The 265,000-nt window shown below is 44.6% G+C and overlaps 13 protein-coding genes and 2 long non-coding RNA genes across 25 annotated transcripts in view; 6 read left to right on the top strand and 9 right to left on the bottom strand.

Annotated features, from left to right (window-relative positions):
- LOC142880089 (cdc42-interacting protein 4 homolog) overlaps positions 1–11,099 on the bottom strand; it is a 22,801-nt gene extending 11,702 nt beyond the window's left edge. For 2 of the 5 annotated variants that reach the window (XM_076013742.1, XM_076013750.1), the window contains exons 1-6: positions 10,949–11,099; positions 3,271–3,386; positions 3,088–3,141; positions 1,109–1,256; positions 972–1,034; positions 336–440 (exon numbers count right to left, since the gene is read on the bottom strand). In XM_076013742.1, coding sequence (XP_075869857.1) covers positions 336–440; positions 972–1,034; positions 1,109–1,256; positions 3,088–3,141; positions 3,271–3,386; positions 10,949–10,972 — 510 coding nt within the window. In that variant the 5' untranslated portion in view covers positions 10,973–11,099. The remainder of the gene's footprint in view (positions 1–335; positions 441–971; positions 1,035–1,108; positions 1,257–3,087; positions 3,142–3,270; positions 3,387–10,948) is intronic. The other 3 variants (XM_076013760.1, XM_076013770.1, XM_076013778.1) reach the window with 2 other exon arrangements.
- A 12,185-nt stretch (positions 11,100–23,284) lies between these two features.
- Positions 23,285–52,636, bottom strand: LOC142880150 (noelin-2-like). The gene is made up of 8 exons (XM_076013858.1): positions 52,005–52,636; positions 42,895–43,044; positions 39,314–39,469; positions 32,130–32,349; positions 30,763–30,869; positions 26,357–26,533; positions 26,098–26,271; positions 23,285–24,187 (listed from the first exon to the last, which is right to left on the bottom strand). The coding sequence occupies exons 1-8, from the start codon at positions 52,146–52,148 to the stop codon at positions 23,867–23,869; spliced, it is 1,449 nt and encodes a 482-aa protein (XP_075869973.1). The 5' UTR covers positions 52,149–52,636; the 3' UTR covers positions 23,285–23,866.
- Positions 52,637–59,661: 7,025 nt separating this feature from the next.
- Positions 59,662–94,939, bottom strand: LOC142880063 (uncharacterized). Its single transcript, XM_076013701.1, has 66 exons — positions 94,563–94,939; positions 83,758–83,922; positions 83,556–83,647; positions 82,722–82,843; positions 82,455–82,617; positions 81,197–81,319; positions 79,783–79,896; positions 79,571–79,696; positions 79,421–79,468; positions 78,871–78,912; positions 78,705–78,767; positions 78,548–78,622; positions 77,957–78,040; positions 77,783–77,839; positions 77,352–77,405; positions 77,217–77,270; positions 76,986–77,039; positions 76,819–76,872; positions 76,667–76,720; positions 76,532–76,576; positions 75,265–75,318; positions 74,754–74,798; positions 74,623–74,676; positions 74,474–74,518; positions 74,344–74,397; positions 74,202–74,246; positions 73,079–73,132; positions 72,938–72,982; positions 72,311–72,472; positions 72,144–72,197; positions 72,009–72,062; positions 71,860–71,904; positions 71,456–71,509; positions 71,266–71,310; positions 71,103–71,156; positions 69,766–69,819; positions 69,585–69,638; positions 69,075–69,182; positions 68,899–68,988; positions 68,750–68,803; positions 68,088–68,195; positions 67,633–67,740; positions 67,377–67,430; positions 67,224–67,277; positions 66,714–66,821; positions 66,576–66,629; positions 66,435–66,488; positions 66,278–66,331; positions 65,833–65,886; positions 65,591–65,698; positions 65,007–65,060; positions 64,783–64,836; positions 64,645–64,698; positions 64,368–64,421; positions 64,184–64,291; positions 64,046–64,099; positions 63,873–63,926; positions 63,681–63,788; positions 63,027–63,080; positions 62,906–62,941; positions 62,761–62,814; positions 62,298–62,616; positions 62,060–62,172; positions 61,829–61,897; positions 59,917–60,150; positions 59,662–59,808 (listed from the first exon to the last, which is right to left on the bottom strand). Exons 1-66 carry the CDS (start codon positions 94,633–94,635, stop codon positions 59,662–59,664), a joined length of 5,208 nt encoding a protein of 1,735 aa, XP_075869816.1. The 5' UTR covers positions 94,636–94,939.
- Positions 94,940–96,287: 1,348 nt separating this feature from the next.
- On the top strand, positions 96,288–101,095 carry LOC142878821 (retinol dehydrogenase 8-like). The gene is made up of 6 exons (XM_076012384.1): positions 96,288–96,627; positions 98,756–98,917; positions 99,010–99,189; positions 99,424–99,517; positions 100,082–100,265; positions 100,357–101,095. Exons 1-6 carry the CDS (start codon positions 96,522–96,524, stop codon positions 100,582–100,584), a joined length of 954 nt encoding a protein of 317 aa, XP_075868499.1. The 5' UTR covers positions 96,288–96,521; the 3' UTR covers positions 100,585–101,095.
- Positions 101,096–101,853: 758 nt separating this feature from the next.
- palb2 (partner and localizer of BRCA2) lies at positions 101,854–112,982 on the top strand. Its single transcript, XM_076013661.1, has 13 exons — positions 101,854–101,931; positions 102,208–102,299; positions 102,410–102,469; positions 102,559–102,730; positions 103,395–104,717; positions 106,015–107,180; positions 108,032–108,184; positions 108,630–108,712; positions 109,554–109,703; positions 109,790–109,906; positions 110,871–110,958; positions 111,067–111,302; positions 112,275–112,982. The coding sequence occupies exons 2-13, from the start codon at positions 102,219–102,221 to the stop codon at positions 112,540–112,542; spliced, it is 3,897 nt and encodes a 1,298-aa protein (XP_075869776.1). The 5' UTR covers positions 101,854–101,931; positions 102,208–102,218; the 3' UTR covers positions 112,543–112,982.
- A 1,314-nt stretch (positions 112,983–114,296) lies between these two features.
- plk1 (polo-like kinase 1 (Drosophila)) lies at positions 114,297–119,302 on the bottom strand. Its single transcript, XM_076013648.1, has 11 exons — positions 118,505–119,302; positions 118,185–118,353; positions 117,370–117,514; positions 117,164–117,257; positions 116,794–117,025; positions 116,621–116,660; positions 116,353–116,450; positions 116,155–116,232; positions 115,464–115,618; positions 115,165–115,347; positions 114,297–115,056 (listed from the first exon to the last, which is right to left on the bottom strand). The coding sequence occupies exons 1-11, from the start codon at positions 118,865–118,867 to the stop codon at positions 114,883–114,885; spliced, it is 1,731 nt and encodes a 576-aa protein (XP_075869763.1). The 5' UTR covers positions 118,868–119,302; the 3' UTR covers positions 114,297–114,882.
- Positions 119,303–121,332: 2,030 nt separating this feature from the next.
- LOC142878805 (GTP-binding protein Rhes-like) lies at positions 121,333–122,032 on the bottom strand. Its single transcript, XM_076012383.1, has one exon. The coding sequence runs from the start codon at positions 121,955–121,957 to the stop codon at positions 121,358–121,360; it is 600 nt and encodes a 199-aa protein (XP_075868498.1). The 5' UTR covers positions 121,958–122,032; the 3' UTR covers positions 121,333–121,357.
- Positions 122,033–127,026: 4,994 nt separating this feature from the next.
- LOC142880017 (fascin-like) lies at positions 127,027–131,900 on the bottom strand. 2 transcript variants are annotated; one of them, XM_076013638.1, is made up of 6 exons: positions 130,968–131,900; positions 129,266–129,422; positions 128,930–129,051; positions 128,663–128,833; positions 127,454–127,668; positions 127,027–127,280 (listed from the first exon to the last, which is right to left on the bottom strand). In XM_076013638.1, the coding sequence occupies exons 1-5, from the start codon at positions 131,779–131,781 to the stop codon at positions 127,463–127,465; spliced, it is 1,470 nt and encodes a 489-aa protein (XP_075869753.1). In that variant the 5' UTR covers positions 131,782–131,900; the 3' UTR covers positions 127,027–127,280; positions 127,454–127,462. The 2 variants fall into 2 exon arrangements, 1 of the variants encoding a protein (XP_075869753.1); XR_012925373.1 differs by lacking the exon at positions 127,027–127,280 and adding an exon at positions 127,291–127,345 and having other exon boundaries at positions 127,393–127,668; positions 130,968–131,899.
- A 4,056-nt stretch (positions 131,901–135,956) lies between these two features.
- Positions 135,957–149,005, top strand: iqce (IQ motif containing E). 3 transcript variants are annotated; one of them, XM_076013688.1, is made up of 21 exons: positions 135,957–136,379; positions 137,500–137,541; positions 137,667–137,718; positions 137,821–137,973; positions 138,628–138,729; positions 138,929–138,981; positions 139,825–139,938; positions 140,010–140,060; positions 140,144–140,214; positions 140,305–140,377; positions 140,512–140,552; positions 141,758–141,909; positions 142,420–142,475; positions 143,090–143,319; positions 143,540–143,647; positions 144,104–144,332; positions 145,016–145,102; positions 145,804–145,919; positions 146,082–146,134; positions 147,380–147,472; positions 147,569–149,005. In XM_076013688.1, exons 1-21 carry the CDS (start codon positions 136,305–136,307, stop codon positions 147,691–147,693), a joined length of 2,076 nt encoding a protein of 691 aa, XP_075869803.1. In that variant the 5' UTR covers positions 135,957–136,304; the 3' UTR covers positions 147,694–149,005. The 3 variants fall into 3 exon arrangements, with proteins under 3 accessions (XP_075869803.1, XP_075869794.1, XP_075869787.1); XM_076013679.1 differs by having other exon boundaries at positions 138,911–138,981; positions 141,761–141,909; XM_076013672.1 differs by having other exon boundaries at positions 138,911–138,981.
- A 2,343-nt stretch (positions 149,006–151,348) lies between these two features.
- LOC142879993 (protein tweety homolog 3-like) lies at positions 151,349–177,737 on the top strand. Of its 3 annotated transcripts, XM_076013599.1 has the most exons (14): positions 151,349–151,535; positions 158,598–158,794; positions 164,466–164,577; positions 164,709–164,929; positions 165,932–166,027; positions 166,119–166,191; positions 166,345–166,420; positions 168,291–168,346; positions 169,247–169,339; positions 169,451–169,543; positions 169,630–169,766; positions 173,097–173,270; positions 174,533–174,608; positions 176,574–177,737. In XM_076013599.1, exons 1-14 carry the CDS (start codon positions 151,410–151,412, stop codon positions 176,706–176,708), a joined length of 1,665 nt encoding a protein of 554 aa, XP_075869714.1. In that variant the 5' UTR covers positions 151,349–151,409; the 3' UTR covers positions 176,709–177,737. The 3 variants fall into 3 exon arrangements, with proteins under 3 accessions (XP_075869714.1, XP_075869721.1, XP_075869729.1); XM_076013606.1 differs by lacking the exons at positions 173,097–173,270; positions 174,533–174,608 and having other exon boundaries at positions 177,593–177,737; XM_076013614.1 differs by lacking the exons at positions 173,097–173,270; positions 174,533–174,608.
- A 401-nt stretch (positions 177,738–178,138) lies between these two features.
- LOC142880010 (uncharacterized) lies at positions 178,139–179,076 on the bottom strand. 2 transcript variants are annotated; one of them, XR_012925370.1, is made up of 3 exons: positions 178,625–179,076; positions 178,315–178,594; positions 178,139–178,281 (listed from the first exon to the last, which is right to left on the bottom strand). It is a non-coding gene; the product is annotated as an uncharacterized LOC142880010 (long non-coding RNA). The 2 variants fall into 2 exon arrangements; XR_012925369.1 differs by having other exon boundaries at positions 178,629–179,076.
- Positions 179,077–182,071: 2,995 nt separating this feature from the next.
- Positions 182,072–191,058, bottom strand: LOC142879986 (beta-1,3-N-acetylglucosaminyltransferase lunatic fringe-like). Its single transcript, XM_076013585.1, has 8 exons — positions 190,539–191,058; positions 186,074–186,122; positions 185,238–185,340; positions 184,983–185,136; positions 184,561–184,646; positions 183,593–183,746; positions 183,422–183,507; positions 182,072–182,443 (listed from the first exon to the last, which is right to left on the bottom strand). The coding sequence occupies exons 1-8, from the start codon at positions 190,878–190,880 to the stop codon at positions 182,377–182,379; spliced, it is 1,041 nt and encodes a 346-aa protein (XP_075869700.1). The 5' UTR covers positions 190,881–191,058; the 3' UTR covers positions 182,072–182,376.
- Positions 191,059–206,627: 15,569 nt separating this feature from the next.
- LOC142879310 (galanin receptor type 2-like) lies at positions 206,628–212,251 on the top strand. The gene is made up of 2 exons (XM_076012493.1): positions 206,628–207,657; positions 211,264–212,251. Exons 1-2 carry the CDS (start codon positions 206,849–206,851, stop codon positions 212,249–212,251), a joined length of 1,797 nt encoding a protein of 598 aa, XP_075868608.1. The 5' UTR covers positions 206,628–206,848.
- A 13,463-nt stretch (positions 212,252–225,714) lies between these two features.
- Positions 225,715–228,064, bottom strand: LOC142878794 (uncharacterized). The gene is made up of 3 exons (XR_012925043.1): positions 226,926–228,064; positions 225,960–226,075; positions 225,715–225,865 (listed from the first exon to the last, which is right to left on the bottom strand). It is a non-coding gene; the product is annotated as an uncharacterized LOC142878794 (long non-coding RNA).
- Positions 228,065–231,423: 3,359 nt separating this feature from the next.
- mad1l1 (mitotic arrest deficient 1 like 1) overlaps positions 231,424–265,000 on the top strand; it is a 39,466-nt gene continuing 5,889 nt past the window's right edge. Inside the window, exons 1-16 of the mRNA XM_076013572.1 lie at positions 231,424–231,583; positions 231,683–231,823; positions 233,184–233,363; positions 233,488–233,612; positions 233,714–233,795; positions 234,977–235,107; positions 235,768–235,882; positions 236,037–236,098; positions 238,961–239,047; positions 240,450–240,594; positions 247,225–247,365; positions 248,037–248,093; positions 249,111–249,208; positions 249,698–249,788; positions 253,468–253,666; positions 256,634–256,827. Coding sequence (XP_075869687.1) covers positions 231,440–231,583; positions 231,683–231,823; positions 233,184–233,363; positions 233,488–233,612; positions 233,714–233,795; positions 234,977–235,107; positions 235,768–235,882; positions 236,037–236,098; positions 238,961–239,047; positions 240,450–240,594; positions 247,225–247,365; positions 248,037–248,093; positions 249,111–249,208; positions 249,698–249,788; positions 253,468–253,666; positions 256,634–256,827 — 1,992 coding nt within the window. The 5' untranslated portion in view covers positions 231,424–231,439. The remainder of the gene's footprint in view (positions 231,584–231,682; positions 231,824–233,183; positions 233,364–233,487; positions 233,613–233,713; positions 233,796–234,976; positions 235,108–235,767; positions 235,883–236,036; positions 236,099–238,960; positions 239,048–240,449; positions 240,595–247,224; positions 247,366–248,036; positions 248,094–249,110; positions 249,209–249,697; positions 249,789–253,467; positions 253,667–256,633; positions 256,828–265,000) is intronic.

Genomic DNA, 265,000 nt, shown 5'->3' with positions numbered 1-265,000 from the left:
CCATATTTGAGAGGTTTTTCCAAGTTGAGCTGTTTCCATGGCATTTTATTGCCATATTTATTATTATTATTATTAATAATAATAATAATAATAATAATAATAATCATAATAATAATAATAATAATAATAATAATAATAATAATGTTTTTTATTTATAAAGCGCTTTTACAGGTTTTGCACAATTCTAGGGGGTCATGAAACCGCAGCTACAGACAGGGAGACACACGCAGGCGGTTATAGAAGATATTAAGGTTTTTAGAACCAAAGATGAAAAATAAAAAACAAACAACCAGCGCAGAGTTCTTGGAGATTAAAATGAGATGAGATTTGTTTACTTTCTCAACGTCGAGTTTGGTGGCATTGAGGTCGCTCTCTGTTTTCTCTGCTTGCTGGGAGGCTTTTTCAGCCTCGGCCCACTCCTTGGCATAGCGCTTCTTAGTCTGCAAGACACACACACACACACACACACACACACACACACACACACACACACACACACACACACACACACACACACACACACACACACACACACACACACACACACACACACACACACACACAGAAATCAATCAGGATATGGTAATTTCTGTCTTTTAAAGCAGCATTTCTCAACTGGTGGGTCGCAACCCAAAAGTGGTCGCCAAGCTGTTTTGACTGGGTCGCGGCATCCCTTTTCTTTGTTAAAAGGGATCTTAAAATAAATATAATATATTTTTTATATATTTTTATTTATGACAATAAATTACAAGGAAAAAAAAATGTTGGTCCTAAGACTCCACCAGTTGAGAAACACTGCTTTAAAGCAAACAAACAAGCGCTGCTATATGAAATATATCCTTTTACACTGCAGTGATCTATCAACATAAAAAGAATGAACAGAAGGCGTTTAACGGCTGGATGAAGAGACATAATATGATTAGTCTTTAAATTTGAGTGCACCTAGAAACCACGACATTAACGAGACTCACACTTTCGAGGTGTTTAAAGTTGCTCTCCAAAATCTGCTGGGCCTTCTTGGCGTCAGAGAGGTGCTGAGGAAGGAGGAGAGGACGGCGTTAGAGAGCAGCGCCTCGCCCCACTGACCGCCGGGTGCCCAGCGACTCACCGATTTGCGCTCCTGCTTCAGGTCCTGGAGGTACTTGGTGAGCTCCACGCACACGCTGGTCATCATGTTCTCAGCGATGAGCTCCCGCTGGCCGGCATAGTCGTTCATTTCGTTGAGGATCTCCTGGAACGAGCCGTGGTTGCTGAATCTGCAGCAGAGGACGGACGAGTTGGGAAGAAGCACAGCCATGATTCCATGGTTTGTTGGGTTGCGCTGAGGGATGCACCGATACCGGCATCAGGTATCGGCGTATTAGTACTGATACAGATATCAGTATCGACATTGGTTTAATATACCGATAGCAAAATATTGGTATATTAGTGCCGAGATCTGATACTGGTATCGGCACTAATATGCCAGTATCAGGTATTGGGATACTAGCGCAGGTACCGATATCAGTATCGATATGTTGGGTCGATACCAGTATTGGTTAGCCGAGACGATACCGATAGCAGTATCAGGTGTCGGTTGTCGATACCAATAAGTGTACCTGTGCCGATATGATGCAAGTATATACTGTAGTCTTGGTGTGAGGTATTGTGGCGATACCAATACCACTATCGAGTATCGGTTGTCGATATTGATACGCATACCTGTGCCGATATGATGCCAGTATATACTATACATTGGTCTTAGTGAAATACGTACCGATACCACAACACCGATACCAGTTGTATATGTATACGTATGACAATTTTGCTAAATTTGTGTTTGTACTGCTTTGCAACTTGTGAGTTGCCCTGTTTGAGATAAACAAGCTGAGGAATGTTGTTGAAATGACACAACATCTGTAGGAAGAAAAATCTATGTAATTCTATGATTTGTAATGGCCTCATCAAGTATTCAGTATCGGTAACGGCCAGTGCTGAAATGCAAGTACTCGTACTCTACTCGTTCTGTAAAAATGCAATCTCTCTAGTTCCCCTGCCTGCGTTGTCTCGTCCTTATTTCAGGAAGTGAAACGACTGCTGCTGGGAGATTCACCTGATCTGTTGGCCGAGGCTGAGAAACTAGTTTGCACATTCTGATTCTCTTTCTCACTCTCTGCCGCTGCCTTCAATGGATTTTTGTGTATTGCTAGTATTCTATTTTTGCTTAATGAATGATCTTGTGTGGCACCACAATTTGGCAGACTGAAAAAACTGTAGCACTTAAAAGGCATCATGCCTTGTGGCGACAGTGACATGGTACAGAAAGATAGAATCACGTAAACTGGATTTGAAAAATCGGAAGCTATTCTTTCTTTATTCAGCAGAATTGCATTTATTAATCTGTTGGTGTAAAATATATATGGCTTTTCAAAATGTATCTGGACACACGGAGGATCATATGTTCTGATGTATTTATCCTTATGGCATGTTACAATTGGGCCACATCTCAAGTTCACTATCCACCTATCAATAGATTGGTTTATAGTGTGGCTAGATGAAAGAAATAGAAAGCTGGCTGGTTACAGCACCTTCTGGTATGCAATAAACAATTATAATAATAATAATGAAAATGATAATTGTACGCTGTCTTCATTACGGTGAAAACAATTTCCCATTTCAGTATTTCAGAATCAATATAATGATATAACACAATCACTTTTCCACCATTCTCATTTTTACCGTCTACACACTGTAGCTATATAAGGATCACAACATCAATTCAGCATGTGTCAGTTTGTTTTTAAATGTGACTTTTCAAAGACGCCACTTTGTGTTGCCGAGAGAAAGATTTGGGCACGGCTCGACATCATTTATACACCAGCTGGAGAAAAGCAGCCGCCTGTTTTTGTTTAGCTCTGAGTGAAATTAAACCCCGACGCTGATTGAAAGCTGTAAGGGGGAACGTGTCGTGGTTATTGTGCTGTGCATGTGTCGCACGTAATGAAGCTCGGAAGAAACGTCCATTCAGTGACAGATAACCAAGGACAATTCCTAAACAACAAAACAACCGAGTTTAGGGAAACAAAAACACTTTATTTGGTCTCTTACTTGCATTCCAGCTCTTCCTTGCTTCCCCGCTTGGCATATTTCTTTGTTATGCTCCTGTTAGGGGAGAGGAGCAGGCTTATTTTTTTCCCCAGCCCAACACATTTCAAGGCAAAAGGAGAGAAAATGGCAAAGAATTCAAATAAAAGTGCAAAAGACAAGCTTGGACAAAATGGATGCACACACCTGAGTTGCTTTGCGTAGGTCTGCTCCACCTCTGTGCGCTCCTTCACAAACTTAATGTAGCGGTCCAGCAGGTCAAGGCCTGATTGTGTGTGCTTGTCAATGTGATCGTACTGGTCCTGAAGGACAAATGGGACAGATTGGCACCGTTTAATATGGGGCGGATGTGGTCGGCTTTCAAGTACCGAGATCGAAATGCAACTGTGATTCCAAAGCAGGCATGGGCAAACTACGGCCCGGGGGCCATGTGCGGCCCGTTTAAACTTTCCAATTCGGCCCGCTGAACTTGAAGAAATCATATTAATAGTAAATAAGTCACAAAATAACTGGATTTCATCCATTTCTTCAGTGTTTTAAGTCATTTTTAATAAAGAGCTAAATACCCTCGGGGTTCTAAGACAGATATTTTGTTGTACAGCTTTTGTTCATTATTTAATTTATATCAGAGCACTTGTTTTCTACACATCCCATAATACATTTTTTTTTTCCTCCCATGAGAAACCATCAGATTTTAGAACCCAGTATGGCCTTGAATTTAAAAAAAACAGGAGCCTTTTGTGACCACAAGTTCTCCTTTGTTTGAGAGCTCGAGCTGCTACAATAGATAGACGGCTCAAGGACAACACTCACACACGTTTCCAAATCACAGTTCAGTAAATCTGTGGGAACGGCGGTTGGCCTGTTCTCCTCAGAAACAAACGGCCGTGTACGGGGTCAGTCCCAGCCCAAGAAGATCACCGTGGGGTTACACACACCAACATCGGGGCTCAACTCTGATGGAGATCCTGCGTGAGCTCCGCCACAGTTGTTCCCGGGCTTCCAACTGAAGCACTGGGTCTAACAGATGGTTCAACATTTTTAGGAAATTCTCCCATTGCCCTTTGGTCATTGGAGCCTCTTGCTTTGGGATGTGGGGTTCACAGACATGAGCTGCTTCTCTAAACTCAATGGAAATAAACAGGACAAAATAAGTTGTGTCCTGCACATAAACTAGCCTTGGAGATAATGTTGTATAATGCTGTAACAGTATGACACATTCAAAGAAAGAACTTTAAACTATTGTCTAGTGTGAACCTTTGGGTGGAGTGACAACAGTGCTTTAAGAGCTGGAGTTACTTTGTTTTTGGCCGAGATGAATAAGGTTCTGTGACTCGCTTAGTAAAGAATTCATCATCGTCGTCGTCCACCACAAGGTCCGATGTGATTGGACGACGGCTTCTTCCCAGCTGTGGTTTAGACGGCAGGAGAAGCTGCACCGAATGTGCACTTGTCAAATCACTGCGCCCGGCAGGTATGTCAGGAATGTAGTTCCGGCAACACATTTGCCTCAATAGCAACTCTGTCTTGTAGTGTTGCATTGTTGTTTCATAGTGGAGTGAATGCGCAGGTCCCAACATGTCCACAAGAGTGTTTTGGAGTTGTTGGATTGTGTATTGAACGACTTTTGAGGGAGTGAAACCCGTATTTCTGCCAACTGGAGCTCCACACAGCAGGCATTAAGGAGGATAATTTAAGAGGATGTACCAACCGTCTGCCTAAAAGAAAAGGAAAAAAATGGAAATGCACTGCAATCGCCAGACTGGCGCTGGCTGACAACAATAAGAAGAGAATAAACACATCATTATCAGATTGAGAGTGAAACAGAAACCATGTTTTGGAGAGGCTTTTTACAGGGAACAGTTCCTTACTGCACCTCCTTGCTACTATTGAAAATCGAATCGAAAATCAATACTTTCCCAAATACCGCATCGAAGTCTGAACTCCAGTATCGCGACAACATCACTTCAGAGGGAAGAAAAAGTGGGAAGAGGGAAGCTAGTGCTTGGACCACGGTTCTCTGTGAACCAGCAATCAACCGTCACTGGTCACCGTGTATTCAACGAACTGACATTGTGCGACTGTCTCTGCTTTGTAATTATCCTCGGTAATTTCATGTTGTATAGGTATGTTTGCGCCACAGTGTGTGTGTGTGTAGCGTCCCCTTAGTTAAGTGCCACCCACTACGACTTTCGCTGCAATAAAAAAAAAAAAAGGTAGACGTAAAATTTAAAATATACAAACTTTACAGACGTGACATATTTCACAATCCCGTGACACCTTGTAATGATGAGTAGCCCACCACTGACACTTGTGCTCTGACCTGCAGCAGTGCCTGAGTGAGAGCACCAATGTCTAAAAGATCATTTGGTGCCGTCGGACCCTGGCAGACAGTCCAGCGCTGTCGTCACCGATGACTCTGATTTGCTTCACATCTCAAGAATGTCAGCACAAAATGTCTTCATCGCAAGCTCTCAAAGCCCACAGTCAGAAAAGCCCAGCGTTGAAAATGGGTGATTTTCATAGAAAGCTTTTAGAAGAACAACTTTGTGAATACATAAATAACTTCAGAGTATTTCTTATTGACACATGCATGTGAACTCGCACTAACACACACGCACACACCACACTGTATCTGACTTTTTTTTTAAAAACTCAAGCTAAAAAAAATCAAAGCCTCTTTTTCTGTACAACTACTCCCTCACACACACACACACGCACGCACGCACGCACGCGCACACAGGGCGGTTCTGCTTTTTATGTCTCTGGTAAAATACAATGCAAGACTCCACCTTGTGCTTGTGCGTGCGTGCGTGCGTGTCTGCGTGTTTTCTCCGTTTGCCTCAGTGTATTTGGCTTGGCTCTGACTTCTCTAATGAGCCAGAAACAAAGTGGAGGTGGCAGATAGACACAGCAGGATGAGGACCACAAACAAATGATTAACACAACGCACTCTGACAAGCCGTGATTTCAAACTCAAATTGTTCAGGAGCCGAAATGAGCTTTTTTAAAACACAACTGCTTCGCGGGGGCCAACGTGTGCTTGTTTTTGAGAGAGGAGGAAACGTTGAGGCCGACAGTGTTCAGGAATGAGATAATAATAATTAGCTCAGTGTGACTCTCCGCCCTATGACCGACAGTCCCAGGGGCCTTTGTAAACCCTGGAACCAGTCGGACTAGTCCCACCCCTCGCATGACGTCACAACACAGCACGTGTGCGACATCAGCCCTCCTCTGAATTCATGTCTCCTGGCAAAGATCAAGATCTGTGGAAGACACACGAAAGCGACGGAAGTACACGAGATTGTATTCCATTTAACCAGACAAGTTCCAAAGCACTTCTTACTCATTGTACTTAAAGGCTTTAGAAGTCTTTGTTAGTAGTAGATGAGTAGTAGTAGTAGTAGTAGTCGTAGAAGAGAGAAGAAAACATTACAAAATATGTGATTTGAAAAATATCTGAAAATCATTATTTTCTTTTGCTTTTGTTGATATGGAAATTCAACTTAAAAGTTACTTATGAATACCCATTAATAAAAATGCCTGACTAAACGTGTAGTTTATCAATATGTTTAGCAGTTTACGATTCTTAATTTAACATAGACACTTTGTAGAGAGGGAAGTTATGAGGTTACACTTGACTTTTTGTTATTCACATTCCCAAAAAGCTGAGCAACTAAAGGCTGAAGAGATCAAAATTTCAGGAGTCAGAGATTCTGGCCAGACGTTGCATGGACTTCCCCCTGCAAGTTGGTTTCACTATCAGTCAGTCTGCAACTGGCGAAGAATGAGATCATTTTGCAACATTCCCACCTGACCCAAGAACACTGAGATGTTACAACTGGGCTCCGCTGAATTTCACAAAGACATTGAGAAACTCAGCGAGGAGGCACAATTGATCTGAAATCTTTCTAAATTGGATGTGTTGTAAATGTTTTCGGCAGCTTTTGGGGGATTGAAATAAACACCGGTGCAAGATGGTGAGAGCCAAGCTGTGTTTCACTCGGTTGAAAAAGTGGGACAGTTTGTAATTTGGTGTGTGTGTGTTTTTGAAGAACAGCTCACAGATCCGTCAAAACAAAAAATGCTCCTACTCAAACTATTACGCAAAGGCTTGTTCAGCAAACTGGGGCTTTTTTTATGAAGTGATTGTAGGTTCTGTTTCCAAATAAAATATTCATTTCGGCATTTTCAGAGAGGAGTTTCATGGTCAATTAAACAACTCTTGTCTTTTTTTTTTTTTTGCTTTACATGGAGAAACTGGACAGAGGCTGCAGCAGATTAATGACCAAAAATGTTTCCCAATGTTTCCCAATGTAAAACACAATCCTTGTCATCGATGGACTAATGGAACATGGACTTCCATGTTAGGGAAACGGTACAATGATTATGGGAACGATGTGCGTGCCGTGTGATGGAAACACGTGATTCAGAACTGCCAGATTCTTTTTTTTTATTTAATATTTTGGATTTTATTTTTTTTCTCCTGCAGAATGAAACAAAATGTTTCCTAGTTTAAAAATCCCCTGGGATCTCAGAGTGATGTTGTGATAACGCTCGATGGCGTTACAAGTTTACTAAAAAACAAAAACAGCAACATAAAGAACTCTGTGGGTCCTGGCGCCAGGACTGCGTTACTGCAAAGAAAATGCTTTTAACAAAAAATAGTCATAAAAGATGAAATGGTCCATCTTACAGATGGCAAATTAGACCATCGACGATGTGCTTAACAGGTGGGTTAGAGTGTCAATGATGCACGTTTTATTCTAGATCAAGGGTGGGCAAACTGTTTGACTGGTAGGGCCACAATGGATTCTAAAATTGGGCAGAGGGGCCGGAGCAGCAGCAGATGGATGGATGGATGGATGGAGTGTTTTGGTGACCCACCTCATAGGAGGAAAAAATATATCAGGGAATATGTATAAAACGTGCTTTAATGTCAGTTGAAAATGAACAAAAGCAACGTTTTTCAGTTACTGCTTCAGTTACAGTTACTACTATCAAAAAGTGATCTGGAGTTACGTTATTCTTCAGGATGTCGTCATCATCATCACTGTGGCAGAAAATGCAAGAACGCAGGGAAACTAGAACATTAGGTTTATTAACATAGTTTCAAGTTCAGCGGGCCGGATTAAAAAGCTCAACGGGCCGCATTTGGCCCCCGGGCCGTAGCTTGCACACGCCTGTTCTAGATATATGATAAGCACCTTCAGAAATGAAAATCCCATGCAAGGATTTCACTTGGAGACTTTTCTTCTGCCCGCATTAAAATGCAGCCTCACATTCTCATTGACCAGCTGCGTTTTAGGCTACCACATCAGCGTTAGCATCATTTTTATTTTTATTTTTATATTTTGCAACTGCAGCATTTTTCAGTCCTACAAATAGTGAAAGCTACATTCTTTTACTGGCAGTGGAAGCGCTTAGTGCAATTTTTTATGGTTCTTTCAACTTCTTCTTTTATCTGCAGCTTCAATGGGTTGTCTGTGAGGCAGAGGAGCTGCCTGCACACAATCGCAAAGGTCTGTTCAATGCTAACCACTGTTCAGCAGGCTGAGGGATCTTGGCACGTTCTGGGAGAAGTGAACGGCTGAGATCACAAAAATAATACTCAGGCAACCAGCCTGCATTCTGCCTACTGTGGTTTTATCCCTTTGTCACCTCTGCTACTAAGCTTTTACACACACACACACACACACACACACACAACCCACTCTTGGGTAACAGATTTATTTTTTAAAAGAACCATTTATGTGGATTTATTAAGATGATTAAGACTACTTATTGATTTCTTCATTCTGACTCGCTTCTATTATCTGATTATTGACCGCTAGTTTGACTCTGGGTCTGACTACATGGAGCGCTGCCAACAAATTAAGCATTTGGAAAAAATCTGAGTTGTTTTGATTTTCACAGCCTTTATTAACATTTGTCCTTTTAAAATCTGTAAATCTGATTTTTTTTTTTTTTTGAGTAATGTGTCGTCACACTGCTGTTTTGTGAATGAGTTATTCGTTTAACAAAACCGTCCCAAACTTTCTATCAAACTGCTTGGAAAAATGTGAGGATTTCCTGCCTTTATCCCTCGCGTGAGGTACTAAACAGGATGTATTTGGGTTTGTTAGCGCAGCAGCGACTAGAACATGCCGTCCAGACGCGTCGCTCTGCAGCTTAGTTTGAGTCTTACAACAAAACACAAAACAAAACATAAAAAACAAGCGATGGCAAAACAATATCCGTTTGAGTTCTTGGTTCGGTGACAGAAGAATTAACATTCTGTCCTTCGGTAAAAGTACAGATACTTGAGTAAAAACAAATAAATACTCTGGTAAAAGTAAAAGTACAGGTTTTGGAATGTACGTCAGTAAGTGAATGAAACATTTACATTTGTTCATAATTTTCCAAAAATGAAAAGGTTGTGACAGAATAATCAGGACTGAACTAACCAACTGCAATAACCACTGTTATTTTCCACATGTTTATTTTTCTTTGTACAAAAAACTTACTGAACAGTGACCCTAAAGCTGAGGCCCTCTCTCTAAAATATCATCCACTTTTACATTGAAACGCACAACGGCATAGTTCAAATAGCCCCACTCCAAGAAATCACAACTATAACAAATATTAAGTGAATGACTTTGAACACAATTTGTATAATTTAAACACAAAAGTGACACGCATGTTTTTCCCAGTGGAAGGAGTAGAAAGACATTGTACTTATTTGAATTTTCTGTCTTATCTGAACCAACTCTTAATTCCTTTCAGCTCACAATACAACTTAAGGCAAATGGATCATCTGTTTCTATTTATGCGTAGGATTAGAAAAGAAATTGGTTGTCGTGCATTTAAATTCACAGCTCCAGCAGAATGGAACAAACTGCCCTCCTCACTTACGTCCATAACTTCTCTTCATCTCTTCCAAACATCATTAATTACACATCTTCAGACATCCTGCTCTTGTTTCTGATCATCTTTCTCATTTTTTTTTTTTTTTTTTTTAAATCTAGGGCTTCTCATACTTGCTTTTCCTTTGCTCATGTACTGTACTGTACTGTACTTATGTGTGTATCTGTCTGCAAGCAAATATATTTACATTGGTGTGTAACAGTATGCGTATGTTTGGGTGGGAGCATTGTTTGGCGAGCATTGTTCACAAGTGTGTATGGGTGTTTGTGTGTGAGTGTCCTTGTGCTTTTAAGTTTTCTACTATGTTTGTATTTACTACTTTTTCTGTTTGTATTGTTGAAAATGAGATGGCACATCTCAAGAGGCTATCCGTAAAATAAAGGCAATAAAAATAAAAAGATATCGAAAGATATCGAGGAAAAGAAACACTGAAAAGTATGGACACCTCGAAAAATCTACTTTAGTACAGCCACGAGGTATGAACTGTGTGTGTGACGACCTGATGACCGACTGTCAGTGCCAGTGACTGACGGGACCAGCCACAGTCTGGGATGTGGTCCTCACTGGGAGGATGCGGATGGTCACATCCTGTCCGCGAAAGCACCACGTCCTGTCGGGTGAAGCCAGTGTGTGCCTCCCTTACCCACCCACCCACCTCCAGCAGCAAGGCGTGAGCAAAAGACACCCAGCCGTCCCTCCCCCCTGCTCGTGACAAGGTATGCAGAGCAGCACCAACAGCAGCAACTACAGGAGTTGCGAAACCCTGTCGACCCTGCAGGAAGCCCCCCCCCCCCCCAGACTCCTGCGACACGTCAATTAAAAATCCAGGGAACATACGTGTAAACAAACAGGCAACACATTCCAGCCTCGACACAGTCCCGAGTTGTGTAGTTTTACTTTTGGTCGTTCACCCGAGGCGCGCGCGTCAACCGTCACACACACACACACACACACTCACCCAAAGGTCCGTTCCCCAGTCCATGTTCCACCGGGAAGAGGGTCGTTTTTTTCCGCCTTGTTTCCAACCGATAGAGGAGACGAGAGGCGGCCAAGTGAGCGGCGTTGCGGCTCAAAGAGGAAGTAACACAAAATGGGGGGGGAGTGGTGGTGGAGAGGAGGAGAAGGGGGAGAGGAGACGTCGCGCAAGATTCCACAAAAAAAAAAAACTTTTTCTAGTCCGGAGACGGCGGAGGAAATGTCCGAAGGAAGTGTGAACGCCTTCTCGTTGGCACGGAGAGCCAAGCGCCGCTGCCCCGCTTCTCTCTCTCAGCAGCAGGCGGCGACGACGACGAGGGCGAAAATCTACACTGAAGGAAGGAAGGAAGGAAGGAAGGAGGGTTCCCTGTGCGAGAACTTGACGGGTTCCAGAGAGAGAGAGAGAGAGAGAGAGAGAGAGGGAGGGAAAGACAGGAGGGGAGGAGGGGTTCCGTTCCGTCCGTCAGCTTCAGGTTGTGTTCATGTTCACCGTTATCGATTTGAAATCAACACATTTTCAAGGCACTTTGTTGGTTTCCCGCCGTCCGCAACACTTCCAACCGCTCTAGTTTGTCTCCCAGCCCGACGTCCTCTCCTCCGGGTTTTCGGGCCTACCTGCCTGCAATGTGGGCGGTGACGTCGGCCTACCTGTTGACGCCACACCTGGCCGCCCGAGTCAGTTCTTCTAATCTACACGAAGACTCAGCAAGGGCGCCCCCGTGTGGTGGGTGTAGATATGGGCTACGCTGTGCTCGGTGGGGGGGGGGGGGGGGGGGGGTTTGAGTTAGAGCAGACAAAGACAAATTATTATTCTTATTGAAGAGTCCAATGGCAGCCGTTCTAAATTGTGTCAGCATGTAAATCAACAAGGGGGCCGTCCGTGTGTTCAGGAGAGAGGAATACTTTCACGGTCTCTTCTACAGAGTCAGAACAGTAGGTGATCAAATCAAAACAAATGGTTGTTCACAGTCACTACCATACAGTGGAATCTTTTGTGCATATTGTAATCAATATATTTAGCGTATGTGTAACTTTATAACTGACGTATATCAATACGACTAAGTGGCCTCTCCTATGGTCACTGTTGCCATACCTGGCGAGCTTTCGCTCTCACTTCATTCTCACTGGCATGTCAACCTGGATTTCTCAGCAATCGCTCACTTACAGATTGGTTTATATCATTTCAATGCCTTTCGCTCTTACCATACAAAATCTCTGAAATCTTGCCGAGCGGTCGCGAAATGTACAGTGGAACCTTGAGAGTGTCAAAAGTCACAACTGCTCACACTCAGTAATCTCCGTATGCACATTTCCCCCAACAAATTATATGACAGGAAACTGTAAATGGAAGACAAGACTGCCCAGTGCACCTGCGTCCTCTCCTCTGTGCTTCTCATCTCCTTTCCAGAGCAGCTGAGACGTCGCAGTTTGACTTTAACGGCGTGATTATTGATGGCTTACCCCAGACACAGGGAGGAAATCAACCACGGAGCCTTCTAAATAATGAACCAGGAAAAGGCCAATGACGGTCAATCTTTCCTCGCTCCTCAGATGTTTCTTCTTCCCTCTCTCTGTCTCATCGTCTTACCTTTAATCTTAAGACTGTCAGCACTACTGGGTTGAGTACTGGTTTAAAAGAGGAAGGGGAGTGGAGGGAGACAGAGAGAAGGAGAAGGGAGATGCTGGTCTTCCGCCAGGTTTTGTTCCTGTCGACATATAATCCATGTTAATAAATGGCTCCTGAGGTTATCGCAGTGTAGCTGGAGGGGAAAATAGGCCAGATAGAGATGCAGGCTGGAAAATGGCTTCCTAGACGAGGAATGAGAGAAGGAACTGAAGAGAGCTTCAGAGAGGTGACACGCATCGTTACTATTAACACTAGCATTCCTAGCGTTTCCATGTTGGTTTTCCTCCTAGCTCCGCACTCATGCTCCTCCTGTATCGCCCCCCCAGAGCAAATAATATTTCATTCGCTTTCACCCATGAATCATGTAGGCAGAAAAACATTGCACCCATCTGTCTTGTGCCCCTTTTACCTGATTTAAGACTTTGGCCAAGAGGATTTTATCTAATTAGGACAGAAGAGCACTGAACTTGTTTGCTCAGGTTTACCACCTCGATTATTATTATTATTATTATTATTATTATTATTATTATTATTATTATTATTATCTGTGAAAGTCCCAGTCCCAGTCGTCCAGGTCCTCTTAATATACTAATATACAGGTTATATGCTAAATTACATGGCAACAACTATTAAGGCAAATGAGCATATGAGCATCAGAATGGATTAGAAAGGGGACTTACATTCGTTGGTGCCTCTGTGGATTTCACAAACTGGTCTCACTGGGATTTTCTCACCCACTCGAGGATTCACAGGGAATTGACTGAAAAGAAAAATCAATATTAGTAAGTGGCAGTTCTCTGGGCCAGAATGACTGGATGATGGCAGAGGTCAGAAGAGAACGGTGACAGAAAGACAATAGTAAGTCAAGTAAGCACCGGTTGCGAGCGAGGTGTGCAGAAGACACCAGGTGCCCCCATCTGAGCTGAGACACCAAGGCTTTCCAAGACTGTACAGGCCAAAGGTGGACAGTAGTGCACTAGACTGTAAGGTCTGATTAGTCGTCATTTCTGTTGTAACATTTTCAATCAATCAATGAACAATCCCATTTGCGTAGCCTCCAGTCCAAAGAGCTCTACACTCTGTCCAGATTCAGCACCTAGACCGGAAAAAACCTACACAGAGAAAGAGAAGAAACCCCAGAGAGAGGGATCCTTCTCTCTCGGGTGGTGTAGAATGGCACATGTACACATTACGCCAACAACAATTGTCAGCACTGCATAAAATAATGAATAATGAAAAGTTACGAGACAGTAATGAGCTGAGAAGCGGGAATATGACGAGCCAGTTTTTTTTTCAGTTTATCCAGAGACGAGCTGGAGGATCCAGATGCTAATGATGCTGCTCCAGTTCTACTGGATGGCAGGTGGCACTGCATTACACGAGTGGTCCATGAAACAGATGATAGCATGGATCTACCTGCTCTGAATGGCTTATGCCACATTGTCTGTGGAAGCTAAGCCCCCCCACTCCACTCCTCCCAGAGTGCAGTCTCGAGAAGAGGTGGCAGTAGAGGATTTGATGGCCCAGTGTCTCATGGGAAGTATCCTGGCAACCCTGGCCTATGGCAGCATAACTCTGTGCCAGCCCTAAATCTTTATCAGAAATAAAGGTTAGAGTCTGGCTTGAGGTGCAGTGAGTGCGCCACAGAGAGCGGGACTACTTTCAGAATCTCTTTTGACCACCAGTCAGCCTGTGTTTTGGGAGCGCAGTGTCCTGTTTGGGTGATAAGGCACAGCAAGTTTTTCCAGGAATAATAATGAGGGATGGGTGGGACAGACTGGTTATGAAGTGTCAGGTTTAGGTACAGGTTTGAGTCACTATTACTGGTCTGCAGTGGATATAAATAGACCAATACAGAGTAAACAATATTAACAAAGTGTTTCAGTCTAAGCCTCTAAAGACTGATTCTGATTTCATACAAATTTTCAAACGGATATCTCAATTGAATTTCATTATTTAATTCAGTAAAACAAATGACCCACCAAGACACTTCACGTCTCTCTACGACTGAAATGAAGAGCAGATTCTAAATCAAAAACTATATTCAACTTGGAAGGGCACTAAAAACATCCACTGAATGTTATCACACAGAATCAATGCGTGTCTAATCAATAAATGATAGTATATTGAACATTGTTTTCTGTCCTGGCATTATCATGGGATATTATTATATAGACGTCGCCGCCCCACTTCCCTCTCCCCAGTCACAGACAGCTGATGGATGCTGTCACATAAAAACCTACCCAACATGTCTTGCTTGGTGTTAGATGTGTCTCTCTTTAAGAGACCCAAAAAGCTGAATTAAAATCATACGTCATATACGCAAGAAGACCTCCAAAGCCAGAGAGGGTCAGGGCGGTTTGTCTGAACTCACATCCATGTCAAATGTGAATCATAACTAAAAAATGGCTTTAAAATAAAAGTCTTACTTACTGCAATGTCTGCTTAGCTGACAGTGCGGATAGATAGAAGGGGAACGGTTGATGAGCCAATGAGAGTGCTGGAGCTTCCCCCTGCACCACTGGATGGCACTGCTCCTCCTCTCTCACCACCACCATCAACCACTCCTTCCATCCGCGCAGTCCTTTTCACTTGCGCCCTTCTCCCTTGTCTCCTCATCACGGGGAGGAGAAAGATTAGAATTGCTAGAGTGCACGACAAGGATTAGCAGATCGATATCGGACACAATCGCTTTCTCCCATCTCTTCTACATGGCCAAGCCACAGTTTCCCCTCTCGCCCCCCCGCTTCTGTCACTCAGTCGCTCTCTGTGGTGAATTTATCTTCTCACCTTTTGCCCTTCAAGTCCGTTATTTGCTGCCTGGTACAGAGGAGGAACGCACGTCAAGCGCAGGGCTCGCACAAATAATGAGCCGAGTGGCACACAAAGCAGTAGCGAGAGGTTCTGTTTCAGTTTTGCTCTGATGCAATTGACTAATCATGACCTCCTTTTATGCACAATGCTATTCATTTGTCACACAAGGAGGGAGAACACGAGCACTGATTTTATGGACCCCGATGAATACATAAAAGAAAAAGCACAAAAAACACAGAGTATATATACATATATACACACAAGCAGATATTTATGTATTTATATACAATTGTGAGATAGAGGAGAAGGGAAGCAAAAGTGAAAATGAACATAGTTGCACGCACAGGCAGGTGCTGAGATCCGTACCAGCTTTAACTAGCAAGCACCCACCCTGCAAGTCTTTGTGTTTGTGTGCTTGTTTAGTTCCTGGGTTCACAGAAGAGGTGAGGAAACACACAAAACACACTGAAAGGCACAGCGATAGAGTGTGTGTGTGTGTGTGTGTGTGTGTGTGTGTGTGTGTGTGTGTGTGTTTGTGTGTGCGCCGCGCGTGCGTGTGTGCGTGCGCGTGCGCGTGCGTGTGTGCGCGCTCCTTTGCCAGGAGGGTAAAGAGGCACTCATCTTTTATGCATGAGTGTTTGTTTAGCAGCACTTGCAGCTGCACCGGGGCAACCTCCCATCTTAGGCACACACACACACACACGCACACACACACACACACTTACCTAATAAATCCTTGCAGAGTTAGCAAAAAAGACATTTTGCTCGTGTGTGTGTGTGTGCGCGCACGTGTGCACACGCCTGTGTGTGCGTGTGTGTGTGTGTGTGTGTGTGTGTGTGTGTGTGTGTGTGTGTGTGTGTGTGTGTGCAGCCACCTCCTGTTGCAGAATTCTTTCTGGGACAGTGCTTCATAATCATCTGCTCCCAAGCAGACACCCATTTCCTGCCCAACTGAGATACAAGCTGGCCGAGCTGATACGAGCTAAGAGTTCTGTTTCCTTTCTCTCCACCCCCAACACATACACGCACGCACGCAGGCACACACACACACACACACACACACACACAAACACACACATGCATACACAACTCTCCATTGCATAATCAGTGGAGAAACAGTGCCAAAATCAGAGCCGCATAAAAAAAAAGTACAGAAATCAGAGCGTACGTATTGTACGTGCCGGCACATTCCCATCACACACACACACACACACACACACACACACACACACACACACACACACACACACACACACACACACCGTTCACTAGTCTGTATACATTCTGAGTTCATACTGTCACCTGTATTGTTCCTCTCCGTCATTCTAGACAATACAGACGGGTCTTTTTGTGTCTGTGTGTGTGTGTGTGTGTGTGTATTCTATGTGTATGTATAAATATGCACATGCACGGCCATGTTACTGCTTCCTATGGGCTCGTTTGGAGCTAATTAGAGGCAGTAATGAGATAAGAGGAGGGAGAGAGGGAGGCGTTGGCCTGATGGATGCGAGGAGGGGGCCGGCATCTCAATGAAGACGCTCTCAGGGCGGGAGGGAGATCAAATTAGAGGATGAAAGGGAACAACAGGGAAGGCAGAGAGGGTGGAGCAATGCAGAGAATCAATCGCGTGGCCGACAAAAGGGGCCGCAGCACCCGGCGGTTGAAACACCGGCGATGGCCTCGACTCTGCCACAGACGCGCGGCTAAGACTTCAGTCATGTGCATAATCACAATCAATTATTCATTTTTCACGTCTGTCCCCAGCACTTAGCACCAGGAACAAGGTGGCGAGCTCTGCTCAGCCTGCACATGTCAGAGCGAGAATCATAAAAAAGTGTGGCAAGTGCGGAACAGTTTGGGACATTATTTATTTTTAATTTATCTAATTTATTTAAACAAAGTGTAAACCTCTATATGAGGAGACGCACAAAGCGATTTTGACGAGAAAAAAAATGGTAGTGTGACACTGGAATGTCATGGGAATCTAAAATGATAAATTATTGCAGACAAATGATAGACATGGACATTCGACCCCTAATAATGACTGATGATGATGAATTATAAATGTCTTGGGAATCCAACAACTGACTAAACATGGAACACATTTCCATAGAAATAGTTGGGGCTAGGCAAGGCATGGGCAAACTACGGCCCAGGGGCCATATGTGGCCCGTTAAGATTTTTATTTCGGCCCCGTCAAACTCAAACAAATTCTATTAACAGGAGGTAAGTAAGAACATTTTTTCAGTGTTTCAAGAGTCATTTCAACAGAATATGCTGGGGCTTTAAAGACTGATGTTTTGTCGTACTGCTTTCGGTCACTTTCAGTTGACATAAAAAAAAAAAACACGTTTTCTACATAATATCCCATGATATATTTGTTTCTCCCATGAGGTGGCTCACCAAAACACTCCATCCATCTGCTGCTGCTCTTTTATTGCACATCACACCTGGCACCTTTCTCCTGAGAATTCTTCAAATTCTTGAAATCCTCTTTACAACAAACTGTCACCTCAGTGGCAGTGGCAGAGCGGCCGGCCCGAGACTGCAAGCTTGTACATTCGATCCCTCACTGCGTCATACCAAAGACTGGAAGCCTTCTCTGGGATGTGACCGTTGGAGGGACTTTAACTTTAAAATGGTTAATGCACGGCACAATATTCAAACCCTCCAGGTGACCATTCCTTCTAATCTAACAGAGAATATCCTCCACACTTTCCACAAGCTTAGGTTTCCTTCTCTTTCTAAATAGTTCCATTCTAAGAAATTCCAGTGACCACAGCTGATGCAGGTCTGAATTATGCATTCAGCTTTCATGATACTCCAAATGTATCTCCTCACATTCAGCATTGCAGTCTTTTCTTTTCCTGTTCCATCACGTTAAATCTAGAATGACAGAGAGGAACAATACAAGTGACAGTATGAGCAGAATAGTTTTTTTCTTGTCTAAAATATGATTTAGAAAAGTAGAGAATCAGAGGATAATACAGCCTGTCTGAACCTTGACCCTGCTGTGAAACTCCATTATGGTTTCAACTGTTGCTTGCCCAGCGTCTGAGCCCCAATGAAAAGCAGATGGGAAGGTCCAGGTACTGAACTACAAAGCAATGACAAACATGAGGCATCTGCATCAGTGGCCGCCGCACTGTCTTAAAAACCTTTCCATTATTATGCAGAGCAAGTTGAGGAGACACTGACTGGACAAGTTCCAAAGAAAAGCATCCAGTCGTCCCAGCAGCAGACGGAACTGCAGTCGCGGCTGATCTCCTAGATCCACTGACTCCACCTCACACATTCATCCGGTTGAGAAGCCCGTCGATAATTTACACAGCCGTTCGGCAGAACCTTCTGTCTGTGACATCAGAGCGGTGTAATTGGTTGCTGGATTCGTGTCACCACTTGCTGCCTTTCCATGACCCCCCCTAGAATTGCGCAAAATCTAAATAAGACGATAAAAACTGGCGATGGAAAACAGCTCCACTTGGAAAAACCTCTCAAATATGACTGAAAGGTTTTGACGCTCCCACGAGGTGGTTTTTTCCACACATATCCATATAGAGAAATATCGCAAAAGTGTCATGGAAACACTTTTTTAACATTACTCTTCAACGGAAGTGATGTACGGGGTCACATGACGTGAAACGGGCTGTTTTCTTGCACCTTGTGTGCTTGATTTGGCACAAAACCCCTGTAGTTCCTTACATTCTGGAACCTTTGTTTTGTTGGTTACGAGGAATTTTGACTGATGTGAATAAATCCTCATTTCTCTCCTCACCGTTTGCCGCGGTTATCCATTCTTTTTGTTCTATTTATCTTCACAACTAGTGCTAAGTAGCAGAATGCCAGCAGTGGGCCACAGAGGTCCTTGAAGTGGCTCTATTCTCTGAGCTTATGTGTGTGTTGACTGAGTGATGGCTTGCTGGTGGAAGTGCAGCTCGGATTTAATTGGCTGTCCCCCCCTCCCCATCGTGCTGCTGCTATTATTAGACCAGCGGGCGAGCCAGAGCGTGGAACCTGATGCGTCTCTGCTCTTGTGCAGTCGGCCTCCGTTGTTTGTCTTTTCCTGCCTGTTTTTTTTTTTCTTTCTCTTTTTTTGCCCCCTCCATCTAATTTCAATGAGAAAGAGCTCAGCGCTCGAAACCTCCCCTGACCTCCTCCCACCCACCCTGCTCCGGCTTGCCTTTCAGTCTGTGTCCTTGTTTAATAGCTCCGGCCCTCCGTCATCCCTTCAATATGATCACAGCCTACGTGTGACCTCCTCCCTTTCTGCTTATCCTGTATCAGCATTTCATATCTCAATGAAAGGTCCCGCTCTCTCCGTCAGCCATCCTCCGTCAGTTTACCTCATCTCATTTGGCTTCATGCTTTTCCGCTCTTCTCTGTGCCTCCGGTGGTATCGTCTAAAAACGGTGAAGGATTCGTCACATTCACCCAGAGGGCAGAATCAGAGCAGAGATGGGTGGATTCTGATTGATAAATAAAAGCGTACAAATGATATATCCACAATGCTCCTGGGTATTCTCTCTGAGCGCATGCGCGCACGCGCACGCGCGCGTTTGTGTGTGTATGTGTGTACATATGTGCCCTGCCCACAAGCACGGCATGAGCACCGCCAGTGCGGAAATCCAACGGGTCTTCCGGAGAGCGGCTTCCACGACGCAGCGGATCGGTGCCAACGACGGTTATAAATGGAAGGGAAGGGAATCTTGCAGCGGGGTTGATGCCAAGCTGACTGGGCTCCTGCCAGAGACTGCGGGCGGGAGGCAAATGAAGAAGAGTGGAGGAGAAAGGAAGCACACGGGGATGGAGGCAAATCAAATCGTCACAGTCTGTCGCTGCAAAGTCAACCCAGCCATACTCCCTTGTGTCAGGAAGCAGAGGTGAAATGTGTGGCAAGCTGTTATGCAACACGTCTGCGAGGATCACTTCACAAGGTGCAAGATTGCACACAGGCATGTTGTAAAGTGTGCAACAGCCTCAAAATGAGACGATGCTGAAAGGAACAAAAAAAGATACGAGGTAATATTAAGTTGGGATGGGGGGGTGGGGGGGGCTTGTGGGTGGAGCTTGAGTTTAATTCATTGTTGCTGGAGTTTTCCAGTTCCCATAATTAGGATCTGGTAATTTCCTAATTAACTCCTGTGTGGTTTCCTGGGAAAGGGGTTTGATTTGGTACTAATTAGGTGGAGACGCTGTTAAATTGGTGCACTTAGTGGCTGATCTCCAGAGTATTTTAGTGGATGGCAGACGGGCTGAATGTGCAGAAATGTTGTCCGTCTTCCAAAGACTCGGCGCTGCACAATGTAGTTTCCAAAAATAGCACTACCAGTTCTTTACCAGGAACAACAACCAACTCATTTAAACATTCATAGTAGGCCTAACTAAGATGTTTCTGTTGCGACATTCGGTGTCCACTTGAAATGTTTACCGTCGGGTCCGGACACAAAAACAGGCCGTCAAATTAAGAGAAGAAAGCTCAGGTCGCACATAAGGAACCTCTGCTCTTTGAATCGCTGACCCGTAAGTCAGCCAGTCAAACACAACATCATCACAGTAGCCATGACAACAGCGGGACGGCCATTTGTGATGTTGCCACAATTAGATCCACATATAGTCGAGCCTCTCTATTATCCCCCATCACTTCCCATCGACCGCACATTTCCTCTCGTCACCGTCGGCTGCACTTTGTGTCTGGACATCGCAGCTTGTCGCATTGTTCAGGCTACCTTCGCAACGTGTGTAAACATGTGACCGTGCGTGTGTGTGTGTTTGCACGCTGGTGTCAGCCAATAGTATTGACTGTCGTCTGAGAGCAACCCTACCTATCGCAGCCTCCTCTAAGTAATAATCAGTGGATTAACCTTTGTAGCTCTGCTGAACCCACATACACACACACACACACACACACACACACACACACACACACAAAAAAAAGACAAAAACATAATTGGTTTGAAAACGCCACACTTGACGCTGGTTAACCCAGTGATTACTTCAGTAATCTAATAAAACTGAAATTCAATTACTTCATTGGATTTCTCGACCTCTTGGTTGCATTGGCTGATATTTTAACAGGCCCTCAAGAGCAAACACTTCAGTTGTGGGGATTTATTAGATAGACTCTAAGGTAGGCAAGGCAGCATCACATGTTTAGCACAGTTCATAGGGTATTTCAAGATGCTTCACAGAAAGAAAATAGCACAAAATGTAAAAATTTGAATATAAATAGACAGTTTAAAATGGTTAAGCCTGTAACATAAATCATTTTATGCACCACCTCTTGTTGTTAATGCTCTCAATAATTTCCATTTCCTTTGCTGACAATGGATTTTAAATTCTAAACACAGTTCTGTAGGCACAGCTGAATCTGTTTCAGGTGGGAAAATGCAGTCGGGGTTGAGTTACAAAGGTAAGTTTATTTGGAGGAACTTCAATCACATTTTAGAAGAACTCCTTTTGAATAATATAATAGAGCCTGTGGATCTTCAGTGTGTTTCAGTGGTCTACATCCAATAATAAACAAGATGTTTTTGTGGTTACTCTCCCACCCTCTCCTATACCGGCCTGCTCCCTTGTGATTGGCCAGCCGCTTCGCTGCTAGCACTAGCTAGCAGCAAGCAGAAATGGTTACAAGCGCTCGAGCAAAATCCATACGTCTCATTTCAGCGTAATAGCAATGACAGTGGCAGCCCATTTAGAAATGTCTAATTTGTCATTTTCCGTCCTTGGTGTGTTTGTTGGCTTGCCAGGATCACTAAAAGACGCGTTAAAGAGCTGAAAACGTCAGTATTTCATAGTAATGGCCCTGTAATGCAATAGGCAGAGAGGGGGATTCAGTTCATCCTCTGAATCAGCTTCACTCCCAAGTATTTTATCTTTGTCAATCACCATAGAGAATAAAGACTAATATAATAAAGTAATAATGAAGCCAATTCAGTTTGGTGAATATCTTTGCTGAATGCAGCACATTGTTCACAGGCTGCTGTTTTGCTGTACAAGCTGTGCATGTGGCTGTTCATTCTCCATTAAGTCCCATTATGCTGAATCTTCAGTAGTCGCTGTTCAAGGGCTGAATGAATAAATTAATTCATGCTAATGGATGTTCCTCACAGGGAAAAATACATTGAATTTCATTTGACGGTTGAGTAAAACGTCTCTGAACCATCTTTAATAAACACCTCATGCATTTGGGATACCCTGCATTGCACGAAGAATCGGCATTGACTCCCCAAAAGTGCAGTCACCAGCATGTACCCACATGCTTCTCGTGCACTGTTCCGTCCAGCTCTGTTGCACATCTCTTGCAACAAACCCAGAGTTTAGGAGTACAAGAAATACAAGAATTCAGCTTTTTATTTCGTCTTTTTTTAAACAGTAAACAACCAAATCATTTCAATTTGTTTGTGTGCATCTGACGCAGCTGAACCTTTTGAAACACACACACACACACACACACACACACACACACACACAAAATTCCGGCAAACGTTTGATGACGGTGATCGTGATTGGGTAAAATTTTAAGGATTGGCCGGAAAACTTCTTTGCACAGCTGCATGGAGATAATAAAAAGCACCTGAACGCAGCCTTTTCGAGGAGGGAAACAGAGGGCACATCTCTGCTGGCTCTCGCTCCTCTTTGATTGTTTTCTATCTTCTTTTCTTTATTTGTCAGTAACCGCGCTTCACCTCAATCTTGCCACTTCTCATTTGTCACGTCTGAACCTTTGTTCAGTGAACGTTGGCGTCCTTGAATCAGAGGAGAATAAAAAATCTCACTCAGAATTCTCTTTTTTTTCTCGCCAGCCCAGACGCTGCGATCTATCCTCCCTCCTCGCTCGCTCGTCTCGACGCACTGGAGAAAAAGGATCAGCCTGTGTAAAGTTTGACAAGTAAGATTTAATAAATGAACAACCATGCTGACTCAACACGTCCACAAATTACATCACAAACCCAGAATACCTTTTGTGGGATCCCTCATCGTATAGCTCGAGGCAAGAAGTGACTTAAAATTCCATTCACAGGCTACGGTTACTTTTACTTGACAATTGGGCCTCGGTTCTGCAGAATGACTCCTCGAGATGGAGATGGAATGAGATAATACGAGAGAATGTGGATGAGCTCGACCCGTTTGTCCTCCTTCAGTCGCCGGCGTCCCCCTCATAAACGCGGGCCATTATTTTCCCGTCCTTCCCGATGATGAATTCTGCTCTCCGTGACCTTTAGACGTGTGTTCGACAACCGTGCGTCGTGTGTAGTCATTAGCTCGGCGAGCTCTCGCACTCACTCACATTTAAAACATAGAGGGAGCTCAATTTCCCGCTGACGTCGATAGACTTTTCAATGTGTGTTGGTGCATGAGGTGATAGTACCCTAAAAACGACGACACGTTGCATCCTCCTTTTTTGTTTTGCGTTTTTTTTTTTTTTTTTTTTTTTTACATTCCCCCCCACGTGCGCGTCTATCCATCGCTCCGGATGACGTGGAACAGCGTGACGTTGTAGAGGACCTGGTGTCCGTTGTTCCAGGTGAACAGGGCTCTCTCCCGGGGGTTGTAGTCCATCATGCTGATGTGGGAGTACTGGTTGTGGAAGGGAATGTCGGTGTACTCGTACGTGGACGAGTTGGTGTGGTAGGCAAAGTGGACCTTGGCCCCGGCCAGGTGGGAGTTGGTGACGTACAGGGTGCCGCAGATCATGAAGGCTTCGCCAGCGCTGCGCTTCGGGAAGCCCGTGTCCCAACTCTGAAGGACCTCCAAGGTTCGAGGGTCCAGGCGACTCACCTGGAGACAACGCACAGTGAGCAGGTGACTAAACAAGGAGGAGCCAGAGGTGGGGAAATACTTTGTTACTGCATTGAAAGTGTAAGTGAAAGTGAAAGTGTGTAATATTTGGAGATTTTTTTTAGGAAGAAACAGCAACAAGTGATTTTAGATTTCAGTTGTCTTTGACTTAGAGACTCCGTGCCGTCCCTCTCCCGAACTTGCCAGTTAACTACGCTGGCCTGCAGGCACAAACCTGGAGACCTCGTCCACCTTCTTCTTTGTTGGTTTGTTTGAGAACGCAAGCGTTTACCCTAAATACGAGACGAGCGGTCTGCCAGCTGGCTTGTCCACACCAGGCTTCCTTAGAAAAATATGCACACTCGACCTTTAAGTAGATTTTTCAGGTATCTGTACTTTACTTGAATATTTCTCACAACTTTTTACTTTTACTCCCTACATTTGTACACAAATATCTGTGCATTCTACTTCTTACATTGGAAAAAATATTGTGTATATTGTGTTTAAAAATATTAAGTCTGGTCATGACAAATGCAAAACAAGAATAACCAGTTGACTCTCTGCAAACAGGAATTGCACACACTTATTTCAAACATGCAGCAGTCACTTGACAACACAGCAAATCATTCTGCAGCTGCTCAGCAGTATTAGTGTATAGACTGGGAGAGTTATAATTCATTCCACAAAGACGCTGCAGAGATAAAGTTATTTGCTTAATTATCCTTTGTGTGACAGTTTTCCCATCACCACCAGCCCAGTTTGTTTAAGCAGCTGAAGCACGCGACGGTCTGTTTCTCCTGCCCACAATCACGCCGTGATGGACTTCTTTTTTTTTTTTGCACTGAAATTGGAACTAAAAGGACTCTCTTAAACATTTAAATGTTTTCCTGAGTTTTTGAATTGCGGCGGCTTCTTCCCGGGTTTTTTCTTCTTGATTGGAATCTACTGCCACCGTGAACCGGGAGGAGAGAAGACAGAATCCTCTTCTCTGTTATCTGGTATGTTCTTTATTGTCGTGTTGTGATTTACGACATCTATTGGAACCATCACTGTATTGAGATATTTCATTTGAGACAGAACAAAAGGACGAAAGAATATCCAGCTGGTTAAAAGTCAACTTAATGTGACCTGGTCTCTGTATTCCAGAGCGTTGTGGTCAGTTTGATTTTGTGTTTTCGAAACATTGGAAATCAGATGTACTTTTAAATTTTGAATTCAAGCTCAGATATATTGTTCATTCCCATTTTTTTTTCTCTGAGCCTGATCAATTTCGGGGGGAACTAAAATTCACTCCCTAAAATCCTTGAACTCTCTCTCAGCCTCGTGTAACCATTCCAGGCTTATGAGAGAATAATTACGCCGTGCAGTAAGCCACCGCAGAGCCAATTACGTTTTTCATTTCAATGAACATTGAGCACGAACATTTCTGCTTATTGTTCGCTGCATATGACTACGAGAATGTAGAACAAGGACTCGAGTGACACAGAAATTAAACCATAGACGTGAAAGAGGTGTTGAAAGTTAAGGATTACTGCAGATTGCTACATGAGTGTTTTTAAATATATACATTTTTGTTTTTCTGATAGAAACACTGGGTCGCACTAGGCACCAAGTAATAGTTTCAATATATGATCTGCACATTGTCTAACGAGCGGCCACTTGCTCTTCGTGACGATCAATTACAAAGAGAGGAATACATCTCTGTCAGAACCTTTAATAGATTTTGATTGTTTTTGTGGACTCGTGGAAGTTGCAGAAACCTGCACATATCACTGATGTCTGACTGCAACTAACAAACCAGAAGATTAGAATTTGCATTTGTTTGTAAACAGTTTTTGGTAGCATCTAGATTGTCTTTGCTGCCATTGTATTGCAAGGATGTCTGTCAGCACGGAGAGACAAACCCCCACCATGATGTTTCCAGCGTTGGGGATTGAAGTGTAGACGGCCCACAGTCCCATCTCATCGGCCATGAGGTCAATATCGGAGCAGCCTCCCCAGCTGTAGGGGAACGTGTTGTTGTATCCGGCTCCACTCAGGCTGCGCTGGAGCAACACGCTGCGCGAGCGGAAATTGTACTGGACCTGGAGTGGCAGACAAACACACACACTGGAGCTGCCAGTCGACAATTGGACGGTTAGCGGTTTCCCGTCGGAGCGAGCCTCCCACCAGAATGTTGCTCTGATGTTTGTTGTAGTAGAGCGAGCCGTTGTAAACCACGTGGCCAGTTCCTGCCCAGGGGTGCGGCAACAGGTGCTGCACAAAGTTCTGGCCCTTTGTGAAATCCCCCATGGTTCTGTACTCCTGCACACGCCTGCCCTTGTAGAAGCCGTCCATCCACCACACCTGGCGGAGAGAGGAAGAGTCGCAAGTTCAATACGTGAATCAGCCAATCAACGTGTGAGGGCCATTGAGGAGGAAGTAAACCACGGCAGCGAGCGTTTCATCCACATCTCCGACCACAAACTGTCGCAACCTCTGCTGCCACCACGTCTTTGAGCAAGACGCCAAACAGCAAGTAAGTGGCGGTTAAATGGCCACTGCCTCAGATATGCAGGCACCAGAGGTGGGAAGTAAAAAGTACAAATACATTGTTTCTGTAGTTTAGTTGTCGATTTTTCAGGTATCTTGTATCAGGCATTTCTTTTTTTGACAACTTATTGTTACATTTCTACTAATAAATCTTCCCATTGGCAGTAAAAAAAAAAAAAGAAAAAAAGAGAGAGAGATAGAAAAATATCTGGCTGCTCTGATTTAAATGTGGAAGCATAAAGGTTTGTCAAATGCCCGTCCGAAATTGTATTTACATACTTATTTTTTTTTCAATTGTCCTGCTCTTTCCCACATGCTTTTGCTATGTTTACAAACACTTTTAGCAGGTAAAGGATCAGATAGAATTGAGGTAAAACTAGAAAGATAGAATTATTTGGAAAAGACAGGTAATCAGTTTGTATTCCTGCAGAAACAAAAAAAAAGATATCTGTTCAAAAACAAGCTGGCAGTGAGCAGGAGAAAGCAGAGAGAACAGGCAGTCGGAGAGATGAGTGTTGACAGCATGCAGAATTAATTACCCCAAAAAGGGACAAAAGGTGAGAAATAAGCAGAAGGAAAGTGAGAGGGTGCTGCTGTGAACGTGTTCTTGTTGTGCTCGCTCCGTTAGAGGAGAGTCAAGAGGGGAGGACACAGGGGGCTGAGTTTATTTTTATTTCATTTAGATTTTTTGAAGGGTCAAAAAAAAAAAAAAAAATCCTGATTGCTGCAAAAGCACTGCCTCCTTCCAAATGAATCCTTTTTGTGGGAGCAAAAATCAAAACTGCAGACAGAAAATGAGAGCATTGGATGACCTTTAAAAGCAAAGTCTGTGTCTCAGGCAAAGAAATGGAGTGAGTATAGTGGGCAGCCTGGTGCGGAAAACCATCTCCCTCCTCCCCGTTTCCTCCCCCCCCCCCCCCCCCCCCCCGGTACCTGAATCTTCTGGTCAAACTCCTCCAAGTCCTTTAAAACTGAACACACGTAAACAAGTCTGCTTTTGATGTTTTTCTCAGCTGCGTTTTCTTCTTTCGTCTCACATTTGTGCAGCGTTTGCTTTTTGCAACGCAGATACAACACAACAACTTTCCACTTAGTCACTTTGTCAGTGAATCCTCAGTGCGCATGGATTACGGATATATTTACATTAATGTGATGACAGAGATACACTCAGGTTATGGCTCTTAGGATGCTGAAACCACAGTTCATCCCTCCATCAAGCCACTGCGGCTGGAGAGCTGCATTACAAACGAGATGCTTTTAAACACGGAGAGCAAAGAGCATCTCACATAATCAGCTCATTGTGCAGCTCTGAGAGTGAGAGCATCCCATAATGCCGCGCTCACGCAGGGGCACGCTTCAACATACATTTAATGAATCTCGAGACGCCAACTGGGGGTGTGAGCTTTCACAGCGTGGAGCTCCAGCGCTCAGCAAGAGCAGCAGCCAGACAGACCCCACAATGATGAGATCCATTAGTATCTCTTGCATGGAGGAGGAGGAAGAAGAAGAAGAAGAAGAAGAAGAAGAAGAAGAAGAAGAAGAAGAAGAAGAAGAAGAAAAATATTCCATCTCCTTCTTGGTCCAATCATAATGTGCCATTTTCACTTGAAGCGAACGGGTCACATGACCCCGTACATCATGTCCGCTGCCATGTCAATGCGAAAAGTGTTTCCGTGATACTTAAGCCTATGTATTTTTTTCATTTATTTATTTTTGCAGCTTGTGTGTAAAACGCGCTGCTCCGCTCTGTCTGAAGTGGCTTCTGCTGCCGTAGAGGAGCAGTTGGATTCCACTTCAGCTTTTTCCTCCAGCCTAATGTTTCATCCTACTTCCACAGACAGGACTACTTTGCGGCGGTAATGAGTAAAAAGGAGGAAGAGGGATGATTGCCGAAGAACCTTTTTAAAAATTAGATGTCTCAGCCTTTCATTTCCAACGTGTTCTGCCGTCTCCCCTCCTTTCCATTACCCTCCGTCACCCCCCACCACCACCATCACCACCACCACATTTGTTTCTTTCTCCTTCTGCCCAGCAGATCCACTCTAATTTTCTTGGCACATGTCCTTGCATCATTCTTCCCCAACAATAGGCGCCAGAAAAAAATTCTTCCCTCTCTGTGTCATTGTGCAGGGCTCCATCCACGCTATCAGCAGAGACATCCTGACACATCAGGGGGACGTCCATCCCTCAGCATCTCTTCTCAAATACAGTGACAGGTGTGTGTGTGTGTGTGTGTGTGTGTGTATGTGTGTGTGTGCACGTGCGCCCGGACGGAAGGAAGGGTGTAACGTGCAACACAATGCGTTCACGTCCTGATGAGCTAATGAAGAATTCATAAATGCCAGAATGCGACAGTGTGCAGACACTGTAGTCATGGATACCAAGGGATATATGAGGATGACCTTACTTACAGTGTGTGTGTGTGTGTGTGTGTGTGTGTGTGTGTCTGTGTGTGTGTGTGAGAGAGAGAGAGAGAGAGAGAAATGTTCAGTGATCATGGATTAAAGTGTAAATGACATTTATTCGTTACACAGCAGAGTCTTCACCAGTCGCGTTGTCCTGTCGTCTCCATCCAAGTTTAGGACGCTTCCTATATTCGAATCACCAACGTTTGAGGCAGAACTGGCAACCCAACGTTATGGTTTCAAACATAATGACTCTCGACCTGTTTGACAGTCAGAAATTCAAACTCTCTGCTGGAATCCTGTTCCTGGATGTTAACAGACACAAATGATCTGAAAGTAGTTTTACATCTTTGCAATAATCCTGACCATTGTTCAATAATCATTCAAATCAATTTTCTTTTTCTTTTTTTGCTCATAATGCTGCACGTATTTGAAACATGCTCTTCTTCGATGTTTACGATGCACCTGTTATTTTCCATTGAGGGATGAAAGGAAATGATGAGTGCCTTTCATAAAGACCAAAACCACTGCTGCCGCTGAAAGGACCCCCACTGAGAAAGGGAGCAGCCTTGCCTGCAGCAGCATTAGTCCAGTCAGACACAGGTCCAAACTTAGCGCCAGGAAGACGAATGCTAGCCTGTGTTTTCCAGATGTACTTTTAACAGCCCTCCAGAGCCTTTTCCCACATGGAGTTTTACAAGGGAGTGTTTTTTTTTTTTACGTGCAGCGATACTGGACTAAAGTACTGCAAAGACCTTGACGTTAGTTTGAGAACTGTCGCCACGCTTCTTTTTAAAAACGATGGAGTATAATCATCCGTCAAGTGTGTCCCATGAGCAGCATCCGTGACGTCAATATATCTCTGTTAGGAGCATCAGTTCGACTCTTTGCTCTCGCTCCCATTCATTGTTTGCCCGGGTGTAGCAAAATCCCAAAGTTTCTCTCTTTTTTCCCAACTCGCACAGTTTTCCAAGCCCTGGAGGATACATCTTAAAGAGGGCTAAATTTAACCGCGACTGTGTTTGTTTATGAGGGAACGCTACAGGGGGTTGAACACAGCTGAGGAGAAGCAAGTTTCAGTAGATTGGAGCTTCTTATATTCTCAAAAGATTACGGCTGCTAGAGATTTAAAGAGGCAAAAAAAAAACAACAAAAAAAACCCCCAGTGGTTCTGCCTGAAAGGCCGTGGCTTCTTTTGAAGGGGAAGCCAACGGGCATCGGGGGACAGGAAACAGACGACGACTTCCAGTCATGCCGCGGCGATAACAAAATTCACGATGCCAGCTGGGACGAGACGTGGCGGTGAATGGGAAATGCTGCGTGCGGCTTCAGCTCTACAGCAGGGTGTGACTGTGAACGGATACAGGCAAGGGTCACCATGGCGATATAAATCACACCTGGCAACCCGAGACAGTCGCCTTGACAACAGGCTGAACGCCTGAACCGGGGACGTGTATTGGACGGTGTGTGTGTGTGTGTGTGTGTAGGAAATTGTTGGAAGGTTTGTTAGGGCAAACTGTACACAGGGGTTTGGGGGGAGGAAGGGTGGAGGTGAGTGATGAAGAATTGAAAACAAAAAAAAGGGGGGGGGGGCATCTTTTTGACAGAGACGGAGTCACGCGGCCGCAGTCCACCTACCCTGCTGTCAGAGCTGGGAATCATAGCGTCAGTCATCCAGGAGCCGAAGCGAGACCCCGAGGCTCTCACGGTGATCGGGTTACTAACTGCTGTCAAACGGCCACAACCTGTTGACAAAGTATTTGTGTGTTATAAACAGTAACATTTCAAATTAAAAGGATTTTTTTAAAAAACTGCTGATCAGAAGCAGCGGAGATGCAGCTCTGCCGTCTTTATCATCTCTGCTTTTGGGGGGGGTGGGGGGTGATTAATGTGGGTTGTCAAGGTTACATGGGTGGCTCGTTTATTAAGCGCCCATCGCCTGCCACCAGCCAAAAATCAATTTACCAACATTTGATGAAATCTGTTCAAACGAAATGTCTTTTTGCCAGGCGTGAGCTGAGGGAAAGCTGGTTCGTCGCCACAAGATATAATTCAGAAGTGACAGAGGTGCGAGCAGAAAGAGTCGGCGTTGGCGAAAAAGAAAAAAGCTTTTCTGACACAGAAAATTGTTTTTAGCTTTGAGCATGGTTTCAGTCTTCAATGGCTTTCTTTTTCTGCATTCACCCAAAACTCACAGTGTTTATCTTTCAGAATAGAGAAAACATTCTCTGCAATTTCGTGGTCAACTCAGAGTCTCATCCCACTCAGCGTTTACAATAGTGGCATTTCTGCTACACAAAAAGCCAGTTGAAAAACCACACTGATAATATCTCAGACCGTTTATGTGCCTCCAGCTAAGCCGGTCAACTACTGCATTGACTGCGACTACATCACCCTGAAAAAAAACAATGGTTTGCTGACGTATTGACAACATGATGAAACAGTTGGTTGCTAGAAAATGTGAAACATAAAAATTGAACTAAAACAAAATATAAAGACAAAATGCTGGGAAAAAAATAAATATATATATATATATATATATATACATATATATACTGCTATAAGTCGAAGTGCCGGAGAAAAATAAAAATAAAAAACAACAACACCGCAGTTCGTTCCAGGGATGAAGCAGATCATTGAGTTATGCAACTCGGCCACAGTTGCAGTGAGAAGGGCGGTGGCATCAAGAATGGGCAGAACGTGTTCAATATTGTCCAGGTGCTGAGCACGTTGTCGTCCACCAAGCACCCAAGTCAGTTGTGTACACTATTGCGAACGTCTTTGTTGCAGAGTTTAGTTCTCTTTAGCAGTGTTTGATGCTCTAATTCACTGTTTGTGTAGGTGGTGCTGTGCAGCAAGCATGGCAATTAATGATGTGTAACAACATTCTGAACAACGTGCATGAGCTCGTTGTGCTACATTGCCAATGACATCACACGCTGTAAAACTACAAGTGTCGCTCAAAACTAGTGACGCTGGAGAGAACTTATTCAAACCATTCGTACCAAGTTTGTTCATGCAGCTGTGTAGCCTGGTCTCCAGCAGCAAGACCCTCTGCTGCAGCTCCTCATAGTCGTACGCTCCAATCTCATCCTGAATGGAGGTCAGGAGCATTGACAGGTTGAGGAGCTCCTGACGGAGGGAGGCCAAGGTCTGCAGGTCCAATCTGTACTGCGCCACCACGGACAGGAGGGGTCGCAGCTGAGACATCTGGCCCTTGAGTTCCTGAGGTCGACACGTTGGAGTTTGGAGGGGGAAATGTTTAGGTGGGTTTATTAAGGATATACTGTATGTATGAATGACTTCATTATTTTAATGGTGATGATGAGTATTCTGGTATTCTGGTGAGCTGTACTAACCATGTAACAATCATCAATAGATAATAAATAAACACACAATACGTCATACATAACATACATTATAACATAACACGTAGTAATACACAATGAATAGTATGCAGTACATGTTCCACGATGCCTTGAGTAGTAAAAGTCTCCTAGTTGTGCTCATCAGACACTGTGGTTCAGAGTTGTTCTTCCTTACACTGTGTAAACACTGTGAGCTCGTCGTGTTTCTTCAGCCGACTCGTGCTAGAACATTGTGGAAGGTCTATGCTCAATCCATTCCATGTTTTAGTTCCACATTCCACATACTGTTAGCTACCATAACTCGTAGTTATCAAGCACTGATGGAGATGAGTTTTAAACTCTGCTCTTAAAAATCATTTTTTCTTCAAAAGGTGGATTTTTTTTTTCTTCTCTTTAGGGGAATTCTGAACCTATCGAAGGGCACCAAGGTCTCTGTCTGGAAGTGGAGAGTTTCCTCCTCCCGATGGATTCCTGGATTTGTCTTTCTTGAAGCGAACCCAAGAGTGGATTGGTGCATTTCTATCAGTCAATTAGGATTCCTCCTCCCTCCTCCTCCCTCCAGCCTGTTATCTTTCAGAAGCGTTCATGCGTGGAGGAAACTTGTGAAGACGGAGTTGCACACAAAATCGAAGGAGATGTTTTCTTCTTCCGAGATCACTGAAACCATTGAATGTTCAGTAATCAACCTAATGTGATGCGTGACAACTCCATATATCACTGAATTATTAACGTAATATAATTACTAATATAATGAATTAATGTGATTAATAACTAATACGTCATCTTGATGATATTGGACTGTAGTTATGTCGATCAGACTGGCCGTTGATGGAAAAAAGGGGGGGCGGGGGCGGGGGGTAGCTGTTGACACCAATGACCTAAAAGATCAACAATGTGCAGACAATAGATGAACCATCTGTGCTCCTTCTTTCTCTTGCACAAATGTCTTTCTTTGTTTTTCACATTCAAAAGTGCTGTTTGGTTCAGTCAGAGAACAACAAGTGATGTCTAGTCCAAATAACAGCGTTACAAATTATGGATGATTGGTGGAAGCATTTGCATTAAATCATAGAAATTTCTGAAAATATTGGTTTTTTTCATGTCACAAAGCCTAGTGATCTATCAGACAGTCATTTTCTTGATTGTGGGAGAATACAAAAACAGGTTGAACACACCACTGCTACCCTGCCACTGATTAATCGATGCCTCAAAGATTTGCAAACACTGACAGACTGGCAGTTTCAAATCAATGGGGGCGGGGGCGGGGGGTGGGGGGGGGGGGGGTAAGGGGGCGGCATGTATTTTTCAAGGAAACTAACAGAAACCAACCTGGTGGAATATGCGGCTTTCTGAAACATTTCTCGGCGGCGTATCTTTAGAGAGGAATTAAAATGCAGGGGAGAGGGTGTGGAGAGCCAATATGGGAAATGTCCCCGGGAAACGCTGAAGGGACGACATATATTCCATCTGGTGTGGGAACGCCTTGCAATCCCAGCGGAGGAGAAGCAAGATGTGACTGGAGGAGAGTACACGTGGGCTACTTTGCTGGCAGAAGGACGAGAATAAACTGCAGAAAATGGGTGGACAAGCTTTCCGTGTTTGCGGAAGTCCATTTCCAATCCAAAAATCAAAAAGACCACGTTATGTTCTCACGGCAGATATTTGACCCTGAGTGGGACGAGAGGCATATGTGGCCTTTTGTGCCGTCATCTCGAGGTTGAGTCAATGTTTTGTGCAGATTTTACTGTGTGAGGCAGCACTGAGGCAGGCACGGACGGCAGTGGGATGAAGAATTTACCGCTGTCTGTTTCCTTGGCCCTGGTGCTCACCAGCTGCCTTTCCATCACAGTTTTGTCACAAAATAAAAGCAATATTTCTAAAAATTGCCACAAAGTACAATTGCGATTTGCAGGTGTTTGCATTGAATGGTGCGAAGCGCATAGGACGTCATTCTCGTCAAATCTCATCCTGCACGATTTTAGGACAATTACGTTTGCTTTTGTTTGTTTACGTTTGTCAAGAATGCTTGTTAGATTTTTCTCATTGATTACTTGTAAAAAAAATTAAAAAAATATTTCATTTCCTCTCTGGTCCAATCATAACGCGCCATTTTCACTGGTCCGTGAACTGGTCACGTGACCACGTACATCACGTCCGCTGAAGTGTCAGTGCGAAAAAAGTGTTTCCATGACACTTTAGCGACATTCCTCGATATGGATGCGTGTGAAAAACCACCTGATGAGAGCATCAAAAACCTATTAGCCATATTTGAGAGGTTTTTCCAAGGTGAGCTGTTTTCCATCACCAGCTTTTTTATTGCCATATTTAGGTTTTACGCAATTCTAGGCGTAATAGAAAGGCAGCTACTGTGAAAGTCTTCCCTACCTCGGGTTTCCTGGAACATGTGTTGATTTGATGCGAGCGGACGAGGGGGATTAAATGATGTATCAAGGACAAAGGGAAAAGCTTTTCCTCCCCCAGAACATCTTAAACGTTGCTTTTCACCGGCCAAAGGTTGACTGTGTGTACTTGTATGTGCAAATCCTTGCTCCAGTCCTTTGTAGATCAATCAATAGTGATTTCTTTTGGACCTAAAAACCAATCAAACGAGTTGATATGCAACAACATTTCATTTTACAGCCCGAACCAAAGACGCCCTGATAACCTGCTCTCATTTTCTCCGTTCCAATTTTGCCTTCCATTCACCTCGCTCTGGTTAATCCCCTCAGCCAGTCCCCTTCTCTGGATCAATTAACTCAAGTACGCAATCTCTCTTCTCTAACTGTTGGTCTGAATCTATTTATTTGACCTCCCTGCACTCATCACTATGGTTTCCGTCCCCATGTGGCTCGGAAATACTGTTTAGTTATTGATAAACTCTCACTGTAGCGGCACATTGCATATTCACCATTTCTGCCTCACAGTTTACAGGCAACTGCTTGTGACTGCAAACACCCCCCCCCTCCCCAAGGAGAGAGAAGACCATTCGCATCAGCACACACCACACACACACAAACTGGGTGCATGAAAACTTAAAAACAGGCCAAAAAGCTCCTCCACTGCCACCAGATGAAAGGCAGAGGGACTCGCACACTCTGAGCGAGTGCTGGATTTAAGGTGTGTGTGTGTCTGTAAGTGAACGTTGTGTGTTCATTTGACACCTCGTTCTTTTGAAGATGGGAGACGCCTCACACCTCAATAGATTTTAGCTCATTTTAGTTCAATTCAGTAAAGTCAGCATCTATTTTATTTTACGTCTGAAATAAAAAACAATAGCATAATATTTGATGGAAATATGCGCAAAAATGCCATTTTTTTTTGACATGTGCAATATTTATATGCGACATGTTGGTGAAGAGACACGTCAGACTAATTGCTGTGTGCATTGAGAATTGAATGACTGTGACTGCATGTCCTCCTCTCATGCATGGAATAAATCTGCACATGTCATACTAACGACAGTGGCCACATGTCCCATAAGCCCTCATAATGGACACACACACACACAGAGCACACTGCTTAGGTTGAACTGCCATGAAAATATTCTATGTTCTGGATGAGAGCCTTGAGTTGCCTCATTTAGTATTTTCTGTTAATGGGTTTGCATGCACAAATTCCAAAAAAAATACTACAAGCTGTAAAAACAGCAGCATTGATCACTGTTTAAACAAAAGAGGCATGGATATACAATACGGTTTACTCAATGGTCAATGAAATAGACAACATCATATTTCCTATTATGGCTTACATCATGGTGCAGGGTGCATTCACACCCTTTCAGTTTGCCGGTTTTGGTCTATTCAAGCCTCCCAGGACTGATGGGGGTTCAGGCGCAGGTAGGAAATATTGGCAAAATGGAATTTCATCAGTCCAAAGTCAGCGTCTGCCAGTGTTGCGCCATGTTAAGAGTTTTTTTTTTTTTTTTTGTAATTATGTAAACACAATTATCCCTGCAATTATTCCTGCAACATTTCTGTTCCGTTCATGTCATATTATATCCACTCGGTTGTGCTGCTGCTAGTGTTTATATTATGCTGGAGTTTTTAGCCAATCCTATTTCAGCTGGCTTGTGTTGTCGGGCTCTAGGAAATCTGCCTGAGGCCTTCAGAATCAGAACACAGCAGGATCCAGTGCAGTGTCAGTGAACGGACCACAGTCAGATGCGATAGCCAATCAGATCTGGAGTCTGCGACCCAAGACCAGCTAGAAGGTCTCCTTTGATTGGATAAGCACTGAGAGCCTGAAAGACTCAACCCAACCAGGAGACCTATGAACAAGCGTGAAACCACGATAGAAGATTTAGTCGCTGAATCTCAATTCTGCAATTTATGATGTAAGTAACGCGGCGCAATAGAGCAGCAGCTGCATCAACATGCTCAGTTGCAATTTCTCAAAAACTAATTATCTGTTTACTTTTCATAGTGTAGTAGTTGAGTAGTATGTGTCGTTGTCGTCTTGTTGGTGTCTTACACGAAATGGCGACGTTACACAGTTTACCGGACAAAGTCATGCTTCAGTCGTGGTACTGTGCCGTGTATTAATTTAGGTAGCACTGAGCAGGACTCCACTGATGCTGCCATGGTGTGAAATGCGCGGCCAGCCCAGCCGTTGGCATCTGGAAGGTTGCGTTTCTCAGGCAGAGGTACAAAACAGAGTCGACGTCCTTGGAGAATCCAAAAACACAGCAGTGGAGTCAGAAGACAAGAAACGCTCGAGCACAAGTGAGAGTGGCAAGATTCAAACGGTCTCTTGGAAACAGTAAAGACTGGGACACACACACACACACACACACACACACTGGCAGACAATAAAGATGGTACATTGCCTCCTGCTTGGCTCTCCTGGGCGCTTAGATCACGAATTTCTGAGCGCAGCAGCTGTTCTTCGCTACCTCAGGGGACGGGTTAAATGCCGAGGACAAATTTCTCATCCTTTGGGACGTGACAATCAGTGGGACTTTAACCTTCAAATTGAAAAATGCCCTAACATTTGGGGTCGCGGGGGGACTGCTGGAGCCTCTCCCAGCAGTCCTGGGGCCAAGGCAGGACAAGGCGGCAGTTTTACGGCAGAGCCAAACAGAAAGACTCACAACCGTTCATACTCACACTATGAGCAATTTGGAGCTGTCATGTGAATGTTTTTGTATTGTGGGAGGAAGCCGGAGTACCTGGTGAGAACCCACAGACTGGGAGAGCACAGAAAGGCCCCAAGCCCAGGGTTCGAACCCACAACCTTCCAGAGTCTGTAGCAGGTCTTCAACCGAAATGAGACGAATGCTAAAATAGAATTATTACTTTTTTTTTTAAATTCATTTTCAAATATACTGTTTTGCAAAAAACAGATACACAATTGCAGCACAATTTTATTTCTTGGTTTGGATGTCAAATTGTAGTTATCAACTTGCATTCCTGAACAGAAGACAAAAAAAAAGTCTGCAAGATTCCAAAAACATTTGTCTTCAGTTTGGTTTTTCTGACCTGTGGTCTAATAAATGTGTTAATCACGTTGCATAGTCGGTCTTTGTGAAAAACAGCCACAGGACCACCCGACCTAAGATTGTCCTCGCCCTCCCCCTCCTGAGCTTGCCAGTGAACTACGGTGGTGGCCTGCGAGCACAAACCTGAATACCTCGTCCACCTTCTTCATCAGGTTTATTTGAAGATGTGAGCGTCCACCCTACATACGAGGCAGCTGATTTGTCCCCACCGGGCTTCCTTAGAAATATGACAGTGCAAGATAGCAACTAACTGGGAACAACACGCTTGCATGTTCTCATGCACGTATAAGAACTGTTGAAATACTTTTTATTGTACTGCAAGTATATACTTTTATTGGTATTGATATTATTATTATTATTATTATTGGTATTAATAAGTGTATTATATAAAATGAAGCCACATTCTAACACACTTGACCTTTCAAAGATTTGGGGTTTTTGGGGTTTTTTTTTCAAATGTGGTCCACTCTTAACGACGACTCAAAGGTTTGTTGGTGAATGTTTTGAGGGCGTACGATCTTTGTCTGCCTGCATTATCAGCCATCCTAGCCATGTATGTTACAGACAGACAGACAAGCAGCGGTGTCACAGCTGCTTTCACTGCAGGTTGTTGTTATACCCCCCCCCCTCCTTCCTGCTGTACGCAGGCTTCCTCCCTCGCTCTCCTCTCCTCTCCTCAAATAATCTCCTCGCTGGCCCTTTGCCGGCACACGCGCCTGGCGCCGCACCGTGCCCGATGAGATTAGCCTTCCTAATTTCACTGATGAAACACATTTTCTCTCAATAATAAGCAATACCTACCCGCCCAAACACGCTCGCACCGCTCCCCTCAAAAGAGAAAGGCGAAGACTGACGGACGGTCACACATGAGCTCCCTCGGCTTTTTTCTGTGCATCGCGGTTATTTTTGTATTTGCTCGCCGATGTTAAACCGACCGTTGCTTCCAGGCTCCTCTTTCTCTCTCCAATGCTGCAGTTTTTGCTGCCATTTTCTGTTCATAGCTGTGCAGGAGGGCACCAAACTGACGGCTTCGAGACAGATTTTGCCCCCTTCTGCGGAAGACTCTCTCTCTCTCTCTCTCTCTCTCTCTCTTGCTCTCTCTCTCTCTCTCTCTCTTGCTCTCTCTCTCTCTTGCTCTCTCGCACGCTCGCTCGCGTGTCTTCAGTTTGGCATGCGTGAAATCAATGTTTTCACACCAAAGGTTGTGCCTTTCCTTCGCCAGCAGCTTTTAAAACCACGTATGTCTGCCAGTCTGCATATGTGTACGTATGCTTCTGTGTGTGTGTGTGTGTGTGTGTGTGTGTGTGTGTGTGTGTGTGTGTACCTGCAGGCTCTTGGCTGTCAGAGTGCGGGGGTTGGAGTCGTAAGTGTGTAAGCGTCCGTCCACTCCTCTGAGCAGCGGCTCAGAGTCCCGGAAATACTGCAGGTCTCTGGCTGTTCGCAGGTCCACCACCTCCATGGACTGGCTCACATTCTGGACCTGATAAAAAACACACACACACACACACACACACACACACACACACACACACACGCGCGCGCACACACACACACGCTATAATATTGATATATCCCTGCTGCATTGCCAGGAATGATTGGCCATGATTGATTTTGGCGGAAGTTCTGATTGCTGCCACCTGTTTTCTGTTCGTGCACACCTGCTGTCTGCGTGACTGTTTTGAACTGAGCAAGCTGCTAATCCAAATCTGTTACTTTTCTGGGTAAGTTTGAAGAATTTTTAGGGACACACTGATAACTGGAGTTCCTGCTGCCGGCCTGATAGGAAAGATAATTACATGTTTGCTACCGAATGATGAAAAAATAAAAAAATAGAATGTATTTATTACCTCACGAGGCAAAGAGATTGTCTCGGCTCCCTTGGGCTCCGCATGGAGGGTTATTATTTATTCTTATAGGGTAATTAGTTTCGCAATTACGATTGTTTGTCCCTCTGATATTCACAGACGAAGAATCTTTGAATATACGTACAGATACAGATGCAATAGATCAAATCTGCTGATTATAAACCAACAAAATACAGATGATGCAACAGTTAGTGATCAGTTGGTGACAGCAGCTTGGAGAAAGTGAGGAAACTGAAAGCTGAAGGTGGTGGCAGTGACTTTGGCTTTGCTCATAAACGGGTTCAATATGTTCAAAGGCCCAGTTTTTAACATTCATAGAGCCTCTACACTGCAGGCTCGGGCTGAATGGTTTTCATGACCATTGACATTGTAGATTGTCACTCAAGACATCAACACTATGAATGAACACATATGGAATATGGATTAAACAAAAAAAATAAGTGGGGAATAACTCAAACATGTGTTATATTTTAGATGGTCTAGAATAGCCACCCTTCATATAAAATATATATAGCATAACATATTTAGGAATTTAACAAAAAAAATGTTCTTCTGCCACTTTAATCCACGTATCTTGCTCATATAGTTGACGTCTTCGGTGTGCATCTACAGTGTAGAAAGAAGTCAAGATGAAGAAGAAACGGGTGCGTCCAAACTTTTTGACTGCTGCTAGTTGTCAAGTAGCGCACTAGACTGGAAGAGTGGAGGGGTGCGGGCCAAGCCGCCCTCTCAGCAGAAAGCAAACAACTTCAGCATCACTTTGGAGACACTTTGCTCTCATCAGCAGCCTCGTTGCGCTCGGCACTGTTTTCTGACGTTCCACTTGATCTCACATCCGTCCTACACCAGCGCCAATGTCAAGAGTCAACATGACAACATACACAAACGGCAACGTCTGTACTCTGGGCCGCTATAGAAATGTGGTGCGGTGTCTGAAGCTTTGGCCCCACTCCTACAGGCCTCTCGTTGTGCATCGGGCTGCTTCCCCTGGATAGTTTCATCTCCACTGCCTAGGAGGAGTGTCTAGACAACACACATTCATTAAGGTCAACTCTGGCCAGTAGCTTTCCCATCCCATCCCATCCCATCCCATCGTCTCCTGTTTCACTCTTTGTCCTCCTTATATGGAAATGTGCATGATGATGAGACCTGTGTGTATAAGAAGGTGATGTTCCAACTATTCTGGGAGAGATTGTTGAGAGCTTGTGCGCATCCGGACCACACAACCTCCTCAGGCGCCTGTTTGATACCTGACTTCTTTGCAATAGACCTGCTTTTATAAAATCAAGTCGGTGTCAACGAGGATTCACTTCAACATCCTCACTTCACTGCTGCAGCCTGACAAATTCCCCACAGTGGCTTAGTTTTCATGAAGAGGAACACGACGGCAATTTATTTCAGTGACATCATGTAATGACAAAAAAACAAAACAACATACATGTTCATGATTTCGTTCGCCCTGTTTACATGACACCATGGGCTGTTAAAAACATGGTACAAACATGGATACCTGCTGAGATATGCATTTTCTGCTGTCTGTCTTAGGAGCAGACAGCATTTTTAGCTGACATGAGTGGAAGATGTCAACTCCCCCCCCCAAAAAAAAAAAAAAATCACAAATTCATGGAGAAAAATACGAGCCAGAGCCTTTAAAAGTTTTCAGTCAGTCGGAACACAGTTGCACATCTGCAGGGATGCCAAGCTGCAAAGCGTTGAAGAGGCTCAGGAATGAACTGCAAACTGAATGAACAATAAAGATACAAAATTATTTGAAAAAAAACAAAACAAAAAACAACAACTACAAACTACAACGGCAGCGATGGATTGCACAGTAATAGAAACAAACTGCAGCTGCAGGTTGACCCTTGATTATTCAGACTGCCTCGGCTCGGAAAGCCACCGCAGTTTCTCACATCTGCTTAAAAGGGAGCGAGTCGCCTACGCTTCTCCTCGTTAACCGTCCTGATCTGATCGCAGACACTTCAAACGTCTTTTGATGCTGAAAGGAAAAATGAGTAAGAAGGGGGGAAATTGCATTATACAAATGACCCAGATATGCACAAGCGATACACAAACAAATAAACTCACTCTGTGCAAACACCCTCCCACATATGTTTGGGAAAACCAACGGCGCGCACAACCACGCGCACACACGCGCACACACACACACACACACACACACACACACACACACACACACACACACACACACTTCTCAGTGGCATCTCGGTGTCATTTCAAGACTAACGCCGAGCTGTTTAACATTCATGAATACAGAGACCTTCCAACAGGAACACAGCCAAGACGCCGCTCGCGATCAAACTCCTCTTTCTTCCATTTCTCTCACTGTCTGTGCAGGCGAACAGAGAGCAGGATGCAACAGCAACTTCTAAAAGAAAGTGTGAGAATTTCTCTTGCATGTCTCTCACATGTCCTCTTGTGTGTGTGTGTGCGTGTGTGTGTGCGTGTGTGCGTGTGTGTGTGTGTGCGTGTGTGTGTGTTATGGGAAATGTTTGGCAGCTCGATGATGTAGAAGAAATCATCATCTTCCATCTGTCATACATCACATTTATGTCCCCTGCCAGATGCATGTAACTCACAATGTATAACACACACACAGCCATACAAAATACACACACAAACACTTGAACCGACTGCTTACAAACATGCATTATACAGGGAGCTGCATTCTTCCGCTGAGAACTTCATAGGGATTTGATTCCTTCGGCATGTGATTGACTTGCAGTCTTCAGGGGATGCAGCTACTGATGTATCAGGTGTGCATCTGTCAGTGCAACCTGGGTGTGTGTTAGTGTGTGTGTGTGTGTGTGTGTGTGTGTGTGTGCGTCTATGCTTCTGCATGTGTCAAAACAAAGAGACAGTTCAGTGAATATTTGATTCCGGCACGCTGCCTCTTCACCACCGCTGCATCACAATGCTGACCACTGAGCGCGCAGGGGATGCACTCACAAGGCAGCAGACAAACACACACACACACACACACACACACACACACACGCACACGCACGCACACACGCACCTGTTCAGTCAGCAAGCGCAGCTGACGACTTCGAGGGTCTCGCTTGCAGAGGTTCCGTGCGGGGGCGACCACCGTGCAGACGCACCTGCCGTCGGGGTCGGACGCCGTGCTGTACACCTGCCAGCCCTCCTCCGAGCCCGGGTATAAACCCTGCACACAGACACAGCGGCGGTTAATGAAGGAACACTGGGTGGCTTGTTGGGGGAGGGAGATGGGCACAGTCAAAGTGGAGGTTAATATGGCATTTAAAAAACACACACAGTCCCAGGCTGTGAATTCAGACACTCTGCGGCTCGGATTTTACACTCGGATTTTTTTTATTATTTTGACATAAATATAGACCACCAGCAGACTGACCGGCGCTGACTCGATGGCCCGACTGTTCTGATAGAACACAAGCATCAACGTCGACAGCAGAGAGCAGTAGCGGGCACAAAACCCTCACCATTTGTACCCGTTTTCAATACAAACCTGTGCAGAATCTTGTTTCTGCCATTTTGAGGACTATCAAGGTTATCAGGAACCCCAGTGGATCAGAATCACTTCAGTGTCAAGAGAAGTACCTTTAAAATACCTTTCTGTCTGTTTCCTTGGTCGTTGGTGTTTTTCACTACAATACCATAATAGGCCTGCCTTGGATGTACAGTTGAGATAATAATTTCCCTGCTGACTGTCGACAAACACGGCCCCCCTCCCTCTCTCTCCTCGTCCTCAGGAAGCCTCCAGGGCCACCGACTCTCCTCTCAGCAAACGAGGATACAATGGGACCGCCTTTTTTGTGGAAGATGTCAAGCGATGATCAAAGTAGATAACACATCAAGAAGGAGGACTTTTTTGTTGTTGTTTTGTTTTACTTTTCCATCATCACTATGTAGCATCGTGTATTGCTGCCTTGTTGTGGCAAAGCGTGGGCAGCGGGTCAGCAGTTTGGCTTGTTTGGAAGTTTAATAAGCTGAATTTGAGTGTATAAATGTGTGTGTGTGTGTGTGTGTGTGTGTGTGTATGCAGTAGCTTCTTTCACCACTCAGTGCTGTGACTGTGCAGGTTCTCTGCTCCTGTTGAGATTTGTGCTTTGGACACATGACGTTATACCTGCAGCTTCCTGGGATTGTGTTCTTCCCTCCTGTCAGGGCCTCTTATTATCCTCCATTAGCTTCTATAATGCATTTTAGATTCTACTGCCAAGTGGAGACAGGAACTAATACAAGGCATAGTAGCCTGTAGATGTAAGTGTCCTCAGGAGGTCTTTACTACGTTTGACTAATGAAGAAAAAAAGAAAAGAAAAAAGAAATATTTTTACAATTTTTTTTAGAATGTATATACAAATGTGTGAACTATTCCTCGCTCGACTGTTTCACTACTCTGTTGTTCAACGGCCGTATTTATTCTTGTTTATTGTTGCATTGGTGTGTATTGATTATGTTAAAGCGATGCTGTCTTTCTGCCCACTCTATTGCGTCTCCCATCTGCCAGACAAGTGGCAGCAGAGTGCAGAGCGCTCCAAGAACACCACCAGCAAAACAAGGAAAACAACCTGAGGTGGTTGTTGTTGTTATTTTGAAGTTTTTATCATACCGTGATTTTACCGGTGTGGCCAGCTGGGGAATTGATTGATTGAGTGATTGATTGATTGAAACATTTATTTTGAATAGAAGCGTGGCAAGGCGCAGAGGGGCCAGGCGGGCTTCGAACCCCAGACTCCGGGGTAACAGTCATCCGCACTAACCCTTCAGCCAAAGGGATATCATCCCCTTGGCCAAGTAGCCAGGGCGCATGAGCACCTGGAGGCAAAGGGACAGGACCGCCAGCGGTCACAGCAGCCAATTAAAAAACAACATACCATTAAATGCTGAGAAAAAAAAAATGTATATTCGAAAAAGAATGCGATGAAGTTAGCTTATTTGCCCCACCCCTTTTTCCATCCATAATTCATATTACATACATACATATAATGATAGAAAAGATTATAATAGGAATAATAGGAATAGATTTTTCTCTATGTTGCCTGTGAACTACACATGTGACACCCCTGATTTAGCACCTTTAAAACTCAGGTAATGACACAACAGCAGCTGCATGGCGGAGGCCTTTTTATTTTTGAACTGTGCAGCACCTTGTTTGTCTGAGGTCGAGTTAAAGATGCTCTAAAAATAAACTCTGACTCGACTTGAATATTACCGTTTCTCTATTGTTGTTTAAAAAGAAGCCTTTTTTCAGCCGGCTGAAAAATCAATTATAGTACACGCACAGTTTAATGTGTCGAGATGATATGTTCAGCGCTGAGCATATGGACACGCATTGCCGGCAACGGAGCAAGTTTTTGATGCCTGGGCGATGAAGCTGCAACTGAAGTGAAGTGCGTCGGGCACTAAATCAAGCTTTGAGTTTTTCACAGCCAAAATATCTTTCCAAAGTAATGTTTCATCCCTGAAGTACACATTTCATTATTTATTTCCACTTTGAGTCGGGGTTTTTTTTTGTGACGTGTTTCTCAAACGCGTCCAATGAGTCACAAAAACGCCGCCGCTGCTTTGGTGTCTTTAAAGCAAAACAAGATCTCTGCAGACTCCTGGTGCACCGTCCAGGTCAGTCTGTCGTCACAAACTACGGTTTCCCTCCAAAACCGCCCGCTTTAATTCCCTCGTCAAATCATCTCCAGTCATCACTGCGCTTGCAGGAAAGATAGAAAGCCCCACTGCATCCGGCGCAGATATCTGTGACTAAATGTGATATTTCATGTCTTCGGCTGAAATCAGCTGTGACATCTCCTCCATGTCTGTGGCCAGGAAAGCTGGCAGCAGTACTGGAGAGATTCCACCATCTCTCCATCCAAAGCCAGCGCTGCTGTTCTTTTTGGCAAAGAGTCGCCGGGTTCCCGAGTGGCAGAAAGTCTGCAGAAAAACGATTTTGCTGTTGGAACGAGCCGCGCCAGGGCTTCTACTCTTCTATCCTCTGCATTTTATTTTGTGTGTCGGACGACCTGTTAATCCCTGTCAACCATCAACAGAAACTTAGTCTCGGTCAACGGTCCTTTCTCATGTTGGTATACAGTGCTTCACTCATGAATTCAAATATTTTCCTTGTATGACAAAGAAATTTAACAGAGTCAGTTTCTTTTTTCTGCTAAAAGGCAAAACTAGGCAGAACATTGAACCCTTCCTTTCAGATTTCAGGTCAGAAATCGTCCACACATGACACTGCACAAAAAAACAAAGCAAGTGAATCCCCAGAACATTGTCTTAGTGTATTGTAGAACATTTTGTGTTTGTGTGGCTCCATCAATTTAAAAAATGCAGTTATGCTAAAGATGCATGTTGTGTTGCAGACACAGGACTATGTGCTGCAGGAGCGACCGCCTAGCCAGGAGCCTAATCGCCTCAACCACAGCGGCTCTGAACAGCAGACCCCCGGAGGGACAGGAGATGAACTGCACTATGCCCCGTGTCTGTGATAATATGCCTTGTCTTGTCTAAAGTGTGCATTTGTAATGATGCCTTATGCATGTTGGTCAAACTGTGCGGTGTGCTGTGATAAAGAATTTCCTCTCGGGGACAATAAATAAAATCATCATCATCATGTTAATATGTACTGATTGGTGTATGGGCGCTGCCGCCTCACAGCAAGAAGGTTGTGGGTTCGATTCCGGGCCTGGGACTTTCCTGTGTGGAGTCTGCATGTTCTCCCTGTGTCTGCGTGGGTTCTCTCCGGGTTCTCCGGCTTCCTCCCACACTCCAGAAACATGCATGTGAGGTCAATTGATAACTCTAAATTGTCCGTAGGTGTGCTTGTGAGTGTGAATGGTTGTTTGTCTCTATGTGGCCCTGCGATGAACTGGCGACTTGTCCAGGGTGTCCCCTGCCTTCACCCTAAGACAGCTGGGAGGGGCTCCAGCAGACCCCCGTGACCCTGAATAGGAATAAGCGGGTATAGAAGATGAATGAATGAATGAATGAATGATTGGTGTATATTTCAGTGCTGTGCAGGCCGCCAGGGTAAGACAAACATCTTCTCAGTCAATCATATGACAAAGTGGCCAGCATGACCTGCTGAATTTTAAAGCGAGCAACAGAACAGAGGAATAAGGCAACGCTGGAGACTTTTAACAAAGGCACGCTTATCGACCAGCTGGGCTGAACCAGATGGGCTGGTCTAAATATTTCAGACACCACTGATCTACTGGGATTTTCACGCAGGGCTGTCAGAGAATGGCCTGAAAAGGAGAAAATATCCAGCGAGTGGCACTTCAGAAGAAAAAGCGCCAGACTGCTTGGGACTGACGGAGACGCAACAGTCAGTCCTGCTACGACAAAAGCTCGCACAATAACATCTCTGATCGCACAACGCGCTGAAGTCGATGGAGTGCGGTGCATCTGCTCCAACACTTTGGTTTGCTTGGTACCAATGAGCTTGAACCGAGACATGACATTGAGTTCACCGTGTTCCAGCGGCCTCCCCCAGTCACCAGGCGTCAACCCTGTGCAGCGTGTTTGGGATGCGGTGGAGCAGAAGACCTGCAACTAATCTGCACCATTGAAATCAGTCACTGATGATCATTTCAATACTGACCAACAAGGAAAGTTTCCAGCGTAATAACATTAAGTCACTTCTGATGGCAAGAGGACTTTGCCCCCCACCCGCCAAAAAAAATAAAATATATATCAGTATGTATATGTTTGTGTATATGTACACTAGCAGTCAAAAGTTTGGACACACCTGTTTCTTCTTTATCTTTCCTGTTTTCTACACTGTAGATGCACACTGAAGACATCGAATGTATGAGCAAGATATTTTGGATTAATGTGGCAAAAGAAAAAAAAAGTGGTGTTTTTTTTATTATTATTATTATTTAAAAGGAAGAGTGCATATTAATGAACACGTAAATGTAAATAAACAAAGGCTACTTTCCATCTGCAGTGCCTGGCAGGTCAGAAGAAATAACATTATAAATATAAAAGTGGTTTGAATTATTTCACACTTTTTTGTTTCCTACATGTTCCATATGTGTTGGATGCCTTGAGTGAAAATCTACAATGAAAATGGTCATAAAATGAAAGGAAAAACAATGACTGGTAGTGTGTATGTGTATTTACATGTATATGTGTGTTTGTATTGGAAGCCTGTCAATAAACGTTGTTCCAAATTGTGTGTGCATTATCCCCAAAACCCCAAAATGTTTTCTGTTGTTTCTGTGCAACTGGATTGTTGCTTGGATCGTTGCTCCAGTTGAAATTTCAGCGCGAGTTCAATACTCACAGTTCAGAAATCGTGTCCTTGAAAGCCTCCACTCATGGTCATGGACTCACATGACTCAGGTGGAGTCCTGCCATCCAGCCCAGCCTTCCTTTGGCATTTGTCCTCCGAGTTAAACCCTGGACAAGTTGGCAGTTTGTCGCAGGGCCACACAGAGAGACAAAAACCATTTGCAATCACACCTACTGCCAATTCAGAGCTCCCGCTTTACACCATGAGCGTGTCTCTGCAGTGGGAGGAGCCAGCCAGGAGGAGCACACGCTAACAAAGAGAGAAAATGCAAACTTCACACACCCGGGCTGTGTCTCAATTCAGGGTCTGCATCCTTCGAAACGAGCGTCCTCCGTCTGAAGGAAGCGTCCTCCCAAGGACCCGGCCTAGAAGGACGGACCAAACCCCGCCTCCCCAGTAACCACCCGGGACGGTCTAGCCTTCAGCGTATTTCCTGGTTGCGTCACCGCCGGTCCCTCCTGCTGGCCAACCCCCGGAAATGACGTTTTTATAGCATCAAGCTAACCATTGGTTCGCCATCTGACGATGGCGTTGGATGATCAAATAAATAAAATCCTACGTTAAAAACTGGATACTTTATGTGAAACTTCAGTACTTAAATTCATACAAAGTGTCTTTGCCAGTAGATGGCGCTAATTTCAGCCGACTTCCCAGGATCTCAGGATGCTTTGCAGCAGCATGCAAAGCATCCTGGGATACAGACGGACGTGAAGGATAGTAGCGGTGCAGCCTTGGAAATCGGCTAAAACGAGGACGCATTCCAAGTACGCATTTGGAGCGTCCTAAGGACTTTTGGGAATTGGGAGGAGCCTTCGCGCAGTGCTGTGACGCAACTTCCTTTCAAAATGCATCCTTCAAGGATGCAGACCCTGAATTGAGACGCAGCAAAAGGTTTGCAGGTCTGGGCTCAAACCCACAACCTTTGACCTACTCATGGAAACATTTCAGACTGATGCTGAGGCACCACTGCGCTGCAGCTGACACTAGCAGCCTGTTGCAGCTCTATAGCACCCATGAGCTGCCCTACAAACCAATGTGAGTAAAGACGGGGGAAGCAAGAGACGTAGGAGCAGAGCGCACAATCAATCAGCTGTGTTTGGTGAGGTGACCTTGAACTTCCATTACCAGGGAAGTCAAGCTGGACATGGGGCAAAGTCATGGGATCGGATCCCGGTCGCGATCCGCTTGATGTAATTACACCCCTGGGGGGGTAACGTGGGCGCCTACAGGCGCGTTTTACACAGTAAAGAATGATCAAAAATCCAGCGAGGCAGCTGAGCCGATAGTGATCAGTGCAAACAGAGAGAGCCAACAGAGCCACGTCCCTGTTGGATAACAGCAGGGAGCAGATAGAGGTGGTGGGCTTTCAACCACTGCGTTCAAACACAGCAGCTGCTCACTCAAGCGTCGGAGTGTTCACGGTATTACACGCAACAGCGTTGCTGTGGGATGGTTTCATATGCCACAAGAAGTTCACTACTACTACCGCTGCACTGCCAGTCAAAGGTTTGCACGCACCTTCTCGTGCAATTTTTTTATTTATTTTTTATTTTTTATCTTTACAACTTTCTCCACTGCAGAGAGACACTGAAGACATCAAACATATGAGCGAGATATGTGTCATTATACAGCAAAGAAGAACGTTTAATAACTCCAAACATGCTTTTTATGAAAGGTGGCTATTTTGAAGAATTTCAAAATAAAATGTGTTTGCGTTATTTTACACTTTTATTGTTTCTTACATAATTCCATGTGTGTTCATATGTAGTTTTGATGCCTTCAGTGAGAAAGTGCAACGTCAACAGTCATGAGAGTGAAAGAAAAGACATTCAATTCATAGGGTGAGTCCAAACTGTTGACTGCTGGTGTACTTCTAACAATAACAATTATCACCACCATGAAAATCATGATATTCCTCTAACAACATATCGGGCTTTGCTCTCGGTGAAATTGTTCAAGCTAGATGCACTCAAGCGTGGCTGCACAAAAGCACTCTGGAGGACACGGCGATCCAATGCTACGTTTGTTCATTTCCGACGTAAAAAAAAAAAAGAAAGAAAGAAAAAGTGCAAGAGTCTTACGGCGACAGTGAACACCGCGGCACCGCTTGCTTCCACGACATCGGCAAAAAATAATCCAAACAAATCCAGAAATCCATAATCCACAACAAAGGCTCTGACTAATCTGAAGCTGTCTGGCTGCTTCCATTTAAAACAGCTGCCGGCCCCATTAATCACACTGATAGGGTGCAGGTGCTTCAGTACCTGCCTATGGCGCCGAGGGGGCGTGGCCCTGAGAGCAAATCCTCCAGGACAAAATGCAAACCAACAATGATTTTTGTCCATAATTAACGCATTGAATAATAATAACGGCAGTAAATCAGAAAGAAAATACATATTGTGGCTCCAGCAACCGTCATAATATTCATTATAATCATCATCATCATTATGAACAGATTTAATGTGAATACATATTTAAAATTCGGGAAAATTATGACTTTTATTTTACTTTCTTTTTTTCTTTAACCCTAGAAAACTTCCAGTGTGATTTCACTTGAGGAGCCCGTTAGTGGGGTTGACTGATGACTCTGGACTGAGGGAGGATAACACGACAGAGGCCAGAGTGTCCAACACCGGGCCTTCTGCTCACCGCCTCTACACCTCCACTTCTTCTCGGAACCTTTTGCACAAAGCGCATGGGCGTTTTGTGCGTCGGAGCCTGTCATGTTGTGCGTGGGCGTCGCCTTGCATGAGACGGCGCTTTGCTGAACTAGCAAAGTGCCGAGCGAGCACACGGCAGCTGTGAAGTGCATTCTGAGCCACAAGCTCAAACCGTGCAGAGCCCCGAGTTCGCACAAATACACCAAGAACATAAATTGTCAGCGAGCGCAGTGGCGAGGGGACCTGCGTGTGGTGTGCAGCGGGCCAACATAAAGCACGCCAGCGGCTCCTGGGGTCGACCCAGGGCAGAGTGCTGTGGACTGCCGCCCCCGTCCTCAGCCCTCCTCCCTGGGACAAATAGAACCGTAATTCAGAGAGCCAGAGAAATCCTATTACCTGCTCGCCTGTGCACATGCACGTGCAAGTGTGTGTGTGTGTGTGTGTGTGTGTGTGTGTGTGTACTGCCTATACTATATATTCTCATTATGACTCATATCAGCAAAGGGGATTATTCAGTTATGTATTTATTTATATACCCTTGCTGCTTATTTATTATTGCCACTTCCCTCTTTAAATCTGATTTTTTTGAAGTGCACTGATGATGAACACACAGCTATTGCTTCACAGTGATGCCGACACTGTAGAAACCAAAACTGACTCCCGGTTTGAAAGTAAATGTTGTTGTTTTTCTTGTCGCTGTTCAAAGAACTTCAAATTCTACAAACAAACACACTGGAGATTTTATTTAATCGGATGGACGTAATAAACAGTGATATGGGCCCCCCCCAAAAAAAACTAATTAAAGGTTTTTTTTGTTTTTTTTGTGAAACCTTATAATAGATGAGGTTTATCAAAAGAGCATCCTGTTGATCAGAGGAATTCCCCTTACACTCCTGGAGAAATAGAAATCAGCAAAATGACGGGCTTTGATCTTATTTGCAAGCCCATAGCTGTTGTGCATAACATGTAATCCTAGCACCTAAATAAGATGCTAACAATACAATCGATCAAAGTAGCATTTTTATTACTATAGTTATTTGTATGGTGTACAAACAACAATAATAATGATAATGATCGTGAGGATTTTTAGGACGATGATGATAATAATAACCTACTCTGACAGCCAAAAAGAAAATTCCCCTTTTTTCTTCTGTTATCCCACCCCCGCGCGCCCACAGAATACATACGCTGACGATGCGCTCATGTGTGCCCTCCGAGGAGATGAAGGTTCCATTGAGTCCGACCAGTGACGGCAGAGTCTGAGACATCCAGTTGGTGACCATCGCCATGGTGCTGAGCACCGCGCCAATCTTCAACATGGGAACGCTCATTCTGCCGTGCACACATCCACCGCACGGCACGGCACGGCAAAACAAAAAACTCCGGATCTCACTCGCAGTCCAAACTGTTGATGCCTAGAAGCATCGTGAAGGCTGCAGCTGAGGAGGAGGAGGAAGAGGAGGAAGAGGAGGAGGAGTTTTCTTCAGGTCTTCAACCCAAACACGGTTGAAGTAGAAAAAAGAAAGAAAGAAAGAAAGAAAGAAAGAAAGAAAGAAAGGCACGCGCTTGTCCCACTGCTGGTATCTCCCACACTTTCCAGGCTTGGAGGATAAATCCTGGGCTGCAGGCCACTCCAGCTGCTCACTGGTGTGCGGACGCATCAGGTGTGAGCGTCATCCAGCGCGGGGCTCGGCTCCTGGCCGGAGGAGGCAGCTGGTTAAGCCCCGGTGAGCTGCATGTGGTTCCTGGATCCCTTCTTTCCTCCGCCTGGCACCGACACACAGACGCTGCGCCAGCGCTGCTTTCTCATTTATTCACCAACTCTCTGCCTCCTCCTCCCCCTCCTCCGCCTCCTCCTCCTCTCTCTCTCTCTCTATCTCTCTCCTCCTCCCTCTCTCTCTCTCTCTCTCCTCCTCCCTCTCTCTCTCTCTCTGACATGTTTTCCCATCTCTCACTCTTTCTTTTCACTCTCTCTGGACTCGTTAATCAAAAGAGCAGATCCACCTCCAGCTCCACCCCCCCCCCCCCAAAAAAAAAAAAAAAATCAAATCCTCAAAGAACAAACAGATTAACGATGCAGAAGATGCCAAAGCATCCCTCCTGATTAACGGCACACGCCGTCTATTTTTAATCTCACATTCCTTCCCTTCCCCTCCCCTCTCATTTTATTGAACGCACTGCTTTCCCTCCCCCCTCCATCCCTCTCCCTTCTCTTCCGTTTCTATTGATTAAATGCTTAAAAAAAAAAAAAAACGCTGGAGCACAGTGCTGTGCATTAACCTGTCATTCCATACTATATGTGTTACAATGGAAGCGACGCCACAGGAGGAGCGTAAGCGTCGCGTCGCAAACTGATGCAACACTGACCCCATGTGGTGTTTTCTCCATCTCTGGCAGGGGCGTCAAACGCAAATAACGCACAGCGGGACAAAACTTAAAACTTGGACAAAAGTCGCGGGCCAACATTGATATTGATAGACAAAAATCCTCCTCCAGATTGAACAGTGAACCTTCGTATATTGCCCCAAACGAACTTTGCTTCAACCTGAATATGGAACAAGCAAAGCTTAATATTATACAATAAATATTTTTGAACAAAATCGAATTTCAAATTAAAAAAAAAAAGTCATCAAAATAAATAAAATGTAAATTAAAAAAAAAATTGTCCAAAAGTCCAACAGTAACCTTTTCCCACAGGCTAATAAAATAAATTAGAAATAAATAATCAGCAATTAACCAACTGAGTAATAATATTAACCTTCAGTCAGCGATTTTCTATTGGCTCGCAGGCCGAATACTATAATACCGCGGCCAAATTTGGCCCACGGGCCAGAGTTTGACACCTATGATCTATTGCTTAAAAGTGAAGATGACGAGCGACGTCCGCCGGTGATGCGGTCTGCTGTGTTACAGACCCGCTCCTAATAGCAGACAGATCCTGGCGCTGGTTTGACAGATAAGATGTTGACGAGCCGCGTCGTTCTTCATCAGCTCTCTTTCACGTCCAAGAAATAATGGTGAGTTATGTTTAGAGTTGTTATGTTTAGGCTCGTGTCTGTGTTGTGACATGGCTACCCGTCTTATTTTGACAGTCTTGTCATTCGTCATTCCCCACTTCCTGCCAGGTTTCCCCGCTTTTTTGTGATCGCTCTCTTGTTTCTCAACTGTTTTATTGTCTCCACACATCCTTGTGTGAGTGTTCTATAGTCTAGTGACCCACTCGTTCTTGCTTCCTGTATAGGGAGTTATATGTTATATGTAGCCAACTGCATAGTGCACTCATTAGCCAAATAAAAGAAATAAAAAGAGCCTTTTTGTGAGATCTTTGGTTCATCATCTGTGCCTCCCCTGCAACGCTGTTCCCATCCTGCCCTGTGTCACCTGCTCCCTGCTGCCAGTCAACCTGCAAGCAGTGGCCGGTCCTACATTAGACGGCCCAAACTACAGTCTTCAGTACAGCTCTGGCCTCCATGTAGCAGACAGTGTTGTTTCCAGAACTTCCCTCCACGTTTACCCTCGAGCTGTCTTCTTCTGCCGGCACCTCTTTGTTCTGCCTTGAGGGATCTGTGAAACAATAACCAGAGTAAATTTAAAAGTTGTTAGTATTGTTCAATTTCCATAATGCATTTTAATGAAATACGGATGAATCTCTGCATGTCTTCATTTCAGTGTACAATTCACTAACTGATCATTTTGGTATTTGAGAACAAACCAACAAAAACCATCTGAATTGCAATCGTTTACTGACCTTTCTCCATCCATCCATTTTCTCACACCGTGTGGTCGGGCTGCGGGGGTGTGGCATGGTGCTTCCCACCTGTGCTGTCATTCATAGTTTGCAAAATAGTTTGTTTTCTGTTTTTTTAATGGTTTCACACAGGAAGAAATGTATACCAAAACCTAAAGCCTCAGTAAGCAATAAGCAACCATGATTTTACACCCATCGTTTTATAAATAATGTATTTACCAAGTTCAATTTTGGATTCAGATGAAATCCTATAGAAGACAAAAATTAAAACATACCTCATTAAAGCCAGTTAAATTAAAATATATATATACAGAGATCAAGGGTCTTGTCCCCTGCCATCCTACACCACCATATTTCTAAGGAAGCCTGGCGTGGACAATCCAGCGGCTTGACACTGCGTTTCGAATTTAGGGTGAACGCTCACGTCCTCAAATGAACCAACGATGAAGAAGGTGGACGAGGTATCCGGGTTTGTGTGTTCGCACACAAACCCTTTTCCGAGCTTGCCAGTGAGCTACGGTGGCGTAGCTCACTGGCAAGCTCGGAAAAGGGAGGCGGGCGCTGCAATTTTAAATGCAATCCAGTTGACGTCACTGTTTCTTCTTCAAAATCTTCAAATGTTACACAGTTGTGCTTTGAAGTGACAAAACAACAGCGTGAATAACAAACTTATTGAGAGAGAATAATTAAAAACGGAGATTTGTGTGGTTTGCTCACTTTTATCATACACTAAAAACTCTGCTATGTCAAACATCTTACACTGTCATATGAAACTGTGGAGCCAGTTTGTGGAGGAAATGTAGCCCGCTTAATATGACACACACACACACACACACACACACACACACACACACACACACACGTAATGTCACATCAATTGCTTCACCTGACAACCCTAAAGTCTATCAGAAGTACAGCTGCATGCATTCGTCCTCGCTAATGCATGCAGCTGCATAGGAGGACGGCGCATGAATATTTCACTTGGCAGCACTTCGGAGTCGTCATCAGGCCGGCGGAGGGCCACAACACAGCCGGTCATGACAGCTGAGGGCTGTGACAGCGCCGGAGTGGCTGTGGTCACCGGCTTCACTGATATCACTCTCTCCCTCTTTCTCGGTAAAGGAATACTTCAACTGTCGTAATAAAAAACAAACAAACAATGAAACCAATATTATAACCTAACAAAAAATAAATAAATAAAATAAAATAAAAATAAAATAACCGAGCGCAGCGTTACTTCCGGCAACCCTAAACAGCTGTAGAGTCACATGACTTCCCCTCAGCTTCTGATTGGTTAGCCACTTTTGACCGCACCCTTTTTAAATCGCACTAATTTACCTTCTTCCCCTGCTTCCTTCGCCGGCTATCGGATGACTCACCTCTTCCCCACCTCCTCCATTGAGATATTTTTTTCCTCCAACGTGTTTTTTCTCTGTACCTTCGGTTCTGCAGGGGTTCGTTGTTGTTGTTGTTGTTGTTGTTGTTGTTGTTGTTGTTGTTACTGCTGCTGCTGCTTGGCCTCCCTGCGTCGCCTTTCACGATGGCTCGTGAGGGACAGGAAGCTCCTCTTCCTGCCCGGGCCCCTCTCACGCAAGCGCGTGGCGGTGGGAGTCCCCAAAACCGAACCTGAGCTGCACTCCCCGCCTTATGCCTGTCACGATGGCTCGTGAAGGGCGGGAAGCTGCCGTGCAAGCGCGTGGAAAGGGCACGGGGGACCCCGAAACAGAACCATACCGCCAAATGTAACTTGTGCATGGCGCAATAAAATGTTCATTTTGACAAAGTTACCCTGTCTGAACTGGATAATGATATAAGCGAATATAAGGAGAGAGAGAGAGAGAGAGAGAGAGAGAGAGAGAGAGAGAGAGAGAGAGAGAGAGAGAGGTGTTGATCCATGACCAATTAGGAGGGTTTGGTTTCAGTGGATGAAAAATACTGCAGTAGAGAAAATTATATGAATGAATTAAAAATTTAACTTAACTTTAAATCAGTTAATTTAACTTTATCTGTATGCATATTGGTACATATACATGGATGACATGTAAAACAACAAAAGTTGGTGATGTGGGAGTGAGTGTCTTCTTCCCTTACAAGAGAGAAGAGCAAACACAAGTGGCAGATTCAACTCACAAAAGTCCTCAGCTAAAAACCTCCAGCTCCGGGCCACAAGAGGATCTGCTTCTCTTCTGAATAAAACCTGGGATGTGGACCACTGTATTTGGCAGACAGGAGAGAGTGAATTCCCTCTGGCACAATGTTAGAGGAAGACAGTCCTGGTTAGAGGAGGACAGTCCTGGTTGGAGGAGGACAGTCCTGGCTGTGGATGCATGGAACGCATCCCAGCTGTCACTGGGCAAAGACAGGCTGCCCCCTGGACAAGTCGGCAGTTTACAGTGACAAACAACTAGCATTATTATTAGTATTATATTATTGTTGTTGTTAGTGGCGGTAATATTTATTATGGTATCAGTAGTAGTAGGTAGTAATTATTAAAGAAATCTTTGTTTTTTGTACAGCTTGTCCTGCACTGAAAAAGAACAGTGTGTAAATGAATCAATGAATAAAAATTAATTTATCAATTTAACTGCGATGAGCAAAATTTCTGAACATTTTTAAAGGGGGGGGGGGGGGCATTGAGCCAATGTTAGGAAAGAGAACCTACCTCCTATTTGTCCCATTTGACAGTGTGACAAGAAAGTGTGGTGTTGGAAATAAAATGAAACACACACACACACACACGCATATGCTCTCTCTCTCTCTCTCTCTCACACACACACACACACACACACACACACACACACACACACACACACACACACACACACACACACGCACACACACACACAGATTTATGAGAAACAAAGAAGGAAACTGGCTTTATGCCAACCCCGTGTCAGTTCTATGATCTATCTTTGACTCCGTATTGAAAAGTAATCCATTTATTCCGGTATGAAGTGTCTTTTATATCTTGCTGATCTAAAAAAAAAAGAAAAAAAAAAGTTATTGATTTCATTTGAATCACACTCTGCCCAGGCTTTTTGGATTTGGTCTGAAATACAGCTGCAGGCACTCTACAGCACGAGCGTTCATATTATCAATTAGACTTTAATCAAGACGTTAATCACTTGCTCTGCATATTGTGTTTGCTGAAACAGTCGTGTCATGCTCAGTGAGCATGTTAAAAAAAACAAAAAAAACATGCATTATGCATCTCATAAAGCATCTTCAGACTCCTGTTATCCATCTCCACCTGGAAACGCGTGTGAGATTGTGAGCCAAGTAGCAGAATTCATGTTAAAATAGTTATTCTTGAAGTAGTAACACCTTCACCCGATGACAGCTGGGATGGGCTCCAGCAAACCCCTGCAACTCTGGGTGCAGGAGGAAGAGGGTATACAAGTCGAATGAAGTAGTGTCATAATTCTTTTTTTTTAAATATTTATTCACTAGATCAGCAGGATTCACCAATACAGGACTTTTTTTCTTTCTTTTTTTTAATCTAATGGCAAATATGCTTTGAGAAAACTCTTAAATAAACTACCTCTGACTTTAAAGTCAGCAAAAATCCTCAGAAGTGAGAGCGCAGCTGTACGAGCAGCTGTCTCACATTGACCATCAAGTCTGCAGCACTGCAGCTGCCAGTGTGTTCCACCGTGTCTTTATCAGACATCAATGATTCTCTATGTGAGTGACGCTAATGTGACATGAGTGCTCAACATTAATAAGCATATCTGGGACCAGTTTGGGGGCAAGGCCTCCACCCCAGAGTGGCAAGGCGAGGACTTTACATTAAAACAAAACATAAGCAAAACATAAAAATGAATTGTCTCTGATGTTTGAACGGCGCGATTCTTGTTTTATTTTATTTACTTATCTTTACAATTACCAAACTTCTTGAATTTGAAGTTTGTTTTTTTCCACCAAATCTTTAGATTTTCCTCCAGTTCTCATCCACCGACTACTGAACAGTATTTTTTTTTTCCATCTTTCTATTTCGTGAGGCTTTGGCGTCTCAATAAAAGCAAGAGAACTGTGTTAAAATGTCACCAATTTGCTTGCCACTACTAGGATGAGACAAGTGGAACATTAATTACCAGCACTATGTGAGAAGGGAAGCAGGAAGCTTAGTGCCGGTGTTCTTTTCCTCCTCAGGTTTTGTTCTGCCAAACGAATACTTTAAATAAAACTAGGTATCTTATTACATTAAATGTACAGTATGTACTTTTATTAAAAATGTCGCTCAGCCTAATCCCCCCCCCCCCCCGCCCCGCCCCGCCCCCCCTACCCCCACCCCCCACAACTTGCACAGAAAGATTTTTGAGGCAATCGTTCACCACAGCATGGGTTGTTATTTAAAAATAATAATAATAATAATATTAATCATAATAACAAAACAATAGTTCACAATATAAAAATGCACTTGCCCCAGTTCCCTTTTATAATGCACTCCACATGATAGCACCGTGATGAATTACACTCCAATATACATTATAAAACACATCATTATTACAATAATTAAGAAGCTAACAAAAAAAAACATACACACAACAACTGAGGTTTCGATGAAAACAAACTGGTGGGAATGACGCTGCTGGACGCGGTTCTGTTGGTGGAAGATGATTGGCTAAAGTGGCTTGGCTCATCGTGTTGGTACTAGAATACCGAAATAAAAAATAAAAAAAATAAAGGAATGACAAGGCAGGGAAAGAAACGGCACCACACGTGGAAAATAAATGTCTATCGCCGAGTGACACTCAACATGGCCCAAAACCACCCACGCACTGTCGGTCAGTGTCGAGGGAGTATAAAGCGTGAAAGCGTAGCGTGGATACGCTCGTACGAGCAGATGTGTTTGAGTGTCCATCGGCAAAAAGAAACCAGACAAACAAACAAAAACCATGGCGTTCAGCTACGGGAGCAAAATTGTGGGGAAACAAATTCATAAATACATGTTTGTTTGTTTTTTTTTGCACTGGGTGAGTCCTGAACACATCGTTTCCCTGCAAGTGAAAGCTGTCCGTGGCTCTTCTTCCCCTACTGAAGGACTGTGGCGTGGCCTGGCCTGGCGTGGCCTGGCCTGGCGTGGCCTGGCCTGGCTAACCGTTGAAGCACACCGCGCCAACTTGGAAACCAAACTTCTGGTTCCCCTTTCCAAAATCGGCGACGGCGACGTCCAGCAGGGGGAGGCTGTTGGACATGGCAGCGTGGATCTCCAACACGGTCCTCTCCTGTCCAGAGCGTGTCTGCAGCAGGGGAAACACAACAGGGGAGACGCCATCGCGGTGAAGCCAAATATCACAAGGCGTGAGCCTGGCGAGCCCGAGTCTCTGGCGCACGTGGAAGTGACTCACTTGGCATCCGTCGTACAGCGGCCTCATGTACTGCGTGTTCTCGTGGGTCAGCTCCTCTCCGTCAGAGCCCCTGAAGCGCAGTGCGTGCTCGTGGCCATGGGTGGCCGTGTGCAGCCAGGCGGCAGAGTTCAGGCAGTGGTAGGTGAACGTCTGCTTGGCCGTCGCGCTCAGCAGCTGCAAGAAGGTCAGCTGGACCACGTGCACTGGCACACCCTCCGAGCCCGAGTAGGAAAACTGTGGGGGGGGGAGAAACGTGCGCGCAATCGTGCGTGAGACATTCAGAGGATGTACGGAAACGCACTGCATTCACTGGATAAAATCCAGGCACCTTATCTCAGAACTATGAGATCAGGATCTCAGAACTAAAACTCATAACTATGGATCTCTCCTGTCTGCCAAATACAGTGGTCCACATCCCAGGTGCTGGAGGTTGTTAGCTGAGGACTTTTGTGAGTTGAATCTGCCACTTGTGTTTGCTCTTCTCTCTTGTAAGGGAAGAAGACACTCACTCCCACATCACCAACTTTTGTTGTTTTACATGTCATCCATGTATATGTACCAATATGCATACAGATAAAGTGAAATTAATTGATTTAAAGTTAAGTTAAATTTAACGTATTCATATAATTTTCTCTACTGCAGTATTTTTTCATCCACTGAAACCAAACCTCCTAATCGGTCATGGATCAACCTCTCTCTCTCTCTCTCTCTCTCTCTCTCCCTCCCTCTCTCCCTCTGACCCGTGTAGTGTAGATGACTCAACATGGTGCATCCTGCAGTGCCCTTTAAATGAGCCTCACTTTTCAGTGCTGCAATTGTAACTCAAGCGAAATGTGAATTTTGCCTTCATGCGATTGTGTGGGATTCATGATGCCTAAGTATATATATATATATATATGTATATATATATATATATATACATATATGTATATATATATATATATATATATATATATATATATATATATATATATATATATATATATATATATATATATATATATGTATATATATATATATATATATATATATGTATATATATATATATATATATATATATGTATACATATATATATATATAAAAATACATGTTCTTTTTATTGCAGAGGAACACAGCAGCATTCCACTGAAACATGTTAAAGTAATTTTTTATTTTTTTTTAAATACACATATCTGTGGTAAACAAAAGACACAATAATCTTTGCCATCATGTGTTTAACATACTGTGCAACATTATATTTACTCCATTAATCATTTTTTTCACTACCTACACAACAGTCTGCAGAACCTGCAGCCAACAGTGCACTTGAAACGCATTTTGAATTAAAAAAAAAAAACAAACCATGGCGTTCAACACATTTCTACAAAAAAAAAGAAAAAAAAGAAATTGCGATTCGCAAATAAATAAAAACACAACTATCTAAATTTAGAACAGGGCTCTGTTTGCGATGATTCAGATTCTGATTGATCAAACACCACAATGTTCAGTGGTGTTTATTCCTCCATGACCGCTGCTGCTCCTCCATTCTTTAATCCAATTTAAGCGTCATTGATCTGTGCTGCTGCCCATGTCTGTACCACTCGCCTGCCGGGAGTTATTTTTCCAATAATCGCTGGCTCACTGCACATTATCCCTCACACACCAGTTGCAGGTTGGTGTGTGATGTGAATTTGATTTGAAATGGGAGCCTCATGAAAAATGATCAGATCTCCAAAGTTATCCTGAGCCAAACCCTACAGTAGTTTTACTCAGTTTGCCCCCAATTTCTTTTTTTTTTGTTGGTCCAATTTAACTAGAATTTTTATAAATTATTTTACATTCAAATCATAAGCGTTATGGATATATATATATATATATATATATATATATATATATATATACATAGATAGATAGATAGATAGATAGATGTACCTTCTTTCCTTTCCTGAAGTGACTGTACCACGTTCCGGGCGTTTCTCCTTTCCAGGCTGCTAACTTCACCTTGTTGGACATGAAACAAAGCAACTGACTGAGTCATACCAGTAGACATCACAGTAAGTTCACGAAAAAGATTCCTTCAGCATTTGGCAAAGACTCGGAACACACTGACCGGACGACTAGCGTGTGAGAGTGTGTGGGCTACTACATGGAACTGGAACTCACCGACTGGAACTTCTTGTCTGGGTTCAGGCATGTTTCCCCCTGAGCAGTGAAGTTACAGAACACCTTGAATGAGTCTCGATGGCAACCCTGGTTTGGATCTATCCAGTAGTCGCCTGCACCAAGACGACACGGAGAGAAACAATGCAGAAACAGCGCAGACGTGGGGGGTATTGAGTGCAGTGAGCTGTTACAGAGGGGAAATGAAGGTGGATGTGGAAGACAGGTGTGAGGAAAGTACCGTCAGGGAGCTGCGGGTGGAGGAGCCACAGCTCCTTGCAGGTGCGGGCGGGGCTGTGGTATGTGCCTTGCGGGTTGCGCAGACCCTCCACTTCTACTTTCATGGAGGAGAGGGAGGCAAACACCTCCTCCATGCCCTGGCCCTCCTTCTCCTTCATCACACCGTCCGGCTGAGCCTCGTCCCCCTGCATCCACCGGCCCTCGCCTCCCTCCTCCTCCTCCCCCTCCTCCTCCTCCAGAGTAGCACCGTCCACCAGATGGTCATTCCGCCTCCTGCGTCCCAGCTGCGGCAGAGGAGACACCCCAGACGCAGGCAAACCCTGGGGTGGAACAGCGGGGGGGGGGCATTAAAAATGTGCATTAATAGCTGTTTGCATTAACAGCTGTTTGCATTAGCAGTTCTAGGGGTCATGGAAACAACGCCAATGGATGCTAAATGCTAAATAAAAGGAAATGGGTCTCACTGGGGATCCTGGTGGTCCTGCTGGCCCAGCGTCTCCCCTGGGACCAATTGGACCCTGAATCAAGACAGAGAAAGGGTCTCAGTGTCGGGTGTCACACAGGTTGCCAATGGCAGTCACAAATCCATAAAGATTAAACAGCAGGTACCGGGTTTCCTTTTGAGCCCTTCTCACCAGCGGCACCCTGGAAGACAGGACAAGACATCAGAGTAACTGACTTCACAGTAAGATGCAACCTGTGTGTCCTCGCTCATCTTGTGTGTACTCACAGAGAGGCCGCTGGGGCCACGGGGGCCAAAGGGACCTTGCAGACCAATGGGACCCTGAGGTTGAACACAAAGGAGTGGCCGGTATTCAGTTAATGATTCATTTATTCATTTATTTAGAAGTCAATGAAGCTGCTTCAAGGTGATACATGGACTACACATTACCATTACCATTACCATGCCATTCTCTTCAGTGCATCCCAGGATGTTGCATATTAGGCATACTGTAAAGGAGTCGCCCGCTTTTTTGTGTGCTTACGTTATTATTGTTGTTGTATATTTTGACCTCTCGATTGTGTTTGGACAGGTTCCTAATTTTTGAAAGAAAATGAATGAGGGCAATTGTATTTACAAATACCGAGTTGGGTGCAAGAATTCCAAAGGGTTGACTGGTGTGAAAAAATGTATTAGATTGAGAATTCTCAATAATTAAAGCACCACTTGCAACAATGCACATTGTTGGAAACAGCAAACTATTTATATGTATTTATTTATTTAGGTTTTGATTATTGATAATGTTAGGAATGATGGGGGGTTGTAGTTCCTCTTTTCTTTCCTTCCCTTCCCTTCTTTTCTGTGTGTGTGTGTGTGTGTGTGTGTGTGTGTGTGTGTGTGTGTGTGTGTGTTTTAAATAAATGTTCTTTGTCATTTCAGCACCTCGTCTCCTTTGGGACCTGGCAGTCCCTGCATTCCCGGCAGTCCTCGGTCGCCCTTCTCTCCGATGTCTCCTGGTGGTCCGATCAGTCCGATCAGACCTCCATGGCCCTGGCCAGACAAAATAGGATGAGCTGAGGTCATGCGGCAGGTGAATGTCTGCATGTATCTGTGTATTTGCACATATGCATGCACCTTGTCTCCCTTCCTGCCATGATCCCCCTTTAGTCCTAGGATTCCTGGTGGACCCTGAAGGTGTGAAGTTATGAGAAGGTCAGGGTCCAAAGTTGACATGACTCAAATATGTATCATAGTGAGTGGTGTTCCAGTGTTCTGTATTAATGGTGTGCGTCATGTCATGTTCTTACCATGGGGCCTGGAGGACCTGACTGGCCCGGTGGCCCGTTCAGACCCTGTTCACCCTTTAATAGGAGCAAGCAGACCAAGCAGACCATCAATACCAACTTCCATCTTCAGCTCAACTTCAACCTCACTCTCTCACTTACAGCCGGCCCAGGGATCCCTCTGAGACCTTGAGGACCTTGCCTCCCGGGGTGACCCTGACCACCTACTGGCCCTGTCTTCCCAATGGGACCCTCCAAAGCACGAGCGCCCTGAAACAGACAGGAATGAGTGCGAGAGCCTCTGAGGCAGCGACTCTTCAGATGATGTCATTGGAAGAATTTTCACCTTGTCTCCTTTCATGCCCGCCTTTCCCTCCTTCCCCGGCTTCCCCAAGTGGCCCTGCCAAGAGCAGAATTTTATAACACGTCAACCTGAATGTGTCTTGACAGTGCATTGATACACAGAGGAAAAACTCACAATGTGACAAGATGTGAGGGAGGGGGGAAAAAATCTGCCTTTAACTCTCCTCTCATAGAGCAGGGGAGTAGGATGTTTGGTTTCAGAAAGTACTGCTTGACCTCTGCTATCGACTTATTTCAGCGCAGGACTAAATCAAACAAACCCTTCGGCCAGGAGGTCCGGATGGTCCTGGTTCTCCGGTTGCTCCGGGAGGTCCCTGGGAAATATTGACAGGCATGTGAGCAGTCCTCACCTTCGACCATGACGGCGGATTGACATGGTGCATAATGCAGCAACTCACTGATTTTCCAGGATCTCCGGTGTCTCCCTTAGAGCCTGCAAGACCATCCACACCCTGCCAAGGACAACATGAGGTTGAATGGGAATAATCATCGATAATCGTGGTTTTCTTTTCAGCCACTTAATGCTCTGGAAATGTCACATTTGTGTAATTGATATTAAAGATATAGAAACGATAAAAGAAAAGGAAGGCAGAGGATGATTAGAAAGAGACCAGGCACTCACGTTGGGTCCAGCTTCTCCGTTCTGTCCAAGGTCGCCAGTCACACCGATGGGACCCTAACAGTGAGGGGGAAAGTGATCTTAGAGATGATATGGCTGATTAATACAGCATCTTTTTGCTGTGTTCCTTTATAAAAAAAAAAAAAAGGCTTTTCAAAAACTAGGGTCAAACTAGGTTTGGGGTGAAAATGTTGGAAAAAAGACTCAAGTCAATTTAAAAAGATATTTACAGAATAAAAGTAAAATGCTACAATCACCACAGACTTTATTTTTTGTCCTTTTTGCCATTTTGTTTTATTATTCTTAACTCTCCAAATTCTTATCACGTTGTATTTATTATTTTGTTTTTGTTGAGGCCTTTTTTGGAATATGACATCTTATATATTATAAGGCAAGAAATCCCTTAGTGGACCTTGTATCCTAAATGTAATTCACTAATAATATGTCAGTTACATTGTGTGAGGGAGCATTATGATGATTGTTGAACACTAGCACTATAACCAGTACCAGTACTACTCCTACGAATGAGAACAAGAAGACAGAGTGCAGTGACTTTGTTCAGAGCCACTTTAGCTTGAGTAACTCACAGCGTTGCCCTTGGCTCCATCCTCTCCTGGGATGCCTCTGGCTCCTGGGGGACCTGCTGCTCCTGGAAGGCCTGTATCTCCCTTCTCCCCGTGATCCCCTTTGTCTCCCTAGTAGAAGAGAAGCAGAGTGAGGGCTGAAGACGGACGCGGTCGAGGAGCGGCGGAGCACAAAAGGCTTGGATCAGGTCTCATTTCATCACAAAAGCATGATGCTTCCACCCACATGGAGTGAAGACACTTACTATCCTTCCCGGTAGACCAACAGCACCAGGGTCGCCTGCCTCACCATCTTCCCCCTTAAGAACACAAAGTGACATGAAGGAAATCCAGACAAACACTGTAATGTGTTCACTGGCAGTCCAAAGTTCGGACTCAGCCTATGAATTTAATATCTTTTCTTTCATTCTCATGACTATTGACATTGCACTTTCTCACTGAAGGCATCAAAACTACGTGCGAACACACATGGAATTATGTAGGAAACGATAAAAGTGAAAAATACAAAAAACACGTTTTATATTAAAATCTCTCAAATAGCCACTTTTCATAAAAAGCATGTTGAGAGTTATTGAACAATGATGTCTTCAGTATCTATCTGCGGTGTAGTGAGTTGTAAAGATTAAAAAAAAAAAAAAAAATGTTTTTGTCTGCCAGTGTGGAAAACCAACAGAAACGGAAATAGTTCACCTTCTCTCCGACACCTCCTGGTTGTCCGGTCATCCCAGGCCGACCACTCGGGCCCTGCACAACACCAAAGCAGGGAGAGAGAGGAGAGAGAGTTTGGTTCCCCGAAAAATTCTACACAAAACTCAAATAAAAGGAGACAGATAAATATCGGGCAAACCTGTCCCCCAATTGGTCCTTGGGGTCCATTGGGACCTTGCTGTCCAGGAGGTCCCTAGAAGCAGACAAAGGGTGAGATGTATCACCTCTACTGACTCAGGTGGGAACAATCAAGTCAGTGGGAGCAGTGACGTCCACGTACCATCAGGCCCACGTGTCCACTCTCACCCTTCTCTCCTGGCAGGCCAGGCATGCCCTGAGAAACAGCACGTGGGATTGAGACGGTGAGGTGCAAAGTGTTACCCTGTCTCTCTCGAAGGAGCAGTGCAACAAACCTCACCTGTAATCCATTGGGTCCTTGACCACCTTTGAAGCCACGGAGTCCTTCATCTCCCTTGGGCCCGTACATGCCTTGTTGTCCTCGAGGACCAACCAGTCCGTCTCCTCCCTGAGGGGAAACATATCAATAACTCATCAATAACAATAAAGATTGTTTTAACATCTTGCTGTTGTTTATTGGGACTGACAATGGGGACGACAGAAAGATTTGGGTCTGCTTTATTTTGAAATAAATGTTTCATAAGATGAAGCTCATGGTTTCCAGGCTGCATCATAACATTAGACAGGCAAAGACAATCTTCAAATCTGCACGGTTTTAAATTGCGAATGACATTCATAATTATTTAGACATGAGCATAAGTTAAACCAATGACTGAGTTAAAAAAAAAAGTATGAAAAAAATGCTGCTCTTGTTACAAATGTTTTACAAATATTTTTTTTTATATTTATGCCTCGGTTAAACGACGACATTTTGGAAACAGTGGTATAGGAAGACAAAATAGAGACACACCGGAGGTCCTGGCTGGCCAACCAAGCCTTGAAGTCCAGTGGGTCCTGACGGGCCCTGTGAGGAGCGAGAGAACACAGATGAATATGTGGCGAACCTCCTCCACTACGGCAGAGTGGACCCAGTGGACGTGTTGGGGTCCGAGTCCAGACTCACTCCTTCGCCTTTGTCTCCTTTGCTGCCCTTTTGCCCGGGTTCCCCCTGCTCTCCCTGTCAACAACATGGAAAGGACGCACAAGTCAGCGCCGTGGCAGACTCACACATGGGCACTGCTTCTGCCAGATTTGATTTCAGTTTCTCTCCGGTTTCTCATCCGTGTCACCGTACGCATACACACACACACACACACACACACACACACACACACACACACACACACACACACACAAAGTCACAGGAACACACAGTCTACCTTATCCCCGTCGTCCCCTGGAAGTCCTGCAGGGCCCATCGCCCCGAGCATCCCCACAAGTCCTTGTTCTCCATCCTGACCCGCTGGTCCAATGGGCCCCTTTTCACCCTGTAACACACACACACACACACATACAAACGCACACACTTAACGCATACCGCTCAGCTTCAAAGTCAGTCGCAGGTTTTCCAGTCTCTGCATTTACATTCGTCGTGTCCTGACTAGTGCAGTTATTCGAGACACGCTGCAGCGTAACAGCAGCATATTGTGTGTTTGACAACTCAGTTCAACACTCCCAGGGTGACTGGATCTTAGTTCCAAGACGACCTGGTTCAACACTTTCTTTATGTTTGTCTCAGTCAATTCTCGTGTAACAGCACCATCAACTAGGAGGGTAAAAAAAAAACAACATATAACAACAATATTAAAAAAATAAACACAAATGGTGTAATTACAGGCTCGCCCTTCTCTCCCATCGGCCCGGCTCCTCCGACCACTCCAGCACGACCAGGCTGTCCAATGGCACCGGCTGCTCCTGCGGGGCCCCTCTCACCTGTTGGCCCCTGGACACAGGAAGAAACGCCTCTTAGAACTTGAAATAAGCAACAAATGCATAAAATAAAAGAAAGCTTGTTGAAATGATACTGTCTCACTGCGGTTACAATTCAAGAATATTAAAATGCAGTTTTGCTGAATTATTATAAGTATTTCACTGCAGGTATCTGCAAAATGATGAAAAAAAAAAAATCAAACAATTTTTAAACATCTTCTCCTCCAAAACCGTAAATGTTGGGAGCATGAACATTTAGTATAACATAGCCAAGACTGTGAAGACCAAATAGCGCAGAGCAAATGAGCAAGATCCGCAAGATCCCCTTATTATTATTTATTTTTTGTGAACATTTCTGTACAGGGTACACGCACAAGTGACACCATTCTTATGCATCTTTCCACCTCATTTTGACCCCCTGAACAAACTCCAAAATCAGTGAGAATTAGCATGCAGGTCAGGACCAGTGAAAAATGATGATAATTATAATTGAAAAATAGAAGATAATATCATATAGCAGCTGGCTCACCGGGCTGAAGTTGATGAAAAAGACGCGTTATTACTCACTAAGGCTCCTGGGGATCCTGCAGGTCCTGATCCTCCCTTCAAGCCAGGAGGTCCCTGGGGAAGATCACACAAAGTGTCCCATCAATAGAGTCCTGGTTGAGGAAGTCAAACTTTTCAAGAAGAGTGGAATATCTGTGGACATGCGTTACCATCACACCAGGTGCACCTCTGCTGCCTCGGAACCCTTTCAGCCCTGCAGGACCGTTCTTCCCAGAGGTGCCAGGCAAACCCGGATCACCCTGACAAACACCAACAAGCAACAAATGACACAATCCGACATCGAGCGACAACGACTGTCAAGACGAGGCTGAGCACGTGGACCCACCTTTCCACCTTCCTTTCCAGCAGAGCCTGGTAAACCGTGCTCACCAGGCACACCAGGTGCCCCAGGGTGGCCACGGTCCCCGGTAGGACCGGGCTCACCGGATTTACCCTGAAGAACACGCACGATATTGGATCAGCCACGGCAGTGAAAACACTAGACACTATTACGCATTAGTTAAGCATCAATAAATATTGAATGCATTGTTTATAAATCATGTGTCTGACATGAATACTCATTAGTAGGTCGTTTATAAACACAGTTATATAATCGATTGGAAAATAAATTCACTTGCCATTAAGCATGTCATAGATGAGCTTATTAATAGAGTAAAACATTCATAAGTGTGTTTATTAACGTCATGCTAATGAGTATTCATGTCCAAAACACGATTTATTAACGAGTCATTCAGTATTTATTAATGCTCAACTAATGCTTAATAGCGTGCAACTTATTATAAAGTGTTACCGAAACATTTTATTTGGAGGAAATATTGTTTATTGATGAGCTCACCTGTGGTCCCACGACACCACTGGGTCCCGGGGGTCCCGTCTTCCCTTGGAATCCCTGCAGGTACAGAGAAACACAAGTCAATAAAGTGGATGTGCACGTGTGTGTGTGTGTGTGTGTGTGTGTGTGTGTGTGTGTGTGTGTGTGTGTGTGTGTGTGTGTGTGTGTGTAACACCTCACTCACCGGCTCTCCTCGTTGCCCTGGGTGACCTGGAAGTCCATCTTTCCCTGCAGGACCCTGGACAAACGCAAAGTTTGAAAGGAAGAAATGTCATAATAACGTCACATTGTTTTAAAAAAACAGTCACAAAATAATTGCAAGCACTGTTGGTTTGGGCGCCACACACTCCTGTGCTCCACCGCTCGTCTGAAACAATCAGATCAGCGGCTCCAACCTGCCACTCTGCTCCCCAGCAGCCAAGCCACTCACCACTTTAGCGCTTTGAATTCTAGTCTTATTATTTCTATTTATCTAAGACTCAAGACACACAGACTGATCTTTGCCATGCAAGACTCTTCAGCACTGGACTGACTTCCTGCTCATTGTCTGATCTGTTTCTACCCCACCTTGTTTTTCCTTAAAGCAGACCTCACTCACAGGCACAGAGTTTGTTTTTTTTTCATTTTTGCAAGCCCTGTGTTCTGAATGTAGGCCCACCAGCACCAGTGACTTCCTGGTGACATTCTTGGCTTCTGGTGCTTCATCTCTAACAGTGCTCAGCAGTGATGAGGAAAGTTATAAGCTGAGACCAGTTCATCACGATGAGTGCTTTTCATATCCGAGTGCTGGCTTCTAGGGAACTGTCCCTGGTACCAGCTGCAGCAGGTCGCTGCTTTTATCTTCATATGTTGTTTTATGTTGTTTATACACTCACATCAATCAAGTCTGTGATGATCTAATTATTAGATTCTAATGCGAGTCAATCTGCACTGCCAAACCCGTTCAAATATGCACCCATGAACAGTCTGTTGGCAGCCCAGGCATTCATTTCAATAGTGATATGGTGACAGTTTGCCTGTCCTGCTTGACAGAGGACTTAGCGCCTGTCTTAGTCTGTCTAGACTGGCCAGACGTGTTCTCATGAGAAGGTGCCAGACATGCAAGCAAAGTTTAATAGCCCTATATCAGGCCAGGCCGGCACACTGTCGGCGTTAGGGGCGCCATTATCCCTGAACACAGAGGAAATCAGAAAAAATAAGAATGAAAGAAACAAGATTTTCAATACAAATTGTCATTTTTTTGGTCCTGAAATGACAGTGTTGTGTTCATTTTCTGCACTTCTGAGAACAACAGTCAACCTCTAGACAGTAGAACTTAAATAATTGCTAGTGTGGATGCATGCAAAGTTGTTTTTTTTAACAGATTAAAAGACATCATAGGCAATATACTGAGTTGTACAACAGCATTAAGACTTTACAATGCAAAGATCTTAGTGAGTGAGTGAGTGCTAGATTTTTGGTGTGTGTGTGTGTGTGTGTGTGTGTGTGTGTGTGTGTGTGTGTGTGTGTGTCACAACTCACACTTGATCCTTTCGGTCCTGGTTCTCCATTTCTTCCTTGTGGTCCTTGAGGTCCCTAAAATAATGAAAAAATGTAATACATTTGCTGTAAAAAAAACAAAAAAACTAAAAAACTAAAAGAAAAACTAAAATGAAAACAACTCATGTATGATTAATTTCCTTACCCTGTCTCCAGAAGAACCCGGAGGGCCGTCGTGTCCTGCGGTGCCCTGCGCAAATGTTACAGAGTCACAACAAGAAGCCAGAGATGAAAGTGCTGAAGCTCAGTTGATGGTGTGAGTGAGTTCAACCCATCAGCAACTGACTGACGAGGTGTTGGAATCGGCTGAGAGGGAAACAAACACTTCTGCTGACCTTCTCTCCTGGTTTCCCTGTAGGTCCTTTGGCCCCTCTGGCACCTCGTGCCCCCTTTGACATAGAAAATGAACTCATGACTCATGAACTTTTAGCGAACTGAGAAATGCTGTAAGAGACGCTTGCATAAAAGCAGGAGTACATGAAGTAATGAACAGGAAATTTAAAAAAAACAACAACCTCTTATGTAGTACATACAAAACCATCTTAAATCATATTGATATAAAATCAAATGTATTATCAGTTGAAGCACAGTGATACTATAAATCATAGTGTTAAATTTTTTGCCGTTTAACCAGATTCTTGAGATTTTTTTATTTATTTATTTATTTATTTTTGTACTTTTCTACTTTTTGCAATTTTGTATTGATAAAAATTGTGCACAAATATTGACCATCACGCACATTTGGACCCCTCTGGCCTCCTCCTCCTGATTGACCAGCAGGACCCTGGTGAGTGCAAGAAAATAATATGGCATAGTATTAACAATGGCATTCATGTCGATGCCAATTGTCTGGCATAGCATCACATCTCGTTGAGTATTTGTACGTACTTTCTTCCCCTTTTCTCCGCTCGGACCTTGCACACCAGGAAATCCATCAGAACCCTGGAAAGACAAACCAGCCCTGATATAGCTGATGATTCTGGAGCATGTTTGTTTGCACAGGTGTCGATTAGTGTATTTTACCTTGGGGCCCAGTCGACCTGGATACCCTGGCAGTCCGGGAACTCCAAGTTTTCCCTTAAAAAAAAACATTCAACGTTATGTAATATGCCTTAACGCAATATATTTGAATTATACGTAGGGACGTTTCTGGTCTTTTGATAAGCCTGTGCTACTGCGCAGCTTCATACCTTCTCTCCAAGAGTGCCAGACGGGCCGGCTTCTCCTTGAGGACCCAGCTGGCCTTTAAGACCCTCGGGTCCATCTTCTCCACGGATCCCTGGAGGTCCGTTGTCTCCAGAATCTCCCTTTCCTCCCATCTCCCCTTTGGCGCCGGAGAAACCATCCTCCCCCTGTTCACAGAGAGCATTTCAGGTTAGAGGTGAGGACGGCAGGACGGCCGACAGGAAATCCAGCTGAACGGACAAGAGCAATGCTTTAGCTTTAGCTTCAGTTCCAGTTCCATTGAGGAAATAGACCAGAGAAAAGATCTTCAAGGGGAAAACAATGCATCATGAAAAGGAAAGACGGCTGTAAGAAATATGGAAAGGTTTTGTTTGAACAACTTTGGACCACCAGACTGTGGTGACTGTGGTTTCCAAGCCCTCAGAGGTTCCTCCTCCTCCCAGTCTACTGGTCAGAGTGAGCATCTCCTCAGCCTTTAACGATGCTCAGAACTCACTTGTGAGTCGAACAACACAACAGAATGTCGTCACTCTGTGGCCATCATGTGGTACAGTATGTTCTGCCATCTAAATATCCTGTGTGTGTGTGTGTGTGTGTGTGTGTGTGTGTGCGTGTGCGTGTGTAGATCTCACCTTCTCGCCTTTGCTTCCTTTGAGTCCTCTAATTCCATCAGCCCCCTGAGACAGTGCAACAGACACAACAGGGTGTCATTAAACCGTCAGGTAGCATGAGAGCAATGCATGCAAACACTGTTTCCAGGAGCATTTTCCCACCTTGACTCCTCGTTGGCCTGGGTATCCCACAGGACCCTGCATTCCAGACGGACCCTGCATCACAGCATCACGCATGACAAAATAATGAACACGCAGGTCCAACAGAAGGAGAGTTCTGGTGTCTCGGAAAGTAACAGACACCTAAACTGAGATCCTGTCGTTTAATTATAAGTCACAGCAACAAAAGAATCTTTGAATTGTAGAAATGATGAATGGCCATTTCAGAAGCAAAGATGGAAGCTATCAAGGAGAAAAGCAATTCAAGGCTCAGCACAAAATGCTGTTTAAGTGATTCACTTCATTTATACACCGGTAATACATAATCACCAGTATGTTTCTGTTTGTGATGGAGTCAAAGCCATTGATAAATAGGTACGGTGCAGGTACATTTTTCTGGTCTCTGCTTGAAGTTACACAAAGGAAACAATTCCGTAATGCTCAAAGGAGCACAGCACAATTCAGTTGGACTGTATTTGGAAAGAAGGGCCACGTTCATGGTCGCATTGTCTGAATAAATCTTGCTTAGTCTTGCTAATATGTATGAACCAATCAGTGAGGGGAATCAAAAACAACAACTTTGAATGGCTTGCATGTACAATAATAGAGATTTGTAGATTTGATAAATCCGATTGTCAAACTGTAAAATAACACTGACAAACACATTAATACACAAGTTCATAAAGATTTAAAGAAGCATAAAAAGTTCAATTACTGCCGGTGACTGCGGTCATTTCTGGGGGGTTGCAGAAGCCAAAGCAGAAACTATTTGGAAGGAGAAATTGAGGCCTTGTGAGAACTGACAAATTGATGAAAGTCAGCCTCATGTTGAGGAGGGGGGTGAGTGAATTCCTTCAATGTTAATGATGTGTTAGGTAGCAGCAGCACCACCTGCACTGAAGGCGAGCGCAAGCATCTGAGGGGAAAGCCCAACCCTTCCAGCAGCACTGGACATGAAATTAGCTAATGAGGCCTCCTGCAGCAGGTGCACTTCGTTGATCTTCAATCACCGCACTTCATTGATTCAATAGCGCGAGCAGTGCCCGTGGCACAGACACGAAAGACTATTGACTGAGGATTAATGAGGCACGATATCGCCGTGTAACAACGCCTCTGACAAACTTACCGGCAGTCCTTTCTCTCCTGGGGAGCCCTCCCTGCCAGGGTGGCCCTACACACAGCAAGACAGCAGCTGCTGCTCAGGGTGCTCAGGGTGATACGTCAACGTGTCTTGTCAGCAATGTAACTAAACAGAAGCAAACACTCACTGGAGGACCGTCATTGCCGGGCAGGCCCTGTGCTCCTTTCTTGCCCTGAGGCCCCTGTTGGATGAAAGTCAGGAAGTTGACGCTCAGTTTCTCTAAGACAGGTGCAAAAAGCCAAGAGCAAGCGTTTCACCTTCTCTCCGGGCACCCCGACCAACCCCTGTGGACCAGGAAAACCCTGCAAGAAAGACGGAATGATTGTTTCCTCTTTGTCTTTCTGTCCTTCCTCAGATGTACAAAGCATGTCGTTGAAATATTTTTTGGGTCCGTTTGTGCTCATACCAGGATACCGGGGTTGCCTTGCTGCCCATGTGCTCCAATTTCGCCAGGGGAACCCTGTTTCAAACAGGAAATGATGTCATGAGAAGTGTCTAGGGCCACAGACTGCAGTTCACGGTCATCAGTCCACTCACTATGTTTCCCTTTGAGCCTTGAACCCCATCAATTCCTCGAATACCCTGCGAGGAAAGGATACAAGACAGTTAACAGCGCAGTCCAAATCCCACCGGTCTGTTGATGCACTCGTTTTGGCCCCAAGTCAGAACATCGTGTGGTTGAGGACCACAATTTACTCACTTTAAAAAAAAACAACAAATTGAACAAACATGTTCTTCTCTAGTCTGGGCCTTGAAATCTTAAACACAGTGTAGTCAGGCTGCTTACACGAGTCCAGGGATATCCTCAGGCAACAACGGGAGTTTTCAGCTCCCCTGCTCCCAGAGCGCACTCACAGTTTTGTATTTTACAGAAGAAACTCCTTCACTTCTTTGCCGATGCCACTGATTTATTGTCAGCCACATGGATTCACACAGGAACCACTAAGCAGCATCATTATATGGGAATCCATTTGTCATCCAAGATTGTTTTTGGAGATTTATTGTGTTATTGATATATGTTCGCTCAAGCGCAAATCCAAACACTCACAGCCTGGCCTGGAGGTCCAGGTCGACCCCTGGGGCCAGTCATCCCTCTGGAACCCTGAAACACACAGCAATCACAGCCTTTAGTCAGTGAGGGAACATAACATAACATAACATAACATAACATAACATAACATAACATAACATAGCATAGCATAGCATAACATAACATAACATAACATAACATAACATAACATAACATAACATAGCATAACATAACATAACATAACATAACATAACATAACATAGCATAGCATAGCATAACATAACATAACATAACAAGAGTAGTTAAATAAAATGAAGATAAAAAAGGGGGATTTCCCTGCCACATGAGGTAACAAGGTCTCAGTCATCCATTTTTACCCACTCAAACAAGATGTTATTGTATTGTTGGCGTCACAGTATACAGGTCAACTATCTCTTGATTAAGATTTTATCCCTTGACACATTTTCTTTCTTTTTTCATTGTGTTTAGTGATTCTATTTATCGTCTCTCACTCTTTTGTTCCTCATCTCTGCTCTCTTTTACCCCCTGGCCCGCCCTTTTTTCCCCACAAATGACCCGTCTCCCCCATCTGCTCGGGTCGCTGTGAACCTCAACAACACGTGTATGCGGATTATGCAAAAGGGGAAGTACGTTAAAGCCTCTCCTTGCCCTTTGCAGAGCAGAACCTGTCAGATGAAGAAGAGCGCCCCCCCCCTCCCTTAAAGAACACGCCAAGCCTATCAACGTGGACAGGTTGTGAAATAAATATGTGTCATGGGGCAAAGTATGGCTTTTACGTTGTCAATGTCCATCATCAATTACTTTTAAAGATCTCCTGGGCTTCATCTAAGTTCGTCTTACCTTTGCCTGGAAATTGCCATCAAAGAGTGATTCAACTACTGTAGGTGAAACTAACTTTGGACAAACCAAAGATCACCGACGCCACCAGTCAACAGTTTGGAGACCTGTTTCTTCTTTACCTTGATTTGTTTCTACACTGTAGATCCACACTGATGACATCAAATATATGAGCAAGATATGTGGATTCATGTGGCAAAAGAAAAAAAAAATTACTATACCTAAATATGTGCTTTTATATACATTTTATATGAAGAGTGGCTATTCTAGATCATCTGAATAATAAAACTTGTTTGAGTTGTCTCACACTTTTTTTGTTCATTCATAGTTGTGATTGCATTGTAGCGACAATCCACAATGTCAACAGTCATGAAAATGAAAGAAAGGCCATGAAATCAGGGGAATGAGTCCAAACTGTTAAACTCACCGCATCACCTGGCTGCCCTCTTGGCCCCGACGGCCCCTCAGCTCCCTACAAAACAACAACAACAGCTGAGGCATCTTAAACATACAGGAAGACGACCGCGTCTGTGTGAGTCCATCTCTCTGTGCGACCGCTCACCTTTTCACCCAACTCTCCACCAGGACCCGCGGGCCCCGGTTTACCCCGGTCTCCCTGGGGAAAAACACAAACGCAGGTTGGGCAGGTGCCACCCTAAAATAGATCTTGTGAAATCTTCTTCACAACTGGCATGGATTCAGCCCATAACTCACTTTATGTCCTTTGTTTCCAGGGAGACCTGGCAGGCCGTCGAAGCCCCTGTCCCCCTTAAAAGGAAAAGCGGGCAAATGAGGACGCGCGTGTGAGGAAAACGGTGAGAACAGCTGTTGAGTGAACAGCATGGCAGTAATTTTCACGCTTTTTTTTTTTTCCCTTGTACCTTGGCTCCAACCTCTCCTATTTCGCCGCGTCCTCCATCTGCACCGGCTCGACCCTTAAAAAAAACACAAACGCACGCAAAAAAAACAAAACACATCAGATCCAAGATAGGTTGATCATTTATAAACCACAGGATCATATTTATTTTTTAAAGAGAAAAAAAAGAAAATTGTTAAAAAATGCATTGACAGAACTGCAGCACTCTCTCTCTCTCTCTCTCTCTCTCTCTCACCCTCTTTCCAATTCGTCCGTTCTGACCCGGGACGCCCATCATCCCTTGAGGCCCCTGGGTGCAAGCGCGTTAAAGAGCATCTTAGTTGCATTGTTGCACGTGAGGTGAGGAGCGGTTAACAAGCAGGTGACTCACCGGTGCACCCATGTCTCCAGCGTTCCCCTTTAAGCCAGGTGGACCCGTCAGGCCCTGGGGGGAAACATTATGGAAGCGTTTAATTCATTAAGCCAGGAATTTATTTTTCCACTGCAGCGTAATGACCTGCAGCTTGGCGCCGAGCTACTTCAGTGTGTTTGCTGAAATGTGGCTCAGAAAAATCACGGCTGAATGATGCAAGTGTGTCAAAGTGCATGACATCTAAAAGAAACTAAAGCATCCAACCGGTGCTCTGCTGTCTTTTATGGACTATTAGAGTCAATTTGAAGTGTTGAAGTCTTATTTTATGGAGAATCTATCCTCATCTGAAAAATGCATCTTGTGCAACTCATGTCCTTTGACTGCCAACCTCCTGATCCACATCAGGGTCGCACAACAAACACTTAAAGACAACAGATGGTCTCCCTCACCAGCGGTCCAGGTCTTCCCTGAAGCCCCAGAGCCCCAGGTGGTCCCTTCATGGCCATCTATTGACGAAGGGAGATGCAAAGTTCACACTGACTTCGGGAGTTTTATACAAAATCTGGGTACCTCTACAGTTTATGCATGGTAATGTGGGCCCGAACACTTGGTGCTGTGTGTACCTGGGTCTGCTGCAGAATGGCCTGAGCCTGCGCCTCCTGTGCAGAAACCACCACACCTGTCTTGGAGTCTCCACCAGCCTGGAACTGCACAAATACATATATGGTGGTATAAGAAACACGGAGCGCGTTCAAATCAAACTCAATACGCCACCCAGTGGCCAAAGTGTAACACTGCAGTTTGGGCCCAACAAGCACAGGCAGGTAGAGGAACAGGAGAAGTGGGAATCAATAACTCCAGGGGGAAACTCAACTCGCAGGTTATTTATGTGCAGTTTTAGGAAGGGAACGCAGGGCTGTTTATGCACGTGTACATCACCTGCTATTACATCACTGAAAAGAGAGAGACACCTTATGAAATACTGAGCAATGTTGATTTACAGCTGCATTGTGAGGCAAGTGGCAGCTGAGGGTCTTCCCTGAAAACACATTTACGTAACATCGCTGAACTTTGCTCAGTTATGACACTCAAGCATTCGCGCCTACCCAGAGGGCCTACACGAAGGGTTAACAGCACCAAATAACTGTCATGGCAACGCCGCTGCGCTCACAAAGCCCGAGGCGGCGGGGACGGCAGGGGCAGTGCAGGATTACCGGTATGAGCAAGACGTTTCCAGGAGGACCTGGTACTCCATCAACTCCACTGAGACCTGGTCTCCCTGGAGGGCCCTGAGATGAGGCAGAGCAGGAGGGTCAGCAGGAGGAGCAAACACAACACCTGCGCGACGGCAAAAGAGTCAAGAGTGCGCACTAGCTCTCCGGGGTCTCCTCGAGGTCCTTGTGGTCCTGTGACTCCAGGGGGTCCCGGCATTCCCTGCAAAAGGCGCAGATGGATCAACAAACTATTCATGACAAACGCAGTGGGGTTATGTCAGACGCGTCAGAGGTGCAGTGATGTGGACCGTGAAGACACTCACTGGAGGGCCTTCGGGGCCGTACGATCCTGTGAACAGCGTTCCCTGTAGGAATGTAGGGGGGGGGGGAGACCTGTTCTTCAGAGCTGTACAGATTTCAACAAGTGATGCTGCTTCTTGATCTTAGAACGACACCAAAGTTCTTCTCCTTCCTGCGGTCGTGCAGGACGCAGTAATAAACTCCAGTGTTTGAACAGTGTTTGGTTCTTGATAGGGGAGCAGAAGCAGCAGTAGCGTTATAATAGCAGCTGAGGAAGAAGTGAAATGTGAAAAACTGTCTATGACTCAACTATTCAGAACACCTGGGCTGTCTGGAAAATATTGATGGTCTCATTTTGAGGTTCTAAAACAGAAGTGGCTTCGCAAGTGCATAGAATGAAAGGGCAGCAAGTGCAACATTGAAAAAATAATGGGACAGAATTGGATGCGGCCCACTAGATACGTCCGCAAACAAGAGGAAATGTCTTTCTTTCAGCTCAGCAAGTTTTGGGTGCGGCTACAACACAACGAGGGTCACAAACACGCAGCGGTTGTGTGTCAGTGTTTTTCTCACCGGCCCTAAATATCCAGGCTCTCCTTTGTCTCCTTTTTCTGGCATATTCTGAGCGAGAGCAGACAGACAGACGCAGACACGTATTATGAATGCAGATGCAGAAGAGACTCTGAATAATTCCACCGCGTGTGTCTGCAGTTCAGCTCGTACCGCCGCGTTGAGGGAGAATTCCCGCTCCCTCTCGGCCGGTCCGTAGCGCTCGTCCTCCTCTTCGTATTCGTACTCGTTGACTTGGTAGTCGTCGGTTGCGTTGTCAAAGTCCTCGTACTCGATGATCTGCTCAACGCACATCACACCACAAGAATTAGCCGAGACAGAAGAACACAAAATTCAGCCGCCGTGTCCTTCGGTGGAAGTCTCACCTCGTACTCGGTGACATTCGGGCCTGAAGTCACCATGGAAACGGACACGTCGTCATAAAAGTCGCTGTAGTCAAACTCCTCCACCACCGGCTTGGTTTTGGGCGCTCGGTCCACCTGAAACAATCCAGAGGTAAGATGTCAGTGTGGCCTTCTGTTCAAACAAGCAAAAAAAAAAAAAAGAACGTGTGTTGATTGAACTGGGGGTGAAAGCGAGCCACACGTCATAACAACCTCTGCAGTGGGGGGGGAAATATTGTTTGAACAAGCAGTCAAAAACGTGGCTAACAGGTCCAGTATTTGTTTTATGAGGCTTTTTCAGGGCTGCCTGTTAAGCCAGGAGGCGTGGCTAAATTCAAGATTTTGCATTAGCTTCTTCTCATCAATTCCATTTCTGTTGTTGTTACAAAGAGGGGGGGGGGACGCTTTCAAACCAGGAGGCCTGGAGAGCTGCGAGCTATGAGCTGGATGATAAATCAAAACAGAGAGAGAGCAGAGAGAGAGAGAGAGAGAGAGTGAGGGAGAGAGAGAGAGAGCGTCCAGGAGTGCTGAGCGCTCGACAAAGTCAGACCTGCCAGGGTGTTGCAGAGCAGAAAACCGCGAAATGCGTTTTACGGTGACGAGGATGTGAGGAAAACGACAACAGGAAATAGAAAAACAAAGCCAGGGAGTGCGCGGTGATTTACGGCGCTTGTTTAAATTGGAAGTGCTCTGCATTCAGAAAGGCAATCAAAACGTGTGTGGCTCTGGAGCGACTCATTTTATTTTATCATGCAATCTGCGGCGAAGACATTCCTGTGTCTCTGTGTACAACTAGGAGGGTAATGGGTGGAATTAAAATGAAACAGCCGTGGGATAATAGATGTCAGATTCCACATCAAGCAAAAGCTTCCCCGCGGCCCAAAGGCATCTTAAAATGACTGATTTTGTGATACAGGTATGTAGTAATAATTAAGACGTTAATAAATCTTGTTTGCCTCACAAACTCCCCCATAAATACCTCATAGAATAGAATAGAATAGAATAGAATAGAAAGTATGTACTTTACTTTATAGATGTACTGCACTGTTGCAGCACTGAAAATAAAAAAAAATCCAAAAAATAACTACGCAGTAATTACAAGAAAGAGCCAAGTAAATCTCAATACAATAAACACGAGCAGATGTGCAACAGGCAGTCAACTGTGCAGCGGCGGGGATAAGCAAGGCTTTATGAACCACTGGTGCAGTGTTGGCCACTGAGTCCAGAAACGGCTACACTCTGTCAGAGACTTATGTCTGTTTCCCTGATGACAGTCTGGATTTACAGCAATCCAGGCCTGTGGTGGCCTCAGCTGGAGGTGCGTGTGGAATGGAGCAGGTTCACGGGGAAAGGCGCCGTCCCCATCTCTCCCCCATCTCTTCCCTTCACTACGTACCTGCTCAGGCTCTGTCAGAATGCTGTTGTAGGCCAGAGGTGCGTCGCAGTCTGGAATGTAGTCTTGACAGTAGGTCTGGGCCGCGCCGGGGTCGTCCACGATGAGGAGCTGCTGGATGTCGCCCTGAGTGCCCCAAACACACACACACACGCACACACACACACACACACACACACACACACACACACACTTCTCTGAATGAGTGAAACCATATGATCAGCACATGAGGTGACATCACTGGGTTATTACCGCTTCTTACTAAATGCCATAGTCTGGACAGATGACATGTCATCATCATGTGTTTGCCGGGTCCTGTTCTGTGGTTACATCCTTGTTTAGTCAGATCAAAGTGACTTAACAAGCTGTTCCTTTTTCTTTTTTTTATATCCTTTTCTTTTTTTTAATTCCCGTGGCTCCACACTTAATAGCATCCAGAACTCGAATCCCCAAGAGGCGCCAGCACATTAAGCTCGCAGACAAGACCGGCCTTTTCTTGGGTTTTGCTCTATTTTGGACTTTTACACAGGGGAGGGAAATCTAGGCCAAACGTGGGCAGCGGCTGGTCAAAGCTAAACATCCGGACCACCTGACACCACACGGTCCACACTTCACACAGGGCATTGCATCGCACTGCAACTCAGAGAGCCAAGCAAACGATTAAACATGGATTCAGATTAAGACCGCAAGACATCGGTGGCTCGACTCTCTGAATCTGTCTTTGGCAATTATTCATCTGATTTTGTCTTTTAATTGTTTGGAAACTCTTCTTCCCGGAACATTAAAATGCAGTAGATAGAGTCAGACACTGGGGGGCAGTGTAAGGAGAGGACTCATTTTGTTCATTTGTGGTTTGATATGGAAATGTGCAATGGACTTGCAGCAACAAGCAGAGGCACATCATGCCTGCACATAAGGAACTACATGTGTGTTCATGCGTCGCTTTGAGGATTCTCTCGTTCTTCCCTTTTTTTTGAGATGAAAAAAATTCACCCTGAAATATGAGACGCCCGAGGTCAGGAGATTTTGTGCACTGGTATGACGAGCAAACTGAAGTTTTGACCTTTTTCTTTCTTTTTCTTTTTTTTTTTTTTTTAAATGATTCCAAGGGAAAAGAAGGTCACCCTCTAATCCAAAGATCAGCATTTGGCAGCACCGGACACCGGGCGTTTAAGTCCCATTCCGATCCATACGGGCAAGTTTGTTCACTGCAAAGCAACATTTCCTTCATCACAGTGACACAAAGCAAAAGCAGCCCCACCTCAAACACGCCTTCGTCCAGCAGCCGCGTTCCAAACACCGTGACTCCCTCCGTGCTGACGTGCGGGTCAAGACCTCGCAGCAGCTCCAGAGTTTCGTGTTTGACACAGTCAAGATACAAAGTCACTGCCTGGCCCTCCACACTGTAGGCTATCCTGTGCCACCTGGAAGGAAGGCCAGAGGACAAACGGTTAGCGTGTTTTTAGTCAATTATTGTGTGGGGGAGGGGGGGGGAGACATTTATTTAAAATCCAAAAACATTACAGACTTTCCATCAGCCAGGTTGATCCTTCTGAAGGTGGGGTAAAGCTCTGGAGTCGGCTGACCCTCATGGTCCTCATAAAGAAAGACGGGAGAGCGACCGATCTCCACGCCCAGCTGCTGTGTTCCCTGAAATTAATTTCAAAATAACACCAAGATGTTGAAAAAAAAAAACAAAAACAATAGAGTCAAAAAAAAAAGCTCTGTGTGTAGAAAAGAAATGGCAGAGTCCATCATGGAGGAAACAGGCTCTTGAATTGGCTTAAACAGCCACTGTGTGTCACGTTTTGAAACAAACAATATACACTTTTTTTTTTTTTCTGCGAACATTTCATTCCAGCTTTTGATGAGAAAGAGAGAAATAACTGCATAAAAACACGCTCAGGAAACCTTGTCTGTTTATAGATGAAATATTCACGACAAAATACGGTCAAACATTTCCTCTGCAGCTCAAATGTGTCTGAACAAACACAGGAGCAGTGGCAGTCTATTGATCGAGTACGTCTGACTGTTCTACAGTCTGCGTCAATATGCCTCTGTTAACACTGGCCAATGAAACCAGTTACCTATAGCATCAAGCTGGTCATGAGTGGAGCAACGCAGCTTCAAACTCTGCATCTCTGTTGACTTCACTACAACTACTGTATGGTTTCATTTTTGCACTGTGTTTTGGTGCTGCAACAGTGTCGTTTCCCAATTTGGGATCATTACAGTACATCTATCTATCTATCTATCTATCTATACATCTATACCTCATCAACTTCAGTAGAGATTCAATGTGTATTTGTTTAGCGGATGTAAGTACTGTGCAGCATGCTTGAATTGAACATGTAACTGGTACCTGCGAGTCATACAGGGAAAGGAGGAAGACCTGAGAACCCTTCATCGCCCGAACCGTTGTCATCACTGAGAAGTTTGTTGGGAAGGACGAACCTAGAGGAACGACGAGGAGCAAAGGCAGCAGAGACAAGCACAGAGTCACACAGACGGTCACCTGCGCACACCTGCACTCTGCAATCTGGTGCACCTCGGCTCAGTCTTACTGGGAAACAGCTGTTTGGTCGGTGCACTCAGCTGAATCTTTTTGTCGATCTTGAACGACAAGTCCGTCTCCTCTTGTCCTTCTCGGCTGACGCACAGTCCCGCCTCCAGGGACACGCCCTCCATGTCGTCCGACAGATCCAGTATCTTCAGAACGTCAACTCGATCTGCTGGCAAAGGAGACGAGAGTGGGGGGGTGGGGGGGTGAGTGAAGGAACAGGTGGGCGTGACGGAGGGAGGAAACAAAACATGTAGTGCAGTTTCAGATCCAGATGTACCAGCGCAGACCTCCAACCAACCAAACGCCGGTTGGATGGATGGTCGTGAGTGTGATTTGTTTTTACTGCATTAGAGGATGTGCTGTTGCGAGTAACAGTATCAGACATTCACAAACTTGCCATGATAAGATGATATTGTCATTGATCCTCGCAAACTTTCTCTCCCCTACATCAGCACTCTGAAGTTCTGGAGGAACTCAGCCAGCTGTATTGGAAAGTCGAAAGGCACAGATGGGCTTGAACTCGATTTCTTTCCTCTTTTTTTTTTTTTAAGCATCTTGCTCACATTATTGCCTCCCATCACACATTTCTTCAGTTTTTTTTTTCCTTCAGTTGTCAAGCTTCAATCAGAGCAGTACGGAATCCAGGAAACTCCACCACGACGCCATTTGTTTCGCCAGTCTTTCTTCCTTTTAAAGCTTCAAAGATGGCATTGTAGCGGTCAGCTGGTAGGCTGCTCATCCCTTCACTCGAGATGGTGACACCATTGGCATCGCCTTCTCAACAGAGGCATATTCAACACAGCAGCTTTATACACGGTCAACAGCTGTTAGTGTGCTATCGCGAGAGAGGGGAGGTTTAATTTAAGAGGCAAATTAGACTATAGTTTGCAGTACTCGTACCGCAATCACACATTTTTGTCATTGCATTTCTTATCTTTTTACATATCATTAAGCCTAATAGCATAGTTGTATAGATCATATTTGAACGTTTTCGGAAAGCAAGAAAAAACACATTTTTAGCAAGCACATTGGTAAAATTAGGCCAAAAAACGACATAGGCGATTGCTATTAGGCTAACGATATGTAAAAAAACACAACTTTCTCAGAGTTTCGTTTCAGCAGCGTACGACTGGAATGCATGAAACACACTCATCGGCAACACAACAACTGTGTCGGGCCTCACACCTCTTGCCACTTTCACACACACAAATGACCGAGAATTTGAGGACCTGCTAGTCGTCCCCCCCCCCCCACACACCGCCTCCCCCCCCCCCCCCCCCCCCCACACACACACACACACACACACACACGTACACTCGCCTCTCTTGTTCCTCTTGTGCCTTCCCCAAGGCGACCTGACTGGGTAAATACTATGATGATGATGTAAATGATATTTCAGCGAGCCGTCACTGCTGTTAGTTGTATGCTAATGACTCGATGACAAATCAAATATGGCGGCCCATTCTTTTCAATGGAGTCGCGCAGCGCTCACCTGGCGCAAGAAAAGTCAACCGTTTCGAATTGGCTTCCGGGTTACTTCTGCATTATGTAACCTATAGAGGAGTAGTGACTTCCATCGTGCCTCTGTAAATCCCATGATTTCATACTGTGGATTGTGTGACATTTTTTTGTTTCTGGCGGTAAAAAAAAATAAAATAATAATAATGTATTCAGTAGTCGATAGGGGGACACCTACGAAGCAGAAGTGCACCTTTTTTTTTTTTCTTTTTTTTTTTTAATGTTCCTGTTGTAATCTGTAATGAGCAGTTGTGGAATGTATTTTTCTTAAATAAATAAATAAATAAATAAATAAAAAATACAACAACAACAACAACAACAACAACAACAACAACAACAATAGTTGTACGGAAGATAATTACTGTTAAACTGTTTTTTTTGTTTGTTTTTTTAAAGAAAAAAAAAAGAAAAGAAGGAAAAGAAAAAAACAGTGAGTTGAGGAACATTCGCAGCTTAGCCTGACAGGAAAGGAGCCAGAGAGTACAGAAGAACTTTAAGCCTAGACAGGAATCAGGTTGGGTGTATCCTTTATAATGACAATGGTCTGGAAGATAAGCATCAGATTTTGTTTGAAAGTATGGGTGACAATGATAATAACAGATACTAAATTACCCACCTGGGGATAATTGAAAAGAGACAATCTGTGTTTAAATCCAGTCGAGAAAGAGTCCCTTTTTAGTTCTGCTTGTATATCCATAAATATATTCTGCACTTTGAAGTGAATCATGTTTTCATCAAGTTTTATTGGGAACATTGAAAAAAATGGTGAAGTTAACCATTGTGCTGCACAACAACAATAAACAGTATGCTTGATTTTAATAAAAAAAAAAATAAAAAAAAAACGTGGGATGAAATTAACAAGTAAAAGACTCCTAATATAAATTAAAACTGATACGATCCAGTTCCCCTCAAAGTTAGAAGGAATTGGATTTCTACACTACCGGGAGAGGGGGGGAGGGGGGGGGTCAATTTTGAAATATCATTTGAACAAATCCAGGGCAGCTATGCCAGACTGATTTGAATAAATCTTAATTGATTATTTTGTGCGAAAAGACACCCGTCATATACAAATTTGCCTCATTAGAGACTGTTTCTGGTGTGAGAGTGACTCTCTTCTCTCTGAAGAAATCTCCGGACTTGGGTGATCAGGAGGGCTCATGGAGGTCAGACCAGGTTCGACAAGTACACTGGAGCTGACTCATCAAGTGAATCAAAAACAAGCTTACAATGAGACAAGCCCATTATTGATTGTTTGTTGGACGCTTATGTGGACAAGTTTTTTTGTGAATCAGGAGAAAGTATAGCAGCTGCATTCTGGACCAATCAGAGGCATAATTATGCTGACCTTAAATATGCAGCGGTCTGACAAAACAGAAACACCATGAGGAAACTTTAATTGTTCAGCTGAGAAAAACACAAAGCGAAAAAAAACAAAAACAAAAAAAAAGTGAGGGGAACAAAAAAACTAACGAGGCATCCAGAGCTCAGGCAGAAACATAAAATGCCATATGCACACACACACACACACACACACACACACACACACATTCCTTCTTGCATGACCAGATATCTATGGGACTGGAAAAGCAGAGAAAGAAGGTGTGGTGGGGAGCAAGAGAGGTGCAACTATCAGCTTGTCAGGTAATTGTCAGAAAAAGGAGTGAAGAGAGGAAACAGTTGGGAGAGAGAGGCACGCCCATGCCGTGTAGCTTCTCTTCACAAGTATTCCTGAGGCTTACGTCAACCTTCCATCTGCCAGGCACCTTTAAACACACATGTGCATGTGTAGAAACATCAGAGGGTGGTATAAAGTCTGACTGCCAGATGTATTTGCCGCTTGCTTTTTTGGAGTTTGCCCATCTGTTTGTCCATCTGTCCGTCTCCCTCAACCTGCATTTGAGGACGGCAGCCCAAACCTGCGTTTCATGTGCAGGACACTCTCTTATTTAGCAATCCAGCCTAGACTTTGGTCTGGAAAGCCTGCAATTTGAGCATTTCCTCGCTTCAAGAGTTAGGAAATGTCCATGTCCCCTTTTCTGTCTATTTCCTGTCAGTTGACTGGAACTACTGTCTTACATTTGTGAGATTCCAATTGCACCTAGTAGCCGTTTAATAGGTAAGTGTGACCTCCAATTTGAATGAAAGAGTTATTAGTGCAGGTAAGATAAGGTTTACCCACTTATATGTGAAAACAAAGTGAAGCCTATTATTAAGTGTCAGTCATGCAAGGACAAGGTGCACAATGTGTTTAAAGAAGAAGGCAAAATCACCCTGGTACGGTAGCCCGGAATAGACTGAAGTCTGCCATTCAAATATAAACATAACACTAGATTTCTATGATAGTGGAAAGAAAAGGGTTGAAAAGAAAGAATAAGTAGAGTCGTTGCTTTCTCTGGGTTTCAGTCCCCCAATAAATGAAAAGGAAAGAAACTTTAAAAAATGATTAGAACACAAATGTCAAAAATAATGGTGGTTGTGAAGCACTCTGCCCCTACTACCTGCCCCCCGGGTTGTAATGTGACAACTGATGGAATGTATCTTGAGGTGCATATGGAGCTTTACTTCCTGCTTTGTTCAGGGCGACAAACTGGGACGTTGGCGTAAGCTGGCTTTCCTGGTGTCAGCTGTGTGGGGCAGCTTCTCAGTCAAGATGAAGGGAGTAACCAAAGACGCTTCCATCTTGAATCAAGTGGCCACCGGAGGCAATAAACCCATCAGGAGAACATCACAAAACTCTTCAACCTTGGCAAATGAAGGCACCGTAAATAAATGTGGCAATTCCCATTAACCATCGCACAATAAGCATCAAACAAGACGCCCCTATAAAACTTTGATTTGATTACTTCATTTGGAAACCGCCGGGGTGAAATATGATGGCAATTAAAAAGAATTTCAGTTGCCAAACACTGAGAGAAGTCAGTCAAAGTCAGACGCACTTCAACGGCTCTGACCCATTGTCGTGTTTTGCTGTCCAAGCCTGAGTGTGTACAAGCACTCGACACCTGAGGTGTGCTTGTAACGCACTCGGGCTCTCGTCCTGCCGTCCTTCACCTCCTGCTGTCTGAGGGGTCCCACGAGCAGCAACATGTGCACACACGCACAGCATGTCAAGTGTAAGCCTCCAGAGAAAGGCGAGCGAGCGCGCTCTTTTCCGGAGAAACCCCCCAAGAATGAGCCATTTAAAGAGGACGCTACAGTGAACAGAGACAGTGAAGTAGCTCCAAAGAACTGCAGTTGAGTCGAGTTGTTTGTAGAAGAACAAAACATCAGTGGTTTTCTCCACTGGATCCTTTCTTTTCACCTCTTCATGCCGGTAGCAGCCACTTTGGTTGAGCTGTAAAACTGCAGGATTTCCACACAAATCCAGTTTAAAAGATTAAACAGCACTCAGCTGCAGGCTTTGACCTTCATCCATCTTCACCTTCAATATTTAAAAAAAAAACTGACCCCACGCTGCAGGCCTTCAGCTGACAGGACCACAAGGAATTCTCTCCACTTCTCTGGATGACCAGTCCAGGCCTGTTTACCAGTGTCGCTCTTTTCACACACACACACACACACAGCGGCGATAATTCAGTGGAGTTCCTGTGGGAAGAGAAGCCCCCAGCTTCTTCTGAAGACTCTACTGCTGCAGCTGCTCACCGTGCTGCGCCGAGGCAGAAGCGCACAACACAGAGGGGCAACAACAGGCAAATCACGGACAAACTCAGACTTTCTGGACACCAGATGTACGCCTGTGTGGGGTTTTTGTTGTTTTTTTTTCTTTTACAAACGTGTACACAAAGACAAAGTTGAACGCTTTTAGTGCACACGAGTGGTTGCGTGTGAATCAGCCTATCATTAACCCAGTAATGGTGCAGAATGCAACAACGTGCCTATCACTGAGCCTCCTGCACTGCACTGCACTGAACACAACGGACACCAACACACACACACACACACACACATACACACACACACACGGTCAGACAGACAACACGCCATGGCTCCAGTCCCCCACAGAGGATTTGCCCCAGGAGCCTTTTTTGCCATTGCAGTCTTATTACACAATTGTGTAGCAGATCTAACCTGGCTCTCCTCAGAAAGGGGAACATTAACAGAGGCAGATTAAAAGGCAAACAGAGCGCAGGAAGACTTGAAGAGGGGGGGGGGGAAGGGCTTGAGATGGGAGAAGAGAATGGAGGCACCACATGGTTTCTTCCCTCGCAGTTCAGCTGGCTATGATAAAAAAAAAAACACACACTCTCCCGCTGCTCGACACACATATACACACATTGGACTGTGTACATAGCGCGCGCACAAACACACACAAATGAGCGCGTGCGTGTGTGTGTGAATTATAAGTTGTGTGAGGAAACACCAACCAAATGAGAGGCTCTTCCTGGGTTTTTACAGGGATGTGGAAAACCACCTTGCCATTATAATCTTGCTTTCTCCCACTTGTACACCACCGCAAGAATTCAATGTACATTCCGTCAAAATGGCTGTTCCGCTCAAACGCACATCAAAGGCAGCGTCAATGTTTTGAAGCCACGAGCCTCCAAACTTCCTCAACACGACGACACATTGTTATTTGTGGCTCTGGCCGTCATCATCATCATCATCGTTTGGCATCACATCATACAGACGCCTGAGTTTTAGGGAAAGCTGTACATGAGGTACAGTAATGCAGTGTTTGCACAGACTGGACACATATGTGAGTGTGTGTGTGTGTGTGTGTGTGTGTGTGTGTGTGTGTGTGTGTGTGTGTGTGTGTGTGTGTGTGTGGTTCTTCGATGCATGTTGATGGTTGATACTGCGAGTGCAACACAAATATTATAATGTGTGTCTTGTCCCCATGGTTTGCATGAAGTTGTGTGTATAAATACAGTGTGTTGTGTTTTTTTTTAATACTTATTATTTGTTCAGGATACCTGTATTGTGAGTCAGTAAAAATAGATATAATATATAAATGAAATATGCAAAACCAAACATATAAGTGGCTTATTTCTAGTTCTTTCCACAACCCTAACCCTAACCCCACAAGGCTTGCGTACTGGACACCTGCTGCACCTACACAAATAAAAATAACTTAATACTAAAGCAGCAGCATTTGTCTCCTGTGTAGCGTAAAGGAAACAGACGAAGCCAAACAACTCTGAGGGCTCATGATCAGAGGGCAATGTTATTCCCCTGTTTGGAGAATTCAGTCAGAGAACAACCAACATTCAACTTCTCCCTGCTTTCATTCATTTTTGATACTTTCTGACTCTGTTTGGTCAACATTGCTAGCAATCTATTTCAGTGCTTGAGTAAATGCTTTCTTTTGAGGAGCACAGTCAACAAAGCAGCTTTGTTGAAAGAGTTCACCTGCATTATTAGTGCGCCTCCTGGAACTGCAGCTGTTTTGGTGGAAATTCAACATTTATGCATCTATCATTTAACCTGTTTCATGCTCTGTGATTTTACTGATCAGTATGATTTTGCCCTTAATGACATGTCTTTATATTTCCAAAAGGCATGAGACAAACCATTGAGACAGACAGATGATCACTTGTGTTTGATGTAAAAGAAAAGGTCTTGTTTCTTGTAAATAAAACTATGATTTTTTTAAAATAAATAAAAAATTAAACAGAAATTGTCACTAGAGGTGAAAAATATTCACACTTATCCAGTTTGTAAGATAATAAGAGAAGTATCCAACACCTGGATACTGTCAGAAAGGGCTTCACAGCTGTTTAGAGCTGAAACTGAAATTTGGTTCATGGAAAGAAAAAGCCATGTTTATGATTTAAACAAGGTGGGAGTTGATCCACCAAACAATTTTTAAAACAGAAAAGATTATTATGATCCTTTGGTGCAATCCAGAAAAATCCATTCCTCTTCTCGTGGCCAACTTGCTGTGAGACCCATGGCAGAATTTAGCAACACAAACACTGCTGTAATTTTGCAAATTTCCCCAAAGTGGGATAAATAAAGGTCTTCTTCTTCTTCTTCTTCTTCTTCTTCTTCTTCTTCTTCTTCTTCTTCTTCTTCAAAGACTGAATTTTACATGTAATTGCATTTTGGCTGTTCTTGCTCACTCTCTCTTTCAAAAATAAATAAATTTTGAGGCCAACATAGGTTATGTTGTGGGAGTTGAACAGAAAAATAGTTTCATTTTGTCAAGAAAAACAGTATTATATAGTAGTATTAATATAGTATAAAAATCTGATGAGTGGAGTTAGTCAACTGTGTTAAAGAATCTGGGATCACATTCTGGGTAGATGCACCGTTCGGACTTCGGAAGTGAGTTCTTCACCTACCTTTTATCAGCCATTGAAAAGGAGGCGGGACACTTTTTGTTTGCATTACCGGGTTTGCGGGTTGGAATCTGCTGAGGCATCATTAAACTAGAAGTAACCACGCCCAACGCCCGACCACTAAAGGTTTAATCGTTAAGCAAAGCCCGAATCAAATCAGGAAAAACCTTTAAAAAAAACTTGGACGTAAATCACGGAAGTCAGATGTCAGAAGTAAAATATGATTTCCGCACTGAAGCACATGTGGCAGAGAAGCACCGCTGCAGAGCTCTTAGTGTCCAGGTGGTTCCCATTTGTCAAATAAAAAACACTTGTTTAAAATTTCTATTTTAAGTGTGGCCATGACTTAGACTTTGCACCTGCAATTTAACAAAGTAAAAGACAAAAGTAGGATGCTCACTTCTTGTTGCTGAGAACAGACAACAAAGTCTAAGGCAAATATATGAAGACTCTATTGTGCAATGGCCAATTAATTTTGGCCATTGCACAACAGTATCCTATCTTTCTTGCAGCAACGATGTTTCCACTGTTTTTAGAGAGCGTTGAAACTGGTGGAATTATAATGAACTCTGCTCAAATACTCAAATGCTTTGTTAAAATCGGCTTGACGGTTACCTGAAACCACAAGCTCCATGCTGACAGTGACCCAGGTAGGACAGTACATAACCTGAGGCAAGACCGTGGCGTGTTTGACCGCAACCTGACCATGCAGCCCGGACAACTATCATCATAATTCATACGCAGATTGCCAGTAGCCAGGTATGTGACCTCATTTGACACCAGCCAAAACTCAAAAGTTTATCATTGCGTTGTTGTTTTTTTTAACCTAAGCAACTCATTTCAGAAGAATGCCTTCTACGCTCACCAGGTGTGAGATGCTACAGGGTTCACACACTCTGCCCTGACCTCATGTGATCCATGCTGACCCTGGAGGTCCACAGGCCACATTAGTCACATTGGTAATGACCTTCACAGAAAGAGGTGAAGGAATACCCAAAGTTCTGTCTTCCTTACAGCTCAATGCATAATTCAGGAATGATTTCTTCTTTTTTTTAAATAAAACATGTTGCAGACGAGCAAGTAGGGCCAATATGACTTCATCTTCACTGAGGTTTGGGTGGTTTATTGGAACAAAAAAATGTATACTTTAGGCCTTTTCAACATTTTCTCAGACTTCACATGGAGACAACATATGAGCACCTCAGCAAGTCACTTTCATTGATGCTGGGTAGCAGAGTCAGTTAAAAGTCAATCAAAAGCTGCATTAGAACAAGGAAGTTGCAGATCCATTGAATTAATAATGAAGGATATACAGAATGTTGGGTTCAGCGGTTGCTGCTTTTTTTTCACTTAGAGGTGATATTATTATACTACAAGCACAGTAGATTGCATAATACTGTGAAAAATTTCTAATTTGTAAAAAAAAAAAAAAAACTACTTTAAAATAACAAATTAATTTTGGAAAATGTTTAATGTAGTGCCAGTGAGTTTTATCCTTCAGTGGTTAGGAAACACTACTTGACAAAAGATACCAAACTTGCATCAACAGTAGGGGGTCCCGAGCTGAGTCGAACTGATACGACCCGACCAGAGCCAAGTAGGTGCTGGTGAAAACACGCTCTGCGTTTCAAAGGCAGCTTTGACTGCTGGGAAAATAGAACCGGGGGGCAGGTGAAGTAAAACACGAGGATGAGGCTGAGCAAGAATGAAGAGATGAAACGGACAGCAGGTGAAAACTTGTAGAGTACGAAAAGTCACACGCACACTTAACACAGCACATTCAAATCACATGAAGATTAGAGGAATGTCTGGCTGCAGCTTACCCACTAGATGTTGTCCTCTTATATAGAGGACATACAGGGGGCAAAACTTTCTTTGACCCCAATCTTGAGTGTCAAACTTGACTTGCTTACTTTACCTTCCATAAATGATCATTTGTCACTGTCGTATGGCTTCAGGCTACTTGCATTTACTGAGAAAGATGTTGGCCAATGACACAAATGCACATGTGTCACTCATCACTAGATTTGATTTTGCATACAGGTAAAAGTGCAAATCTGGATTTAGAATTTAAAATCCACGTTCTTGCCTCAGGCAATCCAAGCTACTGTTTGATTAGAATTACATTCATACGTCTCTCCACGAGCCAAAGGGTGACTCCTGCACCACCCAGATCAAACATGTTGGAGGCTCTGAATTAGGCAGGTGTCGTTTCGAGCATTTCAAGTCATGACTGGCAAAGGGCAGCCTGGTTGGCATGAAAATTAATCACCACCGTCAGACTGCACCTTCAATTTAATGATTACTCTCTCACAAATTGATGACCTGATGAACCGGGCCATCTCCTTTACAGTGCTTGCAGTGCAGGACTTTAACCAAGCATTCCCATCGCAGCCCAGGCACGGCTCCCCTTCGTTCGTCTCAATCTGTTCTATATTAACGCAGCTGCACCGGCTAAATCTCCCATATGTTGCTGTATGAGAGCACAAAGTAATGCAGCTGGTATGACAGAACAAGTCCAGGCATATAGGTCTATGCTCTTCCCAGTCTATGGCAAATGTGAGAGGAAAAAAAAAAAAAAGTGAGAGAAAAAAGTGGCGCTCACGGCGCCCCAGAACAAAGCAGATGGGATCAACAGGCTTTGGGGCTGCAGGACCTGCTGGAAGCAACATCCTGTTTACCTGGACGAAACAACAACAGTGGGTACATGGTTGTCAGAGGTATTTTTCTCAACAATTGACCCAATCCTGTTCACACACGTGGACGGAAAGTTTAATGCACAAGCCCGTAGTGTGTGGAAGAAAAGACTGAGTGGTATTGAATCCTTATGACTGGCATCAAGAGTTGGTGCCCCCAATGAGGATCTGGAGAAAACGAGTGATCGTGCCAGTTTTTGCAGGATCCACGATGAGTCCATGCAGCTCGAACATGAGAGATAAACTGAGTTGGGACGGTTTTTTTTTTTGTTTGTTTGTTTTTAAAACTTGCCCAAGTGTGATGAGCCTACCTGCCCTCGAGGTGTGACAGAGCGCGACGAGCAGCAGCCACGTCTGCACCGCGGAGGTCCATCCGTTCTTCATGGTGCGTTCAAGGTACGGCCAATTAAAATCCCCTGGTGGCGCCCGGGGAGCTCCGCGGGACACCTGCGCTCAGTTTAGACTGACTCTGCTGCGGCTGCCTCCGTCCGTCCGTCCGTCCGTCCCTTCCAGCGCGCACCCTCCACCAGCAGTGCAGGTCAGGCGCGCACATGCACGGACGCGGGCTCGATTGAGAGGCGCTTGAAAGCGATCTTCAGCACCACAGCGCGGTCTCCTGCGGCTCGGGCGGATGCAATCAGGAGAGCGAGGGGGGGTGAGGGAGAAGTCTTGGAAGGTGCTCTCTCTCTCTCTCTCTCTCTCTCTCTCTCTCTCTCTCTCTCTCTCTCTCTCTCCCACCACCACCCACCCAGCTCTCTCTCCTCCGGGGCCACCCCTCCCACCCGGGAGCCTCCAGGATGGGATCCCGTCATCAGCATCATCTCTCGCTGAGCGATTTAACTGGCAACGGCCGTGCGTGTTGCGTGTATACGGACGCGCACGGCCAGTACGCGCTTTCTGGAAACGTGTGCGGTGCAATTTTACAGCGAGGAGGGAAACTACTATCAGATTATGTTTATTGTTTTCTTTCTTTCTTTCTTTCTTTCTTTCTTTCTTTCTTTCTTTCAGTCCGTGTGGAACACATCAAAAAAAAAAAAAAAAAAAAAAGAGCTGACGGGGGAGCTCCCACTCTCTATTTCTTCTCCTTCTTCTCCACAGCGGCGTGCTAGGACAGGACACAGCTGCTGCCCAACTAATAAAAATATGCCGCTACAGATTCCAAATTCCACTACGTGTCTGTCTTCGCCCACTCCTCTCTTACGCACGCGTGCGCGCACACAGAAAAAGAAGAGAGGGAAAGAGAGAGAGAGAGAGAGAGAAAGAGAGAGAGAGAGAGAGAGAGAGAGAGAGAGAGAGAGAGAGAGAGAGAGATACAAATCTACAACCATGCTTCTCAGACAACAAGACAATTGCCTCCCAGACTCGAACAGATTGATTATGTCTTTGCCTAGTGTTGATGCGCAACAGCTGCTGTGGAAGAAGCGTCTGAAAGTCGGATGAAAGAGGACTCTAGTTGTTTTGTCTTCCCCTGAGAGGTTTATAGACTGACGGAGTCGCAGGGAGCCCAGCACGTATGCATGCACACACATGCATGCGTGCAACTTGAATACCTATAAGCTCACCTGCACTTCACCTTCATATTTGAGAGTTCTTTTTCTGCTGTGTATTGAGCGAGATCGCATCAGGAACAATTTAAAGTTATCATTGAAAATGTCTTCTTTTTTTTTTCCTCCTGTGGGGAAGATATGTGTGTGTTAAAAATGTTTACAAGGGCTTAGAAACAAATGTTTTTGATATAAATGCTTGTGTACATTAGTAGTTCATTACTGTTCTTTTACAAGCAACTACTCCTTGCGCTACATGTTTGTCTTTATTTCTAACAAAGTAAGCACTTCATGTTAATGTTTGGTTCTCGCTGTATGACGTTGACCTCTGTGAAAGCGCGACAGTCACAAATTCAGATGTATAATAAATACACACAAACAACATTGAATTATAATTTATCACCAAATCGACCACTAGCTGGTGCCATATCGTAGAGTTGCTGCTTGTCTCCTCCTCAAAACCACGCGCTCTCTCGTCTGCACCGAATCGCGCGCGCGAAAAGCGTGGAGCTCTATTCAAGTTTCATCACTGCCTTGCTTGCTGACATGCAGGCCGGACCGCGAGCCAGTGGACTTAATCTCCGTTGCGCTCTGTCCATGTGACCCCGTGTCTCTGCCTCTCTATGATCCTCTTAGACTGGCTCTCACTTTATCCTGCACAGTGCACACTGACGGCAGAGCGGACAGGAGAGGGAGAGGAGAGGAGAGGAGAGGAGGCGGTGAAACATGGCAGGTCCCGGGCAGAAAGTGGTGCTGATCACCGGCTGCTCCTCCGGAATCGGCCTGAGGATGGCCGTCATGCTGGCCCAGGATGAGCAGCAGCGCTACCACGGTGAGTACACCCGTGTGTGTGTGTGTGTGTGTGTGTGTGTGTGTGTGTGTGTGTGTGTGTGTGTGTGTGTGTGTGTGTACAGAAGATAATTATGACATAATTATGCCAAAACATGATTGATTGGAACTTTATTATATTGGCCACTGAAGTTTGTTCATAAACCATAAGCATCCCAGATGGTTTACTCCTCCTCCTCCTCCTCCTGCTCCTCCTCCTCCTCCTTCGCACCCAACATGATTACATCATGTGTTCCCATAAGAGCATTATGCCACTCTCTGTGTGAATTCATCACACAGCAGATGTAGCATCAGTGTCTTTTTTTTTATTTTTTTATGTCAGCTCCCATTTAAACAGAAAATTAAAATCATGATACTGTATATACTTCTTAGGTTTTTCATAGGATCGTATTTTGTAAATGCAATCCTATGTCATTGTTATTTGTGTTTTTCTTCTCTATTGCCTAACGGGAGCAAGAATCGTGAATAGATATAAAAACAAATGCATTCCCTCAGTAGCTGGAATTTAAAAAAAAAAAAAAACGAAAAATAAAAAACACCTACACATCTCTGATCCCCACATGAACTCCTCACATGTGAGCGGCCGCAGACAATAATTCAAGCCAAACTGCAGCTTGTCCAGATTACTGGCTGGCTGACTGAGCTCCATTGTGGATGATGGCAGGTGACGGCTATTTCTGGGGTGGGCAGGTGGTGCTTGCTGTAACTGCTCTATTCACAGCCAAAGACCTTCTATATTTGGACAACCTTAATACTTCTTTACTACAATTTGGCCGTCTTGTCTTCTGTTGTTTGGTTTTTAAATCGCCCCTTTTGCAACCTGCTGTATGTTATTCAACATCTTGGGGATGATCTTGTTACATCTTCTTTTTTTCATGATCTCTTGATACAGTTTGCGAGAGTAGCTTCATTAAAAAGTATCCATACGGCCACAAACATAAATACAATTCGTTGGAATTTTATATGAAGGACTAACACAAAGTGGCACACGGTTTAAGTAGAAATACAAGTACACATAATCTTAATTTCATTTTTTACAAATAAAAAACTGATGTGCCCTGCGATGAACTGGCGACTTGTCCAGGGTGTCACCCTGCCTTCGCCCTATGACAGCTGGGATAGGCTCCAGCAGACCCCCGTGACCCTGACCTCGGGACTAAGCGGGTATGGAAAATGAATGAATGAATGAAAAAACTGATGTGGTGAGCAAAACCATTCAGCCTCCTTTTCGCAGAGTGCAAACAATTTCCTCCAGAAGATTGCCTGATGATTGCTGATCAGGTGCTGACTTGATCACTAAACACAGACGGTTTTGCAAAATAATTGGATTTGACTCTCTAATGCAAATGTATTCATTTATTATTTATAACCTGGTTTGCCTTTTCAGGATGCCAAATTCCTCATGACTGCATAGAACAGCAGCCACAGGGCACACTTGAGAGGAAATGACAGGGGTTGTAATTACACACAGGCTGGTTAGCAAACAGCCTTGATGAAAAGCATAATGCCTGCAAAATGACGGGAAAACTACATTTGTGGTTGGTGGAAATTGCTGTGAAGTCTCTACTTGTTCCATCTAACGATAGCAGTGGAACAAAAACAGTGCAATAGAGTTAATATTTATGACAAAGAATATTGTTGTTGTTTTAGCTTGTTTTATTGTTTGGTCAAGGACCGAAGACGTACTTGCCTGCAATTTAGACAACAACAAAGTCGGTACTAGCAACCTCAGATGTGACAGATGTGTTTTTTATGTTTAAGTTTTATTTTTTTTTCGGTATCACAGCACACATCACCCCACTATTCACAAAACTATTCTACCTGAAGGCATAAATGGCATCTTATTGTGGCGGGAGGTGGATAAAAAGGGATGGGGAGAGAGAAAGAAGAAATAGGTCTTGATGTTAATATGTTAGGTGGGACAATAAAGTCTGATCATGTCTATACCTGTGATATCAAAAGCAAGATACAAAGAAAAAAACACTGACATACAAACATAAGAAAATTGGGTGATTTCTTTCTTGCAGTCTTTATCTTCATACACACAGTGTCATCTACATAATGAGGAGAGCTCACCAAATCCGTCTCTCTTCACCCGCATCTGTTTACAGTTATAGCAACAATGCGTGATCTGAAGCGTAAAGATAAGCTGGTGGAAGCTGCTGGTGATGCGTATGGGAAAACTCTCTCTCTGGCTGTCCTGGACGTCTGCAACGATGAATCGGTCAAACAGTGTATCAACGGAATCAAGGACCGACATGTGGATGTCCTCGGTGGGTAAAATGCATCCTCACAATGCCGCACTGAATTGCTAGTCTGTCTTTTTTTCTTATGTACAATCTTATTTTCTTCCTCCTGTGACCAGTCAACAATGCGGGTATCGGCCTGGTGGGTCCACTGGAGAGCATCCCCATTGAAGAGATGAAGAACGTGTTTGAGACCAACTTCTTTGGGGTGATCCGCATGATCAAGGAGGTCATGCCCGACATGAAGAAACGGAAGGGAGGACACATCATTGTGGTCAGCAGTGTGATGGGACTGCAAGGTGAGCAGGAACTGGTGTGCTCAGGGCGAGTGAGAGGAGGCGAGTTTGGCACGTGGTCAAACTACAGGCCTGTCACACTGTGCTTGACGAATGACTGAGGTAATGACTGTGCAGGGGAGGAGTGGGTGGACAAGGGAATGAAGAGTTAAAGTGGTAATTGAGGTCATTGGGTGCGTGTGCAGAAAGCAGCGCGGGTAAACAGGCACTCTGCTGAACTCTGTCTTCACCTGATAGGTGTGGTGTTTAACGACGTCTACGCGGCTTCCAAGTTTGCCATGGAGGGCTTCTGTGAGAGTTTGGCTGTGCAGCTCCTCAAGTTCAACGTCACGTAAGTGCCAATTGAGAAACTTTGCTCGTTTGTTTTCGCATTGACATTTACATAGATCTGTGGTGCTAAACTGAAATACTGCACTATATTATATGCTTTGCATTTCAATCTAGTAAGTGATTCGAAGACATTAGATTAGATTATCTTCGGCATATCTTCACTTGGCTCCATTGCTGGAAGTAACTGTGCTTTTGTTGTAAAATGTTAGATGGTAAAGCTACTGTAAAGCAATCCTAGGCAGTACAGGGCTCAACGGTAATGGCAGGCTGTCCACCTGATTCGAGTTAGTTCCACCAAGTGCCACAGTAAACTGGAGAAAGTCATTTATTTGCATGATGTGGCAAAAGGTCCATAGCAGTTATACCTGGTCCTGAAATATATAGCATATATTAACATTTTTGGTTTTACTCTATAATAAGCACGTATGATGTCCTTTTTCCAAATAATTACCATTATATTGTGTATGTCAAATTTATATTTAAAAAAATGGTGAGGTGGTTGTTAAATTTGGTTGATTTTCACAAAATTCATATTCCCTCTTTATTCCACACACATTGCACACAGGCTGTCGCTGATTGAGCCGGGCCCTGTGCACACAGAATTTGAAGCCAAGATGATTGAGGATGTGAAAAAGAAGGAGTATCCTGGAACTGATCCCGACACACTGCATTACTTCAAAAATGTGTACCTTCCGTCCTCTGTTGATATCTTTGAGACACTGGGACAGAGGCCCGACGACGTTGCCAGAGTAAGTCGACGCTTTTGACACTTTGATGCTTTGATTCTAGTCTGTTGATATCCGTGTCCTTACTCTTTTTTTTTTCTTTTTTTTTTTACAGTGTACCAAGAAGGTGATTGAAGCGAGCAGGCCACGCTTCCGAAATCTGACCAACCCAATGTACACGCCCATCGTAGCGCTGAAGTATGCTGATGAGACCGGAGGCCTGTCTGTCCATGCCTTCTACCACATGCTCTTCAACCTGGGCCCTCTCATGCATGTCAGCATGACTGCCATGAAATATCTCACCTGTGGATGTCTGAGGAGCAGGACTGTTTCACCAAACTAGAGCCCCAATGGAATTTGTCCCGTACACACACACACACACACACACACACACACACACACACACACACACACACACACACAAGAACAGTGCAAGTAATTTGAGTGTACAGACTCACTACCAGGGCTCGAGCTGTCAGAGTAACACATTATTATGAAAACAACTTTAAACAGCGGGTATTTTTTGTAACCTGTCATCATTTCTTGCTTTATGGAGCCAGTATCTTTGTAATTAAATAAAATTTTATCGCCGCCTCTGTGCAGAAGTATGTAGTGTACAAATGTATATTGTGAGTGTGAGGTTCTACAGATTTAGATATTCCAGTGCCAAATGAGCAGATTTATTATTTTATGTGAAGCAGACAAATTTCAGTTTTCAGAAATTCTACGTGAACTAACACAGTCCTAACAGGGTCCTCTGGATGGACTACTGGTAGCCTCGGTATGGTCATATTTGTTGTGTATTGAAGCAACACTTTTGCATGGAAAATATTACATAAAGCTGGTCATGTTTGTGCTTTGAGTATTATGTGTATAATTTCCCACATATAGTCATTGTAGAATTAAGTGTTTCTTTCGCACTTTAGTGTTTGCAGTTTATTTTGACCAATTGATGTATTTGCAACTTTAATTATCAAATAAAATGCACTTAAAGGATCTACTTCCAAGGTTCAATGAAGTTAAAAATCAATTTAATTTGCAGTTGGTTGCATCATTTTTCTCCCCAACAACAACGATTTCACTTTTGTCCCAGTGTATCTTGGGGGAGGCCACAGCAAAAGACCTTTCAGGTACATTAGCTGATGTTTTGACATCTTCTTGGGCCTTCAGCAAAACAACACCATCATCAGCGTAGGCAGATAAAAACATACTGTAATTATTAAAGCTTGGTAAATAGGCAGAACTTTTCATCACCTCCACTATGCCCAAGGTGTTTTACAAAGGCTCATCCACTCACACATCCGTCCAAACTTGCCACTGCTCTACTCCACAAGTCACAAAGCTTTGTGAGGACATTAACTGACTAATTAGGCAGGAATTCAGCACCAATCTATTTCAGTGTGGCTGTTTTGTATACAATTGTTGTTTTTGTTGCCCTTCTGGTGCTGATTAAGTTTAAAGACTCAATTTTAAATTATTCATGTCAGGTCAGACGTTAAAACCTACACTAAAACTTCGCAGTGTGCAGACACGCCGCACACACTCCCTACGGACACCGTCCATCGATGTGATCGAGTTATCGCTGTTCCACTGCTTACGCCTGTTTGGGGGGACTCGCGGGAAATTGAAAGTAAATCAAATCCCGCTGCATCGAACTTCAAAACAAACTCACAGCCATGCAACTTTACGCGTACGGGTAACTTTTTACGTTTCTGGCAAGATGTCGTTTGAAGTAGTTAGGCTTGTGTTTCGTCTGACATTAAAACGCGTTCGGTGTTTAACGCTTAGACGTTGAAGTTGGTTTGAAATCCGCCGCAGTTTGTTTCAAGCTAAGGCTAACGACCCTAGATACATAATGCTACACCCCAAAGGAAATAACACGCAACGTAATGCGCTGTACTATGTATCGTATCACTCGATTTAGTATTTGATTTTGTGGTGTGTGTTTTTCCATCAAAATTCTTAGGTCGAGGCAGCATGATGGATAACACTGTGGGCGATACCTTGCATTGTGAGGAGCAACTCAAGACGACGTTACAGTATGATGACAAGGAGAAGGTACTGAACGTTTGGAACGTGTTGTTTTTATTTTTATGTTATTTTTTATTTTTAATAACAAACTGCTACAACCAACCGTAATCTGTCTAACGGTTTGACATTCTACTCAGCTTCGTCAAAAGTTGTTACTATTACAACGAGAGTACGTCAGGACAGCGCAGAGGTTGCAGGTAAGCAGATAGTCTGCAGTTGTACTTGTTGTTGTTGTTCCCAGTTGGATGAGGTTCACAATTACTCACACATCTGATGACTCTTGTAGCGGGCTGAGCGGTCAGACGGTGTCCGGAAACCTGTGACCAGCAATGCAAAAGCACCTCTTCCTGCTCCACAACGAGAAAAAGGGGAACGAGAGGTCACCAAACCTTCGCTAATACTGCCCATCACCAATGGCAAAGCCACAGGCGGGTATCAGGACAGAGGACAAAGTGAAGGTGAGTCAATCAATGGAGTTGAGGAAGTTGAATTGATGACAAATGGTGGTTACAAAGAGTCCATTTCCGTGTTGTTACGCTCTTAATGCACAATGCTGAAGTTGTAAATGACCTGTGTATAGTTTTTCTATCTCACATGATTAATAATCTAATTTGTTATTAAACATATCAGTCACATATGTAAGAGTAGTTCTGTCTGTAAGGTAAGCACCTCAAAGAAATTTTATTATTTAATTAATAGTAGTAGTATTGGTATTGGCAAACAAAAACAAAACACAACCCTTTAAAATCATCGTTGCACTGCACTTACTGTATAAAGCGCTTCCCAACACCTTCATGGTACAAAGCCTCTCATTGACCCACTTGCACATCAATATACAATGCTGATTGGTATTCTATAAATGGAATAAGATATTTTTTATTCAAAATTTACCGCACTTCTACTTTTATAGTTTATGGTTTTGATGTCCTCACGAAAGACACAAATATTGTGTCTGACTTGCAGGCACTCTTTCTGTCACCCATATGAGAGCACGCATGCAGATTATCTCAGGATGCCCAGACAGTGACACGACTGATCTGCTGTCGTCGTATTTTTTTCTATTTTAAAACAATGTAATTCAAATGTATTTGACGGTGATCTCGTTCTTGCCACGTTGTTCAGATATTGTCAAGTCTGGCAACAGCCACTCCATCAGACCCCTGCTGCCCTCGGATGCTGCACACACTACTGACCCCATCCATGACCCAGCGGGAAGGAACAGACCCAGCCCCGCCTCGCAGTTCCGGTCCAGACTCAGCCGCCAGCGCTCGGGGACGAGGAGGGTCGATTCTGTCGAGAGCAACGACAGCAGTACACTGAAGCAAACAACAGCCGCTGCTCTGACTGAAGCCCCCGAAAGACCACCTGCGACAGACGCCAGTCAAAGTCAAGAGCTGTATTCTGGTACCGATGGTGACTCTCCCTCGCTGCTGCTTCCACACTGGAACACTGTACAAAATAAGAAGGGATGCGTAGAAAACAAGAAGATAGATGGCGAATCAGAGCAAAGAGAAAAGGGAACCGGATTAGAGAAAAAAAAAGAACCAGAATATTTGCTGCTAACGCCTCAGAACGCTGAGATACACAACGCAGGAAGACACACAAGTAAGGATAACGCACAGGTGGCAGATGGACGTCCGTGTGAAGTCGGCATTAATACTGAACCAACTGCGGAAGAGCGGGGGAAATGTGAAGACAGTCAAGAGAGCGCCGTTGGAAACAAAGGAGATGGAAGTGAAATGGTTGCGAAGGGTGAGGAGGTGAAAGGCTCGGGCCTCTGGGACTCCTGCACCCTGGTGGAGGGGCTGCTCTTCCCCGCAGAGTACTACGTTCGCACCACCCGACGCATGACGTCGTCGCAGAGTCAGCCTGACATGCAGGCCGTCATCCTGAGCCAGCTCAACATCGGCAGACACCAGAGGAGCCGAGGCCGCGCTCGAAGACCAGGCGGCCGCAAAGACGTGAGCAAGACACAGAGCGGCTCCTCGCCCGCCGCTACCGCTCAGTCCGCATCCGTGAGCCCCCGCGTGGAGTCCCAGGACTCCAGCGCTGCAGCCGGGCTCCGCAGCCTGACCTCCAGCGACGGTTCAGATCACCTGCACTCCAGGACGGGTGCTGGTTCCTCTCCACCAGCCCCGGCTGCTCGTCCAGCGCGGGGCAGGCGGCGCAGGAGAGGGCGGCCCAGAGGCAGGAGAGCCGCTCAGGGTGACGGCGCTGCAGAAACCCGTCAGCAGGGCGGTGAACCCAGCAGCGGCTGCTCGCTCCCAGTCTCTCCATCCAGCCAGGGAGCTGGTGAGTCAAAGCCGCCTCCTGCTGTGGACTCACAGCCTGCGGTGACTGGCACCGACCACTCAGTGCTGTCTAGCGCCACCTCTGGACACAGACTCTATCCCATCTTTCTGACGGGCAGCGCCAAGACGGGTGGATCTCCACACATCAAACCATGTAAGAATTTTCATTTAAGAGACTGATCAGCTTGAAATGACGCTATGAGTTTATGTAGATACAGCAGCTGTATTTGTGCTTATACATTCAAATGCCCTCACTGACTAAATAGTTTTTAGATAGTTTTTAAATAGAATTTATTATGGGATAGCCCCTTGAGATGCGCCGTCTCATTTTCAAGGGGGTCCCAGGACATCAGAAAACATACACAACATTACAATATACACAGGTATTAGCCGAAAAATGAGAATATCCAGTAAAAGTTGTTTTATTTTGGTAATTTAACGTCAAAGATGAAAGCAACACATTTTATTGAGCCATTCCACGCAAATTGACGTCTCAAGCAGTTCCTTGTTGTAACTTTGCTGATTAAGATTTTCAGCTTATTAAAACCACAAACACACAAACTGAGAAAATTAGAATACTGTGAAAAGCTTCAGTTTTGTAGCTTCAAAGAGTCCAAAGAATCCAAAACACCTGCAAAAGGGTGCTGAGTCTTTTAAAAAGTCTGTCTTGGGTTGTTGGCTCAGAAGAGTTCACACATGGGCAAACACAACATGAGATTCTCATTTGCTGGGTAGTACTGTGTATACATAACATAATAAATACACACATCTTGCTCCATCCTCACACACACAACCCCTCCCCTCATAAATCTAGCATACAGAATATACGCATTGAATGATAGGAACAATGAGGTTAACAGAAAAATAAGGTTAAAAAACAAAACAAAAAACAAAATTAATTTAGAAACATAAGCAGTTGGTTTTAAGATGAGAGTAAAGTGAGCTTTTCAAACAATGAAAAGATGTAAAAATAGAGGGAGGTCATTCAAATCTGATGGAGCCTTATAATGCTGGATTGGATTAAAATAATGATCATTACAGACAGAATCTGTCTGTCTGTCTGTCTGTCTGTCGAGTCAACCAAAATAATGTGAAGTCATATCAGGAAAAGGAAAAACTTGCGTAAATATTTTAAGACTACATTTATTCAGACATCAGGAGAGTTGCATTTGGCCTCGACAATCACAAGAGGTGCTCACAGTGGGAGCCCGAGTTCGTACAGCAGCACAATTTCTTGTTCAAACACATGACAAAACTACACTCTGGGGCTTTCTTTCGTGCAGACAGACAATAGCTTCAACTGATGTTGCCTGCTTGACACAAAAGAAAACCAAGAGTGCACCTGGCAACCAAGACAGAATGAACATTGACGAAACTCTCTTGCAAGGTGCTGCTACCTACTGGAGAGAAATCATTGTGATTGAAATGGTCTTTTGCTTTTGGTCCCGCAGTCCAAAGCGACTCGCGGTCGCTCCTCCTGCCGTCCTCGCCGCCTTCCCAGACTCCCCTGCTTCCTCGGCCCTCCCTGCCCTGGAGCTCCACGCTCAACTGGGATGTCCCGCAGGATTTCCACCTCCCCGACGAGCAGTTTGCCTCCCTCAAGTTGCACAAGCTGCGGCAGGTGGCTGTGGACAGAGGACCGGAGCGCTTCTCCTCGCCGTCCTACAACACGCGCAGGAGCCTCCGGCAGTACGAGTCCTGCTGCAGCGAGCCGCCGTCTCCGCTCTCCCTGCCGTTCAGCCTCACGCCCACCGTCTCGCACTCAGCCGGTCCCGCCGGAGCAACACGGACCCCCGCGCGCCGCCCAGGCCCTCCGACCTCAGCGGTTTCGGGCCCGGTGGGCAGCCAGACGGCAAGCAGGAAGTCCTCGGGTCCAGGAGAGCCGCCCGCTTCTACCAGATTCGGGGCTGAAGATCTTCTTCCAGATTGTCCTCTCGTCCCTGAGGATCAGTGTGAGGGCCGAGACACTGGGAGAACCTCTGAGTTTACCACACACGCAGCCGCTGAGCAGCAGAGAGGGTTTGTCACGGGCCACTCGAGTGAAGTGGAAATAAAAGCAGGTTTCTCAGGAGACGAGACGGACGCTGCTGCCGGGGAGAATCACGCCCACGGAGCAGAAGATCCGAGAGAGGAACCTTCTGCCTCCAGCGCTGCTCAGCATCACTGCACTCGTGCTACTGTTGACCCCGAGACCACCCCGACCGGACAGGTCCCAGCTGAGGAGCAGCATCTGCAGCCCCTGGCCGTGCACACGCAGCTCCTGCTGAGCCCCCCCCCGGCCTCGGCACCTCCTCCGCCCTCCTCCGCCCTGCACGGCAGCCTCCCGCTGCCGTCTCTGGGCCTCACCCCACAGGTTGACCCTCTGACCTGCTCCCCCTCTGCTCCAGCTCTGACCCTTCCTCCTCCTCCTCACCCGGGCATGCTGCCCCTCTCCCCTCCGCCTCTGTCGCCCTGTCCGTCCCCTCCGCCCAGCCGGGCCGCGGCCCCTCAAAGTGTGGAGCTGGGTGTCTGCGCAGCAGCAAGCCAGAACCAGTCAGAGTTCTTAGATGGGCAGTTTGTCCAGCGGATGGAGGAGGCGGAGCCCAGACTGCTCATGAGCTGCACCCACACTTTGAAGGTAAGAAAGGAAAGGAAACGTTAGGTGTGTGTGTGTGTGTGTGTGTGTGTGTGTGTGTGTGTGTGTGTGTGTGTGTGTGTGTGTGTGTGTGTGTGAAAGAGAGAGAGCGAGAGAGAGAGAGAGAGAGAGAGAGAGAGAGAGAAATACACTGCAGTTCAACAGCTTTGGGCTCGCTCACTCATTTCTGCATTCAGCTCCATTCTAACCAGCTTCATGAAATACTATCGATACTAACGATTTACTGCAGTGCTCCGAGAACAGCACCACAAGTGCAGGAAAATTGTTGCCTTGAACATCTAACTGAATGTGATTTTAGAGAATTAATATCAAGCGTGGAATATGCAGCCATCATTACACAAGGGAATGCTTTAAAAATGCTAAAAATAAATAAATAAATAAATAAAATAAAATAAAATTTAAAAAGTCAGTATTTCTAAAACAAAGATTTGTAGTATGATCACACTCAGTTGTGTGTTAAACCATGACAGAGTGAACACAGCGTCATGGTTTATATTTCAGGCTCTTTAAAACAGCTTTTATTGTGTCAAACACCTGGAATTCTCTCAATTATTATTATTATTATTATTATTATTATTATTATAGACATTAATTAGCTATCAGAAATGGTTTTCATTCAACACTCAGATGTTCCCATACATCCTGGCTGATTTCCCTGCACTCATGATGATGGCAGAGCAGTCCAGGCCATTATTTCATCAAAACTGGTCAGAATGGAAGTTCAATGCAGAAGTGAGTCAGCGAGCCCAAACCTTTGAACGGATGTGTCTATTATTCAAGTCAGTGGTGTGTTGAGGCGAACTCCCCGTGAAGATATATTCGTGTGCGCTCAGTCCCCAGCAGGGGGCAGTCTGGTTGACGCCTGCTGTCTCCCCGGAGCCTCGGGCGGTTTGTGCGTCGCCGCTGCGGGGAAGTGGGCGGTGTGTCTCTGGAGTCAGACGTCACCTTCTGATTGGACTTTGAAGCACACGTGGTCCTTCAGCGAGGTGAGTGTTTGCACCGTTGAAGCATCGCTGCCTGTTTCTCCACTGACAGGTCTGCTGTTTTTTTTTTTTATCGAGGACATTTTGACTACCTTGTGGTAAATTGTAGCTGTCAAAATAAGAGCACTCTAATTATTTGAACAAATGCAACAGAGTTCAGAGTGCCGATGCAGGTTTAAACAGCAGCTTATCTCATTTATAAGAAAGGAAATGTTTTACTCTTTAGGGAATAAAGAGGACAGGCAACTTTGTGTAGTTATTTTAGAATGACAGAAATTACAGAATATAACCTTTATTTTTGAGAAACGGATGGTTATTTTCTTCTCTGTATTCCCTCTGCTTATGAGGAGAGCGCTTGTCATCAATTCTACAAGTCTCTCTCTGTGATGTACAAAATTGTAAAATGACTCTGTGGGTTTGAACAAATTCTCTGTGTGTTTGCTCGCAGCCGGTCATCAGTGTGCTGGCCGTCCCAGACGCGGCAGGGCTCATCTGTGTGACTCTGGGTCGGTTGGAGATCAGAGAAGTGAGGTAATTGCAAGACAAAGATCAGACCTCTCAAAAAGATAGATGGATAGATAGATAGATAGATAGGTAGGTAGGTAGGTGGGTGGGTGGGTGGGTGGATGGATGGATGGATGGATGGATGGATGGATAGGTAGGTAGGTAGGTAGGTAGGTCGGTAGGTGGATGGATGGATCGATAGATAGATAGATAGAGAGATAGATAAACAGATAGGTAGATAGATAGATAATAGGCAATACTTTTTTCGCACGTTGGAAAATCAGCTAGCTAAGCTAACAAATAGTTTGCTAATAGTGAATAGTTCATTTAGGTCCATGCTACTTTACAGCAGTAAATAGTGAATCACAGCCCCTGTCAGTACTAGCGTCTGTACTTAATTGTAACACTCTTTCACTTCTCACTTATCTGCTGTGTTATTTAGGGAATATTCAATATATTATTTGTAAGAAATCTGTTCAATGTATTTAACTGTGATAAACATTGCATATAACCTTTAAATCATGACTCAATATACCTTTGATATTTTTCAGTGAAAAATATAACCGCTATGTCACAGATAAATTCATTGTGTGTCATTATTTCAACGTGTTTGTTTCAAAACGGATGCTGTGAGAGTGCAACAGTAGAACACAGGTGTGAGGATTCCAGCAGGTGAGGTTAAACTGAAGCCCAAAGCAGGTGGTGAAAACATAGAAGATAATCGTGACTAATTGAAAAAAAGAATCAATAGATTAGTCGACGACAAAAGGAGAATCGTCGGGTTGCGGCCAGCTGCTGGGAAACGTCGGTGAGGTTTGGAACAGCCAGTGAACGGTGCTGACTGACTGTGTGATGTTCTGGTCAACAGGATGCTGTCCAGCTGCAGTCTCTCCCAGACGCTGCTCTGCCAGGGCCTGGTCCAGGCCGTGGTGGCCCTGTCTGCTTGCAGGGTGGCCTGCTCGCTGCACTCGGCCGCTGGTTCCACGCTGCAGCTCTTCACGCTCTCAGACAGCTGCCGGTAGCACGAGACAACCTGCCGTTCTGTCCCCGCTCTCTCTCTGCTACTGCCTGATTGGCCAGTGTTGACTCTCCTCTCTCCACCAGTCCGATGCAGCCTCAGCACCTGGTGGCTCCCGACGTCTGCGTGAGGGCCCTTGCTCCGGTCGAAGGCCTTCCAGACGCTCTGATCGGCACGGATGAGGGCGGCCTCCTCTTTATCTGGTAGGAGGAAGCCCGACGGAGGTTTTAGCCTATCAATTTCTATCAACAAAAAGAGTCCTTTGTGGGATGCAGCTGTGCTGATTAGAATTGTTGTTGTCCCCCAAAAAGTGAAATTTACTGATGGAAAAAAGATTCATTTTGTTTAAGGAAAAAGGCTTTTAAAGGTCATTTTAACACCGTCTCGTAGTCTCAGGGAGTCGCCTCAAATTCAATTATCCAACATTTGAATTGACTGGAGGACTGTGAAACTGTTCCGCTGAAGATTGTTTTACTCTTTCAAATAAAACGATCGACGCCAGGAGGAGAGTTTATTCCCTGCGTGACATCACTGCGTGGCTGCGTGTCGCCTCACGCTGATGCGTCCTCGTGTACCGCATGTGACACAGAGGCAAGACAGCAACGCACAATCCAAGGAACTTTTTTGGCCATGAGAAACTCCATTGAAACGAATGGGTTGCACACACAGACTTACCAAAGAGGAACATTGTGGAAGTTCTAAATTAATTTGTAATGTAAAGTTTGTGTGGCACAGCACAGAAACTTTAAGTCAAGTCCAAATACAGGTACTGCCCAGACAATTAGAATCTCCTGAAAAGGTTGCAGTGTTTCTGCAATTCAACTTAAAAGGTGAATGTGACATATTATATAAAGGAATAATATGCAAATCAATATATTTCAAGTTTTTGTTTCTTTGGATTTTGCTGATCAGGTCTTGCAGCTTAAAAAAAAACAACCTCAAATTTTATAATAATTTTCTGAGTTTGTGGCTCTGTGGTTTTAATAAGCTGAAAATCTTAATCAGCAAAGTTACAACAAGGAACTGCTTGAGACGTCAATTTGCGTGGAATGTGTTCATCTTTGATGTTAAATTGCCAAAATAAAACAACTTTTACTGGATGTTCTAATGTTTCAGGTACTTCCTGTATGTTACATTTATTATATGATTTTGTTCTCCGTGCAACAGGAATTTAAAAAGTGGGCGGATGCTGCAGAGGATCCTCCTCCCTGATGGTTCCTCCAACTCAGCATGTCTCAGGGCTTATTCCTCCTGCGTGAGTCTCTGACTGCACACCTGTAGGCTCCCTCACAGTTGTGTGACATTGATCAACTCACCAGTCTCTCTCTCCCTCCCCCCTCTCTCTCTCTCTCTCTGTATTCAGGGAGTGCTGTTGGTCCTGCTGCAGCACCAGCTGCTCAGCTCGTTGGAGGAAGTGGGCCGGCAGCGAACGGAGAAAGACCAGGAGTTCTCGGAGGAGGTGCAGCAGGAGGAGGAGGAGAAGAGGGAGGGGGGCGCAGTGAGACGGACCGCCTGGCTCTCCCTGGTCGCTGTGAACCCCCTGAATGGAAGATCAGCCTGGGCCAGCCGGCTGTACCCCCCCGAGGCCTGGTCAGGCAGGTGAGACCAGGAGCTTCACCCAGAGTCAGAGTCAGAATCTGAAGCCTTTATCAGCTGCGTTTCCATGACAGCTTTTCCGCAAGATAAAAGCGAGATTTCTAAAAATTTCCACAAAGTCCAGTTGTGACTTGCAGGTGTTTCCACTGAATGGTGCGAAGCGCAGAAGCCAAGAATTCTGGTGAAGTCTCGCCCGGCGAGACCCCCACTGTGAGGAGGCCGGAGGTGCAAAACATTTTATGTTTTGGAGTGGCGATTTGAAGTGAACTAGTCACGTGACCCCCGTACGTCACATCCGCTGACGTATAAATATGAAAAACGTGTTTCCATGACACTTTTGCAATATACCTCCAAATGGACACGTGTGAAAAACCACCTCATGAGAGCGTCAGAACCTTTCAGCCATGGTCGAGAGGTTTTTTTTCCATCACCAGTTTTTTATTGCCATATTTAGATTTTGTGCAATTATAAAATTGTAAAAAAAAAATAAAAATAAAAACAAAGCATACAACAAAATTTGAATGTTTAAATACAAACAATATGGAAATGCAAGGAATTTTGTACCTCCATCCTCCTGAAAGTGGGCTCTCAAGAATTACGGCTTCACACCATTCAATGGAAACAAACACCTGCAAATTGCAATTTTACTCCATCGATATTTTATAAATATTGCTTTTATTTTGCAAAGAAAAACTGTCATGGAAACGCAGCTAAATGAAATAGTACAAATTAGAATAAATTAAGAAAAGTAAAATAAGAAAATTCAACTAAGAACAGTGCGATACACACACTAGTGCATGCAGTGTACATAATAAATAACAGGAGAGTTGATACAATTGCACAGAAAGTCGGCTCACTTCACGTGTTTGGCTGGTACCGCGTGTCGAGAAGGTCCTACAAACTCCTCCTGGTTCGACTGTGTTTCTGAGAGACGTGCGTGACCGTGCACCCTGAACCTCCTCCTGTCCTCCACAGGCTGTGCGAAGCCGACGCCGACGGCGGCAGCGTGGTGGGCCTCAGCCAGAGCGGCAGCGTGTGCGTGTGGGAGCTGGGTGGCGGCGGCGGCGGCGGCAGAGGGGGGTCCTCCAGGATGGTGGGAGCCCCCCAGGGTGAGGGCTGGCAGCTGGCACGCTGGGGGAGGGGCGGCGTGCTGGTGACCGGGCATCACAACGGGGACGTGACTTTGCACAAATGCTCTTCATCGCCTCGTAAACACCGTGAGATTTTAAAATTAAGGTTTTAAAGTTCAGGTTCAGTCCGATCATTCCGTCTTTTAAAGCGCTTTGTTGGTTCGACCGCCCCGTCCCGATGCTTCCCCTCTTTAAACCACTGCAGATGAACTACTGACACTCACTTGTACTGTAACGTTCATTAGCGGCTCTTGCACTCTGGAAAATGAAGCTTCATTGAGGAGGGTGACTGCATCCAGCAAGGTGCTTCAGTTTCCCTCCGTCCACTGAAAGGTGTTTGGAGCGCAGATCTTCTCGTTTTTAGACCTTCACTGCAAAAACTGTTTGTTTTATTGCTGCTGCTGCTGCTGCTGCTGCTGCTGCTGCTTTGTGTGTTTGTTCTGTGTTGCATTGTTCAAATATTTAAAACAAGTGTTTCCAAAGTTTGTATTTTACTGTTAGCAATTAAACATGTTTGAATTCTGGTTTATATCTGTATCATTTGTTTTAATATGACCTTCACCAAAATCCATTTCCTGACTCATTCACATTTCCTGCACTTTGAGTATGACGGGAAGGATGGGCGCACACACAGGTTTGCATTTGAAAGATCATTATCATACAAAAGTTTAATGTGAAGTGAGCCTACATGAGCAAAATATTGCTTCTCATAGTCTCAAGTCCTCTGAAGCTACAGGTTCATCAAAAATGTCTCTTTTTTTTGGTATGCAATTGGATGTAAAGAACGGTCTTTTCTAGATTTGTTACAAATAAAATGAAATGTATGTGAAGGTTCTCAGTCATCCAGGTCATCTTAAGGTAGGAGGGTTGAGTCAGGGCAATTGGACTTGTTCTTGCGATCTTGAAGACCTTCTGTCTCTCATCCAAAAAGCTTCTTCAGTTCTCAAAAGCCTTAACCTCACCCACGCCACCTGGTGGTGAAATACCTGGAACTCTCCACCCTCCTGTTGCGCTGCAGAAGCTGCTTGTTAGGAGGACACAGTACTACCACTGCGGCATCACGTCAGCCAGCGCAAGATCTAGAAAAACTTTAATCATCCCACAGTGGAGCTGTTCAGTTCACAACCGGTGGTCAAACTGACAACACGGTTGCATTTTGTAATACAGCTTCCTGCAGAAAAACTGCCAGGCGACGCTCAAGAGCTCAAGCTGCTGCGTTCGGGTCCTTCGACCAGGGGTGGAGCCACAGTGGGTTCTACCGCGTGCCAGAGGTGGGTAGCGGAGCAGCAGCAGATGGATGGAGTGTCAGATCGAGTCAATCAAAACGCAATGTACAGGTAGTACCCGAAAAATGAGAATATCAAGAAGAAGTTTTATTTTGGCAATTTAACATCAAAGATGAAAGCAACACATTTTTATTCAGCCATTCCACGCAAACTGACGTCTCACGCAGTTCCTTGTTGTAACTTTGCTGATTAAGATTTTCAGCTTATTAAAACCACAAACACACAAACTCAGAAAATTATTATAAAACTTGAGGGTGTTTTTGTTTAAGCTGCAAGACCTGATCAGCAAAATCCAAAGAAATAAAAACTTGAAATATATTGATTTGCATATTATTCCTTTATATAATATGTCACATTCACCTTTTAAGTTGAATTGCAGAAACACAGCAACCTTTTCAGGATATTCTCATTTTCTGGGTAGTACCTGTATGACTCTGTTCTTTCACAAAAGTAAACTCACCTGTTTCTAAAGTGTGATGTAATATTTAGTTAACCGTTAATATTGCCCAAATCCCTTCAGTCGTACGAGTAGGTACATTCCTTTGAACTACAACTAATTAGAACTCTTTAAACAGACACGGTTTCTTTTGCAATCTTTATTCGAATCTTAAAAATTAAAATCATTTGGATGACATGTACAAACACTCTGCAATATGTACAAGGCATGTGGTTAAAAGCGAGAGATGTTAAAAATGACAGGGAAAAAAAAAAAGAAGAAGTGGAGTTTACATGATGAAGACATATAAACACGGTCCATTTCTGAACACACAGACAAAAACATTTAAAAAAAACAAAACACACACAATGAGAGAAAAGCTGCTCTTTGATCCTTTGAACTATTCTGACTGTGAACTCCTTCAACTGAGCGTCTGTGATCACGGAGCGAGAAACAAGCAGATGTACAGCAAGACAGAACGATGCGGGAAATTTTCAAAGAGCCGCAGAGAGAGTCATTCATAAATCCTCGTGAGGAGTCATTCATTGACCCAAAGAGGAGTTCAATGACTTGATTTCTTTTTTTAAAAACAATAATATACAATAACAAAATATATATATAACAATGGACACGGTAGTCAGAAGATGGCTGGGAGAGGGAAGTCAGAGTGAAGCGGCCAGTGATGAACAAAACCAACGGTTGAGTGATTTGATCCGATGCTTAAAACCAGGCTATCGCTCCATCATTTTCTCCACCATGAGCTTGGCGTAGTGGAGGCGGCCGGCCAGCTCCTTGCTGCAGCCAAACTCCTCCAGCAGAGACAGCTTGTAGGTGCGGAATTCCCGCTTCTCGTCAATGTAGGTGACGGCGCCCATGAGCGGACACAGGATGAGCTTGGTGTGGTCCTGGCGGGATGGTGGGGTGGGAGGGGGTGGACAAAAACCAACAGAGTCAGCAACGAGCAAAATGCACGCGAGAGCCAATGGCGGAGTCGGTCTGGCTGCGGGCCTCACCTTGAAGAAGTTGATCTGAACTGTGCCGTTGGTCAGGTGCAGCACGATGGCGCTCTTGGTTCTGAACCAGACGGAGAGGTACGGCAGCCGCGCCAGCTCGTCGCCCTCCCGCCGCGCGATGTTGGCGCCGGCCTTCAACAGGTGCTCGCTCATGTAGTTGCGGAAGTACTTCAGCAGCGTTATCTGTGCGAGGAGAGAGGCGCGTCGGGAATTTACAGCTCCGCCGGCGAGACGTTTAATGTTTAACCCCCCGGCGCACGAGGCGAGTGCGGAGAACGGGCTCCCCCCTCGGGACTCACCTTCTTGTTGAGGGTCTGCGGGTACGTGCGCACGTTCAGGTACGACTCCGCCGCCGTCTTGTCGATGTACTGCAGGCTGTCGCCGTCCGCGTACATGATGAGGCGAGTGTAGTCGTTGAAGAGCACGCCCACGCTGTTGTCGCACAGCTGGTAACCTGGAAAGGCACGTTGAACGCGAGGGCCGTGAGATGAAACTCTTTGCTAAGTGGAGGCGAAGGGGAGAGAACCACGGTGCCGCTCCCCTTCTGACACCAACTCTGCAGTCAGTGACTGCTGAGGGTTGTTGTTGTTGGTCCAACATCTGAAGTGCAAAGCACAACACCTGCTTTGGTTGCAGGGTAACTTACACCTACTCACAAGCGCGTCCTACATGTGCAGCGACTGCACTGCTTTAAAATTATATTTCTTAATTTTTTTTACTATTTTACTCAGGTTTGTGTCCACTAATGTGCACTGTGTGAGTGTGCAGGGTACATGCGCACCACTACAGTCAACACCGTTACCTCCCCCATCGAGGGATTAATAAAAAGGAAATTTCTTATTTTAACAGTGGGCGACGCCCAAAATGCAATCAAGTGCTGAAAATAAATCAAATAATTTTTTTAAAAACAAGCACTGTGACAGTGAAATAAATGTTTCGCCACTTCAGACTTTCTTTGTCTTATCGCAGCTGGAGCGAGCCAACACTTACCCAGTCCGTATTTGTCAGAGTAGTCCACCCACTTGCTAATCCAGAAGATGGGAATGCATGCAGGATCCTCTGCCTCTTCTGCATATAGAAATAACACACAAAAAAACAACAACAACAACAACGTTATGACTGAGCTGCACAGGGGCGTAACCGCTGAGGACCTCCAGTCTGCTGATGTACGGGCCCCCCCGCTCTCACCTTGGCAGACAGTCGGCCTGTCAGAAGGCTTGGCAGCCGTGACACTGGTCAGCTGCTGCAGCATGTCCTTCAGGTGGTTTTCTGCTGGCTCCACCTCCCTGAACACAAAGATTAAAAAAAAGAGAGAGCAGATTAACACAATTCTGCAATATCACTTTAGAATCACGCCAGGGAATTTCTGTTTAGTCCTTTCACAGCACCCAACATCAACTATTGATGCCTAAATGAATTGGAGGACTACTTCCTACTGGGGGCGGAGTTTCCTCACCTTTGCAACGGCTCTTCTTTCACATCCACCTTCTCTGTTCCTGATGAGAAAAATGATATCATTAAGAGTCTCGAAGACACAACTAACCCGGAAGAAGAACCCGAGAAAGCCTGCTGCCCTTCCTTCAATTAAATAAAGTTTTTTTTTTTTTTTGTGCCAAGTTTGGACTTTACCATTACCTTTGTTGTTGATAGCAGTGAGTGGGCGCCTCTGGTTGAGCTCCATTGCCGTGGAGGGGCCCATGGAGAAGCGGGGGGGTATGGTCAGACACGTGGTGGGCAGGCGTGTGGGGACGTAGCCGCTGGTGAAGAACTCGTCCGCCTGCAGCTCGGCGATGGTGGGCCTCTGGGACGGGTCGGCGTGCAGCATTCTCTTGATGAGGGAGGACGCCGCTGGGTTGACGTGCTGAGGAGGAGGGGGGGGGGGGAGGTGATGACAAGTTTAGGGTCAGAAACGGGGGTGACGAGCGAGTCCGACCGAGGGACAGCGTGTGTGTGTGTGTGTGTGTGTGTGTGTGTGTGTGTGTGTGTGTGTGCAACTCACCCAGGGGATGGTGTAGTTGTTCTTCTTGATGCGGTTGTACGTCTCTTTCAGGCAGGACGTCTCAAACGGGGGTTTGCCCACCAGCAGAGTGTACCTGGGACAGACACACACAACGGTTTTTGCGTCGGCAATCGCACAGAATAACTCAGGACGCAGCAAAACGGTCACAAATGCTTGTTTCCTTGTGTGTGTGTGCGCAGACTCACAATATGCATCCCAGGGACCAGACGTCCACCTCGTAGCTGTGGCCCTTCTTGCAGAGCACCTCGGGTGCGATGTAGTTGGGCGTCCCGCACAGGGTCTTCTTCCGCTCGCCATCAAACTCAATCTTCGTGGCCAGGCCAAAGTCCCCTGAGAAAGACCGTCAAGAGTTGCAGACTGGGACTTTTGTTTGTCATTTCCATCATATTTTGATTGCATTTCGTTAATTATTACTCACTGTGGGTGCACTTTGTGCATTGGTGCTGTGTGTGGGTGCCATATAAATAAACTCTTAGTAACTCACTGCGGCGTTTGCTTCCAACTCACACAAAGACAATGTGCACATTGACAGATATGTCCACTTTAAAAAGGCCTAACAGAGTGTAGAATACTCGATTTCTTAAAGTTTAAAAACACGAGTGCTTATCACTCGTCAACTGAGCAACACCTTTCAGGGTTGGGCTCCATTATCTTTGTTTTGTTGTTGTTTTGTATACACTAGCAGTCAACAGTTTGAAATATGAAACATGTCTGAGTTATTTGGCACTTTTATTGTTTATTCCTGCATAATTCCGTGCGTGCTCATATGTCGTTTTGATGCCCTCAGAGAGAAACAATGCAATGTCAATAATGATGAGAGTGAAAGGAAAGACATTCAATTCAACTCTTCAAAACAGTCACCTTTCATAAAAAGCATATTGAGAGTTATTGAATGCGTTTTTCTTTGCTGCATAGTGACATACACCGGTATCTTGCTCACATACTTGATGTCTTCAGCACAGCCAGGAAATTTGCACGTGACAAAAACAAAACAAATTACCTATCTTGACCTCCATGTCGTCGTTGAGGAAGATGTTCCCGAGCTTCAGATCTCTGTGGATGACGCGGTTGATGTGCAGGTAATGGACGCCCTTCAGCAGTTGTGTCATATAGTAGCGAGCCTCGGGCTCAGTCACCGCCTTTCGACGCTTGTGGAGCTCCAGCAGGGACTGGAAATTTTACATTTCAAAAAAAAAAAAAGAAGAAGAAGAAGAAGAAAGAAGAAGAAAACGGTTGGAAAGGAGGTTGGTAGATAACTCAGCTGTGCAGCTAACGGCTGCTTCAGTCCAGACATGCGAGGCTCGGGAACTCGGAACTCACCCTCCTCCTGCAGATCTCCAGCACGACGAACACAAAGTCGTCGTCCTCGAAGAAGCCGTGAAAGCCGACGATGTTGTCGTGGTGCAGGGTCTTGTGGATGGTGATCTCGGACGTCATCTTCTCGCGCTGGTGCTGCTTCAGGATCAGGGACTTGGGCACGATCTTGCCGGCGAACACCTGCTGGGTCTCCAGGTCTGTGATTTCGTAGCATTTGGCGAAGCCGCCCTTCCCGAGGAACCTGCCCCTGGCGTATCTCCTGGAGCTCCGGGAGTCGACCAGGATGTCGGGGATCTCCTTCAGCGGAGCCGACTTGGGGTCGACATGTGCCGACGGGTTCGTCGGCTTGGCTACGGCCGCGCTCATTTCGGATCAATCTAAACAGACGGGACAGGAATACGCTTTTCTCGATCGAAGGATGGGAAATTACAGCAACCTTTCGTCGACTTTTTTTTACTTCCAAAAAAAACTTTATAAAGCTGCCAGCTAATGTGTCGACGGTTACCGAGAGGTTTAAATTTGAGTGTTAACCTCCCTTGAGCGACCAACGGCAGTTCAGTAAGGATAAATAGCTTTCTTTCACAGGCATGCGGAATAAAAATTACACTTTGCCCACGTTGACGCGCTGGTTATTTAAAGAAGTAAGCTCTAGACAAACAGAACTCAACGTTTGAAACTAATTTAAAAAAAAACCTGAAACGAAGGAGAAGTTGGCCGTCAGAGTTGAAAGCGGTGCTGTACGCGTTGTCCCGTCCTGTCCTCTGACAACAGTCTCCGCTACTAGTTTAAAATGCTCCTGCGTTCGTTGAGACCTCGCCTGATTGGTCAGCGCGATTTGAATTCTCAGGCAGCACCGCGGTGCATTGTGGGAGGCTCGGTACAAAACGACCAATCACAGTGGATAATACTCCCATACCCCTGTGTCATTGGCTGAAAAACTGTTGATGCTTGCTGATGTTTCTCGAAGCGCAATGCTACACGGGAAATGTAGTCGATCTGGGATTTAAACAATTTTAAACACGGTGGACGTGACGTAGGCGGAGGTTGTCTATGTAGTAGCCTTGGCGTGTTGGTTCGGTTCGGTTCGGTTCGGCTCGGTTCGGCTCGGTTATCAAGAGTTGCCACTGGCCCCTACACCGTTCCAACCGTTACCATTTCGGTACCTGCTTCCTTGGGTTCCAAGACCAAGGACCATAGTGGTGACGAAGCGCAGAGCAGGGCACTGTTTGGGTAAGTGTTTGGACGAAAGCCGAGTGGGAGTCTTTCACACAAAAAAACAAAAAATTAAAATTAAAAAAACAAAAAAAAAAAAACGCCATTTTTAAATGCCCCTCGTTTCTATTTTTACATTTTCACGTATTAAAAACTGAAATGCTTAACTTCCTCAAACTCAGCAGCAGTAAAACTGAAGTCTCATCTCGTCCAAGTCTTTACTCAACAAGCATCCCAGCCTCACCCTTACTATAGACGACTCCTCTGTTTCACTTTCCTCTCAGGTAAAGAGTCTGGGTGTCGTCCTCGACAGCACCTTATCATTCCAAACCCACATTAACACCACTGTCAGGTCTGCCTACTTCCACCTTGGTAACATTAACCGCCTCCGCCCTTCTCTCACTCCCCAAAGCACTGCAATCCTGGTTGACTCTCTTGTCACCTCCCGTCTGGTCTACTGTAACTCCCACAAACAAACCTCCATAAGCTCCAGTTGATCCAGAACGCAGCTGCCCGTATCATCACCAGGACCCCTGTCATTGGCCACATCACCCCTGTTCTACATCAACTCCACTGGCTCCTAATCAAACACCGCATCAACTACGAGATCCTCCTCCACTCGTTCAAAGCAATCCACAACCTTTTATTTAATTGTTTTTTAACTGTTGTTCGACGACCTTGAGTGCCTTGAAAGGCGCCTTATAAATTAAGTGTATTATTATTATTATTATTATTATTATTATTATTATTATTATTATTATTATTATTATTATTATTATGAAAGTGTACCATGGGTGAACAAAGAGCTGCAGACGTTTTTGTTCTCGGTGTTTCTCGGAAAAAGTCCATAAAAGACAGCTGGACGGATGTTCCTGCTTTCGCAGCTGCTGGCCGCAGTTCAGCAAAACAGTGTCGGGGAGGAATTAAAAAAAACAAAAAAACAATGCCGAGCGACTACCGAACTACTTGACATTCAATAAATTAACATATATATTTTAGGGCCTTTGACTTAAGGCCACATAACAAGCGGCATGTGTCATGAAGAAGGTTTAACAAACTCCAACATTAACCAGAAACTCTAAGTTGATATACTTTATACCAGCGTTTCTCGACTGGTGGGTTTCCCGTTTGTTTTTGTTTTTAAAAAAAATGGATTTTAAATGTATGTACATGTCTGAATATATATATATATATATATATATATATATATATATATATGTATATATGTATATATATATGTATATATGTATATATATATGTATATATATATATATATATATATATATATATATATATATATATATGTATGTATGTATGTGCGTGTGCTGCCGTGAGGTGACCTGGTGCCCCCTTGAGGCTGCATAGTATTGATTACTGAAGTCTGAGTCAATAAATGAACCAAATCAAAGTCACTTTTTATTCACATCCTGCAAAGCAGCTGCTGTATAACACAACATCACACGTATATATATATAAAAAAAAAACCAACAACAATTATACTATTCAACAATTTACTATATTTACTATAAACACACAAACCAAATAAATATAAAAGTAATTCACATCCTTGTCACAGGCGAACGCGATAAAAAAAACAAAAAAAAACAAAGTGACAAGTTGCAGCGTGTATTTCTAGAATCACTGTTACGACAGGACGCAGCCGTGGCTCTTCTTCACCGGCGCTCTCCTTCTCCTCCTCCTCGAGCTCTGCGGCGAGCTCACGTTCACGTGGTGGCGCAGCAGCGCGCGGAACACTCCGGCCGCGTTGCCGCCAGTGCGCGCCGACGCCTCCACGAAGTCGGCGCCCCACTCGCCCTCCACCACGGCCATGACGTCGCCCGCGGAGAGCGCGCGGCCCTCGGCCTCGTGCAGGTCGGCCTTGCAGCCCACCACGGTGATGGGGGGCGCCGCGCGGCCGCCGCGCTGCTCGAGGATCTGCTCGCGCAGGCGGCGCACCTCGTCGAAGGAGGCGGGCTCGTCCACGGCGTAGACCAGCGCGAAGGCGTCGCTGCGCCGCATGCACAGCCGCCGCATGGCCGGGAACGAGTAGCTGCCGCCGGTGTCCAGGATCTCCAGGCGCGTCCGCGCGTCCAACTCGAGCGAGTGCAGCTCCTCGACGGTGCGCGCGTACTGGTGCTCAAAGCGCTCGTGCAGGAAGCGGCGGATGAGCGCGGTCTTGCCGACCCCCGCTGCGCCCAGGAACACCAGGCGCACAGTGTCGGGTCGAGGCGCAGGAGGCGTCATCTCACCTCTCAGTGGTTTCCCGGCCAGGTGAACCGCTTTTTATAGGCTGACAGCCCACACACCCACACACCCACACACACACCCACTTCCTACCCCGGTACCCACTGCCAGGGACAGTGAGGGGGAAGAACCAGAGGTGGCCCAAAGTATTTACATCCTGTACTTGAGTTAAAGTATGCATACTAGTGTCCAGAACAAAAAAAAAGAAAAAGAAATCGATTAGATTCCACTTTATTGTCATTGCACATGTCACAAGTACAGAGCACCGAAATACTGTTAGCATCCAATGAGAGTGCTGTGAGTTAAATACAAATATAGAGTATATACACATTAGATAGATAGATAGATAGATAGAGAGACAGACAGATGTAATGTAATCTACTATTTGTATTTTATTGTGATCAAACAAGAACATCTGAAAACACGTCCCATTGAGTTGTGTTTCCACACGTCCCAAGCGGCTGACAGCAGACTGGGCTTTAGGTTGTTATTCCCAGAAGTAACGACGTAGAATCACTTTGTTACTGTACTAGTACATTTATCAGGTATTTGTACTTGAATTGTGTATTTCGTTTTCAAAACAAGCAAGTTTTGAAAAAGCGAGCAGGTGCTTCTGTTCGTCCAATGTAAGAAGTAGAAAGTAGAGACGTTTGTGCACAAATGTAAGTGAGTGAAAGTGAAAAGTTGTCTGAAAAAGAAACACTCAGGTAAGTACAGTACAGATACCTGAAGAGTCTGTAAAGCACAGCAACAAAGTAGTTCCACTTGGTTACTTGCCACCTGTGGGAACGACGATCCAAAACCCAGTCTGCTGTCAGCTGTTTGGGACACGTGGTAACGCAAATCAATGGGATGTATTTTGAGATGTTCTCGTTTAATCACAATGTCAACAGTTAAAGAGGAACGAGCACGTGCGCTTGTTTATACGCCCGTGACTCGCTGAGCCACCACGAGGTTTGATAGGGACTGGGTAAACAGCCAGTTCAGAGTCAATATGACATGCAGGGCGCGTTCACACCCAAACGGTCTGTTATTGTACACAATGCAACATTCATTCATTCAGTCATTCATTCATTCATCTTCCATACCCGCTCGCTCCCGAGCCTGAAAAACGAGAAATTCCAGCATTAATTTGAAATTCATCAGGCATTATTGTCATTTATTACAACATATTTTTTTGTTGTTAGCGCTGCATTTGCGGATTGAAAATGCTTACAAAATACTGTATACTGAAGAAAGATTGCTTACTGATTTGAAACAAAATAAAAAAAAAACGTGCACACAAAAGTCACCAACACGCTATGGAACAGGTGGATTAGCACCACAAGCTAACGCAGAAGGAGTTCTGCTCTAATTCTAGCGACAGAAGGTCAGCATCGGCTGTTGCTCTGCTCCACGCTCAATTCTGACCTACTATGTGCGCGCAAGTCATTAGCTGTGTTCCCATCACCCCTGGAATTGCGCGAAACCTAAATATCGCGATAACAAACTGGGTGATGGAAACACCTCGACTTGGAAAAACCTCGCAAACACGGCTAAAAGGTTCGCTCTCATGAGGGGGTTTTTCAGAGACATATTGCAAAAGTGTCACGGAAACACTTTTTTTGTATTTGTCGGCAGTGGACGTGACGTACGGGTGAGGGGGGGGTGTGTGTGTCACATGACCAGTTCACTTCGAGTGAAAATGGCGCGTCACGATTGGACGGAGGAGGAGACAGAATTTTTTTTCCCCCCCAAGTAATCAAAGAGAAAAATATTGCAACCATTCTTGACAGCAAACTACATGGAAATGCAGATTCATCGCAAAAACGTTTTGTACCTCCTCCTCACGGTGGAGTCTCGGCCGGGACGAGATTTGACCAGAATTACGGCTTCTGTGCTTCGCACCATTCAAACCATTGGAAACACCTGCAAATCGCAATTGTACTTTGTCGAATTTTTTTTTTTTAGAAACATTGCATGGTACAGAGTCAATATCGCAGCGATTGACTGTGTTTGCTCCGACCTGGACTAAAACTTCACCACTGCACTTTGTATTTTCCTTTTGTCCCATTTCCCACTGGGCTTTCTTTACACTCGGTCCATTGATTGCACGTGGCTTTGGTTGTTTGTTCTTGGAAAATGATCGTCCCAGTCTCAGGGTCATTTACTACAGTAGCCGCCGCAGGTACTCGCCACACAAACACAAACACGTGCTGGTGCCAGCGGGTCACTGAAGGTCTGACTGTAATGATCCCATGCAAACACTGCTTCTTTTCACACTGTCTGTTGTCTGCACTGACTGCACCCTTTATTCCAAAGCACCAGAGCAGAACTGGAACTGGCTTTGGGGTTTTGTATGCCGATGATGATGATGATGAAGGCCTTTTGTTTAGATTTTTTTTTTTTTGGAGTGGCCCATCTTAATGGCAATTTATCCTGAGTTCAGAGAGAATCATTTGGAAATTTTTTATTGAAGTACGGTTCTAATATGATTTTAATATGCGGTTACAACAACTGTGGAAAAAATGCCTTTTGTTTTGTTTTTTTTCCTAACAATTGAACTTGTTTGAACTTTTTTTGGCGCTCTGAGCAGCAGAAAACACGTGAGTGAATAAAAAAACGCTGCCAGGTTGTTTAAAAACAAACAAACAAAAATAAACTGTCTGTATATGTGATGCAGGCCTTGGTCCCTCAAAGTTACCTTTATTATATTCCAATTCACTATGATTTTTATTTTTTTTAAATCCTCATCTCTTGCTCTCATTCAATAGAGAATGCAGTTCATGCAGCTGCTCAGCATCAGTCTACTGTCCTAAACATTAGACTGGCAAAAATCCACTCGGTGGCAGATCAAGCTGCGTTCATGCAGTTTGCCGGAACATAACAGTAGAATGATGACGCTGGGAGATCTAAAAACACGGTAAAATGCACCACAACGCTGCTGTTGTTGATGTCCTCCCTCCTTAAAATGCTGCTGACCTCATTGGATCGGTGTTTCCCCTACACTCAGCCAACCAATCTTCCATGATGTAATGTAAAATTGGCTTCCCGCGTAAATGATTGTTGAACTTCCCGACAAAACCTTTTATTTACCTTTCACAAGTTTAAAAACAAGGCAGCTGCACAGCTCAAAATAGCACCCGGCTCAGAATTCAGAAGACGTTCGACAAATTAAAAAGAAATTGATGGACTTTTGTTCCACCTCCGGTTCTGGGATTGCGTTGATAGAAATATAAAAATAAAATAAAAGTACTGACAAAGTGAAATCGAATGCAATACGAGACGCCTCCGTCTACATTAGGAGCGACATGCTGAGCTGATGACTGCACTGCAATGACAAATAGCTTCACTGCTCGTAATCATTTCCGTTCACACGACAGTCAGTCAAAGGTCAAAATATCTGCACTGCCCCACTTTTTTTTTATTTATTTTTTTATGATCGAGTTAATGGTATCTTCACATTTCTACCACTAGATGGCAGCAGTTTTATCTGGACGGCAACTCATTGCAACGAGGTTAAAGAAAGAAATGATAGACAGCAACGACCTAGTTTGACTTCATTTTTACATATTTGTAAACACGTTTTTTTTTTTTTTTTAAATAGGAATTATTAACTCATATAATAACTTTTACTGATTGAATGTTTTTCAACAGGAGTGAATATGTCAAATTTCAGGTCAGGTCTGTAATCTTTGTAGCACTTTAAAATACAAAATGACCTTCACGCTGGGTCAATAACGACCGACACTGTGAACGCTACAGACGCCGTCATAGTGATTGCTTTTGCACTTTTGTTATTAGAGAAATGATTAAGTTGAAGTTTGTCTCCAATCAGCCACATGGACACAATGCTATCCACCCAAACGCATCATATGCTGCCGCCTCACTAAATAATCGTGCTTCTTTTGGACAATAAAACAACGTTTCAACCAGACGACTTTGTGCACAGGCAAGTTGGTGTCAGCGCTATTGCATGTAACACACTAGCAAAGGGACATGGAAATTGATATATATATTTATATAATTGTGCATCTGTGTGGCAACACTGCACGCTCTGATCAATTTGGGCACACGCGTTTGTCGTCTATTTAAAAACACTATTGCAGCCTCTCTCAGTCATTCTCCTCAGGCTCCATCCTTTAACATCGACCGTTGCCACGGCAACAGAGGCCTCAGCCTCACCGTGTCTGGTGGACGTGGGTTGGATTCTTCCCGTCTCCCTGCGCGTCAGCCAGCACAAAGTTTTGCGCCTGACACGAAAAGCACGTTCCTCCTTTGTAACTCCTCTGAAGGACAGGAAGTGGAGCAGGTTACTTCCCCGTCTCCTTGCTCTCCATTTCTGGAGTACAGATTTGGAACGGCGTCATCTCCAGGGATGTGATGCGGCGTTTCTCTGCTCTGCCCCCCCACCCCACACACACACACACACACACACACACAGCAGCACTTATCAGGCAAAATCCGACTGGTGTCCTCATTGTAAATGTGTGTGTGTGTGTGTGTGTGTGTGTGTGTGTGTGTGTGTGTGTGTTGTGAAAAGTGCTTTACGATACCTTTGGATGTGATTTAGTGCTTTATAAATACAAAGTGATTGGCTGATTGATTGAGGATTACAGACAGTCTTTTGTCAGTGACCTCCTGCGGTTGGCAGGCTAATGTGCTTAAAAAAACAAAAACTTCCTTGAGGATTCTTGTTAATGACGCTTGAACGGCTGGATGGTTGCAATAAATCGAATCGGATGAGGAGATAAAAGGGAGGCACAACTTTATTGTTTTTACTAAGAACATGGAAGAGGCTGAGATGGAAGGCGAGAGGCACAACAACAAGTCATTTTGTGTTTAGAAAAGCAGCAGCAGCAGCAGCAGCAGTAGCACCTGAACAATGGCAGACGATTCGTCACAACAAACATGTGCTTTGAGAAATGTGCATTTTCTTTTTTTTTTAATGAAAGTTGAAGGCAGGATTTCGTAAATGTTTTACACCGTCACAACGTTTTTGTTTTTTTTCCCCCCACGTCACGGAGGAGCCATGCAGTCGGTAGCAATTTGCAAAGCGGTTGTAAAGCGAGGAGGAAGCCTTTATTTACAGCAGGAAATGTGAAAATTAGTATCATCCCTTTGTATATCACGAGAGTTTCACCTTGCAGTTTGAACAGAGAGCAGGAGAGGAACGGCAGGAGCAAGTTTGATGTGTGCATACACACCAGTGGTTGTACAGAAAAACTACTTGTGTCAGGCCACATTCTAGCAAATCTGACTGGAGGTGGATGAAATGTGCGCAACATTTTTTTTTTTTTAGCATGTTAATCCAGGTCTCCAGCCAGTCCAGTAAAAACAGACACTGTTTGAGAAGAAAAAAAAAAATCAACAGAATAAAAAACACCAGTAGTGCTTTGATGCCATGACCTTTAGCTTTCAGCATCAGTTTCCCGCCCCACCACATCCAACCAGACAAAAATAACACACACCCACACACACAGGCTCTGGGACGTGTGGAAAGCTCCAGGTGCTTACAATCATTTCTTAATATTCCCACAGGGTGGCGCTCTCCAGCGAGTCGGCACTGGCCTTCAGCCCTCCGGCGTGGTCTCCTTTCAGGTATTTGCCTCCCACGGCACAAATGGCCATCTTGTTCAGGTCGCACAGGTCGAAGCGGAACTGGACAGGCGTGGAGCTGCTGCAGGTCACTGCTGTGTCATCCCCAACACACCAGTACTTCCCCTGGGAGTCTAGACAAGCACATCCCACACAATTGCTGATGATAACAGAACTTATGTTTGCTGCTTGTACGTAAAAAAAAATGCACAAACTTTAAAACTGATATATTCTCAGTGTAATTAAAGACAGCCCCAGATACACCTGTTGTGACAGGTTAAAAATGAGATAAACAGATCCCCGGTACAGAGGGCAATGGCAAATGGGCCAGGAGCTGTAGTACCAGGTACTATGATGATACTAAATGTCTTCAAAAGTCAACATCATGTTTGAATAGGCTAACCCCGGGGCACCAGAACTTTACCACGCCATGGCCCCCAGACAGTATGAGGATCTGACCGCCACCCCCTTCACAAAACCAACAGACAACACGACAAATTATGTAAAGAAACATCAACTTTTAGAATGTTTTTTTTTTCTTACTTTTATTTGCTGTTAGGCAATCGCTACATTTGATAAGAATAAAAACAAACGCATCCACTTTGCACTAGCTAGGCTAGGCTAGGCTAGGCTAGCTTGAGGAGCAAATCACCTTGATAAATGGTGCAATCATTGTTTTTGACAGGCACCCAATCATATTATCTATTATTTTAGGTAATAATTAACAATAATTATTAAACAATTATTGGATTAAATTTGATCCAAATTAAAAAGATCATTTGATTCTCTTATTTATTTATCTATTTGCATTTCTGTCTTATCTTCTCTCCAATTTCCTGCGGTCCCCCCTGGCGCACCCTGGCAGCGGCCCCCCCACTTTGCAAAGGTCTGGGCAAACCGACGATGGCCAAAGCTTATTCTAAGTTTAAAGCCTCTCTCGCGGCAGAATCTGAACATTTCAGAATTTGAAAAACTTCACATTTTAATTTTCAAAACAATGGAACCTTTCCATAATTGCTCTTCAAACTGTTTTGTCTGCTAAATCAACTGCGGAGGTGGCAATGCACCTAGAGACTGACGACAGCCGCCGTTAACCAATCACGAGAAGAAAGTAAATCTACTGCGCACCTTTAATGGAGTAAGCCCCATTCTGAAATTCCAGCTGGAAGACATCGTAGGACGCTCGGTTGGAGTCCAGGGTCGCTGCTCCCGCTTTACGCGCGCCGATGAAGCCGTGCTCCCCGCGCAGGACGATGATTGGACGGTTGATCAGTTTCATCAGGAACTGTTCGGCCTCAGCTGAGGACGCAGGTTGATTGGGGACGAATCAGACACGTCAATGATGCTGCTGGCCAAGAGAAATATTTCTAAATTAAACTTCAAACTCCCACTCACCTGCGTTGTCAACAGTGGCAGTCAGCTGCCCATTTTTCTTAGCAATCACATATTTGCCGTTAGCCGCCCGCACGCACACGCGCCCATTACACCACTCCAGTTCAAAAAAAGTGTTGGCTGACCTGAGGGGGGGGATAAACAACTTCATGAGGACATGAAAACATCTGTTTTTTTGTTTTTTTTAAAACTCACGTTATTTTATGGTATTATATTTTAGCTGTTTTTCAACAGTTTGTTTTGAAAATACAGGCTAACTAGCTAAAACAAGGCACATGCGTGTGTGTGTGTGTGTGTGTGTGTGTGTGTGTGTGTGTGTGTGCGTGTGCCAACTGTTACTTGGTGGAGGCGGTGCACTGCAGTCCTCCACTTGCTGTCATGGTCCAGTATTTTCCAGTCGAGGTTCTGAAGGCACACTTCCGGTCCTCTCGACTCATCTCCATCTGGAAGACTTCCTGGTCCCCTTCTTCATTCTGATTGGCTGAGAGGTCCATCCCTAGGGAGCGGAACAGGCACCGGTCAATTGTCCAGGGAGGTCTCTGGCTGTTTAATGCCACTCAACTATAGATCGTTGCTGCTATTTGAAGCAGGAACCAATGCGTTGGAGTGGCACTCAAAGTATCATCTACAGTGCCACTCTAAAAAACTGTCTGCAGGTACAGCCCTACTCTGAAAATCAGTAAAAGTGAACAGTCTACGCTTGTAGATGTAATGTTAATATGCTAACATCTTGGAGCAACCTCAATTTCACTTTTCAATGTAATGATAATTTTGTGTATCTAAATATTAATGATATATTCAGAATAGCGTTCATTGCTTCATTCCTATCTTTGCAGTTGAGCTGCCGGTGTAGTGTGTGCGTGTGTGTGTGTGTGTGTGTGTGTGTGTGTGCCCACATTGAGAAGTCTGTGGTCATTGTGGAATGCTTGTTTGAAATGCGTTCAATCCTATGGTGAGCATGTGTGTTACCCCCTCAACCGAGGTCACATGTCACCAAGTAACTATCTGACAATGACCTCATTTAAGATTATCTTCCCTCTTCCGATGCAACCCCCTCTCTCCTGGAATGTGCACGCACGCACGCACACACACACACACACACGCACACACACTTTTCTGTAGAAAAATCCTAGAGAAGTTATGAATTTGGGATAGAGGAGCAGTCTTGGCAAAAAAATAAATATAAAAATCATGTGACAAAAATGTTCCGTTTCACCACCACAGCCATCTGAGTCATCCCTCCCTCGAAGGAGCCGACTTTCTCTCCGTCTCTCCTCCATTTTATCTCTTTGCGTCGTTCAAAAAAAACCCATCCCTTTGTTCTTTCGACTACGAGGAGACAAAATTGATGGAAAAAATAACTGCAAAAAGTCACCCTGGGCCCGCAGCCTCAGCGCAGGGGTAGAATTACTGCAGAAAGAGGGCTCGGCCCCATCGGCGGGGACAGAGAGGGGAGCACAGAGAGAGGGGTTGGGGGAGTGAGTGAAAGTGAGAGCAATGATAATGGAAAACACATGGCGTGCAAAATGAAAAAATGAAGAACGCAAGTCTGGGATTTTGCCTCTCGCTCTCACACGCACCAAACACAGATCAGTGCCCTCCACTCGTCTGTTCATCCACCCGTCCTCCATCATCCCCCCCCACACATTCTCGGGGTCTGCTGGAGCCTCTGCCAGCTGTCCTAGGGTGAAGGCAGGGTGACTCCCTGGACATGGGGCCACTCAGCTCAGTGGTCTAGTGGTAGAGTCTCCGTCCTGAGACTGCTATTGGTTGTGGGTTCGAACCCTGGCTGCTTATTGGCACTCAGTATTCGGGTGCAGCACCGTTGCTGCCCGCCGCTCCCTCGGGGGACGATGGGTGAAATGTGGAGGACAGATTTTTTTCATCCTTCGGGATGTGACAGTGACTGGGACGCCTGCTTAGGGCTAAAATCAAATATATGCGGTGACTCTGCAGGGGGATGGGGGAAGTAATTGGGTGATGGAGTTGCCAACCATGCCCTAAAAGGATGCTGGAGGGATGGGGAGTGGGGGGGGCTCACCTTGCCTCGTGGAGACGTTTTTCTCGTTGCCTGCGGTCACTACGACCTGCGGGTGGCTGCGCTCCAGGCCGAACAGCTCGTCCTTGCCCACCCGCGAGCCCCTGCCGCACCTCACGGTGCCGGTGGGCCCGCTGGGCGCCAGGTAGTGGCCGCCGCGGTCGCGGAAGGCCACCTTGCCGGAGCGGAACTCCAGCATGTAGCCGGTGTCGTCGTCCGTGCGCGGCGACAGGCCGCCGTCGGCGCGCAGGAAGCGGTTGTCGCGCGCCTCGAGGTGGTAGCGCCGCTCGCGGTACACCAGCGTCACGAGCGCGTCCACGCCCCAGGGCACGTCGCGGTCGGCGGCCAGCTCGCCGCGCTCGGCGTCGAGGCGCGCGAAGCGCTTGCGCGCGAGGCTGTAGAGGTTGACCTGCGGGTGCACGGCCAGGTGCACGCTCCACTCCTCCGCGGCGGTGACGCCCTGCGCGAAGCACGTGATGCGGTCCTCGCTGCCGCCCAGGTAGCGCCCGTGCGCCTCGGACTGCAGCGACCAGCGGCCGTCCTCGCGCGCCGCGAACACGAAGCGGCACTCGGCGGCGCGCGTCTCGCTCTCCGCCGTCACGTTGCCGTCCTTGTCGGCCGCGAGGTAGCGGCCCAGGTGCGAGCGCAGGAACACGGCGCTGCCGTCGGCGTCCGTCTGCTCCAGGCTCCACGTCTGCTTCTTCCGCAGGCTGCTGGCCGACGCGTTGATCTTGAAGCCGAACGCCTCCGCCGTCAGATACTTGCCGGCGCTGTTGATGAGCCCCAGCGGCATCTGCAGGAGGTCCCCGCCGGACATGGTGCTCGTGCGTCAAGAGGGTGAACAAGGAGAAGGAGGATGGAGAAGGTGGGTGAAAATCGAGGTCCTGAGAAAAGACGTGCACGGTGGGAGAGTGAGAGTGGGTGGGTGGGTGGATGGGTGGGCTTGTGTGTGTGTGTGTGTGTGAGAGAGAGAGAGGGAGGTGCTGACAAAAAGCAGTGGGAGAGTGAAAGTGGCCTCGTGTGTGTGTGTGTGTGTGTGTGTGTGTGTGAGAGAGAGAGAGAGAGAGAGAGAGAGAGAGGGAGAGAAGAGAAGAGATGCAGCTCCTGCTCCTGCTCTCTGTGCTGCTGACTGATGATGACGACGAGAGGATTCTGACTGGACCGCCTCGCTTGAGCTGCAGGGGCAGAGAGTTTGCTGCTGTACACGCCCCCCCTCCACCCCTCAAGCAGTCTGAAGCAAACCTGCACTGTTAAATGTGACCAGGGTTTCACAATAGCTTACGGTATTATCTCACCGTAAAGTAAAATACTGTCACAATAATTTGTTGTGAAATCACTACTTTTGCCATATTATTTCACAGTGAAATGTTGCTTTTACATTTATTTTCAGAAGGCTGGACTCACTTTGGTGTTAACGCAATAAATGACTGTAAAAAAAAAAAAAAAAAAAGGAACCCCCCCCCCCCCTCCCAGTTAAGCACCATAAAGAACATCTACATGCTGCTAGATTGCAGTCATTTTGTGGCATGACTGTGAGAGCAATGCAACTAATAGCCAGTAATTCACTGTAGATTTACTGCACAACCTTTTACAGCGTACATCGGATAAAACGCACCCATCCATCCAGCCAACCCTCCATCATAGCCCGACTGTCACCCAGAAGCAGGCTCGATCCATTTTTTTTTTTTTTTGCATCCATTTAGTCAACCTCGTGCTCGCCATCAGTTCCACATGGTCGCAGCCATTCATCGGCTGACAGAAGACTGTTTGTCTTCGCCGTGCGTGCTGAAAGGTCCCAAAGTGAAGTTTGGTCAAATGATCTGAGTGTCCAAAAATCCGTCCATCCTTTCCCACCCGTCACTTTCGCGCAGCGGCAAAATGTGCCCTGAAGTCGGCATGATAAAGTTGACGCAGTTGTTTTTGTGTGTTTAGTCTCGCACATACGGGCCGTCCCCCTGCTGCCTGTCTTAAATTCATATTGAGTTTTAAGATGAAGAGGAAACTCAGACTGGACAGTCATTCTTGACACCAATGATGCAACTGTAACTGAGATACCTGACACCTTAGTTTCTCTGCATCTCTCAATGACAAATCTCACCATTGACTGCATCTGTTAATCTATGTCTATGTTATTATTTGTATCATGAAATGCACTGCGGGTTGCAGCAGGTCGATGCAATACAGTTCAGTGTATCAATATCAGCGTTACACAATAGTGTGACCCATTTTACATAAAATCCCACCAGTGCTGTGTGCAGTATATCCAGACGTTACAAGTGCAATCGGAAATGACTGTAACATTGTGCACTTTTCTAAACAAACCACATTATTCACACTGGTCATTTTCCTTGATTTGTTGTTTCATTTTTGATTATGTAGAACGGACATGCATTTATGTTTATTCACAGCACTGGAGTGATTTCCTCCGTCATGTGAATGAAGCCATTTGTCTACTTTTTAAGTTAGTATCTCTGCAGTGACACAAATGAGAATTTTTACTTGTGCATGTGTCATATTGCAACAATGTGTTTTGGTAAGAGAGGTTCTATTCTAATTAAATAAATCACTGGATGTCTTATTAATGATGATTATTCATTTGCAGTTGATTGTTTCTCTTGAGTGTTTGGGGCAGTGGATTTGGACCGATGCTGCAGTTCCAAACTGTGGGGTCGTTAACTCACTCCCAAAGTCACCCTGTTGGCAGTTACCAGTGTTTTTTTTTTTTGTTTTTTTTTACCAAAGTAACGCATGTAGAGAGGTCTGTTTCCATTTATTTTTTATATATATATATGTATACTATTTTAGTATTAAGCATTACCAACCACTGCAACTCATGCCAACTCTCAACAATACATCCTGGGAACAGATTGGGGACCATTTGTCAAAATAGGGGGAATAGAAGTGTTGGAAAGTGTTGGTGCAGTTATTTTTACAGGCAACAGAACAATAAACTCTGCTAGATAGAAGGAGGCCTGTGGGGCATGCTGGTCGCATGGTCACGTGATGTCCTGATGCTTGGGGCCGTCCAGCTCCTGTACTGACAGAGTGTGAGTCTTGTCTGCATGGCTGGAAGTCAGTCTGGCACCGCTGCCCTTTGAACTGCTTCTCCTTACCATTATTACGATCAGAATTCTAAGGGACAGAGGTGGTGGACCTAAGGATCACATATCCGCTGTTTGCAGATGATAATACAATTTGCATTACACCTACAAATGAAGAATGAGGCTTTGAACACAAGCAGCTGAAATGATTTTTCTCCACACGGTGGTTGGAGGAGAAGCTCAGATATCTGGAGGGAGCTCAGAGTCAAACCACTTTTCTGCCATTATTCATTCATTCAGTCGTTCATCTTCTATACCCGCTTAGTCCCGAGCTCAGGGTCACGGGGGTCTGCTGGAGCCCCTCCCAGCTGTCTTAGGGTGAAGGCAGGGGACACCCTGGACAAGTCACCAGTTCATCGCAGGGCCACATAGAGGCAAACAACCATTCACACTCACATGCACACCTACGGACAATTTAGAGTCATCAACTGACCTCACATGCATGTTTTAGGAGTGTGGGAGGAAGCCGGAGAACCCGGAGAGAACCCACGCAGACACAGGGAGAACATGCAGACTCCACACAGGAAGGTCCCAGGCCCAGAATCGAACCCACGACCTTCTTGCTGTGAGGCGGCAGCGCTAACCACTGCCATTATTTTTTTTTTCAAAATCTAATTTTATTTAGAATATCAGCTGTCATGATTTGTTTTAAAATAAATCAAATGTTTGTGTTCCTAAATATGTTGTTTGTTATGCCTCTTTTTCTCAGGGCTGTGGGGGAAATGCAGTACAGCTTAATGGCCGCTAGGTGGTAAACACTCTACATTTGCCAAGTGCACACTGCATACAGGCGTACAGCTCTAAGCTTTCCTTCAACGGAACGACCCCCTTCGAAAGCAAAGGTTCTTTTCACCGTTATTATAACTAAGTTATAACTAAGTTTAAGTTTGTGGTATTTACCCAAAACATAGAAAACAATTCCACTACAAAATTCTCTCTCTCTCTCTCTCTCTCTCTCTCTCTCTCTCTCTCTCCCCCCCCCCCCCCCCCCCGTGTGTTTGCATAACGAGATTAAATATTTTTGACAAACCAGCTGGAAACCTATGTCAAACTATCTCAGATGAGACCTGCGAGTCTTTGTCCGTGGCTAAAAACAAAAATGCTGATATTCCTGTACTGATGCCCCGTGGGGGGAAGAGGAGGGGCACCACCTGTATAAACACTGTGAAAGAAAATGTGATACAGTCAAAACAATCAACTCAGCCCGAACACAGTTGGAGGGGCCAGAGTAGAAGATGATGCAGGAAATTCTGCACGAGTTAACTTAAACATTTACCGAATTGGCTCATTTGCAGAGGACTTTTTTTTTTTTTTTTTTTTTTAACTTTGGCAATATTCACTAATTTAGTCTTTCATCAACGTTATGTTGTTTTCATGAGTTGATGAACCACGTGTCTTGTAAATGATATTACACAGGCAAACAAGCAACAATATAATTTCTTTTGTCGATTTTTTTTTTTTTTTGTTACATAGCTGTGATTTTACATGCAGTTGTGTTTGTTTACTAATACAACTTGTTGATTAAACATATCAATATATGCTTCCATTGCCATTCTGAAACAAGTTGAAATCCGTCCTTGTGACGCCTCTCGGCCAATGGTCTACGAGAGGAACTGAGTCAGTAGATTTGTCATTTACATAAGTCAAGTGAATCAAAATTGAAGAAATAATCAGCCTTGAACTTCAAAATAAAGTCACGTCAAACTATTAAACACCCTATAAACCTAATTATTTTCCATTTATTTTGAAACATTTTTCCATTGCGCTGTCGTTTAGCTAAAACACATATTTCGCCTGACGTAACTCTAGACAATTTTGACAAATCCCAACACCTTTAAGCATTTATTCTGAAAGCACTGCCCGCAGTTTCCGGAACGCCCGTACAAGTTTCAGTGAGTTTCACGCAGTTCAACAACAGCTGCCTGGTTGCTAGACGACTCAATCTGCAACAGTGATGTTAGGACAGCCACCAACGCGGAAAGGAAAACAACATATTGGTGGTAGTTTCAACAGCCTTCCTGATAGGTTCGTCGCCCGGTGCAACTATTTGTGCTTTTTGGGAGGGAAAACAGGGAGTTGTAGCGAGTGCTAGCGAGCCTCTGTCGCTTCCTTATTTCTGCCACTACTACTAGCATGAGGGGGTGACGCTAAAGTGTTGGTCTCGGGAGAGAAAAATGAAAGGCACCAACGAGGAGACCTTCGAGTTCTGCTCGCCAACCTAACACTCGCCTCACCTGCGATGTCCACTGGAACCGCTAAGATGTCTCTGGACGCGAGTGACGTTCAGACGGATGAAGACTTTTACGAGGATTTGGTGAGACCTTCACTCTGGTTGGCTTTTGGGGTGGGAGGGGGCAAAGCGCAGATGTCAATGGTGCTGCATGGAGATGAAGGGGGGGCAGATTTAATACACAAGGGCGGCAAACAGAAAGAAAATGGTGCCTGGCCCAAAAATGCAAAGACTGTATTTGTCGCCGCTGCAACATTAACTTTAAGACACTTTAGAGAAGTGTGGCCCTTTTGCTGTCTCGCAGAGTTTGCAGTCAAGACGGCACCAACCCAGACCAAGACATTGTATCCAGACTAGGGAGTACCTAGACCCAAGACCAGACCCAAGACTTTATATATCAAAGAAAAATATCAAGAAAGCAGAAAAAAACAATGACCAGTATGTTTGTTTGTTTGTTTGTTTGTTTGTTTTTATAAATTCAAGTTTGCTTCTAATCAAACAGCGACGTCCAATTTCCCAGCAAGGTGTCTTTTAATCATTTTCTTGAGCATTTTTGCTGCTTTGCCACCATTTGAAAAACAAAAGCAACAACTTTGCTTCATAATATCAAAAAAAGAGAAAAAAATCAAACTAGGAATAAGGGGGCAGGGTGTCACTCTAGGTGTCACCAACAGAGCGTAACTAGGCAGCAGTTGGATTCTTCTGCGTTAATATCGTGTCATTACAGTGTTGGCTGAGTCTCCACTGGTCTGGATCAACTTACCGACTAAATATTGACTTGAATAAGTGAGAAGCAGAATTGGACCAAAAAAAAACCCCAACCCTTTAGATCTCAAGGTAGAACCCAATAGATTCTCAAGGTACTGATTCATTTGGCTCATGCTTCCCCCCGGGCCCCCACCTTCTACTAACCCATAAGAGAGAGCGGATCACATGAACGCACCACCGAATATTTTCACAAAATATGATGACTGCCTCCATTAGGCACTTTTTGATAAACAAAATGAAACATGAGACCCTCTGTCCTGACATGAAGGTGGTGTTTTGATGCATTTCTAATCCTTTCTCACGCAGATGTGTTCAGTTATTGACTGAAACCCTTTCTGACTCGCGCCACGTGGGTCAATGCAGCCCACCAACGCACCAAAATCAATTTAAAATTCACTTCAATTCCATTTATAACTCACCTCTCCCCAACATGCAGGTGGAGGACAGCTTTTCTTACTCTGCAGACACTTCAGAGAAGGTGAGACTTTGTGCTTTTTCTTAAAAAAAAAATAAATTAAAAAAAAAAAAATATTTGCAATCGTGTAATTACCGTACATGCCCTTAGTTCTGTTATGACCGGTTACTGGTATTTTCTATGTTCAGTATCCAAGGACGTGCAGGAAGCGATCTTCCGCCAAGCCTCCTAAGTCACCAAGTAAGTTCTGCTTGCCTGGATGTGCAGAATTCCTTTGGGCAGACGCTGTTACCGAGGTGTCGCCCCTTTTTCTTATTAACGTGCCGAACGCGCGTGTGCAAGGATCTCCGTACCTGGCCAGTATGAGTGTGAACCCAAGGAGAGTGGCAGTGGCAGCCTGGAGACAACCGAGGGCTTCCCTTGGGGACGCCAGGGGGTGCACCCCCCCCGGGGACGGCGGCTCAGCTTGCTTCACGTCCCTCAGCAACGGCAACGGTAGGCACCACAGCGACACGCAGCAGCTCGACGCCTCTCCGAGTGAATGTGAGAAACACGATGAACCACAGTCTACTGGCAGCAGTTTAAATATTATTAGTCCTGAGACAGACAACATGTCCAGTAAGGAATGCTGTGCTGTCCAGTGGAGCCAGAAATAATGTGGAGTGTGTGTGTAGATCCAGTTCAAAGAGTCTCAGAAGCTCTGTTTATTGTCTGAATAACATTATTTTAATGTATATTTCACTGGTGTTTGTTTATTTGTCCTATTTTTTTTATTTTATTTATTTCGTATGTTTTGGTTTTTGTATCCCTTTTATTTATTTATTTATTTTTTATTTTTTAATAAATCAAATCAAATCTGTCACATCCCACCAACGTTATCTCAGTAGCAGTAGGGCTGTGCGATTAATTGATTTTAAATGGAAATCAGATTTTCTTTTTAGTCGTACTTGTCCTGTTTTTGTAGCATATTTAACGAGATTTCCGTTCCCTGAAAAAAAAAAAAAAAAAAAAAAAAATCGAAATCGAAAATCAAGTTTTCAGAGAAAAAAAAAAAAATCAGGATTTTACTTTTGACCAAAACCACCCAGCCCTAGATAGCAGCTTTGGAATGAACTCCAGGTCTTGACCTTGTCTCTGTCTGTTTTTCAGACTCCTCTCAGACACAGCGGTCAGATCTTCACATCACTCCAGAGCTCCTCAGTCAGGCCTTGACCATGAGGAAGCAGAAATATCTCCACGCTGGATCCAATGGTGAGACATCGGTGTGGGTGTGATGGACTGGGATGTAGACAGGTGAGGTTGGTGGTCACTGTCTCGAGCTGTGGGAGGGTGCGTCAGAACGCAGGCAGTGTTTCATAACTGCGCGCTGTACGTTGAGATAGGGCACCTGTCACCTCGCTGAGTCATCGGCGTTCTGCCTGTTGTCTAACAGGCTTAACCTCTTGTCCAGGTGACCACAGAGAGAAGGAGGATATGTACGATGAAATCATTCGCCTCAAGAAGGTAGGTTAGTTATTTAATAAGAACCCAGTTATTTATAGATTTATTATTTTTCTTTTAAAGCAGCTCTAGGTAACTTTTCGACTATGAAATGATGATTCCAAACTCAGTAAAGCGCTACATAACTGATTAATAGGATCAATGGTGCTGCCTCGGCAGCGAGAGGGGGGGTTGTGCCGGCTGTAACTGCACTGCGTGACTTTATTTTATTTTATTTGTTTATTTCGAACATGAAAGAAAATGAGAAAATAAAAGGGATACAAAAACCAAAACATACGAAAGAAAAATAAAAAATAGGAGAAGTAAACAAACACCAGTGAAATATACATTAAAATAATATTATTTGTGACTTTCAAGCGCGACCTGACACGCCGGACTAAGCACTATACGGCAACGCCACACGTTTATTCAGAGGCGGTTTTACAGACTACTATTACAAATACATAAGATTATAAAATGACGGAATGCAACCCAATAATTAACCTCGATGAAAGACCAAGTAATAAAAGTGTTGAACGTTTGCTACGACGTTATTGTCAGTGTCTGTTTTGCATTGCATATTGGTGTTTTTCCTAAACGCACACGAGCACTCCAGCTAGGCCACTATTTGTATTTTCCCACATCAATAAACTGCCACTGCAGCGTGTTGACTTTGTCACTTCGCCATTTCCACCCAAAGTTACCTAGAGCTGCTTTCATAAAAAAAAAATTTAAAATGGGGCTTATTATTATAAAGACACTGAAGCTGTATTTTTTTTAACCTAAATGTCGTTCAATACACTTTGTCTCCGTGGACCTTTTTATCCGTCGTGACTTGTTGAAAAAAAGCATTCCCTTTCTTCTCAGAACCTCCAAGCACAAAAGACCGACAACCAGCAAATCAAAGTCAAACTACGCCGCCTGGAGGAAGACAATGCCAAGCGGGAGAAACAGATTGAGGAGCTGCTGGACCCAACGCGAGTATGTTAGCACTGTCAATGTTTGGGAGTGGACAGAAGAAACCATTTGCTAACGCCTCTCTTTCCCCGAAGGCGTCAGAGTATACTCGCAGTTTGGTGGATAAGAAAAAGGAAGGCAGCGTGGTGAGTTCACCCGGGCCGGTGCAGCAGTGGGCGGCGGAAGTCAATGTCAGGTGTTTGCTCACGTTGAGAATAACTCTGTCTAGGTTCTCAATGGGCTGAAGCAACGGATCTTGAAGCTGGAGCAGCAGTGCCGAGAGAAAGAAAATGCTCTGAGGTGAAGCACGTCATGGTTTTAATTGTTCATTTGTCCGGCGGCAGATATTTTTTTTTACTTGTTTACGTTTAGTTTGTTTTTCTTGTTCAGCAAACTGCAAAGTGACCTGCGCACGACCAACCTGGAGGAGCTGCAGATCACCGTGGAGAGCTACTTTGAAGAGGTAACACAACAGTTGTGCCAACAACCGAGTGCACACTCAATAGTGTGTTTGCATGAACAAGCCTGCTGGTTGAAAAAAAAAAACAACCTTTTTACCTGGTGTCATTTCTCCGTTGACTGTGTCTGCTGTGTCAGATCCAGCGGTTGAGGATGCTGCTGGAAGCTTCAGAGAAGAGGTATGTGTTTCATCATTGATTCAATCCTCCCTGTGTGTCTGCGTCGCAGTAACTTCATCTTCACTCGCAAGTCCTGTTTCTAATCAATGTTAAAGCATAGCAGTGCACCGATAGCACTTCTTTACAGAACAGGTAGAGTACGAGTACTCACAGAGACTGATACTGAGTACTTTATAAGGGCATCATCACACATTATAGAATTACTTTGATTTTTTTTCCCCCCCACAGATGTTCTGCTGTTTGAACAACATTCCTCAGCATGTTTTTCTAGAGCAGGCTGAGTACAAGTCGAGTACTCAACCCCGGTACCGATACTCCATCCTGGTGTCGCTGTCAGTGCATCCCTAATAAAGCACTTTGATTACTTCAGCGTTAAATACCAACATCATTGGATTTATAATAATAATAATAACAACAACAACAACAATATAATAATAATAATAATAATAATAATAATAATAATAATAATAATAATAATAATAATCTTTTTGTTTTTTGTTTTTTAATTCTTTATTCGAGCATAAAAAAAAGAAGGAAAAGAAATAAAAGGATTCAGTAATAAGAATATGTAAGCCTATTCCTCAAGAAAACAACAACAACAACAATAACAACAACAACGATAATCAATGTCCACAACTTAAATATGCTCGAAAGGAGCAGGAAGAAGTACTTGACTTATCCAGTCCTACCCCTAATCACCTCGCCCTTTAACTGCTTTTTATGGCCTTCTTCAAAAGGGAAAGAAGAAATAAGAGAAACGCACCAAAAAAATAAAGAAAAACTAATAGAATTTTTTTTTTAATAATAATGATAATGATTTAAAAAAATGTTTTCACAAGTTTCACAAAGGCCAAAATTTATGGATATAGATAAAATCTATAATCATTATAATAATCATTATAATAATGATTATAGATTTTATTTATAAGCGCCTTTCTGAGCACTCTAAGACACTTCACAGAAAACAAATGCAATAAAGCGACAGTTAAAAGCGAGTTAGTAATTAACAATAAAATGAAATGAAAACACAGTTAGGCAGAATAGAATAATTTAAACAGATGGGTTTTCAGTCTGCATTGAAATATAGGAAGAGAGGCTGTGCCAGGTATGTGTGATGGGAGAGAGTTCCAGACGTCACCCATGTCATCAATTCAAGAGTTTCATTCTTAAACAAGCGCTGGCCTCTCTTGCCCCGCTGTCCACAGCAGTCGAGAGGAGAGGAGATGTTCCCAGCGGCAGCAGAAGGCCTTGAGCTCCACGGTCCGCCGTCTGTCCGAGAACCTGAAGCAGCTCCAGCAGGAGAACGCGGCGCTCCGAGAAGAGCTGGACATAGACAGTCCTGCGGGAGGAATGAAAGGTACGTCCTCACACAGCAAGAAGAGCTTAGGTTTGTTTTATTCATGAGAAATGATGCAGGTTCACATTTGACAAAGCAAACTCAAAACACTCCCGGGTTCAAGAATACCCATCACAACAATGCACACGCTGGCAGTACACATATATTCCCTACAACTTGTCGAACCTCATGGCAATGAAGAACGGCCTTCATATTTCACTCATTGCCTCTCTGAAGGAGCAAAGTTTTAGAAATGCAGCTTTTATTTTGTTAAAAAAAAACGAGCAGCATCTCTGAAAGTGGAGTGAACAGGCTTTCTAGGGGCACCAGATTCAATGCTAATGATAGAGTGACATCCAAGATATAATTGACCAACAATTTCAAGCAATTGAGAAAAATGAAGAAAAAAAAAATCATCCAACAAAACTTTGCTAATTCAAATTAAAATTCAAATCCACAGTGCAGATTTCCTGACTTTCCTTGAAACTTTTTTTTTGTGCGTGTGTGTCTGTGTGTGTGTGTGTCCCTCAGGCTTCAGAGAGTGGAGTAAACAGAGACTGTTGAGAAGGCTGTTGGAAGTGGAGAAGGTGAGAGAAACCGGCAGCCGGCTCTCTACACAAACCTGCCGTGTACCTTCGTGGTTCACACGTCTGTGAAGCTTCTCAGTCATTTTTTGCCTTTTCTAAATTTGAAGCAGAGAAAGTGTTGGTCATTAAACAGAATCTTCGAAAACAGCCGCAGCACCATATCGAACTTCCCAACTGGGGCCGCCATCAGATGCATTGTGTCATGCTGAACTCTTTATTTTCAATTTGAAACTTTTGTGAAAACTCTGCGACTGTGAACCTTACTGCTGTCTACAGCAGTGAAAACAAAGCCCTGACAGCTTTTCTTTTCTGGCAGGTCCAGCGTCACTTTATGCTTTTGAAAATCCTGTTTCTCATTTTTCATCGGTTTCGTTGTCTCAGAAAGTTGTCTACCAAGAACAGGAACTCATTGAATCCGACATATTTATCATGTTTAGTCGCCCGACCGGCTGTGTTGTCGTTATTTCAGTACAATATTTCACTCGGTTGTTGTAATTCTGATGAAGATGAAAATTTAGATTGAAGTCCGGACGAACCAACTGCTCACTCACTCACTCACTCACTCACTCACTCACTGACTCTGCCGTCACCTTGACTCCTTCTCCTCCTATCAGAGACTGGAGGAGAGCAAAAGACACGCCCACTCCGGGAGGAGCAGCTGCCGATTGGATCATGGCGTCCAGGTCGATCCCACAGAGGACGCAGCGTTTGCAGCAGCAAGAGAGACGCTCATCTCCGTGGGGACGATGACAGAGGAAAGAGAGCAGATTTCTATTTTGAGAGAACGGCTCAGCCGATTGGAGGAGGAGAGGGCGGGTCTTGAGGAGCAGCTGTCCAATCAAGAGTGAGCACGCTTTGCCATAATCGCAGCTTGACAGATTTGAAAATCCAAAGATGTCGTGATTTGCTTTGGCACATATGATGGTGGTTCAGTGTTGTTCCTCAGACTGTGTGTGTGTGTGTGTGTGTGTGTGTGTGCGTGTGTGTGTGTGTGCGTGTGTGTGTGTGTGTGCACGTGTGTGCGTGTGTGTGTGTGTGTGTGCGTGTGTGTCCTTTCTTTCTAGTGATGAAGTGAGGCAGTGGAAGAGGGCGAGAGAAGAACAGAAGGAGGAGACGGAGCGATGGAAGAGGCAGCAGACCGAAGAGCAGGAGGAGGAGAGACGGCAGCATCAGTACGCTCACGCCTTGCTGAGATCAATAAGTATATTTGAGCCAACGAGCTGCGCTAATTAATTAGATAATACACCAACTAGCTCTGCTTACTTTCAACAGTCAACAGCCAACCAAAAATATTGTTCAAAAATTCCACTTCTTTGCCTAAAAATGACAATATAGCCTCAACTTTCTTCATGCTCAGTCAGTGCGAAGCCTGTGTAGGTTTAGATGGGGAGGAAAATCAGATCACATTCCTTTGAAAGCGCAGTCACTCAACAATTTAATGTTATTATAAAGAAACTTTCCAACTCTGCTCTTCTGCTGGCTGTCGCACTTTACATTTATTGCACTAAATGAATTATAACATCCCGAGTTTTCCTCATAAAAAGTGAACGCGTTCTGCTCCTCGTCTGCTGAGTGTGTGAGGACGTCAACGCGTCTGAGCCGTTCCCATCTCTGTGTGTGTTCCTCAGGTTGCAGTTGGAGAAGTTAACGTCCAGGATCCACAATCTGGAGAGCGAAGTCAAAGCGGAACAAGCTGAGGCCACCGCTCCCTGCGTGCCACCTTCAGAGGGCAGCAGCCTCAACGCTCAGGTGGCTCTGAAGAAAGAGGAAGAGAGAGAAGCTTCAGGAGGAGGAGAGGAGATGAGAGACACGGCAGCATCAGTCATCCAGAGAAGATGGAGGGAGCATCGGGAAAGAGTAGGCGACCGCCGACCGCGACAAACTGAGCTCAGATCCAATTAAACCAGCAGCACTGCAACCTCCTGATTTTATTGATTTGATTTGATTTGATTGATTTATTTCGAACATGAAGGAAAATGAGAAAATAAAAGGCATACAAAACCAAAACATACGAAAGAAAAGTTAAAATAAAAATAAATAAATAAATAAAAATTGGATAAGTAAGCAAACACCAGTGAAATATACATTAAAATAATGTTATTCATGTCCGAAAAGGGGTAAGAGGAAGTATAGACTTATATATACCTACCCCTAAACTCAAATAAATACACAAACTTATGAACTAAATTAAGTTTATACAACTAGATGACAGAAAACAGAAAACAACAAAACAGAAAACAACAAAAGACAACTCCAGTTATAATATAGTGCAGGAATTCAACCGTAAGAACACTGGAGAAATTTTATAAGTCTATATAGACATAATATATATATATACAATATGGATATAGATAGATATTCATGTATATTCATGTAGAGAATGATTGTAAGAATACTTATAATAATAAAACAACAACAACAACAACAAAAATATTATTATTATTATTATTATTATTATTATTATTATTATTATTATTATTATTATTATTATTATTATAGATCTCCTCTCTTGTGAACAGCTCTCTCTTTTCTCCTTGAAGGATGTCGTGTTGTTGCAGTGGGTGCTGAGAGGCCACCTGGTCAGAGCGTCGCAGCTCAGTGACCTGCGGAAAGACTCACAGGACAAGGTTTCACTCACACACTTACACGTCCACACAGGCTGGACCAGTGTTTCTCAACTGGTGGGTCGCAAACCAGAAGTGGGTCACGGAGCTGTTTTGATTGGATTATTATTATTTATTTATTTTAAATACAGTTTTTAAAATATATATGTATATTTATAAAAGTAGAGCAGTAGCATAATTACAATAATTCATTCACAAGACACGACATGTGCAATACATTTAGGTTGCGACTTCATTACAAGGAAGAAGATGTGCAAATAATGTGAAACTATCACATTATTTTGTGAAGGTTTTACGTTATAACGTGGAATAATGTGAAAATGATCACATTATTTTGTGATAATTTTCACGTAAATCTGCTTGCATCAGCTGGAGCTGATTGAAAAGGAAGCCACAATAGGACAGCAATTCAAAGGACTTTTGGGGGTTCTAGAATCTAGTTGAATCTAGCTCTATAATATGTGTACAAATACAGTAAAGCACTTTCCCCATGATCTGTTCTAATTACTACGGAAGCGTATCGCTACCTCACTAGAAAGAAAACAGGGCTCAGCATCACGTTGTAACGTGAAAATTATCACGTAAAAAAAAAACGGGAAACTACCACGTTATAACGTGAGACCAAGCCCTGTTTTTTTATTTCTAGGGTGGCAGCAACAAATGGATCAAATGCAATGAAACTCTTCACTGTTGAACCTCTGCAGACTGCGCCAGCCGCCGGCGCTGCAGGGGACGGAGAGCTGGATGACGACGTGGCTGTGACAGCAGTGCAGTCTGCGCTGAGGGGACACCTGACTCGCTGCAGTCTGACCATAGAGAGGTGAGCCAGAAAATCAGCAGTGCGGCCTCGTGTGTGTGTGTGTGTGTGTGTGTGTGTGTGTGTGTGTGTGTGTGTGTGTGTGTGTGTGTGTGTGTGTGTGTGTGTGTGTGTGTGTGTGTGTGTGTGTCAGCTCTACAACCTCTTTCCTCCGTCCTTGTGTAGAAACCCATGGGTCTCCAATAGAGCTCGCTCAGCCCAGCCAGCCAGCAGAACAGGTGAGGGAGAAAATACACCTTTTCAATCTAGAATTTGTAGTCTATCTATCTGTCTGTCTCTCTGTCTGTCTGTCTGTATGTAGATATAGATCTATATATATACAGGTACTACAAATAAAATTAGAATCTCATGAAAAGGTTGTTGTGTTTCTGTAATTCAACTTAAAAGGTGAATGTGACATATTATATAAAGGAATAATATGCAAATTAATATATTTCAAGTTTTTATTTTTTGGATTTTGCTGATCAGGTCTTGCAACTTAAAAAAGTTTGTGGGTTTGTGGTTTTAATAAGCTGAAAATCTTCATCAGCAAAGTTACAACAAGGAACTGCTTGAGATGTCAATTTCCGTGGAATGGCTCAATAAAATGTGTTGCTTTCATCTTTGATGTTAAATTGCCAAAATAAAACAACTTTTACTTGATATTCTAATTTTTTCGGGTAGTACCTGTATGTATAGATATAGATATAGATCAATGTATTCTGATATTTACACTACCATTTAAAAGTGTGGCCTCACTGACTCATTCCTACTTTGAACTCCATTATAACCAGTTTGATGAATGGCTCATAACGCTTGCACTGGGATCATTTTCTCTAATGCTGAAGGCCCGACTGTGTTGTAATAGAAATCATATTGCCAGACTGGCTCACGTAACATCGAGAGACTTTAAGTTCCCAAGGGTTTTGTCCTGACCTTGCATGGTTTGCTGCCCAGTTAATTTCATTCAATCTTCTAAACTTTAAAGTTCAAGTTAACTTATTGTCATGCTCCCATTGTGCACAATGACTGTATTGTTGATCTTTGCGACTCGGTTGTTTTTGCAGTCATAAAGGACAGTGTCCTGTGTTCCAGGATATATGTAACACAAAACAAAAGAATGAAATTTTCCCCTGCAGGAAATGAGTCAGTGGTTGGACTCGCTGTGTGCTGAGGCAGCAAGACTGCAACCCTGCTCTGCTCCTCACCTGCATCTCGCTTGTTCTGTCATCCCAAGTGCCTTTCATGATAACTAATGGCCACACAGTAATTGATTGACTGCCTCGACGAGAGATGAGGGTTAGCTTAGCTTAGCTTCCTCGTGTAACAGTTGCAAGTCCTAACTTCCTCTGTTAAAGTGTCTGATTTGGAAGCTCAGAATGAATCTCTCAGGTGCAACACGTGCACAGAAACTACAAGGTGCATCATCCACACTTACAATTTTACCACCGTGTCCTTTTTGTCTATTGTATGATGTTTCCAAGGTCTCCATCAGGACAGTAAGAAGCAGTGGAAGGCAGAGCACCCCAGACTTACCTCAATCATCAATTCTTCCAGGACGTCACCCAAAGCCAGCGGTACCTTCCCTCAGGGTGTTTTACTCCTCTTTTTCCACCGTGTCATTTCATCATTCACCTCTGATGAAACCTTTGTGTTTTTTCTCTTTGCCACAGAGCAAACAAAGCTTCAGTCCGTGGATGAGCCTGGCAGAGCAGCCGGAGTCGATTCCGACGACTCCGACGACGTCATTGTGTCTCCCTCACGTCCTGTGAGACGGAGGGAAGTGTTGATCTCTTAGACCTCTGAACCAGAGTGTGTCTTGCACTGTCACATATATCACGCCATACAGCCTCTCTCCTGAGTGATAGTACAGGCTAATGCTGGTCGGCATATTAAATCCACAATATTGACAGTCTGATGATTGTTGCCTTGATTGTGTGAGTACATTATTTATCTAGTAACTGTCCAAAGATTCTGGGGAATTGTGCTCCGGGTCTTCTATGAGTGCACAGGGAACCAGCTTATATTGGTTATTGATAGCGTCAGAGTAAATTGGTTCTATTACTCACGTCGAGACCGATACTGGCCATGTTTCCCAGATCAGTTAAGAAGCTCTTAGTGGTAAGAGCTTGCTGATCTATTTGTCTGGCATTGATTGATTTAGATTCAGGACTGCGGTGGTGAACACCTTGAGCGACATAAGAAGGGTGGAAAGAAGCCATCTGGCAAACACCCTTATCTTAGTGCTCCTTCTTAGCTGAAGGAGCTCTTTTTAAGAGCCTTCTGAATCCTCCAGTGTGTAATATTTGGCTCGATCTAAGATTTCTATTTTTAAGCTGAATATACCGCCAGTAAACACATCAGTAAAAGTGTATGATTGCAGTACAATAAATGTAATTTATAAACATATCTAGCGCGCTTCGTAATTCGGGTGAACGCTCCATAAACCAGTGAAGGAGAAGGTTGACAAGGTATCCAGGTTTGGGTGCAGAGGCCACCGTAGTTCACTGGCAGGCTCAGGAGGGGAAGGGAGCGTAAAGGACGCTGCAATCTAAAATGTAACCGCCTGATGTCGCTGTTTTTTCTTCAAAATCTACAAATATTACACACTTAACCTTTGATTCCTTAAGAAGGGTGGCGTCTGGGAAATGCGGCCGTGACCCACAGTTTCAAACTGTTTGTTCTTTTAGTTACCCTTTGAGCCATGTAACCTGTTTCAACTAAGTGCCTAATTATGAGGAAAAGTGGAATTGCTGGGGTTTGGCAAGTTGTGCACGTCACTGTACATTTCTATCATTCAGCAAATAAAAGCTGCTTATTTCGACAGGTTCGCAACACGTGAAAGCATCATGTGCGCTTCTGTACTAACGATACTGAGAGATGATGTAAACAATGCACTATTGAATAAACTGTGAATAAAATGACAGCATAGTCTTCTGCAATATTAAACCCGAGGTCGGTACAGTGGGGGATGCACAGGTGCTGCACGATGGTTTGCAATGCAAAAGTTGAGGTCGATAGCTGAATGGGAGGCCGGCGCAGAAGAAGGATCACCTGATGTTTCTAACTTAATTTCTGTGGCATTCAATAAACTTGTTTTTTGTATTGAATCCTCTCATTTGTGATTAAGTCCCCGCCCACAAAAGAAAATTTAGAAACATATTAGAGTTGTTCACTAGTTATTTTTTCTGGTTTACAAATTAGAAACTTTAAGTTTTAAATTTGAAACTTAAACCTTGAAACTTAAAACTTAAGTAATTACGTTTTAATATATTGTTATGTTATATATTGATAGGAAATTCTCGCCGGTTAATGTTCCTACTCGCCAAGGTCTGTAGGTGGTGCTATGGAGCACCTAGAATTTTCATTTTTGCATTAAAAAAATGTTTTACCGGTCCTGACCTGCTTGCTGATTTTCGTCAAAATTGAAATAAATAAATAAATAAATAAATAAATAAATAAATAGTTGCTATAATATGCAAATCTCCCCAATGTGGAATTAATAAATCTTCTTCTTCTTCTTCTTCTTCCTCTTCCTCTTCCTCTTCTTCTTCTTCTTCTTCTTCTTCTTCTTCTTCTTCTTCTTCTTCTTCTTCTTCTTCTTCTTCTTCTTCTTCTTCTGTTACCTGTACTGTCGTCAAGCTACCGTCAGGGGGCGGCTTCTTTGCGCAATTGTGTTCCCTCTCCAGCACCACCACCACCCCCCTCTCGGTCTCACTCGTTCCCGGAGAACGGGAGCTGCCGCAAAGCCCCGTCCTCCCCACCACCACCACCAGGGCATTTTAAACGCCGTGTTTACTTCACGCTCCAACTGTGTAGCCGAGGAGCTGCAACGCCGAGCCGGTGTAGATACAACCGCCGACACGGAGCGCTATGATTTAAGAGAGACGACGGTGGCATCGCCTCAACTCACTGCGACAAAAAGAAGCAGTAGAAGAAGAAGAAGAAGAAGAAGAAGAAGAGCCATCGAGTTTATTTAACCCTGAATCTGCCTCAGCGCCGCCGCGGGAGGTTCTTCCCCACGAACGTCAAGGCTCCTCCGCGGATGTGAGCGTCGTCGTTCCCACCACCAACACCCACCAACAACCACCAACCACCACCCCGGTGCTTCTTCAATGAGGACCGGGCTGCAGCCGACTCGGTGGCTGGTTGCAGCTCGCTCGGCTCGGCCGCGTTGATGCAGCAGTGCGCGGCGGCTGGGCTGCTCACAGTCAACGGCGGACTTGGGGAAGACAATAGGTGAACCGAACCGTACATTGACCTGGACCACCACCACCACCACCACCACCACACCCGGTACCCGGACCAAAAACCACAGCTTCGGCCTCGCTCGGTGAGTCCTTCCTTCCCCTTCGTCTCCCGAGGTTCGAACGTGTAATGGACCCGAATTGCCAGAGTCGTCGTGTCGTTGGTTTGCGAGACTGCGGTAGTTTGCACAGACAAAGCGGGTTAACGCTCGCTAATCCGGGTTTTTCCTCGCGATGTATTCCCAGTGTGTTGGAATACACGGAGTGTGCGGTTCTGTATGTACGGCAGTAGCCCCTCTTTGTGTCTAGGTGCGGTAAATCCATCACGACACACGGTAAAAACGTCTATTTATTTATTTATTTATTTATTTATTTATTTATTTTATTACATCGCCGCCGCACATTTTCTTGTACCTCCTCCTGTAAAAGATGCATTTTGCTCTGGCGGGGGGCGTGATTCCGATATCCCGACAGCCAGGCCGTAATTGATGTACAGTACACAGCATGACCTCATAGACTCAAGATGGGGCTATAACGGGGCTGGCGTGTACCAAAAATAATCATTGAAGTCATCCGCCGTGTCCTCCTGTGTCCTTTTTCTTTCTTTCTTTCTTTTTTTTTTTAAATCACGCCGCGGTTTGCACGTCGACTGTTTGACGGTGAAACAACAACCAGTCACGACATGGAAGGAAAACCTCCCTTTGCTGTCAAAATGAAGGCTTCAAAGTGCACAATGGCGGGCTCTCCGTTCGAATTGGGCTTGGTGCCATTGTGTCATATTGCGGTCCAATTTTAATCAAAGGCACATCGTGCTAGATGGGCATTGCAGGAGATAAAAAAACAACAACAAAAAACCACATTGTTTATTCTCAAACGAGAGAGCAAATTGCTTTAATTCACACCACAAGATGCAAGTTATCCCCGGTACATGACAGCACTGAAGGAAAGCATCAAGGTGCCTACACTGGAATGTTGCTGTTTGACTGCGACATGTGACCGAGCGTGTGAATTTCATCAGATTTTCCCAGCAATGATGTCACAAATGCATCCCCCCCCACACCCCCCCCCCCCCCATCTCATTTAATAGATTTTCATTTCATTTACTTAAATAAGACACCACCAGTTTGCTTTGCTCGCCTGTCAACCACCATCACAAAGTGGCTCCCGCCGCCGTGTTTTTAACCCACGTCTCTCAACAGATTCCCCCTGTTGAGGATTTGCGTGTTTGGGAGCGAAGAAGCGACAGCCAGAAGGCAGCCGCACCAGGATGGCGGCCGTCGTGAATTATTCCCCGCCGTGGTGGGTGAACCTGCTTCACCGACTGCCCCATTTTAACGTCGAGTTCCAGGTTGTGAGCAGCGACTTCAGGCCGGAGGACTCCGAGTACCAGAAGGTAAGAGGAAGGAACGGCCTGGCAGCCGTCGAGCTCTTGTCTTATTGTCTCACCTCTCGCCACCTGCTTCATCAACTGGCTGGCCGCCCGCATGGAGACACCACACAGTTGTGGCATCCTGCCAGTGCATTGATCCAGTGTGTGTGTGTGTGTGTGTGTGTGTGTGTGTGTGTGTGTGTGTGTGTGTGTGTGTGTGTGTGTGTGTGTTTGTGTGTGTGTGTGTGTGTGTGTGTGTGACAATCAGTGCTCCCTGCATCTGTAATATATAGAACAGAATGGATGTACTTTATTCTTCAAAATTGGCCAGAATAAAGTAGTGTTGCAGCACCAAGAACGATACATGATAAAAAAGTTTTTTAAAAAAGCTATGCGTTAATTACAGTAATCACGAGAAAACATTCAAGTCAGTCTATACAGAACAATCAAACAAGTGCAGATGTGCAATAGACAGTCAGTTGTGCCGAGGCAGGCAAAAGCAAAGTTGTATAAACCATGAGTGCATTATTTACTACTGAGTTCAGAAGAGGTCCAGAATATTATGTGTAATATATTCTAGGAAAAACAATTCTATTTACAGTGAAAGTAATCTTTAAACCCTCCAGTTTGCAGAGTGTCAAAATGTCAGGCCTTGTGTCTGACCCTGTATATAAAACCCTATGACCCTGACCCTATCAATACTAAATCTTCAATCGGATTCGCGATATGTTCGTATTGTAAACGGGTCTGGCAGGGGGGGAAAAAAATAACAGCGGAATTAATTAAAATCATGAGACCAATTATATTTGTGGGTTTTTCGCAGCCGAATCTCAAAGAGGAGCTCTGGCCCAGTTTTTGCTGCTGTTCAGTTGAATTCCTCCAACAAGGTGACTTTGAGTCTCTGCACTTCCAGTGCCCGCTGCGCTCTGGTCGCTGTGCATTTCTGACGCTTGTCGGGGTGACGAGCGGAGCAAGAATACCCCCCCCCCCCAACCCCAATCCCAACCCGCACCCTCAGACACAGACGAGGGAGGGAGATGGGAACCAGAGAGAGAAGCTGCTGGGAGATGGGAGGACAAGGAGAGATAGAAATGGGGCTGATTTGAGGGGGTGGGGGGGGGGAGAGGGCTCCGTGATCCATGGGAGGTTCTTCCAAACAGCCAAGCAGCTACTTCCTGCAAGCTATTCAGCGTCTAACTAAGGCTCTTTGTGTGTGTGTGTGTGTGTGTGTGTGTGTGTGTGTGTTCACTGGAATTTTAAGGGCCCCTTTTTTCAACCAATTACCTCATGACATATTTTAGCAGAAGGGGCTGTTTCTGTGTCACTGAGCTTTCTGCAGCACGATCATATGCTCATTTATGCATTTTTTCCATACATATATATATGTATATAATGTTTGTATATATATATATGTATATATATCTATATGTATGTAGTGCTACATACGCACTGACGCAAAACACAATAGCAAACATGTGAGATGCACATACAGCTATGTATGTATGTGTGTGTGTGCGTATGTATATATATATGGACGCACCTTCTCCTGCATTTTATTTCATCTTTGCAACCTTGCACACTGCAGATGGATACTGGAGCATCACGCAGCAAAGGAAAACACGGTCAATAAGTCTAAAGATGCTCTCTATGAAAGGTGGAAGAACTTCAGTATCAAACGTGTTCAGCCTTCAGTGAGAAAGAGAAGACATTCAATTCATAGGTTGAGTCCATACTATTGACTGCTAGTGTAGATGTACACACACACACACACACACACATACATGCACGTGCTGTATGTGCATCTCACATGTTTGCTTTTTGTGTTCTGTGTCAGTGCGTATTTAGCACTTAAGGTCACAGATCTCCCTCAGGGGTCGTGTGTGTGTGTTTGCGCATGTGTACGTGTTTGTGTGTTTGTGTGTGTTTGGAGGAGTGGAGGGGGGGGGGGGTTTGAACATAGGGGTTCTATTGAGGGTGGGAAGAAACAAGAAGATGGAGGTTGAATTGGATTGGGGGGGGGTGTGGAGGAAGGGAGGGGAGGGTCGGGGGGGCACTCTGCGCTGAAAGAATGTTCTCTTTCTTTTTTCACTCTTTCAGCAAAGGCCGTCTTTAGATTGGCTCACTATATCTGTCTCAAAGGCTTTCATGCATTCACTCCTCCAGCTGAGAAACCCTCACTCTCTCTCACACACACACACACACACACACACACACACACACACAGGGTCCAACACAGTGTCCTTTAGTGCACCCAGTCTGTCACCGCAACACAAAACAACACACACTCACACACACCCGCACAATAGAGAGAGGGAGGGAGGGAGGGAGGGAGGGAGAGAGAGAGAGAGAGAGAGAGAGAGAGAGAGAGAGAGAGAGAGAGAGAGAGAGAGAGAGAGACTCTTCAGTCTAGTGTTTTTCTTTCTGATGCGATTTGCCTCCGCGTCATTTGCATTCAGCCCCTGACGCCACTCAAAACTTCACTCTCTCACTCTCTCACTCTCTGGCTGAATGCCTCTCACGACTTTGACTCCTCCGCGGATGCTGACTCGACGGTGCTCTGCGTGCAGACTCTTCTCTTTTCTTCCCTATAAAGCAGCTGAAATTGGAGCTCTTATTCTGACACTCACCAAAGGAAGGACGTGGTGGTGGTGGTGGTGGTGGTGGTGTCGTACGCATCTGTGTGCTCGCACCGGCCTGCTTGCGTTATGGTAAAAAAAAAAAAAACAACACAAAAAACCCCCAGAGTCAGCTACCAGCTTAGAGTTTAACAGCTGCACAACATTACAGAGGAACCACATGACCTGCAATCACACGTCCACATCGCCCAGCGTCGGAAAAAACGGCGGCGCAATGTTATTTAAATCAGCAGTTCTCAACTGGTGGAGTCTCAGGAACCACACTTTTTTTTTTCCTTATCACAAAGCCCAGACCCAGATTTATTCCACCGCGTTCAAATTTGTTCCACAGAAATATCATTTATTGTCCCGTCTCCACAATAAATGATTGAGTTGACTCGTGTGTCCTACAAAAATAAATGCCCAACATTTCCTCCGTAAACAAACTACCAGTCAGAAGTTTGCACTCTCTGGATTCTTCTCATGACTATCGACATTGCACCTTCTCACTGAAGGCATCAAAACTACGCATGAACACACATGGAATAGTGGAGGAAACGATAAAAGTGGAAAATATTTCAAACATGTTTTATATTGAAATTCTTCAAAATTGCCACCTTTCATAAAAAGCATATTTAGAGTTATTGAACTTTTTTTGAATCCACATATCTTGATCCTATATTTGATGTCTTCAGTCTCTTATCTGCAGTGTAGAAAGTTGTAATGACTGGCGGTGTGTGAATTTTTAAAATCCCTCATTTAAAACTGCCCATGAAGCCGTGACCCGACCCAAACAGCTTTGGCGAGCCACTGGTTGAGAAAGGCTGATTCAAATGCTGCGCCGTCGCCAGGCCGAAGACGACTTCTATGAGACGCTGTATTGTTTTAATAAAAGGTGGCGCTCCTCTGGCTTCATCGTAGTTTAACCTCGGTGTTTTCTCACCGTCTGGAATTGGGCTCCCCCCCCCCTTCAGCCGAGTGGCGCAGGTTCACATTAGCAGAGTGAACCCGGGGTCAGCGGGCGCCTAAGGAACATTGCAAGGACAACTCAGCCAAGTGGAAGCGATTGATCCTGTCAGACACACACACGCACACACACGCACACACACACACACTCACTTTAAATGGACAGATTGAAAGTAGATCACTCTGCCCAAACGTTTACCGCTGAGCCCCTCCTCCAGCCTGCAAGCTGATCTCCACCAGTGCGGATGTGAGCTTGTGAATGTGCACGCACACACACGCACACACGCGCACACACACACACACACACACACACACACACACACACACACACACACACACACACACACAAATGCGCCGGGCTCAGACTGTAAGTAGACGCACATACACAGGCACAGCGAAGCTCGCCGTGCTTGTTAGCGGCTAATTGATCCACGCTGCCTAATCTGTTCCGATGGTCTGTCAGGCCCAACGGTTAATCTCAGCCGTCATACACGGTGCAAGGGGAAGCGCAGTGGCTGCGGAGACCCAGCCGGGCCTTAATCCCAGCCAAGCAGAACAGAAATCAACCGCCACGCTCCTCTTGCTATTGTCCTGACGTGCGCGCGAGCAGTCAGTCGTAAGGGTTTTTCACGTGCGAATGAAACAAGGCTGCGCCATTAAAAACAACAGAAAGGTTGGAAAATGACCGCCTGTCGAGGGTTTAATGGCAACAGTTATTTTAGTCGTACTCAATGGGTCATTTTGAATATTGCCAAGCCTCGGCCCTTAAAGAAATCACCTCAATCCAAACATCTTTGATTGAATGGGTGGAATCAGTAAAGTTGCAACGTCACTCAAAAGTGTCAAGTCCACTCCTTAAAACCCACCGGGTTGTGACGGAGACGATGGGACTTTGCTCTTTATGCTAAAGACTCACGGCGATGGATGGATGCCATGCAACCCCATGGTCACGTGTCGCCGCTCTTGTCCTGCCAAGCTTAACGCGTCTCTCACTCCACTCCACTCCAGCATCATCAGGGTACATCAGCGCAGCACATGCCGACATTAAGCTGGCAGATAACAACAGAGGATCATAGCAGCGACCTGGAATGTGGAGGGTTTTACTGCCCCCCACCCCCCGCCAGCAGCAGGATCCTCTTCTTTTGTCCTTCATCCTCTTGCTCTCACCGTTTAACCTGAGGCCTCGCGCCGGTGTTTGCTGCCAACCTCCACTTTCTTAATTGAACATTACATGATGTGACCAAGGCGCCACGTTGTTATATTAACTCCTGCCGTGACTGTTTGGTTTTCACGCGCTGACACCTTTGGATAACCACGGGCAGGGGTTCCAGGTTAAAGCTGCGTCTGCACGACCCCTAGAACTGTGCGACTTTGTACTGCGATTATAAACTTTTGTTCATGTATTTATGGGCGCTGTATTAAGCTTTTACCAATAATAATAATAATAATAATAAAAAAATTAAAAAATCGTAAAACAAGCCAAATATTACACACTGGTGAAGAATTAATGCTGCGGAACATGCGCACATTTGGAGTGAAGTGTTGATTTTCTGCAAGCAAACGTAATGCATTGAGTAACACAAGTCAGACAACAAGAGCAGGTGTGAGATTGGCGGCGTGGCTTCCTCCTCAGCTACGTGTCGTCGGTACAAAACATTGCACTGGCCAGACAAACTTCCCCTCGACGCTTTCACACGCGGGGAGAAGCGACACGGCCGGGCTGCAAATACTCCCGCCTCCCTCCCTCCCCCCCCCCCCCCCACATGACATGAAAAAATATGAAAAAAAAAAAAAGTCAGCAGTCTGTGTTGTGTAAACTAACTGCTTCCATGTGTCTCGCTTCACTTCTCCATTCTTTGGTTCTCGCTCCGGCCGTCTTCACTCTTGTGTTGCAGAGTTCACCCCCACTGCTGCGTCTGCCTGCCTGTCTGTCTGCCTGCCTGCCAGTCTCTCTGTCTGCCTGCCTGCCTGCCTGCCTGCCTGCCTGCCTGCCTGCCTGCCTCTCTGTCTGTCTCTCTGTCTCTCTGTCTGCCTGCCTGCCTGTCTGCCTGCCTGCCTACCAGTCTCTCTGTCTGCCTGCCTGCCTGCCTGCCTCTCTGTCTGCCTGCCTGCCTCTCTGTCTGTCTCTCTGTCTCTCTGTCTGCCTGCCTGCCTACCAGTCTCTCTGTCTGTCTGTCTGCCTGACTGCCTGCCTGCCTGCCTGCCTACCAGTCTCTCTGTCTCTCTGTCTCTCTGTCTGTCTGCCTGCCTGCCTGCCTGTCTCTCTGTCGGCCTGTCTGCCTGCCTGCCTGTCTCTCTGTCTGTCTGCCTGTCTGCCTGCCTGTCTGTCTGTCTCTCTGTCTGTCTGCCTGCCTGCCTGCCTGTCTCTCTGTCTGTCTGTCTGTCTGCCTGCCTGCCTGCCTGCCTGCCCGTCTGCCTGTCTCTGTCTCTCTGTCTGTCTGCCTGCCTGCCTGCCTGTCTCTCTGTCTGCCTGCCTGCCTGTCTGCCTGTCTCTGTCTCTTTTTGTCTGTCTGCCTGCCTGCCTGTCTCTCTGCCTGTCTCTCTGTCTGTCTGCCTGCCTGCCTGCCTACCAGTCTCTCTGTCTCTCTGTCTCTCTGTCTCTCTGTCTCTCTGTCTGCCTGCCTGCCTGCCTGTCTGCCTGCCTCCTCCACCCCTCTTCCTCCTCCTGCACTTCAAAGCTTTCAGGAGGTGTCTGACCTGCCTGGTGGCTCTGTAGCTCCCGCGGCTCCCATTAGCATTGTTTCCGCTCCCACCGTGAAGGCGCGTGTTTGTACAAACGTGTTCTTCAGCGGATCCATCGCGCACACATCTGACAGCCGCCGCTATCTGGTGTCAAGTAACTTTAGAAAGCGATAAAGAGTTGTGTTGCTTTGTAGGTTTTTTTTCCCCCTCCCCCCTCCTATCAACTAATTTGCTTCCTGTATTCGCACCACACTTATTTGCGCTTATCAAAAAAAAGGTGACACTTGGTTTGAAATGAAAATGCAAGACCTCTTTCTATAATGTGTAGTGAATAAGTTGTTGAAATTGAAATGATTGAAACGGTGGCGCACAGCAAGAAGATTGTGGGTTCGATTCCGGGCCTGGCAGTCTGGGACTCTGTGTGGAGTTTGCATGTTCTCCATGTGTCTGCTGCGCTCTCTCTCTCTCTCTCTCTCTCTCTCTCTCTCTCTCTCTCTCCCTCTCATTCATCTCCTTCTTATTTCCATGTTTGAAGAAGTTGAAATAATAATTATTGATGGGGTTTTTTCGGGGTCGTTTAAAACGTTTGCAATTTCATTCGTTTCATTTTCCTCTCCCATTTAATCACAAACCACCATATTTCATTTTATTCCACAATATTTAAATATTTTAATTAACTACGTCAATAACTATCGTAGTGCTACCAGTTGGCGAACGCCGTTTTCAAGCGAATCGATGCTTATGAAAGTACAAAAAAAAATACAAAAACAACCCCAAAACCAAATCTTTCTAACATCTCACGTTGTCACTCGTCTCTCCGCAGTCCATCCTGCTCCTCGGTGCCGTGGCGGTGCTCTGTCTGGGCCTGGACCTCCTCTTCCTGCTCTTCTACTCCTTCTGGCTCTGCTGCCGGCGGCGCAAGAGCGACGACTCCTCGCACTCCCACTCGCACTCCCAGCAGCCGAGCGCCGACTGCTGCTGCACTGCCTGGTGTGTCATCATCGCCACGCTGGTGTGCAGGTGAGAGGTCGTCTGCGACAGTCAGTCGCATCCCCAGCGCCCCTTCCTCGGCGTCCTGTACGTTCCCATCGCTGCGTGTTTGCAAAGCCGCCCGGCTTTGATTTGACGGAGGAACGTTTATTCCGCAGGAGAGCATTCGACCGACTGTCAGGTCTTTGCTGGTTTGCTCCTGAGCTCCACTGCAGCAGGCTTACGGTGAAGTAAAACATAAAAAAAGATGCTTGCTCCGAGCTACAACTAGGACCTACGCTAATTGATGCAGATCTTCTGAGACTGGAAGAAGTCCCCCGACCCTCCACTTTGTTGGAACCCTTCCGCATCATCAGCAGGTATCTCAGGCTCACAGGTGTTTCGCCCCTTAACCTGAACACCTCTCCTGAGTGGGGCAGCAAAGGCTGACTAGCCTTCACCAGCAGAAGGGTTCCAACTGTGGGCTCTTACACACTAGAGGACAGCGACCGTCAGATACTGTTGCTTCTAGATTCCTGCTTGAACTGATGTCTGGTGGAAGGGGTCCAAAATAAGGTGGCCGGGATGTCCCGCTGGGAGAAGTTCTCAGTGAGGCAGCAGGGGGCCCGGTTGTGACAAAACTCATTGATTTCCAGAAATGTTTTGTTTTAGTGCATTATTCCCAGAGTGTCTAGAGATTTGCAAAGCACCCGACAGTTGCTGACGGTTGTCATGGCTTCAGTGTGACGCCGCTCTAAAGTTCAGTCTCAAGGATGTTTGAACTCTGCCCTCCTGGTTCAAGAACAAATGAGCTTCTCCTCAATGCTGGGTTGCATGACCGCAACATGTTTTGGCATATTTAATAGGTTGCACAGTATTACAACAATCAATTTTTTTTTTCATGGGCGTTGACCACATGTTCTAATGAATCGGAGAGGAATCACTGCAGTGGGGGGGGGGGGGGGGGGGGAGGGGGGGTGAGCATGTGAGAAAAACCTATGCTTTGCATGGTGGCATTTGGGATGTGGATGGACCCAGTTGGTGTGGTTCCTTTATCCGATATCCTGCCACCAGACCGCGTGAAGAGAGCAGGAGACAAGTAAAATCTGAAGACGTTTTAGTAAAAGAAAAACAAGATATTTGGTACAGAGCTGTGGAGGCTTGGCCCTAACAGCAGCAATGTGTTATCAGATGCCAAGTCTGATCTATCTGTCCCTCGCTCCGTCTTAAATACAGAAAGAAACAGTGATAAAATACGCAGATGTCTTCTTCCACGTCGTCCTCTTATTGGCTGTCCGGTGGCGTAGCCTTCCCTGTTTTAGGCTGATCTGAGGCAGGAAACAAGTCCTTATTTGGCCGGGAGCCAGATAATCCACCCTCCGTCCGGTCTGGGCCGCGGAAACACTTTCCTGCCATAAAATCCCGAGTTGAAAAGTTTCTATTCCCGTGCCTGGATGGCTCATAAACTTTATGGGGGTCGCAAATATCCACACTCTGGTCACCCCAGGTCACTGATCCTGGGGCTTAATGAGTTACACAGTCTTTACTCAGAGGTTCTGAACGAGACCAGGTCACTGATCCTGAGGCTTAGCTCAGAGGTTCTGAACGAGCCCAGGGTGCTGATGATGATTGTCAACTATCTAACTAACACTATTTATACATTTAACTACCTCAAACTAACACATAAATACAATATTTGCTAATATGCTAACTCACACAGCTATAATGCATTAAACTAAATATAGGATTCCATCAACCGTTTTTTTTTTTTTTTTTTTGTCTCACTCTATTGCCCTGACGCTTCTCCAGCAACGACTGACTCATCTTTTCGACGTGCATGACGTCAGCGGCGGGGGGGGTTTGTTTGCTCGGCGTCGTACGAACTGCTTCTGCACGACAGACGCGGCTCCTCGTTTTAGCCGCAGGTTCATCCGTTCCCATGCTGCTCCTTCAACAACGTCAAGTTTCCCCAAATGTGCATTTATTTTTATTTTTTTTAATGAAATTTTCTCTTCTTCGCTGCTTAACTAACACAACTGCGTTCTTCTCAACTGTCCGCGGCGCCATATTCCGCTCCTCGCCGTTGTGTTCACGGGTTTTGGGGAAGATGAAAAAAAAGAAATTAGCATAAAAAAAAAAAATAATAACCAGCGGTGTTCTGCAATGAAGCGGCATTAAATGCCCCTCCCTTGTGACGGTGTCCATGTCTCCCTCTTTTTCATCTTTTAGCTCCTCGCTGTTGTTTATCGTGTCTCCAGTCGGCCTTCTCTGTGGCCTAGAAAGGTTGCCATGGAGACAGAAGCAGACTTGATGCAGCAGAGACGAAAAATTAATTATACAGTCAGGTGTGTGTGTGTGTGTGTGTGTGTGTGTGTGTGTGTGTGTGTGTGTGTGTGTGTGTGTGTGTGTGTGTGTGTGTGTGTGTGTGTGTGTGTGTGTGTGAGACTCAGTGCTGAGGAGATTTTTTTTTTTTTTTGGACTGGTGTTCATAATTTATGATTAGATGTAATGTTGCTTTGTGAAGTTGATGTGGAGGATGCGTGAGGGCCGAGCTCATGCAATCCTTACTCTGAAAATCCTAGACGGCGTCGCTTCCTCCATTTGTACGCAGGTGGGTGAGGGTTGTTTTCGAAGGGTTTGTCCCTTCGTGCTCAGAATTGCGCTGTAAAGATGAGCTTGCTTTTGAAGGTGTGAGCGTTAGACAATTTAATGTCATCGTATGATGTTGTTCCGTCCCGTCTAGTGAGGAGGACACTACACCCACCAGCAGTTTGTTAGCAGAAGTCGCCCATCAGCCAATCATATGGGCCAGTTCGTTAGGTACTTCCAGGTACTAGCAAGGCTACCAAAGAAAGTGGCTGGTAACGTGAGCTGCGTTACCATCACCCCCAGAATTGAGCAAAACCTAAATATGGCCATAAAAACTGGTGATGGAAAACAGCTGCACTTGGAAAAACCTCTCAAATATGGCTGAAAGGTTTTGACGCTCTCATGAGGAGGTTTTTCACACGCATCCATATCGAGGAATATCGCAAAAGTGTCATGGAAACACTTTTTCTTTTGGCATTTACACGTCAGCGGACGTGACGTACGGGGTCACGTGACCAGTTCACTGACCAGTGAAAATGGCGCGTTATGACTGGACGGAGGAGGGGACACAATATTGTCATCAAAGAGAAAAAATTGAACAACCATTCTTGACAGCAAACGACATGAGGAATGAGGGAGAGGGGCTTCGGAGAGCCGTGGTCTCGCCGGACGAGATTTGACGAGAATAAGATCGGCCTCTATGGAAGTTAAACAGTGCCATCGGGTTTTAAATCTGAATTTATAACACTGAATTTTTCTAGCATCAAAAACACAGCTAGAAAAAAATCAGCGTTATGAATTCAGATTCAAAACCCGATGGCACTGTTTAACTTTCATAGTTTGCTCTTTACACCATTCAATGGAAACACCCGCCAATCGCAATTGCACTTTGTAGAATTTTTTTTTTTAGAAACATTGCTTTTATTTTGTGAAAAAACTGTCTTGGAAACGCAACCAGTCGCATTTTATTCAGTCAAATTTTCTCCTACATCTACCACATCCTTTTTTATGTGAGCAGTGAATGTAGTCCAAACTCAGTCCATTCAGTCTGAGAGGTGGTGGGGGGAGAAGATGGTGACAAAACCGAGGTGAAGAGAGGACAGAGTGAGACGACGGGCGGGCGGGCGGCTGGGATGAGATGATATTTACAGCAGTGCGTAAAACAAACGAGTGCTTGTTCTTAATGATGTCCACCTGGCTTTGTGCCACTCGTAATCGTAAACTGCGCAGGCCTGAAACGCAGCCTCGCTGGTTTGGCGAGGGCTCGTAAAGCAAGTGTAACACGGGGATGCTCGAGACCTAATGGCCCAGAATGAATAGCTGCAACAATGGCCGTAAATTTCCCACAGCGGCGTGCGCTCGTGCCTGTGCAACGTGCACGTGCGCTCGCTCGCACACAAAGCCACCGTGCGGACGGCGAGGACGAGCGCAGGGCGGCGGCGGCGGCGGCGGTGAGGCAGCGCTGCGCTTCATGTTGGGGAGGACGGTTTGTGGCGGTCGAGCCGTAAGAGAGGCACGCAGGCCAGGCAGTGACGGTGTGTTCTGCTGAGGTCAGCGGTTGCCGGTTGTGCCAGCGCCACTGTGCCTGTGTGCGATGGGAGGCGTCGGGGCAGAGGACCTGCAATAATGTAGCATGTGTCACGTGTGAATGTGGATGCATGGCAGCAGAAGGATCACATTATGTGCAGTCTGCTGACCCAGTTATTGTGTGTGTGTGTGTGTGTGTGTGTGTGTGTGTGTGTGTGTGTGAACACTAGCATAAGGGATTGGCTCAATGTATCCATCATTCGGTTGCACAAAGGTGGGATGTGTTGTGACATAAGCTACCATGGAGATTTATTGTGTGGAGTGAAGCTGCTCCAGACCAGGTAGACTTCCGGTCCAGCCAAGTTCCAGCAGCCGCCTATTATTACACATAGGAAACATAAGTAATCAGTGAAGGTCAATCGTAGGGATGCAAATGATCAATAAATGAATGAATCATTAGTTAATTGACCTTATTGGTTGAGAAGCTAAATTTCACCATGAAAAATGCGTAAGGAAGACATCGTTCAACCCTAACCTGGCCTTGATGAATCCGTGTCTGCTCATCCTGGCTCGGCCTTTGTGCAACTGTTCAACTACCTGGTCGCTCCTGTTTTGGATCGGTTGAACCTAGCTTGGTTATTGATCCAGGATAAAGAATCTTACTCTTGTGCAATGGGCCCCTGGTGTGGAGCCGGTTCGCTCTGCAGAATAAACCTCCGGTGCAACTGATACCGCAACACGTAGCACTGTTTTTTTTTGCAAGCGGATCTCGGATAAGTTGAGCCTGGATAACCGAGATATCCCGACTTAATCCCTCATCCTACTTTCGCTCATTGTGTCCCCTTAGTGGTTATCGGAGGAATTACATGTCCAGTAGAAATTGCAGGGGCGGGATTTGGCGTCCTCCCACACTGCAAGGACATGCACATACATTTTATTGGCTGCTTTAGATAGATAGATAGATAGATAGATAGATAGATAGATAGATAGATAGATAGACAGATTGAACTTTACTGATCCCAAATTGGGAAACTACACTGTTGCAGCAGTCAAAAAACAATACAAAAAGTGAAACTAGAAGGATAAAAAAAATAAACTATACAGTGGTTTCAGTTTACAGTTAAAAAGTGGTTAAACTATACAGTAGTAAGAAGATATACAATAATATATAAGAAATCAAATCGATGTATTTACAACAAGCCAGGGGCAGATGTGCAAAGGCAGTCAGGCAGGGATAAGCAAGGCTTTAGAAACCATTTTTGCATTATTTGCTGTTTTAGTGCATAGTTGCAAATCTAAGTGTGGATAGTGGGATGTACAGCAGTCTCCCTGTAGCGGCCCTGTGATGCAGTGGTGGCTCGTCCAGGGTGTAATGGCTCAGTTTCAGGTCTTTTCTTCATTGGTTACTGAACCTGCATTGCCGTGCACATTGACCTCCTCGTTGTTTTCTGTGTCTAGATTTAAAAAAAAAAAACCTCAGTCCTTCACTTATTGTTCTATTGATTGGTGGTTTGTGCATGTGTGTATGGATTATTATCAATGCCATCTGTGGGTTGAATTAATCATGACATTTGCACTCGACTCTTGCGTCTTTTCTCCCCTGCAGCGCCGGCATTGCTGTGGGATTCTACGGAAACGGGGAGTCCAGCGACGGCGCCAGTCGTGTTGCGTATTCTCTTCGCCACGCCAACCGCACTATATCTGGGGTGGAGAAACTGGTGGGTGTCCGAAATGTTGACTTTTTTTTTTTTTTTTTTTTTAAATCAATTTTGTTCCTTCTTCACCCAATAAGAGGAAAATGCTTCAAACGGGCCTTTCGCTGTTGTCAATTGTCTCTGCAACCGTGTAGGTGTCAGACGGCGCCCTTGCCTTAAACCAGACCGTGGAGGAGAACCTGGTCCAGTTGGAGACGGCCTTCCAGGAGCAGACGGACTACGTGTCCATCGTGCAGAAGCTGCAGGGACAGCTGGATGAGCTCGTCAGGCTCATGGGAGACGTCCCCTTCTGGTCCAACACGGAAATTTCCCTGGAGGACCTGGCCCGCAAGACGGAGACTTTTGATTTTTACAGGTTGGCGAGACATAAGTGACGGTGAAGTGAAGTCGTGTGATGCAAAAAGCAGTCTGTATATCTTTGGAGAGGTGAAGTTGTTGTCTCTGAGGGTTAAGTTCTGGGCAACTGGTTATCTGAAAAATGACCGGACTGAGCCGCTGCTCTCAAATGACGGACGTGACAGGCGCCTTTGTGTGGGCTTGTTGTTTGTTCCTTTGCTGTTGTCGTTTGTCCTTCAGGGTGTGCGTCTGTCGGGGGCTTTTGACTTGCGTCGTCAGCCGTGGCTTTCTCAGCCTGGAACTACCGGTAGTCATTTTTCAGAGAACCAAGAACCAAGTCTGGTTGCCCTACAGCTCAACTCTCAAGACTAAAGTCACCTGTGCGGCTGAGAGCCGTCACAGGCAAAGTTTCAACAGTGTGTGTGACGTGTTAAGCTCCCATTAGGTTCACTTGTAGTCGACTCTCGAATTGATATTTGAATCTAAAATGTGAAAATTGTGATCTCTCAATTTCATAAAGTCAAATTGTTCTGTCAAAATTCTGTATAGATCTGTCTGTCTATCTGTCTATCTGTCTGTCTGTCTGTCTGTCGATAGTCAGAAGTTTGGACTCACCCTATCAATTGAATGTCTCGTCTTTCGTTCTCATGACTGTTGGCATTGCACTTTCTCACTGAAGGCATCAAAACTTTTCATGAACACACATGGAATAATGGAGGAGACGGTCAAAGTTGAAAATAACGCCTTTTATATTGAAATTCTTCCAACCTTCCTCCTTTCATAAAAAGCATATTTAGAGTTATTGAACGTGTTTTTCTTTGCTGCATGATGACACATATCTTGCTCATCTATATTTTATGTATTCAGTCTCTATCTGCAGTGTAGAAAGTTGTAAAGATTAAAAAAAATAAAATAAAAAGAAATAAAATGCGTGAGACGGTGTTGTCCAAACCTTTGACTGGAAGTATACATGTATGTATAAAATGGCTATTAGAGGCTAATGGCAGTTTGTGATTTGCAGGTGGTTGGGGTATCTGGGCCTCCTTCTGTTTGACGTGCTCATTTGCCTCCTGGTGCTCTTTGGGCTGATCCGAAACTCCAGGGGCACTCTGATCGGGTACGTTGTGTCTCCAAAAAAGCCGCCTGGTGTTTGACAAATCGAGTTGTGTGCTCGCTGCTGAAGAGTGGCTTGTTTGTTTGTCCTTCAGAGTGTGTCTGCTGGGCGTTCTGACTCTCATCATCAGCTGGGGGTCTCTGGGTTTGGAGCTCGCCGTCGCTGCTGTGAGTGTTGCCATGGCAACGTGCCCCGGCCTCCCTGTCTCTGCGGTGACATAATCCCTTTGCTCGCTGCTTGGGTGAGCACGTTTCAGGGTGGATGCTACTGTAGGCTGACGTGCTGTTGTGTTTGTGTGTGCGTTTTGCGCTCTCTTACAGTCGGCCAGCGACTTCTGCGTTTCGCCCGACGCCTACGTCACCAGGGTGACCAAGGAAAATGTCGTCATCAACCAAGGTATTTATAGAGGAAAGTCGAGCAACTTGGGGATTTGGGGAGCGACTGCTGGAAACGGTGGATGATGCCGCTAAGACCGCAGTCCTCACATGCAAACACAGGTTTAGCACATAGACGCCAAAGGAGCAACAACAGTGTCAAAAGGACTGATTACTGAAGAGAGCCAGAGGGGGGAAAAAAAAGGAAAAAGACAAAACACAACAGCAAATTCCAACTTCAACTATATGAGAATAACTCCCAGTCATAATAAACACAGTAAAATAAACAAGACATAAACAGTCATATGTCTGATTTTGGTGGCTTCAGCTTCTGGACCTGCGCGGCTCCTGACGTCGAGCCCGGTTCCACTTTCTGCTGGATTGAGTTTGTGTCTCACCGCAGTTCCCAGTCGCGCAGCACTGTGTGCGGACCGTATGAGGCCCCCCCCCCCCACTTGCACAACCGCCAGGCAACCCTGCTGACTTGGGTTGCCATGTTGTGCTTTAGCATGGCTCTGCGTCTCAATGGCAGAGGGAAAACACTGCCAGAGGACATTAAGCCTGCAGTTCAGTGTGGTTGCAGTGGAATGACCCTGCGTTGATGAGCTGGTCTGTTTGACACGACGTCCATCAACACAGACACACTGAGCCCAGTGCAGCTTTAAGCAGTGTCTGGTAGTGGCACCGGCTTTTCACATTGAAGATATGAAAGTGTGCACGCATTAATCCTATACAACTAGTTTTAAGCTGCCTCTTTAATAAGTTCAAACTCATCCCATGTTTGTTCCAAATTGTATTACACACACCACCAGTCAACAGTTGGGACTCATACTTCTGATTGAAGGGTTTTTCTTTCATTTTCATGACTATTGACATTGTAGATTGTCACTCAAGGCATCACAACTATGAATGAACACATATGGAATATTTAGGAAACACAAAAAGTGTGAAATAACAATCAGTTTTATATTTTAGATGATCTAGAATAGCCACCCCTCATATAACATATGTATATAGAACATCACATATTTAGATATTTAAGATGTTGCCACATTAATCCGAATATCTTGCTCATATATTTGATGTCCTCAGTGTGGATCTGCCGTGTAGAAAGTAGTCAAGATAAAGAAGAAGCACGAGTGTCCAAACTGTTGACCGCTAGCGTGTGTGATAAAGTAAAAGTATATTTCCTCCTCCATGTTTTACTGCTGACGCATTATTTTGATTGAGTGATTATTGTCTGCAAAGGAAAGACGGTAAGACCTACGACCAATCAGAGTTTAGAGTGGATGGAGGAATCCGCCATGTGCTGGTTGAAAAACATGCAGACGCAGCGTGAACAGGCTTGGCGGTGACAGTCAGACTTCACCCTGGGATGCTGCTGCTATTTTGGGAAGGGGTGTGTGGTCTCCGAGGGGATTGCATTTGACGGACACTCATCTGGTATCTGGACGCTCCCCCTCTCTTCTGCAGTCAGCTGACGCAGTGCATCGGCAGCCTGTCCCTCGCCATCCTGCAAGGAGAATTAAAAATGGGGGGTGGCGGTGAAATTGGAGCCCTTGGTGTATTGATTTTACTGAAGATGGTGATCTGATTTGTCCCTGTTATACTTCCAACAATTTATCAGCAAGGCATGATAGAAACTGGGCTGGGGTTTTTAATTTTTGATGGAATAAATTTGAGTGCTGTGGATTAAATTTGGGTCGCGACTTCATGATGAGGAGGAATTGTCGCTCCTGAGACTCCACCGGTGGAGAACCACTGATTTAAAGCACACTCACTCACAGAGAGAGAGACCTACTGGGCCTACAGCAGCTGGTTACATCGTGCTACCTCTTCTCTTTCTCTTTATCTTGTTGTTTGACACATTTCATGTCCTGTTCCATCTCCAGATATTCTGCAGTATTATCTGAGATGCAGCGCTGGTCAAGTGAACCCCTTCCAACAGGTAACCTACCTCACTAGTCACTAGTGAGGGTTTTCTCTGTATTTGCTAGTGATGGGCGATATGGACTAAAAGTTTTATCACGATAATTTCTGATATTTATCGCGATAACGTTAAAAGTGACAATAAAAAATATAAAACACGAAGCCGTATTTAAAAAGAAAAAAAAATACCGTTTACACGGATACGCTGGAAACGATGTAGTACCTCTGCCTGGCCTGGGGTGGCGCCGGAAGTTTATTGCCTGAAGGCGGAAGAAGAAGAAGAAGAAGAACGCCTGCAGCTCGCCGTGTTAGAAGAAGCAGTAGCTCGCTAAAAACAAGCGCCACAGAAAACAGAATAAAAGATTGCTCGTGAAAAAAGACGGTGTGGATAAACGACAGAGTTGAACGTCTGCTTCGAGTTCCTTTAGAACACAAAGCCTGAAAAGGTCCATGCTAAAATTGACTCGGAATTGTGCCAGTAAAAGTTCGCTAACATTTTTGCGTTTCCTGCCTCAACATCCCGGTCCGCCGACCCGAAAGAAAATAAATAAAAAGTAAAACAGGATGTTTACAAATCGTTTCCGCGGTGTTTATTTTCACCTTGCACACAATTCACGATCGATTATCGAGCACGGTGGGTGCGCTATCAGCCCCGTGCTTGTTATTGTGCGACACGTGAGCTGCCGGCTGCCAGCAGCAAGTGCGTTGCGCACGTTATTACGTCATCAACAAGATTTTATCGTCATTACCGTGATATGACATTCTTACCGCGGTTAATCTTTTTTTATTATTTTTTTAAATTGACGATATATCGCGATATATCGCCAATCCCCAGTATTTGCTCTCTTCATGCCTCAAACCTAAAGCTGTAGAGCCAAGTAAGGATGGAGGATTTGTGTGTGTCTGTGTGCATTTGCAGAGGCTCTCCGGGAGTCACAAAGCGTTGGTGGAGATGCAGGATGATGTGGCAGAGCTACTGAGATCAGCAACGCAGGACTATGCCAGCACCAAGGTCTGTGTGCTGCACTTTATTTCTCAAAAGACATGAGCAATTTTTCACGGGTGATGAAAGTGGCGGCGGGCATGGGACATTTGAGCGGCAACTCTGCCTCCCTGCGCGCAGGGGAGCCTGGAGCAGATCCAGTCGGTGCTCAACTCCACCGAGGTGGGACTCCACCAGCTGACGGCTCTGGTGGACTGCCGCAGCCTACACATGGTGAGTCACCTGCGGCGTTGCGTAACGAGAGGCGGGCGGGCGGGAGGGCGGAGGAGAGCGTGACCATGGCGGTGTCTCTGTGGCAGGACTACGTCCAGGCACTGACGGGGCTCTGCTACGACGGTGTGGAGGGTCTCATCTACCTGGTGCTGTTCTCCTTTGTCACGGCTCTCATGTTCTCCTCCATCGTGTGCAGTGTGCCTCACACCTGGCCCAGCAAGAGGTGACACACACACACACAGAAACCGCGCACACACGTGCATGCATGTATTGATTGATTGATTGCTTTTATTGTCAGAAGTCCTCCGTAAATGTGTCTGTTTCTGAAACTTACAAGAAATCCCCACAACAGCAAATCGCCACAAAATTACAACATATGAAACAAAACCGTAACTCAAACAACAGACGAGATGTAACATCAGACAAAGTATAACATCATTCATGTAAAAGCAAAGCATCAAAGTGGCTGTGGTGCCTCCAAGTCCCTGTACCAACACTTATTTCACATTATAATAGACTGAGGTATAAAGGAGCTCCTCAGTCGGTTTAATCCAACTCTGGTTGGATGGCAGTAGCTGCTACTCCTCTAATAGAAGACGCGTCGGCTCGGACAGAATCTTGCCTGCCAGGGACGACAGCCATTTAGTATCTGCAGCTGTGAAGATTGACTCAAGTCTTTGACCTGCAGTCTTTGAGCAGATACTTATCAGTCTCAGCAGCTGAGCTTTATGTTGCTCTGAGAGACAACTACACCAAACAATAACTCCATACTGCATAACAATTCACGACATCCACTGTACTGAGTACATTGGATTGAAAAAAACAAAAGCAAAATACTGTAGGCTCACAAGACCACGGCGTCCTCAGGAAGTGAATGCATTGTTGCATTTTAACCACAAATAGAATCAGTGTGTGCACTTGATGATAGAGCAGCGTCCACACAGAGGCCTCAATACTGGTAGGGGAAAACTTGTTCAATATTTGCTTTATTGATCATGACAGGTTGTATGCACACACACACACACACACACACACACACACACACACACACACACACTTTACACCAACACTCAAGACACAGACGACTTGAATCATTGTTTCTGTGCCTGCAAGCTGTCTCTGTGAGATCTATGAACTGATGCACTAACAAATAACATGCTAATAATAATAATAATAATAATATTAATAACCTTTCTTGTTGAACTGTCTGTGTAATGACACTACGGAGCTGAAACAGTGGACAGACCCTAGAAGACTGCATGTCATTCTCCCAGTCCACTTCCCTCCTCAGCTGTTGTGTCTCCTTGCTTGTAACTGCATCCATCCCACTTTCTCTGCAAGTTTGGTTTCATTGGTTTGCAAGCCCCTCCTCCAAGCCCCCGAAGCCCCTCCCCCTATCTCCCCAGTCTGGCTGAATGTATGTTGTATGTACATTTCTTTTCTTTTTTTTGCTTTTTTTTTTTTTTGCTTTGGACAGAACATTGCAGCTCTGTTAGAGTCTGAATTGCCCCCCTCCCCCGTGTGGCCCACTTCCTCCTTCTGTTCATCTCCCTCCTCTACTCTCCCTGTCCTGATTTGGAAATGCTTTGGGCTTCAGTGAATGATGGTGTTCATTGTGGTCTGATTAGCAGCCGCGTACAAAAGAGCAAAGGAGAAAAAGGAAAGATTGGCACAAAACACTCGACTCCAAACCCAAGAGTAAGATTAAAAGCAAGTGGCGCATCTTGTTCACGAGGAGTCGCGTTTGTCCGTTGACCATGAATGACCAGGCGAGGGGTGCCCCAGTGAGGCCCAGCAGATCAATCCAGAACAATGTCCACGTCCGTCGTGAGTTTCCCTCATCATCATCATCAAGGCAGCCTGTGCTCAGCTGCCTTTAGTAGGTCAAAGAGCCTGCATCTGTCATCAGTCACCCGAGTGAAACAGCCCCATCTGATGGCCGGTGACGGTACTGACATATAAGAATAAGACCAAGAATAGGAATGCTTTTTATTTATCCCTCATTGGGGAAACATGTTCAGTTCCAGCCGCATGTACAGCGCAAAGAGAAGAATGAAAGAGTGCAAGGAGTGAATCAAAGTGAAATACAGAAATAATATTTACACAGTAATGATTTAATAAGTGTATTTGTACTGGATGGGATGTTGTCAGACAGCTGGGATATACGACTGTGAATAAATCCACGAAAAGCCTCCAAACTCCAGTTCACACGCACGCGCACTGCAACACTGATACTAATGCCGTGTTGTTGAAGCCACGACATTTCTGTCGCCACAGATCCAAATCAGCTCACGTCCAATCTGGTGCCTCATTCTGTCACCTCGCTGGCCGCTTTGTTTTGAATCTTTGAATCTTTGCCCTCTCAGAATGGTTTCTGGCCAAACCTGCTGTGATATATTATCCCCATTTTAATCTCCAGAGGGTTTTTTTTGCTTTAAGTTTCCTGAAACAGGCGGGGTTTTTTTTTTTCAAATGCATGATTATTTTATTTCAGTGAAACAACACTTTTTTTGTGTGTTTCGAGCCGTTAAAAACAACAACAACAAAAAATGAGCAGACTGCATGAAGAAAATAGCTGCATGTTTTATGGGACATTGAAAAGCCTGCTGGTCTTTTTACAGATTATTGCTTAGAATTCAAAAACAGCCTCATACAGCAACAGCTGCGTTTCCATGACGGTTTGTCACAAAATAAAAGCCACATTTCTAAAAAAAAATTCCACAAAGTGCAATTGCTGATTTGCAGGTGTTTCCATTGAATGGTGCGAAGCGCAGAAGCTGTAATTCTCAGAAAATGTGGCGGGATGAGATTTACGAGAATTACGTTTTGCTTTTGTTTCTTTGCGTTTCTTTGCCGTCCGGAACGGTTGTTCTATATTTCTCTTTGATGACTTGCCAAAATATTCCATCTCCCCCTCCGTCCAATCACAACGCGCCATTCTCACTGGTCAGTGAACTGGTCACGTGACCCCGTTACGTTACGTCCACTGACGTGTAAATGTGAAAAAAAGTGTTTCCATGACACTTTAGTGATATTCCTCTGTATGGATGCGTGTGAAAAACCACCTGATGAGAGCATCAAAACCTTTCAGCTGTATTTGAGAGGATTTTCCAAGTGGAGCTGTTTTCCATCACCAGTTTTTAGTGCCATATTTAGGTTTTGCACAATTCTAGTGGGAATGGAAACGCAGCTTCTGGAGCTTTTAAGCAACTTATCAGCACCTTTTCACTGGTTTTCTAGATGAATGCTGCCCCTATCTTTATTATTATTATTATTATTATTATTATTATTATTATTATTTAACCTCTTGTTTGCTGCTGTCGGCCTAAAAGCATGGCCTCTCTTCAACCTGCTGTCATGACACCGTTGACACACCGCACACCTTCCCACCCGTCTCCCGACCCTCCTTAACGACCGCTTGTTCACGCTCTGTTGTCTCTCTCGGATCTCCCTCCCTTCTACCCCCCTCCCCCCTCCCTCCATACCCATCATGCCCCTCTTGTGCTCCCCCCCCCCCCCTTCCCCTTCCTCCCTCCCCCGCGGCCGATTGAAGGACGGATGAGGAAGACGGAGAGGACGAGTCTGGTGCCTCGCGGGGCGGCGTGCACGATAACCTGTATCGCGTTCACATGCCCAGCCTCTACAGCTGTGGCTCCAGCTATGGTAGCGAGGCTAGCCTGCCTGCCACCGCCCACACAGTCAGCAATGCCCCCGTCACTGAATACATGTGAGTTAGAACCCCTTCGCTAGATTGTGCTTGCCCCTGTTTTTTTTATTTTTTATTGCGAGCTAGAGCAGCTGCTAGAACTCCAGTCTACTGCCCTCTACTGTAGATCCGGCTTCGCTCTTCTGTTGCTTTGTCACAGAGATTGAACCCCTCATTAGCTCTCCCTTGTAATTGCTGATAGAACAAAACAAAAAATAAAATGTGGCTGCCTTCAGTCCAAACCTGCAGGTGTGCACACGCCACCACCAGAATGAATTTGCAGTGTCAGAATTAAGAATTTGACTCAGTTTTTAATTAAGGATTAATTCCCACGTGAGATTGAATATTGGCTTGTATAGACGTTGAAGGGCACGAAATGCCTCATACAGATTCATTGTGGATCTGCACTTTGGAAGATGTCTTAACAGGAGACAAAGAAACAACATTCAAAGTTATGTCCTGCATAGATGGTGTTTGAGATACGTCAAGGTCATTTTATCTTTAAGGTGAGATAAATTAGCAGCAGAAATTTGCAAGGATTATTGTTTAAATCGTTGCGTACAGGGGTGTCAAACGGTCGGCCAGGCCAGCGGGCCGTATCAGGCCCGCTGGCCTGTGGTTGGCAGAGTATAAAAACCAGTTGCAATTTCTTTCAATTTTTATGTTCTAAATGTGACCACTGGATGGCACAAAAATGCAATTGTGCCATTGGTATTAGCATTTAATACCGGCGCTGAGCGAGTGGGTCCAAGTACATCCACTGTGAAGGCACTTTGTCTCCATACCTTCTTTGTTATGTCTCCTATTTGCCAACCTCAATGGCCCAAAATGTCTCTGTGGAAAAAGAAAAGTGGATGCAGAGTGCAGACTGGTCCAAAGTAAACCAAACAAACAATCAAAGTTGTTTTGAAGTTATTACTATTTTTTTACCTCCCAGCCTGCTTAGGAATAGATTTTGAACTAAAGTGAGTTTGACACCCCTGGCTTCCATTATCGTCAAACATTTAGAATTCCGAAGAGCCAAATGACTCCAAAAATGACAAGCAGGCGTTTTTTTCTCGGTTTTTTTCCTTCTGGTCAGGACAGAGTGGTAACTGCACTGTGGCAGTCTCTGCGGTGACCTCACCGTACCGCACAACTAATTTCCCCCGAGTATTGATTATGGCCGAGGCCGTCTGAGAGGCAGTAGCTGCGAGGACGAGCGCGCCGCAGATCAGCAGCTGGGCTGCTCAGCACCAGTAGCAGGGCCACCACATGCAGTAACCTCTGATTCTATAATGCAGGAGCCAGAACGCAAACTTTCAGAACCCTCGGTGTGAGAACACCCCCCTGATTGGCAGGGAGTCCCCTCCACCCTCTGTAAGTGCACACTTTCTAGAACACACTCTCCCTCCACTATCTTCCAACACCTACAGTGGGATAATATTGGCCCTCGCGGAGCACCGATGACGGTGTTTCTCCAGAAGAGGGCGTAATGAGGGCTTTCAATCGGCACGCGCGGACGCGTATTGGGTCTGGTGCTCTGAAAGCGTGAGCTGGTGTGGATGTTGGAAGATAGTCCCCCTCTCCCTGCACCACTGCAAGTGTACTCTGTGCTCAAACTCAGTCAATTTCAACCAAGGTCATTTTGGCAGCCCGGAGAACTGCAAGTTTGGAAAAGAAGCCTGCTGCTTGGAGGGACTGGCCCTTGTCACAGAGGAGAACCTCACCTCTGCTGTGTTCAACCCCAAAGTTACTCTATTTCTGATGTAAAAGTCTGGTTGGTTTCACTGAGGCTATCCGAGTTTGGCCTCGCTGACTCGCTTCTGCGTTGAACTCCACTCTAACCAGTCTGATGAAGCCAGGATGTGCTGAACAAGTACAGGAGCATTTTAGTATTGAATGAAAACCATTTCCAATGTCTCATTAAAAGAGAGAATTCCAAGTGTCCAGAACTCCGACCGTTTTTAAGAGCCTGAAATATAAATCATGATGCTTTCATCACTCTTTTACAATTGAATACACACAACTGAGTGTGATTATAATATAAAGCTTTGTTTTTTTTTAGAAACGTTTACATTTTTCTATTAACGACGGCTGCATATTGCACACTTGATGTTCATTCTCTACAACCACATTCACTCAGACATCCAAGGCAACGAGTGTCACAGCCATCCCATAATGACTTCAGCACATCCTGACTGGTTTTCCTGCTCTTATCTCGTGACGCTGGTTGGAATGGAGTTCAATGCAGAAGTGAGTCAGTGAGGCCAAGCTGTTGAACGATGGTGTGTATCAGCAGCTGAGGGACATTAACTTCCCAAAAAACAAACAAACTATTGAGAGCTGCAGCGTGTTAAACTTTTAGCTTTAATGCCAAAGACTCGAGTTTGGCTGCTGGAATCTTCATCTCCACAGTGTTGACTCTGGCATTGACGTGGTACTGCTGGGCCTGTAGCTACGCACGTGTTCTCCACAGTACAAGCTATATACATACTTAGGGCAACAACACTGTTTAAATGGCACAATTGGAAAAACCCACGTGGAAGGTGTCACCCGACCTCAGTGGTAGATCCAGTGCTTCCAGTGCTTCCACTGCATCTCGCAGCGAAGCCCAAAAAAAACCCCACATCATTGGAGTGGAGTGGAGCCCAAACCTCTGACGGTCCTGCAACCTGCTCTTCCCAGTGTGTCTTTCTGTGTTGCATTCTCTCGTTGAGGTGTATGTGTCCTCTGTTTATGTGCCCCCTCACCCTTCACCATCGAGTTAGCCCCCAGGAGCACAGTCCCCACTTCCACTGTTGGAACCCAGGCCGAGTTGTTAGGTGGAGTCCTGGGCCCTCTCTGGTCTGCCACCAGGAGGAAAACCAACACACCAAAAAAAAAGAAAAGAAAAAAAAAATCCCCCGAGAGCCGCTCGACCAGAGACCACTAACTCATACCAGGCTAACCTACTACATCAGAACTAGAGAATTAACGACAAACCACTGATCCTACCTGTAACATCATCCAGACCTAATCAATAACTGTAAAAAGTCCCCTGGCTGTCCAAATGACTGCTCATTCTATCTATCTATCTATCTATCTATCTCTATCTATCTATCTCTATCTATCTATCTATCTATCTATCTATCTATCTATGACTGCTTTTACATTGATGGTAAATGTGGCATGGCCATAATCACACGTATTTCCCTATTTTCTCCTCCTTTCCCCAATATTTTCCATCTTCCCTTTCCCTCCAAAAACACACCTCCTCCTCCGCCGCCGCCGCCGTCCCACTCCTCCCTCGTTCCCTCCACCACCCACCCACTCCTCCCTCTCTGTCCACCTGCACCTCTGCAGTACACCTCCAGTATGAGAGCCAAGTACTTGGCCACCAACCGACCAGACCAGAACCGACGCTCCGTTCCCAACGACCAACTGGACCCGGCCAGCCGGCCTCACCCCACCGCCCGACCGCAGTCCTCGGTCCACTAGAGGGCGCCACATTCACACCAGCCCACACAGTCTGTACTGCCTGAATCTCTCTCTCTCTCTCTCTCTCTCTCTCTCTCTCTCTCTCTCTCTCTCTCTCTCTCTCTCTCTCTCTCTCTCTCTCTCTCTCTCTCTCTCTCTCTCTCACACCTCCAGTGATCCCAAACTCAGTGCTCACCTGAGCTCAGCCAGAGCCGGGCAGCTTTTTTTTTTTTTTTTTTTTCCCAAGAGAAAAGCACCAACAGGACCTCACAGTTTGGTTCTGTGTCAAGGTTGAGTAGATTTCAGTGAACCAGGACGGCAAAGCGACGCTCACCTCAACACAGGGACGACCAAGAAATAGAAAAAGCTCAAATCTGTTGCTCCCTCCTCCACCTCCTCCACTTTCTCCTCCTCTGCTACAGTGACGGACTGACCGGCAACGATGCACAGCAGCGTTCACACCTCGGCTCCACCTCTTTTCTCTTCTTCTCCTCCTCCTTCTCCGTCTTCTTCTCTGTCTCCTTCCTCCTCCTCTACTGAGATCTTTAACACTGCATTCTAGTGGTGACAGCTGCACCACTCTAATTGCTCAGCCTCACTGCACACAGACACACACACACACACACACACACACTCATGCACACACAAATTGTACAGACGTGTAAATACTGATTGTGTGCTTCACGAGCGCTGGACTGTTGACTCAGTGCAGGTCAGTGGCTGAAGGCTGCGTCTTCTTTATGTTGCTGTTTCTCTCATTCCAACATATGTAGATAGGCAGATGCAAAATAAGCCATGTTTAAATAGAGATGATACACACACGCACACACACATGCACACTTTACCCTAACATTATTGTCTAACTAAGACTTGAATCGCGAACTTGAAAACTCGTCTCTTTGTAGTTTAACGCATTTTGAACTCTGAGCCTGGAATCCCGTCGAGGAGCGCCTGAGAGCGATGAGCCGGCTCAACCTGTGCCAAAAAAACTGAACACTATGGGATGCCTGACACAGTGCTCTTCCTCTACTGCCTCCACGAGTCTCGGGGGGGAAAAAGGGAAAAACAAAGAGACGACGGACGGAGGGAAGCACGGCTGGAACGGGACGAGACCAACTGAAACAATTGTGACTACTTCAGTTTTTTTTGTTTTTTTTTTGCAAAGGTGCTACGTGAGATTTCCCCGCGGAAGATCGTTGACTGAGAGGAAGATGGGAAATGTTGCTTTGTTTTAATGTCCTGGGGATTCAATCAGGAGCAAATAGAGGAATAAAATAAAGATAAAATTAAGAATAATCGGAAGCAAAAGCATTCTGTGTTACAACATGAAGAGTTCGGTCCTCAAAGTGTAGGAACAGAAAGGTCTCCCTGAGATGTTTAGTAAATAGAATCAATGACGTGGGTGTTGATATTTTTGGTTTTGTTTTATTGTAAGCTGAAATTCAGCTGTACTGTGACCTACAAGTGTAGTATTCCGCTTTCTCACCTTCTCTTTTTTTCTGTTTTAACCCACAAGCACAAATTTCCTTCAAGGTGACTTTGCAAAGATGGAGACACCAAAACTGGCTGGGACACTGCCAGTGGTGCCCCTCCCCTTGCCCCCCCCCCCCCACACACACACACACACACACACACACACATACACACATACACACTCCAACTCTGTACAGTGTACAAAAAACAAACAAACAAACCACTTGAACCTGTGAAGCTGTAGGTGTGACGTCAGTGCAGCGCCGCAGGCTCATGTCTCTCCTTCGGTCTCTGTTCGTGCAGTGAGTGAGTCCAGTGATCCGTGTGTGTCTAAAACTGAGGCTCGCCAGCCTCGATCTAGCTTGAGTCATCTATCCCCCACAACTGAGGCCCTGCATGACCCCCCCCCCCCCCTCATCCCATCCAAACCCCCCCTACACACACACACACACACACACACACACACACACACACACACACACTCTGCTGTACATTTGACCCAGACCAACGTCATCCTTTTTTGCTCCCGTTTCCATCCACTTCCGTCTGGAAGCTTCTGACATCACCACTCTGAGTCCTGATGAGATGAGGGTGTGTGAGCAGAGCCCCCAACCCACCCCCCACCACACCCATACATGGCGACCACCGATCAGCAGCTATTCCTGTACAGAACTTTAACATGTTATTAATCGACGACCACCTCTCGTGTCAGCGAGACAATCTTACATGAGGGAATTTTTTTTAGAAAAAGGAAATGTCCATATGATGATGATTTTTTTTTTCATAGGATGGGTGGTGTTTGTTTTTGTTTTTGTTGTTGTTGTTTTTTGCACCAGTGATGCAAGAACCGTTAAGATCTGTAGGACTAGTCACTGATTAATGGCCTTTCATAATGTTTTTAAAATTCTTACAACAATCTTCATATCACTTTTTTTATTTTTTTCAGTTGTAAAAAGCAACATTAAAAAAAAAAAAAAGCTAGCTGTTTTATAGAAAAAAAACAACAAGGCAGGAGCGGTGTTTTTCCTCTTATTACTGGTGAATGATTCTCTGTCTTGCAATGTTTTAATAAAACTATTCCAGTGTCGTCTTGCGCAGCTGACGTGGTGTATTTGAATTCCTGAGCCTTGCTTTCTGCAATTCTCCTCGGTTGGGGATGCAACAGAAAGGTTCCATGCGAATATTTTAGGATGGTAACACTTGCGTCGTTTGTCTCGGCTTCGCAGGACTTCAAATACGGCTCGGCCAGATGTGACAGACTCTGTTTTCTATGGCTGTTTTTATTTTCCAATGGTTAAAACTAAGGTATTAATGATGTACATGTCAAAAACTGTGGTAATGATATCATTCATCCTGGAATAAATGTTTTAAAAGAAATTAAAGCAACTTTAACATACTGATCGAGACCAACGCCTTCCTTTCGATGCGAAATGGGGACGACGCCTCAGCTTGACTGCGACGGCGGCTCGTGACGAGTTACATTTACTTGAGTAAAGTTACTTTAAATTTAAATTTAAATTACTTTAAATACTCAAGTAAATGAATTCAGGCCGCCGCCTCACAGTAAGAAGGTTGTGGGTTCGATTCTGGTGCCTGGGACCTTTCCTTGTTGTCGCGTCTGCATGTCCTCCCTCCCTGTATCCGCGTGGATTCTCTCCGCCTTCCTCCCACAGTCCGAACACGTGCGTCTGTGGAGGAAAGAATCGCTGCATGTACGGCTTGTAGTAACAACTGTAGCCACCAGGTGTCACTATCCAACAACTGGTAGTTCTGCAAACCCGCTCGCTCAGTCGTACGTAATGGCTAAGCGCGCGCGCGCGCGCGCGCACACACACACACACACACACACACACACACACGAATGTATCATCCTCACCTATGCTTTACTCTTTATTTCTCCAGGACTGAGCGCGTGTATGGCTCGATACGATAAGACCATTGATGTTACTGCGTGTGTATAATGGAGTTAGATGTTTTTTGTAGTGTGTGTGTGTGTGTGTGTGTGTGTGTGTGTGTGTGTGTGTGTGTGTGTGTGGATGCAGACATACAATCACCAGATCACTATCAAAGTCAGTGAGTTGCAGTCTGGGACCATCAGAGGTCTGAGTCCGTCCGTCAGAGACCCCGGCTGCATCAGACTGAGTCACCACACACACAGGCCAACATTCAGGTGTTTAAACAGCTTTATTGAGTTCCACTATAAAGTCAACAGAAGGTCCAGATACTGGAGAGAGGGAGAGAGCGAGAGAGAGAGAGCATGCGCAGCTCAACAGCAACAAATCATCACATGTTCATCTAACTCTAGAGAATGACTTCAACTCAGTTCAACTACATCAGACGCACGCAGAGAGGACACGACCCAACGTGAGTCATTCATCATCCCAACCTCAAGGGGGAGATCTTTGATGTTCCACCGCCCATTTTGAAGGGACGCAAACAGGTGCTGTACACGCGTGCATGTGACGTGCTTTTATATATATATATATAAAAAGGCCTCACTGGATGGACAAGGGGAAACCATATCAGTCCACATTATTTGAAATAATCATTTTTCATTTTTCAAAAAATAATTTCCCACATGTTTCTTCACGAGAGTTGAATTAGAAAAGTGAGAGGAGGGTTAAGGAGATGGATGGACGCTGAACAAAGTCATTTAATCTTGTATCATTATATCATGTATCATGCTAACCCTCTTTTTACTGTCACTTTTTGTTAGCTTTCCACGTCCGATACAAAAAATATCTTACTTCAGATTTAACGCTACTTAACAAAAACAAATAAGCAAATCAACCAAAAATATACTCTTTTCCTTCAATAGTTTTCTCGGAGGATTGAATGCAAACAACATATTTATCCTACCAAAGTGCTCAGTCCCAATACATTTCAGAAGAAAGATCAAACTGAGAACAGAAAAGCTCATGGAATCTGAGTAACCAGTAGAGCCATGCAGCAGCTCATCACTGTCTCCAATATTAAAAACCTGATGGGAAATGGGAATTCATACCATGACTCCAATTAGTTCCACCTTTCGCCTGTATGATAGCAATAGCGTAGCGGAAATAGCTATTTTGAAAACCCACAATGCCCATTACCCCAGCAGCAACTTGTAGCCCTGACCTGCTGCCGTGGCTGTCGTTGTATCCTGTGTAATGATCTCAACCTCAATCAGTTCACTGCAAACACTTGGAAAAGCAACCTCACAAAAGTGTTTTAGGAGGAACAACCAGCTTACGAGAGTAATTACATTTTAATTGAATGCAACATGAGCAGCGCTATTGAAACGTCCTGGTTCAACTCAGCTCTTTTTCACTTCATGTTAGCGCGCTTGTTTGAATGAGAATATCTACATTACATTTTCATCAAATATGATGTCACGTTTAGACTTGAGGAGGCCGCGCTGCCAGATTTCTTTTGAGATAAAAGTTTCAGCAACTGTCTGTGAGTGACAGACCTTCAAGATGCCATTTCAGTCACATTTTTTTCCTTTATTAAAACTAATGAGTAAATAAGTCACAAACCTGTCGACGACCTCGTTTGTTTGTTTGTTTTTTTCTGCAATATGTTGCAAACTTCATCTTCAAGTTCCCAGATCTCATGTCTCAGTGATCACTTGAGTAAGCACAGCATCTCATGTCATATCATGCCATGTCAAGATAGTTACCTAGAAGCAGTGTGCCAAATACAGAGGGGGTCAGCCCCCCCCCCCACCCCTTACCAATTAATCCATGAGACTCCCTGAAAGCACCATTTAATTGAAGATCGCCCTATTTAATGTTCAATTTTTCTTTTGCCAAGCGGAGCAAGCCGCCTTTCCTTGACAGGCCAGAGGCCAGAGGAAATATATATTGGTATTGAGTAACAATCAGGGCAATGGGGAATATTGACGGGTATTTGGCTCACTGCCTAGAGAAAATATTATCCAGCTCTGACCGACTCCACAGGTCAAAGCCCTTTGGCGCGATTAAATAACACAACTTTTCCTTCTTTGCCACCTTTGGGTTCACCGTTCTTCAACGTGACTGGGGTTGCCCTTCTGTTTTCCATCCAGTCAAGAACCCCCAATAGAAAACAGTCGAGGACTCGCACACGCAGTAATAATTATAAATCCATCTGTGAATCTGCATTAGTCCTGAAGGTGGTGTGGGGATTTCTTCTGGCAGTAGAAGCTGGTTTATCTTCTCCGTCCATCAGTCTGCCCACGGCCCCTCGGCAGGCGTCAGACTCGCTGAGAGCCGAGGCACCAAGCGGTGCCTGGGTACAGCAGACAATGGACCGACCTGAACCTGAGAAAGAGATGGAAACACATGTCACAATGCCTGGAAGCTGCCAGCTGGGGGTTTTAAAATAAGGCAGTGAATACAATTAGCCGTGAGCACTCACACTGCACAATGAAACAAAGCCAGGAAACTTGGCCCAGTAGTAAAACACTCTCGACATGAGGCGATCACACAGTGCTGCACATGTTTGGGAACTGGCGCTCGTTGTAAAACACACAACAACACAATGCAGACTGTCTCCAGTCTTGTTTTGTTTTGTTTTTTCCAACCCTCAAGGTTCATTGACTTTTGTGTTTATTGAAAAATGCACGACAATAAAGGAAGTTGTAAAAACAATGATACAAGCATTGAATACAAAGGAGAGGTGAGGAGGCCCATCTCAAACCAATCCCTTCATGTCAGGAGGCCTCAGAGCAGTTTCTGTGCTACTTTGTTGGCCTCGACTGTTTTACTGCACCGATCAAGTAAATATCAAAATAGGAAGTTCTTGTATGCCTGAAAAGTATATATAATGGGTAAAATGAGGATACAACAGGAACATGACCATTGTGCTGAAAATTAAAACTCAGATTTGACGTTTTTCTTGGCATTAATAAGAAATTGGTAAGACAAATATCTGGTACAACCTAGACCAGTGTTTCTCAACTGGTGGGTCGCTGAGCTGCTTTGATTGGGTCGTGGCTTCGTGGACAGGTTCCCTTTTTAAGAAACGTGATTTTAAAATATATATATATATTTTGATAGAGAAAATATTGGGCATTTATTTTGCAGGACACAATTCAATTCAATCATTTCAATCATTTGTTGGCGAGACATGATAGAACGTCCACTAGTTTTTCTATTTTTGTCGAATACATTTTGGTTGCGACTTCATGATAAGGAAAAAAAAAAATATGGGTCCTCAGACTCCACCAGTTGAGAACCGCTGATCCGGACAGTTAAAACTGCGTTGAGTTTTACCACTTGTGTCCTTGGAAGTTTTACCTCGTAGGATCTTCATCTGTAGAAAATGCTCCTCTGATGTTGACAGTGTTCCTCCGGGTCTCTACTGTCCCATAGCTAAGCGTCACCTGCAGACCAGACAGAGAGAAACTGTAGACAGCTGATGCTTAATCCTTTGTGCGTGCTTCAGCGTTGCGTCCCTGCCTTGCGTACCTGACTGCGAATGTCTGACACCAGTGCCAGGTTCTCCAGGTGCGAGTGGAAGAGCGACGAGCGGGTGAGGCTCACACCCAGCAGCGCTTCCGCAATGTAGCCCACAGTGCAGTCGTCTGGCAGGCTGATGCGCTCAGCCGTCTCCATGAAAGTGCTGCCGGTGGACAGGACAGAAGTAGAGCAGGTGTTAAAGGGGGGACAATGTTACAATGTGTGGCTTCGATGATAGTGGTTCAAAGTCTCGTGTGTGTTACGGGACGTGGGAGCGTTGCTTTTATACTGTAATCTTTTCCCCTTTGTTTATGCCTCGTCCTTGTCGAAGACCTACGCGCCAGGCATGCAACCCCCCCTACCCCCCAAAACAGTTGGAACTGCCAATCATGGCTCATTTTGGGAGAGCTTAAAAACCCTCCCTACCCTTCAGCACCAACAGCTATGGGTTTTTGTTAGCTTTAGTGTTGTAATACTGGAGATTGGTCTTGGTCTCCAGACCATCTTTGAAGGGTCTCGGTCTGGTCTCGGCCTCGGAGGCATTTTTACTGGGTCTGGTCTCGGCCTCGGACTGGATGGACTGGGGATTTTTGATTAAGACCAGAGTCTCTCTTTTGGGGCGACTGTGGCTCAGGAGGCAGAGCGGGTTGTCCAAGGACCAAAAGGTTGGTGGTTCAAATCCCACTCCATCCTACTAGTCCGTTGTTGTGTCCTTGTGCAAGACACTGAAGCCTAAATTGCTCCTAATGGGGCTAGGCAGCGTCTTGCATGGCAGCAGCCACCCATTGGTGTGTGTGGGTGTGGGTGTGTGTGTGGGTGTGTGTAAAGTGCTTTGGGGTACCATGAAGGTGCTGGAAAAGTGCTATGTAAGTGCAGTCCATTTACCATTTTACTTTATTGTTCCTTGCTGAATAATAGTCCCGAGGTCATCGTGGTTATTGGGCTTGTAATAAGTGACTATCTCAGTGCAGGCTTACCGTGCCCAGGGTTTCATCTTGAGTGCGAGGCCTTGGCTGAGACAGAATCCTGCTCCTCCAGTGGCGAACCAGAAACTCACCTGCCTCTGAAAACAAAACATTCACGCAGAACAGAACATGAGTGGTGGTGGACTGTGTCATTCAGCACCAAGCTGGGTGACCCAAGAGATCTCTGGGGGCGACTGTAGCCCAGGAGGTAGAGTAGGGTGGTCCAATGACCGAAAGGTTGGCAGATCAAATCCTGTTTATTATTTGAACTTCTTCTCATGGTTTGACTACATTTATTTAGTTCCAAATGGTTGAATTTTGAAGATCGAAGAGGTGAGAAGGGAATGAATGAAACGCAGACTATAAGACGCCCATTTAACAACAAGCATTCATGCAAATGTGCCAGAAGGAGCACACTCAAGCAGACCACTCACCGCTTGACCCGGGCTGATCTGCTCTGTGGCCTGTATGGGGCGCTCCAGGCTCGGCCGGCCCAGGTAAACGTCCTGAGCGTGGCTGTACTGCGACAGCAGTTTGAGAAGAGTGTCCACGTTCAGGTAGTTATCATCGTCGACGTGACAGAACCACCTGCGACAGACCAGCTTGAGATCAGAAACAGCTTGTGTGTGTGTGTGTGTGTGTGTGTGTGTGTGTGTGTGTGTGTTCCACTGAATGAGCAGCTGCCTTACTTTTTTCCCGAGCGGATGAAAGCGTTGTACTCCTGGGCCATTTTACACGAGAGGGCTTGACGATTGTGCGCTGCTGAGCAGTTGGTGTTGATCAGATGAGCGCCTGCTCGTCAGCAGAGGGCAGAAGGAGGCGAGTGTGAAAAACGAAACATTAGCATTAGCGGCATGTTGAAAATTTTGTTTGTTTGCCTCAATTTCGTTTATTGGTTTCTCGGCGGTAAATGCTGGCAGTCTGTCTAAAGGTTGAGAGTGAGAGTGAAACAGTATGAGGGGGTGAGGGGGGGTGGGATGAGGAAATGCCTTTTGATGAAGCAGATGCGACTTCCTGCACTTGCTGCAAACAGTATTGACCATAGTATCAGAGTTATAGTTTTATATGACATATAAAAGTTTTCAACCAGCAGAATGCAGTCCTCTGTCATTTACAAATCATCTATGGTGTGCATTTGACTCTCCAATCAAGTTCAAGCTTCGATTCCCTCTTTTGGTCTCAGATGTTTTTCACATTTTTGATGCAGTGACACAGTTAGTCATCCTTCGGACATATTGATAGGAAATAAATTTTTAAAAAAAACTGGACGAGGGTTGTGGTTAAATGATGCTGAAAATGATCTCACCACATATTAAATTTAATAGAAAAAACAAAATCCTGCTCCGTCTCATTTTAGCCATCAATCACATCCAACCAACCGAGTCTTTAAGATGGAAAAGCTACTGACAGGACATTGCCTGCTTACACCCTCCAGATAACCTACCACCGTTCAACAAAAATGCACTCAGACTGTGTGTGTGTGTGTGTGTGTGTGTGTGTGTGTGTGTGTGTGTTTCCAGCTTACCCAGCCTCTTCCGCAGCGTGTCATCCTCTCCATCGGTGAACACGTACGTCTGTGGAACAAAAAGTGCAAACAAGGTTGTGTTATCTCAGCAGCCAGGGGCGGCCAGCAGGGAACCAGAGGCAGGAGAAAACCTTTTCACCATTATTGTTGTTCTTAGACCATTCTCCCTGTCATTCAAAATGAAGGGCAATTTTTCCCTGTGTTAAGACTACCGCAGCAGCAGTGCAGCAGCCCGAGCAGCAGGGGGCGGCGATGGCAATAATGGGTTGAGGCTAAAACAAAAGGTTGGTCTCCTGTTCCGGGGCTTGTGGCTTTTTGTTTACATCGTCCCGGGGCTGCGCAGGCATTATTTATTTATCGTACGCACATCCTGTGTCTCCTGTAGTCGCTGTTTTTCTTTCAAACCGCAGCCAGTGGGCGACTGTGCAGCCAGGAAGCTAGCGAAGGCCCCGCGACGTTCCCCAGGAAGTAAACACACACACCACTGCTGCATTACTACACACAGCAGTGAGTAAATAACTCATTGACAATGTGGTTGAAGAGCTGAGTGTTGACTTGCAGCTCTGGCGGTTTTCAGTTTGCCTGAGTGGGTTAGGGTCAGGGTTCGTAGACAGTGTTCTGACTACTGTCTAGAAAAGCAAGATCTAGACCTGCTCTGCAAAGTAAAGTATAAAGGTAGCAAGAGGCTGCTTGGACAGCCAGGTCATTCAGAATTTCTAATGACAAAATTACTGAGGCAGACAGTCATTTCAGCATGGCTGGTCAGTGGGCTCACTTTGAGATCGTCAAATATTGAGGATGTTCTGTAAAGTACACCGGAAAGTATTTCACAAAGTCCAAAACGACAGTTCAAGTCTACTTAAAAAAAATAAGGTGGTCCATTAAAGGTCCAGTGTGTATAAATTTGGCTTGATTTATGATTTTTATATTGGTAAAAACTTACACTTAAAAACTTAAACATGCAGCCCATTCTAACTTACTGTGTTGTTGATGAATAATAAAATAGAAAACAAAATCTTTCACAAGCATGTGAATATGAATAACCCACAGTGTGACAGTGTGCAACAGGCAAGAGTTTACAAATTCAAGATAGCTTGAGTGGTCTCTCTGATCCTCCCAAGGATTTACATTGACATCATGCAAGTGAATGAGAGGGGGTGGGGGGGGGGGGGGGGAGAGAGAGACTCATAACTCACAAGTTACCATATATTACAATATAGGAATTAAAAGTTCTTTCTGGTTTTTAAAGTTCTGTTCTGGCAGACTCTTAATAATGACTGGCCACCACCAGTCACGACTCCACGAGCTTCCCTGCAGTGGAGCACAAATTCAGCTGGGAGTCTTCAGAGTGCAGCCAGCTGTGAGCTTTCGTCAGCCTTTTCCTTCTCTGTCTCCCACACTGAACCTCAGGAGGGAAGTCAGCCTCTTATTAGAGGTGTGTGTGTGTGTGTGTGTGTGTGTGTGTGTGTGTGTGTGTGTGTGTGTGTGTGTGTGTGTGTGTTTTGGCTGAAGACATTCTAAGTAGATTAGTAGTTGCCCGGATTACACAGGAAACAACAACATCAACTGACATGGGAGAAAGTGGCGTGTGTGTGTGCGTGTGCGTGTGTGTGTGTGTGTGTGTGTGCGCACGGTCCTTTTCTCGTGATCACACACATTTGGACTTCCCATGAGAACCTGTACGTTCCCACATAGCGCCTGTGCATTATTTCCCCTGACTGTGCAGTCTGGGAAGCAGGCAGGCGTGTCTGGCAAACACACCTGAGCATGAGGAAAAAGACAGCGGGCGGGCGGATCAGCTGATGCCCTGCACAGAACCGCTCTATTGACATGTCAACAGCGTTGGTAGCAGCGTGAGAGCAGCGCGGAGCTGCTTCCCCTGAGGTTGGCTCGGGAATGGCGGCGACCGCACTGGCGTCTGCATTCGATTAGCGTCTTTGAAGCCACCGGGTTGCAGTTGGCCGCGGTCCCGCGCGCTCTGCAGCGACCCATTCATCTCCGGCTCACACACCACGGCCGAGTCGGACCAGAAAAAGAGCCGCCCGTGCATCGCGTCTGATTGCATCTTTATCTGTGAGGCTCCCCAGCTGCGGCTCTCTCCACATCCACCGCTCATCAGCCGCCTCCTACACACCCCCAGACTGCCGCTCGGCCTTTTTATCTATTCGTTTAACTGCAGTCAAAGAGGAGGAACTCCGATTCACACTTGCAGTTTTCAGTAGTTTCAAGGTCCAGTGTGTAAAACTTGACTTCTTTTATGATTTTTCTATTGGTAATACTGCCATAAATACACTCTTCAAGTCATTTGATTTTCCTTCAGGGGAGGTCAATCTTGGTTAGCCACCTCACAGGACAGTGGTGTCAAACTCAAATACATAGTGGGACAAAATTTAAAAATTGGACATAAGTGTCGGGGCCAACATTGATATTTATTTAAAAAAAAAAAAACCTTCCTGCAGATATAATAGTGAACCTTTTTTACGAGGGCCCCAAACAAGTTTCGCTTTAACCTGAATATAGAACAAGCAAAGCTTTAAACTATACAATAAATAAAAGAACTCATCAAAATAAAACAAAATGTAAATAAAAATCGTATGGCTCTTTTTTTATTTGGAGCCTTCTGATTTAAATTTCAACAGTAACCTTTTTCCGCGGGCTAGTAATACATTAGCCCTAATAATACAATAATACATTTTAATACAAACTTAACGGGCTGCATATGACCCCCGAGCCGTAGTTTGACCCCGACCCCCCGACCCCCCACACACACACACACAAAAAGAAAGAGGACCACGAGTTTTAGCTGCAGCCTTCTTCAAAGTTCTCAGTCCACGGTGTGGTAACATTGCATTTGTGCTGTGTTACTCTGAAACAGCGCAGCACAGCACAACAACGCACAATAGCTCCTTCTGTCATTTCAAAGCCGTGCCAAATCACTGCATGATGATATTTGAGGCTGGCAAAATGAATGCAGGCGTGTTATGGGTGTTAAAAAAAAAGCTCTTGCCTGTTCCACTGGCAGCCTGTCTGTGACTGCTGGCTCCGTTCATCTCTCTACAGAGGGAGACCTACAGGATTGGATTTCCCCCTCGTGCCCCCCCCCCCACGCCACCTTTCCCCAACCCCTCCTCCACCAAGCCTCTATTATGTCAACACATTAACAGCACTGTGGTGCGCCTGCTCGCCTCAGATCTCCCTCCTAAACATTACAAAGCCCCCCTATCTGTGTTTTACGATTGCGGATCAAAGCGGCTGTGGAGGAGCAGGGACATTCATGGGCACTTTCTCACCTGCCGCCAACTGCAGCAACAGATAAGAGAACTCTTGGCTGAACTTTGAAGGAATTTCCCAGCTCATATAAAAAGTGCCTTTCACCAGAAGCACAAAGCAAACATTAAAAAAAGAAAAGAAAAGGGAAATTGTCCCCGACAGGCATTATTATTTCCCTATCAAACTGTTTTGGCTTTTATTTTTTTATTCCTATTTTGCATGTCAGCTCAGGCTTGTGGGAACAGATGGCGTTCAAGTGGTTGGCTTTGTTGCAAACCTGGAGTTTAGGAATAAGTGGGTATTGAAAATGGATGGATGGACGTTATTTATATATTAGTGATGTTTGTAAATCTCCATAAGCCTCCTGGAGCTGTCACCTACGAGCCTCAAACTTCACAGCAGATAATAGAGTCCTGCTGACGCTCCTGGGGCTCCGTCGAGTTATTTCATTGCCGTCTGTTCAAACCGAGAAGCACTTCTCACAGCGCAAGTCGACGTGTGACTGTGTGACTTCCTTTTCGACATGTGCTCAGGTCAGAACCAAAACCGAAAAGACATTTTAGCCGTTGCCGAGGGGTGATATGAGTCACATGGAACTGCCTGCCACTAATACCTGGAACGCAAACGATCAAAAAAAAAATTCTAAATCGTAACATATGAACAAAATGAAAAAAAGGAAAAAACCTTTTCTGGGAATGACTCAAGGATCAGAAGGACTTTATCACCTCTTTTAAAAGGGAGGGTAACGCTATAGGCGAAGTTTGAAGTTGAATAAGTGTGTGTGTGTGTGTGTGTGTGTGTGTGTGTGTGTGTGTGTGTGTGTGTGTGTGTATCGCGTCTCATCAGGGTTTAAACAAAAATAACAAGATGCAAAAACAAATATTGTATATAAATATTTTTTTTAGTTACTTTCTGATCCCTACAAATTAAAATTCAGTCTTTAAGGATATTAAGTAAACCTTAGATTGTGATTCCTACAAGAAGAAGAAGAAGAAGAAGAAGAAGAAGAAGAAGAAGAACAACAACAAGAACAACAACAACAACAAGAACAACAAGAACAACAACAACTACTACTACTACTATAATAACAACAGCTACAACAACTTCTTCTACCACCACCACCACCACCACCACCACAACAACTTCTACTACTACTACTACTACTACTACTAATGCTAGTAGAGCCGAGGCTGACCTGTTGCATGTTCCTGGAGATCCATGTGTCCAGGAGGAGTCCCAGCCTCTGGTCGTGGTACCTCCGGGTGCTTTTCACCGCGATGAAGAGATCCTGCGGCCTGAGATGCTCCACCGGCCCCGGGGGAGCACTTCCTCTCTTCGGCGGCCCAACGATCGCTCTCCTCTCTCGAGTTAGTTTCCTGAAATAGGCGGAGAAGACTCTGCCGTCCCTGGCTGGAGGAACAGCAGCAGCAGCGGCAGCAGCGGCAGGGCAGCCCGGCGGCTCCCCGCTGCTCCGGAGCCCCACAGCGGCGAAGAGCAAGCAGGTCACCAGCAAGCAGCCGACCGAGGGCCCGCTCATCGTGGACCCACCGGCGGGTTTACACGTCGTGGCCAAACGGACGGTGTTGTTGCCGCTTCCGTCATGGGAGGAAGGAGCAGCAACAGCAGTTTAGTCACTTTCACGGAGTTTGTGACATCCTTCCGCCGCGGAGGTACGACTGACGGAGCAGCAACAGCTGGAACAACTTCTTCCAGCGTCCTCCACTGATAACATCACACCCGCAGTTCCGCCTCCGGACCTCAGCGAGCCAATGGCAGGTTGGAGCGCCTGCCGGTTGGGGGCGGGGACTAGCTGCGGTCCCGAGAGCGTTCTTCAAACCGCAGCCAACTCTGTGAAGGGTTCATTTGTTCAGAGCTTTTGAGAGAAAAAGATATGAAATCTGAACTTTTTTTTTAATCGCTCCGTGTGTCTTACAACCAATAATGATATTTAATATATTTAGAAGGAAAAAAAAAAGATCAACGTCATGGAACTGTCCTTGTCTATGACTGGAATTTTACTGGAGTTACCCACTCATGTGCATACTGCAAACATCAAAATCACTGTATATTACTAAACTATACTCTATTTTCATTCTGTTATATTCTGCATACTTGCTGATAGACATTGTTCTTTTTTGCATTATATATATATATATATATATATATATATATATATATATATATATATATATATATATATATATATATATATATATATATATATATATATATATATACATATATATATATATATATATATATATATATATATACATATATATATATATACATACATATATATATATATATATATATATATATATACATATATATATATATATATATATATATATATATATATATATATATATATATATATATATATATATATATATATATATATATATATGTATATAAATTAAATTAAAAACAGTCTAGGCTAGTGGTTTACTGATGCAAAAAAAAAAAATCCAAGAGTCCAAAGCATAATAAATTTAAAAGAAAATGAATATCCTGCTGTCTTATTTTAGCCATCAATCACGTCCAAGCGAGGGAGCCTTATTAAGATACAAAAGCTACCTGCAGTGTCGGAATGAGGCACAGTGAGTGGGCTTTGAAGAAGTAAACCATCTGCATAAATATGAGACGGCCAGAGCAGGTGATCAATCTGATGTAACACTGTGCCAGAAAGTGTAAAGGATGGGACATGAGGACTGGGTCTCCATCAGGTCTCCATCAGGTCTCCACCAGGTCTCCATCAGGTCTCCATCAGGTCTCCATCAAGTCTCCACCAGGTCTCCATCAGGTCTCCACCAGGTCTCCATCAAGTCTCCACCAGGTCTCCATCAGGTCTCCACCAGGTCTCCACCAGGTCTCCACCAGGTCTCCATCAGGTCTCCACCAGGTCTCCACCAGGTCTCCATCAAGTCTCCATCAGGTCTCCATCAGGTCTCCACCAGGTCTCCATCAGGTCTCCACCAGGTCTCCACCAGGTCTCCATCAAGTCTCCACCAGGTCTCCATCAGGTCTCCACCAGGTCTCCACCAGGTCTCCATCAAGTCTCCACCAGGTCTCCATCAGGTCTCCATCAGGTCTCCACCAGGTCTCCACCAGGTCTCCATCAAGTCTCCACCAGGTCTCCATCAGGTCTCCATCAAGTCTCCACCAGGTCTCCACCAGGTCTCCATCAGGTCTCCATCAGGTCTCCACTCTACTGAACAATGCAAGAGCTCAACAGCACATGCACTTGATTTACTCCATAACCATATTAAAGCATTCATAGGTCTGTGTGTGTGTGTGTGTGTGTGTGTGTGTGTGTGTGTGTGTGTGTGTGTGTGTGTGTGTGAGTGTGTGAGTGTGAGTGTGTGTGTGTGTGTGTGTGTGTGTGTGAGTGTGTGAGTGTGTTGTGAATAATCTCTCTATTTATAGTCGTGTGTGTCTGGCGCTTCCGCCTCTTTTGTCTGTGTGATGAAAGCATTATAATGGCTCTCTTTAATGCCGCACACGTGCGTGTGTGTGTGGTGGTGGGGGGTGGAGGGGTGTGGGCAGTAACATACAGTATAAAGACAGCCAAACCCCCTCCCTGCCCCCCCACCCCTCCGTGCCTCCATTCCTCCTAATCCCCCTCTCTTTCTGCTCCTTCCCTTCACTCTGCTCTTTGTTTCTCTTTAGTTTTTGTGAGTTCGCTGCAACTCCAAGTGCAAGGTCACAATTTTCCAGCCCTCAAGTTGGGACTTTTCCCCATTTCCCCTCTCACTCCGGGAATGGTACTGGCAGAACAAATGGTCAAAACATTCTTGAGTTTTCAATGGGTTTTTTTTTTTTGTCACAGAAATGTGGTTATTTCATTTGTATTAAAGTAGAAATGGCAGTTTGCAGTGTCTAAAAGCATGGCATTCCTCCCTGCTACTGTCCAAAGGGAGGCATTGCTTCCAGTCCACACAGCTGATGGGGGTGTAGTGCTGAAGAGGACTGTGGTTCAGGGGGAATTAGATCATTTAACAGGTGTCTGGTGTGAGTCTGGTGTGCTGTTTTGTTGCCATCATTCATGGTTTGCGGTGTTTGGATTTACTTAAAGCCGTTCTCCCTTTAAAATCGAAGATGAAGATGAAACTGAACTAAACACTTCACACGTTTGTGTAAAAAGAAGACAGAGAGGTTGTCGACTGAGATCGCGAGACTGCTAGAAGCACCTCAGTGCCTTCGCAAGGCTGGTTTTGGCTGAATTGGCCCATCGGCCAATCAGTAAGTGGTCATTAGACTGACCTCTAAGGCCTCCAAGCCATTAGATGAATAAAGAGTGAAGTCCAATCTGAAAGCAGATCATTCATTTTAAAGGAGGAAATGATGAAGCGCCAAACCTCGCTTGTCTTTCCGTTCTCTCCAGCATCAAAGATGAGGAACAAAATGAGAATGAATCCGTCTAAAATGCAGCTTTCTCTGTTTGTTTGGGTTAGTTGAGTGTGTGTGTGTGTGTGTGGCTCTTCCAGTAACTTCAGTTTGCCATGCTATGTTCTCACAAGCCATGCAGGTACAAGACAAAAGTTGCACAATTGAGACTTAATCTTGGTGTCAATGCCTCACCATGGGTGCTTTCCAGCATCGCCAGCAGCTGATGCTGTGTGCAGGGAGGCAGAGGTCTGTGTGGTCTTGCCAGGTTTGCCCTGTCCTGTGCTTGACTGGTCATAATTTGATGGAATTAAAATCCCCCAAAAGGCGAAATGTGTCTGTCTTCAAGTCTCTTTGAAGTCCTCTGCTGTCTTCTCCTGGCATGAAGGAGCAAGACTGATTTCCTGTTTCTGCTCAACAGCTTCCACTGTTAGTGGGATTTCAGTGTAAGCGCGTGGGTGTGTGTGTGTGTGCGTGTGCGTGTGCGCGTGCAAGCGTGTTTGTGTGTGTGTGTGTGTGTGTGTGTGTGTGTGTGCTACAACAAGAGGTCTTGTCATCTTAACGGGGATAGCACAGTCATGTGTTTCTCATTAAAATACTTCCTTTAGTTTTGGATGAAAGGACCGCACGGTCAATATGTTCATAATGGAAACTGTGTGTGTGTGTGTGTGTGTGTGTGGTATCCTAACGTTTGGTCTGATTGGGTTGGAATGAGGGTAATGACTTGTGTCAATAGAACTAGACAGGTAATACAGTTGGCCTTCTCCGACGGCTACTAATGATAATGACACAGAGGGAGATGATTTCCAAAACCCGCCCAGCAACACATGACTTTCCACCGCGCTCGGAAAGGCCAATCATATGATTCGTCGGAAAAGGGCATAAATCTTCATGGATGACCTGGCAGCTTCTTAGACAAAGCTGATTAACTTGGATCATGTGAGTCCATTAAATGATATTGCAACCTTGCATACCACCCTGTGTGTGTGTGTGTGTGTGTGTGTGTGTGTGTGTGTGTGTGTGTACTCCGGCGCCTCCCATGAGCATTGGAGACACCGCACGATCCTCTGAGGAACTGAAGTGCAGAATAAATAATGATAGGAAGCAGCTTGTGTGCACGAGAGTGAGAGGGATGAATTAGCAGCTGTTCAATCAGTCTGGATTGAGATCCCAGCAGACGGCGGCGTACAAATGGAAAAAGCTTGAAGGCAAAATAAGAAAGGAATGGACAGCAAACAGCCCAACACGATGGGTTTCAGCACCGAGGGCTTACAACACAGTCAGTGAAGTAAACATCTGCAATGGGGGAGCTAATATTCTCATGGCCGCTCCGTTAAATCGCACATTCCTTATTCAACATAATGATAAAATATTCCGAGTTGCAGTTGCAAAACTGACTGTCGAAAAGCCGAGATTAGATTCATCACAACCCAAAACTCTTCAACTTCCTGGCGTTGTGAATATTTGACTTCCTGGTGTGTGCTCACTTACCTCTCCACCATTGATGGGGTTCTGGCAAGACTTTAATAGTCTCAGCACCGAACTCTGAGTGTCGCTGCCGGTTCTGCAGCAGGCAGTGTGATGCAGCTTTATGTTCTACACTGTACATTAGAGAGGAGACAGTTTGCACTGTGAGTTGTGGGAGTGGATGGTGAGTCAATCTACTCCTCATCATCACGATCATCATCACTTGTGTCCAGCATGGCCAGCAATCCTCTCCACGCCACAGGCGCTTGCACTGCTTCCAGTTCATCGACAAAACTTCTCCATGACTTCTCCATGACTTCACTCAATACAACACATTTCCAACAACAACGACGACGACGACAACAACAACCACAATTCACACCTAAGCTCCACCTACCTTGAGCTGCAGTGCACTCTGAGAAAGGAAATGAATGCTGGAGCAAGCATGGACTCAATCAAAGTGTCACAGCATGGAGGTAAGTGAGTGATGGCACTCTTTGCTATCTTATCACTCACATACAGATACCCAGCAGCAGATGCCTGTCATTAGTCCACACATATCCATTCAGACCCTGCCAATACACACACACACACACACACACACACACACACACGTACGCACGTACGCACACACAGATGCACTTCATTATACAATAAAAGCACAGACTATTAAAGATGTTATGCAGACAAATCATCTGGCTTTTGAATCACCCTTGTAAATAATCAACCTCTTGCCTTCCAGAGGTCGAGCGCCGAGACTTCAAAAGCTCATTTATTTTTTTGTGTTCTTTAGTCTGCATTTTTTAGGGACACTTGTTTGTGTTGCGAAGTAGAATGAAGCGATGTGATCGAATGTGAATGCGTGAAAAGCAATCACATCACTGGGTAAAGTGGAGGGTTTGCGTCTTGTGTGAATAGTCCTGAATTCATAGTCAGAACAGGCAGCAAATGACGAAGAGATTCAGCAGACAGAGGAGGAGAGGAAGTGCCGGGTGCATCGTGGGGGCAACTGGCCTGCAGGCAGGACTGCAGCAGCTCCACCGAGGCCACGCTGCTCACTCCGAGGGCCAGCTGGGCCGCACTTGAGCATAGTTGCCTTCCTTACATTTGTCATCACATTGAAATACATCAATCAATCAATCAATCAATCAATCAACTTTTATTTGTACAGCGCTTTGTGCAATCAGAGAGGAGAAGCAACTGGGTGTGATGAGCTCCAGGGCCCAAAGTCGCAACCTAACAAAATATGTGAATAAATACAGTCATAATATATGTGGTAAAAAAAATTATTCATGAAAAAGTCATTCATAAAGAATAAAGCCTTTACACTGCTGAACACAGCCTGAATGCTCAACATGGCAATAGTAGAAAATCAATGCACATTCATCTTTTTTTCAGACTTGGACAGGAAGTTTGTCCGAGTGTTGCTCTGAGAGAACGAGTCAGCCAAACAAAAAGCCAGAGCTGCACTCGCTGTCACCAAGTTCATCAAGCGTCTCTCTCACCCACACTGACACGCACACACACGCACACACACGCACACACACACACACTGCAACACTTTCCAATGACAGTGATAAGCAAATAAAAGCACTGGGGTGGCCAGGGGCATTTCTAGGGATATGCAAAGAGCGTCCCCTGGTGGAGGGAGCGCTGAATGGAGCACAGATGTCAGCCTTGTGAAAGGAACTGCGCGTCTATTTCTATGCACTCAATACTGTATAATATGCTATATCATATGGGAAGAGCAAACCAACAGTACTAAAGAATGATGAAACATCGACTTTAGAGTAAACAAACCACACATGTTTGTAACATCAATCACTTCTTCCCCCAACTCATGAAATTTCAATTACGCCAGAGGGTTTCTCCACACTAGGTGGTGCTGCAGCCTCTGCGTACTGATGGCGCATCACTGCGTTAGCCGAGGAGCTCGGATTTGACCCCCCCCCCCTCCCCCAATGATGCAGCTTCAAGCGTCTTCCCATGATATTGACCGCCACTCATCAATGTGTTAATGTTGCAGTTCAAGGTCTGCAGTTCAAGGTCTCCAGAGACAAACTGATCTTTGCGCTGCTGCCGTCCGGGGAATTGCAGTCACACTGTTTCTCCATCCTGCCTCCTCCTCCTCCTCCTCCTCACGTGTACGCATAGATCTTCCTCACCCTCCTCATCTACCCCCCCCCCCCCCTCCTTACAAACGACGCCCCTTGGCTGTTTGTGTCAGTGTTCTTGCAGAAATTGCCTGGTGAAAGAGGTGGAAAAACCTACAGCCTGTAGGCAGCAGATGAAAGAGAGCCGCGCTTCTCTGATGACATCACACAAATGCGGCGCAGGAAGAGGTGGGATATGGTTGAGGGTTCAAAGATGAGCAAGAGCAAGAGAAGTTGTATTTCCATATTGCTTTCATTATGACACAGCAAGGGTCGCAGCACGACATGCCGCAGACCACGTGTTTCGGTCGCGGCGGATGATTCACCATCCTATTTAAGGAAGCGTATATTTTTAAAATGAATAAATTCATGTAGTCACACTGCAACCCGGTTAATGATCTACGGTTTAATGAGAACGAGAACGTCCAACTTGCACAAAATGAGACAATAATGTGTTTGTGTTTGTAAGACGCTTGACAAGAAGAACGGGGACAGAAAGCGTCGAGGCTGATGAGGTCTGCAGGTGCTGCTGATCGTATTGGTAAAAAAATAGTCACACAAACAAAGAAAACCCCAAACACTCTCTCTCCCTCAGTCTCGTTTGCCTCTTTTAGCTCAGCAATGTATTTAAGCGACGTTTCGTCCGGTCAAATCCATAACGTACACAGCTGCAATTAACATACTCCAGACAAGGGAAGATCCAGTGCAATCCAGCGCGGCACCACGGCCAACCACTCTGAGCCGCCGTAGCCGCGGCGCAGTCCGTCACATTATACTGGCAGGAAAAGTAAAGAGTTATTGTTTTTTTCATCAGTATTATTTACTGCATGTCTACAACCTGCACCGTGAACCTCCGTCACCTGCAAAGTGGAGCCGTCACATTGAGTTGGCATCACGGCTCAACGTCACGCTTTCGCACTTCCTGTAGAAATATCATCTCTCTAATGCACGGCTAATTTCCTGCTACAGCCTCAGTCCACTTCCTGTTTCTCCAGCTACGGTGCAAAGGAGGTGACACCAAATATACACCGTAGTACAGGGGGGAGGAGTTTAAAAGTGTGTGTGTGTGTGTGTGTGTGTGTGTGTGTGTGTGTGTGTGTGTGGGGTGGGGTGGGGTGGGGTGGGTTTTGTTCCGTTTTTAATTTTTTCTGAGTATGGTTTTTTAACTGTCGTGAGGTACTTTGTGTTGCATTTCAGTTGTTTGTAAAGTGCTTTATAAATAAAGTTTGGACTGACTGATTGAATGTGGCAGCTACAAGTATGCGACGCGCAGCCACACAGAGGGCCAACAAAAGAGTCTGATAAGGTTGATAAACAGGCAGGCTGGACTATAAATAGGCCATGACTTTGTACTGTAGGTCCATCTTTGTGATTTTGAATGTGAGATGAGCCGTTCTGTCATCTCAGGTTCTTTATTGTTCTTGCCATGTTGACGGCGCACGCCGTCATTTTACTTCTCATGTGCTCGGATCAACTCGAGAACAGACATGATTTAAACATGAATGTGTGTCAAATGCGATCCAATCAAAACAAGGTATGCGTTATGAGCAGGGAAAGAAGACGGGTTATTTCTATGTATAATTCAAATGAGGGGGGGGGCCTGGAAGCTAGGAATCGCCCCGGGCGCAAACAAAGCTGGACGGACCAACACGTCCACCAGCCATGTGGCTGCAGGACAGTAGCAAAGGCTTTTTTTTCGAAATGTATCATGGTGAGGATAATAACTACGTCACATACGTTTTAGATTTCAGAAGATGTTCAGGAGTGTTGGCATCAGCGACTCTTTCTTCTGAATTGGGCAGGTGAAAAAGAAAACCGAGGTCTGAGGTCAACACCTCATCTGCAACACCATGCCAGCGGAGGTACGGCGTGTTTTTCCCTGGCAGAGGAGGCTGTGACTCGTGACTGTGGCGGAGAAGAAAGCACCGGAGTTGGAGGCAAAATGACAGCCAGGGCATCAGCAGGGGGCGCTGCGCCAACGACAAGTCTGAAATGCAAAACTTGTTTCAGTTTTGCATTTCAGACTCGGAGTTTATGTTTATTTGGAACAAACACTTTGCTGTTCAACAACCTGGAGTTGTCTGCATGTTGAGTCCTGCCTCCCCATTGCCCACCCCCGCCCCCGCCCCCCCACGTGACACTATCACTCATAGATAGCATCCCAGTGTATGACCGTGACCCTGGTTTCCATAGTTTGAAAGGAAGAAGAAGAAGAAGAAGAAGAAGAAGAAGAAGAAGAAGAATTTTTTTTTTTTAAATCTCCCCTTGTGAATTTGTAATTCCAAAACCCTAAAGGATCCCCAAAAGAAATAACAAGAAAGTCCTTGCTGCTGCCAGATTTCAGATCAGATGTCAGATTTCATTTATTGCCATTTGTGTGAAAAAAAAAAAAAAAAGACATAGGAATTTGTTGCTGCAGACCAGAACCACAGAGATACACCGCAGCACTGATAGCAAAGAGAAGCTTTGCTGTGAAAGGGCATTATGACACCGCTAGTGAAAAGAAATGCTGCTTCGTTCACCACATAAGTGGCAGGAGAGCGAAGAAGGTCGGCGGAAATGCATTTCCTGGTCCCCGCATCCACCACGTGGCGCTTCATTAAACCTTCAAATCAATTAATGGCTGTGATTATACAAGCTGCGGGCGTGTGTGCATGTATCTGAATCTCTTTGTGCCAGTGTGTTTGTGTCAATGAATGAACATGACTCACGCGTACGCCCAGCAGGAATCCCAGCATTAGCGGGGAGAAAGAAGCTCCGATGATTTACGATGATCTCTTCCTGCCCACGAGCGAGGCACAACATGAAATACGACGTCGGAATGAGAGAAGAACAACAGGCAGTAGAGAGAGAGAGTAAAGACGATGCATCACTATTTTTCATCTTCAAATATTAATATCATATTTCCAAACATAACTGAGCAGACTTGAAAACAATTTCTTCTGCCAAGTCCAGTCTTATAAAAAAAGATATCAAAAACTACAATGAATTATTCATTCAACTTGCAGAAAAAACACGGGGTCAGCTGTGTCTTACATTTACATCTATGTTCAAAGTAACACAGATAAGGGGTCTTAATTGCACCACTGGGGGGGGGGGGGGGGGTGGCAACTGTGCTGGTCTTTCAAAGGCCTGAGAGGCAAAACAAATCTCTGGTACACAATATGGTTCCCTGCTGACATGAGGTCAGTGTATTTACAATTAGCTCACATTTCCTAGAGCAAGATACACTGCGTCCCATACAAACGTCATCTTGAATGCAGATTTAGAACACACTTTTAATCTGAATTTGACCTGCCAACGAACATCCCATCTTATTATACTGGCTGAGCCAAACTCACTACATGAATTAGTTTGACTTAACTTCACTTAATCCACATGGGCGTAATGTTAGCTCGTGTAAGTGTCGGATCCATCCAGACCTTAGGGTTTAGTCATCGTCGTGTGAAACCAGTTTTAGCCCAGTCTGGTTCTACCTCCGCCATTGGATTTGGCGGTTCAATTGATCAATATCTTGTTTTAATCATTGAAGCCAGTAGAATTTAGCAAACTGGGATTAGCAGAACTATTCGGAAAATAGAGTGAGAAAAGCACCAGAGCCTGACAAAAGTGTGCCATGTGACACACTGATGTTTCAATGCTTTGCATTTGGCAATAAAAAAGGTCTTGAGAGGCCCAAAATGTTTTGAGTGTAACACAAGAAGTAGGTCTAACATATTTCAGTGTGTTTTACCAATAAAAGTAATTTTCAATGGGCAAAACAGCAAAGTCAAGATACATTTTTACCATGGATGGATAGCGGTGTGATGACTTGTGTTCTTTGTTTCTCGTCTCGCTGAATCTTTGATGTCGGGGGTTTGATGCATATGTTTGAATCTGCCGAGTGTCGGCTTTGAGTTATCATTTGTGTGTTCAGCAGAACGCTTCATCGTGGCAGAGGCTAAAATGTCAAGGGGTTTGACTGAGTGGTGCTCAAAGGATATAGACATGCGGTGATTCATTTGGTTCATGCTGAAGTTGTGTTTGGCTTTGATGATCTTGCAGCCCAGGTTCTGCAGTAAACTTTGATGTAAAAGGTCACTGTATTCCTTTGCAATTGGTGCGTTGCGTCCCTCTGTTTCGCAAGCCCCTGCATCTTGAGGGGTTAATTAAAAAGTACTGGTATCATCTCAGTATCTTGCAGGACTGCTCTTGGACTTGGACTGGTCTTCGGTGCAACGGTCGAGAAGGGATTTCAAAATACAGGTAACTCAGCTAATGCATCCATCCATCCATTCTAACTACCGGCTTCTTCCTGCTCTCGGGGTCTCGGGGGCTTCCAGCTGTCATAGGGAGAAGGCAGGGTGACACTCTGGACAAGTCGCCAGTTCATTGCAGGCCCACATGGAGACAAACAACCATTCACACACACACACACACACCTACGGACAATTTAGAGTTCCCAATTCACCTCACATGCATGTTTTGGGAGTGTGGGAGGAAGCAGGAGAACCTAGAGAGAACCCAGCAGTCACATGGAGAGAACCCAGCAGTCACATGGAGAACCTGTAGAGAACCCAGCAGTCACATGGAGAGAACCCAGCAGTCACATGGAGAGAAGCCAGCAGTCACATGGAGAACCTGTAGAGAACCCAGCAGTCACATGGAGAGAAGCCAGCAGACACATGGAGAACCTGTAGAGAACCCAGCAGTCACATGGAGAGAAGCCAGCAGTCACATGGAGAACCTGTAGATAACCCAGCAGTCACATGGAGAGAAGCCAGCAGACACATGGAGAACCTGTAGAGAACCCAGCAGTCACATGGAGAGAAGCCAGCAGACACATGGAGAACCTGTAGAGAACCCAGCAGTCACATGGAGAGAAGCCAGCAGACACATGGAGAACCTGTAGAGAACCCAGCAGTCACATGGAGAACCTGTAGAGAACCCAGCAGTCACATGGAGAGAAGCCAGCAGACACATGGAGAACCTGTAGAAAAGCCAGCAGACACATGGAGAACCTGTAGAGAAGCCAGCAGTCACATTGAGAACCTGTAGAGAAGCCAGCAGACACATGGAGAACCTGTAGAGAACGCATCAGTCACATGGAGAACCTGTAGAGAAGCCAGCAGTCACATGGAGAACCTGTAGAGAACGCATCAGTCACATGGAGAACCTGTAGAGAAGCCAGCAGACACATGGAGAACCTGTAGAGAAGCCAGCAGACACATGGAGAACCTGTAGCGAAGCCAGCAGACACATGGAGAACCTGTAAAGAAGCCAGCAGTCACATGGAGAACCTGTTGAGAACGCATCAGTCACATGGAGAACATGCAAACTATCACACAGAAAGGTCCCAGGCCCAGAATTGAACCCACAACCTTCTTGCTGTGAGGCGGCAGCACCGACCACTGCACCCTCAGCTGGTGCAGCCTCAGTTCAAAGCCGTCAACAGGTGAATGTCTGCATCATTATTATATTGTTGCGATTAGAAGACACTGCTTTTCTTTAAATTTGCTTCACTTATTTGTGTGTGTGTGTGTGTGTGTGTGTGTGTGTGTGTGTGTGTGTGTGCGTCTGCGTGTGTGTGTTCATGCTTTTCCAGACATGTTGATGTCAGAAGTGGAGACTGTATTATTGACTGTTCTTTGGACGTCGTCAAACGCAGTCTCAGAGTGGAGGTTCCAGCAGAGGTTTTGGACTTGTTGTTCTGGATGTACAGTAAAACCGCACGTGTCCCACAAACACTAAAGCACACATGCTGCTTTGCAGAAGCAGTCAATAAAGCCAGCTTGCCTCAGCTGTATAGAAAACGACCACTCCTTCACTCTCAGCGATGGATTGTGCTTAGGGCAGCTGTTTGACTCCACATCCATCCGCTTCACAAGCACTGATCAGAAAGCGCAACAGATTTTCCAACCCTGCCTTTTCGGCCCCTCACGAGCTTCACGAGTGCAAATCAATAGCATCGCATCAACAAAAAAAAAAAAAAAAAAGGTACTGTAAACAGATTTTGATCCATGATACGACAGCGTGGTGCTATTGGCGTGTTGCTAAATGTTATTTACTGGCTTGATAGATTCTTGCCTTCTCTCAGGCAACATTAGTGCAGAAGAGGTCATTTGGGACTGGCGATTGCTTGCCCTGTGTGTTTTGATTGAATCAATCCCTTCCCCGGTCTGAACTATTGCTCAGCCCTGAAAATCACGTGTCACTGCAGACAGTGACTGAAGACTCAGTGGAGCAACTCCCGTCTTTGAGGGAGCGCGTCTCCTGGGGGAAGTGTTGATGAACAGCCACAGTGACCAGAGAGCCTTTTGAATCCAGACAGAGAGGAATAGAATATGTATCATACTAAATCACAGTATTTAAACAACATATTCTATTCTATTCTATTCTATTCTATTCTATTCTATTCTGGATCTCTGCAGATCTTTAAACAGATGAACTCAGCGTTGGTTCAATAAACTGCATAACAACAATCCTCACTGACATCATAATTAAATAAAGGTTGGTTTATTCATTATTCAACGGTTTTAGATTTAAATTCAATACTCGTCCAATACAAAATCTTTCCCCCATCTAAGCATCTTTGTTGCTTAGAATTGCCTACACTCGGACTTTCATTAATAACAAGAGTCATCAATGAGTTAAAAGTGAACCGGTGTTGCTGTGAAGAATTACAATTGGCTGTTTTTTGGCAAAGCACAGCTGCAGGATCTGATCAAACTCTGGCGTCATGATATTCCAGAGGAATTGGTTGGTTTTTTTTGGAATGACTGATGGTTGCCCTGCTGTGCTGCTCATTAATGCCCACACATTTTCGCAGACTGCGTGTGAGTGCAAGGTTGCCCTTTAACGTTGACACCTCTCCATCCATCCAGTTTCCATCAGCACCTCCCCTGCACTCAGAGCCACCAGGACGCCCAAGACCTTTCCCGGGCTATCTCGGCCCGAGCGAAACCATTTCAGGAGGGGGAAAATGTTTTTCTTGGTGCCACCAATCAAAAGAACGTGAAGAATGGTGGTTAGAGCCAGCAGCCGTCGCACGAGAAAGGCGCCCGCCTCTTTCATCTCCAAGCGGTCCAGTGTGGAGAGAATAACAATAGAGATGCGCTGATCAAAAGGCTGCATGAGAGGGAATTATTAATACTTCAGCAAAGTCTGGTGATTCAGGTCCGTGACATTTTAATTTAGATCAGCAGGTTCATTGACTGAGACTTCCTTTACTCCGTCCCTCCTTTTATCCTTTTCCGTGTGTCAGTGCCTTGCAGTCGCCCCGGGAGCGATGCAAGTCAGTGATGGTGACCTGTCCAATTATCCATCCTGCTTAATTCATCCAAATGCTGCCATCCGACAGTCATACGGCGTATGTGTGTGATGGACCACAGAAACAAAAGCATGACAGGGATTATGACATCCAATTTCCTGCAAAACGTATGTTGCGAATGCATCAACAATTTCCACTCAAATGTAAAATTGTGTTTTACCGCATCTAATGTAGCTTTTGAATGCATGCTCTTGTTTTGAAGCAAAGCCTCCAGCGAGTCCGTACATTTTTAAAGGCTTGTTTAAAAAAAATAAAAAAAATAGCACCGTTCACAAAACCGAAGCGTCCGCTAGTTTACACCTTTTACTGTTACACCTCTTTGTTTGACATTAGTCCAAGCCTTTTTTTTCTTTTTGGAACATGCAAACCCCCTAAAGCGCATTTATGTTGAACAACAGCAGAATGCGACACCTCGTGTGTCCTTCAGTCAGTGGGAGGAAAGGAATTCAGCTTTCATTAAGTTCAAGAGAGGAGAGGAGAGGAGGCGAGGAGGTGAGGAGGGGTGGAGGAGAGGAGGAGAGGAGGAGAAGAGGTGAGGAGGAGAGGAGGAGGGGAGGAGGAGAGGAGGAGAAGAGGTGAGGAGGAGGGGAAGAGGAGAGGAGAAGAGGTGAGGAGGAGGTGAGGAGGAGAGGAGGAGAAGAGGGGAGGAGGAGGGGAGGAGGAGAGGAGGAGAGGAGGAAGGAGGGGAGGAGGGGAGGAGGCGCCCGGCAGTCACGTCTCAGGAGAGGAGGAGAGGCGGGAAGGATGAGAGGAGGAGAGGAGGTGGGCTGGATGGATGACACCGTCTCAAATTCCCATACTGTGCGCTGTGTGTGTGTGTGTGCGTGCGTAATGATGATGATGATGATGCTCCATTCCCTCCCTCCCTCTCTCTCTCTCTCTCTCTCTCTCTCTCTCTCTCTCGCTCTCTCGCTCTCTCTGTCCTGCAGCGGCTCGCTGCTCCCTCCAGCAGCAGCAGCAGCAGCAGACTGGAGAAGCCCGTCGGTGTGACACAGCCTTCTGGTGACGCTCCGACGCGCCAGCTTCTTCTTCTTCTTCTTCTTCTTCTTCTTTTTCTTCTTCTTCTTCTTCTTCACTCGCGCCGCTTCAAAGGCGCTGGCGCATTGACTTTAAAAGCGCTGTCAAGCCACCGACAGCCTCTTTGCTGCCGCTGCTGCCTCCTTTTTTACACCCCGCATCCTGCGCGGATCTTCCGACACTTGAACGCCTCTCCAACACCTCCAGGCTTCCAGCTGGAGCGAGGACTGCGGTCAGCAAACACTCAGCGGCTTTGAGGTTGGGTGATCTCCTTTATTGCGCTCTGAAAGTTTGTTTGCGCAGCTGTTCGGCTCGAATGGCCGCTATTGAGCATGCGTTTCGTCTGTTTGGCTGGCACAGCTCTCGCTTGAGAGCAGACTCTCTGCCACAGAGAATTATATGCCCAAAATGAACCGTCAAGAAACTGGCCATTGAGAAGACGCAGCCAAGCCTTTAAACGCACCACAGATCAGAAATGCCCTAACTTTTTTTTTTTTTTTTTTGCCAGTCTTTTATTTTATGTGAGCTCAGCAACAACCTCGCGGCACGTAGCCGACCGAGGGACGTCGCTCCCACTGATTCCTGCCGACTGTGTTTTCCCTCGACAGATCGGACCGCATCCCTGTGATGCCCTGAACATTTGAGGGCTGAGAGAGAGAGGGAGGAAGGAAGGAAGAGAAAGAGGCAGAAGAGAGGGTGGGAGAAGAAGGATAACGGTCTCCGTGGGGTTTTTGCTCTCTCTGTGTGTGTGTGTGTGTGTGTGCGAGGGAGAGAAAGTCTGTTAAAGGCTGCGGGTGGATTATCCACATCGCACTCTCCCTGGGGAAGCGAGCGTATGTGCTGCACCAGCATCGCAGAGACGCATTAGCCTCATGACTCTGCCCGGCTGGAGTCATGAGGCTGGATTCCCCTGACGTAGGCTGAGATTGGCCAGTGAACCTGTTTTCCCAAACACAAACCCGGGAGCACGCGACCCTGATGTGATGCTACAGGTCGTCTCTCCGGACGCTTCTCCGCTTCTTTGGTTTTTTTTGGTTCACGTTACTCGTGGATGGATTTCAATCTGGCCGAAAGGAGAATAGTGTGACACGCTCGGCAGCAGCAGCAGCAGCAGCAGCTCTTACACCTTGTCACCGCTCGGCTCTCTTTGGGGCGGGGGGGGGAAGCGCCATGGATCTGCTGCAGCTCCGGCGGCCCGACTGGAGCTCGGCTCCCACCAGCTCCTTCAACGACAGCTCTCAGGAACGACTCGACCGCACCTCGGGCCTTCACGGCTCCAGGACGCTGCCGTTCTCCTGGGGCTCGGCCACCGCCTCCCTCCAGCGGCCGCCCGCCACCGCCACCTCCGACCCTCACGCCTCCGCCCCGGCCCCCGCCTCCCCCTTCCCCTCGTCCGTCTCCACCTTCTTCTCCAACGACTTTGGCGACCTGGAGAACATGCTCCTCTGGACCATCCACGAGCCCGGCACGGTGGCGCTGACCGTCATGTACTGCCTGTCCTTCCTGCTGGGCTTCGTGGGGAACCTCACCTCGCTGTGCGTGCTGGCCAACCGGCGGAGCCGACGGCTGGCCGGCGTCAGCGCCACGCGCAACCTGCTGCTCAACCTGGCCGTGTGCGACCTGGCGGTGGTGTGCGTGTGCATGCCCATCACGCTGGGCAGCCGCATCTACACGGCCTGGGTGTACGGCGACCTGCTGTGCCGGGCGGTGCCCTTCACGCAGGCCGTCTCCGTGTCGGCCAGCGTGCTGACGCTGACGGTGATCAGCGTCAACCGCTACTACAGCGTGCGCTCGCCGCTCCGGGCGCGCTCCATGTTCACCCGCCGGCGGATCCTGGCCACCGTGGCCGTGGTGTGGGCCGTGTCGTCGCTCATGTGCGCCCCCATCGCCGTGGTGAACCGCAGGCGGGAGATCAGCTTCGGGAAGTTCACCCTGCTGGTGTGCCAGGAGGAGTGGCCGCAGCCTCGCCTCAAGCAGGGGTAGGAGCCGCTTTGACTGATTGGGTTTTGATCTAATAATGTGAAAGCTGCTCCGTGATCTCATTTGAAATGCTGGACGTCAGTCTGGTAGGGAAATCTTGTTCTGCGCCACCTCCTCACCTCTAACACGCACACACACACACACACACACACACGCACACACACACACACACACACACACACACACACACACACACACACACACACACACACACAGTAAAGAATGAATGAATGGTTGTTGTTTTTTTCCGTTTACAATGTACTGGTGTTGTAGTCAAGACCAAGACAACAAGTAACAAGTAAATTGAGTGCAATCAACTGATAGAAAAGAAAAGAAATAAAAAAAACCTTACACTGGTTGTTTTTTTTTTTAACTCAGAGAAAAATCAGTTTTAAATTTTCTGCTTTTCGGACGTTTGTTCAGACCTGTTTTTTCAAATCTTTCATGCCATGCAAATTTAATCCACTCTTGTTTGCAAAATTACCCGCGCAGCATTTTCAGTTGCCTCGAGAGTGAGTCCTACTGTTTTATCTCCCCATTCCTGTCTTTCCTCTTTGCTTTGCTTTGCGTTAGTGAGCCAATGTAGTGCAATGCATCAGTGTCATCTGACAAAACTTCAGAGTACAACATAAAAATAAGAGAACCTGCCCTCAGGGCGACTGCTTCTTGCCTCAGGGCTTGGACTACATAAATAGTTGCAATTGAAACAACAGAACAAAGGGGCTTTTTATGGACAGCAAAGCGGAACTCTTGTCCACTGGCAGCCAGAGGGCAGATACATGCACAAGCACTCGTAGCCACTTCACCTGCTTGCGTTTCTCCAAAGGTATTTTTGTTGATCCAAGATTGGCAATTAGCATAATACGGTGGCGCAGTGGTTAGCGCTGCCGCCTCACAGCAAGAAGGTCGTGGGTTTGATTCCGGGCCTGGGACCTTCCTGTGTGGAGTCTGCATGTTCTCCCTGTGTCTGCGTGGGTTCTCTCCGGGTTCTCCAGGTTCCTCCCACACTCCAAAAATCATACATGTGAGGTCAATTGAAGACTCTCAATTGTCCGTAGGCGTGCATCTGAGTGTGAATGGTTGTTTGCCTCTATGCGATGAACTGGCGACTTGTCCAGGGTGTCACCCTGCCTTCACCCTAAGACAGCTGGGAGGGGCTCCAGCAGACCCCCGTGACCCTGAATAGGAATAAGTGGGTACAGAAGATGAATGGATGACAACATATGTTTTTAAGGAAAAAGGGAAATCATCATGATTTAACATAGAACCAAGGCGTATGCAAATGAAATAATTTGTGTACCCTCACAAGTGAAAAATAAACATAGTAAATAATGTATGTCTATAAAAATGAATAAAAATCATCACACCGTCCCCAAGCTCACCCAATCTTCATTGTCTGCTTGTCCAGAGTAAGAATAAAATGAAAGAAAGCAGTAGAAAGTCTCTCTTAGTTTGACTGCTGATGATCAGAAGGAAGTGGAGACCCAACAGTCTAATATCCATCCAACCATTTTCAATACCCGCTTATTCCTGGACTCAGGGTTGCGGGGGGGGGGGGGGTGTCTGCTGGAGCCCCTCCCAGCTGTCAAGTTGCCAGTTCGTCCCAGAGCCACATAGAAAGAAAAACAACCATCCATCCATCCATTTTCCATACCCGCTTAGTCCCGAGGTCAGGGTCACGGGGGTCTGCTGGAGCCTCTCCCAGCCGTCTTAGGGCGAAGGCAGGGGACACCCTGGACAAGTCGCCAGTTCATCGCAGGGCCACATAGAAACAGACAACCATTCACACTCACATGCACACCTACGGACAATTTAGAATGTTCAATTGACCTCACATGCATGTTTTTGGAGTGTGGGAGGAAGCCGGAGAACCCGGAGAGAAGCCAGCAGACACGGGGAGAACATGCAGACTCCAGGGCCCCCAGGCCCCTAGGCCCGGAATCCAACCCACGACCTTCTTGCTGTGAGGCGGCAGCGCTGACCACTGCACCGATTGAATGAGTGCCATTTTTCGGGACAAAGGACATTCACATGCACTAAACATGCACAATGCACTTGGTCTGGCTTTGTAAACAGGAGGATAGAAAGGCCTGGAAATGAAGAGACAGAGAGGGATGGAGGGATCATTAGACGCTCTGAGGAGATGAAATACCACCAATGGAGCTTTTATTACTTGATATCTGAGATTGATGGAAATCGCTCGTCGCCCCTTTTAACCAGATCCCAACCATTAGTCGTGTTAAAATCATTTATTTTCCAGAGCTAGAGTAAACACAACCAATCTTCTTTCCATTAATGGGGCCATCCATTAACTCAACCCCTGCAGAGCCCCGGCTACCTGCGCACCATTCAGTCAAAGGCTTATTTTTAGCACTTGTCTTCAAACATGACACAGCTTGGGGGTCCTGACTCATTCAGGAGGTGACAGCAGGAGACCGCTCTCGCCCGGTCACTGCCTTCCATCATCAATAGGTTTATGGTCTGTCTGCTTCAGCAATAATTGGCTTTTTACGGCTAATTAAGCGGGGGGGGGGGGGGGGGGGGGGGGGGGATCAGATTTACTATCCAGCCCAAGAAAATCTAGCTTTTTTTTTTTTTTTTTTTCACCATTAATTTAAGCTATGGCCAGTGAGCTCACACACTGACAAGATGAAATATTATTGTTGCTGAATTGGACTACTTATAACTGACGCTGCTATGCTAAACGGGGCTTTGTGCTCCATGTTTTTGATGATTTACTTGAAAAATCTGTGCATGCAACAGTTTTGTTTGAAAAACCGCTCGGCAGTCACGGGTCAAACCCGAAACATTTTATTTATTTATTTTTGGAAGTACTTGAGCGCTTCTATCCTACACGGCACCACTGCCGGCTATATTGACAAAAACAAACAAACAAAAAAAAAACATTGATCCATGTTTCTTCTTTTTTGTTGAAAATTTGCGTCGCGTTTTTGCATCAAAACTTTTCTAAATAGCAGCATTTTTCAATGGAGCAGCATTGTTCAGAGCATCTCCAGCAGTGCCATCTCAGTTTTTCAACACTCCTTCATAATATTTCTACGGAAGCACAAATTATCGTGAAAATGATCACGTAAAAAAGATCATGTGATCATTCTCACGTTCTAACATGATAGTAAACCCTGTGTTTCGCAGCGTGGCAGCAATGCGCTTCCGTAGCAATTAGAGCAGGTCACGGGGAAATGATTGGGCTTCATTGTATTTGTACACAGATTATAGAGCTAGATTCAACTAGATTTCCAGAGCCCCAAAAGTTCTTTGAACCGCTGTCCTATTGTGCCTTCCTTTTCAGTCAACTTGAGTTGATGCAAGCGCATTTACGTGTAAATTATCACAAAATAACGTGATCGTTTTTACGTTTTAATGTGAAATGTTCACGAAATAACATGATTTCGTGATAATTCTCACGGAAAAATGTGACAGTTTCACGTTACACTGAGCCCTGTTTTTTTTTTTTTTTTTTTTTTTAGGGTGGCAGCATTGTGCTTCCGTGCATTTCAGACTGATTTGATTTTTAAAATGAAAATGCGACAAAAAATACAAATAAAAAAAATACTGAACAGCCTTTTTTTTGTGTTCCTCCACAGATACAATGTGCTCCTGTTTGTGATGCTCTATTGCCTACCAGTGGCCTTTAACCTCACGATAGGCTTCCTAACCGGCAGGAGGCTGTGGGGCGGGAAGAAGTTGACTTTCTCTGACCTGGATCCTCGCAGCCGAGCTCTGCACGCCTCGCGCCTCAAGATGCGGCAGAAGATCGCCAAGATGGTCGTCTGCCTGGTGCTGCTGTTCACGGTGTCCTGGCTGCCGTTCTACTTGGCCGACCTTTGGATCGACTGCGAGCAGAGGCCGCCGTCTTGGCTCCTGCAGACACGGCCGTTCGCCCAGTGGCTGGGCCTGACCAACTCCAGCCTCAACCCGATCTGCTACTGCTTCATCGGGGACCTGTATCGCTCGGCCAAGATGATACGGACACGCTACTACCAGAAGGTGGCCTCTCTCTTTGGCACCTCCTCTTTCACCAGCTCGGCCAGGGTGACCTCCGCCGTGACGGTGATCACCGACGCTAAAGTGGCGGCGGCCGCAGCGGCAGCTGAGCGCCCTGGAGTCGCTGCTGCTGCTGCTGCTGCTGTATCTGTGGTGACCATCCCCAGGCTGCTGAGCCTGGCCACAGTCCAGGCGTTGGGACAGAAGGTCGTCGACGACTCGGAAAGCCAAGCAGGCTCTGAACACAGTATCTCAGACTGGTGCCGGTCCAGTCCCAGCATGTGCGACGGCTCCCCCTTCTCCTGCCGGCCGCACGCGCTTCAGCTCCCAACACAAAGCCTGGCGCCCAGGAGACACTCAGTGAATGACAATGCGGAGCCATTTCCTCTCGGCATCAGGTCTGTGGAGATAGACATGTTGAGTTTGATGAGAAGGCATTCAGGGGACAGAATATACGGGAAGACAGCTGATAAGAGGGTGGGGACAGATGCCTTCTGCTCCTCTGGGCAACACAGGGGCAAAGTAGCACGGAGCTATTCCCCAGGCGGGGACATTGCTGAGGGCGTGACGGATTTAACCAGCTTGTGATGCCTACGTGCGGACGGCGCGTCAGAAGGGAGGACGTTTACCTGGAGATCCACAGCTGGGGGCATGGTGTTTGAGGAGGAAGTGGCCCCTGCACAGGGGAAGAATGTAGCAGGCGCATGAATAATGTGAGGGCAACCTGCAAGTTATACCAGAAGTGATTCTTTTGCCAGTTGCAGTGCTTGTGTGGCATCTGCCTGATTTTGCTCCATTCTGTCATTGAGATTTGTTCTTTTCTTTCTCTTTGGCTTTCAAAATGACTTTGACGCACATGCTGTACACTGTAGAACCACTCCTTCCACTCCGTCATTCATGCATTCATTCATTCATTCATTCATTCATTCAGAATAGTGTACATGGGGTACGTGGCTATATATGGATATTTGTGGATGACAGTGTGCTCTCAAGTAGGTCCCATTCAGCCGGGTGAAGTGGAACTACTGCTGTTTACTGTGAAGAAGAAAATGTGAGCAGGCGTCAGGTGAATGTTGACCACAGCTAGAACAAGAGGGGTAGGAATATCATGAGCCAGTTCACACCACAACCACCAGCAATAGTGGTGGTCATGTGATGGTCCTATGTCGTTGTTGTTTTTTTTAATTTTTTTAAAATTTTTTTAGAAAATACCGATTTATCAGGAATATCAGAGCTTGGTAAAGTGATTGCAACGTAAGAGAAAGGCAAACTGCAAAAGGGAAGAAGGTCCAAGCTCAGAATCACCTGCAAGTTTTCTTCCCCACTCCCCCTTCTTGAACAAAGTCAGTGTTTTGTAACACATGCACTGAAAATGTTTCTCTTCAGAGGCCACTACTTTATTCCTCACTACACAGCAACAGCCCCGTATTCTGCCCCAGAGCCATTGTAAAGGTGCAGCTGTTCCTCTTCACAGAAACACAACACTGTTGGAGGTGTTACAAGAACTAAAAGACAGAAGCCGTTCATTCCAAAGAAGAATGCACAATAACGGCAGAATTCATGGAGACGAGAGTACAAAGACTTCACACAATTCTGTCTTGTTTTTCTGGCTGGCAAGGAGGGAAGATTGATGGGAACAATTTACAGTTTCCAAAGCGGGACGGCATAATACCTATTATCCACCTGTCACTTGGTGTCTTCCTTGTGTCAGAAACACTTAGACCTGTTAAGACCAAGTGACACGACACCCATTTTCACGACATCCGTTCCTTCTCTTTTGCAGCTCTGCTGTCACTCTTTGCAGAAAATGGAATTGTGTTTCGAGGGCAAATCCATATCAAGATTTCTGCATGCTGCTGCTGCCATCGATCACGGACTGAGGGGATGTGTTTAGAGCAGCGTTGAGCTGAAATCTCTTCGCGGATTAGCTAATATGAAAGTAAATGAACTCAAAGTGACATTTGACAGCAGCAGTGGAGACACACAGCCTGTTGACCAGCACATACCTTGTTGAGGTCCATGGACTGAAATAGGGAGGAGAAAAAGCTTTAAAGGTTATAATGATATAACACATGCACACATGAGCACACAAGGACAACAAACTCTAATCTACCCTCAGGCTGCCCAGACAGAGTCAGAGGTGGTGCATAGCCTGCACTGCTGTGAAACCAAGCTGCTAATCGTGCTTGCCCTTGCAGCAAAAGTTAGGAGGTGTCATATTTCAAGGCATTAAGTTGAGTCAAAACTGTCCTGTTTATGTCATTGGCTGAGGGTTTTATTTGAAAATCTACAACCCCTTCATGCTGTGCTTGGCTTCTCTCTCTCTCTCTCTCTCCCTCTCTCACTTTTGTAATGTGTTAAAAGCGGGCATGTGTACAAATTTGCATTTAACCTGCATTTCGTGTTTGATAAAAAATAAACCAATTGTCTGCGTTCACCTGCAACTGTGAGCAAAATGTCCCAGAATTTTGTACACATCATTTACAACAACAACAACAATGATAATAATAATAATAATAATAATAATAATAATAATAATAATAATAATAATAAATATTATTATTATCATTATTTTGAAATCATTCAGTCCTATAAAATTTCAGCTGGAAAACTGAAATAAATCTTATTTATCTAGCAGTGATAAGAGGTAAGAGGTCTGCACTGCTTTGGGATTCTTTGTCCGCTTCAGTTTTGCTCACAAAGACTTGATTAAATGTCAACAGGATCAGAATACAGTTATGAGAAGCTCTCGCTCGAAAAAAAAAAGAATGTAAAAGGTGAATTATGGTGACAGTCACAGATACTCTCATCAAACTGTGTCGAATGGACCTCTCCTCCTCCTCCTCCTCCTCCTCCTACACACCTTGTGAGCAGCTTCTCAGACGAAACCATTCGCCCAAATTCATATGAGTAAGTTTGCTTGTCACTGCAACAGCTCGTCACTAATATTAGATCAAAGTTTGAACGGTCACAGTTTGTAAAAAAAAAATAATAATAAAATAAAATAAAATGAAGACCCAGCTCCTCACCCTGTCCCTCAGGGTGCGCCCAGCCCAGCCCAGCCACCCTGCAGATGAAACCCATTCCGGCCGCTTGTATCGGCGATCTCGTTCTTTCGGTCACTGCCCAGAGCTCGTGACCGCAGGCGAGGGTTGGGAACGTAGATCGACCGGTAAATCGAGAGCTTCGCCTTTCAGCTTATAGCCGCTTCCTCACCGCGACAGACCGGTACAGCGACCGCATGGCTGCAGACGCTGCACCGATCTGCCCGTCTCACTGCACCTGAGGCAGGGTCTCTCCACCGACCCGGAGAGGACCAGCCACCTTTTGCTGCTTGAGGTGGCTTGTTGGTGGCCACATTCAGGTAAGATATTAGACGCAGGGAATAAATATTTCAAAACACTATATGACATTTCCTTCCGGCGAGGAGGCCGCGAGAAAATCCAATCACAATGGTTTATAATACCACTGTGTTCCTTAAAGTTTGCAAGTTCCAGCAGGAGGACCTTACTTTCACTTCCTCAGCGGCAGTTTGTCTTTTGTCTTCTCTTCCTCACACTTCTTCAGTCACTGCGTGGGCTGTGACTGTGCAGGGACGGTCTCACCACCTGGCCTCTTTCAAACTGGAACTCAGCACGCACAGTTAGCATCATCATCCTATTAGTATTAGAATTGTTATTATTTAAAAGGGACAGTGCATATTGATGAACATCTACATGCCAGAGGCTATTTTCCATCTGCAGTCCCTTTATTATATATATATTATATATTATATATATATATTTTTTTTTACCAATGTCTCTATCCGCATCAGCAACTTTTCTCATGCTGATTTTTGACTCCTCCCTCCCCATCGCTGCCACTATTTGCTGGATCGCTCTCATCTTCAACTTCAACTTCTCAGCCTCCTGACCAGTCCTGGCATCATCCACCACCACTAGTTGTCTGGACTCCAGGGATTTGGGTGTTTCTCTGCAGCTGCTCCAGCTGCTCCAGCTGCTCTGCCAGCTGGGTACAACCTCCACAAAAAACAAAAACAAAAACAAAAAACTCTTCCTATGAAATCCAAGTGCCAAAGATGTCTTTCATCAAAATCAAGTTGTTTTTTTTTTTTGTTTTTTTTAGCAAATATTCTCCAACTATTGGACTATTATCTAGACTGTCTGTTTTTTGTTTGGCTTCAAGAGTTTTTGTTTTGTCAAAGGGGGCCCGGTGATGACTCATTCATTTGCTCTCAGTCACTCAGACATTCAGCAGCTTTTACTCATCATGCTGTATTATTTATGAAATGGTTTTATTCACGGAACTTAAAGTCTGCGTCCCTGTGTTATATTATCTTCAGTAAGCGCAGTACAAAACTTTGGGGTAACTATGGTCCACACCTTCCTCTTCTTTCTCCTTCTTTTCATCCTACTTAATCATTTTTGACAACAGGCCCATTTAAATGGAAACTCTGATTACAAAATCAGCAGTGTAGTGCAATTATTACAATCTCCACAACTCAAGTCCTCCTGCTGGCTTCAGGAGGAAAATTCCTTAAGCTAAAGCTAAAAGCTTATTATTATTCAGCCCACCTTTAAGGACAGAGTTGAACCTTACATCCCAGATAATAAAAAAAAAAACGTCCATGGTTTTTCCTTTACGCACAGCCGGGTCTCACACAGTATGACTGAAGGCAGAGCGCCTGTTGTTGCAAACAACCAAATGTGGCTCTACCTGCAGCTGGGCCTGCAGGAGTCTGTGGCCGCTGCACAGCCAAGAGACAATCTCAGCCTGCTGAAGAGGATGAGAAGGCTGAGTTGACCTGTTTGGCAACACAAACTTAAACTGTGCTGTTGTGAATATCAATGACGCCATGTTCTTCTCAGAGACGTGGAATCTGCCAATGGGAGGGCCGAGGATAACATCTTGGCTTTGTGCCCCATGTGGACAGAGGGCTGCTGCAGGGAAAGACTGATGGTGACTTTGAAAGGCAGCGTCCTACCGCAGTGCGTTCTCGTAGTTATAGGTTTTCTACTCATTGGTCATCTGTGCTTGTTTCTTCCTAATCTACCAATCAATCTTTTTTTTTTTTTTTTTTTTTAATTTATAAAGTGTTAAATCAGGCAAAAGGCATCTCAAAGCGCTTTGCACAATCAAAGTGAGACCAACTGATCACTCATCCCTCCTAATAACTGCATATTTTATTATTATTATTATTTCAGAAATTCATTTTTTCTAGAGGCACACACACACACACACACACACACACACACACACACCCGCACATCCTGGGAAATATCACTAATAATTCTTTCCTCTTCTCATTCTTCTGTGAACTTGAAAAAAATACACACTTAAAATGGATCAGCAGCAGGTTCCATCACGCACAAGGGAAGAGTTGCCGCCGCTGGTGGAGCGGTGGTGAGGTCAGCAGGCTTAGACAGGCTGTGACAAAGTGTGTCTCAGCCCACGATTCAAAAGTTTCAGAATGCAGTGTTGAAAGGAAAGCATTTGCATCAGGTGGCTTGCAAGAGGGATGCAGGCAGTCTGTGCGTTCCACATGTACCACACGATGCTCATCACGTTCCTACTGTGAAGAAGCAGCAGGAGATGCATAAAAGGCACCTTAAGATGGCCAATTTCAATAGGCTTCATATAGCATTCATTCAATTTGCACGTCAGGATCACCCGATCCAACCATTTCCATATCTTTCCTGATAATGAATAGGTGATGTATTGATTACAAAGGGATGCAACATAATTGGATGGAAATGAAAAGGATCAGCCTCTAGAGGGATGAAATCAAAGACTGCAAAAGTTAAAAAGAAGACCTGATGCAGCAAAGTGAATGCTCTGACCCACTTCACCATCGCACAACTCTAAAATGGACTACACTTATATAGCGATTTACCTCACTTTCACAGCACCCCCAAAGCGCCTCTCATCCACCCATTCGCTCACACACTCATACGCCAATGGAGGGGGTGCTGCCAGCCCCATTGGGAGCAATTTAGGGTGCAGCGTCTTGTCCAAGGACACTCCAGACATGTGGACATTTGAACTGCCAACCCTTCGATCATCAATTCACAGCTTGCTCTCTCAACAGAGCCACTGCTGCCCGTGCAAGAAAACAAGGAAAGGAGCCGAAATGGAACTCTTGCAAAACGCATATAAGTGGGTCATGGATACACAGTTTTGAAAGAAATAATAGCACAAAAGATCAAAAAGGAAATTCTTTACTTGTGTTCAATTGGTTCTCATGCAAGATACTCCGGTAAGAATGGTTTTACATCAAAATGTAATTAAAAACCGTCTTTAAATGCAAAAAAAGTAACAGAATCTTCAATATGTAGATCAAAACACGATTAATCGCGATTAACCATGCAAAGTCAAATATCAAGTTGTTGGAGATACTCTCTTAATTTGAGATAAATGTCTGGAAAGTCTCCTACTGTTGAAGTGAAGAACTGAAAAGACTTCACATTAGAATGAAGCGTGGCTTCAGTGGAGAATTTAGACTGAGAAGTGTTTCTATGGATCAATGTCATTACCCAATTCATAATATATAAACCTTAAAGTCTTATATATGTGTCGTGAAAAGAAAAGATTATCTTTCCAAATGATTGTCATATCTTAAATTCCACTTTTTAAATCTAGTAATACGACGTTTCCCAGATTTAATTTTTCATCATTTTATTCCTCATAGTCATTTAAATGGCTCAGTTCATGGTCAAGCTCAGCTGTACAAATATATATATATATATATATGTATATATATATATATATATATATGTATGTATATATATATATATATATATATATATATATATATATATATATATATATATATATATATTATATATATATATATATATATATATATATAACCGCCAGCAGAGCTGACAAATAGCTACTTTTACCCATTTGCAGTCAGGACAAACAGGTACATACAGCAATCTTTCTACTTGCCCGCACACATGCACACACTGCCGAAACTGGCTGACAGCTGTTTGTTTTGTTTTGTTTTTTCTTATTTTCTCAATTTAACCACTGAAATGAGATATTTGTTTTTGAATGTGTGTTTGTGTGTTTGCATGCATCTTTGCCAACAAACCCCAGACCTACTCTGTATGATAATGATCTAAGGTTAAAAAAAAACAAACAAAAAAAACAAAGCGCAGCGTTGATGGACTCACTGCAGCTTGAAGTCGGGGGCAATGCAGCACACCTGGCTGCACCAACTCAAGTGTGACCTCCCACTACAAGGAGGATGCAATGGGTTGAATTTGGTTCCGTATTTGGAGCAACAGTCAGTCCATCGATCGCCTGCGTGCAGTCAAGTTTGTAATGAAGGTTCGATAAAACATAAGCCAGTCAATCAATTATGGGTCTGCTTGTTTTTCTGTGCGTACAGAATTGACCTCTGCACAATACAGTGACTTAATGATTCCAAGACCATTTTTGTTGATAGTGCCCGCGGTTCATTGTTGGAGTATCTGCTTAGTCTCACATTTTTTATTTAAGAATAGCAATAAGATGCAATACAGTGTATACTCTCAGATGGTACAATAAATATTTGCCACTCACAACATTTTTCTTTTCTTTTTTTAACAAAACTGAACAAAATACAAAACACCAGTTATGTTCTTTTTGAAAACTTCTAGACCAACGGGAAATACAAGTATGCAAGACATTGGAAAAAAAAGAGAAAAGCCTGTCAGTAAGATTTAACATAAAGTATAATCATTAGGCTCACCAAAACAACAAACAATTGAAAACAAAAGCAGCTGATACGTCCTTTCAGCTCTTCAATAGTCTCACTATTTCAATGAAGACTGACACAGTATCATTTAAGATTGATTGCATATCACCATATAGTATTATTACTAATACAGTAGTACCTGAAAAATGAGAATATCAAGTAAAAGTTGTTTTATTTTGGCAATTTAACATAAAAGATGAACTTTGCTGATTAAGATTTTCAGCTTATTAAAAGCACAAACCCACAAACTCAGAAAATGAGAATACTGTGAAAAGCTTCAGTTTTGTAGCTTCAAAGAGTCCAAAGAATCCAAAACACCTGCAAAAGGGTGCTGAGCCTTTAAAGTCTTGGGTTGTTGGCTCAGAAGAGTTCACACATGGGCAAACACAACAACCCTCTCAGGAGATTCTCATTTTCTGGGCAGTACTGTGTATAGCAAATGGGAATTTATTTAGGATGTCGTTTCAATGTTTCTCTGAAAAGCTGCCGTGTCTTCATTGGTGGTAATGTAAATGGTAAATGGACTGCACTTATATAGCACTTTCCAGCACCTCCACGGTAGCCCAAAGCACTTCACAAAGACCTCTCATTCACCCACCCACACACACATTCACACACCAATGGGTGGCTGCTGCCATGCAAAGCGCTGCCAGCTCCATTGGGATTTTTCATAAACAGATCTTCAAGAACTGTCAATTTACCTCCCTATTTTATCCGCCTCTACAATTTATTAATAAAAACCTAAAAACAATATTTTCTTCAAAGTCATATGTGGTAAAGCTCATCTTTAGATTGCTGATCTCATAGTTCAAACATCATCTGTTAGTTAAGGGATGAATGAAATTCATGGAGACCAGCTTGATGGGGGATAAAGTAACATCTTTGACTGAGGTCACTGACACTCACATAAACAGCTGACTGCTCTGCAGTCCCTGCAAAAACGACTGTTTCTGAGTTCTGACACCAACACTGACAAACTCAATAAACTAGAATGAAACTCATCCACTATACTGACTGGCATTTTTTTGTGATTTACTTGCAGCCAAGAGCAAATTTAATTCCGAGCCGCTTTCCATGGCAGCACCCCCAGACCACGTGTCAGCCAGTTTGGCTGTGTTAGTCACCCCAGCAGACCCCTTTCAAAAACCACCCTGCACTTCAAAAGTGTGCTGACAGCTGCCTGCGTCTGTCTGGCCCCTGCAGCCCTCTGCTGTGCTCCCCACGGCTGCGGCTTGAACAGAAATAGCACTATTAAAAATCACAACGGCCTGCGCAGGTGTGGGCAGCTTCCCGTGGGTGAGAAAGAAAACTCAGTGTCGGTGATTAGTTGAAAGGCTTTAGCAGAGGCCGAGAAAAATAATACTGCGCCTTGGGGTATTTTATATCAAGATTTTGTTTTGTTTTTTAACACTTATGTCCAAATATTAGTTTCCATAATAAGATGCTCATACAATGAATACAAGAGAAGGCGCTGCAATCCAACAGAACTGTTTGGTAGTCGTCCAAAAGGCTCTGACTGTTTCAGCACTCCAGAGCGAATGTCTGAACAAATGTCTGAGCAAAAAGTTGATACCCTCATTGTTGTTGTTTGTCTCATATCCAAAATGACCTGCGCTGGTCTTGCAAGGAATGCTGATAATGCAGCCCGTTTAGAGGATGCAGACCATAATGTTGCTTGGTTAGAATGCCAGAAATTCAGGTAGTTTTACCAGCGTTTGATAAACGCAGCGATAATTAAATCAGAAAACCCACCGTCTCATCTCAAATGAAATGAATGGAATTTCCCTCATGTGGCCGAGTGTGTGCGTCTCACATTTCCGTCTTCCCCCCTCGACTAATTAAACCCACAACTGAAGAATAAGCACATAATTCTTCGCCGTCACTCTTCTCAAAGTATCCAACAAGCTTCTTGATTTATTTTTGCAAGAATCAACTCCTAAAATGTTTTCCTTGTTCACATCATCATCATCTTCACGCATCTCCTCCTTGAATGTGACAGTGTACTAAAATATTTAGACCTCTTTGACAACGTCACAAGTAATGTAACTCTCGCAAGTCAGAAGTGGCCCACGGGAAGCGCTACCTCATAAGCATGCCTGGCAACAACCAACATGAATAATGACAGCGGTGCAGGTATACAGTCCTAAAATAGCGCTTTCAGTGGATGAACCTTTGCTGCATTTGTATGTGCACTGGTCTTGGAAAATAACTCTCCTCAAATAGCCAATTAGTAATTCAAGAACTTCAATTTTATGTTGTTTACAATAAGTAGCTCGAAGGCGCAGCTGAGCACAGCGTAACAAAGGGCTCGTTCCCATAGCACTCCAGCTCACACACTGGATGGGAATTTCCATGTGATACTAATTGGTACAAACTGTTACCATTTTGGTCGCTGCTCGGTTGAGGACTGAGCGGGGACCAAAATGTGACATCGACGCAGAGCAGAGCACTGATTCGGTAAGAATTTGATCAAAGAGGAGTGCCACATTTTTGAAAGCCCTCTTGTAGAATGTCACGTTTTCATGTGTTGAAAAATGACAGGCTTCTGAAAGTGTGCCGCGGACGAACAAAGAGCTGCAGATGTGTTTGTGCCCAGTGACAGAAAGACCAAGTCCTAAGGGAGCTGAACAAAACGATACGTAATGAAAAAAGTCTTCCTGGTTGCATGATCATGCATGTGTGAATGGTCCAGCTTTGTAAGCAAAAAAAAGGACAGAAAGGGCTTGAAGTCACCAGACTGAGGAGGCGTTTGATGGGTCCCTCTACTCCAAATGGAATAATACAACTAGAGCTTCACACTAAAGCTTCACACACTATTTTTCTTTTATTGCCTTACAATCACTTCTTGTTAGAAAGCAAAGCCAAGAGCAGGAAAACTGATTTTGCACATTTTAAAATGTTCAACATTAGTGTGCTTTCATACAGAGAGTGCAGCAAAGTGGAAGGCTTTCACTTCAAATTAAATCCCAAAAGCACATGGAGAATTATTCTTGAATTATGAAGGTATCCCATTCATTAGATTTTTGTGAATTTTAATATGTGAGAATAGAGTGAAAGGTGAAAGTAATCAAGGCTCCTTTACATTTTCAACACTGAGGTAATTTCATACTCCACTGAGCGTGGAAGTGTTTGCTGTTAGCCCTTGATTTATTATGGTGCTGCATGAGAATATTTGTCAGGGTCTGAGCATATTAAACAGTGGTGGCGGCATAGGCTACAGTCAAAATCATCATAATGGCTATGTTAAGTTTTATGCTAAAATTGTTTGACTTAATCAGTGAGGAAAACATCTATGATGTTTGAAAAAAAAACTTTTAATGATATGGCCATAAAATACTTTCACTTTTGATACCTTTGGTTCATTTTGACGAAAGCCCTTTTCAATGTTCACTATACAGATACGTGGGGGGCCTCTAACCACAAGGATGTTAAAGACTGCTGAGCTGACAGCTGGCCAGAAGACACGCACTGACTCACCCTGCGTGAGGAGAGTGAGCCACAGAAGGTCATTGCTGAAAGGACTGGCTGAAATCCCATTCATGGACAGTTGACTGGAAGGAAACGATGTGATGGGAAAAGGTGCAACAAGCGACAGCACTGAATGCAGCCCGGAGGGAATTGACGAGCAAGGGTGATTTGAGAGAATGGGGAGAAGTAAGTACGTTTTTCACTACGTTTGGTAGACCCTCTGTTGCAGCAACACTCCCTTCCCTTTCCACTCACTAATTTTCCTCTGTGGTTTTTATACTGTACCAAACTGAGATACAAATACCTTCTGTCTTCTACCTGTACCATTTTCTGTCTTCCGTCCTCTATCTTCCATGGTTTGGGAACAGATTTGAGCAGCCAGGAGGAGCAAAGCACATCTCCACATAGTCTGGCTAGACCTGGCCAATGCGTATCGGCCTCTTCCCCACCTGCTGAACTTCTATGCCTGCTACACAACCCCGGGAAGTCTCCACCAGTTGGCACCGGCTGGAGGAAGGGATAGCGATGGTCCGTTCCATCTCCCCGATCCTATTCACAGCAGTGTTTGAGCCTATCCTGACAGGCAGCAGGCAGGTAGCCCGCTGAGTTAGAGCTCAGTCAAGGCAGCGTCTGGCCAGCTCTACTGTACATGGACCATGTTACCACTCTCTCTCCAGTCAGCCACCCGCACTTCTAGGAAGTGATAGATTTTGAGTTCATCCCCCCTCCGTTCCAACAGTAGTTTAATTACGATCCGCAGACTGGTCCTGCCAATCATTCTTGTTCTCAATATGAGTTGTTTTTTTTTGTTTTTTTTTTGAGTGAGTGCAACTTGTTAAGCCATACTAAATAAAAGATAGCTTATTGTGGTGTTTTCATATGCCAGAAGGACAACAGTCATCTTGCGGTGATGTTCAGTGAACATGCTTATATGCATGCTGAATGCATTGCATATAAGCATGTTCACTGAACATCCCCACAAGAGAACATGCATGCAGCATGCATGTACATCAGCACTGCACTCTCCAATCATGACTGCAGCTGCTCCATACGACACCCTGATGTACACAGTATATCTTGTGTTGTAAAACTTTAAATTTTACACCTATCACAACACTGCTAAATAAGCAAATGTGTCCGTTGTTCACAAACCAGATTGCAATGGCACCACATTGATTTGCGAGGACAATTTGTATGCAAACAAATCGTATGGATTCTCATTTAAAGGTCCAGCGTACTGATTATCTGTCTCCGTTCGTTGTACTGGATGGCTGCTTCGTCCCGGTCGCAGTGATTTGTTCTCATTGCCTGCCGGGGCACTGAACTTAGAAGACACGGATCGTGTGAGTGCGGCCAAATCTCTTTCACACTGACCGAACGAAAAAAAGGAAACAACAGTTTTAATTGTTACCGTGGCACTTTCTATACATAACTATATATATATATATATATATATATATATATATATATATATATATATCGAGCATCATTGGCTGATAAGCTGTGGATTCACTGCTAATGGTGGGGCGTCGTGTCTAGAAATAGAACATTTTATATAAATGAGTTTTCTGAAATGAGTTTTCACTTGAATTCATTACAGCTCTTTAACTGGCTTGTCGTCAGCGGGGAAGCGCCTTGAGACCATAAGCAGATCTTTCTGCTAATTGCATACAGAACTGATAACCCATGCACTACCATGCAAATTTCCCCATCGTGGGATCAATGAAGGTCTTCTTCTTCTTCTTCTTCTTCTTCTTCTTCTTCTTCTTCTTCTTCTTCTTCCTTTGTTTCTGTTGACTGTTTTGCCATGCGTTAATTTATTTGGCCAGTGTCAATATTTAATATATTCGACCCATCAAGCAACCAGTTCTGCCCCACACACAGAATTCGTAATACATTGCAGTCTACCCGTCATCCCATCATTAATTCATGGGTTTGTATTTGGAGGACCTTCCAATAACCAATAATATCTCTCGCTCGCCTCAGGAAGCAGGTGTGCTGCTGCATAAGCACTATCAACATGAGGGCAGATTTACCAGGATTTCTAGACAAAGACTGACACCTGTGTGAGAAATGGAAAATCAGTTGCATTGTATAAGTGGAGATTCATTGGCCATCGTCAGAGGTCTCTGTGATGGCACATTGACTATTGTGTGGTTGCTTGCGCATTAAAGCAGGCTTTTCTTTTTTATTGGTGCTTCAGCCAGGTATTGGTTGTTGTGAGTGTATGAAAGTAAGATGCAGCTCATGAAGGGCTAAGTTGTGTGAATCTTGTGTACTTTGGGGTCAAATTGTTCTTGTTGAGTGTTCTCCAAACCTCATGCAACTGGACTGAAGCAATGTGCCTTGAGGAGGTCCACAATTCCTGCTTATACCACTATATTATATATTAGATATTTGAACAAATGTTTTACATATGAGATAATTCCTCATGACAAACGTGCAAATGTCTAAAATGAATAGAATTGTACGATTATTCTTGTATATTTGTTCATGTTCTCTTGTGATGTTCTCTCTGGGAACTGCATGTGGTAACTTATCTGAATCTTTTTTTTTTTTTTAGACTAAACCCGAAACGTTCCCCTATACTGACACTCCAGGGTTCATATTTTGAATTGCAGCATCTCAGTGAGTGCCCTATACGAGGGTGAAGAGGACCTCTGGACTGCCGTGCCTTCATTAGCCGAGGGGAAACTGTTTCCAGCGATAGGAGAAGACCCTTGCAGAAGGTAATATCTGGAGATGTATTTCAGGATCAAGAAAGAGCACTACAGTAAAAACAGCCACATGTTTTTAGTTAAGAACTGTTACTGTTAAAAAAAAAAATAATAATTCTCATTAAAACTTTTAATTAGGTTAGTCATAGATTATTACAAATTAAGGGCACTGTTTCAATGGCTTCCTTGTTCCAGTTCCAACACTGCGAAGATCGCACTCCTCTTGGCATAAACTGGAGTAGAACCTTTTTAATCCTCTGAAGGTTCTCTGGCCTGAAAGCACAGTTTTCAAAGCAGTCGTTATGCTTTTACCACACTGGTAGTGTAACATTATTGACACATGAATCTTTTGAGCAGGAAAGCGTACTCATGTTGTGAGAGCATCGCCTCTTCACAGCGTGTCCATTGTTTGCACAGCAGTAACATTTTTCCTCTCCAATACATCCAGTCAGTGGTGCCAGACTCACCACCTCTCATGGTGTCCTACACAGAGAGAGAGAGAGAGAGAGAGAGAGAGAGAGAGAGAGAGAGACAGAGACAGAGAGAGCGAGAGCGAGGGAGAGAGAGAGAGAAGAGAGAGATTTTACCCCCAACTCCTCACAATGAATTGAGGTTTCAAAGAGTTTACTCTGCTTTGGTTTAAAAGACCAGTGCAGTTCAATAATGCCAAAAGGAAAATATGGCGCAAAGAAATCTCTCGATGGCCACGAAAATCCTGGGCTTTGTTCTCTTCTCAGCACAGCATTTACAGCACGTTGGACCTCCAAACCCTCAGGGCTGCAGAGCTCTGCAGATAATGAGCCAAACATCTGTCCATTCACCATTTTCCCACAAACACAGGACACGGGACATGGTGTGAGCACACAGCTCAAGGGTGTCTAGGCTCGTTCCCTACATCTATAGGTGAAATGTAAGGCACGATCGCGAGCACTGCTTGTATGTCCACACCCATCCACAGACTCAGGTGACAAAAGCGGTATTGATCTTGTTTAGGAAAAGTAAGCGTTGAATGTCAGCAAACCTAATTTAAACCATTTACAATACAACCACAAATGTTTTGTGTTGTGATGGATAGGAATGTTTCGGTTATTGTCACACAAAAGAAACACAATAGGCTCTGTTCTGACTGAACATAAAAGTAATGCCTTTAACACATTTCTTTAAATATTATCATTTTTCCGAGAACAAGCAAAATAGAAAAACGATGGAAATCTCACTTCATCCATTTGAAAAAATGTTGATATCATTTCATTGACTCTGAAGACATTGATATTAATACCAGCCCTGAAATGTAATATCCCGGGAAGTGCAATAACATTTACAAGACACACACCTCCGCCAGGAAGGGACACGTATTGCTTTATCTTTTTGTTGGGCTGTGGCTCATTGCCAACCACCGAGCTCCTCCTCTTCTCTTCCGTCCTCCTCCGCCTGTTCTTTGTCCTCCGTCTCCGCCATCATACTCCTGCAGCCCCACCTTGTTGCCTGTTATTTCTGTGGGTAAGCTGGAGCTCACTGTGGAATTGGTCCTATTCTATTTCATGGCTCACACCTGACACACACACACACACACACACACACACACACACACACACACACACACACACACACACAGACACGCACGCACGCATGCACGCTCGCACACCGTGAGTCCCAGTGGAAAACTGTAGGTCATGTTATGGATTGAATACATTGGTAAGTGACAGCACACCAGATGTGATGTGAAAAACACTTGTACAATAGTACAGAATGAAATACATACTTACACGAGATGACTGTGTCCCTAGGGGACTGCCTGGCCCAGTGGATTAAAAAGAGCAACATTACTCTCAAATCTCCTCCTCCTCGTCTGGACAGATATATTGAGGATACTGAAATTGTATTCAGTAGTAACTGCAATTATTTATTTTATTTTTATTTTTTTTAATTCCACCTGATTAAGGCTCCTTGCGTCATCAACTGCTTCTCTGTTTGTATGTGGGTGTGCGTGTGCGTACAAACAGACGCATCCCATGAACTAATTTTATCAACACACTCCCTGGAGCCAAACAACACAGGGAGATTGAATCAGTTATTGATCTCTGTTCTCCTTCGTTAGAGCAGCGCAAAATAATTTCTGTATTGATTCCACTCTTTAACCTTTGACTTATTTGATCACTAAGATTGTTTTTGCCTCTTTCTCCTGAACCACCAAATTATTTGTTTGCATTTTGTGGAACCACTAAGATAAAAAATAAATACATTATTATTATTATTATTATTATTATTATTATTATTATTATTATTATTATTATTATTGTTGTTGTTGTTGTTGTTGTTGTTGTTGTTGTTGTAAATCCAGTTTTTCCTGCCCTGGAGTCCACTGTCTAAAATTGACACAACACATTGTGTCTGACTGACCTTTGGGTGACCTTTCTCTTATGTGAAAATTTAGATTATTCTGACTTTGTTTCTTTCTTGGGTCTTCAAAGTTCATCATCCTTTGCTGAAAAAAAAAAAAAGAATTCATATAAAATGTAAAGTCTTGAATTGACAATGACAATAATTGGATATGTATATAGAGTTTGGATTTATAAAAAGACTCCGCATAGACGCTGAAGACGCAAGGGCCATATCCACAAAGATCACCCGTAATCGCTGAAACTTTAGTGTCGTACCCACAAAAGGTTCCTCCCACTTCCCAGCTGTAAAACTGCCCACAAATACGGCGCCTTGGGAGCCAGGAGTGCAAATTGCCGTCTGGTAACATGGCCACAGTTTGAGCCTGAGATCATTAGGTATGAATACGCATGTGGTTGGGGGTGGTGCGGCAAAAAATTCTAATACAAGAAAAATCTATTTCTTTGATTTCAAAAAAACTCTCCTTTGTGCCTCCATATTAGCTTGACTGCTGACACTATCAGAAGGCTGTCAAGGTGCATCAGTCTAATGTGCGATGTTATATATTGGATGTTGTATATTTCACAGTTACCGCCACCTGCGTGCAATTGGGAGCTGTTCTGTAGCTGATCTGATCTCATGGCTTTATAATCTTTTTTGTTATTTAAAGTTGAATAAGAACAAACATTTGGATTAATTGTAACGTTAAAAATGTTGCTTTGATGTGACCAACAGATGACATGATATAAGTCATAGAATTTACAGCGCAGTGATATTTAGTACTGTGCAAAAAGCTACTAAATGATGATGCATCTATGCGAGCATTTGCTTTGCACAACAGATGGCAAAGAAGGGCACATCTGCAAACACTTCTGCTGAGTTATTTCTTACGTTGTGACGCAAGCTTGCACACACACACACACACACACACACACACACGCACACACACACATTTATGCTGTCATAGAGCTACTGCTTATAGCACTCTGCAGTAAAAAAATAAATTAAAAAAACCCAACTGAAGAGAAGATAATGTAATTAGGGGTGGGGGTTGTGTGAGGTCACAATGAGTAACATACTCTTGGGGGTCAAATGAGAATGAGAGGGACAGTGACAGAGGACCTTCCTGCTGCCTTAAAGAATATACTGACCTTTTCAGACAAATTCACACCCTTTCAACATCTCCCTTGTGAATCTCACAAACAAAAAAAAGGCCTCAAATGTCTCCCTCTGTCTCTCACTTGAGCTCGTTTCTTACGTAAACATTGCTCAGTGAAGAAAACCCCTTGGATTTCTTAAGCTGCTCTTAGCAGGGAAATTGCTGTATTAATTTGCTATTAGTAAGGCTGAATGAGCCATGAGCTGACAGCAAAACTATTTCGGTGCTATTTCCACAGTGCATCTGCCTATTCAAAATGCATGCATTCTATCTTACTATGGTGGAGGGGTTTGAGCAGCCAAAGGATTCCGAGAACTAGGATGTTGCGGCTAATGAGCTTGCAATTTCTGCAACCAGTTCCTGGGTGAAGGGCCACTGTCACTGGGGCCTCCGCCATGGAGCCAAGCATGGAACGGGGCCCTTTGGTGAGTACCTGGTGACCAAGCTGCTGCCAATGGGCGCCGGTCGGTTTAAGCCGGAAGCTGCGCCCAGACTTTGTCCACATGTGCAGGCGAGAGCCGATTTGTTCCTGTTTTGTAGCTGATCTGATCGAGTCAGTGTGCATGGTTTCAGCTGTGTGTGTGGTAAATATTTCCATGCCAAATTTATTCAGACGTCACAAGATTAATACAAGTTACCTTCTGCCTCTACAATTACAGGAAACATTTATGTGCACCGCAAACTACTGCTGTTGAGGTAACGGTTTGTTAACTCAACACATGTTGATGCTACATTCATGAGGGTAGTGCCATCTGCTGGGAAAACATCGTACAACAGTCCAACCTCGAATGAGATGTACAGATGTATGTATAGAAGCACTCATACAAACTGAATATTTATGCAAGTTGTTCTTTTCCTGATGTGTGGATACATTATTTTGGCTGACTCTGCACACACACACACACACACACACACACACACACACACACACACACACACACACACACACACGGTCTTTTTCATGTCATCTTCTCATTTTCATGCATGCCACTATATAATTTTTCTCCTAATTAAAATAAAAGTATTATATTTGTAAACATTTGGCTAATTTTCTCATGTTTATAATGTTTACATTAGCCATACGAAAACACTTTGTTGATGGTACATTTTGATTTAAATAAAAAAAAACTTTGAAGACAATAAAACAGAAAACCATTATTATTCCAAGTCTTGATCGTGAACCTATGATAAACACGGCAGGGCTGCCCTCTGTTGGACACACCTGGTAACTCTATACTATAATACGACTGAAGTTCAAACAGCAGCGACAGGAATAAGGATCCCAACAAAATAATCATTTTTCTTTATCGTTCTTTCTTTTTTTAAATAAAAACCGATTTCACTATTGGAAGCATTATTCTGTAGTATTTCTGTACAGCTGTACAGACGTAAACGTTTGGTTAACAAGACTACTAGTAGAAAAACATACAAATTATTAGTCTACCATCGTAGGGAAAAGTTTTCGGACCCCCGTAAAATATCAGTCAGTCCCAATTATTTTCAAGAATTGCTTTGGGTGTTTCAAAAGGTTTGGCTGCATCAGAGGCACACAAACACATATACATCATTTGTTGTTTATCGTTAATAAGACAAAATGTGTGCTGCAAGGGACGTCATCTTACTAAAACATCCACCTCTGTGCCCGCGCAGCGTGAGGCTAAAATGTGACCGTCACTGTACGAGAACATACTGCAGCCTGACTTCACAACTCTCGCGATGGTTCGATGGACTATCGCGATACTAACACGCACTACGTCATCATTCGAGCTGAACTGGAGGGAGTTCCACAAGGCGTAGTGAGCAAAGCTAACGAGCTAGCAAGCAAAAACAACCTAACTGCCATTAACTTTCTCTTGTGCAACAACAAAAGTGTCGTTCGCCGCGTGTCTGTGAGGTGAGGACACATTTCCCCGTGTCGAACCGTAAATATAAGCCGTTTTTGGTTACTTTACGAACCTTAAAGACGTGTCTTGCACCGCAATTCTAGCATTGTATCACTACGTTATGAGTAGCTCTGGAATAAGGGCATCAATTTAAATATCAATATGCATTGTTTTAGTATTATTAAAGAAAAATAGCATTGAAACAGTTCTCATGTCAGTGTAGAATGCTGGGTGAAGAAAAAACAAACAAAAAACCAAGTCAAGTCGTTAAACGTTAATGTTTGATCATACGTGGGGGTTATGAGTGGCATATCGACGTCGAGTTTGAAGTAAATAGACATAAAGAAAAATAACAATCCTCTTATTGACGTCGCTCTGACTTTGTTTCTTGCATCTGTCTCTGCACACAGTGCGCCGTAGAAAAAAATGGATATAGAAGATGACACCACAGTCTTCCAAACGTTGAAGTCCTTCAACTCCTTCATCAGCCAAAGTGAAGCTCCTCAGAGACTGTCGGAGCACTCGCCAGAATGTGGGAAGCTGCAGAGTCAGTACAAACGGAGCATCGAGGTACTACTGATCAACCTGCAGCATCATCACAACTGGTTTTAGCCGTTGCAAGGCCGCATTAATATGCAACATCCGCACTCACCGGCTTTGTCTTGGTAGTTCCTCGGGGCAGCAGAGAGGCATCGCTTGCAGAACTCCTACCTCCAGCTGGACCAGGAGAAGAAGCAGATGGAACTCAGTCACAAGAGAGCTCGATTTGAGTTGGAGCAGACTGTTGTTGACAGTGCAAGGGAGTTGGAGGTACGAGTCAAAACACCTCACTTGTATTCTGGGTATGGACTTAACATTGTGCTTAAGTCTTTGTTTTGTTTTTAAGATAATACAGACTGCATTGCAAAAACCCCCCCAAACATTTAAAATGCTGGAATTAATCCACGAGAAATATCAAAAATGAATTTCTAAACATACAAATTCATATCAGCACTTATAGTTTACAATCATACACTAATTGTAGACTTGTTTTTCTTTTTTCTTTTTTTTTTTTTTTTTAAAATAAGAACGGTAGACACCACTGTGACAGGAGACATTGTGAATGTGTCGCCTAGATTTTATTTTACGGAATCCAATATTGGTTGGTTAACCTAATAAATAACCCCAAACTATTTTTTTTTATTTCTTTTTTAATTATGGCTGAACGAAATGTATCATTGCTGACAAAATCAAAAGTTGATTATTTAAAATTATATTAGCTCAAATACAAGAAAAAGTTGGGTACACAATGTCACATCTTTCATTGGGAAATTGCATGTCACATCAAATCAGTGTTTTCCACACATTTACTTATGTGTGGTACAGCACCACACATCCAATTCTGACCATCACAAATTGATTTCACTATATGCATATATGTATGTCGCCCCAGTTAATCAATCTCCCTGCATTCAGAGCTCTCTTTCCCTCTCCCTCGGTAACACACACACACACACACACACACACACACACACACACACACACACACACACACACACACACAGGAATCAGCTATGATAGGGCGTACTAATACTTCTTCAGAAAGCCTTCCATCATGACTACTGCTTATAATAAATATTCATATTTTACGACCAATAATAGTAGTAGAAAAATGCTTCTGATATTCAATAAAACGGTTTCCATCAAGACTGCGTACTGGTGCATTTTTCAATTTATTCACTAGGTGGCAGCATGTCGCCAATTCCAGTGACAACAGCATATTAAAGTTCCATTGTTTAAATTTGTTTTTAGCAAGACCTCTTGATAGCGTGTTTCATATTTAGTGCAATGTCATGGGGGCTTTCAACATGATGGCAGCTAACTAGGAGCAAGACCTTTGCTCTATGTGTATTCTTATATACATGAAAAATGTTCCAAGGGTAGGAAAAACAAATTACTTTTATTGTACTGCGAGTATACACTTCTGTTTCTGTATATATGGGCAGCCTGTTAAGCTTTTACCAATATGAAAATCATAAATCAAGCCAAATTGTATACACACTGGACCTTTTAATGAATTAAAAGCATTGCATAGACCTCAGGAGGAGGAGTCTTTACCATGGTTTGAGGTGAACTAACTGTGATCCCTAAATAAGAAGAACAGTCGTTAAAACCTCCTTTTTCTATCCAGCATGAAGTCGACCGAAAGCAGGAACTGTTGGGGCGATTAAAGAAGTTCGAGGAAAGAGAGGACAGAGCCTTGAAGAACATGGCGGAGCAAGTGGAGTCAAACCGTGTTCTTCAGATGAACCTGGAAGGCCTCAACAAGAAATTGGAAGAGCGAGATACTAGACTGAACTCTGCTAATCAGGTACACACACACACACACACACACACACACACACACACACACACACACACACACCACTCTAAGCATTTATACTCTGGTCATGTCTCTTATCTTACGCCGGCTTACTGCTGTTATCTGTTCCCAGACCATCAGTTCTTTGAAGGATGAGATCAGAGAGCTGAAGCAGAAGATTCAAAACCAAGACTCAACAATTTCCACTAAGGCTCTGGAAAACCAGGAAGTGCAGGAGCAGTTAGCGTTACAATGCAGGTAGAGATGCAAGACGACTTTCTGCTCTTTTGTCTTGCATGTCATTGGATTATAAGATTTACTGAACACATTTTTCTCTTTCTATTACTGTTTTAAATCAGGAAGTATCAAGAACTCTCACAGCGTTGCCAGAGTCTCCAAGCTGCCCAGTCATCTTGCTCAGAACACATCATTAAGATAAAGGTTGGTAGGACACATAAAAGATGGTATTTTCTTGCAATATGAGGATTTTATACACGTTAGAGCAGCTAATAGTCTCATGGTCCAAAAAAAAAAAAAAATCATTCAGTAAGCTTTGGTGTAAATCAAGAAATGTGAAAGCCCAACACAAACTGGCACACAATTGTGAAGTAGAGAAAAAAAATTAAACATTTTTTTTTTTTTTAAATCTTTTGCAAATAAAACAGAAAAATGCGGTGTACTGCAGTATTCAGGCCCCCCTTTTCTCTGAGTGCATCCAATTGTCTTCAGAAGTTACCTTATGATTGCCGAATGATGGAGTCCACTTGTGTGTAATCTAATTTCAGTACAAATACAGCTGTACTGTGACAGCGTGAGAGGTTTGTTGAGAGATGAAGTCTAAGGAACACACCAGACAGGTTGTGGACAAGTATAAAGATGGTTGGCTTCAGAAGTATTGACTCAGGGGGACTAAATAATTTTGTACATTGTTTTTTATTTTGAAAAAAAATAAATCATTAATATTTTTTCAACTTCACACCTGTGTGGCACTTTGTGTTGGTCTTTCATAATAAAATTCCACTAAAGTATATGTCTGTGGTCATAACATGACAAAATGTGGAGTCTGAATACGTTTGCAAGCCACTGTATATGACCTTTGTGTTAGTGTGCCAATGTATTGTTGATTTTCAGGACTGTTTGTTTGCGCCCCTTCATCCTCAAAAGTGGAGCATACAGAATGTAAAGGAAGTCAAAGTCCTTAAATGACTGTTTGAAAGCACTACAGTGTTACTCTGAAATTTATTGCTGTATGATCGGCAGAGTTGCCAGCTTGTAAATGTTGCCCTTCTCCCATCAGCATTTTGTTGGGGGATTGTAAAGGGGTTTTGCTCTATTAGTTATCAGTGGCTGTAATCTAAAAAATAATTTACGATGAGACATTTTCACCCCAAAATGTCTCATCTATTAGCTACTTTATAACTCATCACATTTTATTGGTATGATGACTCCACACTCTTTACATGAAAATTCATGTATATCGTTTCTTAAAATTTAACAATTTATGGACATGAATTTATAGTACATCTTTGATAAATGTTAAATATGGACGCTCATTTATGAAATGATTTACAATGCAATGACTGCACGTAATTGGGTTGATTTTTATCCGTGTGTGTTGACAGGAGCTGGAGAGACGTCTTGTCCTCCAGGAGCAAGACATGGTCATTGTGAAGACTGTCAAGTCAGAGGCAGCCAGGGTTCCAGACATGGAGAAGGAATTGAAGCACCTCAGAGAGGAAAACGTCTTTCTTAGGTAACAGAAAAAAAAAAAAAAAAAGAGCCAAGTTGAAGTTGTTGATCGTGCATTGTCAGAATGTCGCTCCGTTTAGTTTACGGCGTCTTGCTTTGACTTCGTGTCACTGTAGCAGTATAGGGAGTCCTGCGGGTGGCGGCTTGGCTCGTGTTTTTGCAATTTTCTAAGCCGACACAACACCCTTGGTACCCTATAGTGGCAGATTTCTCTTGCATGTTAATCACATTCACTCGATTTATTGCACAAGAAGAGGGTGATGTGGTAAAAGAACCCACTGAAATTAGACAGATTACATGAAGTAACATGTGTCAGATGCCAGGCTGTCTTCACAAGCTCGTTTTTGAAGCATTACAATAGAGTTAATTCCAATTCTAGACAGAGGCTTTGTTTCTTCATGCATGTTGATTGCCATCGTGCTCAAGCACGAGATTTTGTTTCTGCACTGTCATAACTAACTTGTTTATCTGTGTGGGTGTGGACATGAATTTTGTTGTCGAGTTCTTCATAAAATGTTGTAAAATCACAAATTTACCCACAACCAGGGTAGAGTCATGCATCTCCTCTCAAGGTTAAATATATATACTCATATATATATATATATATATATATATAAAAAAAAACAACTCATGTCATGTACTGTTCTGTGTCTGCACTACTTAGAGAAAACAAAGAGAACTGCAGCCTGTTGAAAGAAGAGGCTGAGGGTCTGAAGAGGAAGCTGGAGAGGACGGCTAAAGCCAAGGAGGACCTCGTCACCATAGAACTGGAGAAGGAGGTAAATTCTGTCGCATTGTTGCTGTTTCATCCGTCATTGGGTCTAAATGTTGTCTGTAAAGCAGAAAAAGTTAAATGGATTTTATACCAAGTTAGTGACTTCACTAGTTGTGCACGAATTAAAACAAAAAAATATATATATATGTTTTTTTTAGAGGCTCACTGAGAAGATGCAAGCCTGGGAGAACCTCGGCCAATCTACTGGACTCAACATCAGGTCTGTTATAGGCTCACCACTAGGTGATGCTGTGGACATTTCACAGCCTTTTTCACTGGATATATTCTAGAAGCATGAAGCCGTATTTGTGTGTGTGTGTGTGTGTGTGTGTGCGTGTGTGCGTGTGTGTGTGTGTGTGTGGGCGTGTGTGTGTGTGTGTGTGGGCGTGGCTGTAATCAGTGTGCTTCTGTGCTTCAAGTCAGAATTGGTAATGTGAAAATGATGACATGTTTGCGCGAAGACAGCCGGGCTCCAATCGCTGCACCATTATCCCATCACACACACGTACATGCATCATGCATACAAACGTAAACTCAACACGCACCAGTGCACTCGGATAGACACACACACACACACACACACACACACACACACACACACACACACACACACACACACACACGCCAGCCACATTCTCTGTGGTTGTCTCTGGCCTGTTGTGTAGACGGAGTTAAATGAATACATCCAGACAGATTATGGGGTTTTGTCTGGATTTGTATCTGGTTTGTGGGGATAAAATGTGTTGCGTGCCTTCAGGAGAAACAGGTTGACGTTTTTTTTTGACAGATTTCTATTTCATGTGAATCATTTTGAGATATTTAAGACTTGGGATAAAGAATGTAGGCGCTGCCCTCGGCATAGACCTGTTGAGACTCATTTTTTTTTAAATCAGTTTTTGAACAGTTTTTTGACTCTTGTTGCTGGAATTTGGAGCTTAGTATTGAAGAAATATAGCCAGTGAGCCAATTTGTGATGCTCACGCTGAAAGTAAAGGTTAATGAAGAGGGCAAATCAACAGTTAGAAAGGAACTCACGCTTGTTTTTGCATTTTACCAAACGGTCGAGTTCATTGTGAGAATTGAGTTTTCTTGCCGCTCCCTCGAAGTCCAACAGTGAGGGGCGAGCGTGTTGTCAGCAGTCTCTTTGCGGAGCTACGTGAAAATGTAAGTGCCAATGAACCAAACCTCAGTGTAGACACCATGTTATCGTTGCCTTGTTTTAAAATGTTATGGTCCTGTGAGTGCCATCAGGCCATTTGTCTATTAAGCCAGTTTTTGGTCCCCAAGGGGGGGAGTTTATTTTTTTGCTGCCGTTTCATGGAGCATTTTTAGTTCATTTAACCATCAAAGCACATAGTGAATAACATGTAATGGACTCTTATTCAAGTGCATGTTCACCTAATTTTTTGGCCTAAAACCGTTTTCCCCCTCTAAATTCAGTTCTGCATGTGTGGACCTGTTATTGCAAATACTTCCATAAAATCTTACCCTAGCAAGGTTTTTTTTTTTTGTTTTTTTTTCTAGAACTATCTCGAGTAGAAGGAACCTCAGTACTTGAAACCTAGTCCGACTGAAAACTTCACCATCTTCCAATCCCAAGTGCTTTTACACGCAGGTGTCCAGTAGTTCACAGCATCTGGCGCTGTAATATACAACAAATGTGTTATTTGCAGTGTCAACAGAGATGGCTGGCTCATGACCTGCAAAAAGGGCTAAACACAGAAAAGAGCCTTTCATGTAAGCTTAGGAGAAGCTAATCCCTCGCTGCTGTCGCAGTGTGGAATTACCTACTCTGGATCCCAATATTATTCAATCATATGATTCATCAACCCGTTTAGTCATGAGATTATTTTCATACCCAAGGCTCCGCCTCACGACAGAGGATGTGGATATCGGTACACACACACACACACACACACACCACCTTAGTTTCAGTCTTGGCTTTCAAGCTTAGAAATTTCCCAGATTTCTCACATGACTCGGGTGATTTCAGTGCTTCGTTCTCCAACAGTAAATCTCAGGCTGTGAGTCGTAGTAAAAATCTGAAGCTGAGGGTTTTTTTTTTCAAACCAGACAGGCCATGGTGGTGGGTTGACCAAATTTGGGTTAAATCTGCTGAACATCTGCTGCGTCACTACGCTTTGCAGAGTTTTGTGGATGAAATGAATTCTACCCCAAATTGAAACATTTGGGTGTAAACTGAATGAATAAACAAGCAAACAAACAAAATATTAATAATCTACCTTTCGTAAAATTGCTTTGCTAGACCGCAGTACATAAGATCTTGCTCATGTGCACTCAAATCATCCTGGTTGCAGTGTATTTCTTTGGGATAGTAGAATGCGTTATTGCCGCACTCTGTTGCGCGGCATGGTGCAGACAGGCCCTCAGCACTGTGACGACATTTGTCCCGTCCAATAGGAGGGAAGCCGGTTCTGAAAGCTCCAACCGCGCAGCCTGGTCTCTCCTATTGGATGTGCTAAATGTCGTGTCGGCAGAGTGTAGGGAGGGGCCCCATAAGACTGAAAGGCTCAGTGTGTAAGATTCTGTCATCTAGTTGCCAGATATTAAATTGCAGCTCTCCCGCCCTCCCTCTCCTAAGCTTACCAGTGAACTACAGTGGTCTTTCTGCATCAAAAGCAATGTCCTGACAACTGGGTTTATTGAGTTTTCCATCTTATTACGAGGTTTCTATAAATATACGTATTGAAACAATATATTTGCCTTTAAGTTTAAACTTAATTTTACTACAAGTCATCATCAGTCACCTGTATGCAGGCCACCTGTACGTACAGCCTCCGAGCCGCCGCTGGCTCTGGCAGCCTGTGTGTCAGCACTTCATTTACTTTACTCTGACGCTCAAATGCATATTGCTCTATTGACTCTCACCAGTGTTCCTCTTCTAATCTCTCCCTCTGCTCGAGTGACAAAAGATGATGTGAAGGCCGTGGTGTTGATCCGTTCTGTCCTCTCTGTGCTCTCGGGATCCTATTGAAATTGCATTGTGTGCCACTGTGAGCGCGCCTGCGTCGGCACACGTGGATGCTCACTGTCCTCTTTGTGTCTGTCTGTCTGTCTGTAGGAAACCAGAGGATCTGTCCAGGGAGGTGATTCAGTTCCAGCAGAGGGAATTTGCTCTGAAAGAGCAGAACTACACCCTGATCAGCCGGTAAAATAAAACTACCGGTAGTTCACACTCACACGTATCATCCCTCCCTCCCTCTCTACTCTCTCTCACTCTACTCTCTCTCTCTCTCCCTCTCTCTCTCTACTCTCTCTCTCTCTCTCTCTCTCTCCCTCTCTCTATCTCTACTCTCTCTCTCTACTCTCTCTCTCTCTCTCTCCCACTCTCTCTCTACTCTCCCTATCCCTCTCTCTCTCTCTCCCTCTCTCTATCTCTACTCTCTCTCTCTACTCTCTTTCTCTCCCTCTCTCCCTCTCTCTATCTCTACTCTCTCTTTCTCTCCCTCTCTCGCTCTCCCTCTCCCTCTCTCTCTCTACTCTCTCCCTATCCCTCTCTCTCTCTACTGTCTCTCTCTCCCTCTCTCTATCTCTACTCTCTTTCTCTCCCTCTCTCTCTCTCTCCCTCTCTCTCCCTCTCTCTATCTCTACTCTCTTTCTCTCCCTCTCTCGCTCTCCCTCTCTATCTCTACTCTCTCTCTCTCTACTCTCTTTCTCTCCCTCTCTCTCTCTCTCCCTCCCTCTCCCTCTCTCTCTCTACTCTCTCTCTCCCCCTCTCTCTCTCTACTCTCCCTCTCTCTCTCTCTCTCTCTCTCTCTCTCTCTCTCTACTCTCTCTTTCTCTCCCTCTCTCTCTCTCCCTCTCTCTATCTCTACTCTCTCTTTCTCTCCCTCTCTCGCTCTCCCTCTCCCTCTCCCTCTCTCTACTCTCTCTCTCCCCCTCTCTCTCTCTACTGTCTCTCTCTCTACCCTCTCTCTCACTCTCTCTCTCTCTCGATCAGCCTCTGTGCTTCTTTCCCCGACATATCGAACACAATGGATCTCTGAGACTTCTGTAATTGTCGCAAAGTTAATTAAACTGGTCCTGATTCTAGTAGGACAGCAGTGCTGCAGACAGAAGTGTGTGTGTGTGTGTGTGTGTGTGTGTGTGTGTGTGTGTGTGTGTGTGTGTGTGTGTGTGTGTGTGTGTGTGTGTGTGTGTGTTTACTAATTAAACATTTCCGGTTTAGACAGAGGTGATCTCTGTCAGGACGCTGTGCGCATGCTCTGGTGTGTCCATAAAAAAAAAATTGCTAACAAGCTGTCCTCTGCTCTGTGTAATGAGCTCACTGTGGAATATATAAGAACGGCAGAGTAGAGGAAGATTGGAAGAGAAAGGAAGGGTGAAGCAGTGTGCTGTGATTATCGTTCCATTCATCGTCAAAGCGTCAAATCAGACGGCGTGCGTAAATTCTGCACTGACAAAACATTTCTTTTTTTCCCCCCTCCTTGTCTGTAATTGAACAGCTAATCTCAGACTGAGCCCGTCTCGCCTCGCTCCTGACCCTGACCCTTGTGGCTTATCTTTGTGCGTCCCAAATTGTTGACCAGTTATTTCTCTCAATCCATCAGCGTGATGAGCGCCGAGCAGTCGCAGGCTGAGATGCGAACCGAGCTGTCCAAGCAGAGCGCCAAAACTCTGGAGGAGCAGAAGAAGCGAGAGACGCAGGATGCGCTCGTCCGTCGACTCCAGAAGAGAGTGCTGCTGCTAACCAAGGTGCCCCCAAAAAACACTCAAGTTGCTTTAAAAACCAAAGCACAGGATGCAGATACTTTGTAACCGCTTGTTTAAAGGTCCGATGCGTTAATATTTTGACTTGATTGATGTTTTTTCTATTGGCAAAAGCTTAATGTACTGTCCATAGATATATTGATAAAAGCAGTACAATAAGTACCGTATTTTCCGGACTGTAAGCCGCTACTTTTATCCCACGCTTTGAACCATGCGGCTTATGCAAAGGTGCGCGGCTTTTCTGTGGATTTTACGTCACCCGCCATGGGCCCGCTTTAGCAGGAAGTGCAAAAACGAGACAAGCGGCGGCACGGAGAGCAACACTGACATGCGACTTTATTGGTTCCAGTGCGCATGCAGAAAAAGTGACAGCGGTTCAACGTGTGTTCAGTGTTTTCAGTGTTTTCAGTGTGTTCAGTGGGTTCAGTGGGTTCAGTGGGTTCAGTGTGTTCAGTGTGTTCAGTGTGTTCAGTGGGTTCAGTGCGCAACTTTGCTGTTTTGGCTCTCGTCTGTGTGTTCTCTTGTCTTTATGCGCTCTGTCTTTGTGAGCTCCGGTACGTCGCTGCCTTGATCGAGTTCTGGTCCGACTCCATGCCAATTAACCGAGGTGACCAGCGGGGCCCCGCAAACAGGATCCGCGGTGCGAGTACAGAGTCGCGGGCTCGCAGCCGCCGAACCGAGCCGATCCGCTCCACGGACGACACACCTGCGGCTTATAGTCCAGTGCGGCTTGTATATGGACACATTTGTTTTTTCCCCTAAATTTAGCTGGTGCGACTTATATTCAGGTGCGCGATATAGTCAGGAAATTACGGTAATTTGGTTTTTCTACCCTTAGAACCGTTCTTATATGTAAATAAGAATTTACATAGATCAAGGGTCTCGCTCCCAGTTAGCTGCCATCTTGCGCCACCATATTTCTAAGGAAGCCTGGTGTGGACAATCCAGGCTCACCCGACAGTGTGTTTTGTAATTAGGGTGAACACTGGCATATTCAAATAAGCCGACAAAGGTGGGCGAGGTGTCCAGGTTTCTTCTTCAGAATCTCCAAATATTACACACTTAACCTTTGTGTGCACTTGGACGCTTGAAAAAAAACTTTCCTTATCATTCTGACACAGGTTTTTTTTTGTGACCATGCAGTATATTTGCCAGGTGTATTTGCCCTCCGTCCAAACTGCTGCAGTGATTTCAGTCCACTCGCTGCTCACAGCGCGGCCTAATGTGGGGAGTTTAGGTGTTAATTCAGTCAAGTCCTGGAGTTGTTGTATTTTACAACTGCATATTGTGCCTTTGGCGTCTTTGTCATCATTAATTAACTTCACACGGTCCCACGCGGCACTCCATTTTTAAGAGCTTCACATTTATGTTGTTCAAGTCTGTTCTCCTCATCTCGTTGGCGCTCTGTGGAGAAGCACCACTGCACTCATTCAAATGGATCAGTTTAATCAATTCATTGTTTGCATCCTTAATTAGGATTCAGTTCCTAAAATGAGAGAGAGAGAGAGAGAGAGAGAGAGAGAGAGAGAGAGAGAGAGAGGAGAGAGGGAGAGTAGAGAGAGAGAGTAGAGAGAGAGAGAGAGAGAGACTATTATTTAATTATTTTGCTTATTTAATTTAAATATGAAGCACCACTGCACTCATTCAAATGGATCAGTTTAATCAATTCATTGTTTGCATCCTTAATAAGGATTCAGTTCCTAAAATTAGAGAGAGAGAGAGAGAGAGAGAGAGAGAGAGAGAGAGAGAGAGAGAGAGACTATTATTTAATTATTTTGCTTATTTAATTATTTTGCTGGTCACTTTTAGTGACCAATGGTGATGAAATATCTCAGAAAAACTGATCAGTAACTCTGTCAGGCTACAGTGACATAGCAGCCTACTAGCACAGTGAAAATATGAATGGGCCCAGGACTGTCCCAGATATTGAGTTGAAATGTTGTTAAGATGAGTGTGTTTGAGATGAAAGCTGTTCACCTTTGGAAGTGAGTGGAGCCCAACGTGGCTCAAAGACTTAGACTTAGACTTTTTATTTGTCATTTAAAAACATTCACTTGTCAGTGTACATTTAAAAACAAAATTCCGATGCACCAACTACCGATAAGAACCAACAATGACAACACAAAGGAGAAACAACATAGTCAAGTAATAAAGTGCGATGCATAAAGTGCAAATGATTATGTGTATGTTCAGTGCATTGTATGAGTTGGAGGGTTATTTTGTGTTCAGTAGTCTTATTGTGTGAGGGAAGAAGCTGTTGTAAAACCGCGTAGTCCTGGTCCATAAACTGCGGAACCTCTTTCCAGAGGCCAGCAGTGAAAACAGTCCCTGCAACGGATCAAGAAGTTAGTGCAAGACACATTCTGTCCTCCTCTCTCTGTGGTGAGATCTAGCTTCTGTCATGTGTGGTGGTCTCACTCAAACTGCTTTGGCTTAGCTGACTGAAAACTTAATAGCATCTAATACAATTTCTATGGGAACTACATAAGCCCGTGTTCCTCCTGTGCTGTGCTTTAAAATGAAAAGTAAAAGTTTTTTTTTTTTTTTTTTTTAATCTAGGAAATGCTATTAGATTTTTGATTTAGATTAAATTAATTACATTGAACGTTTATAGACTGTAGATAGCATAAGGGCCCGGGGAGGTTCAGAAAACAGACATGCACTGACCTCCAAAAGTGCTTGACTTTATTTTACTTCAGCAACCTTTAGGGCTCCTACACACTGAAGTGCAGGGTGGCGGCAGCGCACCCATTCATTGGCTGTGTCTCAATTCAGGGTCTGCATCCTTCGAAGGCTGCAGTTGCGTCACAGCACTGCGTGAAGGCTAGTCCCAATTCCCAAAAATCCAAAGGACGCTCCAAATGCGCCCTCGAAAATGCGCCCTACTTTTAGCCGATTCCAAGGCTGCACCGCTACTATCCTTCACCTCCTTCTGTATCCCAGGATGCTTTGCGTGCTGTTGCAAAGCATCCTGGGATCCTGGGAAGTCAGCTGAAATTAGCGCCATCTACTGGCAAAGACACCACGTATAAATTTAAGTATTGAAATTTCACATAAAATAATAGTTTTTAACGTAGGATTTTTGCTTATTTGAACATCCAACGCCATCGTTATATGGCGAACCAATGGTTAGCTTGATGCTATGAAAACGTCACTTCCGGGGTTGGCCAGCAGGAGGGAATGGCGGTGATGCAACCAGGAAATACGCCGAAGGCTAGACAGTCCCGTGTGGTTACCGGGGAGGCGGGGTTTGGGTCGGTCCTTCTGGGCCGGGTCCTTGGGAGGACGCTTCCTTCAAAGGATGCAGACCCTGAATTGAGACACAGCCATTGTGTTTTTTGCTGCGACAGCGCAAGGGTGGGGTTTGCGTGTTCAGTGTGTCGGGGCTCTTATTCTTTCACTATTTGTTTCCCTCTTCATCTCCACCTTTCTGTATTTGTTTCAGCACAGTTCCCCTAACCCTACAAACCACAGTTTTTGTTGATACAAGTTCAAAAGTCCCAAAACAAATTAAAAAAAATGGTCAATTGTAAATGGACTGCAGTTATATAGCACCTTCACGGTACCCCAAAGCCCTTTACAATTCTCATTATCATCATCTCATACTCATTCACCCATTCACTCACACACTCGCACACCAATGGGTGGCTGCTGCCATGCAAGGCAGGCTGGGCTGCTCCATTAAGAGCAATGTAGGGTTCAGTGTCTTGCCCAAGGACGCAATGACAGACTGGGATGGAGCGGGATTCGAACCGCCAACCTTTCGGCCAAGCCACTCCACCTGCTGAGCTGCTGTCGCTCAGTTAGGATTGAAGAGTTCCTTTGCATACATTTAACATATCTGAACCTGAATCATGTTATGCTTATCCTTTTTATTTATTTTTTAGTGTCTCAATCACCATTTTAATCCCATGTCAATGTGTTGTAATATGCTACATTTCAATGTATTTAGTCGTTTTTTTGTTTGTTTTTTGTGCCTGTCCTTGTTCCACTCTCATGTTGCCATGATTGCTTACAGACTCTGAGTGATGACGACCTATCAGTTGATGGCCAGAAGCTAAACTGAGACTGAAAAAGTTTCATACTGAAGCATTGAGTTTGTGTTGCACAGTTTACCACCTTGTCGCCTTGGTGCCAGCACACCTGCTAGATCTCGGGGCAATACTGTGGCCAGACCTCAGTGGTGCAATCAAGAGGAAGTTCATTCACTCTTGCCTTCACAGTAACAAATGGCTGGGCATTCTCAGGCAGCTTTTTTTTTTTGCACTTGCACTGCAAAAAAAACCCCACCTAACTGCAGCTGGCTGCCTGCCTGTATCTGGGAGGCACGTCACGAAGGTTCATCGTATCCCTCCGATGTCTACGACTGGCCCTGTTTACACGGCAAAGGTAGCAGCTTGGTATGGACACCAGCACTTGACCTCTCGCGTGGCCTCCTGGGAGCACTGCTCTGCTCACATGTTCCTCAAGGGCGTCGTTGGTCGGGAGGATTGGCTGCACACATCGTACCTTGCAAATAATTTGCTGGTTTAGTCATGGGCTAAAATAATCACCCTGCCACACCAGCGGTGTGTTTTTGGGGCCGGAGACTGCATAGAAACCTTGTGTTAGTTCAGAGCACTGCCAGGTTTGGATATGAAAATGATTCACGACTTGCCCAAACGTTGGTTCCTGTGCACTGTCTATGACAGTAACTATACTTAATTTATATAGAGCCCTGCTGCGCTTGACTTGGCGCTAGCATATCCAGTCTGTCTAAAGTACAATACATTTTAGCTGTACAGTTTTACAGTACAACATTCTATAAGTATGATTTACTGTGTGAATGTGTAATTCAGTATTTTTTGGATTGTCTGGTGAATGTGTTGTGGGGCTACAACAGGGGGGCTCTGATGTGGATTTCGATACTTAGGAAAAAGTCATCTTAAACCGTTGATTTTTAGCTTTCAATATCAATATTTAATTGAAATATCAATATTTTTGACAACGCTAAAATTGAACCCCGTCCTCAAAGTCCAGAAATGCGAAATATCCGCACCTTGTCTACTGAATATGCTCCGCTGCTCTTGGCCGGGTCGCAACCCAAAACGGGTTCTTTTTAGGAACTGGGTCAACTCGTCTGTTCCCATCAAATTTGGAGTGGGCAATCTCACACGGTCTCTCCACGGCTCTGTGTGTGTTCGGTGTGTAAGGTAGAGGAGTATGTAAGCCAGGAACCTTTGATATTCTTAGAATTGTTGTTATCAGTATCTGCTACTGATACCTTCTCCACACATTTACTCATACTAACCTAGTTTTAATTGAATGGCATGACGCCAGTATACTTCCGTCATTGTCCAAACACAACTCATCGAGACATTGCAAATTTCCCCATCGTGGGATCAATCAAGGTCTTCTTCTTCATTTTGGTTTTTCTCAAAGATGATCGCATTATTTACAACCTCCTTCTCAAAACTGAATCCCCGTACATCCTCCCAGTCAAATGCCTGGCAAGCTACCCTGAGCCAACGCCCTGCTCTGCATCACAGCTCCGTGTCCGGTATTTAAAAGTGGAAGCTACAGCACATAAAGTAAAACACAAAGTCACTCTGTGCGTGTTAATATGCATACTCTGGCTGCTGTATTATATTCAGCGTGCCATATTTTTTTTCCAAAGGCAGCAACCTTGTAAGTGTCCATTGCAAATAACGTCATTATGAGTTCAGTAACGGCGGCAGATTTATCAAAACTAAATGGCTTAAAAAAAAACTGAAGGAATCACAATAAAAAAAATATTGAGGACTTTCAAGGACTTCATTTGGTGAAGGAAAAAAAACCAAAACAATGCATTCCTCACTGACGTTGGCAAGAGGTAAATAAAATGCTCCACAGCATCGCTGCTTGCCAGAGGGCAGTGCCATACATCAAGTGTGGAGATACTCACTGGCGATTCAATGATGAATTCCGTTGGCACAGATTGTGAAACTATGCCAGAGAGTCTCTGCAGTCAGTGAGTGCTGGATTATGACACATTTCAAACAGACGTGAACTGATATGAATATAGCAAAAATAACAAGTGATGTTTATTTATTATTACCCTCTTTAAGTTTGTTTTAGAACTCAACTTGACTCATTGAATCAGAACATTTAGTGGTCAGTTTATCCACCCTACTCCTGTGTTTGTGATTAAAAGCCCACTTTATTCAGTTTTTTTTTCTGCTGTCTAGCTGTTAAACAAAAGCATGTATTGACTCACGAGTTAACATTATGTCAGTAGTGCGTTATGGGAAATTAATGAAATAGTGCAACAGATATGAGACAAAATTAACAAAATCAGAATCACATTACGTTTGATGCACGGATAAAGAAATAATCCAAAGACGAGGAGAAAAAAAAAATTATTTCCACATTAACATTGACGAATTAAAAACTTTTTCATTTGATTTCATTTGATTTGAACCAATCCAGTTGCCTCAACTTGACCTTGAATAACACATTTAATTCCTACTTTCTCTTAAATCAATTAACCGTCCCCCACTCTGGTTTCATTAAAGTGTCTTATTAAACTCAACTCTTCTTCAGTGATAACATACACATGCTGGGCTATTACAGGTTTTGTGATTGTGTATTTTACAGGAGCGTGATGGAATGCGCGGCATACTAGAGTCCTACGATAGTGAGCTGGCAGCGACCGAGTATTCTCCCCAACTCAACAAGCGTCTCAAAGAGGCCGAGGACATCCTGCAGAAGACACAGAGCCACTACGTTGAGATGGAGGTCAGTTTTCACGCATTTGCAAACACGTCTCACTATATTTTGCATTCATACCGTGCTGCGTTGTACTTTGATTGTTTATTTTGGCACTGAGTCAAAGCGAAACACACAGAATCAATCTTTGCTAAAGCAAAGACTGTATCATCAGATGCTCCACAGTGCCACCTGCAGGCAAAAATGCCCCTATGGCCATTAGGAAGGTTGTAGAGGGATGGAACAAACCCCACTTGTTCATGGCATCCAGACCTGGGATTCAGTGGTAGTGGTGGCGTGGCAACGGCAGGCAGATGTCTGGCTCAGTCCCTCGATCGCTGCTTGCACCTTTAATTCACTTCTGTGTTTTAATATTAAGCAGGCCTCATGTCAGCTTTCAACCAGCTTACTGTGCTTTTCCAATGAGTGGCACAGTTCTCAAACTGAAGGCACTTCAAATGTGTTCTGTCCAACCCATTTGTCAGCAGCTCTGCATTTACACTTTGTGGGGGAAAGTTGACAGAAATCCTTTTTTTGAAAACTGATGAAACTGCTGCTGCGTGCTTCATGCTCCAGATACTCTTGTTTCTGCCAATACTGTAAATCAGCAGGTTAAGGACAGAAAGTCGTTTTTATTCCTTTGTTTGAGTAATTTCTTTTCCCTGTATGTTCAGTTTTTTTTATTTTTTTTCCCAATACAGACCCAGTTGAGCAAAGCACAGGAAGAGACGGGTGCTTTAAAACTCCGACTGCAAGCAGTAAGTATTTATGCGTTCGCAAACTGCAGACGCAGCAATGACTTTGCTTCTGCAGTAGCACTTTTGGACTCACTGGTCATAATAATAATAATAATAATAATGATAATATAAATAATCACAGTGGCAGTTTTCTTTGGTAGACATATTTTCATTTTTGTTATAACTGGTATTTGACAAAATCCCATGGTTTGGCCATAATGTGATGTATTGTGACTGCCCACTGGGCCCGAAGCTGCAATCAGATTGTCCCATATGTCTATAATAAACAAGTGGTCCAATCCATTCATTACATTTAACGCGGTTAATCATGTGCACACCAAAATCCCGCCATTTGACACCCAACAAAATAAATAAAATGTTCTCTAATATTAGTAATGCGGTGTATATTATTGTATTTTTATCATTTATAAGGGAACCGTTTGCAGGGTTTGTAAAAACGATGTGCTTTGGATGCCTGAATCCAACGGGCTGTCGTTGCACTGGTTAAAGTTAAGCACTCGTGGGTTAACAGACTGTAAATCAGTATTGATGGGTTTGACCTTAATTCACAGACTTTCCATGTCTCACGATCCCCCTTCCTTTCATTGGTCCTTGTTACTGGGGGAGACATCAACATAGCCGTGGCAATGAGTATTGACGCGTGAAATCCACCTGTCGGGTAAAAGCGTAATTACTTTTTCATCTTTGGAAGCCTGGGAGAATAAATGGGTGGAGAGACAGACAGACAGACGCTGTCACAGAAACAGCAAAGTGGGTTTGCAACTGCAGATGAGGTTCAATTATACGGACAGCAGAGTGTGATCACACACACAGACACACAAATAAAAGTAAAAATAAGTACATTGTCTGTTAGTATTCAAATGTTTGTCATGAATCGTGTTTGGAATAAGAACCAGCGTCTCCTCCATGTATCTGCAGCTGAAAAGTTGCCGCTTTGGCACTTGGCCATAGGTGTTTTTGTGTGAGTGAGTGAGTGAGTGAGTGCGCCGGGCCCATTTTCTCCTCTGTTTGTCACAGGTGGAGCTGGAGCTGGAGTCCTTAAAGGAGAAGCAGTCGTCGTCTGCTGCTGCTGACATCAGCTGTTCAGTGACCAGAGAGGAGGTCAACACTCTGAGGTCTTTCTCCCTCCTCTATCTTTCTGACATGCGCGTGCGTGCACGCCCATACACACACTGCTCACAAAAACGATGGCGGCGACCGAGTCGGAGCCACACGTTACAACGTTAGACTCATGCATATTCTGTGCACCAAGAAGTGGATAGAATGAGGTTGAGCCACCGTATCTTGTCTGTGCCTTTACACTGATGTACTTTTTTTGTTTTTTACCTCTGGGAAAGGGGGCGGGGTTTCATAAATTTTGCTTCCTCTCACTCCTTTTCGGATATGTTATATGTGTCAAAATTATTTATTATGATTATTATTTCTTGAGTGTTTGACACTATTTCTTTTTGTTGTTGTTGTTGTTTTTGATATTTTGCATAAATTGTTTTGTTGATGTGCACAGAAGCTATTTGAAATAAAAATCATTCATTCAGTCATACCTGTGGAATTAAAATAATGTGTCAAAGATGTGCTGGTTAAAATGAGTGTCTTTCATGATGCAGGCAGAAGATTGAAGATCTGGTGGCTGAGCAGCAGCGTCTGGAAGAGCAGAAAAACATTCTGGAGATGAGACTGGAGAGGAACAACCTCCAGGTAAGCACCATCACACTGCTGCTGTTAATGGTCACTTGTTGTCAATCCAGTTGAATTGTTTCAAATTGTGTTTGCGTGCATGAACATTGAATAAAGTGATCACATTTACACACGGATTTCCCTAATGGCCACACCAGCTGTGCCCAGAACTTCTCAGCTCGACCAATGGGTGTGAATGTTTCTCCCTGCATTTCTTTGGAAAATTGCCACACCAGAGAAACGTCCTCCTTGTTTAAAATACAGAAAGGAAGAGATGAGTAATATTGAGAAGTGGTCCAATGTGCCTACTGGACTCTGATCGGATCAAAAAAAAAAAAAATGACAGCACCTCCTCTGATCTGAATTCTGCTAAATTGGTAAAATGTGCTAACCAGTCCCTTTTGATTCTGTCAGACATAAACATACATGTGCATCTAGGGCTGCACGATTATGGCCAAAATGATTATCACAATATTTTTGTCAATATTAAAATCACGATTATTCATTGGGGGTGCTGCTGGTTGGAAATTGTGCTAACCTCCATTTTTTTTCGTTGACGGGGGGGGGGGGGGGCAGCTCGCTATCGCGCTACGCTAACTTGGCAAAGTTACGTGCCGACAACGTTTCGTGGGGGGGTGGGGGGGGTACTGTCTTCTCCCGACATCGCGTCTCTCTCTCTCGAATCATTTGAGGCTGCCGCTTATGCTGCGGCACTTCCTGCCGCTGCTGCAGGATTTGCTCTATTTCGGCAGCTTAATGAAATCTTAACCTTGCGTTCGCCCCCTGGTGGTTGGATGACTGAAAGTGCTTGATTTGACATGTACGGTAGCCGGCTTTTTAAATGTTAATATCGCCGACGATCAGCTTGATTTAATCGTGGCAGCCAATATTGTGATCGTGATTAAAATTTGTTTAATTGTGCAGCCCTATGTGCATCAATATATGCAGGCTGGGAACAACTCCAACTTGTTCTCACACCAATTTCATTTACACAGTCTGAGAGGTTGTTGTGGCATTTATGACCATTTTCGCCATCGTTTTCAGGCCGACTACGTGAACTCGATTCAATAATATTCTCTCAAGCCTCCGGAACCGAGTAGTGGACTCTGAATGAAATGAGAGTGTTCCCAATGGCAACTGACAGCTGAGTGTTCTTTGGAGGCTTTGTGTGTCTGCACATTTATAAGGTTGTGTGGTCAATGGATCGGTTGTTTCAGGTGTTGCACACCAAGGGACAGCTAAATCAGGCCAACGGGGGAAAAAAATAATTTGAAAGGGAAACCGAATGGTCAAATGAATAACTGTGAATGACTTTGAGGACTGATTACTTGAAGAAGTGGACGCCAGGATTATTTTGTCACGTCGGGTTCTTGCTGGTTTTTTCCTGATCCTTGTCTTAATCATTTCAGCCCTGCTTTGACAGTCGGAGCACGTCTGCCCTGCGTTAGTCAGGGCAAGCTGATCAGTGTGGCTTTCTGTCAGCCCCTGTGAGCTCCTGAGATTACTTTTAATACCGTTTCTGTAAATGGCGAGTCGCACCAGAGTAGATCAGACATCTTTGTTTTGCTGCGATGCATTTATTGCGCTGAGGTGTCGCCCCAACCCTACAAAACGTATTTGATGATTTCAAATAAAGAAAAAGCAAGTTTACCGGTCACACATGTAAAAGAAGAAGAAGAAGAGAAAAAAAAAGCAACATATATTAGGGGCAGTCTGAAGCACACAGACGCATTGAGGTTTAACAGCGCACAAGGAAATTTAGTTGGTTTGGTTTTGTTTGACGGGTGATGCTGGAGTCCAACCCAGCTGCTCTGTGCATCGAGGGCAGGGTTCACCCGCAGGGAAACTTAGGGCGTATTCACACCTGCCCTGTTTGGTTTGGACTAAACGTAGTATTAATATTGGAGACTTAAGATGACGTCCGATATAATCCGATATTCCTTTATTGGCTGATATCGGACCGATATCCGATACCAATATCGTATCGGGACAGCCCTACTTTCTCTGCTTTATTGTGCAAAGCATTTTGGGAAACGTCTGGATGTGGAAGGTGCTTTGTAAATAAAAATCCCCTCTCACACAAAGAGTTGATTGATCGATTTCTTGATCGATCGATTGCTCGCCTGTGGCGTTGGAGCTGCTCGCGTTTTCCTCGGAAGTTTACCGAACAATGTTTACCGCACAGAATTATGGCGGGCTCGTTCATCCAGATGGCTGTGCTCCTGAAGCAGGTGCCTCCGTCATTGCTCTCCGCTGTCTTAAAAGGTCTGAATTTGAAGAAGTCTTTCCATACTTTGAGTCAGGGCTGCGGCCCAGTGTGTTGTTTCCGAGCCGCGACGACATGAGGCGTTTGTCAGGGGATATTAGAGGAAACGCACAGATCGGTATTCATCCATGTGGATGCGAGTGCAGGGTACAAACAATCTCACGCTACGTCTGTCCTTGTTTGTACAAGTCAGCCTGGACCTGCACTGCAGTATCGTCAGAGAATAAATATTACATCATAGTAGTGCAGCGGCGCTGTTGAGAAAAAAAAAAACAGAGCTTCAGTGATTTACAGAGCACTGGATGGTGGCATCCAAATGACAATTACCCCCCCCCCACTTGAAATCGCTCACTGTTGCTTTATGTCTTCTCACTGTGAGCGTTGAGATTTTTATGTGTTGTTGTTACAAAAAACACAAGAAAGTTGTGCTGGAATTGTTTTGTGCTCGGTCTGATGTATGAAAGTGTTTTTCTTTCTTTCTGCTTTTCTCCAAATCTCAAAAAGGCTGCTTTTGTTTTGTGTAATAGGGATACTGATGCAGTGTTGCAGCAATGTAAACACATATACAGCCTATCGTTTTATTGTTTCTTGTACATTTCCAGTTTGACTGACAGTATAAAGGATACAGTATGTATCGTGTAGAAACGTTGCTTATAAGAGTGATTTCCTTCTCGACCTCCAGTTTTCGAGTCCATCATTTTTCACCTCATCAAACGGCTTTATTGAATCTTTTTTCTGCTTTTTTGCATCAAATTTTTAGCTCAGCGGTTGTTTTCTTTTCTTTCGTCAATCAAATGGACTCTCGCCTCTGATAATGACGACACTTGAATCAGCACCAGGGTCTTTCCTTTTTTTGATAAATGAGGGCCAATAAGTAGAATGCATTGAAGTGTGCTGCTTTTGGGTGGACTCCAAGTCCACTTAGCATGCAGCTTGGATAACAGTGATAAGTGTTTTTTTTGTTTTTTTTTTTTTTTAATGTTTTTTTTTTTTTTTTTTTTTTTATCAGCGTACATAGAAAATGTGAAAAACCTGAGAAAACTTTTCGAACTTCACTCAACAACAAGCAAGCAAACAATAAACAGAGTAGAGGAGGTAGAAGACTTTTCCCACTGATCAGGGTCCTTGTTTTCTGCCTTGGTTTTCCTGGCATCTTTCTTTTGTAGCAGCCTGCTGTTAAGTGTGTTAATATTGTACACACAGTGGAGTCAGTATCATATAATGCGGGGTGCATTGTTTCCATTTTGAAGCAACCTTTCTTAGCCTCATGGGGTCCTGTATCATTCATCATCATTTAAAATCTCCCTGGTTCCAGTGGAGCCTCTCACTCATCGAGCCTTTTTTTTTATTGATTTTTATTCATGTGTCTACCCATTGCTGTGCACTGTAAAATTCTCTTTCCATTGAACACATCTTCTCTTTCCCCTCTTTCAGGGAGACTATGATCCTGTTAAAACCCAAGTTATCCACCTAAAAATGAACCCTACTGCTGTTGCCGAGCAACAGCGACAGCAGGAAGTTGAAGCTCTGAGGGAGGAAGTCATACGTCTCAGAGAACTCCATTCTCAAGATGACTCCAGTATGCACAACCCCAGCCACGGGTTCAGTCTGCCTCCATCCAAGGAGGTGCAAGGTCAGAGCAACAACAACAACGTCACACGGGTCACACTCGGTTGTGCTAGTCTGACTTTACACTTGTGAAGCCACTGGAAGGAGACCTGGCTGCCCAAATGTTTCATAATGTATAACAATGGTATAATATAATATATATATCATATCGATATAATATCGGGCATGCCTGCAAACCGGCAAAATTCTAACCATCTAAACCGCATAGTCGGAGGTGCATTGCACAGTTGCATTGAGGTTCTGTCCAAATCCACTTTAGCTGTTTTAACCAGTCCTTCCAGAAAAATGCGGGGATCTTTTGCGATTGTTGCGGGCAAAAATCCTTGACTATGCGGCACGTTTTCGAAAAGAAATGCAATAAAATATGTGTGATATTTCTGCAATTTTATGCGATGAAATTGCGTAAATTTGTAAAATAAATTGCGGGAACTTGCAAATATTGCAGGGAACTTCAAGAAGTGTGGTTTGATGAAAACCAATTTTAAAAAAGTGGCTCTCCAACACCGTTCTTACTAACTACTACTACGTTAATGTAAAGAGTCATATCTAACGACCTCCTATGATTATAAAGAACACTAAATCACACAAAGTGCAGAGAATAATCAAGTTCTCATCTTTTATTTCAGACCTTAGAGATGTCTCATACTTACAAAACAATGGGGCAAACAATACATTGAAACGATAAGATAAAATGTACTTACCTGTACAAAGTGTAAACTCTTAATGCAAAGTGGAACTGATGTACAGTACCTACGACTGTACCAAAAGTGCAAATCTTCCAACAAAATTGCAATGTTGATGCGGCCTATGACAGATGACGGCTCTGTTTCCCATTCCCGTCATCGAATGTTTCCCATTGGGAGAATGGCTGGGCTGGCTCCCATTCCCATCAAAAGTGGATTGCTTTTACCCTGGCCAATTTTCCAAGTAGAAAATCAAAGGCTTCTCTTCAAGAGAAACGGATCTGCTCGTGTGCAAAGTGAAAGGATGTGTGAGACATAGCTCCACCCTGACAGATCTCTTCTAATACCCACGTGCATATCCACCACTGCTCAATAATTACACTTTCACTCTCATCACTCATGAGTACCATTAGCCACTTAGCCAAAAAAATAAGAGCTTACCATTTCAAGAAGTATTTTTTAAATAGGTTGATGTACACAGCAGTAATCTTTCACATTGCAATCCTTTTATTAGGAGTATTTATTTATTTCAAACGTGGAAAAAAAAAACAACAATGTGTGAAACTTGCCATTGACTTCGGACCTGTTTTTTCTTGCTCAATAGTGAAATCGCTCTCTGCTTCCTCAAGACTGCAGTGCGCCAACACTGCGCCTGAACACAACTCACTCTAAGCCTGACACGCCAAGGGGGCCGGCACTGATGGGCACAAGTGCCGCTGCTCTTTTAACAATGTTGGGCGCTAGACACGAAAATTACAACTGAACTGCGTTGGTCTTAAAATAGCTATGGTACTTTGCACCAGGTTGAATGACTGGGCCCCTCAGTCTGTCACCTTTAACACAGACCCGCTACTATCCCTCAGCCTGCACCGTCCCTTTGCTTGCGTAGAAAGGACATTGCTTCAGTCGACCAGAGTAAAGCCTATGTCAGACTGGTGAAGTGTAGTTATGAACATGTTAAATATTTAATTACAGTAGCATAGCAGACATGCTGGATAACTGTTGGCTAATCTGTCTTCTGGGGGACCTTCCATCCACTCCCATCCTCTCAAGCAAAGATGAATTTCACTTTCACTCTTTTTAGCCTTCTTTTTTTAATTTTGTTAAACTTAATAATCTTCCCACTCCTTTTCGCTCATGTAATCTTAAATGCAGCTTCTACTCAAATCAAAATCAAATCGAATATTCGGATAAGCATCTGAGTCCGTAGTGAGGAAGTCCAGAACATTGAGACCGTTGATTTGTCTTGACCGCGACTGAGCAGTTAAGCGCCTGCATCACTGCGACTGCAGCCCCAATCTGCGCGTCAACCTGCTGCTCCGTCCTTCCCTCGCCGAGCAACATCCCAGATACATGGACTTCACACACAGTCGCAAACTGGTCTAGGTCTGCAGGTCCACATATACACGACCAGTCAAAAGTTTGGACACACCTTGTCACGCAATTTTTGTTTTATCTTTACAACTCTTTTTTTTTTTTTTTTTTAACACAGCAGATAGATACTGAAGACATCAATTACAGGTACTACCCAGAAAATGAGAATATCCTAAAAAGGTTGCTGTATTTCTGCAATTCAACTTAAAAGGTGAATGTGACATATTATATAAAGGAATAATATGCAAATCAATATATTTCAAGTTTTTATTTCTTTGGATTTTGCTGATCAGGTCTTGCAGCTTAAAAAAAAACTCAAATCCAAAAACTCCGAACATTAGAATGTTTCATAAAGTCAAATCTTTATGAAAATCTTAATCAGCAAAGTTACAACAAGGAACTGCTTGAGATGTCAATTTGCGTGGAATGGCTCAGTAAAATGTGTTGCTTTCATCTTTGATGTTAACTTGCCAAAATAAAACAACTTTTACTTGATATTCTCATTTTTCGGGTACTACCTGTATATGAGCAAGATAAATAAGTCATCGTGCAGCAAAGAATAAGGCATTAAATAACTCTAAATATTCTTATAATGAAAGGTGGCTATTTCAAAGGATTTTGATACAAAACGTGTGCGTATGTGTGTTCATGCGTAGTTTTGATGCCTGAGAAACTGCATTGTCAGTAGTCATGAGAACAAAGGAAACATTATCACAGGGTGTGTCCAAACTTTTGACTGCTAGCGTATGAAGGACAAAAGGGCCGGGGACATTCTAGTTACCATACACACATTGTGTTAGTGAATGTTTTCAGAAGAAAAAAAAACAACTTTTGACTTGGTGACTTTAGTGGCTGAAGTGATCTCAAACGCTTGATTGATTCTCACATCAACGCATCTTCAATGTGTGTTGCAGACTTGCGAAAGCAAATGGAAAGCTCGGAGCTCAGGAACCAGAGGCTGAAGGAGGTGTTTCAGCGCAAAATCCAGGAGTTCCGTACAGTCTGCTACATTCTGACTGGATATCAGATCGACATCACTACGGAGAACCAGTACAGACTGAGCTCGGTCTACGCGGAGCATATGGAGGACTCGGTGCTCTTTAAAAAGGTAGGTGATGTCGACTACCAGCCGGGACCAGTGTTATAATAACAGTAGTAAAAACTCCCCTTAAAACTCACAAAATGTTAAATTCTTTTTGTCCCCTTAACAAACACACAACAATATTGTCACTACACTGTCGGCTTCATCTTTTTTTCCACAATAATCTTTTAACTTTCGTAACTTTTGGTCACCTTACCCATAATTACCCATAATAACCTATATCCTTTAGCGAGCAGCTAATAAAAATAATGGCCTTAAATATAATTTATATGTACCAATTAGGACTTTCCTAGAGATAGATATGATAGAATATGATAACACTTCATTCGTCAGCTAAGACCGAGGACTTTTGCATCTCTGGATGGCACAAAAACAACACAACGTTCTGTGCATGAACAGGTAGACAGCACAGATATCACGAGGAAAACATACATGTATGAACCGAGTAACCCTTCATGCACGAGCTAAGGCGGAGAATTCTCTATCGTGTTTCATAACTTTTGGTCACCTTCACATATGTGGTGGATTCTATACATGCACTCCTGGCAGTGTGTGTGTGTGTGTTTGTTGGCTGTTGCTCTTATTAGCATGGAAGTGTGAGGTTACAAGCAACAGCGTCGTCATCACAATGGCTCAAGGCCGTCTGAGTGTTGATATCTGATAAAATGCCCCAGGAAGTGCAAATCTGACCTTGTGAGGTGTCCATCCCATAATACACCCACTGCCTTTTGCCCCCTTCCCTTTCTAATGACAGTATCCCTGTGTCGTAGCCCATGTCGATGCACCATTACACGTCTCGTTCGGCTTTGCGCTTGAATTAACAATGGGATGGTGAGAGTAAGTTACACCACAGACGGAATATTTTTCACAAGTCATCAAAGAGAAACATATAACAACCATTCTTGACGGCAGACAAACATAAACAAACCAACAAACTCCTGCGTTTCACACCATTCAGTGGAAACACCTGCAAATTGCAATGATACTCTGTCGAAATGTCCGAAATATCGCTTTTATTTTGAAAGAAACTCACGGAAGAGGCAGCTTGTGAGTTTGTGCATGTGTGCGTGCATGCGCGGGCGGCCATGCTGTGCACGAGGACAGTGTGATGACTGTGCAGTGACACAAGGCGGGGGGGCTGCATTAATCAATCACCATTCCCCATGCACTCATTAAATGGGCTAAATGAAAGTGTTGTGTGTGTCTGAACCATTACTGTTGGCCAAATCCTTTAAGTCGCCCTAAGTAGTTGCAGTGAAAACATCCTGAATTTCTCTCTTCCTGCATGCTCATCGTCTTCCTTCCTTCCTCTCCTCTCCCGTCTCCCGTCTTCATCCTTGCCTTCCCTACATTGTCTGCCCTTATCTCCGGCCTCTCTCTGATCAGAGTGTGTAATCGCTGTATTGTTTCCGTGTCCCGGTGTACTAGCGAAGCCTCCGGCTAGCACACCGTGGAGAATCCATACTGGCGCCGTTCAAACACAGCTTCATTATCTCGGCAGCTGCTTTTTTTTTCTCTCTGTTCAAACCTCAAGATGATTGTAATCAGGCGGCAGTGCCGAGGTAACAGACTTGTTTAAATGTCGCGTGGTGATATAAGTACGAATTTAGATATGCTACTGTCTTTACATTGGCTCCATCAGAGCCACTGCCAGGTGAGTTGATTTACTTGCGGTACCGATTAGCTTCAGAGGCCTCGTGCAAATCAGTGGATGCAGACAAACACGGGCGCTGGCGCAATAATTCAACGCTATCGTGGTGTCCACTGTCACGCTAAGATGCACACATGCCGACTCTAATCTCTACACTCCTCTGTCACAATGCATGCCTCGCCACACAGCAACTCTCTCAGCCACCCCCCACCTCCCTGCAGAGTGAACATGCATACAGATGTACCAGGAATTACACACTCTCTCTCTCTCTCTCTCTCTCTCTCTCTCTCTCTCTCTCTCTCTCTCTCTCTCTCTCTCTCAGATACACACACACACACACACACACACACACACACACACCCACACCATACCTCAGGAATTAGTATTCAGGGTGTTCTCCACTGTCTGAGTGTGTGGAACCCACGTGGCTGCTCTCCTGTGGGACCAGAGAGCCCATGAGCTGCTAATGGAATACAGTACACACACACACGCATGCACACACATGCATAGAAGCAAACCCACACTTGTAGCAAAACACATACAAGTGTCCATGAATACAATTTTAGCTACATGCATAACTTGCTCTTTCTGCATCTTTGAGCATTATCTGAAAAAAATAAGAATATTAAATTCACTGATTGAAGGACGGGGCGGGAATCATTGGTGAGGAAAGGGGGATTTTGGACAGCAAGCACAGAGGTCTTTAAGAAAAAAAAATAGAAAAAGGATTCTAAAGGAATTCACCTCAGCAACAGGGATGCCAGATAATCCTGCTAATATGCACCTCTAGCAGAGACACTAAATACCCCTTGGTATAAACTGTTTAACCTGCAACCGTCATCTTCTCTCATCTTCTGGCTAAATATAGTAATTTAACCTTCAAGTATTAAAAAAAGAACACATTTTACTTTTTCAATTACCATCTTACTGTACGGAACTTTTAATTGTGTAACGTTTTGTCATGGTATGGATGAAAATGCTTCGCTACAGGCATCAGATGTATAAATATGTATAGATATATAGATGTTGAATTCCTTTATAAGGGATCACTTATGCCTTGTTGGTGTTGCAAACGTTAGACTCAACTTGCTCAGTGTTACTATTGCAATGGTTTCTCTCACTCTCCTTGAAGTCTTGAAAGTCAAAAGCTTCTCAGTTACAGCAGGTTGATGGTAAAAATGCTGTTTTTCAATTCTTTACAAGTCAGTCTTATAATGAAAGGACTTTGATGCCACGATTAGTTTGAAAATGAAGGCATCTAAGATAAATCAAATGTTTGTGTAGTGTGTGCACAAGCTGTATTTTTAGCTCACCCCTCAGTGAGAGGGATGATTAGCCTCAGTGATTAGACGTCTGAAGCCCTGCTAATCAGTGAGATAAACACCTTAGCTTTGCTACTGTGGTGACATTTAAACTTTATTTTTTCTGAAAAGTTTTCAAAGACGGGTAAGCACCACTGTCCTGATAACCTGCAGTGCAACTTTTGATGGTCGATGCATACATTTTCTTTTGTAATTCATTCTAAAGGTCTTACTACAAAGTTGTACGTTTATGCAAACTTTTTGAAATTACTTTAATTGCTTTGGAAGAATTGGCAGTGATGCTTCTTCAAAAACAAAAAAACAAACTCTTTATCATGATTGTAACATTTTGAATTGTGTTGCAAAAGTTCAAAGCAAAGTCCAGAGTCATAAAGTGGACAGAAAAGGTTCCAAGAGTGGTGGACCGCTGAGTAGAGAGCAACTACAAACAAACAACAAAGTCTCTCCTAAAGCAAACCCACAGTTAGCCATCGACACCTTGGCGATTGATTAGCTCATTAACTGAGAAACAAACACGCCACGCTGTGGCTTAAAACTTCTGAACGTTCTGGATCGATCAGACTTCTCTGGACTTTTCATGTTCTCTCTGTAACTCCTCCTCTGTCTCTCCTTCACTTCTGTGACACTTTCTCCCCTGTCTCTCCTTCCCTAATGAAAGAGGAAGATGTAATCAGTGGGCTAGCTCATTAAAATTTAGTCCCAATTAACTGTCGAACCTCGCGCGAGAAAGGGACGGGACAAGAGCATGTGATGTATTGAGGTCAGCGTGAAAACGAGCACTATTGCTTGTTAAAGGCAACGGTTTATGAACGCAGTCTTTGAAAAATAGTTTGTGGATTAGGTTTGTTCCTGTTTGCCTGAGAGGCTGGGAGAAGGCAGTAAATAAAGCAGAGTGTATACACTGTCAAGACCTAATGATGTCTGAAGTGACTTGTGAATGATTAACAGTAGACGAGTGTGCATCTGCGTGTGTGTGTGTGTGTGCGCGTGTGTGAGCACCAGACTGACTGTGAGCCGTTGCTGTCCTGAGACTGGAAGGTCTCGTGTGGAATCCGTGGCAAGGTCACAGCAGAAATGCACGTTCCACCGTCCTCTTTCTGCCAGTGCCAAGTTCAAATAAATACAACAGGTCTTTCTTCAGGACGTCTGACGACAAAATCCCACAGTGAAAGTGAGGCACAGCCGTGTGTGTGTGTGTGTGTGTGTGTGTGTGTGTGTGTGTGTGTGTGTGTGTGTGTGTGTGTGTGTGTGTGTGTGTGTGTGTGTGTGTGTGTGTGTGTGGCAAGGTCTTTTCCAATGAAATCAAGAGAATAAGTACAAAACTATTACAGACTGAGTTGTCACTTTACAACACTAGAACAGGAATGATCACTTTACCTCTGAACAAACTTCACATCGGAACAGATTTGCAGTTTACTGGACCTTTTCCTTCATCATCACTTATTTTGTATTACCAGGAAGGTTTTTTTCAGGCAAAAACACAGACACTTCCCTCTGTCATTAGTTCAGATATGTGGATGATACCTGGGTGGAAATCAAAACCCATGACATGGACTCATCGACTCAGTGGACCAACCCATCAAGTTCACCTGGAAAGACACTGCCAACAGCAGACCCTCCCCCTTTTCTGGACTGTGCTGCCATCATAGAGGAGGACGGAAGACTCACACTTGAGCTTTCTAGGAAACCCACCTACACAGACCATACCATACCATACCATACCATACCATACCATACCCACAGAACATAAGGACGTCCCTGAAACGACATCCGAGTGGCTATCCTAATTGGGCCTTTGTTAAATCAACCAATGGAATGGATATGGAACAAACAGCTAGCAGGGACCAGACAACAAAAGGAAGGACGTTGTTGTCTCTTATGTTGGTGACTTTCAGAAAAACTGGCGTGGGGGATTTTTTTTCTCCCAACACAAAATCCTCGATCGTTTCAGAGCCGGCAACGCCTCTGGGAAAGACTGATCTATTAAAAGGACAAAACACCAGAGCACAAACTTAACAGCATGGTCTACGCAGTCCAGTGCAGTGAGGACCGCCCCAATCTCTACATTGGTGAAACCAAACAACCGCTTCACAGACGCAATGGCCCGACATAGAAGAGCCAGCACCTCAGGAGAGGATTCAGTTGAAATCTATCTTTGCAGGAGAAAGGCCACTCCTTTGAGGACTCCAATGTAAACTTTTTGGACAGAGAAGACAGATAGTTTGAGAGACAGGAAAGAGGCCATCTATGTTCACTTACAAGGAACCTGTCAAAACAGAGGGGTAGGCCTTCGACACCGTCTCAAAAGTAAAGTGAAACACCAAGGGTTGTTTCACTTTGCTGACTGGAAAGCCCACAAATGTCATGATATGGAGATGAACACAGAAAATTGACAGTAAATGATCAACAACAAAAGGTGCTGAGAATGCAAGAATAAATGAATACATTAATTCAGTAATAGTGGATTTGATTTTAGGATTTAGAGAGAATCTTGTTGTAGAAATCTGAGACAAAGAGAATGTTGACTCTGATTTCTCCTGACAGTTTTTTTTAACTTGCCCCAGGACTCACTCTCTCTCTCTCTCTCTCTCTCTCTCTCTCTCTCTCTCTCTTTCTCTCGCTCTCGCTCTCTCTGTGCGTGCATGAGTGTGTGTGTGCACCTCCTTCAGTCAATGTTACGAGCATATGTCTGCTGTCTCCATGGTAACTTGATAAATCAGAAGCAGACATTAGTCCACCTAAGGACTTTTTTTGTTTCCTCAATGATACGTCTTGCATCTCTCACCTTACTATTTTAAAGTATGTTATGTGGAGGAGACTATACTAAAATCTTGCTCAGAATGGTGATTGGGTCATTGATGTGATTAATCTTTTAAAAAAAACATTTTACAATTAATTAGTCCCTAAAAATTACAATTCTGGCATCGCAATTGGGTTGGTGCTTTAGGAGAACTCTCTTCGTCTTGTCGCCTGAATGGCAGGATATCAAGATTTTCAATCATTGTCCCAGTACAGGGACAAGGAAAGATTTTCTGAATGTTTCAGGCCTTTTTGGAATATTTTCATTACCAGGTGGGAAACCCCACAGACACACTGGCCCTTTTTCTTGGTGGGATATCTCTGCTGAATGGCCAGGTGACATTGGTATGGTAAATGGACTGCACTTACAGTATATAGCACTTTTCCAGCAACTTCACGGTAAAGCACTTTACAAAGGGCCTCTCATTCACCCATTCACCCACACATTCATACACCAACGTAAGGTATGTTTCTAGGGAACGATTCTCGATGGCATGGTGCACTCCGGTAAAACCCTGGATGAAAAGATGACACCTGAACGATGAAGAAGAGCCTCTAGAAGAACTTCCCATTCTGTTCTCTCCGACCTTGGACCAACCAACAAACCAACTCCATCTCTAAGAAACCAGCTGCATCTCTGGCCTCCTGGAAACGGCAACGGCTGGACGTGGAACATGGGATTCAGGGAACTTGACCAAGACCTCAGTTCCGCAAAATGTTCTGTGTCTAAAAGTCGCAGTCTTTGTTTTCCATTTCTTGCATTCACTCACTTTACGTCTTCAAACCCTAAAATTGATCATACTGGCATCGCAATGGCTTGACTGATTGCCAAGAGAAATTGGGTTGGGTGCTTTAAGTTCACTCTGAAGCTATCTTGCTGACAATGTGGCGCAATCGAGTTTTCTTTTGTGCGCGGTGGTCCAAAGAATTTCACACTGGCTGGATTTTTTTGTCTCTCCGGCATTTTCACATTATCAAACATGTCTTATTTATGTAGAGCCAGTTACATAGACATATTTTTTTATTTAATTTGTTAAGTGCCGTAATCAGTGTCACAGTTTTGCTTAATTAAGATTATTAATGGCTGAAAGCAGCCTTTTCTTCTGAGTTGTTAAACTACATCACATGCTGAGTGTGTTTGTTAAGGTAATCAGTAAGTGAGCTGCAGTAAAAAAAAAAAAAAATGTTAATCATAGTAAATTTCAATCATTTCATAATTGAAATGATGTACGTGGACTGAGTATTTTAGGCTGAACCGTCAAATTACAACCACCTGAGATGTGTGCGTTTTTAAACGCCAAAATGCACATCTGAAACAAACTTGGTCTTTTAAAATTCAGACATATTTTATTTTTTACTGTACTGTTCACTGTTTTGTAAATGAATTAGATACAGCCCTTAAACATTTGACGGATGAAGTGGTCATGTATCCTAATGGAGAACCCCAGGTCCAGTCATTAGTGTTGATTTTCTTCTCTTCACTCAAGAGGCGATGTATGACTTTCATCATTGTCAGATTTAAGGTAGTACAAGATTGGCATGTGAAGCTGTGCTGGTGTTATTTCATCAGCATGTGAATCTTTCAGTCGGAAGAGTTGCACTACCACCGCCTATAAATGGCGAGAAGAAAACCGGTGGACAAGTGCACCAAGACCTGAACAGAAAAAAACCTGCAAATGGCATGGAATGAACAGCTTAGCAAGTTATGCTTGATATAATTCCAAGTCCGCAGGGTCGCCTTCTGTTAACCAGATCAGCACTGTGTTGTGTCTCCAAGGTGACAGCTTGCAAATGACAGAGCTGCAGCCGACACAGAACTCTAACTCTTATCTATAAAGTATGTTTTTATCTGGCATGATTTACTCCCAGGTTGTGCGTCATTATATATTTTAATGATGGTTGAGTGGGTGTTAGTTGCTTTGCAGACAAGGCTGGGAAGGTTGAGCTCTTGAGCGCGAGAAAAAAAAGTCAGTTAGGTTCGGAAATGTGATGTTTTAATGCCAAATGAACAACTTTGGTCCATCGCTCACCACTTTTTGAAGGTTGGCAGTGCACGCTGTACAGTAACAGATGCTGGTATCCCATAACTCTTTCAACTCAAACATGGAGTCGCCCATCAAGAGCTCCAGGTACAGTTGGAGCAATTTGAAAGTAGGACGGTGTAATTCATTACTGCTGTCAGTAATTTTAATGACATGGTCGTGATTAATTTACCACTGCTACTTATTCCCACTTAATGTATTTTATTCTTTTCTCTATCAGGCTCATCAGCCTTTCACTTATTGGAACTGATCACTCACCCCACCAGAGATTTTCCTCATTTACATGTCGTCTTTAAATAATGATGATGGCATGGCCACACACCTGAGTGGCACTGCAAAAACGCTAAACAAAGCAGCTAATACAG

The sequence above is a fragment of the Nelusetta ayraudi genome, unplaced genomic scaffold, assembly GCF_046127955.1.
Source record: "Nelusetta ayraudi isolate G7.1 ecotype Tasmania unplaced genomic scaffold, CSIRO-AGI_Nayr_v1 ptg000006l, whole genome shotgun sequence".
Taxonomy (NCBI): Eukaryota; Metazoa; Chordata; class Actinopteri; order Tetraodontiformes; family Monacanthidae; genus Nelusetta; species Nelusetta ayraudi.
The sequence above is the reverse complement of the archived record's forward strand: the minus strand, read 5'-3'. Positions and strand labels throughout refer to the sequence as shown.

Bases quoted from the DNA above. Each gene is read 5' to 3' on its own strand.
- LOC142880150 (XM_076013858.1), bottom strand. From the start codon at position 52,148: ATGAGCGTTCCCATGTTGAAGATTGGCGCGGTGCTCAGCACCATGGCG. The intron at 39,470-42,894 runs GTGCGTGTGTGC...GTTTTTTATCAG, and splicing joins TGCGCTTGCTGACTGAACAG to GTCCAGAATGTGAGCCAGTC. The intron at 26,534-30,762 runs GTAGGTGGACTG...TCTCTCCGCCAG, and splicing joins TTCCCAGCTCTGACAGCAGG to GTGTGGTGGATGGACGGCTT.
- LOC142880063 (XM_076013701.1), bottom strand. From the start codon at position 94,635: ATGAAGAACGGATGGACCTCCGCGGTGCAGACGTGGCTGCTGCTCGTC. The intron at 74,519-74,622 runs GTATGAGCACAA...TCTTTCTTGCAG, and splicing joins AAGGCAACCCCGGTATCCTG to GGTTTTCCTGGTCCACAGGG. The intron at 62,617-62,760 runs GTGAGACCCATT...GTTCCACCCCAG, and splicing joins CAGGACCACCAGGATCCCCA to GGTTTGCCTGCGTCTGGGGT.
- LOC142880017 (XM_076013638.1), bottom strand. From the start codon at position 131,781: ATGTCCGGCGGGGACCTCCTGCAGATGCCGCTGGGGCTCATCAACAGC. The intron at 129,052-129,265 runs GTAACAGTTGGC...CCCCCCCCTCAG, and splicing joins CAGTGCACCGCCTCCACCAA to GTCAGCCAACACTTTTTTTG. The intron at 128,834-128,929 runs GTGAGTGGGAGT...CTGCGTCCTCAG, and splicing joins TGCCACTGTTGACAACGCAG to CTGAGGCCGAACAGTTCCTG.
- palb2 (XM_076013661.1), top strand. From the start codon at position 102,219: ATGATGGATAACACTGTGGGCGATACCTTGCATTGTGAGGAGCAACTC. The intron at 102,300-102,409 runs GTACTGAACGTT...CATTCTACTCAG, and splicing joins AGTATGATGACAAGGAGAAG to CTTCGTCAAAAGTTGTTACT. The intron at 107,181-108,031 runs GTAAGAAAGGAA...GTGTGCGCTCAG, and splicing joins GCTGCACCCACACTTTGAAG to TCCCCAGCAGGGGGCAGTCT.
- LOC142879986 (XM_076013585.1), bottom strand. From the start codon at position 190,880: ATGAGCGGGCCCTCGGTCGGCTGCTTGCTGGTGACCTGCTTGCTCTTC. The intron at 185,137-185,237 runs GTAAGGCAGCTG...GGTCTGTCGCAG, and splicing joins TTCATCCGCTCGGGAAAAAA to GTGGTTCTGTCACGTCGACG. The intron at 183,508-183,592 runs GTACGCAAGGCA...TCTGGTCTGCAG, and splicing joins TGTCAGACATTCGCAGTCAG to GTGACGCTTAGCTATGGGAC.
- LOC142879993 (XM_076013599.1), top strand. From the start codon at position 151,410: ATGGCGGCCGTCGTGAATTATTCCCCGCCGTGGTGGGTGAACCTGCTT. The intron at 166,421-168,290 runs GTATTTATAGAG...TTCCATCTCCAG, and splicing joins AAATGTCGTCATCAACCAAG to ATATTCTGCAGTATTATCTG. The intron at 169,544-169,629 runs GTGAGTCACCTG...TCTCTGTGGCAG, and splicing joins ACTGCCGCAGCCTACACATG to GACTACGTCCAGGCACTGAC.
- LOC142879310 (XM_076012493.1), top strand. From the start codon at position 206,849: ATGGATCTGCTGCAGCTCCGGCGGCCCGACTGGAGCTCGGCTCCCACC. The intron at 207,658-211,263 runs GTAGGAGCCGCT...GTTCCTCCACAG, and splicing joins CAGCCTCGCCTCAAGCAGGG to ATACAATGTGCTCCTGTTTG.
- LOC142878805 (XM_076012383.1), bottom strand. From the start codon at position 121,957: ATGACGCCTCCTGCGCCTCGACCCGACACTGTGCGCCTGGTGTTCCTG.
- LOC142878821 (XM_076012384.1), top strand. From the start codon at position 96,522: ATGGCAGGTCCCGGGCAGAAAGTGGTGCTGATCACCGGCTGCTCCTCC. The intron at 96,628-98,755 runs GTGAGTACACCC...ATCTGTTTACAG, and splicing joins TGAGCAGCAGCGCTACCACG to TTATAGCAACAATGCGTGAT. The intron at 100,266-100,356 runs GTAAGTCGACGC...TTTTTTTTACAG, and splicing joins GGCCCGACGACGTTGCCAGA to TGTACCAAGAAGGTGATTGA.
- plk1 (XM_076013648.1), bottom strand. From the start codon at position 118,867: ATGAGCGCGGCCGTAGCCAAGCCGACGAACCCGTCGGCACATGTCGAC. The intron at 118,354-118,504 runs GTGAGTTCCGAG...TAAAATTTCCAG, and splicing joins TGGAGATCTGCAGGAGGAGG to TCCCTGCTGGAGCTCCACAA. The intron at 116,233-116,352 runs GTGAGAGCGGGG...TTCTATATGCAG, and splicing joins CAGGCCGACTGTCTGCCAAG to AAGAGGCAGAGGATCCTGCA.
- iqce (XM_076013672.1), top strand. From the start codon at position 136,305: ATGTCCACTGGAACCGCTAAGATGTCTCTGGACGCGAGTGACGTTCAG. The intron at 138,730-138,910 runs GTGAGACATCGG...GTTGTCTAACAG, and splicing joins TCTCCACGCTGGATCCAATG to GCTTAACCTCTTGTCCAGGT. The intron at 138,982-139,824 runs GTAGGTTAGTTA...CTTTCTTCTCAG, and splicing joins AAATCATTCGCCTCAAGAAG to AACCTCCAAGCACAAAAGAC.